Raw genomic sequence first — 288358 nt, 5'->3', positions numbered from 1 at the left:
GCATTTTGGCACTGTGTCATCAACATAGTGCAGGTTATCGATGTTTCTTCCTTGAGTTTTAAAACCATGCTTATCTTCTTCCAATCCAGCTTCCTTTAATATATATTCAGTATATAGGTTGAATAAATAAGGGGAGAGTATACAGCCTTGTCCAACTCCTTTGCCAACCTGGAGCCAGTCTGTTTTGCCATGTTCTGTCCATATTGTGGCTTCCTGACCTGTATATAAGTTTCTCATGAGAAGAATGAGATGTCCTGGGATTCCCATTTTTCTGAGCAGATTCTGTGATGTGATCAACATAGTTGAAGAACCTTCTATAGTCAATGTAGCACATAGTGACTTCTTTAGGGTATTCTTTGGCTTTCTCAATTATCCAACATGCATCAGAAATAATGTCTCATGTTCCTTGGTCTTTTCTAAAACCAGCTTGAATATCTGGCATTTCCTTCTATGTGGGGCTGTAATCTGTGTTGGATGATCCCAAGCATTATTTTGCTAGCATGTGAAATTAAGGATATTATATGATAGTTTACATATTCTTTTAAGTCTCTGTTTTTGGGGAATTAGAATGAAGATTGACCTCTTCCAATTGGTTGGCCATGTCATTCTCCAGATTTGCTGGCCTAGCTTGGTTAGAACCTTTACTGATTTTTCTTCTGTTGCTTGACCTATTTCAGTGGGTATTCCATCAGTTCCTGTAGCTTTCTGACTTGGTAGTGACCAAAGTGTTGATCTAATTCCATCTTCTAGTACTAGAGGTTCTTGTAAGTAGGGAATACTTCTAAGGTATTTTAACACATTACAGTTGTAATTATGAGGTACTTGAAATCTGATTGACATGTGACCTATGTCTGCATAACCACGCTCCCCACTCCCAGTTTAAATCCTACATCAGCCTATCACTCCATTACATCTGATGAAATGAATAAAATGTGTTAGTCTGAAAAGGTGCTACCAGACTCCTTCTGATTTTTGGCTAACTCAGCTCTCCTCCTACAATGGTGTCCTACAGAATCTTTCCCAGATGCCAAAAGTCAGCCCAACTGTCCTGTCATTCCCCAGTTCCCTTTTGAAGATTTGCTCTGCTCCAGTCATCTGGCATTTCACCAGTTCTCCAGTTTCTCAGATAATACATAAGGGTTCAACGAGAAAATTAGCTAGCTCCTTCAGCATACTGTGATTCAGTCCAACTGGTTCAGGAAATGTAAACTCCTCTAAAGTAAAGAGGCATTTCCAGACAATGCTTCTATCAGTCTCAAGCTTCAGTCTTGCCCCTTCATCCTGCTCTTCACAGCTTCTTACTGGAACACACACATTTTTGTTGGCAATGACTAAACTAATATAGAAGTTGAGTAGTTTTGCCTTATCTTTGCTATCAGTTAGCATTTTACCCTCTTAATTAAACAGTTGGTATACCAGTTCTTTTCCCGTTATTTGAACGTAACTAAACCTCAGCTCATTCTTTCCTTTTCCTGATACTAATTTTATTGTTTCAGGCTACTGTACTCTCCCATTGTGATGTGACCTTCTTTCCGTTTTTTGGTGTCCTTTTTTCTTAATGAAATCTTCACTAAGTATTTTGTTTATCCAAATTGACTACTACTGCTAATCCCATTTTTTTCCTCACTGGAATTGTTTGCAACTATGCTTTTAATCTCTCCTTCTTTAGGAATGCCCACTTCCCTCCTGTGCTCCCTTTCCCACTAGCCTCTAGTCATCATTGCTCTGAGATTATTAGCACCCTGCTCCCTTGAAGTCCAAGGTAAACCTTGGACTCATTTAAGTTAAGATGAAAAGTTCCAGCAATATTTGGTGCCTTTCTCCCAATGTTCTCACTACTTCCACTTTGCCACTAGTCCTCTTTTTCAGTTTGTATCAAGTGGAAGATTGGGTGTTCCTCTACTCTTTAGAAGAGGACATTTATTTATTAGCTAAATGATCAAAGAGCAAAGAGATATTAAAATCAGTGGAAGCTGTACATTAATTGAGAGGAAAAGAGCAAGCAAGCAGTTGAATTTCATAGCTGGCATACACACCGGAGACAAATTAATGGTGTGAGTCAAGTTCAACAGAAAGATTGGAATGGCTGGCAAATTCCTATATGGAGATTTCTTTTGAAACAGAGATAAAGTGGTCAAGAAACAGCAGTAAATAGAAAAGCAAAGTCCCAGACTTCCATCGTTACAGATAAAACCCACTGGCTTATGACAGCTAAAATTTTGTGACCTTCTTGGATGTTTCTATACCTTGGTCTTGCAGCAGCTGATCTATAGTCACTGAGGAGGATAGGTGGGAAAGCTTGATAATTAGGGTTTCGATAAATTCAAGATGCCAGGTAATTTACTAATCTGTGTCCCAGACTCAGCTTTGGTGTTGTGATGGTCCCTACCTTTGATATTGAATTAGAAACTCTTGCTTCTCAGCCTTTACACTGTCAGCCTTTGATGTTCCCAGATGGATGGCCTTGGAGCCTGGTTCCTCTCTCCCCCCATTCTAATGCCTGCATGCCATTCTTATCTCTAACAGCTCCACTACTGCCTGGCAAGCACTCTAGCTAATACTACACCCTCATGCTGACTAATTACTACAAATCCCATCTACCTAATACAGAATGACAGGATGGCATCCTGACAGGTATCTCAGCACATGCAGAGGTCATCCTGGTAGGGAATGTTGATGGCAGAATATTAATTCTTGCCAATGTCAATCCCCACTTGAGCTTTGCCATAGCTTTATTTGAGCCCAAAGAGCATATAGCTAGGAAGAGTAGTCCATGCTAAACCAAATCAGAATGTTGTTTTTTTTTTAAGGAAAATACATGACTCTTGGAGAATAGGTTCACCATAATTTTTGTTTTGTTTTAATTAGAATTTAAATTAGCAAATTCCCAACAACCTCAAGGGAAATACAGCCAAGTTGCAGTTGGAGAAGTGCATTTGTAGTTGATCAAGGAATGTGGAGAACAGCTTTCAAAAATTTGGATTGAATAGTTTCCAAGGTGGGTATGTTGAGCACCATATAGTAGTAGATTTAAGACCTTAGATTTAAATGGTTTAATTGCTGAGGGCACATAATTATTGCCTTTATGGCTGGCAAATCTGATAATTGCACTGGAAGCTTTTTGTGCAGTCGTGGAGAGCTCACTAATTTGGAAGCTCTAAGAAGTAGAAGGTTGGAAGTGAATACCCAGATATTTAAAGCTGTTAACTTGCTCAAAAAGATCTATCTTTAATTTGCCAATTATGAGAAAAGTCAAAACATTTTTTGGTGTGTGTGTGTGTGTGAAAATTAGGACCTTTGTTTTAGAATAATTAATTTCTAATGTTTCTCGTTAAAGCCAAAGGAGGATAGTGCTCCTAGGCATCTGCAAAGCACAGCTTGGGATATAGATTGCAAGGTGGCATCAACTGCACAGAGCACAGATAAGCTGGTGGGGGAGGGTGGGAGCCAGGACTATAAACATTGCATGTGGAGGGGGCAGACCTCATTCCCGCATAGCTCCTGTTACTTCCCCACTGCTTTTGCATCTGATTTGTCTAAACACCTTCCCAGGTAAAAGCATTACCAGCCCAAGAGTGATGGCCAACAGAAGCAGCAGTTAATCTTCTCCTCCATCTTGCCCAAGGAACTGAAATCAGGAGCTACACAATGAAAGCAGCATAGTCTGAGTTTGAAACTGGGGGCTAACCAGAAATGGAGAGGCCCAGGCATTCCCCACCTGCTGCTGGGTGGAAGAGGTCACAACAGTTTTTTAAAATTAATTCTTAATTGTTTTTTAAAGTAATAACAGAAAAAGAAAAAAAAAGAAACAATACCCAAAGATACATACATTATCAAAAAAAGAAATATATAACAAGGACCTAAAAAGTGAGGAAAATATAACAGAAAAAGTAAAATAAAAGTATGAACTATAATATATCATTACACAGTAAACAGTTACAATTCTATATATATTTATCTAATGCAAATATGATGCAAATATATATATTTATTTCTAATACAATTATATAACTTATTGTTTCCTCTAAACTACTGTATTTTGTATTAATGAGTCCCATATTTCATAGAATCATAAAATCATAGAATCATAGGGTTGGAGGGGACCTTGGAGGTCTTCTAGTCCAACCTCCTGCCCAAGCCCAAGGTAGGAATCCTCATACCATTTCAGACAAATGGTTGTCCAATCTTTTCTTGAAAACTTCCAGTGATGGAGCATGCACAACTCAGAGGCCAGCTTGTTCCACTGCTTAACAGTTCTCACTATCAGGAAATTCCTCCTTATTTCCAGGTTGGATCTCCCCCTGATGAGCTTCCACCCATTGCTTCTTGTCCTATCCTTAGGTGCCATGGAGAATAAATCGATGCCCTCTTCCCTGTGGCAGCCCTTCAAGTATGGGAAGACTGCCATGATGTCCCCCCCACCTCGTCTTCTCTTCATTAAGCTAAACATACCTAGTTCTTTCAGCCATTCTTCATAGGATTTAGCCTCCAGACCCTGTATCATCTTTGTTGCTCTTCTCTGCACTCGTTCTAGGGCCTCAGCATCTTCTTTGCATTGTGGCGACCAGAACTGGACACGGTATTCCAATTGTGGCCTCACCAGTGCAGTATAAAGCAGTACCACCACTTCCTGTGATCTTGATACTGTCCCTCTGTTGATGCAGCCTGGGACTCTGTTGGCTTTTTTGGCAGCTGCAGCACACTGCTGGCTCATCCTTAAGTGGTGGTCCACCTAGATCTCTCTCATAGGCACTACTGTTGAGCCAGGTACTGCCTATCTCGTACCTGTGCATCTGGTTTTTCCTGCCTAAGGGCAGGACCTTACATTTCTCACCATTGACCTTCATCTTGTTGGATAGGGCCCAGTGCTCAAGTCTGTCAAGATCCTTCTGAAACTTGACTCTATCTTCCAAAGTGTTAGCAACTCCCCCCAGCTTTGTGTCATCTACAAATTTAACCACCCAGAGTCCCTCTCTTGGGGGAGATGGGCAGTAATTAAATTTGAATAATAAATAAACAAATAAATAAATTTGATGAGCTCCCCTTCAATCCTCTCACCTAGGTCATTTATGAAGAGCACTGGGCACAAGACATAACCTTGATGTACCCCACTGCATACTTCCCTCCTCCACGTAGATGTAGTTCCATTAAGGACCACACACTGAGTGCAGTTGGTCAGCCAACAGTGAATCCATCTGGTAGTGGTACTGTTTACCCCACATTGTTCTCCCTTACCAAGAATTAGGCTGTGGTCTACTTTATCAAATGCCTCACTGAAATCTAAGTATACTATATCCACAGCATTTCCTTGGTCCACTAATTTAGTCACTTTATCAAAGAAGGCATGTTTGGCATGACCTATTCTTAACAAACCCATGCTGGCTTCTAGTAATTGCTTTGTTCATTTCTAGGTGCTCACAAATCTGCTGCTTGATTACCTTTTCCAGGATTTTCTCAGGTATTGAGGTCAAGCTGATTGTTTTAGTTTCCTGGATCCAATTTTTCCCCCTTGGGGAACCACATTAGCTTTTTTCCAGTCCTCTGGCAGTTCCCCCATGCTCCAGGAGCATTCAAAGATTCCATTCAGTGGTTCCGAGATCACATCTGCCAGCTTCTTCAGTACCTTGAGATGTAAACCATCCAGTCCAAGAGACTTGAACTCATTCAAAGCAGTGAGGTTTTCTCCTACCAATTTCATTATACTGTACTTATCCATACATAGTCTATATCTACAGGCACTCCACTCGTAAGTGGCAAGTGCAATCATGTCTTCAATCCATTGAGTAAGTGGGGTCATACATTTTTTTCTTTCCAGTGCTGCAGTATCAGTTTTTTGGCCATAGGAAGGGCACAGAGAATCCATTTATGTTGTCCAGTTGTCAAATTCCATGTACTAGGTATATAATTCAGAAGAATATTGTCCTCTAAATATTTTAACTTTTGTCACAGAGGTCACAATAGTGTGCAGCCCAGGTGATATCTGGTTGTTGGCACTAAAATTGGTCCTGACAGCTGCCTGGGAAAGAAGATGCCAGAAGCAGCTCTGGGGGTCATCATGAACTGTTCACTGGAGCCTCTCCCAGGGGGCTGCTGTCAGGAACACTACCTGGGTGTTTCTTTGCTTGGTAGAATTTGTTTCCCAGGAGATTGAAGGTTATTTATTATTTTCATGGAATTTTTCAAACAAATTTATAAACAGGTAGTTGCCCATCTACCCAAGGGCATGCCATTTTAACAAAACATCTTTGTAAAGTGGCTGACTGAGTTTCAAGTTAGCATCATAAACATAAAACATAATTGTGGAAAAGGAGCAGATTTCAGCAAAATATTGCTGGCATCTCAGCAATTACCTCTGCAACACATTCTTTCTTTCTACCTATTAGCATGTCAGATCCTGGTGATACTTTGACTTCTAAATATGCCCTGGAGGATAGCAAACTGTCTATGCCAAAAAGGCCAATCTGCAGGTATCAGAGTAAAATGCTCAAGGTATCCTTTGATCAAACTCTTTCCTAAATTAAAAGCAACATGGTAAGCGTGAAACATCATTAACAAGTAATTAAACCCCAACCAAAATCCATGAACATTCCTGTAATGAATAAAGGCATATGTTGGGAAGGCCGTTGTCTTCTAATGTTCCACCCACCCAAAGCAACCAAATGGCACTCAGAGGAAACATGTAATTCCTAATCAGAGAACAACTTCAGCAACTCATCGGAAGATCTTCCTCGCTTGATGGGGAGCCCAGCAGCTGGGGCAGGAGTAGCCCAAATTTTGGAGGGCTGTCAAAAGCCATGGACTCAGGCCCTGCTCATGCAAGGATCCTCGCCAGAATGCCTCTGCTCGAAGGCAACTGTTTCCCTGGGAGACCCCACTCTCCTGCTGGGGTTTCTGTCAGAAAGGTCTGGCTAAAGTCTGCTCACCGTCTCATTTCCTGTCACTTAAATGATTTCTTTATTTCTTCTTTTGCCCTCCGGTCAGTCACTCAGGCCCTAGTCATCTCCTGCATAGACTACTGCAATGTGCTCTACATGGGGCTACCCTTGAAGAGTATCCGGAAGCTACAGTAGTTCAGAATGCGGCCATGCGAGCAGTCTTGGGTGCCCCCAGGATGGCACACATAACACCTTTGCTGAGGGAGCTGCATTGGGTGCCAGTCTGTTTCCGGGTCTAATCCAAGCTGTTGGTTATCACCTTTAAAGCCCTACATGACATGGGTCCAGATTACCTGAGGGACCTTCTCAACTCTATTACATTGACCTGTCCCACCCAGTCAGGTGGAGAGGGCATGTTACGGACCCTATCCATGAGAGACTGTCAATTGGCAGGGCCCAGGAAGACAGCCTTCTCTGCCATGACCTCTGCCCTGTGGAACACTCTTCCCCCAGAGGTGAGGCAGGCCCTCACTCTCCTAGCCTTCCAGAAAGGGGTAAAGACCTGACTCTGCCATTTTGCATGGGGTGGGAGCGGGGTAGCCAATCCCAGGGGTGGTTAGCTCCCTAAAGAGGCCTCCATGAATTTCATGAATTTAAATTAAGAACTTTTAATACCTCCATCTTGGATTTTGTATTTAATATCTTACATCCCTATTTCTATTTAAGAAGTACTGTTTTATTGTATTTAAATCTGTATTTATTTTTTAGTTTTATTGTAAACTGCCCAGAGTCACTCTTTGACAAAATTTGAAATATAAATAAATAAATAAATAAATCCAGCCCTTTGAGACACAATGGCCTTTCTAGGTGTGACATCTGTTCAGGGATTTAAAAACCACTATAAATAATATTTTCTCTGATCATCCTTGGAACCTCTGTATGGATCCCTCTTAAAGTTGCTGTCCAGAAGTGGACATAGGACTCAAACTGGCCTCTTTCAGCACAAAGGACAGGGGAAGCCATAGAATCAAACCCCTTTCTTCCTGCTCCAGTTTGTGTTTGCCTTTTCACTGTCATTGACTAATAGAATCCAAGGGTTGGAAAGGATGTTAGAGATCATCTAGTCCAACCTCCTGCCTGGTACAGGACTCCTAGACTGCACATCCCAGCCAGATGACCATCCTGCCTTGGTTGAAATGCCTCCAGTGGAGAAGAGCCAACCAGCTCTAGAGAGTTTATTTTATTGTTGAAAAGCTTGTACCATTAGATTTTTTTTCTGATGTTCAGTTTAAATATTGTTTAAATCTTGCTTTAAAATTCCCTACAGATCCTCTCAAGTATTTGCCTTAGTCTGTTGCAAACTGGAAACATTATGTGTACATTGTTTTCCATTGACTGATGCATTAGTAACTTTTGCTATCAAAGAAAAAAAGTCATATGCTGATTACCACATCTATTCAAAATGGCAAGACTTACTCCTGCCCTCCCACCAGATCATCTGTGCAACTATATCTGGGGACAGTTGGCCCGTGAGAATGTGGGAAGGATATGCAATCCTAGAACTTTAGAGCTGGAAGGGGCCCTGGAGGTCATCTAGTCCAAGACCCTGCCCAGTGCAGGAATCCTCAGACTAATCCAGACAAAGAGCCGTCCAATCTTTTCTTGGAACCCTCCAGTGATGGAGCCCCCATGACTCTGGAAGGTTGGCTGATCCATCACTCCCCAAATATATATATTTCTGAGCACACATTTTAAGCTGTGACTATTTGGTGATGAATTCCAAGAGATTTTCAAGATATTACATTTCTCTTTGTGCCACAACAGATTCCACGCTGTTGGGATGCAGTTTCTCTGCAGATTTTTTCAGCAGCTCTAGCTGGCAATAGGCAGTACAGCCAAGCACAATGGCCTGCCCAATATTGCCCAGAGGCAGAAGGAAGGAAGGAAGGAAGGAAGGAAGGAAGGAAGGAAGGAAGGAAGGAAGGAAGGAAGGAAGGAAGGAAGGAAGGAAGGAAGGAAGGGCTGGGGCAGATGGCAGGAGCAAGGGGCTGCTCTGCGCATGGCTGGAGACAGAATTTCTGGGACAGGATGGGAGCAAAGAGGGTGCATAGGGGTGTGTCTCTGTGTGTGTCTGAGAGAGGGGGAAGCTCCCCACTCACTTGGAATGGGGAGCTAGCAGTTCCCCAGCACTCAAAGCAGCTTCAGGGTAGTGATTTTTACAACTGTGCAGAACTAGAAAGGAGAGCTTTGATCTGACAAGCTCTCAGCGAATCCCCCATTGGGAGAGACTGTGAATCACAGTGGGTTTAAAGTCCCTTAAAATGTGATTCTGTCAGCAGGCTTGGGGATCCAGTGGAAACAGGGAGCCCATGAAATGGCTGTACTGCATTTCAGACCTTGAAGGCATTTTCCCGTGGTTTCATTTATATTTATGTCTTTAATGGATTTTTAATGGATTTTAAGGCTCTGTTTTGTTTTACTGTATGTCACCCATAGTTACATCCATGAGATGGGCAGCTATAAAAATTTGATTGATAGATAGATGATAGATAGATAGATAATATCAATAAAAACTGGGTGGCTGGGAAGCACCTTGCAGATTTAGTGGCTTGTCTGCTGCAACAAACTTGTCTGCAAAGTGGGTGTTGCAGACAGTTTATAAGGTTGCCATTTCAGTTTCCCATGTGGAGACTGCTGAGGTGGGGACTGAGAGGAGTGAGGTGACCAGTAAGATTTGTCCTCCCCTTGTTAAGGACTCTGCTTATCAGGGCTTGTCTGGGGACCCTGAAGAGCTAATTGTCCTTTGGGCTCCATTTATGGCTTCCCTTCATAGCTGCCAGCTGGGGGCGGGGGGGGGGGGGCAGCTGCCCTGGCTGCTGGTTCTGCCAACACAGCTGGGAGCACAGCTTTCGGTGCTGTGGGTCTGAGCTCAAGGCGACCCTTCCTTCCTTTTAAGTTCTGCATGATGGGGGTGGGGTGGGCTTTAAAATTTCTCTTAGTGGCCTTGTGGCTCACTCTGCTGTCCTGCTTAACATTTCTAGCATAGCATGTGGTCAACTCTGTGACAGAACTGAGCCTTGCCAGTGATGAGAAGGTCCTTTCCAGCATGGGCCAAGCTGGCCAGCCAACCCACGATGCGTCCTTCTGGCACACCAGAGCACCCAGTGATCAGAGGCAGAAAAGCCCACTGACTTCTAAGGAAAAATCACTGGCCATGATCATGGCCACACCAGGCCTAGCAATTGGTCTGGTAAATATGCTCTTAACTTTTGAAAGTGTTTTTGAAAGTTTGGGGTTTGAGTTGTAGTAAGGCATTTATATACTTCTTCATCAAAACTTGTACTTTTTCCTGGACCATTTGGAGACTGGTGTGTTCTCCTTTCTGCTATTCTTACCTTCAAAACGAGGTAACTGCAAATGTTCTCTACCTGCTATTTTCATCTTATTTGGCCAAGAAACAAAACAGCTGCAAGTCTTCGGGTGTTTTCCCCACCATAGCCTGTGGATTAATCATCCTTTTCATCAGATGTCAAGTCTCGAAGTAGCTCAAAGCTCTGATTATGAGTTTGAATTACATGGTGCCCTTTTTGATTCTCAGGTCCTCAGTTCAAACTTGATTGGGGCCAGATCCCTCACTGCATAGTGATTTGCAGAAGGACTCTGGTGTTGGGAGGCAAGGATGCCTTCCCACCCTCTCTACTTCTACGAAAAGGTGAGCTGGGAGATTCAGCTACAAATATTTTGGTATCACTGATGTTCTGGCTGTTGTTGCGCTACATTTTTCAGGCCACAGTTTCTTGACTTCATGCTATTGAAAAGGCCAAGCAAAAATTATGGCCCACCCTGAAATATTACACTAGTATCCAACTTTGGATAGTTTTCCTGAGAAAAAAATGAGTAGACAGGGCTTCAGTTCAGAGGAAAAATACCAAAAGGACAGGAAAATTGAAATCTAAACACAATCCTCTTTGCAGTGAATTTTAAAAATTAGATAAGAAAATCTCAGGTAGACATTGTAAATGATTCATAATCAGCTAATAAGCTAATCTCTAGGAGAGGGATTCTCAACCTTGAAACTCACTCATCTTTATGTTTTATTTTATTTTCTATCCTGCCTTTATTATTTTTATAAATAACTCAAGGTGGTGAACATACCTAATACCCCTTCCTCTTACAGACCAGAATAAGGAAAACTTATTAAATCCAAATCTGACATTTGCCTATTCGTTTATTATTTATAGCATTTAAATACTGTAGGTTTCCCAAAAGATTCTTGACAATTTACAATATAACCACTGAGACCATAAAAGCAATACATAACAGAACATTCATAAATAACCCTGATGTTCATGAACCGGTGGCATCTCACTCTTCTGCATCCACTGCTCACCCCCAAACCTCACATAGCCAGAGAACTCTCCTCATCCCTATTATTTACTCATTTACTTATTTATTTTACAGATTTTTGTAGCATGAGCAACACATTAGACCCTGGATGGGTGGCAACATGTTAAAATGAGAAAAAGCAACAATAGAAATAAATCAAAATTATAAAAGTATAAATAAAATTACAAAAGCAACAGTCATAATCATTTCCCCTTCAGGAGTTAGCTAAGTAAAATCAAGTTGTCTTTAAAGATAGTCTAAAGACCACACAAAAGAAGGAGCTTTACAGACCTCTCTAGAGGTAGATAACCATGTAGAACTCATACCTGAATAAATTGTACAGGTCAGTTCTAACTGACAAAGTTGGTCCTGGCAATACCAGGGTGCTGATCCATTAAGAGTTGTATGGATTATTACCAACACTTTGATTTTTTTTTTCCAGTAGCCTATTGATAGACAGTGCAGGCTACCCACAAAATCTGGGTCATTTTCAAATGTAGACCCGTATGGCCATGCTGTAGTAGTCCATCCTAGGTGTGATGAGGGCAGGAGTTTGTCACCAGGGCCACCTCCTCAAGGAAGGACTGCAACTGGTAAATCTGGGCAAAGGCTCTCTTATAACTAGGGTGAGGATTTCTATGAGCTAAAAATGTTAGAAATATGCAAGCATTTATGACCTTAAAATCATTTAAATATGACCAATTAAACCAAAAATATGACTTTTAAAGCAAAAATATGCCTACAATTTTTCTGAAATTAGCACCCAATTTTTAAATATCTGTGCTTATACACACAGACACACACACACACAAATTAAAAGGTTTATTTTTCTTCACTTCCAGTGCAGAAGTGCTAGCATTGAAGGAATCCAATGAACATTTTGAGAGTAAAATGGTCATCCCTGGATTAGTTTTAATTAACAGCAGAATTGCATTGGATGAACATGTGTATCTTGAGGTTATCAAACTCAAAACTCCTTCTGTTGTCCACAAGTATGTTCTAGTATCTGGAGGAACTCTGTTCAACATCACAAGTGGTTATAGGAACAAATTTGAAAAAGCAAATTCATCTGGAGAAAATTCTGGCTCAAAGTCTTCAAATTTCGCTTCGAGTCAATTTAGAATGTTACTTAGTTTGCAAAGTGTTGAATAACCCAGATTAGATTGCAGCACTCTGCAGTTTATCACTAATTTTTTCAGCCACTTTCCCCTTTGCTTGCTTTAAATCACTCTCAGTTTGTTTTACAATGTTCAGTGCATCATTAAGTTCCATTCCTACAGTTTCATGGTGGGTGATTGCTCTTGATAATCCACTGAAGTTAGATCCTATATAAGCTAAGTTTCCAGCCAAGGTTTCAGAAAAAGAAACTTGCACAATCTTGATGGAGGAAGATTCACAATGAATTCTTTAACTATCCACTGCAAGGAAGCATAATTTGTGAAATAATACACAGCCTCATCCAGCCAAGTCCCCCAATGTGTCACAACAGGTTGTAGGACAGTACAAGTAGGAGCAATTTCTTTGAACTTTTGTACTCAAAGTGGAGCTTTAATGAACATTTCTTTCCCATTTGAAATTATCTTATCTACATCAGGATAGTTGCTTCAAATCTCTTCGGCCACTCTATGTAAACCATGTGCAAGGCATGTGATATGGATCATTTTTGGATAAAGAAGTTTAAGTCCCTTGGCTGCTTTAGTCATGTATGGAGTGGCATCTGTTACACCATCTGGCCAGAGTAGTTTCATAGAATCATCAAAGAGCATAGCAATAGTGGAATTGTTTACCTTTTGTAGAGTTTCACATGTTAGAAGAAATACTTCACCAGGCTTGTCACATTTCAGAGTGCCATTTGCTACATATCTTCCGTTTACATCACTTGCTTCATCTATTGAAACCCATATCTAATTGTTGTCAACAGCAGATCTTATCTTTTCTAACACATCTTCATAGCAGGCAGAAATGTAATTTTTCCTTACAGTTGATTCATTTGGAACTGGGTGACTGGTGTACTTCTCCAAAAAATGCCTAAAGCTACAACTACCTAATTTCCTTAAGGGAATATTTGAAGTAACCATCATTGTACAGAGATCCTTACAAAATTCTGACTGGGTATTTTATGGAACTGCAGTTGAAGAAGCTGTCTTGAAAGGGAGATGTTGCCTGTTCTCAGTTAAGGTAAATCTCGCTAAACAACTTGTGTTTCATGGTGTCACAATGTTGTTGAATATTAAAACGTTTTGGGCCAATACCTTAACTTCACACAATTTACAAAACAAAATATCATCATTGCTACTGAAAATCTGCTCCCCAAATTCTTGAATAAGATGCTGTAATTTCACACTTGCTGAACATCTACTTTTAGGCATGTTGAAATCAGACTGCAGCTCTCACGTGACTCCATCACCTCGAACACACACACACCTGAGTTGGGGAGCAAATGAAAAAAAGAAAAAAAGTAGGCAAATTCTCTCTTTTTTTTTCAGGCCTGATCAGGGGAGAAGCCTCTGCCTGCTGACGTCATTTTCAAAAAGATTGCTCTCCCTCTCTTACACACACACACACACACACACAGAGCCCTGATTTGGGGAGCAAATAAGAAAACAAAAACAAAACCAGGCAAATTCTCATTTTCTTTGCTGGTTCGAACTTGCTGGCTAATCAGGAGGGTTGCAAATGACTAGAATATGACCAAAATATGACCAAAACATGATGTTTGTTACAAAATTAAGCAGAAATATGACATAACACCTTTAAAAAGTCAAAATATGACTTTTCAGGCAAAATAAAAAGCATCTAGTTCTCACCAGATTACTCTGAAACATGTTTTAACTTACTTATAAGTTCAAATAAAGGTTCCAGAAAAACTATGACATATAGAAATCCTCACCCTACTTATAACCAACCTTGTCATGCTTATCTAACTGTAGCCTTAAGTCTAGGAGAACTCCCAAATTATGGACCTGCTCCATCAGGGGGAGTACTTCATATCCACAGGTATAGCTAGAACTAGTAGAGAGTCAGATCCTTTCTGGACAAACTGCAAATCCATCTTGCAGGGTTTTAACTTCCTTCCCATCCAGTCCCTCTCAGATTCCAGACTTCCCCTGCACTTCTGACCTGGCCAAGGATATATCTGGATCAACTGCATCTTGAAGATATACTGTATGATCCTAAACCAGTGGCTAATTTCTCCCAGACATTTTGTGTGGATTGTGAAGAGCAGGGGGAGAGAGTTGAACCTATGTGACCTGGGACAAGGTCTGCTTCCCCACAACCATGGACCGGACAGCTGATTCAGACAGGAAAGTCATCAGTTTCTCAATTTTTAGTCCTTAGGGGTCTTCCCAAAGGATACCACGAATGATGGTATCAAAGGCACTGAGAAATCTAAAAAGATATAAAAAGTCCAGGAGAGGTACACTCCCCCAACCCATCTCATCATCCAGAGCAAAGTTCCTTAACCAGGGTTACTAGGGGTTTTCAAATCAAATTTCATCACCACCCATCTCCCCCAAAAGAGGGACTCCCCAAAAAGAGGTTCCCTGGGAGATCATGATTTATTAAAAAAATATTTCAAACTCAGCCCTGGTTATCTCCCATATAGACTACTGTAATGCATTCTACATGGGGCTACCCTTGAAGAGTACCCGGAAGCTACAGCAGGTCCAGAATTCAGCTGTGCGGGTAATTTTAGGTGCCCCTAGGGTGGCACACATAACACCTTTACTGTGCGAGCTGCATTGGGTGCCAGTCTGCTTCCAGGTCCAATTCAAAGTGTTGGTTATGACCTTTAAAGCCCTACATGGCATGGGGCCAGGCTACCTGAGGGACCGTCTTGTCCCCATTACATTGACCCATCCCACCCGGGCATGCAGAGAGGTCGTGCTATGGATCCCATCTGTCAAAGAGTTTCATCTGGTGGGATCGCAGAACCCTGCCTTCTCTGCAATAGTACCTGCCTTTTGGAACGTTCTTCCCCTGGAGTTGAGGCAGGTCTCCTTACTCCTGGACTTCTGAAAAAAATTAAAAACCTGGCTTTGTCAACATGCCTGGAGTGGGAAAGAGAATAGTTCCTCTTGGGGATGGTTAGCTCCATAGAATTGCCCTGTTTTGCTTGTGGACAGAGAGAATATCTTAGCCATCTAGATTTTATTATATTTTAACATCTATATTTTTATGTTATTGATATTATTGTGTATTATTTATATTATATTATGGTTAAGTGTTTTTATTGTGAACTGCCCAGAGTCCCTCCTTGTGGGGGAGATGGGCAGTGATAAATTTGATTAATATAATAAATATAATATAATTTTTTAACTTCTGGCCTATATTTGAACCCAAGTGTACAGGGGTTCCTCGAGGCCTGAAAGCTATTTCAAGGGTTTCTCCAGGGTCAAAAAGTTGAGAAAGTCTGATTCAGAGCGACCAATACAATTTCCACTCTGTGTCCAGGCCTGAACCCTGATTGAAAGGGATCTAAATAAACAGTCCTCTCTAGGGCACTCTGCAGTTGCAGCCCCACAACTTTCTCAACAACTTTCACTAAAAAAAGAATGTTGCAGGCCAGTCAATTGCTATCTAAAATGGCTGGATCCACAGAGGACTGCTTCAGGAAAGCAGGCATGTTGTCTGTGTCAATGTCATGAGTAAGGATGGCGAGCAGGGGGCTCCCATCCAGACTGTCAGGCGCATGCGTAGCACTGAGGAATTGGTCAGCCATTCAAAGAGACACAGATCGGGACCGCCTTAACCTTTGGGGTTTATATGTCTGGGTTTTCCCACGCTTCTTCAGTTTGTTAGGATTCCTGTTAAGTACTAGCAATAAATATTAGAGACCAGTTCCTTGTTGCAGCGTGTTTCCTGGCTGTTAGGACATCAATCCTAACAAACTCCTACTCCCATCGAAAGAGGGAGGAACAAGAAATTAAGGAGATACATTTGGAATGTCTTCAGAAAACCAAGAAATGCGGCTCGCCATCCAACAATTGGCAGCAGCCCTGCAAACACCAACAACAAGTAGATCTCCAAATCAACACATTACAAGCTGCCATGCTACAGCAGTTACAACAACCAGTTCTGATTAACCCACAACCGGCACCAGCAGCAGCAGCAGCAGCAGCTCCGCCAATAGTCTTGAGATCCCAGGGCAGTCTACCAGAGAAATTTGGAGGAGAAGCAGGACAGCTGAGAACCTTTCTCACACAGTGCACTATGTTCTTCGACAGCAGACCGGCAGAGTTCCCCACAGACAGAACCAGAGTCACCTTCATCCTAGGTCTGCTAAAGGGACCAGCAGCCAAATGGGCTATTCCCATGGTGGAGAACAACGACCCGATTCTCAACGACTACCAGAATTTTTTGGCAGGGTTCTGAGCACACTTTGACGACTCGATCAGAGAGGCCACGGCCAGCCGAGAGATTCGGAAGCTCAAGCAAGGTAACAAGAGGGTGGGAATCTACATTGCTGATTTTAAGTTGTTAGCAGGAGATCTGGACTGGAATGAGAGTGCATTAAAAGACCAATTCAAACAAGGGCTGGATGAGGAAATTAAGAATGAATTAGTGTGCCAGGGAACACCAGCTACCCTAGAAGCCTTATATCAGTTATCGGTGGTCATAGATGCCAGGCTAGAAGAGCTCAGGCAGATGCAACCCGGGAGAAACAGGACCCTCAGAGTGTTTTCAGGATTTCCAGCTCTCTTCGTAGCATCCTCTCACTCAGCACAAGAGGAGCCAATGCAGATTGGGGCAAGCAGGAGACTGATTTCCGAGACTGAGAGGCAGAGAAGGAGGGAGAGAGCCCTGTGTTTCTACTGCAGAGCCCAGGGGCACATGGTGAGAGCTTGCCCAGCGAGAGGCCAAGCAACTCCAGTAAGAGCCCCAAGGCAAGCAGCTGAAACAGGAACCAGCTCCGCCTCTGTTTCCAACCAGGGAAACTCCAGCGGTCTCCCTCCACAGAGCTCAGCAGGGAGACCATCAATCAATTAAGGAGGGCTCATTCTGAAGATTCCAGGCAAGCCTTTTACTACTTACCCGTACTCATACACGTCAACCCAGAGCACCAGGTCAAGCTAGAGGCCATCGTGGATTCCGGAGCTTCAACCAATTTTATTGATGTGCAGACCGTACAGGACTTCAACATCCCAACCAGAGAATTGCCATCCCCTATAGAAGCGGAGACCATTGATGGCCAGCCACTCAAGGCAGGGCCAATTAGAAGGCTCACAGAACCGGTGCAACTGACAATGGGAGACCACACTGAGTGGATCCAGCTTTATGTTACTGCATCGCTAAATGTGCCAGTAATCCTAGGCATGCCTTGGCTGAGGATCCACAACCCGTTGCTGAACTGGACTACAGGAGCAATCTCCTTCCCACCTAAGGAATGCCAGCACCACAAGATTCAAGCCACTCCATGCTCTCCAGCAACCAACGCAGTCACAGTAGCAGGGGGAGTCCACTTGCCAGCCAAGTATGCAGATTTTGCAGATGTTTTCAGCGAACAAGAGGCCACAGCACTACCCCCCCATAGGGACTGTGACTGCACCATTGAGTTGATACCAGGGGCCAAGATTCCAGCAAGGAAACAATATCCCATGTCCCCCAAGGAACTAGCCACCTTAAAGGATTACTTGGACTCCAATCTCCAAAAGGGTTTCATCCGACCATCTACTTCCCCAGCGTCTGCTCCTACCTTCTTCGTACCAAAGAAGCCTGACCCGTTGGCACCTGCAACCCAGGAGACACCCATGAGAGTGGTCCATGACTTCAGTTTTTTAAATAAACAAACAAAAAGAGAATCCTATCCTCTGCCCTTAATCTTGGATCTGCTAGATCGCTTACAGAAGGCACGCATTTTTACCAGGTTGGATCTCAGGAGTGCGTACAATCTGATCCGGGTGAAAGAGGGGCACGAATACCTGACTGCTTTCGACACCAGGTTTGGAAAATTTGAGTACCTTGTTATGCCCTTTGGCTTGTCTAATGCAGGAGCCATATTTTCCAGATTTATGAATCAAGTTTTCTCTGATTTACTAGATAAGTATCTGGTCATTTATCTAGATGACATATTAATTTTCTCTGAGGATGCTACAACTCATGTAACCCATGTATGTAATGTCTTGCAAAGACTGAGAGAGAACAGGCTGTTCGCCAAGCTAGAGAAGTGTGCCTTTGATTTAACTGAATTACATTTCCTGGGCTATAAAGTCTCAACAGAAGGCATATCCATGGATCCTTCTAAGGTCCAGGCAATTCTCTCTTGGCCACCTCCCCGAAATGTTAAAGATGTACAAAGACTGTTAGGATTTTATAATTTCTATAGGCGTTTCATAAAAAACTATAGTGATCTCGCTAGACCCCTCACACAGCTTTTGAAGAAAGGAGCAAAATTCATTTGGGGGGAGAGACAGCAAGCAGCCTTCCAAGAATTTAAGCAGCTCTTTGCATCCCAGCCACTGTTAAGACACCCTGATCCCATGAAGCAATTCATCATGCATTCAGATGCTTCAGATATTGCCATTGGGGCAGTGTTATTGCAATATACAAACAAAGCTGAGAATACATTGCTTCCTTGCGCCTTTTTTTCATGCCTGCTCTCACCAGCAGAGAGAAACTATGATGTTTTTAACAAGGAGTTGCTGGCAATTAAAGCAGCATTCCAAGAGTGGAGGCACTGGCTAGAAGGGGCGACCTTTCCTGTGAAAGTTTGCACTGATCACAAGAAATTACAGCTTCTACAAAACACCAGATCCCTCACCCCACGCCAGATCAGATGGAGCCAGTTTTTCTCTCGTTTCAATTTTGTTATTTCTTATGTGCCCGGGGCGCAAAACTGCTTGGCAGACGTCCTGTCTCAATCCTTTCAGGCAAACCCCGCCACTCACCAGGAGGTCCAGGCTACTATATTACAACCTCACAACTTTGATCAGTCTATGAGGGGGAGCCAGACAGAGAATTTAGCAGCAGGCAGATAAGCAGACAACCTATTTACAAGAGTCAGAGCTCAGCAGCAACAGGACCCATATGCCAGGGCCAGGATGGATGACCTCCAGAGGGCCCCGCAAGACACTGCCTCCCCATTCAATGTGGAGGCAGGAATCCTCTGGCATAGTGGGCGATTGTATATTCCCCCTTCATTGAGGGAAGAAGTACTGAGACTGTGTCATGACCACCAAACGGCAGGCCACGGAGGCATTTTCAAAACTCTCCATAGAGCTCTGAGAGACTACTGGTGGCCTAAGATGGTTGCAGACATTAAGGGTTACGTTGCTTCTTGTCACACCTGCAGACGAGCCAAGCCTCTCCCAGGGAAGCCCACAGGACTCTTGCAACCCCTACCCACCCGCAGTAGGCCTTGGGATACTATCTCCATGGATTTCATCACTGATTTACCCCCGGTCCAGGGCCTGACTTCCATACTGGTGGTGGTGGACCTTTTCACAAAGATGGCATATTTTATTCCTTGCAAGGGCCTCCCATCTGCACCAGCCACAGCGCAGTTGTTCATGGACCACGTTTTTAGATATAGAGGCATGGTGAATCACTTGGTGAGTGACAGAGGCCCACAGTTCACTTCCAGGTTCTGGAGGGCCCTTTTCCAGTCATTAGGGGTCCAGATCCACCTGTCATCAGCACATCATCCTGCCAGTAATGGGCAAGCCGAGAAAATTAACCAGTGGTTACAGCAGTATCTCAGGTGTTACACCACTTATCGGCAAGACAATTGGCCAGCCCTGCTGCCCATGGCAGAATTTACTTATAACAACTCTGTGCAATCCTCTACCCAGATGTATCCATTCCAAGCACTCTACGGGGTTAACCCTCAGGTGTTGCCCACCTCCTCCCAGCAGGGAACTGTCCCAGCCACGGCTGATTTTCTTAAAGAGCAACAAGCCGCACAGGAGTTGTTAAAGGAGCAGCTGAACAGGGCAAAGAGTGCTTACAAGAGGGCGGCAGATGCTCACAGACAGGATGGGCCAGCTATTGTGGTAGGAGACAAGGTGTGGCTCTCTACCAAATTTTTGATCTCTACCAGACCCTCCAAGAAATTGGACTCTAAGTTTGTTGGCCCTTTCACTGTGGCGCAGCAGATAAATCCAGTGGCTTATCGTTTACAGCTCCCACCATCCATGAAAGTCCATCCAGTGTTTCACAGAGCCTTGCTAGCCAAAGACCCTCCCCCAAGTGCCTTGCGATCGCAACTGCCCCCCCCCCACCTCCAGTAATTGTGGAGGGAGAGGAGGAGTACGAAGTTGAGGAAATTCTGGACTCTAGGAGGAGGGGAAGGGGCATCCAATATTTCATACACTGGAAAGGGTACCCTGAGGAAGAGCGCATGTGGGAGAATGCCAGAGATGTGCATGCACCAGCACTGGTTCATCGTTTTCATCAGCTTTTCCCTCACAAACCCAAGCCTCGCACTCTACCAGAGATTCCTCTTCTGGCTGAGCAGGCTGAAGAAGCCCAAGCAGAAGAGTTCATGAGTGTGTATTTCCCCCCTCACCCGCCTGAAGCCTTCACTCCAGTTACAGAGGAGGCGGGGGAACCACAGCCCTCCACCTCGGGCTTGCACTTCCCAGGGGGGAGGGGGGCTGACACTTCTAACTCTCTAGATGTTTTCCAGCAGCAGCCACCTGGCCCAGAGGCGTTATCTGACTTGGAGAGCAGCACTGCTTCATCCTTGGAGGAGTTTTCCTTTGAAGACTTTCCATCGTTGCCCAGTTCCCATGGGACTTTAGAAGCAGACGGCACATCTTATCAAGACTCTGGAGGGGAGGGAGCTGAAATGGAATGTGAATCTGGAGGGGAGGGTGATGTCATGAGTAAGGATGGTGAGCAGGGGGCTCCCATCCAGACTGTCAAGCGCATGCGTAGCACTGAGGAATTGGTCAGCCATTCAAAGAGACACAGATTGGGACCGCCTTAACCTTTGGGGTTTATATGTCTGGGTTTTCCCATGCTTCTTCAGTTTGTTAGGATTCCTGTTAAGTACTAGCAATAAATATTAGAGACCAGTTCCTTGTCTCAGCGTGTTTCCTGGCTGTTAGGACAGTCAAGGTGTCATGCTCCCAGATCAAATGTTCTCAGAACAATTGATTGGACTCGCATGCAAGTTTCAGTCAACACATGTATTATTCTTGGGAGTCAAAGGCATGGGAGGGGGAACATGGTTGGAGTGTGAAATCATCTTGTTTGGATTATCTTATAATGCCAAGGTCGTTTGTGAGGAGCCGTTGAAGACAGCTGCAGATTCTTATACTAATTGGCACAAGAGGGAGGGGTGCATACCTGAGATGGGGAGGGTGGGGAATTTGAATTCACTGAAGATGTTTAATGGGGAAAAAAGTGCAGGGTTTTTCATTCGCAACTTTTTCCTTTGTACTGAATGCTACACACCATTAGAGAGAATTCTAAGTAAATGCTTATAAGTTGGATTTAATGGGAAGTTGAGTGTTCCAGTCATCACACAAGGTAGCCAGCACAACCCCTCTCCCTCATAAAGGCCTTAACAACCTCCCAGATTCCCCACCAGCTTCCCAAAGGAGCCAGGTGGAGCACTGACCCAGCCCCCAAAGGCAGAGATCACACTGCTGAGGACCCTACCTTCCAACAAGCTGAAATGAATCCTGGGAAATCTCAGCAGACATTACTCCAATCACCTCCTCAGACTTGGTTCACACAGAATTTAGACCTGGGCAGATATGAGTGATTTTATCAGTTCAATATTGCACAAATATCTCACAGTGGCCTACTGGAAGCTCTTCTTGTACATCCTTCCCCAGAAAGGAGAAGGCCACTAAATTAGGCTGCTGGGGCACATTCTGCTGATGCAATAAAGGCAGAAGTGTATGGACAAAGATGGCCCCAACCCTCATGGCCTTCAGGAGGTTCTGGAAGAACTGGCTCTTCCAGAAGCCACCAAGGACTATGATCATATTGTATCAATGCCAAACTTAGTTTTATTGCATTGCATTGTATTATTCTAATATACTATTTTTGTATGATAATTATTATATTATTATAATATATTTCTATCCAGTTAGTGAGGCAGCAGACAAATCACAACAAACAAACAAACAAGCAACATACATACATACATACGACATTTACCCCTGTTTGGTCAAATCCACTTTTCATCTTCTTTCACCACTGCTCTAGGTGTCTCTTCAGTCACATCACTTTCAAGGAGCACTCCAGGATTAGCAAACCAGGAGATGCTGCTCAGGGACAAACTTGTCAAGTGCTCTTGTTGCTTCCATATTGCAGAGTTCAACCAGATGCTCAGAAGATCTGCCTCCAAGATGGTTGGGAAAATCCCTGAGCATTACTGGGATCCATCCAGATCCATGAGGCATCTTCATGGCCTGTCTTGACTGGTCCTCCCACCCAGCAGGGGCTGGCAGTGGTGGCAGCCCTAATTTGGATCACAACTTCCTCTGTTTTCAGATCACATATTAATTGTTCAGAGATACATGAAACTTAATGTCAGGCTCTGCCTGCTACCCAGTAAGAATGCAGACGCTAGCGTAGGCTTAGGTTCTGGTTTTATTTGAGTAGCAGTATGCGTGCCCTTTAAGAAAGCTGAGAATGAGTGGAGCGCGCCGGAACAGGATTTAAATAGCCCGTGCCGGTCAGCGCTCCACCCCTTCTTACTCTGGGTGCGCTCCCGAGCCCCGTCGGTTCCGTTGCCGGCAGGTGAGGGGTCATGGAGCCCCTCCTGTGCTCCGGGCATTTCCTTGATTGCTTCCCTGGCCGGTGATGGTTCATTGCCGGGCAATCAGGTTCGTAATCTTTTGACAGCTCGGGCGCGCCTCGTGGTCTGGTCTTGTCAATTACCTTCTTTGCAACATTGTATCTTTCTCTTCTGCGCCTCCGGCTAGAGTCGATACTTTGTTGCCAGCACCTGTTGCTCTCTTTTGTTAGCTAGTTGCCTTTTCCCTTAATCCGCCCGGGACCCATTTCCCTGCATTGTCATGCGAGCTGTTGCAATGTCACAAGCATCGCAACGGTGATCATGACACTTAACACAATAAGCCACTTGTCAGGAGGCGTAAAGGCAAATATGGTGTTGTAGAGATTATAGAAACATAGTGGGATAAATCGTACCATTGGAATATTGGGCTTAATGAGTATATTTTATTTCAGAGGAAGAGGCAACACAAAGGTTTGTAGCACTGTACATAAGAAATGAATTTATCTGTATAGGAGTCTTTTATTGTATTTCTATTTTACCTTATGTTCTATATTATTTTACTGTATTTTATTCAATTTTTCTTGTCTTGAGTTTTTAAGTCTAAATGGTTGGGGTTTATACAACAATTACATTGTCTTTGCTGCAGTTAATCATTATTTATGAGGGGTTTTTTTTGTCACCTTGCTGGCCATTGACCATAGTTAAATAAAGTTGAATTTGTACAGACATTTACTGGAATGATGGTTTTGCTAGTATTGAAGGGATCTGGGTTAAGATAAAAGGGCAGAAGGAATATGTTGTTAGGAGTCTGCTGCAGACCACCAAAGCAGTCAGAAGAGGTAGGTGAAGATTGATTAAAGCTAATAACTGAAGCCTCCAAAAGCCCATGAAATGGTTGTGGTGGCAGATTTCAGCATCTGTTGGAAGACTAATCTGCCAAACACAAGATGTCAGATAAATTCTTAACTTTTGTGGATGATTTTTTTTCCTTTCAGAAGGCTGATATGTGTACTATGAGATCTGCTTCCTTGGGATTTGTCTGTACTAACAGGGAGGAGGTAACTGAGGATATAAAATGATGGGAATTTTGGGTACAAGTAACCATGCATTGTTAGCAAAAAGCTTAACAAAAACTAGTCAAACACAAGCCATGAACTTTAGAAAGCCTGATTTTAAAGACAAAGGTATTGTGGCTGGCTAGGACTTCTTGTAAAAGAAATTAAGGAGTAAGAAATCTTAATCAGTAAGGAAGTCACTAAAAACATCATCTAAAGTAGTTAATGTGACTATTCACACCCCGGACCTGGTTTTCTTGTCGGAGCAGTGGCAATGTGATCTGAGGGGAGAGTTAGATCTGTCCCCATTGTCACAGTCAGACCACGCCCTGGTGACCCTGAGATTCTATTGTGCCACCCTGCTCCACAGGGAGGCAGGACCCATTTGATTGGTCTGCCCCTGGTGACTGATGGACCCAGTAGGGTTTCAGAGGGAGCTGGGGGTTATTCCAGAGGGCCTGCTGCATGGTCCAGCAGAGGCCCTAGCCATGGCCTGGAATAGGGCCATGGCCGTGGCCTTGGACAGGATCGTGCCTGTGTGACCTCTCTTGTCTCATTTGACTCCTCACTCCCCGTGGTTTACGGAGGAGCTGAGGGTTTTGAGGAGGATAAAGAGACATCTGGAGCATTGCTGGAGGAAGACAAAGACCAAATCTGACCGAACACAAGCTACAGCTGCTATTAAGGCCTACCTTGTGGTGGTAAGAGTGGCAAAATGTGAGTATTTCTCTGTTCTTATTAATCTGCAGAATGCTGCCCGATGGCCATGTTTAAGATCGCTCAATCTCTTCTGGGTCAGGTAGATCTAGGGACGCACTTACAGGGCTGTTCAGAAGAGTTTTCACAGCAACTGCAGGATAAAATTGCTCAGATCCATTCTAAGTTGGACTCTAAGTGTGAAGTGGAGTCTGGGGAGATGCCAGGGAAATGTACTTACCCTGTTATCTGGGAACGGTTTGATCCTGTTGGGCCTGAGGAAATGGACAGGATCCTCTGGACTGTGAATGCAACCAGATGTCAGCTTGACCCACGGCCTTCCTGGCTGATAAAATCAGCTTGGGAAATGACTTGTGGTTGGGTCCAGGTGATGGTTAATGCAACTCTGAGGGAGGGGGTATTTCCGGCTACCTTTAAGGAGGCCCTGGTATACCCCCTCCTTAAGAAGCCATCCGTGGACCCTACTACACTGGGCAATTTTTGCCCTGTCTCCCACCTTCCCTTTCTGGGGAAGGTGGTTGAGAAAGTGGTTGCGTTGCAGCTCCTGAGAATTCTGGAGGAAACGGATTATCTGAACCCCTTTCAGTCAGGTTTCAGGCCAGGATATGGGATGGAGACTGCATTGGTCACACTTATGGATGATCTCTGGTGGGAGCAGGATGGAGGGAATGCATCCATCCTGGCTCTCCTAAACCTCTCAGTGGCTTTCGATACCATTGACCATGGTATCCTTTTGGGGTGGCTCAGGGGGTTGGGGGTGGGTGGTGTAGTTTTGTGCTGGTTCACCTCCTTCCTCCAGGGCTGTTCCCAATCGGTGGTGATAGGAGAGGAGAGATCTGGCCCTCAACCCCTCCACTGTGGGGTACCACAGGGTTCGGTACTCTCTCCTCTCCTATTTATCATCTACATGAAACTGCTGGGTGAGATCATCCATCACCATGGGATGAGGTATCATCAATATGCTGATGACACTCAGTTATATATCTCCATCCTGGGTGAAGTAAGCGATGCGGTCTCCACCCTTTCCAAGTGCCTGGGGGCTGTGGGGGTCTGGATGGGGAACAACAGGCTTCAACTGAACCCTGGTAAGACAGAGTGACTGTGGATTTATGGCCCCTCAGGTTCCAGGAAGTTGAAACCCCATTCGGAACCAGTACGGAACCTGGGGGTCCTCCCGGACTCGCGACTCCTACTCAAAGAGCAGGTGGCAGTCGTGGCCAGGAGGGCCTTCACACATCTTCAGGTGGTGTGCCAGCTATGCCCATTCCTGGACCAAGATCCCCTCCGAATAGTCTCTCATACCCTTGTCATCTCCCATTTAGACTATTGCAATGTGCTCTACATGGGGCTACCCTTGAAGAGTATTCGGAAGCTTCAGCTGGTCCAGATTGTGGCTGCACAGACAGCTACCAGTGCTGTAAAATCAGCCCATGTGACACCACTGTTATGCGAGCTGCATTGGGTACCAGTTTGCTTCCAGGTCCAACTCAAGGTATTGGTTATCACCTTTAAAGCCCTACATGGCATGGGGCCAGGGTACCTGAGGGACCGTCTCATCCCCATAACATCGACCCGTCCCACCCGGTCAGGCAGGGAGGGCATGCTACGGACCCCATCAGTAAAGGAATTTCATCTAGTGGGGTCCAGGAGGTGAACCTTCTCTGCAGTGGCACTCACCCTTTGGAATATCTTGCCCCTGGAGTTGAGACAGGTTTCCTCATTCTCAAACTTCTGGAAGAAACTGAAGACCTGGTTCTGCCACCTTGTTTGGGAGGGAGGAACGATAGCTTCACCTGGGGATGGCTAGCGCCATAGCACCTCTTAGTGATTGTGTTCCATCTCCACTTGGATTTTTCATTTATTTTATTTATATCTTAATGGTAATTTAGATGGCTATGTTTTTAGTGTTATTTTATTGTAAACTGCCCAGAGTTCCCCATTGGGGGAGATGGGTGGTGACATAAGTTTAGGTAAAGGTAAAGGTTTCCCTTGACGTAAAGTCCAGTCGTGTCCGATTCTAGGGGGCGGTGCTCATCTCCGTTTCAAAGCCTTGGAGCCGGCGTTGTCCATAGGACACTTCCGGGTCATGTGGCCAGCATGACTCACGGAACGCCGTTTAACCCGCAGCGCCACCGCGTCCCAACGACATAAGTTTAATAAATATATAAATAAATAATTTTGAACATGTGGCCACCAAAATTCTCGGGAGATCAGGTTGAGGGTTTTAAAGAAACCAAAGTGCCCTGCCATAGGGTTGTCATGGCAGAGTTTCAAAATTCATTATCTCAGGCCCCTGCTGGTATATAATACCAGCCATGAAAACAAAGTACCTCATGACTCCAACTCCACTGCATAATTTGGTCTATAGGCAGATGGCCCATCTTCTTCTTCTGGTTGGTTACAAAAGGATCTTTTTGTTGTTAACCACAGAAGCTCATCTTGTTGTCAAAGGGCTGCTAGTCATTCTAAGGGAATCACAGTTCTGGGCAAGGAATTGGTTGCCATCTTCTCATACTCTGGCTTTCGTGAAAGGGTGTCTGTTTGTTGATTTTGTCGCTGTGGGATACACGTGACATGAAAGTTAAAGTGAGAGAAGAATAATGCCCAACAGATTTGTCTCTGATTAAGATTTCATGCTGTCTTAAGGTGTTCTAAGTTACGATGGTCTGTCCTTACTTCAATGACATGTTGGGCTCCCTCTAAGTGTGCCACCATACTTCAAATGCTACTTTGATAGCCAGCAGTTCTTTATCCCAAAGAGTATATACCCTTTCAGATGTGGTTAGTTTCCTCGAGTGCTAGGCACAATGGTGCAGCAATAAAATTTTGGGATCTGTCTGGAGCAGTACTGCACCAATGGCTACCTCCAAAGCATCAGTTTCTACAATAAACAGCTGTGTTGGATCCAGATGTTTGAGGATGGGCTTGGATATGAAGGTGTTTTTCAACGTTTCAAAAGCATGATTTTCTGTATCTCTCCAGTGGAACATGGACCTTTTCCATAGCAAATTAGACAATGGGGTGGTAATCTCTGCGAACTGAGGTATGAAATTTCAGTAGCAATTCACAAACCCTAGTAGTTGTTGTACATCTTTAGCCCTGCAATGGGTGTTGCCTGGCCTGTAATGCCTTCACCTTGTCTGGTTCAATTTCAATACCAGTGGTGGAAATTCAATGACCCAGAAAGTTTATGGAAGATTGAGTAAATTGGCATTTTTCTAGTTTAGCATAAAGTTGATTGTCATGTAGCCATTGTAATACTATGCGTACATGTCATGTGTGTTCATCGGTAAAGGCTGAGAAGATTAGAATATCATCCAAGTAGATGATCAGGAATTGGTCTGGGAGGTCTCTGAATATATCATGCATAAAATGCATGAACATGGCAGGGGTGTTGGATAGGCTGAATGGCATTACTGTGAATTCAAAATTTCTGTAGCAGGTGCGAAACACTGTTTTCCACTCATCTCCTGGTCTCTTATTAAGTTGTAAGCTCCAGTTCAGTAAATACTCAAGTGTGGCAAACTCTCTCTAGTAGTTCCAAGATCAGTGGTAATGGGTACCAATTTTTAATGGTAATATCATTCAATTTTCCATTGACTGATGGACCCTATGGGTTTCAAGAAGGAGCTGGGGGTTATACCCAAGGATCTACTGCATGGTGCAGCGGAGGTCCTAGCCACAGCCTGGAATAGGGAAGTGGCTGGGGCCTTGGACAGGATTGTGCTGGTGTGACCTCTCTTGCCCCATCTGACCCAGCACTCCCTGTGGTTTACGGAGGAGTTGAGGGTTCTGAAGAGGATCAAGAGATGTCTAGAGTGCCACTGGAGGAAGACAAAGACCAAATCTGACTGAACATAAATTAGAGCTGCTATCAAGGCTTACCTTGTGGTGGTAAGAGCAGCAAAACATCAATATTTCTCTGCTTTTATTGCATCTGCAGAATGCTACCTGGCAGCCTTTTTTAAGATTACCCAATCCCTCTTGGGTAAGGGGGACTCATTGATCCATTTACAGGGCTGTGCAGAGTTTTCTGAGCATCTACAGGATAAAATTGCTCAGATCCTTTCTAAGTTGGATTCTAAGCATGAGGCACAGTCTGGGTAGATGCCGAAGGAATGTACTTACCCTGTTATCTGGGAACAGTTTGATCCTGTTGGACCTGAGGAAGTGGACAGGATCTTATGGACAGTAAATGCCACCACATGTCAGCTAGACCCATGCCCTTCCTGGCTAGTGAATGCAGCCTGGGAGGGGACATGTGGTTGGGTCCAGGTGATGGTTAATACATCCTTGAGAGGGGGGGTGTTTCAGGCTGCATTCAAGGAGGTGCTGGTTCACTCCCTCCTCAAGAAACCATCACTGGACCCTACTGTGTTGGACAATTTTCATCCCATCTCCCACCTCCCCTTTTTGGTGAAGGTGGTGGAGAAAGTAGTATTACAGCTTCAGAGGATTCTGGATGAAACAGATTATCTAGACCCCTTCCAGTCAGCTTTCAGGCCAGGATATGGGTCAGAGACTGCATTGGTTGCACTTATGGATGATCTCTGGTGGGAGCAGGATGGAGGGAATGCATCCATCCTGGCTCTTCTTGACCCCTCAGCAGCTTTTAATACCATCGACCATGGTATCCTTTTGGGTTGGCTCAGGGAATTGGGGGTGCATGGTCTTACACTGGTTTACCTCCTTCCTCCAGGGCTGGTCCCAATTGGTGGTGATAGGAGATGAGAGATCTGACCCTTGACCCCTCTTGTGCGGGGTTCAGTTCTCTTCCCTCTCCTATTTAACATTTACATGAAACCACTGGGTGAGATCATCCATCACCATGGGATGAGGTATCATCAATATGCTGGTGATAGTTATATATCTCCATCCTGGGTGAGGTAAGTGATGCAGTGGCTGCCCTTTCTCAGTGCCTGGGGGCTGTGGGGGTCTGGCTGGGGAACAACTCATACCAGCTGAATCCTGGTAAGACGGAGTGGCTATGGGTTGACGGCTCCTCTGCTTCTGGGAAGTTATCATCTTTAGTTCTGGATGGGGTTACACTGAACCCACCTTTTGGAACATTTTGCCCCTGGAGGTAAGGCAGGCCCTATCACTCCCAGCCTTCCAGAAGAACTTGAAAACCTGGTTCTGTCACCTTGCCTGGGGTGGGAGAGGCAACAGCTGTTCTTGGGGGTGGCTAGCACCATAGATCTCTCCCTACCGAATAAGAGTTTCACCCCTTGGGTTTGATATTTATTTTATTCTTATTTATTGATTTATATATTGTAATTTATATTTTATGATTTTAACTCTGATTTTATTGTAAACCACCCAGAGTCCCCCTCTCTTAGGGGAGATGGGTGGTAATAGAAATTTGAAAAATAAATACATAAAAATAAATAAATATCATGCATAAAATGCATGAACATGGCAGGGGCGTTGGACAGACCGAATGGCATTACCATGAATTCAAAATGTCTGTAGCAGGTGCAAAATGCCATTTTCCACTCATCTCCTGGTCTAATTCTTGTTCAGTTGTAAGCTCCAATTTAGTAAATACTCAAGCGTGGCAAACTCTCTCTAGTAGTTCTGAGATCAGTGGTAATGGGTACTGATTTTTAATGGTAATATCATTCAATTTTCTGTACTCACAACATAAATGGAGCTCCCCTGATTTCTTCTTGACAAAGAGTATGGGGGCAGCCATGGGAGAAGTAGAAGGCCTGATGAACCCTTTCTCAAGATTGGTATCCAGGAATGCTCGAAGCACCACTCACTCAGGTTCAGAGAGTAAATTCTACCCACCAGATGTTTGGCACCTGGGACCAATTCAATAGAGCAATCATATGCTTAATGGGGACGAAGTCAATTTGCTTCCTTCTCATTGAACATGTCAGCGTACTCTTTGTATAGAGAAGGAATCTGGGGATCCACCATGGCTATGTGGTCAGCAATCCAGTTCCTGGTTATATGTTGAGCACCCTGTGGACTTGAGAATTCTATTTCCCCTTTTGCCCAGGTGATACAAGGCTCATGGGCTTTCAACTATTCTAAGCCCAGGACTACAAGAAACTGAGGAATAGTGACTAAGTAGAACACAATCCACTTGAAATGATCTCAGATTCACATAGCCAAGTGTTTGGTGACCATAGACACTAGTCCGGATCATAGTAGTTTTCTGTCAATCGTTTCCACTACTATCAGTGGCTCAACCTTTTTTCTGGAAATTTTCCAGTTTGTTGCAAATTCTCTGTCCATGAAATTTGTGGATGCACCAGAGTCCACCATAGCTTGAGCCAGAATTATTATTGACTTGGCAGTTTGTAAAGTCACTACACTGCAAGGTGTCCTGGAGGAATGAGGCAGGGCATTGAACCTGGGTTCATCATCAATTTCACCCAACCTATCTGCCCCTTTAGGTTGGGTGAGAACTGTTTCCTGCCTGGGCCCCCAGTTGAGACTTAGCAGGGCAGTTGAAAGCCATATGCCCCGAGCTGGCACAATAAAAACATAAGCCCTCACACCTACAAAGTTCCTTCTCTGCTGGAGTGAGACATGGTCAAGCTGTTCCCAATCACATGGGCTCTCCCAATGAGTTCCAGTTACGTGGTGCAGGGCTGGGTCCAGAAGTGACAGGTCGGCAAGCTCGGTGTTGTTGTAATCAAGCATCAATCTTCAGACAGAGCTGTGTCAGAGCTTGTAAAGTCAAAGGGCAATCAGTTCTGGCTAACTCATCTAGCAATTTGGCTGACAGTCCATCTTGGAATTGATTGATTAGAGCCTCCTCACCCCAGTTCAGGTCTTGGGCATAAGTGCGAAAAGTACTAATGTACTCAGCCACTTATGGGTGGCCTTGTCTTAAGGCCCGAAGTCTTCTTCTGGCAGTTTGGCTCTTCACTGGGTCTTTGTACATCATTTTCAGCTGGTGACAGCATCCTTCCAGGTCATCTAGCACTGGACTTTGCTGGATGATGAGCAGGGAGGCCCATTGTGCTGCAGAGCTGGAAAAGAGACTGATGATAAACCCCACCTTATGTTGATCTGAAGGGAAATCCCCAGAGCGAAGGCTTACATATAATTGGCACAGTACCAAAAAGGCTGGAAACTGTGCCAAATTTCCATCAAATTTCTCAGGTGTAGAGACCAGGCACTTGGGGCATGGCACTGGGACTGCCATGACTGTAGCCTACTGCACTTGTAGCTGGGCCAGCTGGGCATTCAGTAATGCAACCTGTTGTGAAACTTGGGCATTTTCTAGGGCCAATTGTTCCACGGTGAAATTCTGCTCCTCTTTGGTTGCTTTTGCCCTAGGTGCCTTGGCCAAGGACAATCTGTCCTGTTTGGCAGAGCTTGGCACAACTGACACCAGTTGAACAATTAAAACCTTTAATTACAGTAATACTGAACACATAGCATACTGGATGCAGCGGGTCAAAATAAAGTGGACTTGCTAATGCTCTACAATTGATGGTGAATAAATCTGCATGTGGCTGTAACATAAGTTCAGAACAGCTCTAGGCTGAAGAGTTCAAGGTGGGACAATTCAGTGGCTATTAGAAGTCTAGGCAAGAAGAGTACAGCTGTCAGGTGAAGGCGAGATGGTGTGGTATGGAAGGAATGCAGGGCTTGATATAGCAGCAAGGCAAGGGCTCACCAGAATTAACGCAGAGGCAGGATTACAGGTAGGGTCAAGAGGCAATGGAGTGACAACTTTACAGGCTGAGGCAAGAGGCGGTGGAGCAACAGGAACACAGGCTGAGGCAAAAGGTGGCAGAGTGACAGGAACCGGGAATGGAAGAAGACTCAACAAGGTATGTTTCTGGACCTGGTGGAGGAGGTGAGGGTTCTCCAAGAGTGGTGTCAGGGCAAGAGTGGAAAGGTTCTTCAGAAGGATTAAGAAGACAGCTCGGGCTGAGGTAATCTGGGAGGCTGGAAGTCGAAGGCTGCGATTCGGAGCGGTTGTCCTTGGCAACTGGCTCTGTCTTTCAGTGCCTTTTATAACTTCCCTTTTCATGCCATTGGTGACTGGGAGCCAATTGGGCCTTCTGTTGCACAGCTCTCCTTTCAGACCTTCATTCTCTCATGCTGATTGGAGGTGGCGAATGCCAGTCACACCCCACTTCTTGCTCTCTGCTCTTCCTGTTTTCTACTCTTTCATCTTTTTCTACACTTTGAGTTAATGGTTCTAACAAACTGTCTCCTTCCTCCTCCTCTGATTCCTCATTCTTAACAGATTATTTGGGACCCAACAGTGGCCTCACACTGGCCTTTGTTTGAGGGGAGAATTACATCTGTCCCCTTTGTCATGGTCAGATCACACCCTGGTGACCTTGAGATTCTCTTATGCTGACCCCCTCTGCAGGGAGGCAGGACCCATTTGATTGGTCCACCCTCGGTGACTGATGGACCCAATGCAGTTTCAGAGGGACTTGGGGGTTATACCCAAGGATCTGCTGCATGGTCCAGTGGAGGTCCTGGCCGCTGCCTGGAATAGAGAGGCAGCAGGGGCCTTGGACCTGATTGTGGCTGTGTGACCTCTCTTGTCCCATTGAACCCGACACTCACTGTGGTTAACGGAGGAGTTGAGAGTTCTGAGGAGGATTAAGAGACATCTAGAGTGCTGCTGGAGGACGACAAGGACTGAACCTGACTAAACACAAGCTAGAGCCGCTATTAAGGCCTACCTTGTGGCAGTAAGAGCAGCAAAACATCAATATTTCTCTACTCTTATTTCATCTGCAGAATGCCATCTGATGGCCTTGTTTATGATCACCCGATCCCTTCTGGGGAAGGGAGACCTAGTAACTCATCTACAGGGCTGCATGGAGGAGTTTTCTGGGCATCTACAGGATAAAATCACTTGGATCTATTCCAAGTTGGATGCCAAGCATGTAGCATGGCCTGTGGAGATGCCTGGGGAGCATACTTATCCAGTTATCTGGGAACAGTTTGATCCTGTTGGGCCCAAGGAAGTGGACAGGGTTCTTCAGACTGTAAACACCACCACCTGTCAATTAGATCCTTGTCCCTCCTGGCTGGTGAAGGCAGCTCAGGAGGTGAGGTGTGGTTGGGTCCAGGTGAATTCATCCTTGAGGGAGGGAGTGTTCCCAGCTGCCTTTGAAAATGCGCTGGTACATCCCCTCCTCAAGAAAGCATCACTGGATCCCACCATGCTGGACAATTTCCATCCGGTCTCCGACCTTCCCTTTTTAAGGCAGGTGGTTGAGAAAGTGGTGGTATTGCAGCACCAGAGGATCCTGGATGAAACGGATTATCTGGACCCTTTCCATTGAAGTTTCAGGCCTGGATATGAGACAGAAACAGAATTGGTCGCACTTATGGATGACCTCTGGCAGGAGCGGGATGGGGCAGTGCATCCATCCTTGCTGTTCTTGACCTCTCAGTGGCTTTTGATACCATTGACCATGTATCCTTTTGGGTTGGCTCAGGGAGTTGGGGGTGGGTGGTGCAGTTTTGTGCTGGTTTACCTCCTTTCTCCAGGGCCAGACCAATCGGTGTTGATAGGGAGTGAGAGATCCAGGCTGTGGCACCTCCTTTGTGAGGGGCTGCAGGGTTTGGTACTCTCTCCAGTCCTTTTTAACATCTACATGAAACCACTGGGTGAGACCATACATCGCCACAGGATGAGGTATCATCAATATACTGATGATACTCAACTATACATCTCCACCCTGGGTGACTTAAATGATGCTGTGACCACCCTGTCTTGGTGCCTGGCGGCTGTAGGGGTCTGGATGGGGAACAACAGGCTTCAGCTGAACGTTAGTAAGATGGAGTGGCTGTGTGTTGGGGGCTCCCTGGAATCCAGGAACATACCATTTTTGGCTCTGGATGGGATTACACTGCCCCAGACAGATCTGGTGTGGAACCTGGGGGTTCCCCTGGACTCACAGCTCCTGCTCAAAGAGCAGGTGGCAGTTGTCACCAGGAGGTCCTTTGCTCAACTTCATGTTGTGCATCACCTACACCCCTTCCTGGATCAAGAGTCCCTCCAGTCAGTCACTCAAGCCTTAGTCATCTCCCTTATAGACTATTGCAATGCACTCTACATGGAGCTACCCTTGAAGAGTATCCAGAAGCTACAGCTGGTGCAGAATGTGGTCACACAAGCAGTTTTAGGAGCCCCAAAAAGGTCACATATAACACTTCTGCTGCAGGAGCTGCATTGGGTACCAGTATGCTTCTGGGTCCACTTCAAGGTGTTGGTTATTACTTTTAAAGCCCTACACAGCATGGGTCCAGATTACCTGAGGGACCGCCTCACCCCCATTACATAGACCCATCCCACCTGTTCAGGCAGAGAGGGCATGCTACGGACCCAGTCCATGAGAGACTGTTGATTGGTGGGGTCCAGGAGGAGGGGCTTCTCTGCCATGGCCCCTGCCCTTTGGAATAAGTTACCCCCAGAGGTGAGACAGGCCCCCACTCTCCCAGCCTTCCAAAAGAGGATTAAAGCTTGGTTGTGCCACCTTGCTTGGGGTGGGAGGGGGGGATAGTTAATCATGGGGGTGGTTGGCACCTTGATGGGGCCAATGATGATACTGTTTCACCATCTTGGACTGTATATTTTTATATTTGGCATGTTTATATTTATGTATTTATATTTATATTGTATTTATCTGTAAAAATCTGTGATTTTTAACTGTTTGTAAGCCACCGAGAATTGTTGTAATATAAGATGGGCAGGAAGAAATATAATAGATAAATAAATAAATAAAAACTTGGCAATAAGCTGAGCAAGAACCTGTAGGACTATTTTAGTTTTGGGCTATGTTACAAGAAGCATTGCATCAAAGATGTGTGAAGTTCTTATTCCCCTCTAATCTGCATTGGTGAGACCACAGTATACAGTATGCAGTATAAAGCACTGAGCACCACATATCCAGAAGGATATTGACAGATTAGGTCTAGAGCAGGATGACAAATATAATTCAGGGATTTGAATATACTTTTTGAGAATAGGCTGAAGGGACTTGGGATGTTCGGTCTGGAGAAAAGAAACCTTAGATGAGACATGATGTCAGTGTCCAGATGCATAAAAAAGTGCCCTAAGGAAGATGGTCTGGAACTTCTTTTCATTTCCACAGAAACCAGGACCAGAAATAAGGTACACATTGCAGCTATCTAGGTTTCATTTAAAATTAAAGAAAAACTTCCAGACAGCAAGATCTGTACAACTGTGGGTCAGGTTGCCTACTGTCTGCCTACTTGAGGTTTTTAAGAAAAGTCTAGACAACATCTCTCAATAATAATTGAATTTAGTTTCCTTCATGTTGAAGAAGGTTGAACTAGATAATTCCACAATTCCATGATTCAGAGGTGAAGATTGAATCTAAATTATAGTATATGTATGGGTCAAATCTGAGATTTGTTGGGACAAGCCCTGGTGTGACAAACATGGCCCTTTAGCCATTAAACCAGTAACTCTCCACACACACCCATAAGGCTATGAAAAGTTCTTTATTAATGCTAGTGACCCATTACACTTTAAAGGTTCGAGTGAAGAAAGCCCATGCAGCCAACAGTTTAAATTGCCAACCCCCCCGCCTGGTCTGACAGTTTTCAGGTCTTTCCCAGCCCACATTAATTGGCTTGACAATATCGCCCTTTGATCTGTCCTTGGTGCTGAATTTCTCACCACAGCACTTCGATCATTGCAGTCTTGCAGATCTGTGATTAAGCTACAACACACACACATTGCAGGGTAGGTGAGAATAAGCATTCTCACCTACCCTGCAATCCTGGCAGTCTCCCACCAATTGCTCCCAACACCCTGCTTTGGTAAATTGGCAGGATGTTCCTTCCTGGCACCATGGCAGGACATCAAATCCTGACACCTAGGTTGCCATGGAGGCCATGAAATCCTGAACCATTTCCAAACCCCACCCCAAGGCATGGAGATGAATGTTTTGCTGAGCACTGGGGTCTCCAGAGCCCAGCTCTGCAATAAGGTCCAGGAACTAGGAAGGGACTTTGTCATGCAGCAAGATGGATGGTACAGAGGGAAAATCTCCCATTTGTCCCTACAGCCCAACTTACATCAGACATTCTCAACCCATCATCTGTACAACAGGTCTCCTGGTCCACTTCATGATGTCCTTGAGCATCATAACCACTCAGTCATCCTTGCCTATGAGTCACAGCTGGTGGAAGACTTGAAACCCAGGTGAAAATACTACAGATCGAGCAACAATCCTGCCCTAACCCAATCAGTTTCAGTAATCCATAACCATTTCTCCTTCTTCAAAGCTAAGGAATAAAAGTGGTTTTTTTTTTACCAACATCAGGCTGAGTAGAAAGCCTCCAGTAAGCAGGAGTGTGGCAGATGGGCAGAAACTGGAAACCATTAACAAACTGCAGGTCTTCCTTCCCCTGTGATGGTTGCCCAATGCCACCTGCCATTGATTCACAATTGGAATCTACTTCCCCATCTCCCCCATATCAAGGCCCTCATATGCACCACTCAGCATCTGGCTGCAAGTCAACAAAGCTCCATCAACACCCTCAAGAAATCCAAACCCTATATATAACAACAGCAACCACATACACACACATACAGCCTGGTTGAGGTGGCAGTCTGGCTGAAGCCACTCTAGTTGACTCCCTGACTACCACACTTTAACTGCAACACCTGTTGCTATACCCTTGCCTACATCCATCATCCCCTTCACTCCCGCAGCTTCTTCTCATTTTCTAACATCACCTTAACTACTCTACTCAGCTATTCTACCACCACATAGTCCTTTCATAACCTCCCCCACACCACCCAGGGTCTCAGCCAAGCAGGACAATCTTCCCTTGATCCACAACTTTCACCCAAATGTGGGCACAGTCCTCTTCTCCATAGATGGTCCTTTTCTACTCCATCTCCAAAATGTCAGCAGCAAGGGCAAGGGCAAACCCTGCTGGCAGTGGCTCTTGCCTCCAATCGGCCTTAGTGGTATTCCTCTTTCCCTTCCCACCATGTCTTACCAGGCCTCCAGGGCCTCCACTTTTTGCCTCCAGTTCTGCCACCCAGCCATTGGTTGGAAGAAGCCTGCTGCTCCCCTGCCCAGGTAGTCCCAGAGATCAGACAAACTCTGATCTTGACCTGCTGCTTTTCAGGTGCAAAGCACACATCATACCTTTACCTGACTGCTCTGATGATGCTTGCCATCTGCTTTGGCCTCCAAAACTTATTCTTTATTCTTCCACAAAATCTTTTCATCTATTTCCAGCATCAACCATCCAATTTCATTCACTGCTTCTATTGCCCATCCAGCCCCAACAACACCTCACCCTCACAGCCAACTCAGGATCCATAACTGTTAAACTGCCTTAATATTTCCCAGATTTTCCTGAAATCTTATTTCTACAGCTCTGGGTAAAAAGCTTGCTTAGGCTTTTCCATTTTCAGTCAAATGGCTGGCCAAGGAACTGCCAGCTGACTCATAAATAAATTCTTCCTTCAAGGATGTAAATACTCGGTCTAGGTTGCAGTATATCTCTAGGCCCTGCTTTGCATAATGCTGTATACCAAAGCCTTCCAGTCCTTTATCTGTTGCATTGCTACTACAATCACATTAATTCCCTAAGAAATCCCCAATGTATCAGGAGAAAGAATGACCCTGAAGGTTTGGCTTCTTTGTGCAATATGTATGTAACGGTGACAGGCTTTATCTATACGTCTTGGCAGATCAGTCTAGAAACTGGGAAATGTTACAGTGTTTTAATGTAAGATCTGTGTTGTGAATTATACAAATTCCTTTCCTATTCAACCTCGGCTACACTATCTGTCTATCTCTATCTCTATCTCTCTATCATCTTTATATCTCTCTCTATCATCTATCTAATCATTGCAACCTTACTCACAGAGAAGACTTGCTTCTCCACCATTCTTTAGCCAGACAAGTCAGACAGAACCATTCATCACCTTCCCATCCAGGCTCAGAGTGAATAATAATAATAATAATAATAATAATAACAATAACAATAATAATAAATTAAATTTAGTATATGCCACCCAATTCCCAGCAACTGAGTGATAAGAGATCCTGCACTGATGCTCATACCAGGCCAGTGATGGGCAATGAGGAAGGAAAAGGGGGAACCCAACAGCATTGTCTGGACTGTTTGCTCTAAGACAGCTTGACAGTCTTCCATCCCAACCAACCTGAACGGTAAGAAAGAATATCCAGGGAAAATAAGGGAAGAGGGATTTGCTTTCCAAGTGCCTCCTCCAGGCTAAGGAACCTATATGACCAAGAGGGGTGTGTATGAAGGCACAAGGATGGAACTACAACCCTTCCCCCCCTCCCCGCTGGTTCCTTGCAAATGACTGGGTGACAGACAAGAATTACTCCCATTCTCCAGCAAGGCCATTAAGGCACCTCTGAGTGTGCAATTAATGTCTTAAAGGGTCCAGGCCCAGTTTCCATACACAATCGGAAGCACCCAGGAGCCCTTATAATTCTCATCAGTCCTTGAAAAACAGTTCATTAGTGTTGTTAGAACCGACAGGTAGATACAGCTAATGGGATAAATCTATCCGGTTTTCTGTGCCAGAGTTTCCTTAAAAGTGTAGCTCCTCTAGTAGAACTCAGAATAAGCAACAACCCACTTAGCTGAAGAGATCCTGGACAGAGCAGGCACATAAAATGAGGAATGAACATGGGAGGAGGATGAAACCAATGTTTTTTTATTTACGCAGGAGGGTGAATGCATAGTGAGTTCAGGTTGCCACAAACTCACAGTCATGGCAACAAAATAAAATATCCAGTTACAAAACAGTCAGTCCTTGATAGCAATGCTTAAAAATAATTGGGCTACAGAAAAACATTGTCCCACCCTGAAGACAGGATGGCACATTGCTAGAACAGAATGTCTCCAGGTACTTGCTCGGGCTCTGCAGAAGAAGACCCCAAGACCTGCCCTTAGCCAGAGTCACACCTGCTTTCATCCTGGGCTGATGCTGGGGAAACCATCAGGTGCAGCCACAGCGGGTCTACTAGGTGGGTGCTGCACTCCACTCAGTCTTAATGCACCTAAACCCAAAGCCTCTGATTGGCGGTTGGATTCCCAGCTGGCTGACATGGGCCACAACATGCAAAACTGCCCCCACAGCCTCCGGAGTGCTCTTTCTCTGTAGTGCTATGGACCATGCAACTTGGCAAGGTTGGTCTTCTAACACACCAAGCAAGAAACAGCCACTGCAAACGTGATCTGACTTTTGGATATTGCTTCTAATGGGCTGCTTTATAGGTCTCAAGCCAGCACCAGGTGGCTAAAAGGTCTCTGAAAATGGTGGACCACACTTCTCCCACAACTGTGTGCCAGCACTCCAGAAGTCCGAGAAAAACAGATGCACCATTTGCTCAGACTGAATGGCTCCTCTTAAGGGCTGCAGAGGATACAGAGAAGTTCTTGAAGAAAATATGCAGCAATTTTTGGCAAACATGAGCTCATCCTGGGAAAACAGGAAAATGTGAGGAAGAAGCCAAGATAGCCTCACTTTGACTTTCTTTGGTAGAGCAAGGGAGACACTGTCTGGCTTTTGTGATCCTGAAAGTGCCATCTATATCAATACTGCAGAGTTCTAGTATTGCGATGGTATATGAGAATGGCCTTGGAAGGCAGGGGGAGGCCCTATGAGAAACTATAGAGAGGTCCAACTGAAGTAAGAAAGTTACTTCAGGTAGCAAAATGTATGCCTAACACTGCTCTACATTTGGAGGGTGGGCTATGTGCACTCAGATGCTGACTAAAAGCTTTAGGGATATAATGGTACATGGGAATGGCCTTGGGAGTTGGGGGGAAGAGCTGCAGGCAGGGGAACATTTGGATAAGAGGCAGATAAGCCCACAGCAGGAATGTGGTGGTGGAAAACAGCCTCCCTAGTTTCTTGGGCTGTAAAGGTGACATGGGAGAGAAGTACTTTCAGACTTGCAAGGTTCTGTTAATGTAACCTTACAATAAAGTAGATTTAGTTCTTCTGGGCATGCTTCCTGTCTGAACTACCTCACAAGGCTGACAGAGATACAGCAAGGTCGCCACCAGCAGCATAGCCCAGCTATAACTGCCCAGAGTCCCCTGTTTGGGAGAGATGGGTGATGATAGAAATTTGAAGAATAAATAAATAAATAACACAGCTCAGCAACTGGATGCTGGCCATTTCTTAGGTCATCTCATCCAATCAAGACAAGAAGAAGAAAATACCTTGAAGAGGAGGCACCACATTCGAGTTCTTGTGGTGCAGCTCTTTCTTTTACTGATACCAAGTCATGTGATTAGCATCTTTTTCTGATCACTAAAAGAAAAGTGGCTATGGAAGCTGAGGTATCCAGGGATCCTCACAGCTAAAAGAGAACTGTGAGAAGAGGTCAGGAGAAAAGGTCAGGGAGTGGATAATCCCACAGGAAACCAGCCAAGCCAACTGAAACCACCACATTGACTGACACAAGAGACTGCTGTCAGACTGCCTCCCCATGCACACCAATGCATCCTATATTGCCTATAAGTAGGCTTTTCAGGTGAGATAATATGGAAACCACCACTTCCAGAGCAGAGTACAAGAAACCATATTTGGATTGCGCAAGCTGCAGACTGTGGAGATGCAGGTGGAGGGAGGGAGGGAGGGAAGAGGAGGAGGAGGAGGAATGCTATCAGACTGGTGGAGGGGGTATAACCCTTGTAGCTTGGCAACACCTTTTAGAAGGAGCTCCACATCCACTTGAGGTATGGACTGATCATAAAAATTTGAAAGCTTCATGCACCCCCAAGAAACTAAATGCCAAGCAGCTTCGATGGGCCCAATTTTTCAGTGGATTCAATTTCACTTTAACTTATTTTCCTGCCAAGAAAAATTTCTTGGCAGATGCACTTTCTCGCCTTCCCCAGCACAACAGTTTTCTTCTAAGCAGTTTGGGTTAGCCACTGTAACTCACAGCCAAACTGTGGCTGAGAAAATGAAAATGCCAGGAAAATTGCAACAAGAGTTGTGAGTGGCTCTCCAATCTGATACTTGGCTACAAACTAACAAATCTACTTTGACTGAACTGAATGGGTTGTGGTACTTTGCTGGCAAACTGTATATCCCTGAACCTTTATGGGCTAAAATTTTGTAACAGTCCCATGATGATAAAACAGATGGTCATTTTGGTTTCGTCAAAACCCTACTTTTAGTATAGCACCAATTCTGATGGCCCACTTTACGCACAGATGTCAAGGACAATGTGTCTAGCTGCCCCATTTGTGCTAGGTCCAAGAAAAAAGGAAGAAAACCTCAAGGGTTCCTCCAGCCAGTAGCTGAACCTTCCAGTTGACCCTGGAAACAGATAGACATGGACTTTATTGTTGACCTACCTGAGAGCAAGAACAAAACTGTCATTTGGGCTGTTGCTGATCTGTTTTCTAAACAAGCTCATTTCATACCATGTACTAAGATCCCTACAGCTCCCCAACTTGCCAAACTTTTCTTGCAACACGTGTACTGCCTACATGGATGTCCTGAACATGTGATCTCAGATTGTGGAATTCAATTCACATCAAAATTTTGGAAATCTTTTTTGAGATTAATTGGCACCAAACAAGCTTTAAACTCATTGAACCATCCTCAAACAGATGGATTAACTGAACAGGCTAATTCTACTCTCGAGCAATTCCTTAGCTGCTATATAAATTACCAACAAGATGACTGGGTTGACCTTCTCCCTTTTCCCAAGGTTGCTTATAACAATGCTGTGCACCAAAGCACTTTCTCCTAAGTTGTTAATAGATTTTGTACCTATCCCCAAACTGCCTCTTTCCCCACCAGACCATTGTTCTGCTGCAGACTGATGCAAAAGGTCACCTCGGCTTGGCCAATCATCCAACAAGCCCTGACTGTCATGAGTACTGATGGTGAGCAGGAGGGGGCCCCTATCCAGGGGGGGAAACTCATGCGTAGTACTGAGGAGTTAAGCAGCCATTCAAAGAGACACAGATCAGACCCGCCTTGACTTTTGGGGTTCATCTGTCTGGGTTTTTCCCACACTTCTTCAGTTTGTTAGGATTTTTTGTCTAACGTAGCAGTAATAAAACACTAGAGGCCTATTCCTTGTCTCAGTGTGGTTCCTGACTATTAGGACACTGACTGATGCTCAGAACACTTAGAAAAAAATTGCCAATTGCAAGCACTCTCCCGAATGGCCCCTAAAGATTGGAGATAGAGTTTATCTCTCCACCAAATTCCTCTGCTCACCTCAACCATAAAAAAAAATAGGTCAAAAATTTATAGGACGTTTTTCTATCACAAAAATAATTAACCCTGTCACAGTGCAATTGCAACTTCCACATAATTTGAAAAGAACTCACCCTGTTTTTCATTGCAGCCTTTTGAAGCCACTTCGTGAATCACCATGATGGCACCCAGCATCATGTGCACCAACTCCTATCATGATTGATGAATGCCAACAGCAAAATGTAAACAGCATTTTGAAGTTAAAGACATTTTGGATCCTCGCAGACATTGCAGCTCTTTACAGTACCTAGTTTACTGGAGACCTTTACCTGATAATGAATGGGTTGCCAGTCATCATGTTAATGCACCTCTTCTGCTTAAAAAATTCCACACTAAATACCCCAAGCCTGCTCCTTAATTCCCTCACTTACAAACTCTCTTAATCACTTTAGCACTTTTCCTGTTTTTTTTAAAAATTAATTATGTTTCAAGTTCTTTTTCAGGTGGGTGGTATGTCATGCTCCAAGATCAAACATTTCCAGAACATCTGATCAGACTTGCATGCATAAACGAAGTCCACATGTGTTGAGACTTGCAAGTCAGTAGAATTGGGAGTGGGGCAAGCCAGGTGTGTGAAAGCGTCTTGTTTGGGCTATCTGTCATCCAAGGTCAAGCTGCTGAGCTGTTGGAGACATCTACATGGGACTGAACGAACTGGCATGAGAAATGGGGGGCTGCATACTGAAGAAGAGGGAGGGGGTTGAGTTCATTGCGCTGTTTAACTTACAGAAAATGTGGGAACCTCTATTCACAACTTTTTCACTGTACTGCACACTACACTCCATTAAAGAGATTTTTGATTTAATCACATATGAATCGAATTTAATGGCAAGCTGAGTAGGCAGTCATCACAGAAACAAGGAACATCATTTTTCTACTGAAGATGGATGTAACTGGACCAAATAAATCAGTAAGACTCTTTTTACTTACTCTTTGAACCTACTTTGTCTAAGTGTGTGATTCTTTATGGTTGGGAGGGCTAAGTGTGTAAGATCAATAACCTATATTTCTCTAACATGCTCATTAAAGCTATTTTAGATAATATTCTTTTTCTGTCCATGGCTTCTCCTCTGTGTTAAGCTCTGCTCTGTTCAGTGGTCCTAGCTGTCCACTAATGGTTTCAAGGCCAAAGTTCCAACCCAAGGCATAACACTAAGGCCATGTTCAAGAATAAGGATTTGAGATATAAATGTGGGTGATGGGATGAGATGTGGTCAGATCCTGACTTCTGAATTTTAGAAGAGAGCCATCCTATCAGCCAGTCTTCTTTTGAGTGTGTGTTATTAAGAAGCTGCACTTGAAAATAACTTAAAACATGTTTTTTTTCCTAAATCAGATACCTTTTTTTGTCTTTAATCATTTAGAATTTAATTTTAATCAAATTGTGCTAGCCATTTCAGAGGAAGAAAAAACTTTCAAGGTGTCAGACAGATCCATAGTTAGGGTAATTCTGCACTACAGCTGAAGCTGCTTGTCTCCTGTGCTCCTTCTGAAATTCTGGTCTGGATTTCAGTGGCTGGCTCCTGGGTGGATCAGCCTAGCAAAGTCTGCCAAATCAAGTCAAGTCAAATCAAGTAATACTTTATTACAAGTCACTGACCAGACTTAATTTTTTTAAAACAACTACTATATGATACAAATTACAACGTAACGTGCATGATAAAAAGCCCTGTTTCCTGACATAACCAATGAACTTACAAGTTACAGATATAAATTTTGCAACAGCAAGATTTATTTGCCCAAAGAAGCTGCATATTGAATTCTTCCATCTGACCTGAAAATGAGCTAAGAAAAGGTGTTAATAGCAAATTGCAGGTGTCTTGATAAAAATTGCAGGACAGCAGGATAGGATCCTGATGATCCAATGCTCCCATCTTTGCAGGAACAAAACCTTCCTATGTAGAGAATTTTGCGGTATTTACCGGCCAACCTCCAACACTGATGATGGCAAGATATTGAACCACAATAGTGTAAAGGTCCTCCAAAGTGTTCTATTTGTAAGTTGGGCCAGATAATGCGGATTTAAAATGAAATTTGCTGGGCTAATTGACCTCTGAGTGACATCTTGGTATATTCTGTTTGTAATTCTGAGTCAAGAATTCTTTCTTCAAGAGCTCTCATTGCTTGATCTTGTCCCAGATGCATCAGCATCTCACTTCAGAACCCCAATTTATGGACTTTGTGATTTATTTGGAGTTTCCAAGAAGAAGAAGAATTAATTGACAGGGTAAGATAACAGCCAGCTAACAGCCAGCAATAGCGATACCTTCCTTGGCTACTGTATATTTTAATTTTTGTATTTTTAATGAGAATTTATTTTTAGTTTATTTTAAGACTATTTGCTGCCCAGAGTCACTTGCTGAGATGGACCACCATACAAACTGAAGAAATAAATAACATGCACCTGTCAGCCTTGCTAAGTAGTCCAGAAAAGAAGCATGCTCAGAAGAACTAATTCTACTTTATTGTAAGGTTACATTAACAGAACCTTGCAAGTCTGAAAGTCCTTCTCTCCCATGTCACCTTTACAGCCCAAGAAACTAGGGAAGGTGTTTGCCACTACCACATTCCTATTGCGGGCTCAGCTGCCTCTTATCCAACTGTTCCCCAAGGCCATTCTCATGTACCATTACATCCCTAGAGCTTTTAGCCAGCATCTGAGTGTACATTGGATGGGCTTGGACTATACATTCTTAAGAGAAAGAGAGGGAGGGAGAGAGGAAGATTCCTAAATGCTACAGCACATCTGAAATTCAGATGCCACAAAGCAGTAATTCCAGGCTGATGGGATATATGGTTGGAGATTAAGCTAAAGGCAGGCCGGAATTTACAAGTGGAAACCTGTCAGGTGGGTCAGTCAGAGGCAGCTGACTACTGTCTTTTCATCCATAGCAGCAGGGTTGTCAGTGGTGCAGGCCTGTGAGAAACTTGCATGGCTACACAACTGTTACTGCTATTGGCAGCTGATGAACCAAAAGCAGCTGAGATGTTGACGATAGCCAAGGATATCGTCTACTTTTGCAGATGGAGACAGTTAAGTCTTGGACAAAGGACAAAGCAGGCAATTTGATTAAATGAAGCTTCAGCTGGACCAGCCCATAAAAGCAGATTCTTGAACTGAAGTGGAAATGTGTGGAAGAAAGCAGATTGAATCAGAGGGTTCAAAGCAGTTTGTAACCTACATTTGTAGAAAATGCTGTGGGGTGAGGTCTGACATCGATATGAGTGATTAAATCCATTACAATACATGTTACTTAGATAAAAGTTTGGGTAAGTAGCCTATCCAAAGGAATGTATAATCTTTTTAATTTATGTGTTAATTAAAGGACCGGAAGACGTGGTTTTGTCAGCAAGCCCAGGGACCCCAGGCTGATATGGAGCTGATCACGTGGCTGGTTTGGAGTATGTTTGTTTCCACCAGTGGGTGTTTTATTGGTTTTTAATCTTGTACGCCACCCAGAGTCACTGTGTGTGAGTTGGGCAGCCATGTAAATTTGTTAAATAAATAAAATAAATAATCATTTAAAAAAGAAAAGCAAAGAATGAACAAACAAGGAAAAGAAAGGAAAAACAATTGGTACAGAAATACAATATCTGTAAGTGGACTAAGTGGACTAAGATTGTATGGTTAGTGCTCAGGAATGTAGGTCCTTTTGAACCTGCTGCTATTCTCTAGGTTGTTAGTTCTTGGTGAAGTCTTTCACATAGAGCTGATCCCTTCTGTCTGGATTAGAACTTGACCTCTGCACTGGCTGGAGGCAGGTTCTGGCTTTCTGAAGAATTTTTGGGGATCCGGCACATGTCATGTCTTGAGAGAGCTTTAATGGGCCCCACTGACTTCAGAAGTAAGAACTCCAGGTTTGTCCTCTGTACATGTTTTGTATTTGTGAAAATGTTTACAATGTATATGGAAAACGTGATGTTTTCTGAAATTCTTGTGTTGCCAGCTAATTGAGAATCTGCAGGACGGAAACCGAAAGAGGAAGACATTACAGGAGGTGCCAGGACAGAAATAAAGGAGGTCATATTTATTAAAACTCTCCCCATTAATTACTTGCAGCCCCAGGGTCCTTCCCCAATCTGCCCCAGTGAGCCAAGCAGTGGGATGGTCCCTGGGATTCGCCCCGCCAAGGGTTGCTTTCCCCAGGCACATTTTATAGCCCTGTCACCTCCCTCTCCCCCCCCCCCACACACACACCCAGCGGCGCTCAGGTGAGGCTGGTGGGTATTGGGCTCCTGCTACAACAAAAGGGGAAATAATTATCTAATTGGGGTTAGAGCAGAAGGTTTGTTATCTGACAGCTTGGAAGAGTAAATAGGGAGAGCCTGCTTCTCTCAGCAGCCCCTCTGCCAGGTGCTGACTGAAAAATGCAGAACACATGGTGTAATTTATTTTATAGTGCTATATTTTATCAAATGCTTGAATTTGTATTCATAGTAAAATAGTAAAACCAGCACTCCAGGTTGAAAAACAAAACAAAACATTGTGAGCTCTGGAATAGAAGATGGAATATAAATAAATCAAACAAATAAATGAACTTGACTGACTAGGATTTGCTTGCTTTGAAGCCTATCCCAAGGAGGGGGGAGACCCTACTGTTCTGCCAGTGTTGCTTCTTGTCTTTTTGTTCTTATGTGTGATCCCACCTTTGCCCAAATCAGTATGTTGTTACAGTCCTGTTTGTCTTTGATCCCTGTTAGTCTCTGCCTGTCTGTTTAGTGGCCATGCTTTCATTTTGTAAAATATGTTTAAAAAACCACTTTTCTCTGTGATCTGCTGCTTGTCTGTCTGTCTAGAATGAATGAGTTTTAAATGTATTTCAGATGGACTTCATATATATATGGACTTCATATATAAAATGGCCGATCTAATTATCCTATACACAAATGTGATAACATACTGTATATCTTAGAGTTTAATATATCTATATTAGTTTTATAAAGTAATGTATAATGAATTCATTTATTAATTTAAACGAATCAATATCAATGTTAATAAAATGAACAGGGACTGTGGATGTGCTGGGTATCTGGGCAGGGGGGAGAACAGCAGAAGCGGTGTTTGCTTACTTTCCATGCCCCACCACCACCCCATCACCCCTAGACAGGTGGTGGATCTGAAGCATGAGTAGCCCCAGGCCATGTGGAGGAGGGTGTGGCCAGGACACAGAGAGCACGGGCACCATCACCCGTTCTCTGACATCACTTTGACAGAGATGGGGGTGTTAACAGAAGGTGGCAACGTGCTTTTCTGCCCTCCTGGGAAGGGGTCCTGCCTGTTCTGGTGATGAGGCACTGGGCTGCATGGATAGCCCACCGCCCATCAGTGACACTGTTGATCAGACACCAGCTGCAGTTCAAGAACCGGCGGCATTACAGATCTGATGTAAATTGGGGGCTACTTTCTTTTTTTTATAAGAATTTTATTGTATTTCAAAGTATAGTTAAAATACAAAACAGAGAGTACAGTAAAGATAGTAGAACTAAAAGAAAAAAGACAAAAACTATAAAAGTGAGAATAAATAGAAAATAGAAACAGAAGGTGGCTTCCGACTACCTCCAATACAGATATAAGTACAATTTTAAAAAAAGTAATCTCTTGCCACTAATTAATCAATATTAACATTATTTCTATCAAAACAAACCATCTAATCATCAAAATCCATAATCAAAACTTCATTTTTTTTCCAACACAAGCAAGTGATCTAAAAGAGGTTGCCATAAAGTGTAAGGGTTGCCTATTCTAACAGACTCAGTCTCACAAGCAGGTGCTTAAGGAAAACTGGTTTATTGAAAGAATAGTGTGCAAATACAAAGAAAGCTGGGAATGAGCAAAAGTGCGCCAAATACAAACTAAAAACCCTCGCTTCAAACCCGATCCCGCCCTAGCCCCCACTTAGCAACCACCCCCGCCCAGGTGTTGGCAACCATCACACATTGGCCTGAGAAAGTAACCTTGAACACATGCAATAACCCAAACATACATTCCTCAGTTACAGTAAGGAGATTACAGCCTGGCATGGCTGAAAATCTCCTCCCAGCAAACATGAGACACGGATCAGGAAATTGACATGCGAAACGTTACAATGTATTCAGCACATTGGAACGATGAACATGACATACCGCCCCGCTTAAAGAAACCTAAATCAAGGAGCAGGCTTGGCAGGGTAGGCAGCATAAAAACGGGCCACTAAAAGAGGGAAGTGAACATTGCGGGCAGCAACCCACTCAGGACGAGGGAAATGTTTCCATCGGATAAGGTATTGCAGGGTAGAACGAAGGCGCCGAGAATCGAGAATCTCCTGGACCTCGAAGTGTTGCTGGCCATCAATCATAATGGGAGCAGGCGGTGCTGGCTGTGGGTGCCAGCAATCCGATTGGTGAAACGGTTTGAGCAAGCTGCAATGAAAAACGGGATGCAAACATTTAAGATTATGAGGCAAATCCAATTTAAAAGTAACAGGATTAATTTGGCCCACAATAGGGAAGGGCCCCACGAACTTGGGCACCAATTTCTTAGAGGGCTGCGGGGATTTAATAAACTTTGTGGAGAGATAAACTTTATCTCCCACTTTGAAAGGTGGCTGAGGTGTGCGTTTGGTGTCAGCATGGCGTTTGTAAGCGGCTTGTGCATCGGCAAGAACTTGTTGGATTTTAGGCCAGGAGTCGCCCAGATGTGCTGCCCAGTCTGCAGGGGACGAAGGAGGAGAGGTTGGTCGAGGCAGTTCAGGAATGGGCACAAAATCCTGACCAAAGACAGTACGAAATGGCACCTGTCCAGTGCTCTGATGCACGGCATTGTTGTAGGCGACTTCAGCAAAGGGCAGGAGATCGACCCAATTATCTTGCTGATAGTTAACAAAAGCACGCAAATATTGCTCCAGTGTGGAATTAAGCACCTCTGTAGATCCGTCAGTCTCCGGATGCGACGCAGTGGACAGCGCTTGTTTAGTGCCCACCAATTTCATAAAAGCCCACCAAAATTGGGAAGTAAATTGTGTGCCTCTGTCAGTCACCAAACGGGAGGGGCTCCCGTGAGTCTGTACATGTGTACAAAGAAGAGGCGGGCTAGCTGCTGTGATGAGGGAATGGAAGCGCATGGAATGAAATCGGCTTGTTTTGAGAAAAAGTCTTTTACAACCCAGATTACAGTCTTTCTTTGGCTTGGAGGTAAATCCACGATAAAACCCATAGAGATCTCCTCCCAGGGGTGAGAGGGACTGGCCACTGGCTGGAGCAACCCTTGGGGCTTACCAACCTTCCATTTGGAGCCAGCGCACACAGGGCAGGATGCAACATAGTCTTTAACATCACGCCTTAGTGTTGGCCACCAGAATTGGCGTCTCACCAAATGGAGCGTCTTCACAAACCCAAAATGCCCAGCCAGTTTGTCATCATGGGAACGGAGCAAAATGTCTTTGCGCAGAGCATCAGGCACATAGAGACGATCGTGCTTCCAAGTAAAATTGCAGTCAAAAGTAACAGTGTGTAAATTTGCTTGCAACCAAGTGTCAGATTTCAATTGGGAAAGAAACTGTTGTTGCAAGTCTGAGGAAATTGGCAAGCATCCCAGACGGGGTGAAAGTGAAGCGTCGATTTGCTGTGCGCGAGTCTGGCTGCGAGTCACAGCTGCCAGACTCAATTGCGGCTCCATCCACAGTGTGCCTACTACATCAGGCACAGTGCTGGAATCTTGGGGTCTGTGAGAAAGTGCATTAGCCAGAAAGTTTTTCTTTCCCGGAATAAATTTTAATTTGAAGTCAAACCGGGTGAAGAATTGAGCCCATCTGATTTGCTTTGGGTTGAGCTTACGAGGTGCACTGAGCACTTCGAGGTTCTTGTGATCAGTCCAAACCTCGAAAGGGTGGGTAGCCCCCTCCAACAAGTGGCGCCAGGTGTCTAAAGCAGCTTTAACAGCAAAAGCCCCTTTCTCCCAAACATGCCACCGCCTTTCTGTTTCAGAGAATTTGCGGGATAGGTAAGCACAAGGCTTCAAACATCCCGACTCATCTGCTTGTAGCAGGAGCACTCCAATGGAGAAATCAGAGGCATCCACTTGCACCACAAATGGTTTGTTAGGATAGGGATGCTGTAGAACAGGTTCAGCTGTGAATAGCTGTTTGAGCTTTTCAAAGGCCACCTGGCATGTGGGCATCCATTTGAGCAATGCCCCTGGATTTTTTGCCCTCCGTGTGTCCCCCTGCCCCTTTGTTTTGAGTAATTCAGTGAGGGGCAATGCTATCTCTGCGAACCCCTGGATGAACTGCCGATAGTAGTTTGCGAATCCGAGGAAACTTTGGAGCTGCCTACGCATGTGTGGCGGCTCCCATGCCAAGATGGCTTCAATCTTAGCTGGATCCATCTCAATACCCTTGTCTGAAATTCTATAGCCCAAATAGTCAATTTGAGATTTATGAAAAGCACATTTGGACAATTTTGCATACAGTTCAGCCTTTCTCAGCTTGCTGAGCACTTGTCTGAGCAGTTCTACATGTTCCTCCATGGTTTCAGTATAGATTAACACATCATCCAAATACACCAAGACCCCCTTGAATAAATGGTCATGCAAGACCTCATTAATTAATTGCATAAAGACCCCAGGTGCTCCTGCCAACCCAAAAGGTAATACTTTATACTGGAAAGATCCCAGAGGGCAATTGAATGTGGTTTTCCATTCATCCCCCTCCCGGATGTGAATGCGGAAATATGCCTCTCTCAGGTTTAACTTGGACAATATTTCCCCCCTCGCCAGATGTGCTAACATGTCTTTGATTAACAGTATCGGATATTTATTTAATATTGATACTGCGTTCAATCCACAGAAATCTGTACAGAGTCTCAAAGTTCCATCCTTCTTTGGTCTAAAGAGCACAGGAGCCCCTACTGGGGAGCTGGCTGGTTCAATGAAACCTCTAGCTAGATTTTTGTCAACAAACTCCCATAGCATTGCCAGCTCCTTTTGGGACGTAGGATAGATTTTTGGCTTCGGCAGTTTCACATCAGGAATAAACTCTATGGCACAGTCAGTTTTTCAGTGCGGCGGCAGCCGATCAGCCTCCCTTTCGCCAAACACATCTGCAAAATCCTGGTATTGTACCGGTAGCCCATCTAGCGGACCGTTGAGGAAATGTGGAGTTGCCACTGCCGCCCTCCCCACTATGCCATCATCCATATCATCCCCCTCAGGGGCTTTGTAGAACCCATCTGCAAATGTCACAGTTCTGTGCACCCAATTTATATGGGGGTTTTGTTGGACAAACCAAGGCATCCCCAAAATGACAAACGGACCCCCCACAGGTGCCACCACAAAAGGCAGTTTCTCCCAGTGACTGCCCAACTGCAACGCCACCAACCCTGTGGAAAGAGTCGCAGGCGACCCTCCTGCTGTAGATCCATCCAATTGTGTGAAGATCATAGGACATTTCAAAGGGAACGTGGGTAACTCTAACGCAGCCACCACGTCAGGGTGCATCAAACACCTAGAACACCCCGAATCAATCATCGGCCACAATTCCACCGTTCGAGTGCGGGACCCCAATTTCACCTTCACTGTCAGTGTAGGGAAGTTTCCACTCACTGAAGCGTGATTGCACCCTTCCTCTTCCACCTGCCCAGCGGCGCCCTTTAAAGCGGGTGGCTGGCGTTTCCCGCCGGTTGATTAAGAACAGCCTCCTCATCCCCAAAGAAAGGGACTTCCTCAGGTTTGGCCTCCGCCAGTGTCGCCTTCATCTTTCTCGGTAGAGAAGGAGATTTCCTGGACGACTTTCCTGGCCGGTCCTCGGTCTTTCCCTTCGGGCACGCCGCTGCTCGGTGCCCCTCCTTTCCGCACCGCAGACACTGGCCTTGCGCATAGCATTGCTCCTTCTCTTCCTCCCAGGTCCGTTGGCTGGATCTCCCTGGAGGAGCCGGGGTGCGGGACCCTTTACTGAATCTCCCATACCTCGCCGATCTTCGGTGGACAAACGTCTCTAGGGCATGCTCAGTGCTGCCCGCCAGCTGAATCCAGTCATACAGGGTTTTTGGGTCCTCTCGCCCCAGGGACCACTTTAGAACCTCAGTTTCCAGTCCATCCTTGAACATCTCCACCAACGTGGATTGGGACCAATCCTCCACTTTCCCAGCCAGTGCTTTAAATTCCAGTGCATAATCCGCCACGGATCGTGACCCTTGGTACAGTCCCTTTAATGCCCACTTCGCTCTTTCCTGAGCTAACGGGTCTTCAAAATGTTGCCTTAACGCCCACAGGAACTCCTCAAAGTCTTCCAACTCCGGAGCGTCCGATTGGCACAGCTGTACATACCAATCGGCCGCCCTCCCCTTGAGCTTGGTGGCAATGGTGTTTATTTTGCCCCGTTCTGACCAGAACCCCTGTTCCCAGTCCTCCATATAACTGTTAGCATTAGTTACGAAGAAGGACAATTTGGTAGGGTCCCCATCGAACTTTACCATGAAGGGTGGGGGTCTCGCCACTTCTGGTCGCTCAGCCCTTGGCACGGCCCCTAGCGAGTGCCTCTCCGCCAGAGGGGACCTTGAAATTGTCACCCTCGGGCCCCTCTCCTCTCCTCAATGCCGGGCCCTGCTTCTCCCTCTGGGGGATGGTAGGGGTGATGGTGGGGTGGAATGCCTGCAGTGGGACCCTTCCCTTCCTCTTTCAGGTGAACTCCAGACCATTGACAATTTTTTCAGCATGAATTCGACCGACTCTAACTTTGACTCCAACACCTTTATACGGTCAGGGGTGGGTGATCCCTCAGGCGCCTCTTTTCTGACCACCTTAGGTGACAGCGGGTACCACCGCTTCCAGGAGCCTTGAGTCGCCCCAGTGACCGAGTCCTCGTCCCAAGTGATGTAGTCACCGGCCGAAGTACTGGTCGTTTCTGGTGCTTTTTGACATCCCTCCTTCTCCTTCGGGTTGGGGTCGGGTTCTGCCCGACCCTCCGGAGCATCGCTGCAGGGTACCTTCCCTGCTCTCACCACCGTGGCATCCGGTTCCCCTTCGCTCGATGCCTTGCTCTCCATCTCTTGCAATCTCGGTTCACTCATCGCTAGCACTCCCCTTCACAGACGAATCTGGATAGGGGCTAGCGGAATAAGTTTTTTGAGATTCCCAGCTTTATGTAAGGGTTGCCTATTCTAACAGACTCAGTCTCACAAGCAGGTGCTTAAGGAAAACTGGTTTATTGAAAGAATAGTGTGCAAATACAAAGAAAGCTGGGAATGAGCAAAAGCGCGCCAAATACAAACTAAAAAACCTCGCTTCAAACCCGATCCTGCCCTAGCCCCCACTTAGCAACCACCCCCTCCCAGGTGTTGGCAACCATCACACATCGGCCTGAGAAAGTAACCTTGAACACATGCAATAACCCAAACATACATTCCTCAGTTACAGTAAGGAGATTACAGCCTGGCACGGCTGAAAATCTCCTCCCAGCAAACATGAGACACGGATCAGGAAATTGACATGCGAAATGTTACGATGTATTCAGCACATTGGAACGATGAACATGACATAAAGAAACAAATCTAGAAACAGTTTTATCTCTTATTAAAGCTGTTAACTTCGCCATTTGAGCCAAGTCCATTAATTTAATAATCCATTCTTCCACTGTAGGTATTTGTGGATCTTTCCATCATTGTGCATGTCAATTGGGGGCTACAAGTACCTGCCATCTAAAAATTTGTGTGTCCGAAGCCTGGAGGGGATTTCCCATGGGGTGGCTGGCATTAAGAGGGTTAGGACTCTCTTCCATCAATTCCCTGGTCTTTCCAGGGCATTGTGGATGTTGCCACATACAAGGAAATTTTAACAAAAGAGGGGTCTGCAACATACCACTTCTGAACCCTGTAAGCACTCACTTGCATGGGAACTTTTGGTGAATTGTCTTTTCATTAAGGCCCTGTAAGTACCAGAGAGACATAGAGACTGTATTGGATTCAGGAATTGCCAGGTCCCCTGAAATGGGGTTTGCAATCTGCCACCTTGATGGCTGAAAGTGAAGAGGAACTGAGGAGCCTTATGATGAAGGTGAAAGAAGAAAGTGCAAAAGCTGGTTTGCAGCTAAACCTCAAAAAAACCAAGATTATGGCAACCAGCTTGATTGATAACTGGCAAATAGAGGGAGAAAATGTAGAAGCAGTGAAAGACTTTGTATTCCTAGGTGCAAAGATTACTGCAGATGCTGACTGCAGTCAGGAAATCAGAAGACGCTTAATCCTTGGAAGAAGAGCAATGACAAATCTCGATAAAATAGTTAAGAGCAGAGACATCACACTGACAACAAAGGCCCGCATAGTTAAAGCAATGGTGTTCCCTGTAGTAACATATGGCTGCGAGAGCTGGACCATAAGGAAGGCTGAGCGAAGGAAGATCGATGCTTTTGAACTGTGGTGTTGGAGGAAAATTCTGAGAGTGCCTTGGACTGCAAGAAGATCCAACCAGTCCATCCTCCAGGAAATAAAGCCAGACTGCTCACTTGAGGGAATGATATTAAAGGCAAAACTGAAATACTTTGGCCACATAATGAGAAGACAGGACACCCTGGAGAAGATGCTGATGCTAGGGAGAGTGGAAGGCAAAAGGAAGAGGGGCCGACCAAGGGCAAGGTGGATGGATGATATTCTAGAGGTGACGGACTCGTCCCTGGGGGAGCTGGGTGTGTTGACGACCGACAGGAAGCTCTGGCGTGGGCTGGTCCATGAAGTCACGAAGAGTCGGAAGCGACTAAACGAATAAACAACAACAAAATCTGCCACCTAAGTACAGTCTTCTCTCTGTATGGCAAGACCACAGGAGTGAAAAATGAGATAGATTAGAATGTACAACCTCCACAAAGAGCAGGTGTTTTTGGTATGCCATGGGCAGATGACCAATCAATCTATTTTTTGTTCATTCATTTTATTCTCATTCCAAAGTGTCTCTCCTTGAATTAGTTGATTATCCAAAGTTCTATTTCTCTCTTTTGCTACCACTTCCCTTCCTGCCTTTTCAATATATATCTCTATCTATCTCTATCACTCTACATTATTCCATATCTATCTATCTATCTATCTATCTATCTAATCATCTATCTATCTATTTGTCCCTGCCCATCTCCTCCCATCAGGGAAGTCTGGGCAGTTTACAACAATCAATTAAAAACAGCCATAAAATACACAGTATAAAAATACAATAATAAATAATATATATAAGGGTAAAAATAAAGAATCCAGGTGGCAAAAAATCTAAAACAGTCCAAGTGTGGGAGGAGTGGTCTATAGCAACCATCCCCATGTAGATCTATTCCCCTCTCCACCCCAAGCGAGGCAGCAGAATCAGGTCTTCAGACTCCTCCAAAAGGCCAGGAACAATGGGGCCAATTTCACCTCTGGGGGCAGCATGATCCACAGGGCAGGAGCTACAGCAGAGAAGGCCCGCTTCCTGGACCCCACCAGATGAAATTCTCTTACAGACAGGGTCCTCAGCATGCCCTCTCTGCACAATCAGGTGGGATGGGTCGATGTAATGGGGAAGAGGTGGTCCCTCAGGTAACCTGGCCCCAGGCCATGTAGGGCTTTAAAGGTAATAACAACAACTTGAATTGGACCTGGAAGCAAACTGGTACCCAATGCAGCTTGCGCAGCAGTGGTTTTACATGTGCCCTTCTGGGGGCATCAAAAACAGCTTGCACAGCTGCATTCTGGACCAGCTGAAGCTTCCAGATACTTTTCAAGGGTAGCCCCATGTAGAGTGCATTGCAATCATCTATATGAGAGATAGCAAGGGTATGAGTGACTGTTTGAAGGGCCTCCCGATCCAGGAAGGGGCGTAACTGGTGCACAGCACATAGCTGCACAAAGGCTCTCCTGGCCATGGCAGCCGCCTGCTCTTTGACCAGGAGCCGTGAGTCCAGGAGGACCCCCAAGTTATGCACTGGGTCTGTCTGGGGCAGTGCAACCCCATCCAGAACCAGAGATGTTAATGTCCCGGATACAGAAGAACCATTAACCCACAGCCACTTGGTCTTACCAGGGTTCAGTTGAAACCTGTTGTTCCCCATCCAGGCCCCCACAGCCCCCAGACACTCAGAGAGGGTAGTCACGGCATCACTTACTTCACCCAGGATGGAGATATACAATTGAGTATCACAAGCATACTGATGATACCTCATCCCATGGTGACGGATGATCTTGCCCAGCGGTTTCATGTAGATGTTAAAAAGGAGAGGGGAGAGTACTGATCCCTGTGACACCCCACAAAGAAGGGGCCATGGGGCCGATCTCTCCTCCCCTATCAACACTGACTGGGATTGGCCCTGGAGGAAGGAGGTGAACCAGCGTAAAACTATGCCACCCACCCCCAACTCCCTGAGCCGCCCCAAAAGGATGCCATGGTCGATGGTATCGAAAGCCGCTGAGAGATCAAGGAGAGCAAGGATGGATGCACTGCCTCCATCCCGCTCCCACCAGAGGTCATCCATAAGTGTGACCAATGCCGTTTCCATCCCATAACTGGGTCTGAAACCTGACTGAAAGGGGTCTAGATAATCCATTTCCTCCAGGACCCTCTGGAGCTGCAAAGCCACCACTTTCTCAACCACCTTCCACAAAAAGGGGAGGTAGGAGACTGGAAGAAAATTTTCCAGAACAGTAGCGTCCAGCGATGGCTTCTTGAGGAGGGGGTGCACCAACGCCTCTTTAAAGGTCATCAGAAACACCCCCTCTGCCAAGGATGTATTAACCGTCACATGGACCCAACTACATGCCACCTCCCGGGCTCCTTTTACTAGCCAGGAGGGGCACGGGTCTAGATGGCATGTGGCATTTACTGTCCATAGGATCCTGTCCACTTCCTCAGGTCCAACAGGATCAAACTGATCCAAGATAACTGGGTAAGCCTGTTCCCCTGTATCTCTCCAGACCAAGCCTCACACCTGGAGTCCAACTTGGAGTGGATCCGAAAGATTTTGTCCTGCAGATGCTCAGCAAATTCCTCTGCATGGCCCTGTAGGTGGGTCACTGATCCCACCTTCCCCCAAAGGGATTGAGTAATCTTAAACAGGGCCGTCGGGCGGCATTCTGTGGATGCAATAAGAGCAGAGAAGTATTGATGTTTTGCCACTTTTATCACCACAAGATAGGCCTTAATAGCATCTCTTATCTGTGTTCGGTTGAATTCAGTCTTTGTCTTCCTCCAGCAGTGCTCTAGGCATCTCTTAACCCTCTTCAGAACTCTCAACTCCACCATAAACCATGGGGAGTACCAGGTTCAATGGGACAAGAGAGGCTGCATAGGCGCAATCCTGTCTAAGGCCCCAGCCACCTCCCTATTCCAGGCTGCAGCTAGGGCTTCTGCTGGACCGTGCAGCAGATCACTGGGTATAACCCCCAGCTCCGTCTGAAACCCTACCAGGTCCATCAGTGTCATGTTCACTGATTTAATGTAGTTTATACATTGTAACATTTCTCATGCCATGGCACTGATGCACATTTCTGTTTGGGAGAGAGCTGCTGTGAGACCTTGTACGAAGCTCTGTATGTGAAATCAGGACAATGGAATGTGTTTGGGTTATTGTCTCTGCTCAAGGACTTTTCCCGCAGACCATCAGAAACCATTAGGAGCACCTGGGATTGTGGACTTGAGAAGATTCTACAGTGGGAGGGATTTCATTTGCTCCGAGGGTTTTTAGCTTGCGAGAATCAACAATGTCCTTGACTTCAAAGTGTTGTTGGCCATCAATCATAACTGGAGCAGGAGGAGGAGGTTGAGAGTGCCAGTGGGCAGGTGGAAGAGGATGGGCGTGAAGATGCTATGGTGAGTGCTGACTGTCCCACTTTAGCAGTAAAAGTGAAATTGAGTTCCCACACAAGATCTACCGAGGTGTGGGCTTTAGTTGACTCTGGGTGTTCCAGGTTTTTAATTCACCCTGATCTGGTTGCTGCTTTGGAACTGCCAAGTTTCCCCCTCCAGTGCCCTTTGTTCTTTACATGGATGGTTCAGCAGCAGGGGGAGGGGCGGCAGCAACCCATTTCACTGGAACTGTGGCAATGCAAATGGGCAGCCTCCATAAGACCTTGAAATTTGTTGTAGCACCTGTGGGCAATCTCTTGGTAATCCTGGGGATCCCATGGCTGACCTATCGAAGCCCCTATATAAATTGGGAGCACAGAACTGTGACTTTTAAAGTTGGATTTTACCAAGCCCCTACAGCAGAGATAGTTGCCCGTGCGGGAATTGGAAGGGCAGCGATCACCACTCCATGCCCTGACTTGCCACATTTAGAAGGCTTGCCTGCTCAATACCAAGAATTTGCGGACATATTTGGGGAGATGGAAGCAGATCAGTTACCCCCCCCCCCCATTGGAAAACTGACTGTGCAATAGACTTGGTCCCCAATGTTCAATTACCCAAGCCAAAAATTTATCCAATCACTCAGAAGGAGCTCGAGGCGCTACGGGACTTCATTGACAAAAATCTGTCAAGGGGATGTATTGAACCTGCTAATTCCCCAGTTGGGGCTCCTGTGTTATTCCAGGAAAAGAAAGACGGCACGCTTCACCTCTGTATAGACTATCGAGGGTTAAATTCAGTCTCTATTGTCAACAAGTACCCTCTTCCCCTCATGAAGGACATGTTAGCTCATTTGTCTAAGGGCAAGATTTTCTCCAAGCTCGATCTTTGCGAAGCCTACTTCTGCTTTCTCATAAAAGCTGGGGATGAGTGGAAAGCTGCTTTTAATTGCCCACTAGGATCGTTTCAGTTCAAAGTCCTCCCTTTTGGGTTGGCAGGGGCACCCAGAGTCTTCATGCAATTGATTAATGAAGTATTACATGATCATTTGTTTAAAGGGGTCCTGGTTTATTTAGACGATGTTCTCATTTACACTGAAACTGAGGAGGAACATGAACGCCTCCTCAGACAGGTGTTACGCAAACTTAGAGATGCCAGACTCTATGCCAAACTTTCCAAATGTGAGTTTCACAAAACCCAACTTGACTATCTGGGCTATAGAGTGTCTGACCAGGGTATAGAAATAGACCCTGCAAAAATTCAGGCGATTCTGAGTTGGGAACATCCCCGCACCCGGAGGCAATTACAAAGTTTCCTCGGGTTCAGTAATTTCTATTGGCAATTTATCCAGGGGTTTGCTGAGATTGCTCTGCCCCTCACTGATTTACTCCATACCAAGGTCTTGGGGGAGACACACAAAGTACAAAACCCTGGGGCAGTGCTGAATTGGACACCTGAATGCCAGGCAGCATTTGAGAAATTGAAAACTCTTTTCACTGCTGAGCCTATTCTACAGCACCCTGATCCTGAACGCCCCTTTGTGGTCCAAGTTGATGCTTCTGACTCCTCGACTGGGGCTATTTTGTTACAAAGGGATTCAGAGAATCGCCTAAAACCCTGCGCTTATCTATCCAGGAAATTTTCTGAAACAGAATGCCATTGGCATGTTCGGGAAAAGGAGGCTTTCGCAATAAAGGCAGCTTTAGAAATTTGGTGCCATCTCCTTGAAAGCGCTAAATGCCCTTTCGAGATTTAGACAGATCACAGGAATTTGGAAGCCCTCCACACCCCACGATGTCTCAGCCCTAAACAGATTAGCTGGGCTCAGTTTTTCAGTCACTTTAACTTCCAGTTAAAATTCATTCCAGGAAAGAAAAACTTTCTGGCCGATGCTTTGTCATGTTTACCTCAGGACCTTGACCAGGTGGCTGATGTGGTTGGCACTGTTCTCACTAAACCACAACTGGGCTTGGCTGCTGTCACTCAGAGCCAAAGCCATGCACAAGCACCCCCACCCCCAGCACAGTCTGGGAAGTGGAAAGTGCAAGTTCCTTGTCAGTTACAAAAAGACTTTCTCCAGGAACTGAAATCTGACACTTGGTTGCTAGCTAATAGAGACAATGTTTCTTTTGAGAACGGTCTTGCTTGGGTGGAACACTGCCTTTATGTGCCTGAAACTTTAAGAGCTGATGTTTTGCGGCGTTTCCATGATGATATACTTGCTGGACACTTTGGTTCTGTTAAAACCTTGCATTTGGTTCCCCATCAATTTTGGTGGCCGACCTTAAGACATGATGTAAAAGACTATGTTGCTTCCTGTCCCAGCTGTGCCATGTCCAAACAAAAAGGGGGGAAACCACAGGGGCTTCTACAGCTAGTGGTCAGCCCATCCTGCCCCTGGGATGAGATTTCTATGGATTTCATTGTGGACCTACCTCCCAGTCAGAAGAAAACTGTCATTTGGGTTGTAAAGGACTTTTTCTCTAAGCAAGCTCATTTCATTCCATGTGCATCCATCCCTTCAGCCCCACAATTAGCATACCTATTTTTCCAGCACATCTACCAGCTCCATGGTAGCCCCTCCCACTTAATTTTGGACAGCGGCACACAGTTTACTTCCCAAGTTTGGAAATCAATTTCAAAATTGATTGGCACTAAACAGGCACTGTCCACATCATCCCATCCACAGACTGATGGTTCTACTGAGATTTTAAATGCCACTCTTGAACAGTTCCTTAGAGCATACATTAACTACCATCAGGATGTTTGGGTGGAGCTGTTACCTTTTGCTGAAGTTGCTTACAACAATGCTGTGCATCAAAGTACCGGACAAACCCCTTTTTGCATGGTTTCTGGTCATGACTTTGTTCCCATCCCTGAACTGCCACAGCCCCCTTCCCAAACATGTTCTGCATCTGACTGGGCTGTTAAACTGTCTGATTCCTGGCCAGTAATTCAACAAGCTTTGGCTGATGCCCAGGCTGCTTACAAGTCTCAGGCTGATAAGCATCGTTCTTTACAACACGACTTCAAAGTTGGAGATCAGGTGTATCTATCTACTAAATTTATCAAATCACCTCAACTCTCTAAAAAACTTGCTCCCAAATTCATTGGTCCTTTTCCTGTTGTTCATCTTGTCAATCCAGTTACTGTTAAATTGGAACTGCCTCACAATTTGAAGCATTTGCACCCTGTTTTCCATTGCAACTTTCTTAAGCCTGTGCACCACTCGCCACATTGGCACCCTCAACCTCCTCCTCCTGCTCCAGTTATGATTGATTGCCAACAACACTTTGAAGTCAAGGACATTGTTGATTCTCGCAAGCTTCGGGGCACCCTGCAGTATCTGGTCCGATGGAAATACTTTCCTCATCCTGAATGGGTGTCTGCCCACCACATTAACGTTCCTGATTTAGTTAACCATTTCCACCTTGCTTATCCTTTGAAACCTGCTGCTTAATGTATTCTTCATTTTGGGGGGGCAGTATGTCATGTTCACTGATTCAATGTAGTTTATACATCGTAATGTTTCACATGCCATGGCACTGATGCATGTTTCTGTTTGGGAGGGAGCTGCTGTGAGACCTTGTACCAAGCTCTCTATGTGAAATCAGTACAATGGTGTCATGAGTGAGGATGGCGAGCAGGGGGCTCCCATCCAGGCTGTAAAGCGCATGCGTAGTACTGAGGAATTTGGTGGCCATTCAAAGAGACACAGATCGGGCCCGCCTTAGTCTTTGGGGTTTATATGTCTGGGTTTTCCCATGCTTCTTCAGTTTGTTAGGATTCTCTGTTATGTAGCAGTAATAAAACACTAGAGACCTATTCCTTGTCTCAGCATGGTTCCTGGCTGTTAGGACAAATGGAATGTGTTTGGGTTATTTTCTCTGTTCAAGGACTTTTCCCACAGACCATCAGAAACCATTAGGAGCACCTGGGAGTGTGGATTTGAGAAGGTTCTATGGGGGGAGGGATTTCATTTGCACCGAGGGTTTTTAATTTGAATTTGGCACACTTTCATCATTCTCAGCTTTCTCTGTGATCCTGCATACTATTCTTTAATAAATCAGATATCTTTGAATTCCTACTCATGAGTCTGATGGTGTTTTAGAATAGGCAACCATTACAATCAGTCACTGGGGGCAGACCAATTGAATGGGTCCTGCCTCCCTGAGGAGGGGGGTGGCATAGGAGAATCTCAGGGCCACCAGGGTATGGTCTGACCATGACAAAGGGGACAGCTGTAACTCTCCCCTCAGATCACATTGCCACTGCTCTGACAAGAAAACCAAGTCCGGGGTGAGGCCACTGTCTCGTGTCAGGTCCTGAATTATCTAGGACAGGCCCATGGCTGCCATGGTAGCCATGAACTCCCGAGCTGCCTCTGAGGTGTGCCCCAGGGATGGCAGGTTGAAGTCCCCCAGAACCATGAGCCTGGGGAACTCTGCTGCCAGCCCCGAGATGGCCTTGAGCAACTCACGCAGGGAGGTTGCCATGCAGCAGGGAGGCTGGTATGGCAGCAACACTCCCAGCTCTTCCTTGGGAGTCCAACTTGAAGAACAGGGTCTCACAGCCGGCCACTTGTGGAGCAGGGCCCCTGAAGGCCAGAAGAGACTCTTGGATGACAACAGCCACCCCTCCTTCCCTGCCCTGGAATCTTGGCTGGTGCCATACCATAAACCCAGCTGGGCACTTTTCTGAAAGGGGCACCCCCCTTCAGTGCCCAGCCATGTCTCAGTAATACATGCCAGGTCTGCCCCCTCCTCGGTGATCAAGTCACATAGGAGGGGGGCTCTGTTATTAACTGACCTGGCATTAAAAAGCAGCAGCCAGAAACCAGGGCCCCTATGGATCTGCTGACCAGGGCCTGGGTCTGAGCTCAGAGGGCCGGAACATGCCACTGGTAGCAAACACCAGGGGCATCTATTTGGGATGAATTTATAAAGTGTGTGTGGGTATGTATCACACAGGGTCATCAGTGTAATTGAGGATGAGGGGGACATAGGCAGGACTCAGTCACATTGTGCTGGCTTCAGCTCCTCGGAGTGATATAATTTGGATGTGCACAGAGCACCTATTGGCAACACCTTGCACCAAAGGCATCTGTTCTGAGATTACAAGGAGCTTCTTTAAGAGACACACACAGGGGCAGCATGAGTGCTGCACAGACATTTTTGCCTTCAAATCTGAAATGCTATACTGAACTTTTGGGGGGTATAGACTGTCATTCAATGCGCTGTTGCTGGAGGGCAGTTGCTCCTGAAATCAATGGCACTTACTCCAGGGCAAAGAGCATAAATAGCACCAAACTGCACTGTTCCTCATGGGTAGTGTTGGAGGTCCTGGCAAATCTGGCATGCCTCATTAGTATACAAATTGAGTTTTGTCCCAGAATGCAATTCTTCGTGCTTCTGAGGAAGCTGTTTGTTGCCACTCCCACTTCCTCTTTCTCTCACTTCCTCCTTCTTCCACCTACTGAGGAGGCAGCAAGCATGCTGCTCTCTTCTATCTTCATCTTGGGCCTGGAGCCATGTGCCTAGCCCTTTCTTCTAGGCAGCTCTTGGCAGTTAAAGGGCTAAGAGATCACTAAGTATAGGTAAAGAACAGAAGAAACAAGGAACATCATTTTCCACCAAAGATGAATGTAACTGGACCAAACAATAACATCAGTAAAACTTTTTTATTTTAATTTGAACCTACTCTAAGCATGTGATTCTTTATGCTTGGAAGGGCTGAATGTGTAAGATCAATAACCTGTGTTTCTCTGACATGTTCACTGAAGCTATTTAAGGTTTTTTTTTTCTCTGTGCAGCTTGTCATCTGTGTCAAGCTCTGCTCCATTAGGTGGTTCTAGCAGGCCACTAATGGCTTCAGGTAGATGTAGCAAAGACTACAGGCTGTATAGAAAGAAACCTAGTGAATATACCCATGTTTTAATTAGAGAATATCTTATCAGCTGCTAGTTATTTTAGTTATGCATGTGGCGTTTCTCTTATTTATTCCAAGGTCAAATTCTTTGCTTTCCTAGCTGCAGCCCAAACATTCAGAGTTGGCCCAAACCACCTCAGAGTGTTCTGGCTAAGGGGTGGTCTTGGGAAGGGAAAAGGAAGGCCGGGGGTGTCGCTTCAGCTCCCTGGTTAACCAGAAAGCTCAAAAGTCAACAGGCCAGAACTCCTTGCCTCTTAGCACATTGCTTCTCATTTGCACTGCCTCTTTTTACCAATGCCTGTGATTTTTAAGTGTGCCAATGTGTCTCCTCTCCCCAAATACACACACACACACATACACACACGTGCACACGCACATGTCACTGACAGAGGATTAAAACGAAGCCCTCCAAGAATGCTGGTGGGAGCAAACTGGATTTTGTACCCTCACAGGATTCTGAATGAGAAACACAAATGACCAAAAGGACCATTTAGGCCACTGAGACCAACTCTTTGCCTGGTTCAGGAATTCAGGTTAAGGCAGCTCAGACAGATGCCTATTGAGCCTCCCCTTGAACACATCCAGTCTAGAGGAACTCACCATTTCTCTAGGTCACCACCCCCACCGGGAGACTGATCTTTTTGCTGGTATCTTTTCCCCCCAACATTCAACTGAAATCTGTCATACGTACTGTATCTTAACTGCATTATTTCATCTCCTGAGTCCTGGAAAGAGATAAAATGGATCTTGGCCTTCTTCAGCAAGACATCTTTTTAGGTATTTGAAGAGTACTATCAAACTTGTCCAAGTTCCTCCAGAAGATTTAATTTCTAGTCTCCAAAAGTCTTTACTGGTCTTCTTCAAATTTGTTCCAATTTCTCTGAATCCTTTCGGCAGGACACCAAACTTGAGATGGTGTCTGACCAAACCAGAATAAAATGGAATTATTCCTTCTCATGATTTGGAAATTATAGTTGTGTTGATATAGCTTATAATTGCATTTGTCTTTTTTTGCAATAACATCACAGTAGTGGCTGATTCTCAGTTTATAATAAGCTTCTGCTTCAAGTTCTTTCTTTACAAGTATTGTTACCAAGTGTAATGACTGTGTTACTCAATTTACCATTAAGTTCAATTCGTACATGATTTTAGTAGAAATCTCTTTAATGGAAAGTAGCACACAGAACAGTGAAAAAGTTGTGAATGGCAGTTCCCACATTTTCCCCAAGTTAAATGACCCAATGAATACAAGCCCCCTCCCTCTCTCAGGCATGCAGCCCCCCTCTTCATGACAGTCAGCTCACCTCCCCTCAGATGTCTCCAACGGCTTGGTAGCTTGACCTTGGATACCAAAGACAGTCCAAACAAGATGTTTTCACACTCCTGGCATGTTCTCCTTCACAACTCTACTGACTCACCAGTCCCAACACATGTCAAGTCCACTCATGCATGCGAGTCCAATCAGACATTTTGGGAACATTTGATCAGGGAGCATGACATACCACCCACCTGAAAAAAATGAATACTATACATATAATTAATAAGAGCAAGTGAAAAGTTAGGGATATAAGGGAGACAGAAAAAGATTAAGCAGTAGGTTTGTTAGGGTATTTAGCATGGAATTTTTTAAGTAAAGCAGGTACATTGATAAGATGACTAGAAACCCATTCATTATCAGGGAAATGTTTCCAGCGAATTAAGTATTGTAAAAAACTATGATGTTTTCAAGAGTCCAAAATTTCTTGAACTTCAAATTGTTTACTGTCAATCATGATAGGCAGTGGAACGGCTGAGGTAGGGTGCCATCATGGAGAGTCATGAAGGCTGCAATGAAAAACAGGGTGAATTTTCCTGAGATTATGTGGCAGTTGGAATTGTACAGTGACAGGGTTAATGATTTTAGTAATGGGAAAAGGACCAATGAATTTTGGTCCTAATTTTTTCAAAGGTTGAAGGGACTGGATGAATTTCTTAGAGAGGTAAACCTTGTCCCCAATTTTTATAGACCATTCAGGAGAGCGTTTGCAGTCAGCAAATTTCTTATAAGTTTGTTTAACATTGTTAAGAGTTTGCTGAATGATTGGCCAGGCAGAAGGGAGCTTTTTACTCCAGTCTGCTCCAGAGCAGTCTCCAGGTGGAGAGAGAGGTAATTCAGGAATAGGAATGAAATCCTGGCCGGTAACTACTTGGAAGGAGGTGAAACTGGTACTTTGATGTACTGCATTATTATAAGCGACTTCCTGCAAAAGGGAGAAGGTCAACCCATCCTGCTGGTACTTAATGTAGCAGCGAAGGAATTGCTTGAGAGCAGAGTTAACCTATTCAGTCCCCCTGTCCATTTCTGGATGGTTAGATGAGCTTAATGCCTGTTAGATTCCAAGTAATTTTAAAAAAGATCTCCAAAACCTAGAAGTAAATTGAATTCCATGATCTGAGATCACACATTCAGGACATCCATGTAATCTATAAATGTACTGTAGAAAAAGCTTAGCAAGTGGGGAGCTGTAGGGATTTTAGCACAGGGAATAAAATGAGCTTGTTTAGAGAACATGTCTATGACTACCCAAATGATGGTTTTGTTTTTACTTTCGGGTAAGTCAGCTATAAAATCCATAGCAATTTGCCTCCATGGTCTAGAAGGGTCAGCAATGGGTTGGAGAAGCCGTTGTGGCTTTCCCCCTTCTTCTTTGCTCTAGTGGACACAGGACAGCTAAAAACATAGTCTTTAACATCTTTATGTAAAGTGGGCCATCAGAATTGGGGCGTACAATATGTAGAGTCTTAATGAATCCAAAATGACCTGACATTTTATGGTCATGGGAGCATTGCAAAATTTTGATGCATAAAGACTCTGAAATATACAGTCTCTCTGCACAGTACCAGAAACCATTGTGGTCAGTTAGATTGTCTTTGTTACTTTGTAGCCAAGTATCATATTGAAGCATTGTTTGCAACTCTTGTTGCAGTTCGCTGTGCACTTTCACTTTCTCTGCTGCAATTTGCCAATGGGTGCCACCATTGGAGAATTGGTGGGTTCAATGAAGCCCTGGGCTAAGTTTTTGTCAATGAATTCTCTAAGTACCTCCACCTCCATTTGGGACATAGGATACATGTTAGGCTTGGGGAGTTTAGTGTTTGGATCAATCTCAATTGCACAGTCTGTTCTTCTATGTGGGGGGCAATTGATCTGACTCTTTCTCATCAAATACATCTGTGAACTTCTTATATTGCCTTGGGATTAATGGATTGTGCTCACTGGAAAGAGATGGGCTTTCTTTAATCATTATGCTTGCACATTCATTTTTTGGGGCTGGGCTGTCTTTGAGTAATCCTGGGTAAGATCCATCCTTGAATTGTAAACTCCCCATCTCCTAATCTCTGTGGGGTTTTCAGCTCCATAGCCATGGCAAGTCCAGAATTATGGAATAGTTTGCAATAGGTGCCACAATAAATTATAAGGTTTCTGTATGGCTGCCTACTTGCATTGCCACAGTCTCTGTGTAATACTCCACTGGACCCCCATGGGCTTCGGATCCATCCACTTGAGTGAATACTATGGGTTGCTTCAGCTTTCTCACTTTTAAATCCAGTCCCAACACTATAACAGGGTGTATTAAGCATCTTGTGCACCCCGAGTCCAGCATGGCCATCAAATCAGCCTTGTGGCTAGTTTTAAATTTTTTTATCTGTACCCCTACCAGCAATGTCAGGCAATCATCACTTACCATTGGGTCTTCGCACCCATCATCCACTGCCTGCCTGTTAGTGCAACGCAAAACAGGAATGATTCTTTTCCTGCCAGCTGGGGGGCTTCTTCCTCAGTTTCCTTCCTGGAGTCCTCTGAAATGAAATAATCCTCCTCTCTGCAGGCAGTTGCTGTAGCTGCGGCCACCTTGCACTTGACCAGTGGATATTTCGCTGCTTTGCTTCCAGCCTTTGTGGTTGCACTTGTCCCTGAACTGGAACTGTCTGTGGCTCGATGTCTGTCTTTTCCGCATTTGAAACACTGGCCTTTCTTGACATGTCGTTCTCTTTCCTCCTCCCATGGGTGATTCTGCTTTCTCATCGACTAGCAGGAGCTCCTGTGTTTTTTCCCATTGCTTGAGCCCACACTTGTTGCCCGATTTGGAATTGGGTGTTCTCTACTTCCCCCACTAAACAGATCCATTCTCTTAAGATGCAAGGATCCCCATGCCCTAGGGCCCAACTTAACAGTTCTGGCGGCAGACTGCCCTTTAAATACTCCACTTTGGTGGATTCTGACCAGTCAGTTACCTTCCCAGCCAAAGCTTTAAATTCCATGGCATATTCTGATATGGTTTTGGACCCTTGCCTAAGTTGCTGGAGAACCAGTTTGGCCCAAAGTTTTGCCAGCAGGTCTTCAAACTGGTCCCTTAGGGCTCCCATAAAATCATCCAAATTGTGAAGTTCAGGGGCACCTGCATCATGAGTTGTATGGGTTCAGGAGTTGATCTCTTGGATGAGGCACTGGATTCCAATTCCGGCTGGTTCAACACCAGCTCCAGTGACAGTGAGATGTTTTGAAGGATTGTCTCCATAGAAGCTACCTGAGCTTCTAGGAACTGCATTCAGTCAGGGGTAACCCCCTTTTCTGTTCCAGAGTCCTTAGAATGGGATCTTGTTCCCTTTGGTTGCATATCTGTCGAGTGACAGATAGCTGGAGTAACTTTGCCTTCAGCCCCATCGTCCCAACTCTGGATGCTTTGCCATTGGTCACTGGGTGGTGTCCATTCCACTCCCTTAAGATCTGGATGGTCACTTTGTTGGGACCAAGAAGCTGCCTCCTTGAACTCCTGAGTGTCATCTAGAGTAATGAGTTTCATGTCTACCTCCATAGTGCAGCTTTGTGGAGGGATGGAGATCCCCACAGCTTCTTCTGTTTCTGAATCTCCATCAGAATCAGCCATCAACTCAAATGCCACCTCTGGTTCTATCGGTTGAGTCATTGCTCCTTCTTCCCCAAACAGTTGGGGTGAATCTCCCGATGCTGCTTTTGACATCCTGTCAGATTTTGGACTCTCTTCTGAGTACGAATGTCTCCAGGTAGAGTCAAACTGGGAATTCACAACTTTATGTAATGACTGTGTTACTCAATTTACCATTAAGTTCAATTCGTACATGATTTTAGTAGAAATCTCTTTAATGGAAAGTAGCACACAGAACAGTGAAAAAATTGTGAATGGAGGTTCCCACATTTTCCCCAAGTTATTTCCCCATCTTGTGCATTTCACTTTTGTTTCTTAAGTGAATGACTTAGAATGACATTTGTCTTTGTTAAATGTCATAATGTCATTCTGTTACTTTCAGCCCATTTTTTTTCAACCCATCATATTCATTTTACTTTTATTTTTATTTCTGTCTTTTGGGACATTATCTATCCCCCCAGATTCTATCAAGTGCATATTTGACAAGTATTTCTTTGGGTTCTTCATCTAAATTGTTACTAAAATACTGAGGACCCAGGACAGAACATGTGGCACCCCATCGATATCTCTCTCCAGGTTGATTACAAATTATTGGTGAGTAATTTTTCAAGCCAGCATTGTACCTACTTAATTGTCATGCCATCCAGCCCTCACTTAACTAGCTTGCTATGAAGCATACCATGGAATACTTTGTCAAATGTGTTGCTGTGAAGTCCAGACTACAGGATTCCCCCAAATCTATTAAAGTTATATGATCAAAAAATAAAGGTTAGCTCAGCAAGATATGTTCTTGACAAACCCATGCTGACTTCTGGTAATTACTGGATTGTTTTCAAGATACTTACAAGTCAATCTCATTATGATCTAGAATTTCCTAAGAGATCAATATGAACCCTGAGCTACAGATATTCTTTTCGATTGAAATCAATATCAGGCTGACTGGTCTGTAGATAACTACATTTTTATTTTTCCGCCTTTCGAAAAAGGGACAATATTTGTTTTTCTTCAGTCATCTGACACTTCACCAGCTTTCCAAGATTTCTCAAAGATAATAGACAACAGTTCAGCCAGACTATCAGCTAGGTTCCTTACTACCCTACTTCCATTTATGTTTGTTTTAATTCCTGGATGTGGAGTACAAGATGACCTCTTCCTCCATTTTATCCACACCACATGATATAGGATAAATGGAGAGCTGTCTAGCACACAGTTATCTAAGGACATTTGAACCTGGGTCTCCCCAGTCTCTGCTGAATATTGTAATGATTACCCTTGTTCTTTACATGAAACTTGGTTGTTTGATGATGTTAGAATTTTTTGGACACAAGGATCACATTTTACCAGCATCATGATATTACAGCTTGGACAATATGATATCCCAGCAAGAGGATTCTACCTCTAGTGCAAATCTTTGGATGACCTGCAATGGACAAGTGATACTTCTATTCCTCCCTTCCTTCAAATGGTAATCTAAACAAGCCCTAATTAAACAAGGGTCACTAGTGACTGCCATTTTCATACCATGTAAGAGGAAGTTACTTTTAATGACTAAATTGCACACCTAGTAATAATAAGTTAAGCTAGTAGGAAATGATGAATTATTTATTGAATACAATGTTTTTTTCATAATGATGAATCATCCACAAAACATGAAAACCAGATAATCTCTTGGTATGTGTATGCAATTATGTGGCATTTGTGTGCTAATACTTGAAACAGAAGTCTACAAGACCATCTCCAAAGCATATTATACATCAATGGGAAGTGTCTTCCAGTTAAGTAAGCTTTCTTCTTATTCCTTTCTGATTGATGCCATATGCCCCACCCCAGAAGAAATTGTGAATGAGTACTAATGACCCACAACACACACACACACACACAAACACACATACACATCTACAGGAGGAGTGTGTGGTCTGTCTGCTGCCTTGAATTCCTCAAGGAAAGGCAGGATATAAAAGTAATAAATCCATAAATATGCTCTTTGGGGTCATACCACTTTTCAAAGTCTGCGTGGCTGCATTTTTTTATGGAACAATATGGGCTTGAGGGAGCTAGTGCTTTACCACCCCCTAAGGTCCCAGCCAAATTGCATTTTGGGCCCCAGCCTGGGGGAATGTGAAGCAAAGGCCTTCCTGCCTGCCTTCCTTGCCCCTCCAATTTGTATGAGAGGTTGAACTGGCTGGCCCTCCAGTAATTGCTGTTGACATATTTTGGACTTTTGCCTCATAGCTGGAGACAAGTCTCTCATTCATGAAGAACTATACCTCATTAGACAGGCTCTGAACTACCAACCTGCTTAATTAACTTGTGGAAAGCAGTTTCACTCTGCTGGGAAATTTGCACACAAAGGCCTGGTGTCTGGCTCTCTCTCCTCCAACTATTGTGTCTCAGAAACAGTTTTCCAACAAAACAAAGCACTCTCCCACCCTCGTGCAGACATACTCTTGCACTAGGTACATGCTGAAAGCCAAGGGTGGTCCTCATTAAAAGACCAGCTTGCCGTAAGATGCTTTCCCAGTGATTAATTCTCAGGCCTTTCTCTTCCTTACAAGCAAGGGTGTGTGAGTATTGCAAAGGGTCCTCTGAAGTTTGCTTACTGGCGAAAACACAAAAGGAAAGTGTATAAACAGAGGACAAAAAACCCTCTTGGAACTATTATATAAACATTTGAAGTTGACAGGATGGGTTGTTTTGTCCCATTATGTTGACAGATACTCTGCTGCTTCCTCTTGCTAAGGGCCAGTAGAAGTCCCAGGAGGTTAATGGGTGCCAGGAAGGGTCTGCCTTCTTCCAGATGGAGAGGGAAGTATATTTTGGCTACTGTGGCTGTGAGCTGGATCCTGCCTTTCTTGACTACTGTGAGCCTATATTTAAACCTGAACTGGCTTTGCTGGAGTTAAGAGTTCCTTGAGCTGTGCTGCATTGAGCTCTTGATCTACAACCACCACTGTCACGCTTTACCCTCAGGATCAAGCCAACATCTCCTGTGCTTGATTTGGAAAGGTCATGGTAGCAACACAAAAATGAAGCATATAAGCCAGACTGAGTCCATGTCCTCCAGAAGCAACATGCTGCGCACACAGCAGAAGCAGCCTCAGTTCACAGGTGGAAGTGGTGCCAAATGTATCCCACCACCACCAACATACCTGAACAAAAGGCAAGAGCTACGAGGCACAGGACAGTAAGAACACCTTTTCCTCTTCTCCAAAGGAAAACGGCCACTGGGCTTTGCTGGTGGCAAGCAGGGAGCCGTTGCCAGACTAGATGCAGACAAATGCCATCTCCCTCAGGGCTTATTCAGAGAAACACTCCAAGGGCATTCTCCTCCTAGGGGGCCTGTTGCATCATGGCCAAAGGGGACCCTCCAACAGTTACTAGTTTGCCAAACACTTTTCAGATTAAGTGACTCACATCAATTCCAGCTTGAACTCCAGGGAGACAGTAGAGTCTATGGAAGTACCTGGCACTCCTGCCCATACAAAAACTTCCCAGCTTATATTTAAAAAGCGTCAACAAGGGTGAGGAGTAGATATTTGGAAGTCTGATACTGACTGTTAAACTTCTGAAATCTTGTCCATTGTTGGCTCCTTAAAGTAGTCAAACGCAAGGAAGAATTGATAAATGCTTCCAGGAAGAAGGTAAGATCCTGTCCATTCTCAAAAAGCAGTAGTGGGGCCAGAATTAATGTGAGTGGGAAGTGCTATATTAGCCCATTTCAGTCAGATGCTGAGTCCGAGATATCCTTGGATGAGAGTGAGGATCTTGAAGCTTTCCAGTCTGAGTGGTTTGCAACTTGTATGAAGCTAAGGCCTTGCTTACCAAGTAGCTGTACAGATGAGCTGGATAGGCAGAACGGTGCTTGTTAAGAAATCTTCATATCTACTCAAGTGTTTTGATGAGTAAAAGCAGAGAGGCTAACTTCCCCATGTTCACAAGCTAAGTCATTTCCATACTCAGGCACAGCTGCAACGTAAAGGTCCCTTGGCAAAGAAAACAAGGTGGATCCCTCATACCAAGCACACTGCAAGAGCTGCAAAGTGCAACAACAACCACCTTGTTAACTATCGTGAAGGCCTAGTACAGAGGTAACCCAACCAAAGTTGCTTTTTCCATGTTTAAATGAACACTGAGATCAAGAACATACACAGGACGCTCTAATAATAAATAACACACCAAGTCAACAAGCATTTCTTTAAAATTTAAAACAACAGTTGCTTACCCTCCTTTTATTTTCCTCCTGGCACTATAATTGGACTGTAGTGGAGGAATGCAGTGCCGCAGTCTGAATTTCCAATTCCTCCTGTTACAAGAGTTTATCTTCCAAGCACTGGAGGACTGGTTATCCCTTGAAGACCTTGGACTTGGAGTCACCATGTTTGGCTGTTTCCCTACTTTTCCTCATGTCTGAACCCACTGGGAGCAGAAGCAGGTGGGATTCTGAAGGAAGGATTGTGCTGGCAGTTGCGATAGGCAGCTGCCTGTACAGGCCCAACCTGGAAATGTGAGTTTCCTAGCTGGACTTTGCCACAGAGATTTTTCCTACATCAAGCTCACTCTGGAGGACATTCTGGAGAAGTGTGGCTCTCTGTGTCTCGTTGTTTCTGAAAAGTGAAGAAGCTGGATTCCATCAACTGAACGCCACCCCCCCCCCCCCCAAGTTGCTCCTGGCACAAGAACTCAAAGATGTTTTTGGGTTTGGACCTTGAGTGGAGGCCAGATGGGTTATACCTTGGGTGGGCACCCAGTTTGATAAGAGCTAAGTACGTGTGCGTGAAATGTAGATCATTCAAGGATGAATTCAGGTGGCTAAGCTAGCCCAGAGTTACCTGCTTAAACTGTGGCTTGGTTTTGTGCTAGAAGGGTGGGAGGATCACGGGAGAATGGGATTATGGTCACAATGGGCAATGGGAAGTATGGTGAGAGGCTAAGTGTGGGCCATACGCAGGGAAGGTGGGGTCTATATCTTTGATCAGTTGATTCCCCCTTCCAGCTCTCTTCCCTCATCTCAAGAGCCAGAGTTCCTAATCCTTGGGGTCCAGGGCTTCAGCTGCTGATTTTTACATGCCAGGTCTGTCTGCAATAAAACCATCCTCATCCATAATCAGGTCAGCTTTCTCATCCAACTTACATTACTGAAACCAAGTGTGTGTGTGTGTGTGTGTGTGTTCCCTTTCAGAAATCTGCCCACCAGGGTTTTGGGTCTGGCACTAAGCCATAGTCCCAAGGTAGGGAGGGATAACTATCGTCATCCATGAGACTGCTGGCATCATACACAGATTGTGAGACCTTGTTTGTGCCTCTGGACAATTGCACTTATCTCACCTGCTAGAAAAGTAATGCTTAACATATTTCAGTGCAGACTTCCAAAATACATGGAATGAGATCTTCCAAAGGTAAAGCTGGATTCAGAAGAGGCAGAGGTACCTGAGATCATGTTGCTAATGGATAATGGAAAAGGTATGGTAGTTCCAAAAAGATGTCTATTTTTATTCATATACATTATATACATTTTATTCATATACATTATTCATATAAATCTATTTTATTCATATTCAGCTTGGGTAGGCCACAACCAATTCTGAATAGTCCTTAAAAACATGAGTCTACTGGGCCATCTTATCCCAGAATTCATATAATGACTGGGGAGGAACAGTTAGGATGGACAGAGTCATTGTATATGAGATGGGCGGCAGAGAAATTTGACAAATAATAAATTTGACAAATAAATATAGCAACTAATTAGTTCAAGACTGAGAAAAGAGTGTGTCAAAGCTGTACACTTTCACCTGACTTATGTAACTTATATGCAGAAGATTTCATGAGAAATGTTGGACTAGAAGGAATAGAAAGAGGAATTAAAATTCCTGGGAGAAACATCAACAACATCAGACCTGCTGCTAATGCTACCTTTTATGGTTGGAAGTGAGGAAGAGCTAAGGACACTATTATTGAAGGTGAAAGAAAAGAGTTCAAAACTAGCTACTGATCAATATTAAACAACAAAAAACCAAGGTTATGTCAACAGGCAATGCTACCCCTGTGCAAGTATATGAAGAAGTTGAGGTAGTAATGGACATTATCTCCCTAGGCTCAGAAATTTACAAAGATGGTGACTTTAGACATGAAATTGAAAGGCTATGAGAAATTTAGACAAAATATTAAAGTGCAGAGACAAACTGACAATAACAACAACAACAAAATGTAATGTCTAGGCCAGCCCTATGCAACATGTAGCCTGCCAAGCAGCCTTCTATGGCCTGCTGGCATTTCTTGAAAAAATAATGAATCCACTGCTGCGAAACATTGCTGCCCCAGGAAGGATCTGTCCCTGCCACCTAAGTTCTCACAGCCACTTCCACCCTGGCAGACATGCTGCCTTATGTCTCCAGTGCCTCACAGACCCTGCCAGCTCTATCCTATCATTGTTGCCAAACAGCTGGTTGATGCGCCAATTATTCTTTTGTGGCCCACAATTATTTTTAAGGTACTAATCTGGTCCTTTTACCCTTTTGGAGTTGTGCAGGCCTGGTTGAGGCCATGGTTTTCCCAGTTCTAACACATGCCTGTGAACCCTGGATCATCAGAAGGGCTGAATGAATGAAAAACAATGTCTGTCAGGGAAAAATTGCTGAGACGGTTGAAAGCATGAATTTGATGGCCCTGACTATTCAGAACCTCATGATCCACTGACCTCTGAGGATGAATAGAGCCTTTGAGTAAAGTCCGGGTTCGATAAGAGAGCAGGCTATTTACAGCCCTAACTTTTCTGGGGGCTATCTGGAGCTCATTAAAAGGATTGCTGTCCAGTGCCATCGTGCCCCTCCCCAACCTACTGTCAGTCCTTTGGGGTGGACCAGATCAGGACACAGAGTCCGCAAGAAGACTGGTGCTGTACTTCACTGAAATAGACCATAATAACAGTCTTCCAAGTCTGACTGTGCTTTACCTCCCCTCCCTCTTGTATCCCAGTGACTCAGGGAAGAGCCTGCCTGAGTCCCTTCCAAACACTACCTTGTTTCCCAGGACTTAAGGAACATTTCATCTTCCTGATTCTCTATACCTACTCACCACAAGGAAGTGGTATGGTGAGACGGAGAACTGAGGATCAACTTGGCATCCCCTCCTGTTTATCGTTCTGCCTGCTCCTTCTCTAAGCACTTACTAATCTGAGGTCACTTCCTTCTGGTTTTCTTCCCAGGCAGACATGCACAGAGCACATGCTCATGGACTTTCCTCCCGCTGGGAGGTAATTAGCTAGGTTCTAGGCTTTGCCTACCTGTATAATGGATAAAAGATGATAGATGATAGATAGATAGATAGATAGATAGATTGATTGATTGATTGATTGATTTTTATTTCATAAGACCTCCTTTACCAGTCATTGCTCAGGACAGATTCTCGCTGCCAGAACTCTCACATACAGAATATTTGAACTTCCAAGAGAAGATACTTTAGACTTCCAGAAGAAATTATTCAATACAGGATGAAGTAAAAACAGATTGCTCATTGGAAGCACTAAACACTAAACACTGGAAGCACCATGAATGAAACTGAAAAATATTTGACCCATAATGAGAAATCAAGAATCATTGGAGAAGACCCTGGTGCCTGGAAAAATCAAAGGACTTTTAGAGAGGAACAATGAAGCAATCATCAGTCATCACTCATTCAAGGAACAACAACAAAAGGCAGTAAAATGTTTGGGGGGATAGATTGCATCTGTGACCCCTCACCTGGGAAATCCTGAAAGCTCAAGTCTGTCTGTTTCACATCCTCCCTGTTCATCCTTTACCCTATCCTACAGGTAGTCCTCAGTTAATGATGGTGATTGGGACCAGAATTGCCATTGCTAAGCAACATGGTTGTAAAGCATGACATCACATGACTGTGCCGCTTAGCAACAGCAATTCCAGCACTTCTGGTTGCCATAGTTAAGCAAATCACCTTGGGTTGTTAAGCGAGGATGTCACGTGGTCACCATTTGTGACCTCCTGCCAGCTTCCCCACTGACTTTGCTTGTCAGAAGCTGGCAAAGAAGGTTGCAAATGGTGACCACGTGACTGTGGGATGCTGCAACATTGTAATTGCAAGCTGGGCAGTGAGCACCCAGATCACAATCATGTGACTGTGGGGACACTGTGACAGCTGGAACTCCAGGGACCGGTCATAAGTACCACTTGTTCAGTGCTGTCGCAAGTTCAAATGGTCACTGAACAAGTGGTTGTTAAGTGAGGACCACTTGTATTGCATGTTTGTGATCTTGGTATAAATTAAGCAGAAATCAAGAAAAAAAGGAACTCTTAAGCTATTTTTTTGAGGACATTTTTTCTTGACAAAAGATATTGAAGGGAGGATCTGTTCCCCAATGTCTACACTAAAGCTTTTGATTTGTAGGTAGCTAAATCATAATCTGTGTATAACCCTAAAGCATAAAATACAAGAAACTGAAGCTTGACTTCAGTGGGAACTTCACTCACATAAAGATGTCCCCTGGACATTCAAGCATGTAGTTCACAAAGAGAGAATCACTGTACCTATAAAATACCTCTTTCCTTGGGGGAGTAGTCTCCTTGAAGCTTCTTCCGGTTTGGTTTGGTTTGGTTTGGTTTGGTTTGGTTTGGTTTGGTTTGGTTTGGTTTGGTTTGGTTTGGTCTGGTCTGGTTTGGTCTGGTCTGGTCTGGTCTGGTCTGGTCTGGGAAGGATTAGCTGGTGGGACAAATTCGCTGTTGCCCAGGGTATGCCTGATTGTGAGATAGTACAATATTTTAGCTTAAAAGAAAATCTCACAATCTTCAGGGAGGCTCCTTCTGTGTACTGGGTTGGAGTGCCTAAGTGTAAGACTAATATGTTCAAATGGGGATTGCTGATGGATAATAACACGCTGTGTGAATGTGGAGAGATACAGAATTTGGCCCACCTGCTGACCTGCCAATTATTACCAATAGTGTGCACTGAAAATGACTTGTTTTTGGCCAATGACAAAGCCAAGATGGTGGCATCATATTGGCAGCTTAAGGTTTGATCTGGATATGAAAGAAGAAGCTTCTTCCTGCCCAGTGAGGTAATCTGGGCCCACCCACCTACTCTGACTTGGAAAATCTCACCCATCGGCCTTCTTCTCCTGTCCAATAGGTTCTCAGGAAATGGAATCCACCCACTGAGCAAAGTACCCTTGCTCACAGGTAGAAATGAAGTTGCTTCCTCCTCACCTCCCCAGACTTCTGCCCACCTTTGCCTTTTCACAGCTGAAATTCCAGCTGTACTGGAATGAGTCTTGCTTGGCAATGGGTTTGGACAGTGGATTATGTCGGGCAACCATGTATTTGGAGGACTCAGCAGCAGCACAAAATGGCTTTCTTTGATGACCATTTAAGAAAAAGATTTTGGCAAGGACATTGAACAACATGGTAATTTATTTAAAACAGATACAGCCCTGAAAGTGACCCACTTAAAAATATTAAAGACACATGGTGTTTTTTCCCTGTTCATAAAGCAAGCAGGGCTTATGAATATGCAAATGTTAGGTTACAATTAGCATGATTAGCTCCTGCTCTACTAGTAGTTTATATGTTTAGATGCTGAAACTAATGAGGTCATGTTAATAGGATCATCAGCTCTCAGGACAACTGATGACAATGTCTGAAATAAACCTTTTTGTCACAAGGAAGGGGAAAATGTGAAATGAGCAAAGTTCTCCTTTCATTCAGCTAGGTAACTGAGGATTGCCATCTTAGTGAGGGAATGTATAGTTAAAGAGCTGGAAAGACCTCAAGAAGTATAGAGAGTTTCAGGAAAGATGGAGGATCAATGTCAGAACACAGCTGTCCCTTTGCTCTTGCCCCTCTGCCAAATATGAGGAAGAAATCTCTTCCCTCTCCTGTTGTTAAACTTCACACAGAAGGCTAGACTGGAACCAATTAAATGGACACACAAGAATTGAGGAACTTCTGATAAAATAGTTTTATTATTGAAAAACGAAGAAGCTCATAATGGTTTCTTAGCTTTTCTATAATAAAACTATCTTATCAGTATTCCAGAGACTGCTGTGAGTCTTATTTATAGTGAAATTAATGTTTAAATCTTTGTGCCTCTTTCTCCCACCTACCCCATGCAAAAGGTTGGACAGACCTCACTTTTGAGCAGAGGAAAGGACTCCACCCATCTCTTGTTCTGGTAATGGACCGGCCTGATATCAAGTCTGTTTTCTGCTGACCAATCAAGCTCTCTCATACATGCCTTCTCTGACTAAGGATCAGCATTGCAATGGGTCAGCTGTGCCACTGAATCAGAAGAGCCATGGCCACCCGACACCCACTTTTAACCCTATGTGCATTCCTGGGAAAGCTTGAAGAAGTCCCAGTAATTCAGAATATGCCATTTATCAATGGCTCCCTCACTGACTCTCCTCAGTTCTAAACCTTTGGGGTAGAACTTACATTCTTTTGCATGGTTTTGATTCCAGTTGTTAAAGCATATTAACATGGTCTATGTTGATTTATTACTATTTTGTATTAAATACACATTCTTCAGCATAAGATATATTTTATGCTGAAATTATATAAATTATATAAATTTCAATTAGATAAATTAAATAAATAAATTTCGTGAGACTGCCTCTCTCTGTTATTGCATATCAGTGATGTGTTAGAGGTTTAATCTTGTGTTTTTATTATTTGTGCATTTGTTGGTTAGCCACCTAGGGTTGTTTTATATAATTTAGACAGCCACATAAACAAGCAAACTCTGATTTAGCACAATCAGAACAGATCCTGAACGCAGAGCAGAGTGCAGCCCTCTGGGGTGGGTGTTAAGCCCTGACAGCTTCTGCAACTTCCACTGCCTCTGATTCAAAATCTTCCATGGAGTCCCACCAGGAGCTCAGCATATTACAGCAGCACTCTACCCCCAAACGGGTGTCAAAAATCAAAACACCTTTTGGCACTTGTTCATATCACATCTGGATGGAGAGAGGGGGAGTGCTGAATTCAGGCCTTCAGTCAGAGAGAGTCTTGCTATCAGTTAACCTTCAAGCTCGTGCCAAAATCAAGAGGGTATGAAAAAGCAGGGGAGGGATTCCCTGTCACTGCCAACATGCCTTTTGGGGCCCAGGATCTCTCATCTGAGCAGGCTGCACCCCTCAGGGCTCCTTCCTCCTTCTCTTTTCCCCACAACAACCCTGTGAGGTGGGTTGGTCTGAGAGAGGGAGACTAGCCCAAAGGCCCTTTTGTGCCTAAGGGAGAACTACAGCTCCCAGTGTCCCAGTTTCTAGTCCAGCACCACAGTCCCCCAGTTTCTAGTCCAGCACCAGCACCATGCCAAACTCTCCATTTTTAACTCTCCTTCCATTAATTTCTTTATTCCTCTTGTTTCTGATCACCTCCCCTTCGTATTTTCACAATATAGTACATTGCAATATTTATTTTGTTTAAAGGCAATAGTTTTTTAGTTGTACATTGAATTATCACTCCACAAATCATTCACTAATTAGCTTATTTTCTTTTACTACATAAAATGGTAAATAATAGGTAAAGGTAATGTGAATCTTCTCTTAACTATTTTGTTGCCCAATATTATGATGCTTTCATAGTAGCTGAAATCTTGATCGGTTTTGCAACAAAACTGATGTTGGTTAATTTCCCTGGAAGGATATAGAAGTCATATAGATTTAAACACAATCTAAAATCCAAGTGTTACAGAGTTAATGCTGTTTGTAATCCTGTCCATGATCTAACTTTACAAATGTTTCTAGCATATGTCAATAGTCTAGGTGCAGCAGTGAATCCATTTTTTCAACTCCTGTTATGTTTTGGTCACAATGAGAAGGAAATTGGGGAGCATTATAATGGAGTTAAATTAATCCCATTTTAAATACCAATGAATAGCTTTTTTTCAAATCACATTATAGTGCAGTAAATGCCTATTGTTTATGTTCAAAGCAATATAATAAATAACTGAATATTCACAAGACACTGTCAAAGCGCATAATGAGAAGACAGGACACCCTGGAGAAGATGATGATGCCAGGGAAAGTGGAAGGGAAAAGGAAGAGGGGCCGACCAAGGGCAAGATGGATGGATGATATTCTAGAGGTGACGGACCTGGCCTTGGGGGAGCTGGGGGTGGTGACGACCAACAGGAAGCTCTAGCGTGGGCTGGTCCATGAAGTCACGAAGAGTTGGAAGTGACTAAATGAATAAACAACAACTGCCAAACAGAATTTAGTAATAAATGAGTATTTTCAGTTTTTGAGTTTCATTTTTTAATCTAAGAGATATCTTTCAATTGTATAATTGTTTTCATAGTGCTGGACTTATTTCTGCTTATATATAGTTTCAGTCATAGCCTGCTCTGCAGGGTTAGATACATAACATAGACAGATAGCATCGACAGGTAGGTAGGTAGGTAGATTAGATAGACAGATAAGAGAGAGAGAAAGAGAGATGTAAAATTTGTATGACTGCTCACTCATACATAACTCTGGACAGCTTAGAAATGTTAAAAACTATGGAACAATATAACAAATTTCTTACTGTTCATATGTATCAAACAGCAACATTAAATTAATTTGAAGGAGAAAACAACAGTTGTAATCAAGGAACAAGGGAAGTTGGTATGGAGGATGCAAAGGCAGAAAAATGCCTTTGAAGCCATCTTACAGGCTCCATTAACAATGTTAAAGAATTAAGTTGCACATTTCTATGAGAGCAGATCTGCAAAATTTACCATCATGGACATCAGTGCAACAACAATAAACGGAGCCAATTAGCACCTGTTTTCCTCTGATCAAAACTCCAAATCCACAGAAAATACATCTGAAGAACATGAACCTCTGAAAGTTGGATAGGAAAAAATATTGGCTGCATTCACAAGAGACTTTGTGCTTAAAGGAACTGTATCAAGGACATTAATATAACAAAGAATTACATCAGGGAAATTTGAATCTAAATATGTTTCTTGGGGATTTAAATTAGAAGAAGCTGAATACAAATGTTCTGCATGTCAGAAAAACCTATAAACATACATTTTTTTAAAAAAAAAAGGACCTTTAAAAAACAGTAAAAATTGTAATGTGCCCAACCACTATCATCCTAATACAGACAGTAAAACTGAATATGTCTCTGAGACAATATCCAGCAGGAAGGTGAGTCTCAGGATCCCTCACCTTCAAAGACTTTGGCCATCTAGTGTAGAAAGGCTTCATCCATAGGTGGTCTATATTAAACTCCCATAAGGAGTTTCATTTGTCTTACCTTATGTTCAATATGATTTCCATATCTTGAAATTCCAAACAAATATATACTTTCTTTATCTACAGTGCAACACCCCCACCATTTCTCTTTGGGACTATTCCTTTGTTTGGTGTTCATTTGTACAAAAAATATCGCCTTCATTGCCAAAGCGTGAAATCTCTCTTGGTTTTCTAGGCCTCCTTCTGTCCTTCTAGCTGGTCCCTCCCTGTCTTGTGCTGACTGGGCATAGCCATGCAGTAAATAATTCTCCCTCCCAGCACATTGATTAAACATCTCAAGAACATTTAATACACTTTGCATAAATCATGTAAATGGAATGACATGTCCTAGAGATTTTCTCATCAGTATAGGCAAGATAAAGGGAAATGGTCTAGAAAGAAGTCTCACTGGTGGCAAAGGAGGTACCTCAGCATCAAGGGCCAGCCTGCAGAAGAAACAGATGACCCTAGGATGGGGTACCTAAGCCAGAACCCCTTGACAGTTTCATATCTCCTTTGCCACACAGATGCTGCTGATGGTGGAACATTTGAATAGTATCTGCAAAGTTGCCAAAGATCAGACTGGGAATGTTCAAGTACAGACCATAAAAGGAAACTGGTTTTCAGCTTTTAAGGTGAAAACCTTCACTATGTGAAGTTCTTAATGTTGCTCAAACTAAGATTGAAAACTTTTTGGGGAGCCTGATGGAATGGAATGCTCAGCCAGGCTCCCTCCCACTCATGCTAGTCAACTCATGGGTCTTTGGGAACCCTCTAAAAGGGATCAGTAAGAGAATGAGGTCCTTTCTGTCCCCTCCAATGATTACTCAGTAATTATTTAAATAGCACCACATTTATTTAGCAACATAATTTGACCATCATATCGTGATGCACAGCAAATATTCTTCTAATGTCCATGGGATTTGTCCAAGACTAATATCATTTAAATTGTATTATTGTATTATTTTATTTTTTTAAATATAGAGCTCATCTTAATGCCTTCAGTGTTGTTACAGGGCAGATATCGCTATCCAGCTATGGCTCATTGTCCCTGCCAGGGGGGGATACAGGAGGTAGAATTGACTATACATATTCTTTTACTTTGTAGGTTTTATACAATATTGTACCAAAACTTACTATCTCCCACTTTGGTCAGATGTTTTCTACATTTATTTTTTTGCTTGCTGATAAGGCTTTTCATACAACATATAATGTGTAGTTTTGTTATTTAGCATCAAAATTCTGGCAGGAGATCCATAGTAGAAAAAATGTTTGGCTGCTATATATGCTTATTTGTTGTTAATTTGCTTACTCTTTTTCTTTTCCTTTGTTTTCTTTTGCTTTATTTGATGGCTAAAGGTTGTAAGAAAATTGAACTGAATTTTAAAATATTTAGGAATCACTATCCACTAAGAAATTCCATACCAGTTAATAGATTAAAATAATTTTTAAAATTCCACAAACTAATGTAATGATAATTTAAATCAACAGCAACAAGCCCACAAAAACCATCCGTAAGACACATAAAGAGGCTATCCATTTCCATAGGCTACCTCTGGAATGCAAAAGGGTCTATAGTAAGGCAGCAGGGAAGCCAGAAGCAGCCTCTGCCCTGCTATCCAGCAGAAAAACTTCCCAGCCAGATTTCTCACAAGGCAAATGGGATGAAATGGATTTACACATTCAGGGCAGTTTAAACTGTTGTTTGAGAGCTCATTCACTATTTCCATGTGTCCTACTGCTGGGGCTGCAGAACAATTTTCATGTTTTCTATTATATGGCACTGCAGCCATCTAAGCAAAACTGACATTGCAATATTGGCACAATAGCATCACACCATAACCCTTTATGAAATTGGGGTGGATTTTTCAGCATGAGGAGTGGGTTTGTCACAACATATAAAGGAAGGTTGGAATCCCTTTGTCCCTGTACTGTCTCCTTGATGATCAAAAAAGTTAGCCAAATGGGAGATGAAGAGGATGAAAAAAAAATGTCATAGAAGTTGCACTTAATCTACGCTTCTAAAAAAGGAGTTCACCCTTTCAACCAGATCTTTTAAAAGAATCACAGAATGTACAGTATAGTTGGAAGGAAAATTATAGGCCTAATCTAATTTCCTGCTCAGTAAAGAAATCTCTAAACCATCCCCGCCAGGTAGTGTCAGCCCTCCCAGGTAAACCAGACAGAAAAGACAACCAGTTGAGCTAATTCTACTTTATTGTAAGGCTACATTAACAGAATCTTGCAAGTCTGAAAGTACCAATCTCCCCCCATCTCTTTTACAGCCTGATAAGTTATGGAGGTTCCTTTCTGAGTTTTTTTCTCTGCCTGATATGCAGCTATGCCCTCCCTTATGTGATCATTTCCTAGGTGGCATCTCTTCCCCCTATATCCCAAGGTCATTCCCACATACCATTACAGTTGGCCATTCATCCCCCATTTGAGAGGGAGAATCCACCACTAGTCTAGACATATTCCTAGCTTGACATGTAATTCCTCCTAATGGAATCTTTCATGTTCTTCAAAAACTTCTAGATATCTATAGTCTGTTGTTGCTTCTCTGCTTAGTCTTCTCTTTTGCAAGCTAAACATGCCCAGCTCATTTTACTGTTCCTCACAAGACTTGGTTTCCACAATGGTTATCATCCTCTGAACTTGTCAGAGGTTTGGCCCAGAAGCCATAAAAACACCTTCTTGTCCTTCTCCTCTCTCATGGGCTGTAAAGGAGGGAGGAGGAGGATTGATTGCAATGTGAGAAACGGACACATCACTGACTGACCAGGCAAGCTTCTGGGAATCATGTTGTAAAGCCAATAGCAGTTGTAAATATTCAATTTCAAACAAAGGTGGGAAACCAAGGCATGTAAAAGGAATGAACTTTACCCACTGATCAACTGATCGATGAAGAAAGTTCCAACAGAGCGGCAGCTGCAGTGGAGAGCTCACCCTCCCTCCAGAAGCATGCACCCGCTCAGCCTTTGCGACCTGAAGTAACAATACTGGAGTCAGAAGACTATACAGGTTACGCCTCTGAAGACGGCGAAAAAGAGTGACAGAGCCTCATGTGGGATCCCCAGGAAGAGCCTGGGGACTTGCTCATCAACTTCACAGATATGGAGCCTGCTATTTGACAGAATCCTCAACCAGAGACTTCCTGCCTAAAGCCAGCATGGTTCCCTAGCGCCCTAGCAGTCCCCAGCGAACCAGCAGAAAGGGAATGGGAACCACCAGGCAATGCTGGCAGATGCTGACACCAATGGTCAGTGGGAGTTGGGGAAGGCACAGAACCAGGCCTCAGCCATTGGGTAAACCTTTAGCCAAGAGGAGTGAGAGGCCAATTGAGAGGCAGAATGGATCAACTGGGCCACACTGTTTCCATGCTAACCAAATGGGTGTCTGGCATAGAAATGGCACTGCAGCAGGTGTCAAAATCACTAGAGCTACTTCTACTGCAGCCGAACCTAAAACCAGCATCCAGGCAACCCTCCCCAGTGACCATGAGAAACCCAGGAGAGGAGAGAGGCTGGAGGCAAGGACACGAATGGCACTTGGTGTCATGGGAAGTATGAACCATGACCAACGGTTTTAGCCCAGGAGGTCTTGGAGGAGTGTGAAGCCACCTGGAGGTGGGAGCTTCCCCCAGAGTTCCATGTAAACTTTGATGGAGACCCCCAATGATTAGCATTCTTCCTAACCAACATTGAGACATTTATGGAGGAGTATGAGGACACTTTTACCACTGAGCAGGCAAACGTGTGATTTGTGGGGCAATGACTGAAAGGTATGGCAGCTGACTGGCATGTTCAATTGCAAGATGCAGAAGTACTGGAATTGGAAGCCCTGGACAAATTTATGTTCATGCTAAGAGAGTGATTCAAGGACCCCCTTGCGAAACTCCAGGTGAAAGCGGGCTTGCAGCACATCAAGCAGGGATCGAAATCAGTATCAGAATATGACATGGAGTTCAAAGCATTAGCTGGGAAGCTATTGGACTGGCCCAAATCGCTGAAGGTAGACTATTTCAAAGTAGGGCTGCAACCAGAGATCCTACATTGGGCCTTGGGGCATGGAGATCCACAAACTTTGAGAGAATGGATCTGCCTGGCCAGGGAAGTAGAAGACACTGAACTTCAACTCAAATGCCATGTGTGCACACAGCCGGGTGGGGCGGGACGTTGACAGCCCCCATGAGCTCTCCTGCCATGCTGAAGAAGCCTAGCCAGATCTGGGAAGCAGAAAAGCAGCAGAGAGCAAAGAAGAGACTGTGTTTCAAGTGTGGAAAAGAAGGGCATCACATAGGAGAGTGCCCATGCCTAACAGCAACCTCCAAGCCGAAGGCCAAGCCTGACCACCCAAAGCCACCAGCACATAAAAGCCGAGGCACAGCTGCATCTCTCATGGAGACCAGATTTGAAAATCACTTCACTGATTCTGAAAACTCCAGTGAGGAGAATCATGCACCAGCAGGAAATGGAGAGAGCCTGTCCTAGGTTGTACCCAGGGCCAGGCTTGGATCAATGGGCACAAAGACCCACTGGTAAGTGGACATTGCCCCCTCATTGCTGTAGAACTGAGAATTCAAGCCCTAATGGGGGAGGGGTTGCAGATTTAGTGGGCATGCTGGACCATGGTTGCACCTGCAGCTTAATGCACCCTGCTATCGTGATGGGACTGAGACTGAAGGTGGGGAAGCTCAAAGATACCATAATTTTTACCCACCTGGATGGGTCAGACATGCATGGGGGCCCTGTTGAGTTTTACACTGAACCTGTAGAGATGCAAAGAGGGCTGCACAAGGAGACTTGGCGATTTCTAGTAGCACCCATAGCAAGCCAATCAGTCATCCTGGGATTAGGTTGGCTGAGAGGTTGCAACTCCAGGGTGGATTGGAAGTTGGGAGAGATGGTGTTCACAGATGGAACCTACCCAGGACTGAAGGTGAGCAAACCCCCCCCCCCCCACCAAAGGAGGTGAGTTAACAGGACAGCTAGCAGAGATAGGGCAGGGCAACTGCTGAGACAGAAGCCAGCATTCCATTGCAGTACAGAGACTTAAGGGTGGTGTTTAGTGAAACCAAATGTGACCAACTGCCGCCCGCCATAGAAGCTCCCAATTGTGCCATAGAACTAATACCAGGAGCCAAACTGCCGAGAACCAGACTATACCCCATGACCCAGACTGAAATGGAGGGATTACGAGAGTTCATAGATAAGAACTTGGAGTGAGGTTTCATCAGGCCTGCATCATCATCAGTGGCAGCCCTGGTACTCTTCTGGAAGGATGGGTCGTTGAGGTTGTGTACAGATTATTGGGGTCTCAATGCTGTGTGTACATCCAATAAATACCCCATACCCCTGATGAAGGACTTACTGGCTCACCTCTCGAAAGGAAAAATATTTATGAAACTAGACTTGAGGGAAGCATACTTTTGAGTCAGAATTCGAGAAGGGGACAAGTGGAAAACTACTTTTAACTGCCAGTTGGGGTCTTTTGAATAGCTCATGATACTGTTTGGTCTGCAGGGGGCACCAGGCATGTTTATGCAATTAATTAATGAGGTGCTTCATGATTTTTTGTACCATGGAGTGTTGGTGTATTTGGATGATATCTTGATCTACACCGCCACAATGGCAGAGCATGTCACCTTGGTGAGAGAGGTTTTAAAGAGACTGTTAAGCAACCAGTTGTATGTGAAGCTATCTAAATGTGAGTTCCATAAGGAAAAGTTGGATTATTTGGGGTACAGAGTATCAAGTAAAGGAATCGAAATGGACACTGGGAAAATCAAGGATGTGGTGGGGTGGGAAGCCCCTAAGACATGGAGACAGCTACAAAGCTTCCTGGGGTTTACTAATTTCTACTGCCAGTTCATCTGCAACTTTATGCAAGTGGCATTGCCCCTAACTGATCTGCTTAAGATCAAAGGCAAGGCTGACCTGAAATCAGCAAAGTGACTGGGGGTGGGGCTGAAATGGACTGCTGAGTGCCAAGAGGCATTTGAGCACCTAAAAGGACTGTTTACTTCTGAACAGTACTAAAACACCCTGATCCTCAAAATCCTTTTGTGGTCCAAGGTGATGCCTCAGACGTGGCAATTGGCACTATTTTGTTGCAGAAAGATGATGAAGGTACGCTAAGACCCTGCACATATCTGTCATGAAAGTTCTCAGAGACCGAGACGTGGTGGCATGTGTGGGAAAAGGAGGCATTTGCAGTAAAATGGGTGCTAGCCACATGGTGCCACCTACTAGAAGGAGCGCCTCACCCATTTGAAGTGTGGACTGACCGCAAACACCTTGTAGCACTGTTTTTTGTAGTCTTTAAAGGAGCAACAATGGTTTTGGTGGAATGAGAGACTTCATGTATCTGAAGCCCTTAGAAAGAAAATAGAGTGCTGTCAAGATGCAACGGTTGCTGGGCACTTTGGGTTTGTGAAAACATTGCATTTGGTATGCAGACAATTTCGGTGGTCCACATTGAGAAAAGACATTGAGGCATATGTAGCTAGTTGCCCCATTTGTGCCACAGCAAAATTCATGGGGGGAAACTGAAAGGGCTACTCTAAGAGGTGGCAACCTCTAACCACCCTTAGAAACAGATAGCAATGGACTTTATCATAGAACTCCCTGAGAGCAAAGACAGTCATTTGGGTGGTAAACAATCTGTTTTCAAAGCAAACACATTTCAACACTTGCAGCTTGCTGCCCTCAGCCACCCAGATAGCCAGACTCTTTATTCAACATGTGTATCATTTACATGGATGTCTTGAACATGTGTTCTCAGACACACAATTCACAACTCATTGGGGCAGAGCAAGCATTAAGCTCCTCCCACCATCCTCAGACAGACAGGGAGATGGAACAATGTAACCAGATACTGGAACAGTACCTGAGATCAGGGCCGCAACTAGGGGGGCAGGGGCAACCGGGGCATGTGCCCTGGGTGCCATGCTGGGGGGGGGGGCGCCAAAATGAGCACTGGTGGGGGGAGCCAAAATGGGCGTGGAATCCATGTTTGTCCCAGGTGACAAAGACCCTAGTTGTGGCCCTGCCTGAGATGCTATGTAAATTACCAACAAGATGATTGGGTCAACTTGCTGCCTTTTGCAGAAGTAGCCTATAACAATGCAGTAAGTCAAAGCATAGGATTCACCCCCTTCCGAGTTGCAATGGGCCAAGAGTTCATAGCCATACCAGTACTCCTGTCAGAACCACCCACAGAACTGTCTGTAGAGAACTGGATCAAACAACTGACAACTGGAACACCATTCAAAAGCTTTACAGGAAGCTAGAGAGGATTACAACAAATATGTTGATCACATACAAGGCCCAGAATGGAAGATGAATGTAGGTGACAAAGTTTATGTATCCACCAAATATCTAAAGTCAACCCAGCCATCCAAAAAACTGGGACCCAAGTATATAGGACCTTTTCCAATCTTGAAAGTCATTAACCCTGTAACAATATGATTGGGTCTGCCAAAGAACTTAAAGCAAATCCATCCAGTGTTTCACTGCAGCCTCTTGAAACCCTTCAAGGACTCAGACCAATGGCAGCCTGAGCTGAAATCACCACCACCAATATTGATAGAGGGGGAGCAACACTTTGAAGTACATTCCATACTTGATTCCAGAATCCACAGGGGTCAGCTACAATACCTAATCAGATGGAAACATTTCCCTCCTGCTCAATCAGAGTAGGTAAATAGTAAAGATGTGAGAGCTAAAAAACTCATGAGGGACTTTCATAACATGTATCCTGATAAACCAAAGTAGTCAAATAGTTATTGTAACATTTCATGCTTTTATGCCTGCATCATATAACCTATCTTTCTTTTTTTTCTAGAAGCACTCTTCCATTTTCAAGAGGAGAGAGATTTATTATTTGTGGGGGGTGGTATGTCAGAGGTTTGGCCCAGAAGCCATAAAAACCCCTTCTGGTCCTTCTCCTCTTTCATGGGTTGTAAAGGAGGGAGGATTCATTGCTATGTGAGAAACAGAGACATCACTGACTGACCCAGCAAACTGATGCCAGAGTGTTGTGGCTAACATCTTATCAGCAAATGGACAGTGAAGAATGCTGCTGGGAATCATGTTGTAAAGCCAATACCAGTTGTAAATATTCAATTTTAAACAAAGGCAGGAAACCAAGGCATGTAAGAGGAGGGAACTGGGACATCTTATTCACTTCAGTCTTTAGATGGAGATGGAACTGTATCTTACAATAAAGAAATACTTTTCTGAGACCTGATTGGTTCCAGAGAGATTTCTTACTATTGGGATATCTGAACCCATGATCCTCACAGAACCTGCTCCAGCTTTTCCATTTTCTTTTATGGGTGGTGCCCAGAACTGCACATTGTAGTCTAATTAGTGTGAAATACAATGGAACTATTAGCTCCTGTTCAATGCTTCTTTAATGCAGCCAAGACTGCATTGGGCTTTTAAGCTCCTGCAACACATTATTTACTCATATTCAGATGGTGCCCAGCTAGTACTCTTCCTTCCTTCTCACAACTGTTGCACCAAATCAAGTATACCTGTGCATTTGATTTTACTTACCTAGATACAGGACCTTAATCTTGTCACCAGGGAACATCATCCTATTTAATTTGGCCCAAGAGGACCTCAAGCCTATTGAGGTTATTTTGAATCATGATTTTGTCCTCTAATGTATTAGCCATTGTCCTTAATTTGATGCAAATATTACAAACATTCCTTCCATTTCATATTCTAGGAAACCTAGGGCTAAGAATCATGCCCTAGAGAATTCTATTCAGTACCTCCTTCCAAGTCAAATCAGAAGGTCATTTGCTTCCTTATTTATTTATATATTTACATTTATCCATCTTCTCCACAAGGATATTACGATTGTCAAATGTTTTACTGAGATCAGGGTATACTAAATCAAAACTTTCCTTGGCCGTATCATATTAATCACTCTGTCATAAAAAGAGAGTAAGTCTGACATGACTTGTTCTTGACGAAGAACCACCATTGATGATGATGGTGATGCAAACAGTTTCCAGTGAATGAGAGAATTATGTGTGCAAATAAGGAGAACAACAGTTAGGCAGTGGAATGTAACCCTTAAAATCCTGGAAAAAACTTTAGGCTTAGGGTTAGGGGTTAGGTAACCCTAACCCTAACCGTGACAGATGGTGAATTCTAGTCCTCCCTTGGGCACAAAGCCAGCTGGGTGACCTTGGGCCAGTCACTCCCTCTAAGCCCAACTCAGCTCACAGGGTTGTTGTGAGGAAAAGAGGAGGAGGAAAGAGTATTAGGTATGTTCCTTGCCTTGAGTTATTTATAAAAAAATAAATAAATGCAGGATTTTAAAAAAAATCATAAATAAATGACTTCTTAGTGTGATGCCTTAAGAATTAGAAGGTATTTGTGACTTGCAATGCTTGTAGCATTTTATCCCTAGCAGGGGAAACAACAACAGAACAACAACAACCTACAGTATATTTCAGCAGGTAGAACAGCACCTGAATAAAAAAAATCAGAAGGTGGGGGTATAAAAGAGGATGAAGATTGATTAAACCAAAAGAGAGACTACAGATAGTACTTTCAGGAGCTTACAGGTAAAATGAGAGAACACAAGGAAGCGAATAAAAGAAAGGAACTAGTGGATGAGAGTGAAAAACAGAAAAAGAGAAGTAGAAGAAATTCCAAATTCTGGGGACTAAAAAGAAAAGATTTCTGGACCTTGCAGAAAGAAGCAAATTTTGAAAAAGGAGGATCAACAGATTTCTGAAGGACAGAGGAGACAACAAGAAGAATCACAGAAGTAAGTTGCTACTCTGAACAAGAGAAACAAACCTGTTCCGGCCAAGTCACCTGCATGCAATTTGTCTGCAAGGAGCACCCATCAGGAATGTGACAGAATGTCTTCCAAGATTTATCAAGACCACTAGTAAGTACCCTTTCCTGCTAAACCATTGTGGGAAAATCTTATTACTAAGAGCTGTATAACTATAAGATGATCTAAGAAGAAAATGCAAGAAGCTGGGGGCTCAGGTGGTGTTCTCATCTCTCCTTCTGCTCTATGACAAGAGACATTTAGTTCTGGGACCATGGTCTAAATTCTGGGACCATGATCTAAATTTTTGGGATGATTGATGTGTTTACTCTATTTATTTCCCACATTTTCATTCAGGAGCTCAAAGTGCCCCCCCTTGAGCCGCCCCTCCACTTTTTTCCACAACCACCACCTGTGAGGAAGGTTGTGCTGAGCAGGTGACTGGCCCAGAGTCATCTAGTAGCCTTCCATGGCTAAGGTGGACCTGATCCTGGGATTCTCTGCTCCTAGTCCCACACTTTAGCTGATACTCCATGCTGGCTGTCAAGGTTATGCCAGAGTTCTTCTTTTTAAGGGTGATTTATTCATACTTTTTATTTAAAGAAATGGGCTTTATCAAATTCAGAGTAATGTTAAATAGAATTCTGTGGAAAGAGAAGCTAACTGAAAAAGGAGCTGAAGATGAGACACAATTGGCACAGTTCAAACTGGAGTGTGGTAAGAATGACAAACAGTAGAAGAACCCATTCTGGCTCCCACAAAGCTTTGTGGAAGTCTAAAACATACCCCAGGAGACAGAAAGAAAATAGATGACTTAGGGAGACCTGGCATCCGAATGCAAGCTCAGAATGATCTTAGGTTGACAAAGAAGGCTAAAAACAACCAAAGGGCTTCTTCAGGTATATTCACAATAAGAGGAAAAGGATCACTCTACCAGCTGCTCAGTGAAGCTGGTGAAATGCTAACAGGAATAAAGGAGAGCTATTCAACTCCCCCCTCCCCTTGAGAAATGTATTTCACCAGGACACTATAAACACCAGAATAAATAGGAAGGCTTGAAGCTTGAGAAGTATGATCAGAGAAAGGTTTCCACGAGTTTAAACCTCCAGGACTTGCCAAATTGCATTCTGAGATGCTAAGGATTCTACAGCAGATTATTTTAAAAAATCAGTGTTTACCCCACTTGAAAAAGAAAGGAGAGATTACTAAAAGTCAGTGTGCATTTGTCAGGAACAAGTCCTGGAGATTAATCTCAGCTTTTGATCAAGCACTTCCTTAGTGAATTGTGATAATGCTGTAAACCTAAGTAATATATCTTGATTTCATCAACACATTTAACAGATTGCTCACAATGCTTCTTAGCCAGTTTGTTAAATGGAGGCTGGATGACATAATACTGTATATTGTGGAAATATACCTAGGTGTAAGGATTGCCTATTCTAATGGATATCAGACTCATAAGCAGGGTTTCAAAGATATCTGATTTATTAAAGAACACCATGCAGGATTGCAAAGAAAGCTGAGAATGATGAGAGCGTGGCAAATTCAAACTAAAAACCCTCGGTGCAAATGAAATCCCTCCCCCCATAGAATCTTCTCAAGTCCAAAATCCCAGGTGCTCCTAATGGTTTCTGATGGTCTGCGGGAAAAGTCCTTGAGCAGAGAAAATAACCCAAACACATTCCATTGTCCTGATTTCACATAGAGAGCTTGGTATAAGGTCTCACAGCAGCTCCCTCCCAAACAGAAACATGCATCAGTGCCATGGCATGTGAAACGTTATGATGTATAAACTACATTGAAACAGTGAACATGACATACTGCCCCCCCCCCAAAAATGCAGAATACATTAAACAGAAGGTTTCAAAGGATAAGCAAGGTGGAAATGGTTAACTAAATCAGGAGTGTTGACATGGTGAGCAGACACCCATTCAGGATGAGGAAAGTGTTTCCATCATACCGGACACTGCAGGGTGCCCTGAAGCTTGCGAGAGTCAATGATGTCCTTGATTTCAAAGCATTGTTGGCTGTCAATCATAATTGGAGTAGGAGGAGGAGGTTGAGGGTGCCAACACGGTGAGTGGTGCACAGGCTTAAGCAAGCTGCAATGGAAAACAGGGTGCAAATGCTTCAAATTGTGAGGCAGTCCCAACTTAACAGTAACTGGATTGATAACATCAATAATAGGAAAAGGACCAATGAATTTAAGAGCAAGTTTTTTAGAGGGTTGAGGAGATTTAATAAATTTAGTGAATAAATACACCTGATCCCCAACTTTAAAGTCATGTTGTAAAGAATGATGCTTGTCAGCTTGAGACTTGTAAGCAGCCTGGGCATCAGCCAAAGCTTGTTGAATTACTGGCCAGGAATCAGCCAGTTTAACAGCCCAGTCAGATGCAGAACACGTTGGGGAAGGGGGCTGTGGCAGTTCAGGGATGGGAACAAAGTTGTGACCAGAAACCACGCAAAAAGGGGTTTGTCCGGTACTTTGATATACAGCATTATTGTAAGCAACTTCAGCAAAAGGCAACAATTCCACCCAATCATCCTGATGGTAGTTAATATATGCTCTAAGGAACTGTTCAAGAGTGGCATTTAAAATCTCAGTAGAACTGTCAGTCTGCAGATGGGATGATGTGGACAGTGCCTGTTTAGTGCCAATCAATTTTGAAAATGATTTCCAAACTTGGGAAATAAATGTGCCGCGGTCTGAAATTAAGTGGGAGGGTCTACCATGGAGCTGGTAGATGTGGTGGAAAAATAGGTGCACTAATTGTGGGGCTGAAGGAGTGGATGCACATGGAATGAAATGAGCTTGCTTAGAGAAAAAGTCCTTTACAACCCAAATGACAGTTTTCTTCTGACTGGGAGGCAGGTCCACAATGAAATCCATGGAAATCTGGTCCCAGGGGAGGGATGGGCTGGCCACTGGCTGTAACAGCTCCTGTGGTTTCCCCCCTTTTTGTTTGGACATGGCACAGCCAGGACAGGAAGCAACATAGTCTTTTACATCACGTCTTAAGGTCGGCCACCAAAATTGATGGGGAACCAAATGCAAGGTTTTGACAAAACCAAAGCATCCAGCAAGTTTATCATCATGGGAATGCTGCAAAACATCAGCTCTTAAAGTTTCAGGCACATAAAGGTGGTGTTCCACCCACGCCAGACCGTTTTCAAAAGAAACAGTGTCTTTATTAGCTAGCAACTAAGTATCAGATTTCAGTGCCTGGAGAAAGTGTTTTTGTAATTGACAAGGAACGTGCACTTTCCGCTTCCCAGACTGTGCTGGGGGTGGGGGTGCTTGCGCATGGCTTTGGCTCTGAGTGACAGCAGCCAAGCCCAGTTGTGGTTTAGTGAGAATAGTTCCAACCACATCTGCCACCTGGTCAAGATCCTGAGGTAAATGTGACACAGCATTGGCCAGAAAGTTTTTCTTTCCTGGAATATATTTTAACTGGAAGTTAAGGTGACTGAAAAATTGAGCCCAGAGAATCTATTTAGGGCTGAGACGTTGCAGGGTGCAAAGGGCTTCCAAATTCCTGTGATCGGTCTAAACCTCGAAAGGGCATTTAGCGCTTTCAAGGAGATGGCACCAAGTTTCTAAAGCTGCCTTTACTGAAAAAGCCTCCTTTTCCCAAACATGCCAGCGGTGTTCTGTTTCAGAAAATTTCCTGGATAGATAAGCACAGGGTTTCAGGTGATTTTCTGAATCCCTTTGTAACAAAATAGCCCCAGTCAAGGAGTCAGAAGCATCTACTTGAACGACAAAGGGGTGTTCAGGATCAGGGTGCTGTAGAATAGGTTAAGCAGTGAAAAGAGTTTTCAACTTCTCAAAAGCTGCCTGGCATTCAGGTGTCCAATTCAGCACCACCCCAGGGTTTTTTACTTTGTGTGTCTCACCCAAGCCCTTGGTATGGAGTAAATCAGTGAGGGGCAGAGCAATCTCAGCGAACCCCTGGATAAATTGCCAATAGAAATTACTGAAACCTAGAAAACTTTGTAATTGACTCTGGGTGCGGGGATGTTCCCAACTCAGAATCGCCTGAATTTTTGCAGGGTTCATTTCTATACCCCGGTCAGACACTCTATAGCCCAGATAGTAAAGTTGTTTTTTGTGAAACTCACATTTGGAAAGTTTGGCATAGAGTTTGGCATCCTAAGTTTGCATAACACCTGTCTGAGGAGGAGTTCATGTTCCTCCTCAGTTTCAGTGTAAATAAGAACATCATCTAAATAAACCAGGACCCCTTTGAATAAATGATCATGTAATACTTCATTAATCAATTGCATGAAGACTCCAGGCACCCCTGCCAACCGAAAAGGGAGGACTTTGTATTGAAATGATCCTAGTGGGCAATTAAAAGCAGTTTTCCACTCATCCCCAGCTTTTATGAGAATGCGGAAGTAGGCTTCGTGAAGATCAAGCTTGGAGAAAATCTTGCCCTTAGACAAATGAGCTACCATGTCCTTCATGAGGGGAAGAGGGTACTTGTTGACAATAGAGACTGAATTTAACCCTCGATAGTCTGTACAGAGGTGAAGCGTGGCATCTTTCTTTTCCCGGAATAACACAGGAGCCCCAACTGGGGAATTAGCAGGTTCAATACATCCCCTTGACAGATTTTTGTCAATGAAGTCCCGTAGTGCCTCGAGCTCCTTCTGAGTGATTGGATAAATTTTTGGCTTGGGTAATTGAGCATTAGGGACCAACTCTATTGCACAGTCAGTTTTCCGATGGGGGGGGGGTAACTGATCTGCTTCCATCTCCCCAAATATGTCCGCAAATTCTTGGTATTGAGCAGGCAAGCCTTCTAAATGTGGCAAGTCAGGGCGCGGCGTGGCGATCGCTGCCCTTCCAACTCCCACACGGGCAACTATCTCTGCTGTAGGGGCTTGGTAAAATCCAACTTTAAAAGTCACAGTTCTGTGCTCCCAATTTATATAGGGGCTTCGATAGGTCAGCCATGGGATCCCCAGGATTACCAAGAGATTGCCCACAGGTGCTACAACAAATTTCAAGGTCTCATGGAGGCTGCCCATTTGCATTGCCACAGTTCCAGTGAAATGGGTTGCTGCCGCCCCTCCCCCTGCTGCTGAACCATCCATGTAAAGAACAAAGGGCGCTGGAGGGGGAAACTTGGCAGTTCCAAAGTGGCAACCAGATCAGGGTGAATTAAACACCTGGAACACCCAGAGTCAACTAAAGCCCACATCTCGGTAGATCTTGTGTGGGAACTCAATTTCACTTTTACTGCTAAAGTGGGACAGTCAGCACTCACCATAGCATCTTCACACCCATCCTCTTCCACCTGCCCACTGGCACCCTTCATGGCAGGTAGCTGGCATTTCCCCCCTGCTCCTTAATTTCATCTTCAGCCTCTCCCAAAAAGTAGATTAATTCTTCAGCATTGGCTATCCCTTTGGCCGCTGTCATTCGCTGTGAAGCAGGGGGTGATTTGGCTGGCAGTTTCCCTGCTCGATCTCCAGTTTTGGTTTTTGAGCAATCAGCTGCTCGATGGCCCTCCTTTCCACATCGGAGACACTGACCTCTCATGTAGCACCGATCTCTCTCCTCATCCCAGGCTCTGTGGCTTGGCTGGACAGCAGTTGCAGCACTTCGGGGTCCTCTCATGGTAGCATGTGGCTTTTCAGATTGTCTGGTTTGCAGGAAGGTATGCTGGGCATTCTCAGCCTTTCCTGCCAGACAGATCCAGTCATACAATGACTCAGGGTCGTCTCTACACAATGCCCAGTGCAGGACATCTCAGTTGAGTCCCTCTTTAAAAAGCTCTATTAGAGTTGACTCAGACCAGTCAGTGATTTTACCAGCCAGAGCTTTAAACTCTAGAGCATAATCGGCTACTGACATTTGGCCCTGGGTAAGATCCTTCAGCGCCTTCTTGGCTCTTGCCTTGGCCAGAGGATCTTCAAAATGCAGTTTTAATGCCCAGATGAAATCATCGAAATAATCAAGTGCAGGGGAGTCAGCATCACTTAATTGAACATACCAGTCAGCTGCTCGACCCTTCAACTTGGTGGCAATGGCATTTATTTTAGACTCTTTGGAAGGAAAGCATGCCCCAAACTCTCTCATATAACTTTTAGCATTAGTCAGAAAGAAAGATAACTTTGCTGGATCCCCATCAAATTTGACAGAAAAGTCTCTCACTCTGCCTCTGGCTGGAGTGGACCCAGTAGGCACTTGAGTGTTTTGCCCCCAGGTTATGGTAGCTTTACCTTTATGGGGTGGGGATACTGATAGCCAGGCTCTGCGGGGTGGAGATTCGTCCTGGAACCGTCTCCGGCCCTGTTCTGCCGGTGGTCTAGATGGGAGGATGGGGGATGGTTGTGGAAGGCTGGGATCCCCTCTGCATCTCCCCTGTCTCTCCATTGACAGAGACAAGTTTTTTAAACATGTACTCTATCTATTCCATTTTGGCTTCCATCACTCTTAGTCTCTCAGGGGTTTGAGAGTCCTTTCTCCTTCGAGTGCCTGGTTTCCTCTCAGTCGACACCATAGTAGATTCTTTGTCTGGGGTTAGTGGGAACCAATACTTCCAGGACGTCCCCGACATCCCTGGTTGGTGGTCCCCCACTTCATCCAAGATGATCAACTTGGTTTGCGATTCGCTTGGTGCCGGTTGCTTTGGCTCTTCCCCATTGTCGGATTCTTCTGAATCAGAATTGGAATTCAATTCATCCTTTGACAGGACTCGGGATTCTGAAGGTTCTGTGGTGATGTTTAGTTCTCCGCTTTTGACCGTCGACTAAGGCATCAAGCTAGCCGTTTCCTCAAGTCCCCTGGTCGTGGATTTCGACTCAGCCATCGTTAACTATTTGTCCTCACAAGAAACTAATCTTGGTAGGAGCTAACGGTATAATTTTGGGATTCTCAGCTTTATGTAAGGATTGCCTATTCTAATGGATATCAGACTCATAAGCAGGGTTTCAAAGATATCTGATTTATTGAAGAATAGTATGCAGGATCGTAAAGAAAGCTGAGAATGATGAAAGTGCGGCAAATTCAAACTAAAAACCCTCAGTGCAAATGAAATCCCTCCCCCCATAGAATCTTCTCAAGTCCACAATCCCAGGTGCTCCTAACAGTTTCTGATGGTCTGCGGGAAAAGTCCTTGAGCAGAGAAAATAACCCAAACACATTCCATTGTCCTGATTTCACATACAGAGCTTGGTACAAGGTCTCACAGCAGCTCCCTCCCAAACAGAAACGCGCATCAGTGCCATGGCATGTGAAATGTTACGATGTATAAACTACATTGAAACAGTGAACATGACACTGGGTTGAAAACAGTCCCAAAAGGGTGGTGCATTTATCTCAATGAGCATCCCCACCTCACATGAGGTGAGAGGAGAACGATCTCACAGGTCAGCCTTCTTGGTGGCAGCCTCCATTCCATGGAATACCCTATCCCTGGGATACAGAGAGCCCCGTCCTGCTTTTCACAATACAATTAAAGCCATTCTATTCCAATGGTTTTGAGCAAAGTTGGTGGACCCAGGCTGCCTTGGAAGTTTGATTTCTGTGGATCTGGGTTATGTTGATTATTTTCAGTGTTCTGGAACTTTTGAAATAGGGCAGTATAGAAATATTGGTATAACTAACTAGCCATCAGGAAGCCCTTCAGACAGTCACTTATGCCTTGGTCACCTCACACATGGATTATTGCAATGCACTCTACATGGGGCTGCCCTTGAAGACCACCTGGAAGCTACAGCTGGTTCAAAATGCAGTGGCATGAGCAATAATGGGCCCTATTCAGTGTACCCATGTGTTACCACTGCTACATGAGCGGCATTGGCTGCCAGTTGGTTCTGACTGCAATTCATGGTGCTGATTGTTACCTTTAAAGTCCTTCGTGGCCCAGGGCCTGGGTACCTGAGGGACTGCCTGCCTCCAATTGTTTCTGCCCACCCGGTACGTTCCAGCGGAGCAGGTACACCACAGGTCCCCTCCATTAAACGTGGCCATCTTAAGGACTGAGGAAGCGGGACTTCTCTGTTGTGGCCCCACCCCCTGGACCAGCATCCCCCAGAGATAAGGATGGTGCCCTCTCGCCTGGGGTTCTGGAAAGCTCTGAAAACCTAGCTGTTGTCCCAGGCCTGGGGTTGATGTTTATTATTTGAATAGCCCATTTTGTTTTGTTGATTTTGCTGTCTGTTAGATTATTTTAGTCCGGGCTGTCTGTTTGATTTAATGTTCTTTGCTGCTTTTCTGTTTTCTCTAGGTTTGTATGCTGTCCAGAGTCCACTGGAGTGGGGCAGCCAATAAATTCAAACAAACAAACAAATAATGTAAGGCAATAAATTACCTGGATTAGAAGTAATGCTCGTCAGATTTTTAGATGGCACAAACTTGGGTGGGATTGCAAATAGCCCAAAAGACAAAAATAAAAGTCAAAGCAATTATATGTTAGATAAATTTAAATTAGCAATAATCGTGCCTTGGATTAACCTCATTGGCTACAATATGCTAGATAAGTGATCTGAAAATAATATGATGAAATTTAACAGAGACATATAAAAAATTAACCACTGAAGGGGAAAAATTAAATACATAGATACAAACTTCGGAGTGCAGGATACCTGACTTGGCAGTACACCCACTAATTCCAGCTCAGCTTCTGATGACTGCATCCATGTACCTCACTTGGTGCTGTTACAGAAATGGGGTGCGACTCTTCTTCCAGGATAACTTTTGGTTCCCCAGTCTCACTGGCCACCCTGATGGTTCTGGAATTATTGTGTAAGGATCACTGTACTCAGATCCCAAATATTGTAGCCTCACACAATTCCATTGCAGAAAAGGAAAGCTCTTTATTTGAAGACTAAAGTAAGCATTCCAAAAGAAAGCTGCAACTGTTAAAATTGGTGCGCAAATCCGAATTAAAACATTCCCCTCTCGGTGAGCTCATATTCCCCCTCCCAAACTTGGCTCAAGCCATTGCGATGACCTTGGTTCCCAGTGCTTAGGCTCCTATTGGAATTCCCCCCTCCCTCCATCTAGCATAAACTATCTTGACATGCGTGGAGGCTTCTTGGTCCAACTGGCAGACAGGAACTAGCAATCAAATGCACTGAGTTTGTTTGATTGTACAATCCTGACAGATTGGTTCCCCATCCTATCACTAGCCACAATCAACCTTGTTTAGCTCCTGTCCTCCACCAAAGTTGGCTACGTGCTGCCATTTGCTGAGGTCTTATAAACAACAGTGGTTGTTTAGAAAGTGAACCTGAATCAGGAGTGTGATGTGGCTGCAAACAAGGCAAATGCATTTTTAGATTTCATCAACAGAAGTAGAGTTTCCAAATCATGGGAAGGAATCATTTCATGTTATTCACCTCTCAAGTTCAGTGTCCGAATTTTAAGAAGAATGCACAAATACCAAAAGAGGTCCAGAGAAGTCAATGGGGATAATCAGGCATAAGCACTAAGTCTTGTAAAGAGAAATTTAAGGAATTTGAAATGTTTACCCAACAGAAGAAAATACTGTGATTCCAGGCCCTTCTCTGTTCATCTCAAGGACTGAAGTACCCAGAAAAACCCCTCCCAAGCAGAACAAACAGAGTCAGCTTGGGGGAGAAGGCCTTTAGACAGCCTGGATTCATTCCTCATAGTGCTTCATAGATTAAAATAGCATCTTGAATTATACTTAGAGACCTACTGAAGTCAGTGCAGCACCCACAATATAGGTGTTATACTGCTGAACTGGCTAATTCTAATCAGGGCTGCTGTTTTCTGCACCAATTGAGTTCTGGGTAGTTTTCAAGGGCAGCCCCAGGTAGAATATGTTGCAATAATCCAATCCAATTATGCTATGGGTGAATGTTGCCAGAGCCTCCCATTATAAAAAAGGATTGCAACCAGTGCTGCAGCTACAGCTGGGCAATGGCACTTCTGGCCACAGCTTCTACCTGTTGATTCCAAATTGTGGAGCTCTCCTTCAGGGACAAGCTAACCTCTCTAGAACCACATTTAGAGCCATCTCACCACATGGTTGCTGGATAAACAGTCACTCCATCATGCTAGGATTCAACCTTAACTTGTTTTGTCCATGCAAATTCTTATAGTCCCTGAACATTGGATAAGGAAAATGAAAGTATCTTACATATTGCTGGGTATTTTCATCATACAGATGATACTTCACCCAGAAGCAGCCAATGACCTCCCACAGCAGCATCTAAGTTTATGGAAAAGCAGATTCTAGTTGAATAACAGAAAAAGGCTTCCTAATCACTATGTCAGTTTGAAAGTGAAACCAGTGACCCAGAGTGGTAGCAGGCTCTCCTTCACTAGATGTGTTCAAGCACAGAATAGAATGACTATTTGTCATGGATGCCTTAATCTGGATTCCTCCATAAGTAAGGAGTTGCACTTCCTGGCCTAAACTGTGGCGGTGGTGGTGGTGGTGGTGATGATGATAGAATGATAGAACGGAAGTTATGGAAATGCCCTTGGAGATCATCAAGTCCAAATGTCTGCCCAATGGAGGAATCCCATTACAGATAGCTAGCCAGTCTGTTTAAACATCTCTGGCAAAGGAGAGAAATTCTTCCTGATGTTCAACCAAAACTTACATCCTTGTAAATTGAAATCCATTGTTTCTAGTCCTGTCTTCTGGAATAACTGGATAATTCTGCTTCATCCTCTGCATAACACCTTTTGATATACTTGAAGACAGCTATCCATGTCCCTGCAGCCTCTGTATGGGGGCAAAGTCCAGCTCTCATACTGCCGCCCTCTGTACTGTAACTTCTGTCAAATGTGTTGCTGAGGTCCAGGGATACTATGTCCACCATATTCTCATGGCCAACTAATCTGGTCACTCTATCAAAAAAGGAAATGGTTTTGCATGACATATTTGTGATAAATCCTTTCTGGCTCCTGCCAAGCAACACTGTCCTTTCTAAATGCTTACAAACCAAGTGCTCAATTATCTATTCCACATTTTTGTTGGTATCAGTATCAAGCTGACTAGCCTGCTCATTTCAGGTTCATCAGCATGTCTAAACTAGTCAATCTGGCTGAATATTGCAACATCTCTCTTTTTCAGAGAGAAGCTTTGTCTTAGAGGAAATACTGTAGTTCAAAAGTGCCTCTTCTCTTGTTCCTATCATTTGGAGCCTGCAAATTCCATTCTGGGATTCTTTACCAAGGAACTTTGGAAGATGAAGTGCCTAAGGACATGCCTGGAGTAATACTGTCAAAAGACAAGGAGATGACTGAACAGAGGTAGGATCCCAAGTTCAGGCTTACATCATGGTGGTAAAAGCAGTGAAACATCCATATTTCCCCACACATGGTGTCTATGGAGTGCCAGCCACCAGTATTATTTAGGGTGACCTCTCCTCTGAGATCCAGAAGTTTTCTTGCTGCCCTTGTGAGCAGTTTGCTAAGTGCTTTGCAGATTGTGAACTCTGAACTGGGTGCTTAAAGAGATAGCAGAGGTAAGTTTATAAGATCACTTTGGATTTTTTTAAGCCCATAATGTCTAAGAAAGTCATAACAGGCCTTTGTCAATTAGATCTTTACCCTCTTGAGTGACACATGCAACCAGAGAGGCATGCTAGTATGGGTACATGTGAATAGGTCTTTGGAGAATGGGTGATTTCATCTGCCTTGAAAGAGCAGGATGCTCAAAAAGCTATCTCTTCATCCATCTGTCTTACAGTAGATAAATGTCAGTCTCCAAGTGACTCTTCCTTGATGAGGAGGCTTAGAAAGTGGTTGAGCTCCAGCTATAGAGAATCTTGGATAAGAAAGATCATGTGGATCCATTTCAGGCTAAGTTCAGACCTGGGAATAAAACTGAGACCTATGATAGGACTTGGAAGGAGTTGGTGTACCCCTTATCACCATGTTAGATTTCTCAATAGTGCTATCAGCCATGGTATCCTTTTAGACTGTCTGCAAGGGTTGGGGATTGGAGGCACTGTTCTGTAGTGGTTCTGTTCCTTCCTTAGTAGGCAGTTCCAATTGGTGTTATGGGGGAAGGTGAGGTCATGCTGTTAGTTAAACAGTATACGATCTGCATGAGGGAGGCCATCCGTTGATTAATGGTCCTACACTACCAATATTCTGATGACAATCTGCTTTACATCACTACCCAAGGCCAAGCAGGAGGTGCACTGGAACTCCTGATCGGGTATCTGGAAGCCTTGAGGACTAGATGGGGCAGAACAGAATGAGAATGAATGCCAGCAAGATGGAATTACTCCTTGGTACAGAAACCCTGAGGTTCCTATGGAGGTTGCATCTATTGCTGTAATAGGAATCACACTTTCCCTGAAACAGCTGGTGCACAATCTGGGGGTGTTCCTAGATTCATGGTGGAAACTGGCCAGGGAGCCTTCAGGCAGCTTCAACAGCTCTGCCAGTTGTGCCCATTCCTCAGGAGGTGCTGAATCTGTGTCCTTGTCATCTCTCACTTAGACTACTATAATTTGCTCTAAGTTGGACTACCCTTGATAATGGGTACAGAATGCAGCTTTCTGCTGTCTGACCAGCATTAGCTGGTTCCACAGAACAGTACCTATTTTGTGGGAACTATGCTGGTTTTCAGTAGGCTTCCAGGCCCAATTCAAGGTATTAGTCATCATGGCTTGGGCCCTTATTACATTTGGAACTGTCTCCTTCAGGTAGAATCTACCTACCTTACACATCCTAGGTAGGAGAAGATATGGTGGGTGCCCACCTCTACGAAGATCAGGGGGACTGGAACTCAGTGAATGGCAGTTTTAGGTCCCTGACTTTTGAATAGCTGGCCCCTTAGATTAGGTTAGCCCTCAGCCTTTTGCTTCTTGGGAAACTGGAAAGAGCAGCCCTCTTCTGTAGGGGAGGGAGATTTTAAATGAGGCAGCAAAGAGTGCTGTTTTTAAGTGTGGGCACTGAATTGTTTTTATGGGTTATATAAGAACCTACAAATAGGGTTGTATAAATAGGCAACATACAGATAAATAATATTCTCCATTTCCTTTGTTTTTGTTCCTTAATTTATCCTTCTATTTAACTCTGTTCTATTTGTTTCTTCACTTAAAAAGTAAAACAAATTAACAAGCTAGTAAATTTCAGTTTAATATCACCTTTTGGGCTAAATTAAATTGTCTTGATCAGCAAAGCTGACCAAACATGGAAAAAAGAGTGAACGCAGCATTAGTACTCTGCTCCTGCTTTCAGACAGAGACAAGGAGTAGCCCTTAAAAATGAGGTTTCTTCAGACACTCCATTTCACAGCAGCAGGTGGGGGTACAAGCATTGGGAGGAAGGGATTATAGGAAACTGTCAAGAGTTCAACATTCAGGCATAATAGGTGTCTGAATGGAATACCCTGACATGGGAAAATAGAAAGTTGGAATAGAGATGTGTAATTGGAGCTGACATGGGGGAGTATGGAGCTGCAAGCAGGAAAACAACTTGCATACCAAGAGGTGTTGGATTTGTTTGGACAAACTCCTTATCAAGGGAAAGGATCTTGGGGCCATCTGGAAATGGCTGTAAATCTTAGGAGGAGGGAGAGGGAATGCAGGAAGGACTGGAAAAATACCAAACTGTGACATGCAGCACAAGGAGGGGCTAAGTGGGAAGAAACTGTTTGAATTGGATGTTCCCACGCGGACTGATCATTCAAGGCTTCAATTGGCTCGTGATTACCTATTCTAATAAAAGACTTTTAGCATATCCTTAATGGCTTGTGGCAAAAGTTCTTAGGCATTAGGATTAAGGCATTATGAACCTCACAGAAACTGTTAAAAAAAAGAAAAAGGCAGGTGGCCAGCCTGCACAATGGAAGCTGGGATTCCTCCTGTTCTAGGCAGAAAAGTGTTGTGCTTTGCTGATCATCCGCCACTGTTTCATCAAGTCAGTCATTAAATTGGCTCCGCTGTGTGTTGTAAAGAGCGATACTATATCTAAGCCACAAAACACTGGGCAACCACCAGATGGCAGCAGAGATATAGAAAACCTTGCCCCATTGCCACCAACTAGCAGTTATCCAGAGGCTTGCAGCTTAGACCCCATAGCCCTGTGCAAACCCAGCCATTGGGTTTGGAAATGACCCCGGGTGTGCCTCCTTCCCAGCTTTACAGAAGCTGAAGACTGCAAAACTGAGTTTTAGCAGTTCAGTAAGGTCCTACCAGTCATGTTTCATCCATCTACATACAGTTATAAATTATTTTGATTCCCTGTTCTCCCTCTAGTTATCCCAGCCAAAAGAAAGCTTTGCCCAGCAGAGTTGTTTTGGAACAATCTCGCTTTTTTCTCTGCCTTCTGCATAAGGGCACTCTTGTGTTGGCCTTGTCTGACTCTGACTTGACTTTGTGCATCCTGACAGGATTTCACCAGCCTTGATGTGAGTTGCTGAAAAATACTTGCACAAAACTCTGAACCATGAACTAGCCAACTGCATTACTGGCTCTTGTACAAATGCAGCCACTGTGGCTGGTTTATGGTTCAGTGAATCACAACCCAAAATTTGGGTCAAGCCATGGTTAACCAGGAGTAAGCCCGTAAGAACTGTATGAACTCAAGCACCATGTGCTCCCATTCCATGGCAAGTCTCTTGCACTCACTGAATAAGGCCAGACCCACAAGACACAGCAGCCCTTAAATGAAATTGGGAGGCAGCGATGGCTGGTTGACGACTGCAAGGGGGAACTGGAGCCCTCTTCAAAGTTGCTGCCAAATTGTTCCGCGTGTCATGAGAAAGTTACAAAATACGTTAATACATTTAATTGTTTATCAAACTGAGATTCTATCTGGGCTGCCTGACTTTTTGGAGCGCAGTCTCTGGGTGGATTTGATACAAATGCCACATTGTAGGCTGTGCTTTCCCAGTCTGTTCCTGCTCTGGGCTACCTTGAAAGTCAATTGTGCCCATTTCTTTCAGGATGTGGAATTTATCACCCAGTCACTTGTTGATCTCCTACCCACCCACCTTCTGATGGTGCAGGGTTTTTAACCTGGCCTTCCAGGAAGGGCTCTCCTCCTCCACCTCTGTTGCTGTTTGTGTATTCTCACTCACGGGTTGTGCAGACTCTCTGTAGTGTCTTTGTTTTTTTTACCTTTAACATGAAGTTGAAGGGCCTCCAGGCACAGCTGAAGAATAAGTAAGCTGAGGCTGCATTATTCATCAGCAAGGCAGTCATCTGGGGGCCATCAGGCCCAGCCCCTCCCAGGCAGCACAAGGGAGAAACTCAGGTGCATTTGTGTATCCCAGTTAAGCTCAGAGCTGCCACAGCAGAGACGCCCCACCCGGGTGGATCTGGGATAATCAGCACCATCCCAGCAGTTGTTTTAACACATGCTATAAATATTCCAGCATCTGTCTACCTAGCATGAAAAGGCTTCAAAACAGGAATGTTTTTGTATGGCAAAATAAGTATCAGCACTGGTGTTTTTCCTACATAACCTTATTAAAGTTATTCCCTTTGTACAGACCGCCCTTTGCTATGTTTGTTCTCCCACTTTCTTGGGTTTTATTTTATATGTTTACTTTATATGTTTATTTTTGATCGTTATGGATTTTTTAACTTTTGTATTGTACACCACCCAGAGTCATGTGTTTGTGAGATGGGCAGCTATGTAAATAAGCTAAGTAAAATAAAGAAATAAAGAATATAGATACCCTGGGAAAAGAATTGGTCATCTGCCTTGGGTCAGATTTCCTTACAAGTCTTCCCAGTCTCAGAGGAGTCACCAAAACATGATTAACTATTCCAGGACAGTCAGGAATACACAATAATTCTTGATGAGCTAAGCTAGGATCCAATGTCTACTCAGGAGAAACAAACTATGAAAGCAGGTGGTTCTGAAAAGATGGTGTGCTGCTTCTTTTGTTCCCACATTATTTAAATCACAAGATATTTCATCACATTTTAAAGGAAATTTGCAAATTTGTCTTCACAACTTCCACTGACCCTGGCCAAGCCCCTGTTCTACTATTGTTTTGAAAAGAAAAAAAAAAGACCTCATAGAAGTACTCTAATATTAAGGGAAATTAAAGAGGAATTTATACTGCAAAATAAAGCTCTACCCTCCCAAATACCTTGCATTCCATTCAGTTCCGTGGGCATTCCAAATCTTTTTTTTTTCTTCAAGGGTTGAATAAAAAGTTGAATGAAAAGCCTCCAATGTTGTAAGTTGCCAACAGATGTGTTAGCCCTTCAAGGTAAGCCAGGTCAGGAAACAAACTCCTTGAGAATGACTGAAACTTTACTTTACTGATATCGACTATAGGGACAGAACCTTGATATCCTGTTTTCCCTCCCCTCCCTCTTATATCCCAGGTAGTTAAAGTGGAGCCAGCTTCAGTTTCTTTCTAATGTTTTGTTTTACATGTTTAACTGTCACTGTGTAGTTTCTCCAAAATCATCTCTGTGACTTGCCACAAGATGGCAGTACCGATGTGCTAAAAGCTCTGCCATGTTCTTTGGTATCTATTCTTTAACTTCATTTGATGGAAGTTGCTATGAGAAAAGTGTGTTCTGTTATTGTTCATGAAATGGAAACCTGCAGTGAATACTCATCAGTGCATTTTAAGCACTCATTCTGATTGAGATTTTGACTTCTGAAGGAGTTCCTCCAGTTGAAATTCACCACCAAATGCAGGTTATGGTGATACCTCTGTTGACATAAGCAGTGTGCATTGCTGGGCCAAAATGTAAAGATGGTGAACTGGGAAGAGCTGATTTGCATGATCAAGAATGAAATAGATGAACTGTGATAGCAACCAACAAATCTTACATGAAAATGTTTGATGAACTGATTAAGGACAATTGGTGGATCACTCTAATGGAAATTGCTATCAATTTTGGCATTTCATAATATGTAAATTACATTATTGATTTTCTTCAATATTGAAAGTTTGCACAAGATGGGTTCCTTACATACTGACAGCAGAGATAAAAACTTCAAGAGTTGAAATTTGGCAGCATTGGTGTCATGCTACAAGAAAGAAAGTGAGGAATTCCTTCACAGCATCATGACAGCTGGCAAAACATGGTCTCATTATGACCCAGAAATGAAGCATCAGTCCGTGGAATATCATCACAAACCTTTAGCTGCAAAAAAAAAAAAAAAAATCAAACCTAGGCTTGTCAAAATGCCAGTTGTGCCCAATAACCCTAGATAACTGCGGGCCCTCTGTATCTCATTGTTTCTCTTAACTAGATCACTTTTGTGTAATGCTTTCTATAACTACGCTATCCTAGCATTTGATCTCCAAGCTCTGTGCAGTTACACATTCAGGTTTTGATTCATTGTGTTTATCCGTGTAGCCTTTATGATTATCTAATCTCTCTTACAACAAGCTATTTATGCATTGCATTCATATCCTGCCTTTTCCATGGTACCTCAGAGCAACATACACAGGGTGTCTTCCATAATTTTATCCCAATAATTGTGAGATGGGTTGGGCTGAGAAAAAGAGATTACCCCAAGTCACCCAGTGAGTTCTGGGTGTTTGAATTTAAGTCTCCCCAGTTTGAATCCAACACCTTAGCCACTACACTACAGTGCTTCTACTGATTTCCTAGGCTTCTACTATCCCATTTGAATGACAACCATTTTCACGTTCACCCTCTATCAATTATTCTTCCCCAGATGGATATCCCTTAGTTCCTATCAATTTTCACCCCAGGAACATTTTAAAAGTTGTTCTGCCATAAACACCACCGTTTTTACTTTCTGCAGAGGTATGGAGTGCCCTAAATCTCTTCTCCTGACACCATGGTTTGTAAGCTGCCAAATTCTGCCCAGTATGTCACATGCATGTATGAAGTATCATTTTGAGCGATGATGTTTAGTGGCCCTGGCTTTCACATTTGCCCAACATCTAAATTTTGCTCAAGAAGACTGCCTATTTCCTCATGCTATGGCACCTATGGTTATTGGTACCTGCCCAACACTATCTATCATGTATTCTAGAAGATGAATGATATCGACAACTTCACACCAGATAGATAAGTCAACATGCAGTCAGCGTATCCATCAGAGATCTATTCATGGATCCCTTCTTCCATGCCTCTAAATTTTCAGTCACCAACCAGTAGAAACTCACTTCTGGAAATACATTTTCTTTTGCAAAGAAGACATCTGCTTGTCTTACCATTAATTAGTATGTTTTAACGGATCCTCTCTCTTCATAGCACCTTCCTTCCAAAAGTCCCCACTTTTTCATGACTGTACAGGAGCCATGATGTTTGAAGGGGGGTGCCATTATTTCAGTAGGCATTATCCACAGTCTTTCCCTCAGCTTCCTAGTCAGCAACCTCAGTTTCAAAGAGACAATTGTCTTCATTGAAACCTAAGAGTGGTTGGCACTGATCCCACACACTGTGGGATCCCACACTTTGTGAGCAGAAATATAATGTATGTATGAAAGGAAGATAGATAGATGATAGACAGAGAGACAACCTAACTGAATAGTTACTGCCAGCTGTCTTTCTCTTGGCTGATGCTTCTGTTAGTTTATCTATTGGTAAGTTATTGAGGTAGATTAAATGGACAGCTAAATTGCTTAACACAAGAGGAAAAATATGATCTGAAAAATGTGAGAAGACAGGTTGAAGGTACTGTGGGTTCCCCTTCCCTGGATGTAGTCAAGCAGATGCCAGACAGCACTCTGGTGAGGAGGCTTTGTCTTGGATTCCTGTAGTGTCAGCAGATGTGCTCAGGAGCCTTAAATGGCTATTCCATGTCTAGATAGTGCTGACTCCATTCCAGTTGCTTGTGTGCTGAAACTGTCAGTAGATCATGTTCAAAAATACAGTTCATCAGCCATTTTGCTGTGGCATCAGCCATCTGGCCTGCTAGCTTTTGAGGAAAGGGAAGGCTAGAAGCAGGGATGCCTTTGCATATTACACACAACCACCATGTAGCCCACTGAAAACAAACTGTTAATAGGCGAAGCCCCAACTTGGACATAAAACACAGACAACAAGCTCAGGCAGAAGTCCTTGAGGTGTTAATTTGACTCAAGGCAAGAGTTCAAAAGGTGAAACACACTTTTGGCAAATCTCATTCTATATTGTGGCAAATGCCCTGAAGACGTTTTTCACAGTCCTCTCCACATGCAGATATAATAGGGAATGCTTTTACAGCACCCCCTTTTAATCATATGTGTGTATGTATGTATGTATGAATGAATGACATGGATTCACACATACACCAAAGAGAAAGATGTCACCTGGCAGAATGTAACAGCTTCCTCAGCCTGTTCCCTCCCCAGCTGCACTCTGAGGTGGGTTAGGCTATGCATATATTGGGGTGGGGTTAAACTGAAATTTAAGGCTTATAATTCCTAAGTTGGTATGCTTGCTAATTGCTGTATTATGCATTATTTTCTTGTTTTGCTTTCCTGGAGCATTTACAATTTTTTTTATTAAGATTTCACTTTAAAAAATAAGTAAAACTCTTTTTGCTCTCTAATAAACTTATTTAGTCTCTTCCAGCAAAGTTTCCTCTGCATGGACATTAACTATCCTCCACACTGAAACAAGGAGCAGCCAAAGCCCATCAGGTCCCACAGGAACCTTCTCCCCCAAAGAATCTTGCCTGCTGGTGATCCTCAGAAATCACATCAAGTGGAGATGAGAAGAGGCGTATTGATAAGTGTTCACCTGACACCACTGGGAAGGTCCGCCCTCCTTCCTCCTCCATAGCAGGAACGGAAGGTCCAAGGTTCTCTCTGCACCAGAAAATTCCTCCTTGATTCTCCATGGGCATTCAGTCCTAAACTATAAGTGGCTTCTCAACAGGCCCAGAGAAGCAGCCGCCTTGAATGAGAAGGCTTGTGTCTGTTGATGCAAGATGGGAAAAGCAGCAGAGGAGCTCCACTGAGCTATGCATGAAGTACACATGTGGAAGCAACTGAAGGAAACCTCCCTTTGGGAAACCTTTATTTTAAAGACAGCAGTTAATACCTGGAAGAAATTCCTATTCCATTTATATAAATGGTGGTTGAATTATCTATTCCTTAATTGTAACTCAGAGTCACTGGCTTCAATATACTTGAGTGACCTCAAAACACTTCCTAGGAGAATGTGGGCAGCTGTTTTACCTGGTTCCCACACCAAGATTAAGTGGTAATAAGATGGTCGATTAATACATCTTCTGGCAAGGAACATCAGGAGGTAGGGACAGAGATAAATAAACGAGCCCTTTCAATGCCAATGGCCACCACTTCAGGTGTGCCCAGTTGTTGAGTGAGTGGGGGTCATCCTGCCCTGCCAGTGTCAAAGGGAGTGCCAGTAAATTTGGGGGGAGCTTTTGAGTTGCCCCCCGCGCCCCCCCCCCCAAGGCTGCAGCTGCAGGGTCATGGTCAAGAGCCCGGAGGTCCTGCTTTAGGAGACCAGTCCTTTAGAAGACCCTTGGAGGGAAGAAGATCAAGCACCCACAGCAGCAATTCCTTTGAGCTGAGCTTGACTCCGGAGGAGTTCCACGCGGTTGGCGCAGCAGCAGCAGCAAAGGGGCTCGCTCGCCTGTCTCTTATCACTTCCCAGACCGCCGCCCTCGGGGTTGCTTCTAGTTTCCCAAGGACCAACCGGGACTGTCGGCCCAGCCTCTCTTCCAAGCCAAGCGAGGCCAGCACGGAGCCGCAGCCCCTGCTGTTACCAAGGGGGGACCGGCAAGCAACACCCCAGTCGGGGCTGCGCGGCTGCCTCGCGCAGGAAGCGGGGCAGGAGCAGTGGGAGAAGAGCTCGGCCCGCTGGGCCAAGACGGCGGCTCGGCTTCCGGGCCGGGCGTCCAGGAACTCGGCGAGCGCCGCGGGCTACCTGGCAGGCGGAGGCGGGGAGACGCCCGGCCGTGAGCTCAGCAGTCTCCGCGGAGGCGGGCGGGCGGGCGCAGTTGCCTCCTCTCAGCACAATCTGGCGCTGGCTCCGGCGGGCGTGGCTCGCGGGAAGACGACGCGGACCTGCTGCTGGCTCGGCAAAAGCCCGGCGGGCGCGCTGCTCCCCGCGGAAGCCTGGGAAGGGGGCGGCGGCACCGAGGGCGGGGTGAGCCGGGACAGAAGGAAACGCCAGCGCTGCGGAATCTGGGCCCGCCTGCCAGCGCCTCTCCGCTTCGCAGCCTGGGAAGCTCGCCCGGACTCTCCGCTCCGGAATCGCGCCGGGAGCCCAGCCGGCCTTTCGCGGGGCAGCGCGCCAACGGCAGAGAGGCGTAGAACTGGCACTCACAGAATTCCCCCCAGCCCTCACGCACAGGCTCCACGTTAGGGCACGCTGAGGAGGGTGGAAGTTCGGCCGGGAAAGTCTCGCTCCTCTTCTTGCCCGGGGCGCGGGGCCAGGACCACTTTCGCCCCACTCCCGCTAGGATCTCGAGGGACGACCCAAGTGCCAGGTCCCCCGAGCCAGGAGCAGCCGCCCCCGCTTAATCGTGTCCCCTCGCTTCTCCGCGCGCCCCCCAGGCGTGGCGCGTGACCTGTGTGGGGGCAGGGGAGGCGGGCAGGCGGCCCAGGGTCGGGCGGGAGGGTTCCGCTGATTAACGGTCCGAGGTGGAGCGCGGCACCCCGGTCCCAGGTAAAGGAGCCACCCTTCCGGGCTCCAAGCTGGGCTGGAGAACTATTTCAGCCGAAATAGGAACCATCTCTCCAGGGAGTCCTGAGGTTTCTCAGCGGATCAAGCAGCAACGTCGGGATGTTGTCCTGAGTCCGGGCTGGCAGAGGCCTTCGGCGCAGCTGGTCCTCTGGGCCCGTCCCCGCGCTCCCTCAGCCAGCCAGGGGGACTCGGGGTGGGGGGCTGCCTGTCTCGGGTATGTGGCCCCGAGAAAAGGTTTCAAGGGAGGGCATGTCAGACTCCCCCAGCTTTGGCTGCTGGCAGAGCCAGGCTTCATGGGGAGGGCATGGAGAATCCCCAGACACCTGAATGGAGGCCCTGTTGGTACAGTGGCAATTGCATCCCACCCAAACCTGGCAGAAAGAAGCAAACTAATAACAAATATGCCCCTCCCAAGTTTTATCCAACTGTTAAAGTCAAACTGTTTCCATCCTTGGCAGTCAGAAAACGGAAGAAAGAGGATGCTGTGCAAAAAAAAAAAAAAAAACCATTTATAAATAAAATTCAAATAACTATTGGATACACGCAATCTTGTCCTTTGGGGGCAGTCTGCCTGAAGATAAAATCAAAACTTTTTGTCACAATTTGGAAACACATCCTGACGGAGAAACTGAGGCTGTGCAAACCTTCCACAAAGTTGTTTGCTTTGATGAAATCAGATGACCCCCCACCTCCTTGCAGAGTGGCTCTGCAGAGTAACGTGGCCCAGTGTTTATAAGAGGTGGCCTTGCTTCTCAGCCCTTCCTGGACATCCTCCAGCACCTCCACAAAGCCCTCTTCCAGCCTTGCCCGTACTGCTATTGGCCAGAGAATGGGGCAGGGGTGGCTCCTCACATTCTTCTTGGGTGAAGCAAAAACTGGGGGTGCTTCATAGTACAGAAGACATCCAACCTCTGTGGTGGAAAAGAGCATTTCACTTCACATCAGGCACTCCGTGGTGGCTGTGGCAAGTTGCCTTGCACAGGCCCACAAGATGCCAGGTTCCATCTAATCCATGTAGAACCATCTAAGGCTTGCGACCATATGAAACGCAAACCCACTGAACTCCGTGGGGAACAGTTGCTTCCTTGTAGATATACACAGAAGAAGTTTCTAAAAGTCTTGAAATAAGGTTAATGGAATACTAAAAAAATTCTTCCATATTATTCTCGATGCCTCTTGGCCTTCCAGAGTTCCCACGGCATGAAGTTTTCTTTTGCTTCTTTGGGAAATACTCTGATGCAACTGAAATTAATATTACTTTGTGACTGTAATCTTATGAAGAATCCTGGAAAGTGCTGTGCACACATGAAACTCTTTACAAACATTAATTAAAAGCTTCACAACATCTACATGGTTGGATATGACTAGCCTCTTCTCACAGAGGTAGAGCAGAATCTATCAGGAGATTTAGGGCTGCTAACACAGGAAATATTCAAGGCAGTCAGCTGAATTTCCTGCCTGATGGGCAGATGCCCTCAGCCTCCTTGACAATGCAATGCAATGCAATGCAGTTCAGGCGGGGAAAAGAGGATGACTACTGAGTATGTATCTCAAAGCCCAAGAGAGACAAAGGTGCCCAGCATTTCAAACAGGAGTTAGCTAATGACAAAGTGTCAGCAATGCCAAATCTTACCATTTATTTTGTGGATTGTTACTATTTAGGAGGATGTGGAGCTGGAAAGATGCAGAGAAGAGCAACAAAGATGGGGAGGCACTTGCAGGCTCAATCCTATAAAGAACGCATAAAGGATCTGGGTACCTCTGGGCTAAAGAAGAGAAGGCTAAGGGGAAGCTTGATAGCAGACTTCCAGTACCTAATGGGCTGATGTGGAATTATCTTCCCTAGTGCTCAAAGACAGGGCAAGTGGGTGGAAGACAGAGAGAGCCAAACTTAAAATACTGTAAGGAGGAATTCCCCGACCACAAGGGCTATTAAGCAGTGGAAAGGCTGCTTTGTGGAGCCGTAGATGCTCCACCGCAGGAGGTTTTCAAGCAAAGGTCAGACAGCCACATGTCTGGGTTTGTCTGAAGGGCTGGACTGGAAGACCTGCAAGATCCCTTCCAGCCCTGTGATTCTGTGGTATAGTCCTGCCTTACTAAAATGTACCCAGGTAGCTAGCTGCAAATATTCCCCATGAAATAATCAAGTAGCATAATGCAGCAATACAAAGTTAAAAGTAGCAGTAGATAAACATACTATTGGGGAGAGATCCGGTCTCAGAAGTATCTGCATTCCTCCCTGTCTATTATGAGGCAAAACTAAAGAATTTTCTTAGATCTCTGGGGAGAAAGCGATATCACAGCACAATTTGTGGTCTGATAATATTTTGCTTGTTTATTTGTTCCCATTTGATTTATATTTATCATTCTGCTTACATAAGCTCTCGAGCAGCTGACAGAATTGGTGACACTGGTAACAGTGATGACACCGATGGGGCAAGGTCAGCATTCAGGCGTTTCACTGGAAGCTGGCACTCAGCTGTTTACCCCGATTCTCCACTCAATGCAGCATCTTTGGGAGCAGCTGGCAGGTCAAATGAGGGAGCCACAGGCAGTTGCTTCAGCAGCAGGCTTTTCAGCAGGCGGCTTTGGAAAGCAGTTGTAGAGTATTTCCAGTAGTAGCTGTTCAGGGGACCTAACCCTAACTGAAACTGTTGCAATGTGTATAGGAAGAGGCTTAAGCCTCCCTCCACACCAGCCACTTGCTTTGCAAAATCCTTTCTCCCTGTGCAGGGGTTCAACATGGGGGTGGCAGAGGACATCTCCACTGGGACTGTTGGTGTTTGTTTGCTTGTTTGTTTGTTTCAAATACCTGATTGAATGGGGCTGGAACTTTGTGAAATAAGCTGCTGGCATAGGTTAACCTCACAGAGTATTAGATTCAGAACCTTCGCATTATAAACAAAGATCAGGAGTAGCACAGGAAAATCCTTTCTTGGAAGTAAGGGAGTCTTTTTTGCAGAGGGAGGGAGAAGCAAAACCCAGGTTCTGTGGTAATCCTTGCTTTTTCAGTGAAAATTGTTTGCAAAAACTCTAACCATACAAATATCATAGGAAATCAGGCTGCTGCATTAGCAATATTAAAAGGGGCTAGCTGCCTTCTTTGTTATGAAAGTTGAAGTTAGAAAACACTGAGCAAAGTTTTGAGTTCCTCAAAACTCTTCTCGGGCTGGATGTCAATAATAAAAGCAAACAAAGGGGCATCTTGGGTATGTGTGTGTTAGTACACAACACGTACCCCCTACTTGATGGGATGCCAGCAGCAGCCTGCCAGGTAGTCTCTGGTTGAGAGATTGTAATGTGCATAAAATAGTGTGAGCATGCTTTGGGTAAACTGGGCTATGGTTGCATTTGTGGCATCCTGGCCAAAATATGCCAAAATGTGCCCTGTCCCACCCATATGCCCCAATGTCCTGCCTCCATTGACCAAAGCCATGATGTGTGGATTTTTTCCAGTCTGATGGCCATTCTTGTGTTTTCCAAATTTGCTGGCATATAGCATGCATTACCTTGACAGCATCATCTCGCAAGATTTTGAACAGTTCAGCTGGGATGCCGTCGTCTCCTGCAGCCTTGTTATTCGCAATGCTTCTTAAGGCCCATTCAACCTCACTCTTCAGGATGTCTGGCTCTAGCTCACTAACCACACCGTCAAAGCTATCCCCGATACTGTTATCCGTATATTCTTGCCACCTTTTCTTGATCTCTTCTTCTTCTGTTAGGTCCTTGCCATCTTTGTTGTTGATATACCCATTTTTGCCTGGAATTTACCTCCGATGTTTCTAATTTTCTGGAAGAGGTCTCTTGTCATTCCTATTCTATTGTCTTCTTCCACTTCCACGCATTGCTTGTCTAAAAATAATTCCTTGGTCTCTTGTCATTCCTATTCTATTGTCTTCTTTCACTTCCACGCATTGCTTGTCTAAAAATAATTCCTTGGTCTCTTGTCATTCCTATTCTATTGTCTTCTTCCACTTCCACACATTGCTTGTCTAAAAATAATTCCTTATGTCTTCTCGCTAACCTCTGGAATTTTGCATTTAATTGGGCATATCTCCCCCTATCACTGTTGCCTTTTGCTTTCCTTCTTTCTTGGGCTACTTTCTTGGGCTACTTCTAGTGTCTCAGCAGACAGCCATTTTACCTTCTTGGTTTTCTCTTTCTTTGGGATGTATTTCGTTGCTGCCTCCTGAACAATGTTGCGAACTTCTGTCCATAGTTCTTCCGGGACCCTATCTACTAAGTCCAGTCCCTTAAATCTATTCTTCACCTCCACTGCATATTTCTTAGGAATATTTGTGAGTTCATATCTAGCTGATCTGTGGGTCTTCCCTAATCTCTTTAGTCTGATCCTAAATTGTGCAATAAGAAGTTCGTGATCTGAACTACAGTCAGCTCCAGGTCTTGTTTTTACCGGCTGTATAGATGTCCACCACCTTTGGCTGCAAAGGATGTACTCAATCTGATTTCGGTATTGTCCATCTGGTGAAGTCCATGTATAAAGCCATCTCTTAGGTTGTTGGAAGAGAGTGTTTGTTATGCAGAGTGAGTTGTCTTGGCAAAATCCTATCAGCCTATGTCCTGCTTCGTTTTGTTCTCCCAGGCCATGCTTACCTGTAATTCCAGGTGTCATTTCACTACCCACCTTAGCATTCCAGTCTCCTGTGATGAAAATAACATCTCTTTTAGGCGTGTTGTCCAGTAGGTGCTGCAGATCCTCATAGAACTCATCTACTTCAGCTTCTTTAGCATCTGTGGTTGGGGCATATATTTGGATCACTGTGATGTTAGATGGCTTGCCCTGAATACAAGGGGTTAATGTAGCCGGGGGGGGGGGGACTGTTGATTACCCTAATTTGAAACCATCAAGGCTACTTGGTACCTAGATGTGTATTACTACCATCCCATTCCAATCAGAACAACTGCTACCATAGAATCCATCAGCTTTAGTTTTATTTAAGAACATGTAAGCAATTGAGCAATGAGTTTGTCTTTGCAAACCTCTGTTGAATGATTTGATTGAACTCCATATAAACTTTCCCATCTGTATACCAGTACTAGGTGTCTCTTTCTCCCAGCTGAAAAGCAAAGGGGAGGAATTCCTATGTCCCTAAAGGGCTGCGAGAGATTGTATGCATGTACAAGCAGGAAGTTTTCTTCAGTGATGTTACATTGTCAATGTGATCATCAATGTTGATGTTGATGGAGTTTTTAAACGTTAATAAAAGAACTCCAAGCAGCAAACAGCAATCTTGCAGAGTAGAAACGTGAACCAAAAAAGGAACTTGCACGTTAAGCTAAATTACGCTCAGAAATAAATTCAGTCTTCACACTGTAGTTAGATGAAGAAAAATAGAGATAGCTTACTTTTATTCAGTAGTTCTGGATACAGGCAGGTTCATGGTAGAAAGCACTTAATCATCACTGGTTCTTTGTAGACACTTTCTATGTGGAATAGAAAGTGTGTGTGCAAGCGAGATGGTAGGGGTGCAAGACATCCTGCTTGCATGTCTGCCAGCAGGGTAATGGAAATTGTTAATCCCCAAGCCCAAGAAGAAGGAGGAAGTGGAACTCAGGTGACCCATGTGACATCCCACAAGCACAATAGAGATGCATTTGCTAGAGAGACCCCCTTATGCTTATGAGACAATGCTGAATTGACCCCTGATAATTCCAACAGATGTCAATAGCCAGGATACTTTGTGTGGATAAAGAATCCTATCTGCACCTCACCTCTCCAACCATGATGGGATGGACTCTTCCAGGTATTGCTAACAACTTATTCCTCAGTGAAAGAGACAGGAAAGGAGGCCTGGATATATCACATTCAAGTTAAACCAGCCATGATTGACCACAGCCCAGCAAAAATAGAACCCTTGACTTGGAAGCAAGTTGGGACAGATGAGTGGACAATTGCCTGCCTGTTTGAGTGATACTGGCAATTTACTCACTGATTATAGCTTCTTTACAGATTTATTGCTTTCTGCAACTGGCAATTTTGGTGGAGTTCAATACTGTGTTTGATTTACCTCCTCCTAGTTGTTCTCACTATCCATCATTTGTGCTGTAGTAAGGAGAAGAGAGGGACATGGTGGGGCAAATAATATGTGTGGTGGCAATAATCCTCTACTATGTCTTTGGACATTTACCGCAGCTGGTTGCTGACCACTCACCTTTAAAGGATAATTATTTTATCCAATCTTATTCAGTTTTCTGCTCTGTACAGTAATATTTCTGTTAGCTTTCTCTGCATATAGGCTTATCAGTCTTGCAAATTATGCCCTTTTTAGTCTATCCTCTTACAGCAAGAGATTTGCTGGACCCCTCATGAATGTGATCATGGCCAGTGGCACTTATGCCTACCCAGACCCTTGTGGATGGAACCAGTTAGGTTGGACCTCCTTTTGGACCCCCATGGGACATGGCTTACCAAAGATAATACTTGTGTAGATGATGATGGGGTTACAATGTGTAAGTCTGCTAATGACCATGTGTTTGTAAACTGGCCCTCTTATGGATGGTATACCAAGTACCCAAGCAGGTATACCTATAGCACCTATCTGGTATATACTAGCCAGGGAATAGAAGCTCTTGCGGGACATTATTGAATTTGTGGTACAAGATCTCTTCCTCCAAACTGGTATGGGTCCTGTTAGATAGCTATTCTCTTTGCACCTAGGCTGACTTAAATTTGAATGAGCTTTCATACCATCCTATAATTCTTTGGCTTGAAACAGATATTGAACAATCCCAGAGGACAAGAGAAAGGAGAATGCCTGTTACTTCTGTTAAAGCCAAAGGGTATGACTTTATTCCCCTTCAGGGATCTTCCAGACCAGGATCTGCTTTAGTTATGCTACAAGTGGTAGTGGAAGTATTTGCCAATGATCCAGGCATAGTTTTAAATACTGAATGGCTCAGACTAGGACTGTAGCCTTGTGGAATCACATTGTCTTAGATTTATTGAAGGCTTCCCAAGGGGGAACCTGTGCTAGGATCAATGGTACCAAGCAATGCTCTTCCATAGGTGATAATTACAAGGTTAATAGAGATAGGTTACATAATTTAGCTAAGATTACAATTATACTGAAGGACGTATCTTGGTGGGAATCTTTGTGGACTTGGTTACCTAGTTTTGGCTAGTTATGACAATTAGCAATTATAGCCGTTGGTATTAATATTGCTTTGCTGTTGTAGAAATGTATAAAAAGTGACACTGCCAGGACAGTGACACCCATCCAGCCAGCTGTAAATAAAGCCCCTTGCTAAGAAATTGATCCTGCTTGGAGTCTTTTCTTGGGGAGACCTCTGACCTGCAAATATTTCAAGGAAAGTAAACATTGTAGTAATCAAAGCAAATAGTGCATGAGTTAGCACCGCATGGTCTTCCTGTTCCAGACTGAGCCACACCTGGCATACCAGCCAGTTCTTAGCAAAGACCACCTGAGCCAGAGCCTCGACTTGTCCATCCACCATGTCTAGAAGGAGCCTACATCATGGACCCTCTCCTTCAGAGGAAGTGCAACCCCATCAAGAGACAAAGGACCTCAATGTACAAGCAGCAGCTTGATTTTGCATAGATTCAACTTTACCCTTTTCCATCCCATTCAGACCCCAGCAGCCTGGGATGAGACATTAATGCCATCTCCTGCCTGGCCAGGGTAACCATCGTCAGCATACCCCGATGGTACTATATCTCAACTGAAAGATTATCTCTCTCAGTGGATTCATGTAAATATTTAGGGATGAAAAAAATAAACCCTAACCCTGAAGAAAGCAACCCTCAAACCAATCTTTCCTCCCTACAACCACCAGCTGAAATCACAGAACACTGTAAAAGAGCAGGTGGCCATCATGGCCAGGAGGGCCTTTGTGCAACCATGTTGTGCACCAGCTACGCCCTTTCCTGGACCGAGAGGCCCTTCAAACAGTCACTCACGCCCTGGTCATCTCCCGTATAGACTACTGTAACATGGTCTACATGGGGCTACCCTTGAAGAATATCCGGAAGCTACAGCTGGTCCAGAATGCAGATGCGCGGGCAATCTTGGGTGTCCCAAGGTTTGCACACGTAACACCTTTGTTGCGTGAGCTGCAGTGGGTTCCAGTTTGCTTTCAGGTCCAATTCAAGGTGTTGGTCATCACTTTAAAGCCCTCCATGGCATGGGACCAGGGTACCTGAGGGACCGTCTCATCGATATTACATCAACCCAACCCACCCAATCATGCAGGGAGGGCATGTTAAAGAATTTCATCTAGCGGAGTCTCGGAAGCATGCCTTCTCTTCAGTAGCTCCCGCCCTTTGGAACATCCTTCCCCCAGAGGCCCCCTTCCCCATGACTTTTGAAAAAGATTAAAGACCTAGTTTTGTCAGCAGGCTTGGAATGGGAAGGGGAATAGCTACACCTGGGGATGGCTAGCACCCTAAAGTGATTTCTGATGGACCTATTACACTCACGGACTGATTAAGAACTCTTAGCCATTTAGATTCTATTATATTTCTATTGTACTGTATTTATTGCATTTGTAATTGTTCTGAATTGTAATTTTGTTTTTATTGTAAACCGCCCAGAGTCTCCCCATGTGGGAGAGGCGGGCAGTGATAACGCTTGACAAACAAACAAACAAACAAATAAATAAATAAATAAATAAATAAATAAAACAGTGACACCAACCCCATTCTCACAGGCAGTCCAGAAAGATCTCATGGTTGGTGATACTGAAACTTCCCTCAAAAGGTTACAGACTAGTCAAGGCTGCCCTCTGGGAATGAGGTGAAGCCTGTTCTTGATGGGATTCAATTCCCCCAGAAAGAACAGGTTTGTAATTCAGGAGTGCTACTTCACCTTCCCTCACAACTGTCACCAAATTTGTAGATGGCAGCTGTGGCAAAGAAGGCATTTTGACCATCCCATTTAGTGCACCAACTGTGACCCTTCCTGGGCCAGTCAGACTTAGAGAGGTTCATCCATGTCTTGGTTACAACCGGTCAATTATTTTAGGTGGATCTACCCTTGAAAAGTGTTTCAAGAATTTGCAATTGGTGTAAAATGTGGCAGCCGGGCTACTGACCAGCACAAGTACAAGAATCATATAATGTCTGCAGAGGAAGATCTATGGTATGCTGGCTATCAGGCACAGTTTAAAGTCCTGGCATTGGCATTTAAAGGTCTGAATGACTTATGACTTGATTAACGGAGGAACTGCCTCTCACGCTATGAATGTGCCTGAGCACTCAGATCAGCTGATCCGCGGGAGAAGCCCTTTCAAATGCACTCCACCAGGAGGTATGTGTTGCTCCTATTCCCTTCCTATTTAAGAAAATGGTAAAGTACATCTCTTTTGCCATCTTTTAATTGTCTATCATTTTAATTATTTTAATGTTGATTTATTCACATTAATATTGCTATTTTATACTTCATGGTTTTTATACTTGGAATAAGGCAGGATATAAAATGAATAGTAATAATAAAAAATTCTTCCCTTGAAATCTGATAGTTACAGGGTACTGAATATGAACCAGTACTGGAGAACTTAGAAAATGTCTGTCACAAATAATCTAGTTTGATGTCTATTATGAAACCTTCTAGAGTAAAATAATCTAAGATACCAGACAGTTTCATTTTCATTGGAAGGTTTTAAAAATTAAATTGGACAAGTTTTTTGAGGCAAAATGTTTTATAGTTATAGTTTATAGTTTTCCAGAGTATGTAGTTCCTTAAAATTTCCTTTAAACCATCTCTTGCCATTCCTTGGATCTGTCAGCTCATATTGAGTCATTCTTGCAGCTCTTCTTGCCTTAGATTGAAAGGATTAAAAATAAAATGAAGCATACCTCTGCTTTTGGATCAAGAACTTCAGCTTTGATGTCTTCCTTTCATGGCTTGAGGTGAATCACAAATTGACTGAGCATAAACATGACAGCTACCAAGCTTTGTCTTAAGCCTTCCACTCTCATGGAGGTTGAGCTGGAAATCTGGGATGGCTTTGTTCCATTCTCCCCTGGAGAACCACCTTACAGGATTAACTATCTCTGTATAGAAAAGTGAAGGACTTTAAAAGGGCATCAAAGCACTTTTTTTTAGTCTTTCTTACTGAAGTATACAATATAGGAAGAAGGAGAAAAACACACGCAAACGGTATGTTTGGGCAAAATAATATTTATTGGACCATGTGTTTGTGAAAAAAAGACAGGAAGAGAGCAAATGTCATAACTATTTTTAAATAAGGGAAGAATGAGGACCCAGGAAACTACAGACATGGCATCCTGATGTCTGTATTGGGCAAGGTCTTCAAGCAGATGATCAAGCAGTGTGTTTGTGAGCACCTGGGTAGTCATACTGCAAATAACAGGAAGCAGCAATGGTTTGTCACCAATAAATTGTGCCAGACAAACCTTCTCTCCTTCTTTTATGTACTAACTTAGTAGGAATATCATAGACATGATGCAGCTGGACTTCAGCAGAACCTTTGAAAGAGTGCCTCCTAGTAGAAAATGGGCTGGATGGTGGATACTGTTGAATGGACTCACAGTTAGCTAAATAATTGCACTCAGATAGTGATTATTAATTGCTCTGGCTTGGAGGGAAGGCACAGTGGTTGGTCCTAGGCCCTGTTCTGTGCAATGTTTTTATCAATGATCTGAGTGAGGGAGTAAATCACTAAATATGTCTGCAGTTGAAACAAAATTGGGGGAATAGCTCTATATGAAGAGAGAAATTCAAAAAGCTCTAAACAGGGATAAATTGTGGGCTGAAATGACTAAGATGAAATTCAACAGGGAAAAATGTGAAGTTCTGCATCTGTGTAGGAAAATGAAAGGCTCAATATGCAAAGGGGAAACCTTGCTTGGCAGCAGTACATGTGAAAAGCATCTGGGTGTCTTTGTCAGCCACTAGTTAACCGTGATACAGCAGTGTGATGTTTTCTGCATTCTGGCTCTTAAGAATATATCTGCATATTATAATATTAAATATGAATATTATAACGAGAATGGACTAAACCTAACCCATCAAAAACTAATGTCTGCGCATTCCACCTCAAAAATAGGCAGGCCAGATATAGGCTTGCTATTATCTGGGATAGAGTGAGTCTGGCACATTGCAAGATGCCATGTTACCTTGGTGTAACACTGGACCGAACATTAACCTTTAAAAGACATTGTTGCAATTTAAAGCAAAAGATTTCCACCCATAATAATCTTCTCAGGAAGCTGGCTGGTATTACTTGGGGTGCTCACCCTACTACTCTATGCACGGCTGCCCTTGCATTGTGCTACTTGGCAGGAGAGTATGCCTGCCCCATTTGGGGCCACTCTGTGCACTCTACGCAGTTGGATAGGGCACTTAGTGACACATGCCCTATTGTTACCAGATGTTTACACCCCACTCCACTTGATAAATTATATAACTTGGCGGGAATAGCCCTGCCAGGTATTAAAAGCACAAGGCATGGAATATGGAAAGGTGTTACATGATCTGGCACACCCATTATTTGGCCAAGTGAGTGGTGAAAGGTCCCCTGTGCAAGCACTGAGTCATATCTGACCCTTAGGGGGGAGGCCGCTTTCACAATATTTTCTTGGCAGACAATAGCGGGGTGATTTGCCATTGCCTTCCCCAGTCGTCACCTTCCCCAGAAAGCTGGGTACTCATTTTACTGACCTCAGAAGGATGGAAGGCTGAGTCGACCTGAGCTGGCTACCCAAGAATCCAGCTTCCACTGGGATCGAACTTGGGTCGTGGGGAGAGTTTCGGTTGCAATACAGCCGCCTACCATTCTGTGCCATATGAGGCTCAATTAGCCAAGTATCTCCTACAAAAAGAAAGTCAGGAAGGAGCTTCTTAGACTGTGCTGAAAATATTGCTACTACACCTTTGAACAATTAAAAAGATGGAAATCTCAAATAAAACATCTTCATAATTGGCTAGAACCACTTGAGTTGCCTGGGGGTTCGGAGGAGGAGTGGACGGTTTGGAGATGTTTAAACAGACTGTGCACTGGTTTGGCCAGAACGAAGGATTATATGGAAAAATGGGGATTTCTCCCTGAGGGCAAGGATATTTGCAGCAATAGTCAAACAATTACCCATTTTTTACAGTGCCGTTTGGGACCGACAGGCACACAGAGTGACTTATTGGTTGGAAACACCTCTGCCATCAACGTGGCCCAGCATTGGGCTAGAATTATATACATTTTATATTTTTATTAAATGTTTTTAACTTTTTAAAAATTTACTTAATACTTTCCCCCTCTCTATTTCCTGCATTTCTGACATGAAACAAGATGAGAGCAGTGTGATGCAATATCTAAAAAAGTAGATGCTACCTTGACGTGCATTAATAAGGGGATAGGACAGTAGCAAATTGAAGCAAGTTCAAAGAGAGCTACCAAAATGGCAGAAGGTCTGGAAACCAAACCAACCTACTAAGGAATGATTAACAAATCTGGACTTCTGGTGAGGACTTGGACTGAACAGCTGTGCCCGCAGGCTCAGTGAGTGGAGCTGACAACTCGGCATTTTTTTCGGGCTCAGGTGGGTTTTTCCTGAAGCCCAGGAGTGTTTTCCAGAACACTCATCTGTCCTCTGGATGACTGCTTGCAGCCAGAAGATCGCAAGCAACATTTGCATTTGACTGGAAGAGCTAGCTGGGAGGCGGGCACGTAATCCTTTTCCAAGCTGTGCTGTAGCCTTAAAGGGACACCAAGACTGGCCATCCCATTTCTAAAACACCCAATTTATATATTTTTTAAAGTATGCATACCCTAAGAGAGGCTTTCTACAGTAAGGAGAAGTGGGCTGTCTTGGTGCTTATAATTATTTTGGGGATTTCTTTTTAATTCTCTTTAAGTTTTGGACTTGGTTTTCCCTCCAAATATTGCAGAGGATTGACAGTAAATAATTGTCTCCCTGTTATTATTTTTGTACTAAATTTGAAGATATTTCGGGGGGAGATGGGCAGTGCTAGAAATTTGAGAAATAAATAAATAAATACATTTTCCTACATGTTGAATTGGCTGATTTGAACCTTCAGCTTTCTATTTCTACTTTTCCTTGGGAACTGTCTGCATATCTCACTTTCACTTGTGTAACATTTTGGAACTATTCCATATCTTTGATTTTCACTGATTAAGCTCCTAGGGGGTGCCATAATCTACTGTGTGAGACATGGAAGATTTTCAACAGATTTTCTCTGACTTCAACCAAGATTTTAAACAGGTTCTTTCTGACTCCTACCAAGTTTTTATGCAAGACATTCAGGGCATTGTGGAAAATATGAGGTCCAAAATGTGTCAACTGGTTGGGGATGTCATGGATGAAATTGAAGAATTCAACAGTGGCAGAAAAGTTTCTTCTAAGAGTGAGATTGGGATTTCTGTTAAAATGCTGGATGAAGATCAGATAGTGGAGTTGGAGAAATTTAAGGGAGACATTTGCAAGCCACAAGTGAAACTGATTTTCTGGAGGAATACCATGAAAAAGAAGGGGTTATTATGTATGGGAGGTTTCCTAAAGAGAAGTCAGAGTTTTTGAGGGGGGCAGTTGGGCTGTTTGATCTTTTTAAGAAAAAAGCTCTGTGCACATTGTGGGGATATGTAAGTGCTCTGGTTTATTGTTGTTGGAATTATCAGGGATCAACTCAGCATTGTCTCATAAGCATAAGGGGGTCTCTCTAGCAAACACATCTCTATTGTTCTTGTGAGATGTCACATGGGTCACCTGAGTTCCACTTCCTCCTCCTTCTAGGGCTTGGGGATTAACGATCTCCATTACCCTGCTGGCAGACATGCAAGCAGGAGGTGCTGCTGTATGCAGTTCCTCCCCCTACCATATCGTTTGCACACAGATTCTATTCCACATAGAATGTGTCTATAAAGAACCAGTGATGATTAACTGCTTTTTACTGTGAACCTGTCCTAACAGAACCTACCTGTATCCAATCTACTAAATAAAAGTAAGCTATCTCTATTTTTCTTCATCTAACTACAGTGTGAAGATTGAATTTATTTCTGAACGTAATTAAGCTTAACATGCAAGTTCCTTTTTTGGTTCATGCTTCTACTCTGCAAGATTGCTGTTTGCTGCTTGGAGTTCTTTTATTAACCTTTAAAAACTCCATCAAGGGTTATGGGACCAGTACAGACCAGTACAGAGCAGTGCAACCGAGCAGAGTCCAGTATGCTGACCAAGAACTGAATTTTGAAAAGGCTTTGGCCTCATAACCAAAAAGAAAGCTGCTTGCACATTTAAAAGGCAAAGTTCAGAAAAGTTTTTTTTTCTTCTCTCTGAACAATGGAGAAAGAGGAGGGAGTTTTCCCCATACCAAGATTGACTGAGGATAATTACTCAGCATGGCTATTCATATTGAGGATGCAGCTAGATTTTGAAGATTGTTTAGATGCTCTGGATTTACCTGAACCTAAACCAGAGGATGGGGGGAGGGAAGCCAAAAACCAGTGGAAGAAAAAGGACAAGAGAGCTAAAATTCTCAATGCTAGGTCTCTTCCAGATCACAGTTTAGCAGATATTAAAAATATTTCTATTGCTTGTTGGGAAAATCAGGTTTCAACTATGCGTCTCACAAACATAAAGGGGAGGGACTCTTCTTCTGAAATGTGACTTTTATTATGAAGTGTGTCTCTGCTGTGTTTGTGGGGAGTGCCGGTCACCTGACTTCCTGTTTTCTCCTTCTCTCTGGGCCCCTTGTAGCCAGTTCTCCATTTTGTTTCCTCCTGAGCAGACATGCATGCAGCAGAGCCACATGGCGATGTGGCTCTGGTCTGAAAGTACCTTGCATGCATGCACCAGAGTTCTTTTCTTTCTTCAATGTTAATCTGTCCCTACTTGTAACCAAGATCTACAAAATAAAATGTAAGCAATCTTTACTTTGTTTTTTTTTACACTAACCAATGTGTGAAGACTGTTTTATTTTTCTGAACACAAATCAAGCCTTTTCTGTGCAAGTCCTTTTTTTTTTCTGGGATGCTACTACTCTGCTACAATTGCTAAAAATGCTGCCTGGAGTTCTGTTACTCATATCCCAGACTCCAACATAGGGTCACGGGCCCAGTTTAATCCAGAATGGAACCAGTTTAATCCAAAAAGGAAAGCCACTTGCACTTTTTTTTTAAAGGCTAGTTCAGAAAGTTTTTTTTTCCCTTCTCTCTCTAACAATGGAGGAGAAGGGGGAAGGGGTTCCCCCCATTCCTAGGCTGACTGAAGATAATTATTCAGCATGGCTATTTAGACTAAAAATGCAATTGGACTTTGAAGAATGCTTACATGTTTTGAAGTCACCTCAGCCAAATCCACAGGATAATGAGGAAGCCAGTAGACAATGGGCCGAAAAGGACAAATGAGCCAAGATTCTCATTGCCAGGTCAGATCATAGATTCGCAGAGATTAAAAATATTTCTACTGCTAAAGAAATGATTGAGAATCTATGCACACTTTATTCAGAAAATGACAATCAAAAAGTAATTTCTCTACTAAGGGAACTGCATATGTGCCATTTGGAAAATAATGGAGATATTAATCAGCATCTATTAAAATTGCCTTCAGCAAAGGATCGTTACCTTGTCGTGGTGCTGGAGCTTGAGCACCTCAATGATGCCATGAGCTAAACCGTGAAGGGCCACCCCAGACGGGAAGGTCATGACAGAGAGGTCAGACTAAATGCGATCCCTGGGGAAGGTAATGGCAACCCACCCCAGTATTCTTGCCGTGAAAACTAAATGGATCAGTACAACCAGAGATATGTCGGTATACCATCGGAAGATGAGACCCCCAGGTCGGAAGATGGTCAAAATGCTACTGGGGAGGAACAGAGGATGAGCTCAACTAGCCCCAGACGTGATGACGCAGCTAGCTCAAAGCCGAAAGGACGGCTAGCGGCCGACGGTGCTGGTGGTGAATGGCGAATCCGATGTTCTAAGGATCAACACACCATTGGAACCTGGAATGTAAGATCTATGAGCCAGGGCAAATTGGATGTGGTTATTGGTGAGATGTCAAGATTAAAGATAGACATTCTGGGCGTCAGTGAACTGAAATGGACTGGAATGGGCCACTTCACATCAAATGACCACCAGATTTACTACTGTGGACAAGAGGACCACAGAAGAAATGGAGTAGCCTTCATAATTAATAGTAAAGTGGCTAAAGCAGTGCTTGGATACAACCAAAAAACGACAGAATGATCTCAATTCGAATTCAGGGCAAGCCATCTAACATCACAGTGATCCAAATATACGCCCCAACCACAAATGCTGAAGAAGCTGAAGTAGAGCAGTTCTATGAGGATCTGCAGCACCTACTGGACAACACGCCTAAAAGAGATGTTATTTTCATCACAGGAGACTGGAATGCTAAGGTGGGCAGTCAAATGACACCTCGAATTACAGGTAAGTATGGCCTGGGAGAACAAAATGAAGCAGGACATAGGCTGATAGAATTTTGCCAAGACAATTCACTCTGCATAACAAACACTCTCTTCCAACAACCTAAGAGACGGCTTTATACATGGACTTCACCAGATGGACAACACCGAAATCAGATTGATTACATCCTTTGCAGCCAAAGGTGGCGGACATCTGTACAGTCGGTAAAAACAAGACCTGGAGCTGACTGTAGTTCAGATCACGAACTTCTTCTTGCACAATTTAGGATCAGACTAAAGAGATTAGGGAAGACCCACAGATCAGCTAGATATGAGCTCACTAATATTCCTAAGGAATATGCAGTGGAGGTGAAGAATAGATTTAAGGGACTGGACTTAGTAGATAGGGTCCCGGAAGAACTCTGGACAGAAGTTGGCAGCATTGTTCAGGAGGCAGCAACAAAATACATCCCAAAGAAAGAGAAAACCAAGAAGGCAAAATGGCTGTCTGCTGAGACACTAGAAGTAGCCCAAGAAAGAAGGAAAGCAAAAGGCAACAGTGATAGGGGGAGATATGCCCAATTAAATGCAAAATTCCAGAGGTTAGCCAGAAGACATAAGGAATTATTTTTAAACAAGCAATGCGCGGAAGTGGAAGAAGACAATAGAATAGGAAGGACAAGAGACCTCTTCCAGAAAATTAGAAACATCGGAGGTAAATTCCAGGCCAAAATGGGTATGATCAAAAACAAAGATGGCAAGGACCTAACAGAAGAAGAAGAGATCAAGAAAAGGTGGCAAGAATATACAGAAGACCTGTATAGGAAGGATAACAATATCGGGGATAGCTTTGATGGTGTGGTCAGTGAGCTAGAGCCAGACATCCTGAAGAGTGAGGTTGAATGGGCCTTAAGAAGCATTGCTAATAACAAGGCAACAGGAGACGACGGCATCCCAGCTGAACTGTTCAAAATCTTGCAAGATGATGCTGTCAAGGTAATGCATGCTATATGCCAGCAAATTTGGAAAACACAAGAATGGCCATCAGACTGGAAAAAATCAACTTATATCCCCATACCAAAAAAGGGAAACACTAAAGAATGTTCAAACTATCGAACAGTGGCACTCATTTCACATGCCAGTAAGGTAATGCTCAAGATCCTGCAAGGTAGACTTCAGCAGTTCATGGAGCGAGAATTGCCAGATGTACAAGCTGGGTTTAGAAAAGGCAGACGAACTAGAGACCAAATTGCCAATATCCGCTGGATAATGGAAAAAGCCACGGAGTTTCAGAAAAACATCTGAACATCTATTTCTGTTTTATTGACTATTCTAAAGCCTTTGACTGTGTGGACCATAACAAATTGTGGCAAGTTCTTAGTGGTATGGGGATACCAAGTCATCTTGTATGCCTCCTGAAGAATCTGTATAACGACCAAGTAGCAACAGTAAGAACAGACCACGGAACAACAGACTGGTTTAAGATTGGGAAAGGAGTACGGCAGGGCTGTATCCTCTCACCCTACCTATTCAACTTGTACGCAGAACACATCATGCGACAAGCTGGCCTTGAGGAATCCAAGGCTGGAGTTAAAATCTCTGGAAGAAACATTAACAATCTCAGATATGCAGATGATACCACTTTGATGGCTGAAAGCGAAGAGGAACTGAGGAGCCTTATGATGAAGGTGAAAGAAGAAAGTGCAAAAGCTGGTTTGCAGCTAAACCTCAAAAAAACCAAGATTATGGCAACCAGCTTGATTGATAACTGGCAAATAGAGGGAGAAAATGTAGAAGCAGTGAAAGACTTTGTATTCCTAGGTGCGAAGATTACTGCAGATGCTGACTGCAGTCAGGAAATCAGAAGATGCTTAATCCTTGGAAGAAGAGCAATGAAAAATCTCGATAAAATAGTTAAGAGCAGAGACATCACACTGACAACAAAGGTCCGCATAGTTAAAGCAATGGTGTTCCCCGTAGTAACATATGGCTGTGAGAGCTGGACCATAAGGAAGGCTGAGTGAAGGAAGATCGATGCTTTTGAACTGTGGTGTTGGAGGAAAATTCTGAGAGTGCCTTGGACTGCAAGAAGATCCAACCAGTCCATCCTCCAGGAAATAAAGCCAGACTGCTCACTTGAGGGAATGATATTAAAGGCAAAACTGAAATACTTTGGCCACATAATGAGAAGACAGGACACCCTGGAGAAGATGCTGATGCTAGGGAGAGTGGAAGGCAAAAGGAAGAGGGGCCGACCAAGGGCAAGGTGGATGGATGATATTCTAGAGGTGACGGAATCGTCCCTGAGGGAGCTGGGGGTGTTGACGACCGACAAGAAGCTCTGGCGTGGGCTGGTCCATGAAGTCACGAAGAGTCGGAAGCGACTAAACGAATAAACAACAACAACAATTAAAATTGCAAGGTATTTTTGACCAACTCAGCACAGTCCCAAATTTTATGAGTGAAAAATTGAAAATGTCTTTTCTGCTGAGCACACTACCAGAAAGATTCCATTCTTTTGCTGCCACTGAAAATCTGGAAGGGAAAAAAAATTCACAATTGCTAGGAGCCATTAGGTCAGAGAATCACAGACAGCAGTATCTGCATTTCAATAAGGGACCTAGCAAGGACATAGGTTACATGGCAGTGAAGGGCAAACATGAGCAGAAACTATTAACTGCTCATCAACTAGACAAAAAGCTCATGCCTGTGTCATGCCTGCAACAAGCCAGGGCATTTTGCCAAATTTTGCAGGAATAGAGACAAGAAGGACTTTTCAAAAGAGAAAACCTCAAAAGGCAAAACAGCTGTACACACAGTTTTTAAAGCTGAAACTGTTTTTGGAGCTGATACCAATGAATTCTCCAAGCGATGTATGATCGATTCAGGAGCAAGCAAACATTTTGTGGAAACAATGATTTCTCTGAGCTTAATGAAAGGTCAGAGGGAAGCATAACTCTAGCCAATGGAAAAATGATCTCGATCCAAGGCAGAGGGAACATACCACTGAGATATTTCAATAAAGGTGGATGCAAAGATCTCATTGCAACAGAAGTTTATTATGTGCCACAATTGGCTGCAAACCTGCTAAGTGTCCCAACATTGAACAGCAAGGGTTTCAATGTGATCTTTAATGCCAATGGAATGTGTGAAGTCACCAGTGGGGGTGAGTCTTATGTTACAGCTTTCCAGAAAGATGGCATCTACCAGGTGAACTATACGCAGCCACCACCAGATGTCAACCTTGCCTGTCACCAGCAAAAGGAGGACAACAGTGCTACCACCTGGCACAGGCGTTTTGCAATTTTGAGAATGAAGAATAAAGACATGGTAAGAACTAAGTAACCTTGAACTAAGTAACCATGAGAAATGTCAATCAAAGTGTGTAACTTGCATCAAAGGTAAAGCAACAAGACCAGCCATACCCAAACAAAGGGAAAGGCGGTGTCAGATTCCTCCGATCAAAAGGTTCACAGAATCCCTTATCGGAGCATCTTCCATCACTTCCTTATCAATGAGGTAGACTCTGTCACTGGATGGGAGGGGATGTTGAGTTGGAGTGTGAATTGCATTATTATGGCTACAGATTTATGATGGTTCACATCAAGGCCAGTCAGTAGAGATACACTAGCAACACCACCTAGTGTAATGGTTGCCTATTCTAAAACACCATCAGACTCATGAGTAGGAATTCAAAGATATCTGATTTATTAAAGAATAGTATGCAGGATCACAGAGAAAGCTGAGAATGATGAAAGTGCGCCAAATTCAAACTAAAAACCCTCGGTGCAAATGAAATCCCTCCCCCCGTAGAATCTTCTCAAGTCCACACTCCCAGGTGCTCTTAACAGTTTCTGATGGTCTGTGGGAAAAGTCCTTGAGCAGAGAAAATAACCCAAACACATTCCATTGTCCTGATTTCACATACAGAGCTTGGTACAAGGTTTCACAGCAGCTCCCTCCCAACAGAAACGTGCATCAGCGCCATGGCATGTGAAATGTTACGATGTATAAACTACATTGAATCAGTGAACATGACACCTGGATGGGAAAGGGGGGTGACATACTTTTGTGGGAAAGGAAGGAAATCAAGGGAATGTAGTTTTAAATGTAAGTTTTAGCGGGAATTTTCCATTTGCAGCTTTACCTCTGTCCTAGTCATTTCGCTTCATTAAACAGTTAAAGAATTCTCGGCTCCTGACTGTCATTGTGTGAATGCTCGAATGGTCTAGTGCTGACATTAAGCTGCAAATCCATTGTGTTCGAGAACTCTTCCTGGGAAAGTAACTCAGTTGAGAGTTGACAAAATAATGCCGAAACATGGAAGAACTAAGGCGAAGCAGCCATTGCCCCCAAACTCCACTGAGAGGACGGTGCTGTACGCCAAGGAGGAAGAAGAGAAGGTAGTCTGAAGGGAGCTCCAGGAGCAGGGAAAGTGAGTGCAAAACGGAAACCTGGCTCAACACTACCAAGCTGGAGAGTGCACTCCTTACCCTCGACTTCATGAGAGAACCCGAGACTCCAGATGCAATACTGGAAGAACCACTGATGGGACCTTCACAGTTGGGCACCAAGGAGGTGGAGGGGAGAGCACCTCCACCCCTGGAGGCACACGTGAGGGTGTTGAGCCCGGGGTCTCATGGAACTGCGACAGACACTGGGGTCCTGCAAGTGATTTGTGGGTTGGAGGCGAGGATGTCTGCCATGGAGGAGGTGATGCAGCATGTGTCGAAAACCCTTAACACTATGGCATATCCCCTGGTGGAAATTTTGACCCAACTCTCCAGGGTGGCAACGCCAGACCAGTGAGGGAGATGCCACACCATAACCCCACTCGGTGAGGTGACGAAGGAGCGGAGGCCATGTGGAAAGCCAAGAAGAGTTGGGGTGACTAACCGCAGGCGAGGCAGCACCTCTGGGGACTTCAAAGGAGATACAAGTTGAATTCAATGGAGATCCCTGACAGTTGGCATTTTTCTTGACCAACATGTCCATTTATATGCGAGAATTTGGGTCCTGCTTCCCCACATAATACAAGAAGGTGAGCCAGGTCGGCGTGAGGCTTCGTGGAGCTGCAGCAGATTGGTGTGTGCAGCTGCATGATGCCATGGCCCCTGAGCTACACAGTTTGAGGGAGTTCATGAAAGCCCTGAGGGAGAGGTTCAAGGACCTGCTGGACAAGATGAGGGCGAAATTAGCCATCCAGCAGCTTAGGCAAGGGGCAGGGGGAAAGTGTGGTAGAGTACGCCATGGAGTTCAAAGCCCTGGCAGGGAAAGTTATGGAATGGTTGGAGACCACCAAGATCGATTACTTCAAGGGGGGCTTGCAGCCGGAGGTCCTAAGATGGGCGCTCTGCAGAGGAGATCCCTCCACTCTAAAAGAATGGATCTGCCTGGCTGGGGAGGCCGAGAATACCCAGTATCAATTTCATAGGCAACTCAGAGCACAAGTGGCAGGGAGGAATACTGGGGCTCTGGGCCAGTTCCCCTTTGCAAAAGCTGTTCCAAGAGAAAGAAGACCCCAAAGACTGCACCTGGAGAAAAGGCAGCTGTTTCACATGCAGTAAGGACACCCATCAAGCAGCAGTGTCCCTGCGGAGAACCAGAGGCAGCCAAGGGATGAATGAAACCGGCCAAGACCCCACCAACCAAATGCAAAGGAGCCACAGTGACCACGCTGGCACACAGAGACCTAGATGCGGGGCCATTGCTGGAGTCAAGCGAGGACTCCAAGCTGGAAGAGCAGAAGCTGGCGGGAAACGAATTTCACCTGTTTTGAATCGCGCCTGCGAGCAGGTGGAAAATCCCGGGTACAACACGCCTGCTTCTGAGGAGGAGGAAAGAGAGGACCCTCTGGTGAGTGATGACTGCCCCACGTTGCTAGTCAGGGTGGAATTAAAAAACTTAACACACCACAAAGCCGACCTGATGGCGATGTTAGAGTCGGGGTGCACCAAATGCTTAATACACCCTGCACTAATCAACACACTAAGCCTCAAAACTAAGAGACTTAAACAGCCCATTTTTACCCAGATGATGATTCCATTGCCCATGGCAGCCCCGTAGAGTTTCAAACTGAAACTGTAGCCATGAGGTTGAGGGGGGCACAAAGAAACCCTGCAATTTATTGTAGCCCCCATAGCGAACTATTCAATCATATTGGAGCTCCCGTGGCTAAAAAGTAGAAAGCCACAAATAAACTGAGGGACGGGAACGTTAACATTTAAAGATGGTGTCAGCAACCCACCAGTCCCACCACCTAAAAAGAGGGATGTGGTGGGAATACTCCTGAATCAGATACCTGTGGGAAAGCCAGAGGCAATGATAGCCATACTAGCTGAATACTCAGATTTTCTTGATGTGTTTGATGAAAAAAAATCTAAGCAGTTACCGCCTCACAGAAAAATGGACTGTGCCGTAGAAATTGACTCAGGAGCTAAGCTACCTAAGCCAAAATTATACGCTATGTCAGAGACTGAGAAAAAAAGTCCTCAGGGAATTCATAGACAAAAACCTGGCTAGGGACTTTATTGAACCAGCCAACTCCCTGCTGGCTGCCCCAGTGCTTTTCCAGGCAAAGAAGGATGGCTCCCTGAGACTATGTACAGATTACTGTGGAATAAATGCCATCTCAATAACCATTCTGCAGACATTCTCATGACAGGTGCTGTCATGACAGCTATGTACTTACAAAATAGACTGCCAACCAAAACCAACAAGTTAATACATTTTGAGCTTTGGCATGATCACAAACCAAGCATAAAGCATCTGAAGGTATTTGGATCCAAGGCTTATGCCCACGTTCCAAAAGAAAGAAGATCCAAACTAGACCCCAGAGCTGAAGAAGGCATCATGATTGGATATGCTCCAGGAAGCAAGGGGTACAGAATCCTGAACCCAAAGACAAGATGATGACTGCACAGAAACCAGTAGTAGCAGTTACCAGCCCGAGATGTTCAGCCCAATACCCAAAGACGTAACCACCACACCGACGCAGAGGGAGATAGAAGTCCAGGGAGAAACTCCGCCAGAGTCTGAGGATGAGGTCGCAGATGCAGAAGGGGGTGAACTACCAAATGCTGCTCCTGAACCTACTCTAAGACATTCATCACAACCCAACAGAGGAGTTCCAGCTGAGAGACTCACCTACCTCACAAGGTCGTCGCTATAAAATGAACCTGCATCATGGAACGAAGTGCTGCAGATGCTACCAGAGAAAGCCAGCAAGTGGACGAAAGCAGCACAGGAGGAGCTAGAAGTGCTACATAAGAACCAAACTTGGACTTTGACTAAACTACTGAAAGGCCAGAAAGCCATAGGTTGTAAGTGGGTTTTCAAAACAAAGCAAGATGAGAATGGTGAACTACAAAGGTACAAAGCCAGACTAGTTGCAAAAGGCTACTCACAAAAGTATGGCCTAGACTACAATGAATGTTTTGCTCCTGTTGTGAAACACACCATTATTAGAATTCTCCTTAGCCTAGCAGCTTCCAGGAACATGAATGTTGAACACTTAGATGTCAAGACTGCATTTTTGCAAGGAGAAATAGAGGAGGAACTGTACATGCAACAACCTCCAGGCTTCACCAACCCCAATACAAAGCATCTTTCTTGAAAACTTCAGAAGGGGATTTATGGCCTGAAGCAAGCAGCCAGAGCATGGAACAAGAAGCTAAACCAAATACTTCTTGACCAGGGCTTTGTTCAAGGAAAAGGCTGACCCCTGTCTATACACAAGACATAGAAATGGCAGGGAGGTATACATACTTTGTTATGTGGATGATTTAATGATCTGCCATAATAACAAAGGGGACTTTGATGAAATTGTACCCCAACTAAACAGAGAAATAGAAATCAAGGGATATAGATCGAGAAGGGAGAAGATGGAAGCTTTCTTCTAAGCCAGAAGCAAAAGATCCTAGAACTGTTGGAGAGCTTAGGACTGCAAAATGCCAATCCTATGCCAACACCAATGGAAACAGGTTTCCACAAGCAACAGGAAGCTAGTGAACTTTTGCCTGAGAACAATGGCTATAAAAGTGCCATAGGTAAGCTACTGTATCTAGCCACTACCACTAGGCCAGACATAGCAGCTGCAGTAAACGTTCTATGCAGAAAAACTAGCACACCCACACAGAGAGACTGGACTGGTATTAAGCGGGTAGGAAGATACCTAAAGGGCACTATACACCTGAAACTAAAGCTACCAGCCACTGACAATCCTAGGCTAGTGGGGTTTACAGATGCAGATTGGGCAGAAGACATTACTGACGGTAAATCCACTAGTGGGTATGTATTTTTCTATGGGGGTGGAACAGTAAGCTGGGGAAGCCGTAAGCAAGCTACAGTTGCACATTCATCCGCAGAGGCAGAGTATGTGTCAGCAGCAGAAGCATGCGAAGAGGTTTCATGGCTTAAGCTACTGCTAGAAGACATGTGAATAGAGGAATCTACCCCTATTCAGGTCTATGAAGACAACCAAAGTTGCATTAGACTCTCATAGTGAGAAAAGATTAATGGGAGAACTAAACATATTGATGTTAAGTATCATGTAGTAAAGGACATGCAAGAGCAAGGAATAGTCAGACTAGACTATTGTCCCACAAGGAACATGACTGCAGACATTCTCATGAAGCCATTGCCAAGAAGCAGTTACCAAGAACTGTGGAAGAAGTTGAACCTTGTGGACTCTGAGACATGCTAACTTGAGGAGGGGTGTTGGAATTATCAGGGATCAACTCAGCATTGTCTCATAAGCATAAGGGGGTCTCTCTAGCAAACACATCTCTATTGTGCTTGTGAGATGTCACATGGGTCACCTGAGTTCCACTTCCTCCTTCTTCTAGGGCTTGGGGATTAACAATCTCCATTACCCTGCTGGCAGACATGCAAGCAGGAGGTGCTGCTGTATGCAGCTCCTCCCCCTACCATCTCGCTTGCACACAGGATTTCTATTCCACATAGAAAGTGTCTACAAAGAACCAGTGATGATTAACTGCTTTCTACTATGAACCTGCCTGTATCCAGAACTACTGAATAAAAGTAAGCTATCTCTATTTTTCTTCATCTAACTACAGTGTGAAGATTGAATTTATTTCTGAACGTAATTAAGCTTAATGTGGAAGTTCCCTTTTGGTCCATGCTTCTACTCTGCAATGTTGCTCTTAGCTGCTTGGAGTTCTTTTATTAACCTTTAAAAACTCCATCAATTTTGAAGGGGGATAAGGGTTAAAGAATATTTATGAAGTGCCCAAAAAAGACATCATTTGGGTGATTTCAATGTAAAAGTTGTCAGTCAAGCAGAAACAGGCATCACTGGCAGCTTTGGATTTGGGGAGAGGAATGATGCAGGCAATCATTTGGTTCAACTTTGCCATGAAAATCATTTTTGAATCATGAATACCAAGCACAAGTGTTGCTTATACACTTGGACCTCACTAAATAAACTGCACCACAATCAGATCAACTGTCCTATGCAGCCATCAATGGTCCGGTTCAGTTATCGCTGTCAAAACATATCCAGCTACCAATTGCAGTTCAGATCATGAATTGTTGGTGGCTAAGATCAGAGTTAAATTATGCAACATCAAAAAGGGAGCACCACCAAAGAAGTTGCTGAATCATCTGATCATGTTTGTCTGCATCAATGAGACAACGCATGTCAAGCAGGAAAAAGGGAGGAGGGAATTGCAAGGAGTGTGAACTGAAGGTGTTTGGGCTGGAAGGAGAGAGTCAAGGTCATCCTGCCATAGACATCTGAGACTGGCAGTGCTGACCGCTGGAAATAGCATGAGAAAAGACAGAAGGGGGGGAGTGCAGGGGTTTGGAATGTTTTGATGAGTGAGTTTAGGCAGGAATCTTCAATTGCAGCTTTTTCCTTGTTCTGTGCACTTGTATTCATTAAACCTGAATTCTGCATATTTCAACTGTGCATGAGTTGGGTCATTATTGGAACTAAGGGTGCCAGGTCTTACAAAAAACTAGAAAGGAAGAAAATCAACTTTTTCCAGCTGTGGTTTTAGAGAAGGCTCCTATGCATTCCTTAGTTGGCAAAACTAACAAATAAGCAAGTCTTGGAGGACATAAAACCAGACATATCACTGGTGGACAAAATCACAAAACTCCCCCTTACTTATTTTGGCCATGTCATGTGATCAGACTCACTGGAAAAGGCAGTTATGCTCAGAATGGTCAGTGGTAAAAGGAAATGAGGCTGCCAAACAACAGAGTGACTAGACACCATCAAAGTTGACACCAGCCAGAGCATGAATGGGCTTAAAGAGTCTTGGAAGCCATTCTGTCACATTCCAAATGTATTTCCCAGGAAGGGAGAACAGTTCTTTTGAGAAACTACCATGCAAACAGATTGCTGCCTTGGTCTCCCTCGACAGGGAGTCTCCAGTCATGCGCGTACACACTCACACACACTCACACATACACACACACCCTTCTTCCCCTTCAGGGCTGAGGCAGGAATCCTTCCCTCTTAGTCTGAGAATAGGGAGGAACAACAGACTCAAGCCCAACAAGCCCTAGCAAGACAAAGTGCCTGTGGGTGCTTGTTCCTTCTGGTTCTGGGGACTCTCTGAGGGTCTTTCTGGAATATAAGTTCCTGCTCGAAGAGATGTGACCAGGAAGGCCTTTATTCAAGTCTAATTTTTGTGCCAGTTGCACCTGTCCCTGGACCATGGGGTCCTCCTCACAGACACTCATGCCTTGATTCCTTTGTGGGTAGACTATTGTAGCATGCTGTACTTGGGGCTGCCCTTGAAGTCAGCTCAGAAGTTACAGCTGGTCCAGAACACAGTGGTACAAACAGTGATGGTTACATAGTTATGCCCATGTAACACCTCTGTTTCGTGAGTGCCATAGTTACCAGGAAGCTTCCAGGTACAATTCAAGGTGCTGGTTATTACTTATAAAACCTTACATGGCATAGAGCTTAGCTATCTGAGGACTAGCTGTCTCCTATAGTGTCTGCCTGTCCTGTGCAATCAGACAGAGTTGTTTGCTTCAGGCCTGGTTGATCAAGCAATGTCATCTAGCAGGACCCAGGAAATGGGTCTTCTCTGTCCTGGCACCTGAATTTTGGAAGAAGCATTCCTTAGAGATTTGTATAGCTCCCACCCTGTCTGCCATCAAGTGAGCCTTAAAAACTTGGCTCTTTCCCCAGGCCTTTGGTTAGGACGTTTAGTGGGTCCTTTAGATTGGCACTGATATGAGAAGGTTTTTTGTTTTTTTTTAAATGTTACCTTTGGGTGACTGTGTTCTTTTTACATAATATTGTTTTTGTGCTTCTTAAACATGAGAGACTGCCCAGAGTCATTTTGGAGTTGGACAACCTAAAAAATGGATCAACAAACAAACCAATAACTGAAAACATCTTCCCTCTTGGCCAGTTTGATGAGAGGTACTGTAGTCAAGTATTCTTCCATCTCACCCTTTGAAGATATGACAACTGATCTTGGAAGGTATAGAATATCAGGTTCCAGACCTGGCACAACTCCAGAACCAAAATCTCACCCTCTCTTCTTGTGTAGAGGCTATAGAAACCCACAGTCAAGCATCTCCCACTTGAGATGCTAAATGCTGAAGGAGCTCTGATGCGCAAGCTGTGTATGAAGAACTTTTGCATGAGACCCTCATGTACCTGTCAGGTGGAATTTGTTTTGACTGTCCCAGAGGCAGGCTGGTGCTGTCTGAAGGATGTTGGTATCCTCTCTCTCCTCCAGGGGGAAAACATTTCCAGTTCAGCTGTGCTGAAGAGGGGCAAAGCAGAGACAAAGACACTATTCTTGTGTCTGCCTGAAGTCAGCTTCCTCTGACTGCTTTGCAGTTGGGGGTCAAACTCTTGGTGGGATATTCAAGAAGAGAAATGTCTAATTCATCTTCAAAAACCCATCCAAGTGTCAGTTTCTGGTTCCTCTGGCAGTTTTCCTTGTGTTATCAAAAGCCAAGAGAAGAGAAACAAAACATGAGCAAGTTGCACAGTTAACTTTGAAAAATAGAATTGGGACATATTTTTAGAAAATCTACAGCCTCTGCATTTGATTCCTTAGGTTCTCATTTCACAAAACAAAAATTATGGTTTAAGAAAGGTCTAATCCTGGGGAATGCAACACTTTTTACAGTGTGCAAAAGGTTGGTAATATTTCCCATGATCCTAGTTCTGCCATTGGAAAAGAACTGCTGTTAAGAAAGAAAGAAGTGATTGATGCAAGCAGGAGCTTGTATATTGCAGGCCTCTATATTATACCAGGATAAGATGTTGGTCAGTAGGAAACCAGGTTCTCGGACTGTGGTTCAGGCTGTTCTGGATGTGTTGCATTTAACTGAAAAAGCAGTTCTGCGACCTTAAAATGCTCTACTGTCTCCCCCTGCTACATCTAGATTTCCAGATGGCAGTTGTGGCAAGAATTGTCTTTGCAAAATTTTATTTAATAGAATTGTGAATGTTTTGAAGTTCATCAAATCTGGCAACAAAAGCTGAGAATGAGCCCAGTTCAACAAAGCACAGCAAAAGAAACAGGGCTTCCTCAAAACTGTTTAAAATCAAAGACAGAGAGAATAATCAAGACAGAGAATAATCAAGATTCCAAGATGGCGGCCATGGCGAAGAAGACAATGACTGCAGCTCCCTAGGGGGTGAATTAGCCTCTGCGAGCCCCATAAACCCTGCCTTGGCTTTGGGTCCTAGGTCAGCTGAGGGGGCTGAGTTGGGGGGATTGGTAGGTCCCCCGATTTAAATCGGGCTGGGACTGGAGACGAGTGGAATCCCCCCCCCCGAAGCGGCAGGCTACAGCAGCAGAGGTCTTCAGTGGCAGCGGCATACCTGGGTGGGCTCGGGCAACCTCCCGTGGACCCTGGAGGACCCTGGTGGATCCCAGTAGCCCCCTGTGCTCCCATGGTGGCCCTGGACACCCCTGGATGTGCCGGGTGGTGCCCCATGATGGCAGCCCCTGTAATAGACTGGCGGCTGGTGGCTTCAGCAGGTGGTGGAGGACAACAGGCCTCACAGCCTTGCGGACAGAGGCCCCAGGTTGGAGCCTGTGCCAGCGATGTTGTGCGTTACCTCACAGCCACGGAGATTCTGGGCAACCTCAGGGTCATCAAGGAGTCAGTGGAGAGATGGCGTGCACCAGGCTTGGGGTGATGGGCTCTGGAAGGCTACTTCCAGAGCCCATCTGGAACATTCTGGAACATTGAATGCCCTCTGGAACATTCTTCCCACAGAGGTGAGACAAGCCCCCTCGCTCCTGGACTTCCACAAAAAGCTAAAAACTTGGTTTTTCCATCACACCTGGAGCAGGATGGAGAACAGCCATTTGTGGGGATGGCTGTAGAGCCCTAGGACAATCTTGTATACTCAAGGACTGAAACACAACTTTTAGCCATCTGGATTTTATCATATTTTATTATATTTTTTATATTTTTATTGTCTATTTATTATTGTATTTATATTGATATTGAATTTTAAATCCTGTTTCTGTAAACCTCCCAGAGTCCCTCCTTTGGGGGGGAGATGGGCAGTAATAAAATTCAACAAATAAATAAATAATCAGTCTAGAAAAGGCAGAGCTGCTCAGCTCCTGTTTATAGACACCCTCTGAAAAAACAGGTTCCAGAGTCAAACTGCTGAGAATGTTTAACCATTATTCCATGTCCTGTGTTTTGGAACAATAGAAAGCTAGTCTCAATATTCTTCTATGTGATATACTTTCGGTTATTTGAAGACTACTATCCTATTTTCCCCCTCAGTTGCTTAAAGAGGGCCAGCTTTCACCCATTCACAAGCAAAAGACGGATACTAGATCAGACCATTACCAAAGCAAGAGACGGATGGAAAGCATCCCACTCACCAAAAGAAATGTTTTTTTTTTTAATGACTAGGAGAAAGAGGTGCAAATATTTCAGTCCTGAACTCTATAAATAAGGCTTACATTTGATACCCAGCAGTCACTGAAACTTACACTTTTCTCCAACTTATTGAGTCAGATATTCAAGCCAGCTATCTAGCTACTTAATTGCCATCTATCCAACTGACCCCTAACTAGCAAACTATGCAGTACAGGTAGTCCTCACTTAACAACCATTCATTTAGTAACAGTTCGGACTTACAACAGTGTTGAAAAAAATGACTTACAGCCGGTTCTCACACTTATGACCATCGCAGCATCCCCACAGTCACATGATCACAATTTGGATGCTTGGCAACTGGTTCACATTTATGACAGTCATAATGTCCTGTGATTGCCATTTTTGACCTTCCCAGCCGACTTCTGGTAAACAAAATTGATGGGGAACTGCATTATTCACTTAACAACCACATGGCTCACTTAGTGCCCACAGTGATTTGCTTAACGACCACTGCAAAAAGGTCATAAAATTGGGTTGGATTTACTTAATGACCACTTTGCTTAGCAACCAAAATTCTGGTCCCAATTGTGGTCCATACTCAAATGCATTGCTGAAGTCAGTGTCTACACCATTCCTATAATCTATTAAGGAAGTTTCCCAGTGAAAAGAATGAGTAATAAAGATGACCTTGATGGAGAAAGGTGAGATCTGCTACCAAAGCAAGAAGGGGAAAAACATCAAGTCAAAAACAAGCAGAAAATTTGCAGAAGTAGTAATTCCTGAATGTGTTTTCTCTCGCTCTCTACCAAATGTTATCAATATAGGAGGCTGGGGACTGCTTTTACTCTCACTGATACTTAAAGATATTTAATGCCAGATGGTCCTGAAGGAAAATTAACTTCCTGGGGCTCTAGAGCAGCATCTATTTTAGATTGCATGTTAATATCCAGTGACTTTGCATCTTTTTGCAAAGATTTTCATGTGCATTTTGGTTGAGAGTGACCACATACCAATTGTGGGTGTCTTAGCTGTTGATTAATAAAGTAATACCAACCCCCACAAGTTATTGTTCCCCCTTCTACTGACAGGTATCTCAGGCCTTTGTGGCCCTCTAAGTTCGCCTATAGTCTCATTTCAATTTTTTGATGATTTGACTGCTAATTCTTTCAGACAGTCTATAACCTCAGCCAGAAATGCTCATGAAACACTCTTGTGATGGTTGCCTTATTCAGAAAAAAACACAGACTCACCAGCCAGGGCTAAGGATATCTGGTTTATTAAGAATAGAATGCAGACATGGAGAAAGACGGGAATGAGCACATGGCATGCGAGGTAGCCAGTAAATACCCGTGGTGCGGACCTGATCCTTCCCCACCCCCCATTGTCCCAAAGTCCTGACCGATGGTGAAACCGGAGTCTCGGGCGATCAGGGGGATTAGTGCTGATTACCTCTGTCCTCTTCCTGTGTCCGGAGCACGTGTGTCCCCTGTGGTAATGCAGAGATGTCAGGGAGATAGGATGATAGCTTCCCGGGTCAGGGCCAAGGTATGGCTCCTTTGTCCTTTATCTGTATTGTCTTTCAGTGCTTATGGGATTAGCACTGATTCTTTCCTCCCCCCTCCCCTTCACCGGAAAGGCATGTTCCCCGTTGTGATGTATGTATACATCGCAACGGGGGACATGACATACTGCCTCCCCAAAAACTTTAAGGCACCGGTTTGGAAGGATACGCTGCATGGAAGTGTGTGACTAGCCATTGCGCTGAGACATCCCGGGCATGCACCCACTCAGGGTGGGGGAAATGTCTCCAGCGGACCAGGTACTGAAGGGTGCCCTGTAGCCTTCGGGAATCTAGAACCTCCTTTATTTCAAAGTGCTGCTGCCCATCGATCATGATGGGAGGAGGCGGGGTTTTTTTGTTATGCCACTTTGATGCGGTAGCCGGTTTCAGTAAGGCACAATGGAACATCGGGTGTATGCGTTTCAAGTTGTGTGGCAATTCTAACTTAAAAGTTACTGGGTTGATTATTTCCACTATTGGAAAAGGGCCAATGAACTTGGGGGCTAACTTCTTTGAGGGCTGCGGAGACTTAATGAATTTAGTGGAGAGGTAGACCTTATCTCCCACTTTGAAGTCTGGCTGCACAGCCCTGTGGTTGTCTGCATAATGCTTGTAGGCTGCTTGGGCTTTGGAGAGAGCCAGCTGAATGATTGGCCAAACGTTGGCTAGCTGAGCAGCCCAGTCATCTGGGGAACAAGGCAGGGTAGCTGGCTGTGGCAACTCCGGGATCGGGACGAAGTCTCATCCATAGACTACCCGGAAGGGGGTGTGGCCCGTGCTCTGGTGCACTGCATTGTTATATGCCACCTCAGCAAAGGGGAGTAAGTCTACCCAATTATCTTGCTGGTAGCTTATGAAGGAGCGCAAAAATTGCTCCAGGGTGGAGTTAAGGATTTCCGTAGAGCCGTCCATGTGGGGGTGCCAAGCAGTGGACAATGCCTGCTTGGTGCCAATCAACTTCAAAAATGCTTTCCAGAATTGTGAAGTAAATTGTGTACCCCTATCTGTGACCAAGCGGGAGGGGGTACCGTGTAATTTGTAAATGTGATTTAAAAAGAGGCGTGCCAGCTGTTGAGCGGAGGGAATGGAGGCGCATGGAATAAAATGGGCCTGTTTCGAAAAGTAGTCCTTAACCACCCAGATGACCATTTTCCGCTGGCTGCGTGGCAAGTCTACGATGAAATCCATCGAGATTTCCTCCCAAGGGTGGGAGGGGCTTGCCACTGGCTGCAATAGTCCCTGGGGCTTACCCACTTTTCACTTGGCAAGCAGCAACATAATCTTTTATATCCCTCCTAAGTGTAGGCCACCAGAATTGTTGCCTTACCAGATGTAACGTTTTTACAAAGCCAAAGTGCCCTGCCGTTTTGTCATCGTGAGAACGTCTCAGAACCTCTGCTTACAATTGCTCCGGCACATACAGGCTATTTTGTTTCCAGGCCAAATCATTTTCAAAATAAACATTGTTTTTATTGGTTTGCAACCATGTATCTGTTTTTAAGGCTTGTGCGAACTGCTGTTGCAATTGCAATGAAATTGACATGCATCTCCCTCCCCTTGCGGGCAGTTGTGCCGGAGTACGCTGCGTTCCAGTTTGGCTGCGTGTGACAGCTTGGCAACCCAGTTGTGTGTCGGTCCACACAGTACCTATAATGTCTGATGCCTGACTGGCATCCTGGGGCCGCCTAGAGAGAGCGTCAGCTAAGAAGTTCTTTCTTCCCGGTATGAACTTCAGCTGAAAATTAAAGTGGCTGAAAAATTGAGCCCAGTGAACCTGCTTGGGGCTGAGGCGTTTCGGGGTACTGAGCGCTTCCAGGTTTTTGTGGTCCGTCCAGACCTCAAAGGGGCAAGTGGCCCCTTCCAGGAGGTGTCGCCATGCCTCTAAGGCAGCTTTGACGGCAAAAGCCTCTTTCTCCCATACATGCCATCTCCGTTCTGTTTTGGAGAACTTGCGGGAGAGGTACGCGCAGGGCTTCAGCTGATCATTTGGATCCCGCTGAAGCAAGAGCGCCCCAATTGAGAAATCGGAGGCATCTACTTGGACTACAAAGGGCTTGGTGGGGTCAGGGTGTTGTAGAACCGGTTCGGCTGTGAACAGGCTTTTGAGATGATCAAAAGCCCTTTGGCATTCAGGTGTCCAGTTAAGTAGCGCTCCCGGGTTTCGTGCCTTGTGCGTGTCTCCCAAACCCTTGGTGTGGAGTAAATTAGTTAGGGGCAAAACGATTTCCGCTAGTCCCTTGATGAACCCCCTGTAAAAATTAGAAAATCCCAGAAAACTTTGTAGTTGCCTCCTAGCGTGCAGGCGCTCCCATGCCAGGATGGCCTGGACTTTCCCAGGGTCCATTTCGATGCCCCTCTCAGAGATTCTGTAACCCAGATAATCTAGCTGAGATTTATGAAACTCACACTTAGAAAGCTTGGCAAATAGCTTGGCTTTGCGGAGTTTCCTGAGCACCTGCTTAACCAAGCGTTCGTGCTCCTCTTCAGTCTCAGAATATATCAATACATCGTCTAAATACACAAGGACCCCCTTGAACAAGTGTTTGTGCAAGACCTCGTTGATCAATTGCATAAATACCCCTGGTGCCCCTGCCAAACCAAACGGTAATACTTTATATTGGAATGATCCCAATGGGCAATTGAAAGCCGTCTTCCACTCATCCCCCTCCCGTATGCGTATGCAGAAATAGGCTTCTCGCAAGTCCAGTTTAGAGAATATTTTCCCCTTTGCCAGATGTGTTAATATGTCTTTGATTAGGGGCAAGGGATATTTGTTTGATATGGAAACCAAATTCAATCCGCGGTAGTCCATACAGAGTCTTAATGTCCCATCCTTTTTTTCTCTGAACAACACTGGGGCTCCAACTGGCGAGGTTGCGGGCTCGATGAAGCCTCATGCTAAGTTCTTGCCCACAAACTCCTGCAATGCTGCCAATTCTTTCTGGGTCATTGTGTAAATTTTTGGCTTTGGCAAGGGTGTGTTGGGGACCAGTTCTATTGCACAGCCAGTCTTTCTGTGGGGTGGGAGTTTGTCTGCTTCGTTCTCCCCGAACACATCTGCAAACTCAGTGTACTTGTCCAGCAAGCCTTCCAGGGCCGCTGCAGCCAGATGTATGGTTGTAGACGCCACCCTCCCCACTGCAGCATGGGGAATTCGGTCCCCTGTAGGTGCTTGGTAGAAGCCATCTGCAAACGTGATCATCCTGGTTTCCCAATTTATGTATGGGTTCCTTCGTACCAGCCACGGAATGCCTAAGATGATTAAAGGGTGGCCCACCGGTGCCATGACAAATTTCAGTCTCTCCCGGTGGCTGCCTAACTGCAGCGCCACTTCTCCGGTGAATTGGGTGACCGGGCCCCCTCCCGCTGCCGAACTGTCCAATTGCGTGAACACTATGTGGTGCTGAAGTGGAAAGCAGGGGAGATTTAAATCGGCAACCATGTCCGGGTGCATTAGGCACCTAGAACAGCCCGAGTCTATTAGGACCCAGACTTCAACCGACTTCTCAGTGGAACCTAACTTAACTTTTACGTACAGGGTGGGACAGTTGGCACTCACCCCGACATCGCTGCGCCCATTCTCCTCCTCCACCTGCCCTCGGCGCTTCTCAGGGTAGGTGGCTGACGTTTCCCGCCGGTTCTTCCTGGTCATTCTCCTCCTCTTCACTGGAGTAAGGTAGTTCTTTTGCTCCAATCTCTCCCCTGGCCACTGGCATCTTTTTGGGCCCTACGGGTGGTTTGCCTGGCGTTTTTCCTGGCCTGTCAACTACCTTTGTTTTAGGGCACGCCACTGCTTTGTGGTCCTCTTTCCCGCATCGAAGGCACTGCCCCTTGGTGAACTGTCACTCCCTCTCCTCTCTCCAGGGTTGGGATGTTGGCCTCACTGGTCCTGCAGCGGTTCGGGGTCCCTTTACTGTCGCTGCTTGTTGCGCCGCCCTCTTGGCTTGTAGGAAGGTTTCCTGGGCATTTTCCGCCTTACCGGCCAGCAGTATCCACTCGTGTAGAGTGTTTGGGTCATCTCTGCATAATGCCCACCTCAGAACGTCCAAGTTCAGGCCCTCTTTGAAATGTTCAATTAGGGTAGACTGAGGCCAGTCCACCACCTTTCCAGCCAGTGCTTTAAACTCCATGGCATAATCTGCTACAGATCATTGCCCTTGGCTGATTCCCCTTAGGGATCTCTTTGCTCTCTCCTTTTCTAAGGGGTCTCTGAAGTGCAGATTTAGTGCCCAGAGGAACTCGTCGAATTCATTGAGCTCTGGGGCTTCTGCCTGGCATAGCTGCACATACCAGTCAGCCACCCTTCCTTTAAGTTTGTTGTTGTTGTTTATTCGTTTAGTCGCTTCCGACTCTTCGTGACTTCATGGACCAGCCCACGCCAGAGCTTCCTGTCGGTCGTCAACACCCCCAGCTCCCCCAGGGACGAGTCCGCCACCTCTAGAATATCATCCATCCATCTTGCCCTTGGTCGGCCCCTCTTCCTTTTGCCTTCCACTCTCCCTAGCATCAGCATCTTCTCCAGGCTGTCCTGTCTTCTCATTATGTGGCCAAAGTATTTCAGTTTTGCCTTTAATATCATTCCCTCAAGTGAGCAGTCTGGCTTTATTTCCTGGAGGATGGACTGGTTGGATCTTCTTGCAGTCCAAGGCACTCTCAGAATTTTCCTCCAACACCACAGTTCAAAAGCATCTATCTTCCTTCTCTCAGCCTTCCTTATGGTCCAGCTCTCGCAGCCATATGTTACTACAGGGAACACCATTGCTTTAACTATGCGGGCCTTTGTTGTCAGTGTGATGTCTCTGCTCTTAACTATTTTATCGAGATTTGTCATTGCTCTTCTTCCAAGGATTAAGCGTCTTCTGATTTCCTGACTGCAGTCAGCATCTGCAGTAATCTTTGCACCTAGGAATACAAAGTCTTTCACTGCTTCTACATTTTCTCCCTCTATTTGCCAGTTATCAATCAAGCTGGTTGCCATAATCTTGGTTTTTTTGAGGTTTAGCTGCAAACCAGCTTTTGCACTTTCTTCTTTCACCTTCATCATAAGGCTCCTCAGTTCCTCTTCACTTTCAGCCATCAAAGTGGTATCATCTGCATATCTGAGATTGTTAATGTTTCTTCCAGAGATTTTAACTCCAGCCTTGGATTCCTCAAGCCCAGCTTGTCGCATGATGTGTTCTGCATACAAGTTGAATAGGTAGGGTGAGAGTATACAGCCCTGCCGTACTCCTTTCCCAATCTTAAACCAGTCCGTTGTTCCGTGGTCTGTTCTTACTGTTGCTACTTGGTCGTTATACAGATTCTTCAGGAGGCATACAAGATGACTTGGTATCCCCATACCACTAAGAACTTGCCACAATTTGTTATGGTCCACACAGTCAAAGGCTTTAGAATAAAACAGAAATAGATGTTTTTCTGAAACTCCGTGGCTTTTTCCATTATCCAGCGGATATTGGCAATTTGGTCTCTAGTTCCTCTGCCTTTCCTAAACCCAGCTTGTACGTCTGGCAATTCTCGCTCCATGAACTGCTGAAGTTTGTTAGCAATGGCATTAATTTTGCCCTTTTCTGAGCGGAAATATGGCCCAAATTCTTCCATGTAGTTCTTGGCATTTGTTAGGAAGAAGGATAATGTTGCTGAGTCCCTGTTGAATTTGACCCCGAAGTCTTTCACCCCCGCTCCTGGTGGGCTCCAAACCACATCTGGTCATCTGGACGTACCTTGGGCTGCTGGGGTTCTCCAGTCTCGGTGTGGGGATTCCCCAAGCCGGACTCTGGGCAGTGTTGCCTCAGTTTCGTGCCGGCTCCAGCCTCTTCCCAGCAGTCGCGTCTCCAGGGGGGAGGGGGGGGAGATGACCTCCTGGCGGATTCCGCAAGGTGAACTCTGCCTGGCGCTGCCTCAGCCTCCTGCCATCTCCTTCCTCTCCCCGACTGTTGCGTCTCAGGGGTGGGAGGGGGGGGGTGATGAACTTCTGGTGCCTGGTTCCACCTTACCCCTTCCTCGGGATTCCCACGCCACTGACCATCTCAGGAACAGCTGTTCAATTGACTCCAGCCTCACCTCCATTATCCTCAGCCTCTCAGCTGTCTGGGAGCCTTCCTCGGTTCGTCCGATCTGGCACCTTCCCTTGGCTCCTGCGATCGTCGAGGACAGCCAGTCCCGTAGCTTCCTAGACGCCCCGAGCGTCCCTGGCAGGGATCCCGGCGTCTCGTCCAGGGTGACCCACTCACCCTGCGACTCTCTGGTGGTTTCAGGTGTCCTGCTCCTTCTGGCCTCCTCCTCCTCCAGGCTTGATCTTGAACCCTCCTGGATTTCATACCGTCTGGGAATAGTGTTCTCACCGATCGCCCATGCCATGGAGTCGGGTGCCCTGTTGCCGGTCCTCTGGTAGCCACCTCTTCGTGGGTTGAGTCTTTCCATCGCCAGCTTTGATCCCTCACAGACAAAATCTGGAATGGTGCTAGCGGAATTTTTTTTTTTTTATTCCCGTCTTTATGTGATGGTTGCCTTATTCAGAAAAAACACAGACTCACCAGCCAGGGCTAAGGATATCTGGTTTATTAAGAATAGAATGCAGACACAGAGAAAGACGGAAATGAGCACATGGCGTGCGAGGTAGCCGGTAAATACCCGCAGTGCAGACCTGATCCTTCCCCACCCCCCATTGTCCCAAAGTCCTGACCAACGGTGAACCCGGAGTCTCGATGGGCGATCAGGGGGATTAGTGCTGATTACCTCTGCCCTCTTCCTGTATCTGGAGCAGGTGTGTCCCCCGTGGTAATGCAGAGATGTCAGGGAGATAGGATGATGGCTTCCCGGGTCAGGGCCAAGGTATGGCTCCTTTGTCCTTTATCTGTATTGTCTTTCAGTGCTTATGGGATTAGCATTGATTCTTTCCTCCCCCCTCCCCTTCACCCGAGAGGCATGTTCCCCGTTGTGATGTATGTATACATCGCAACGGGGAACATGACAACTCTCCATTTTTCAGCAAATCATCAGCCTTGCCCAAGGCTATTTAAAGTCCAGTTGATGTGCTTCTTTATATCCATCTAACAAGCAATCCAGACCTTAGTCTGATAAGGAGTGCGTTTCAATTAGAGTGCAGGTAACCTTCGCTTACAAGGATGCTCACACAAATAACAACTCTTCTTCACATGAAATCTTTTTCGTCTTTAAGAATGGCTATGAAGGAAAAGGAACAAAGCTATGCTGTAGAGTACTGGACCAGGTTACATCAGGCTGTGATATGTTAAAAAAAAAAAATTGCCTTCTGGCACCCCCACCTCACTTTCAAAGGGCAGCCTTTGATTCAATACCACATAGTAGACTTTGTGGGGAAATGGCTGTCACATCAATTGATTGATGCCTCCTTAGACTGATAATAGCATTGCGTTGCAGTACCACCACTCAAATAACAGGCAATTGCAATAGGGATTTAACTGAATCTATCACAACTCAAAAGGGCTCAAAACAAGGATCTATTCTTGTTCCCACTATTGTTTAATATATATACTAATGTTGTAGCTGACATCTTCACTAAGTCAGAACTTCATCCTCCATCTTTTGCTCACCACCTCATCCCTATTCTCCTATATGCTGATGATGTGGCCATTCTATCTATAACAGGTGTGGGTTTGTGCTGATGCCTTAAAGCTTTGTTTATTGCTCCAGGGAACACCTTGAAATCATTGTTTTAAAATGAAAGTTTTAGTATTTTCAAGAAAGAGCTTTAATTAGCTGGAAAATCAGTGGGAGACTTATTGAATAGGTTAAAACCTTCAAGTATCTAGGTTTTCATTTTCAATCACCCAATTGCTGGAACAATCAAGTGAGTGAACTTAATATAATACTAGATCCAACAATACTGGACAATTTCCATCCAGTGTCCAACCTCCCTTTTTTAGGGAAGGTTGTGGAGAAGGTGGTTGCACAGGAGCTTCAGTAGACCCTGGATGAAGTAGATTATCTGGAACCCCTTTCATTCAGGATTTTGGCCTGGACATGGGATGGAAATAGTATTGGTCGTACTTTTGGAAGGTCTCTGGTGGGAGTGGGATGGGGTAGTGCATTCATCCTTGCTCTGCTTGACCTCTCAGCAGCCTTCAATACCATCAGCCATGGTATCCTTCTGGATCAGCTGTGGGGATTGGAGTGGGCAGCACTGTATTGTGCTAGTTCTCTTCCTTCCTACGGAGCCAACATAGTCCGTGTTGACTGGGAGTGGGAGGTCCTGCCCTTGGCCCCTACTGTTTGGGGTGCTGCAGAGTTTGGCTCTCTCTCCACTCCTGTTTAACAACTACATGAAACTACTGGTGGAGATAATCATTTGATGTGGGGTGAGGTATCACCAATGTGAGGCATCACACTGATGATACTTCACTACACTGATGATAACCAGTTATACATCTCTGCCCCTGGAGAATTTAGCAATGCTGTTGATATTGTGTCCTGGCACCTGGAGTCTATGGGGGTCTGGATGGGAAACAACAGGCTTCAGCTGAACCCTGGCAAGACTGAGTGGCTTTGGATTTTAAGGCCTTCTGAATCTGAGACTTTACCATCTTTGGTACTGAATGGGGTGGCATTACCCCAAACAGACCTGGTGCACAATCTGGGGGTCCATCTGGACTCACAACTTCTGCTTGAAGAGTAGGCTAGGAGGGCATTTACACAGTCATGGCTAGGAGGGCATTTGCACAGCTTTGTGTTGTGTGCCAGTTGCACCTGTTCCTGGATCATGAGGCTCTGCTCACAGTTACTCATAACCCTGGTCACCTCCTGAATGGACTTCTGTAATGTGCTGTACATAGGCTGCCCTTGAAGGGTGTCTAGAAGCTTCAGCTGGTGCAAAATGTGGCATGGGTGGTTATGTGTGCCCCTAGAAGGATACACATTACATCTCTGCTCAGTGAGCTGCATTGGTTACCAGTTTGCTTCTGGGTCCAATTCAAGGTGCTGGTCTTGACTTTTAAAGTGCTACCTGGCATGGGACCAGGTTATCTGAGGGACTGCCTCTCCCCAGTGAAATCTATATGTCCCATCAGGTCCAGCAGGGGACACATATTGCAGGTCCCATCCACTAAACAGTTCCACCTGATGGGACCCAGGAGATGAGCCTTTTCTGCCATGGCCCCCACACTCTGGAACATTATCCCCCCTGAGGTGAGGTTTGCCCCAACCCTTGTGACCTCTGGAAATCCCTCAAAACATATTTTTTTTCAACAGGCCTGGGGATCACAACAGGGAGCCTGTGTGCTGGCTGCATCACATATAATATTCTGATGGACTCCCTCTTGTGATCTTGCTTTTATTTACATTTAATTGTTTTAAGTGGTTTTAGTAAAATGTTTTAATTGTTGATTTTATTGTATACTGCCCAGAGTCACATCCAAATAAATTTGAAAAATAAATTAATAAATGCCCCCAAAGCATCCCAAAGCATCCCCCATCAAATATGCAAATCAACATGGCAACTATGTCTTAGTAGCAATTAAGGTATTTAAAGCCAAAGTTTTGGGTCTGATGCTACAGTATATGGTGCCCAGCCATGCATCTATAAGGACACCTCTAAACTCAAAAGCATTGAATCAAAACTTCTAAAATCTATATGTATGTCCCTCATTTGACTCTTAATGCTCTCATGTGGTTAGAATTAGGCTGCATCTACTTTAGGGCTCACCTGAGACTTTGTCACTTAAATTCTGGCTAAAACAAATCCTTTGGGGAACCTCTGTCCTAACAGTCAGGAATCACGCTGAGACGAGGAATAGGTCTCTAGTGTTTATTACTGCTACATAAGACAGAAAATCCTAACAAACTGAAGAAGCGTGGGAAAAACCCAGACAGATAAACCCCAAAAGTTAAGGCAGGTCTGATCTGTGTCTCTTTGAATGGCTGCTTAATTCCTCAGTACTACGCATGAGTTTTCCCCCCTGGATAGGGGCCCCCTCCTGCTCACCATCAGTACTCATGACAAACTCCTTGGTCTACCTTACCCTGTTAGATAGGTTTGTTTCTTCTTTAAGAAGACAAATTATGATTTGGCATACTGTCATTTTGTTCATGGCAATATCCACTCTTAGCCATGATAACAACTTTGACTAAAATAGAGGATTTGGGACCAAATCCTTCAATATGACAGAGCTAATGTTTCTCACCTTTGTTATTTTTAAAAATATTTTACAAGCCCCATGAGGTGGGGTGGCTGTTGTCATCTGAGAATCCCTAGTGGCCGTCAGGGGTCCTGCTCCACAAGTGGCCAGGGGTGAGTCCCCATTTTTCAAGCTGGGTTCTCGAGAACAGTTGGGAGTGTCTCTACTGTACCAGCCTCCCTGCTGTGTAGCAACCTCCCTGCCCGAGCTGCTGGAGGCCGTCTCAGGGTTGGCAGTGGAGTTCCCCAGGCTTATGGTGTTGGGGGACTTCAATCTGCCTTCCCTGGGGTGGGTCTCAGAAGCAGCCTGGGAGTTCATGGCTACCATGGCAGCCATGGGCCTGTCCCAGATTATTTAGGACCCAACTCGAGACAGTGGCCTCACCCTGGACCTAGTTTTCTTGTCAGAGCAGTGGCAAGATGATCTGAGTGGAGAATTACAGCTTTCCCTTTGTCATGGCCGGATCATGCCCTGGTGGCCTTGAGATTCTCTCGTGCCACCCCCCTCCACAGGGAGGCAGGACCCATTTGATTGGTCCGCCCCTGGCGACTGATGGACCCGGCTGGGTTTCAGAGGGAGCTGGGGGTTATACCCAAGTCTCTCCTGCACGGTCCAGTGGAGGCCCTGGCTGCTACCTGGAATAGGGAGGCGGGTAGAGCCTTGGACAGGATCGCGCCTGTGCGGCCTGTCTTGCCCACCCAAACCCGGCACTCCCCGTGGTTTATGGAGGAGCCGAGGGTTTTGAAGAGGGTGAAGAGACGCCTAGAGCGCCGCTGGAGGAAGACAAAAGCCGAACCCGACCGAACACAAGCTAGAGCCATGATTAAGGCCTACCTTGTTGTGGTAAGAGTGGCGAAGTGCCAGTACTTCTCCACTCTTATTGCGTCCGCAGAATGCCACCCAACAGCCCTGTTTAAGATTACCCAATCCCTTTTAGGGAAAGGAGAGTCAGAAATCCATCTACAGGGCCGTGCGGAGGAATTTTCGGGGCACCTTCAGGATAAAATTGCTCGGATCCGGACTGAGTTGGACTCCAAGTGTGAGACAGAGTCGGAGGAGATACCCAGGGAATGTACTTACCAGGTTATTGGAATCAGTTCGATCCTGTTGAACCTGAGGAAGTGGACAGGATCCTCTGGACTGTAAATGCTACCACGTGCCAATTAGACCCATGCCCCTCCTGGCTGGTGAAAGCAGCGCGGGAGGTGACATGTGGCTGGGTCCAGGTGATGGTAACCACATCCTTGAGAGAGGGGGTGTTCCCAGCAGCCTTTAAGGAAGCGCTAGTGCACCCCCTCCTCAAGAAACCATTGCTGGACCCTACTATACTGGACAATTTTCGCCCAGTCTCCCACCTCCCCTTTTTGGGGAAGGTGGTTGAGAAAGTGGTGGCTTTGCAGCTCCAGAGGATTCTGGATGAAACGGATTATCTAGACCCCTTTCAGTCAGGTTTCAGGCCTGGTTATGGGATGGAAACAGCATTGGTCACACTTATGGATGACCTCTGGCGGGAGCGGGATGGAGGCAGTGCTTCCATCCTTGCTCTTCTTGACCTCTCAGCAGCTTTCAATACCATCGACCATGGTATCCTTTTGGACCGACTTAGGGAGTTGGGGGTGGGCGGCGTGGTTCTGCGCTGGTTCACCTCCTTCCTCCAGGGTCGGTCCCAGTCAGTGTTGATAGGGAGCAAGAGATCTGGCCCGCAGCCCCTACTTTGTGGGGTGCTGCAGGTTCGACACTCTCTCTGCTCCTTTTTAACATCTACATGAAACCACTGGGTGAGATCATCCGTCACTACAGGGTGAGGCATCATCAATATGCAGATGATACCCAATTATACATCTCCATCCCGGGTGAAGTAAGTGATGCTGGGGCCACCCTCCCCGAGTACCTGGGGGCTGTGGGGGCCTGGATGGGGGACAACAGGTTGCGGCTGAACCCAGGGAAGACGGAGTGGCTGTGGATTAATGGCTCCTCGATTTCTGGGAAATCGTCATCTTTAGTTCTGGATGGGGTTGCACTGCCCCAGACAGACCCAGTGCATAACTTGGGGGTCCTCCTGGACTCACAGCTCTTGCTTGAAGAGCAGGTGGCTGCCATGGCTAGGAGGGCCTTTGTGCAACTTTGTGTTGTGTGCCAGTTATGCCCCTTCCTGGAGCGAGAGGCCCTTAGAACAGTCACTCATGCCCTGGTTATCTCCCATATAGACTACTGCAATGAGTTCTACATGGGGCTACCCTTGAAGAGTATCTGGAAGCTACAGCTGGTGCTAAATGCAGCCGTGTGGGTGATCTTGGGTTTCCCAAGATCAGCACATGTCACCCTGTTGCTCCGCGAGCTCCATTGGTTGCCAGTCTGCCTCCGGGTCCAATTCAAGATGTTGGTTATCACCTTTAAAGCCCTACATGGCATGGGTCCAGGTTACCTAAGGGACCATCTCCTCCCCATCACATCAATCCATCCCACCTGGTCATGCAGAGAAGGCATGCTACAGACCCTGTCTGCAAGAGAATTCCATCTGGCGGGGTCCAGGAGGTGGGCCTTCTCTGCAACAGCCCCTGCCCTTTGGAATATCCTTCCCCTGGAAGTGAGATTGGCTCCCTCCCTCCTGGACTTTAGGAAACATCTAAAGACCTGGTTCTGTAATTATGTCTGGGGCAGGAGAGAGAGTAGCCATTCCTGGGGATGGTTAGTTTCTTAGAAGGACCCTGCTCTGCTTGCAAATCACAGAGAGCTTCCAGCCATCGGGGTTTTTATCATATTTATTTTATTGTGTATTATGGCATTTTTCAGTTTTATATTTTTATTCATATTTTATTGTAAACCTCCCAGAGTCCCTTTTGGGAGATGAGCGGTGATAAATTTGATTAATAAAAATAAGATTTCTTCTCCCTGGTGCAGACTGATGTGTTACCCATGTGGGTGGCAACTGGCAAATACTGTATACTGGCCTCCCTTATGAACATCATTCTTGTGTATGCTCAGTTATGGAGGCTGAATGCCCACTTTATACACAATGGTGAACATACCTTATACTACCTATTGTTAGAAAACTTGGTTCCTTTTATTCTGCTTCTTTGCGACCCACTTTCAGATACCTCCAAGAAGGTTGCAAGTTATTATCAACAGCTCTGGCTTATAGAAACTGGCTGATGCCCTCTTTATATTACATATTGTTTCAGGTCTGCCTTAGACTTCTGTCTGCTTTCAGCATATTCCTCTGATTCGTCTTCACTCAGTGAGGGACGCAGAGCAGGAAAATAAGCAGAAGGAAGCTGGGCATTACTCCCAGCAGTTGAGGAGGAGCTGATCTGGCAACACCCAAGACCTGATATTCTGAATGCTTCCATTTCAGCCATAACAGGCCCTGAATCACATTATACTGCCTTGTCACCCAGCATGCTTATAGCTCCATCCAATGGAGCACAGTCTCTGATTATGCCAATTAAGAAAGCCTCTAGGGCATTGGACTCCCTTAAGGCTGCAAAGAAGTCTGCATCTCTGCACCCTAGATAAATCCAGCTAGACCCTGGGAGTGTTCTGAGCTCCATAGTCATTGAGCCTAAGTTGGACAACTCATATGGCAAAGTACCAGAGTCTCAGGAGAAGACTCCTTTGGATTCTACAAAGAATGACATATTAGATAGGAAACAATTAACTGGCATCCTCCATAGTTCTCCAAACACATCACTTCCCATTACCGGGAGAACTCACTGGACACAATCAATCCCATGGTGAATGGAAAACGTATTACAACTGACTACACCTCAGTGCCTGATCAATGGGTTGCAGCCCTCAGAAAGGAATCATCAACAGTTGTAAAGGTGACAGATCCTTTGAATGCAGAAGATTGATGTTTATCCCCCACTCAGTATTTCACTTTGCTATCCTGGAACACTGCAGGATGGAAATCCAACTCAAGGTTCCCAGACTTTATTAATTCCATAATCAGGAGTTATCCCTAAACAGCTAACATACAATTTTGCTAGATGCAGTAGCTTCTGCACTGAGAGAGAAGCTAAGCAGTAGCCTGACTGTGTTACTCTCCACCAAACTGACGATGTGTTGCACTGAGCTTAATTCGTTTAAGAATATGTTAATGTCAATCTTGGTAAGGTTTAAGCACTGCTTGCTTCCACTGGGAAATGTATACCTGCCCCCTTTAAAAGTACAGGCTCAATGTAAAGAAACATGGCAAGCCTTAGAAAATTACATATCTGAACTGATGACAAATTATCCACAAGCACACATTGTAGGAGACTAACACACATCAAATCATTGTAGGAGACTAACACACATCATTGTAGGAGACTAACACACATTGTCATGCGCTGCCTACCTCTGAATAATTCTCAGACACTGGTTCTGTGGAACAGGCTCTGATTTATTCACAGCGTAGATACAGATTGGAAAAAAAGCTGAGAGTGACAGGAGCGCGCCGGTGCGGGGTTTAAATACCCCGCGCCGGTCAGCGCCCCCTCACTCGCGGTTACGTCACCCCCCTTTGTCCAACACGTTGTCCTGCCGGTAGGTGAGGGGTTGCGAGGCCCCGCTGGCGTTCCGGGATCGCCCATCATCGGTTTCTCTATTCCTCTGGTGATTGCTGTCAGCTGGGCGATCTCCGTTGCGTTAGCGCTAACAGCTTGGGTGTGCCTCGCGATCCGTTTAGCCATTGTTTCTTGACCTTCAGTCTTTGTGAGTTGATGGCTACTTATCTTGAGCCCCTTCCCCTGTTTCCTTTCTATTGTCATGTGTGCCATTGCGCTGATGTCTTCAGCTCAACGGCACTCATGACATACTGCCCCCTGTCCGAATCGTGCCCCCCCCCCCGGTTTTCTGGTTTTTTTTTTTTCTTTCAGGAGAGAGCTGTCAAGGAACTTTTGAAATTCCCGCCGGAGTATTTTTCGCCCCTCCCTTTGTTCCGCCCTCTACCACGTGCCTTCCTAGGGTGTGTCCTTAGTGCCAGGTCACCCCCTGGCGTGCACATGCTCCGGCCACACCCTGCTAGTTTGGCTCAGTTCGGCGAGGCGAGAGGCGTGGCTGGTCGGGTGCTTATCGGCTCCAGGTAGGGCCCTTCTTTTTTATTCAAAGTGCGTTATGTGTGCTCCTGGGCGTTGACTTGCTTGCCACTCCCCCGTGGGCCCGGGGCGGGGGGAGGGTGCTGGCGACCGCTTGTTACTGCCTCGTGGGCCCGGGACGGGGGGAGGTCCACCCAAGTCGCGGGCTTGGGGGGGCCCTTTCCCTTGGGGCACGGGAGGCGGGGGGGCCCGCGGGGGAGGGGTTTTGCAGGTGACAGCTTGCTGGCCTTGGTTTTGGCTTGTCGGGGTATGCCCGGTGAAAAGCCCGGGTCAGGTCAGGCGCGTTAACGTGCGCCGCCACCCATTCTGGGTGGGGGAAGTGTTTCCACCTGACCAAATAGTGTAAAGTTCCCCGTTGCCTGCGAGAGTCGAGTATGTCCCTTACGTCAAAGTGATGTTGCCCGTCGATCATCACCGGTGAGGGCTGTGGCGTGCTTGGGTGCCATCGTGAGGTGGTTGCCGGTTTCAGGAGGCTGGTGTGGAACACCGGGTGGAGTCTCCATAGGTTGTGTGGCAGGTCCAAGCGTATTGCCACCGGGTTCACTATTTGCGTGACTCGGAACGGCCCGATGTACTTAGGCCCCAGTTTTTTCGAGGGTTGGGGTAACTTGAGAAATTTGGTGGATAGGTAGACCATATCCCCCGCCTGGAACGTCGGTTGTTGGCGCCGGTGCTTGTCGGCCTGCTCTTTGTAGGCCGCCTGTGCATCCTTTAGCGCTGCCGTGATTATTGGCCACGATTCCGCAATCTTCCGTCCCCAGTCGCTAGCGTCCACCTGGGGTTCCGGGGGTTGTGGTAGCTCCGGTATGGGGATGAAGTCGCGCCCCGAGACTACCTCGAACGGAGTTTTCCCCATGCTCGTGTGGACGGCGTTGTTGTATGTGACTTCGGCAAACGGGAGCAGTTCGGCCCAGTCGTCTTGATGATAGTTGGTGTATGAGCGTATGAATTGCTCTAGGGTGGCATTAAGGACCTCTGTGGCTCCGTCCGTCTGGGGGTGCCAAGCAGTGGATAGGGCCTGTTGGGTCCCCGTCAGCTTTAGGAAGGCCCGCCAGAATTTAGAGGTGAACTGTGTACCCCTGTCGGTCACCACACGTGCGGGACATCCGTGTAACCTGTACACATGGATGAGGAAGAGTTTGGCTAGTTGTTGTGCGGACGGGACCGACGTGCAGGGGATGAAGTGGGCCTGTTTCGAGAAGTAATCCTTCACCACCCAAATGGCCGTTTTCTTCTGGCTGGGTGGGAGGTCCACTATAAAATCCATAGAGATTTCCTCCCATGGGCGGGAGGGTTCTGCCACCTGTTGTAATAGCCCCGCGGGTTTGCCTGGTGCCCGTTTGGCCCTAGCACACGTTGGGCAGGACGCTACGTATGCTTTCACGTCTCGTCTGAGCGCGGGCCACCAGAATTGACGCCTTGTTAGGTGTAGGGTCTTGAGGAACCCAAAGTGTCCCGCTTGCTTGGCGTCGTGTGCCCTATGCAAGATCGCTTGGCGTTGCGAGTCCGGGACATAGATTCTGCCTTCCCCCCATGCCAGGTCCTGTGCCATCGTTACCTTGTCGGGGTTTGCCAGGAACCAGGGGTCGGTTTTGAGGGCGGCGGCGAGGTCCGTGCGTATTCCCCCTGGTAGTTGCGGTTGGCTTCGTCTGGTCGCAGGTTGTCCCGCCGTCGGCTGCGCCGTAGAGTCGAGCTGCCTCCGAGCGCCGCTTCGGGTGGTCACGGCCATCCCCAGTTGCGAGGCGGATAGGACCGTCCCAATGGTGTCTGGGGCGGGTTCTTCGTCCTGGGGCAGTCGGGAGAGGGCGTCGGCCAGGAGGTTCTTTTTTCCCGGCATGAACTTCAGCTGGAAATTAAAGCGGCTGAAGAATTGGGCCCATCGGACCTGTTTTGGGCTAAGGCGTCTGGGCGTTCGGAGGGCCTCGAGGTTCCGGTGGTCGGTCCAGACCTCGAATGGTTGGGTGGCTCCCTCGAGTAGGTGTTGCCATGTTTCCAGCGCCGATTTTACCACGAAGGCTTCTTTCTCCCAGACGTGCCATCGCCTTTCTGTCTCGGAAAACTTCCTCGACAGGTAGGCGCATGGTTTCAGGAGTCCCGTGGGGTCCTTTTGGAGTAGGATGGCCCCCAGGGAGAAGTCTGAGGCATCGGCTTGGACCACGAACGGCCGTTCTGGGTCCGGGTGCGCGAGGATAGGCTCCGTGGTGAACAGCGCTTTCAGCTTGTTGAATGCGGTCTGGCACGTGGGAGTCCAATTCAATACTGTGCCCGGGTTCTTGGCGCATCGGGTGTCCCCCACCCCTTTGGTTTTGAGGAGGTCCGTTAGGGGGAGGGCTATCTCTGCGAACCCCCGGGCGAATGACCTGTAAAAATTCGCGAAGCCGAGGAAGCTCTGGAGTTGGCGTCTGTTGCAGTTCAGCACCGCCTCGACTTTTGCGGGGTCCATTTCTATGCCGTCTCCGGAGATTCGGTACCCCAGGTAGTCTAGGCGCGCTTTATGAAATTCGCACTTTGTAGGTTTGGCGTAGAGCTGTGCCCTTCTGAGCTTGTCGAGGACTTGCCTGACTAGGGTCACATGTTCTTTGTGCGTTTTCGTGTAGATGAGGACGTTGTCTATGTAGACAAGGACCCCTTTGAACAGGTGTTCATGCAGTACCTCATTGATGAGCTGCATAAACACCCCGGGGGCCCCCGCGAGTCCGAACGGCAGCACTTTATACTGGAAGGCGCCTAGGGGGCAGTTGAACGCAGTCTTCCATTCGTCCCCCTCCCTGATTCGGATGCGATAGTACACCTCGCGAAGGTCCAATTTGGAAAAGACTTTGCCCGTGGACAGGTGGGCGAGCATGTCTTTCACCAGGGGTAAGGGGTATTTGTTGGACAGGGAAGCCGTGTTTAGGCCCCGGTAGTCGGTGCAGAGCCGTAGGGTGCCGTCTTTCTTCTCCCGGAATAAGACGGGGGCTCCGACCGGTGAGCATGCTGGCTCTATGAATCCCCTGTCTAGGTTTTTATCGATGAACTCCCGGAGGGTTGCCATCTCCTTCGGGGTCATCGAGTAGATCTTTGGTCTAGGTAAGGGGACGTCGGGCAGCAGGTCGATCCGGCAATCCGTCTTGCGGTGGGGGGGTAGTTGGTCAGCTTCCGCCTCTCCGAAGACCTCGGAGAAGTCGGCGTATTGTTCCGGTAGGTCTGCTATGGTAGCAGCGTTGTCCTGTGTAGTCGCCTCCGCTCGTCCCACAGTGGGGTTGGTTCTGCCCGCTGGAACTGGTGCCCGATACTCGCCGTCGCCGAATGTGAAGGTGCGGGTCGCCCAGTTGATGCACGGGTTGTTTGTCGCGAGCCATGGCATCCCCAGGACTGCAATGCGCCGTTCGATGTGAGTGACGACGAACGATGTGCGTTCGGTGTGAGTGCCCATTTGCAGGGTGACCGGCTCGGTTTGCAGCGTAGCTGGTTTCCCTCCCGCTGTAGAGCCGTCCAGCTGGTGGAATGCCAACGGCGTGGGGAGGGGGAAGCAGCGGAGGTCGAGTTTGGCGACTAAGTCTGGGTGGATGAGGTTTTTTGAGCACCCCGAGTCCACTAGTGCCGCGGCCGTGGTGGCTCCGTTGCCGGCAGAGAGTTTTATTGCCGCCATTATTACGGGGCTTTCGCCGTTCCGTCGAGGTGGTTTGCGCTGCTGTCCCACCGCCTGCCTCGCAACGCATTTCAGGGCAGGCGGGGGGCTTTTCCCGCCGGCTGGTCTGGGTCTACGTTGTCCTCTTCCCCCCAGTAGGCGTCCCAGCCTTCCTCTGGTGTCGCTGTGGCCACGGTCATTCGGCGGTGAGGGGGCGGCCCCGGGTTAAGTGGTTTGGGGCTAATTTTCGGGGTGGGTTTAGGCGCACTGGTCGGCGGTCGGTTGGCGAAGCAATCCGCCGTCTTGTGCCCTAGTTTGCCACACTTCCCGCAGGGCTCCCGATTGAATTTCTTCTTTGGGTATGTGGGGCCGGCCGTCCCCACGTGTGGTGCGGGTACCTTTTTGCAGGTATAGTTTGTGTCTTCCGTGGTTGTCATGAGGAAGGTGCGGTGCGCGTGTTCGGCTTTCCCCGCGAGGTGGATCCACCCGTGTAGAGTTTCTGGGTCATCGCGGTAGAGGGCCCATTGCAGTACGTCGCGGTTAAGCCCCCTTTTGAACATTTCCAGCAGGGTGGTCTCGGACCAGTCGCTGACCTTCCCCGCGAGGGCTTTGAACTCGAGGGCGTAGTCTGGAACAGTGCGTGTGCCCTGTTTAAGTCTTTGGAGTGTGCTTTTCACCCTCACTTTGGCTAGGGGGTCTTCGAAGTAGTTTTTCATCTCATTGATGAAGGCGGGGAAGTTGGCGAGGGCGGGGGAGCTGGACTCGTACAGTTGGACGTACCAGTCCGCCACCCTGTCTTGTAATTTGATCGCCACAGCGGCGATCTTGTCCGCTTCGGAGTCGTAGGAGTGTCCGTGCCTCCCCATGAACTCCCTGGCGTTCGTTATAAAGAACGACAGTTTCGTGGGGTTCCCATCAAAGAAGATGGGGAAGTCCTTTGGGGCCCGGGCGTTTTGCGCGGCCCTTCCTCTCGCTTCCCGGCCTGTGGTGTCGTCCGCCTGGGCCATCTGCTGACCTTCATCTGGCCCGTGGGGGTTCGGTGCTTCGCTCGGGGCATGGGCCTGTGCGGGGACGTCGTTGGGCGGTGCGGGGGGCATGAGCGACTGCAGCATGGTCCGGAGTTCCTTCAGTTGGGTCCGCATGGCTGCGAGTTCAGCTCGTGCTTCCTCGTCCACGGTCCGCGCCGCCGCTGGGGCCAGTTCCGTCGGTGTGTCGGCGGGGCTGGGTTGCCAGTGGGGTTCATCCTCCCTCTGCTGTTGGTCCGCTTCCTCCGCCGTCTGCTGGGTGTCTCCATCGTCCTCCTCCATGCTGACCGCCGTTGGGCTGTCGCTCCACGCCCGTTGCTGGGGTGCGATGTGGGGCGCGGGGTCCTCCGCTGGTTTCGGAAGGTATGTTGCTCCCTCCCGCGGTCGGGTCGCCTCCATCGCCATCTCCCCTTGGGGTTGGAGCTGAGGCTCGGGTCGGGTGGGCGTCCATGGCTCCGGGAGTCCGCGGTGCCTCTGGCCTCGGTCGGTCCTCCTCTGCTTCTTGCCGTGCGGCTCGCCCTCCTTGTCCGCGTCGCTCCGGCTTCATCTTTCTGGTCTTCTCGCCGTCTATTCCTCCCGCGGCTCGTTGTCGTCCGGTGGGGCTCGGCGAGGCTGAGTTTATGACTCTCAGCTTTATGTCATGTGCTGCCTACCTCTGAATAATTCTCAGACACTGGTTCTGTGGAACAGGCTCTGATTTATTCACAGCGTAGATACAGATTGGAAAAAAAGCTGAGAGTGACAGGAGCGCGCCGGTGCGGGGTTTAAATACCCCGCGCCGGTCAGCGCCCCCTCACTCGCGGTTACGTCACCCCCCTTTGTCCAACACATTGTCCTGCCGGTAGGTGAGGGGTTGCGAGGCCCCGCTGGCGTTCCGGGATCGCCCATCATCGGTTTCTCTATTCCTCCGGTGATTGCTGTCAGCTGGGCAATCTCCGTTGCGTTAGCGCTAACAGCTTGGGTGTGCCTCGCGATCCGTTTAGCCATTGTTTCTTGACCTTCAGTCTTTGTGAGTTGATGGCTACTTATCTTGAGCCCCTTCCCCTGTTTCCTTTCTATTGTCATGTGTGCCATTGCGCTGATGTCTTCAGCTCAACGGCACTCATGACACACATCAAATCAAATCTTTATTATAGTCATAGACCAGCTTAAGATGGGTGGAGTACAGTCATTAAAAAGAAGCATGAAGGATGTAAAATATACATCAAGAGTGTAAATGAAAATTTTAAAAGAATTATTAATGCTAGAAGATATAAAAAGATATGTAAGTTAAATACAAAAAAGTACAGTATATGTAAAAAGCAAGAATCTGAAAGAAGGGGTAGGAGCATTAGATGGGTATAGAGGAGCATAAAAAGTTAGTATGTGGAAGACTATATCTATCAAGTTACGAGGCACCCTAATATGGCCAGCATCGTGCTCATTAGATCTGCTGTAGTTTACAAAGTTGAGCCCCAAGCACAGGCCATCATCCAACGCATTTTGAGCACTGCTGCACAGAACCTGGAAACATTATACATTGCAGTAGGGTTGGTATCTGAAGGCAACAGGGTAGTGTAAAATTGTCCTGTGTGCCCTGGACATTTCTGTAGCAATGGTAAGATGAGGCTAGTGCGAATGCCTCTGTAGTACAGGCACTGGAGAAACACATGCTCTGTAGTTCCTGTGAGTCCAGAGTCCCAGGAACGTTGTCTCTCTGAGTAAGGAATCTTCTGTATCGTCCTTCAAGGACAGCTGAGGGGAGGGCATGACATCATGCCAAGGGAAAGGCCCTTCTGTGTTTAGATACGTCAAGTTTCATTAGGTATGCCACAGGAGGCAGAGTTCCTATTGGGTTCACTAGCAATAAAGTTTGGGGTCTGGGCTAGATCCAACTCGTGCTCTGTGTCTGCTGCATGCCATTTTGTAAGTGCTTTGGCCTGACCATACCCCATGCTGAGTAGAAGACCTGGACAGAAGCCCAAGGATGAGATTTAGTTTCCACAAAGACTGGAAGTCATCGCTCATAGTTAGCAGGCGAGACCAAGGGGAGAGAAAGACAGTCAATAGTTGAGGCCAATAGTTGAGTATGGCCACCCACACACTAGCCTCCCCTTGCAGGAAGCCTGTCTCCAGTCGCAAGGTGGCATTACAGACACCATTAGGGACTTGAAGGGCTGCTCTTAGAAAATTGGATAGCAGATGATAGTAGCTGGCTATACCAACTGCTTCCAGGTGCCCTGTTGACATCATAGGAGAGGCTGCCAGAATGCCAACATAGCCAGCTTCTGCTGCAGTTTTAACCCTCTGATTGCCATGGAGGATTTGAACATCAAGGGCTTGTTGCGCTCTCCGCCTAGACTGCAATGTCATTCACTGGAGCTGTTGCAGGATGAACATCAGAGGTTCTGTTGGCAGCAGACACTGCAGGAGCCTCATTCCTGGCGGTTGTCTCTGCCACCTCCCTGTCTGGAGAGCGGCTTGTGGTCCGGGAGGAGGCCTGCCTGGTTACTGGCTTCTCTGTCGTGATTCTCTTGGGGGTGACGGGGACCCTGAAGCCGTAAAGCCCTCACTCATGGCTCATGTCGTCCCTGAAGTGGGAAACGGGCATTTCATCTGTGCTTCTGCTTGGTGGGGATTTTGGGCCTGAGTGTCATTACTGAGACTGGCCTGGGTTCTTTTCTTGCCTCTGGATGGCACGTTTAGGTCGTGGGGGTGAGGCAGTTCTCAGTGGGCAGCTCATTTCAGGAACTGCTAGTTTGTCACCATCTTGGCTCCTCTCCAACTCTAACTTAAGACTAGGCCCCAACAATTTGGCATTTTATTTAAAACAGCATAAATACTCTCCAGAAATCTATTTGCCTCTGCCATTGGAGTGCCACCAATCCAAACACCAAAAATGTAAGTTTGCAGGTAAGTTTTAACAACCTAGAAAATTGGATGTATCTTCAGAGCAGGTGGAAGTTGCAGGGAGCAAAATCCCCAAGCCTGCATTTGAGCAGTTATTCTGCTAGTTAAATTATTAGCAGCAGGATGGATTTTCCAAGAAAGGTTTACATAAAATTCAAAAACCTTAAAGAAGTGACTTTTTCCAGAGAATGTCCCTTTAGCAAACATTATTTTAGTTTGGAAATATTTTACAGGCAATTTTTGTTCTCTGCATAAGCTTGGCTAACTAGGTGAAGGGGGACCAGCAATTTGGTGCATGTCCCCATTTCTAACCCTTCCCTGCCTGGTGAACTGGGCATCATATTACTGGAACCTCGGCTCACGCTACCACTGGTTGAAATATTATAGTTATGACATGCATAACTACCATGTGTCTGGGGATGATAGGGATGTTGCCTTCTCAGACCTCTGCTGGGCTTCAGGTCCTGCAGCAGCCTGGATACAAAATGTAGCATTGATAGCTTGTGACAATTCTACAATGATCAAGTGTGCCTTGTGTATTGGTAAGTGGGAATAAGGTGTAATTGTCCTCTTATAACTTCTGTCTATGGAAGCTCGATAGATCTAGACTGACAGAGAGAGAGAATGAGAGATAGATAGTCTTTAAGGTGCCAGAGAGAGCCAGTTTGGTGTAATGGTTAAGGCATCGGGCTAGACACCGGGAGACTGTGAGTTCCAGTTCCGCCTCAGGCACAAAGCTGGGTGAGCTTGGGCCAGTCACTCTCTCTCAGCCCTAGGAAGGAAGCAATGACAAACCGCTTATGAAACTCTTCCCAAGAAAACTGCAGGGACTTGTCCAGACAGTCTCCAAGAATTGAACACAATTGAACAGATGTTTTTTTTTAAAAGGTGCCAGAAAACTCTATTGTATGAATGCAGAGCAAGAGAGAAAAATGGGGGGAAACTTGGGAAGGTATAATTAGTTCATTGCCATGATATCCCATTCAAGGAAGTAGTTAACAAGATCATTCAAAATGTGTTTACATATGAGGAAATACTGGTATGGACAACGTTACATCTGTGCTCATTGTATTGGGCCAATCTACAGGTGATATCAGTAAAAAGGATCTCTTTCACACATAATATAAAACTGGCAAGCAATGTTATTAGTGTTGCTGTACCTAAAAAGCACATGGATAGCACATACCCTTTTACAGATGAAGCTGGAGTCACAGAGGTCACACAACCTGTTGACAAACCAGACTGAGTGACAGATGCTGCCACTCTTAAGGGACCTTTACATTGATTGGTGTTTGAATCACTACAGTTTCCATCATCAAGTGACCTTGCAATGAGAAGCAGAATCCTCAAAACATAGTACCGTTCATGGAATGTGTCTGAGCCCAACTTGAAGGTGTCAGTAATGTACCTCTCTACTTTAGGAGGAAGCAACCTATGAAATATGGAAGAACCATGTGATGTAAGAGCAGAAAAACCTGACCACATGGATACAGGTGGTGGTTAAGGTAAGCAGCCAAGGACTTTGACCTGATACCCTAAGCTATCAAAAGTATCCAAACCCAGATGATCATATCTCACTAGCTTCTGGGAATGCCCAATTCATCTTTTGGCCAGGAGCTATCAAGTGTTGAATCTACTAAGCTGGGCTGCAAAATGTAGATTACATGCCCACTAAAACTTAAGCATGTTCTTTCCCCCATCAGCTGTCCTGGCTTCAGTTCCATATATTATTCATTACAATCAAATATGACACAGTGGTAAGTCCATAAGCTTTCTTTTCATATCAGAATTGCTTTTATTGAGTAACACACACTAGAGCCCCTGCAGTCTGGGCTGAAATGAGCAGTTCCCTCATTGTAATAATGTGTTTCTGTCATCTCCTTATTATCAGCATGATAAAAGATGAAATATTCACAGATGCTGCCCTTCTAACCTGATCACAGTTTGATATTTGAGCTTTGAAAATGAGTTTTATAAGCCTTAATATACTCCTTGGCGGGATGACCCCTGAAATTAAACATTATTACAGAGCAGATATTTAAAAAACAGGGGCTGCAAATTACATCAGAATGAAAATATTAAGGCATATTATGACTTTACCAAGTGAAAGCTGACTGGTGTGGAGGCTACAGATGCCATAAAACTCAGCAGGCTGGTGCCAAAAACATCAGGGGGAAAAATAATAGCAGCCATATTTTGATTTCAGTTATGATCTAGTTGGAGCAAACTAAATTATGGGAATTTTTTTCCTCTACAGTCTGGTTTTCCTGGGGGAGGAACCACATTATTGTGAGCTTTATCTTCTCAGTGCTCTTTCATAGTTGGCTTCAAGTACATCTTTATTTTTCTCAGTGTGAATGCCAATAAAATAAACACCAATTTTTAATGAAACTAGAAAGCCCCAGAAGAAAAAGCTAGGCAAACAGCCGTATGAAGTTCATTCTATGCTGCTCTTTCTGCTGCTTGGAAGGCTTTCTCTCTCCTGGCCAGGAAGGGTCAGCTGTCACAGGAGGTTCCATGGGGTGTGCCTACAAAGTGGGCGTTCAGCAGACTGACTCAGACTAGCTAGCTTTATGAATATAGAGTACCTCTGAGACATGAATAGGCTTCTAAATTCTAAAATTAAAATTAAAAATCTAAACTTCTGACCCTGAAAACATTTAGTGTATCATAGAATATGTGATTGCAGATGGAAATGTAACACAAGTACTTGGAATATTGTTAGAAGTCCTGTTTCATATTGTCATCAGATAACTGCTCTTTTCTCCCACCCCCCACCCCCACTCCCAGTACCCTTGTGCTGGCATTCCTGATTTTAAGAGGAAACTGTCATTGTACCTTCAATTTCAGAAAAGCAGATTTTAACAAAGTTAGGACAAAGTTAAGTTGAATTCTATACTAAGAAAAGGTAACCACAATTACAAATATTTCTAGTGAGGAAAAGAATTGAAGGCAGCAGGAGAAGCCAATGCATCTGTGCTTCATGAGATCTGAACGCGAGATTTTAAAAGGTGCCTAGAAGCGATAGAAGAGGGAGAGGCCTCCGAGAAGAGAAGCACGTGGTGGTGGCAACGGTCTCAGGAAGGCTCAAGGTCAGGTTGAGCTGCGGTTGGCAAAGGGGGCCAAACACAGCCACAAGGGCTTTTTCAGATATCATCAGAATGAAAGGCAGAGCGCAGAAGCAGTGTACCACCTACTCTGAGAAGACAGGAAAATGGGGCAGAATACTTTACTTCTACTTTACCAGTAAGAAGGCAGTTGTGTTCCACTAGGCAATAATAAAGAGCAGAATAAAAGTGTGAGACTCAAGAACATGTTCAGGGGATGTGCAACATTTTATTGATTTATTCAGTCACTCATTCATTCCATCTGTATCCTGTTGCAACCCAAAGCAGCTGTCCTCAGCTGGAGGAGCACAACTGGAGCCCATCATGTTCTGATTAGCAAAGAACTTATTTGTGCGCCGGATGGTATAGCAAGGATATAGATACATCAGCTTCAGTGCACTCATCAGTTGGTGCCCCTTAAATTGGAGGCGGATTGTCAGGGGATGCTATGAGATGCTAAGATGCCAGAGCTACCAGAACCAAAGGCCCCCAAAGGAACACATTCATCTATTAATCTGCATACTATTTTTGCTTGGCTCTAACAACCGCAGCCTATTGAAATGACTGCCCACTCAGTTTCTCACTAAATCCAATTCATACATATTAAGTAGAAATCTCTTTAATGGATTGTAGTGTGCAATACAGAGAAAAAGTTGCGAATAGAAGTTCCCACACTTCCCCCAAGTTAAACAGTCCAACGAATTCAACCCCTCCCCCTTCTTCTGTATGCAGCCCCCCTTTATGTGCCAGTCCATTCAGTTCTGTGCAGATGTCTGCAACGGCTCTGCCAGTTGACCGTGGATGCCAGAGATCGTCCAAACAAGAGGCTTTCACACTCCTGGCTTGCCCCCTCCCCACATCTACTGACTCACAAGTCTCAACCTGAGTTGATTCCATTCATGCATGTGAGTCAGATCAGATGTTCTGGGAACATTTGATCTGGGAGCAAGACACTTATACTTCTGGAGGGATTTTGGCCAGGCTGCAGATGTGGATGGATGGGGTTCCCCCAGGCATTGTGCCTGCAGATTCCCCCAGGCATTGTGCCTTCAGCCCCTCTTCAGCCCTCACTAAAGCCTCTCTGGCCAAGCCTGATGCCAAAATGCAGGGAAGACCTCCCCCTCCTCTCCTGGAGGACCCTGTGCTCCATCAAAGTCAGCACCTCACAAGTAAGTGGCAAGCCCTGACCCTTCAAGTGAGCCATGTGCCTCACTGCTGAGCATGAAATGAAGTGTGCATGCTCAGCAGGAGGGAACTTGAACCACGCAGGGATGGCTTTCTGTGTCTGGAAGTGGCTTCATGCTCCACGTTTCCTGCTTTCTTGCTCCTGACTCCTGCTATGTCCTTGACCTGGCGGGGTCCTTTTCCCTCAGCACTTCCAGACACGGTATGCTTTTCAGACTGCAGACTGTTCGACCCGGCTTTATGTCTCCTGTCAGCCTCCAGCCGTGCACATGCGTGGTCCTTGCTTCCTTGCTCCTAGCTCCCTCCTGCTTTCACACCACTGCCTACTCTCGCTGTGCCTCTTCTGCTCCCTCCTGCCAACACTCTCCTGGGGCGCGCCCAGCTCACTCGCAGGCGCACTGTCCAACCGCCTGCCCAGGTGCTGTTCTTGCCCGCTCCCTTGCCTCCCTGCTGCTGCTTCTCTCCCTCCCCAGCATGTGCTTGGCATGGCACCTGGGCAAGCCTCACCCACAGTTGCATGCACCACACCTGAGTCTTGCCTGCCTGCTGGGTGGCTGTCTGAGGCCAGGGTGGGAAGAAACAAGAGGCAGATAGATTTCCTGGCTGGCGTACAGCAGAATGGGATGCGGAGCAATGCATTCGGGATTACAGAGAGAGGGAAGGCATCCACTTGCAATGTCCATGTATTGAAGCAAGCCCAGCCCGCAGGCAAATTGCTAAGGTCTTTTTAAACTTACCGAGGGGCAGGTTTGGGCAGAGCACCCACCCTGCAACCCCATCTGTAGTGACTAACCTGGAAGAACTATTCAAAAATCTTTTTGTGCCCTCCCATGAAGCTTCTTCATGTGAGTTCATTGACCCTGAGGTGGCCATTGTGACAGGGCGCCATAGGCTATTTTAGTGAAACGTGGAAGAAATTAAATTGCTTTGTGATGAGTTTTTTCTCAAAGTTACTCAATATCTGAAGCATAGATATTTCTTAGAAGATTTTGAGACTGAAGTGGATCAACAGTTGGAAAAAATTGACAGTGTTGTTAAACTCCCAAAGGATAAAGTGGATTTTTCAAAGAAGAAGATGGGGATTACAGATTTGGAGTTAAAGAGAAACTTGGAAAAGATTGTTGTGTTGGAATTGGAGGAAAAGAACTGGACGTAGAAGGAGAAATGGACAAACTGTATTGCTGGAGCCTGAAGAAAAAGAATTCAGTCTAAAATGGTGGAAGGACCCAGAAGAGAATTTGGGATTTTTTTAGAACGAAAGAAGAAAAGATGGAGGAACAAATGGGGAAAGTTTTCTGTATAAAGTTAAGATATGTAAATGTCTTGGTTTATTATGAGGTGAGATAAATATTGAACATGTTTGTCAGGATGGCCTTTTAATGGATAAGATGAATGCTTTCTCTAAGATGTTACCATCACCTTAGGTGATAAGGATATTACATAATGGTTATCTAAAAAAAAAGAAATTCCCTTCTCACCCCTATGGGTAGTGTGCATCTACCTCAACCTCGAGTCCTCTACCAGAGGCCTGGGAGTTTGAGAGTTCTGCACAGTATCTTAGCTGTTCCTTCCATTGCTCTCTTCAGGACAGAGTGCTCTGATGTTGCTCCTGGGATCTGTTGGAGCGACTCTCCCAGCTTGGGAGTCTCAGACCCGAGTGCTACCACCACCACTGGGACCACTTTGGCCTTCACTTTCCATGTTCTCTCTAGTTCCTCCTTTAGGCCCTGTACTTCTCCAGCTTCTCATATTCCTTCTTCCTGGTGTGGCTGTCACCAGGCACCGCTACATCTATCACCACCACTGTCTTCTGGTCCTTCTCTACTGCCACAGTGTCTGGTTGATTGTCCAGTACCTGCCTGTCTGTCTGGATCTGGAAGTCCCTCATGTTCTTAGCCCTGTCATTCTTCACGACCTTCTGTGGAATCTCCCATCTGAACTTGAGAAGGTCTAGCCCATACACTGTGCAGATGCTCCTGTACACAGTGCCAGCTACTTGGTTGTGCCGTTCAGTGTATGTGGTTCCTGCTTGCATCTTATACCCTGCCACTGTATGTTGGACTGTCTCTGAGGCCTTCCTGCACAGAATGCACCTCGGGTCCTGTCCGGTGTGGTAGGCCCTTGCTTCTATGGATCTGTTACTTAGTGCCTGTTCTTGTGCTATGATCAGTGCCTCAGTGCTGTCTTTTAGTCCAGCCCTTTCCAGCCACTGGTAGGATTTCCCAAGGTCAGCCACCTCAGCTATCTGTCGATGGTACATCCCATGCAGGGTCTTGCCTTGCCATGGCACTTCCTCTGCTTGATCTTCCTCCCATGTCTGCTGCTGCCTCAGGCATTCTCTCAGCAGCTCATCTTTAGGTGCTATCTTACTGATGTACTCCTGGATGCTCTGGGTCTCATCCAGGACAGTAGCTTTGACACTCACTGTAATGATTGCCTATTCTAACGGACTCAGTCTCACAAGCAAGGGCTTAAGGATAACTGACTTATTGAAAGAATAGTATGCAAATACAAAGAAAGCTGAGAATGAGCAAAAGCGTGCCAAATACAAACTAAAAACCCTCGCTTCAAATCCAGTCCCGCCCTCGCTCCCTCTTAGCAACCACCCCCTCCCCAGGTGTTAGCAACCATTACCCACATCGGCCTGGGAAAGTAACCTTGGACAGAGGCAATAACCCAAACATACATTCCACAGTGCAGTAAACAGATTACAGCCTGGCATGGCTGGAAATTTCCCTCCAGCAAACCCGGGTCAGGAAAATGACATGCGAAACGTTATGATGTATGCAGAACATTGAAACGTGGGATCACCAGATCCCACCCACCGTTTTTCTGGATGGTGTTAAGTTTCTGGGTGTTGGACTTGGGGTGGAAGCCTCCGTACATTGTGAGGAGCTTCCAGGTCTTCATGTTGGCAGTCTCCATGTCCTCCTTTGGCCAGCTCACTATCCTGGCAGGGTATCTGATGATTGGCATGTTGATGAATCTTGTTCTTCCCATTGAGCTGGCTCTTCAGGACCTGTCTTATCCTTTGGTGGTACTTGAATGTTGTTGTCTTCCTTGCCTCTTCATCGGGGTTCCATGTGACTGTGGGATACCAAGGTACTTGTAGCTGTTCTGTATGCCTGCTATGTGGCCCACTGGTAGTTCCACCCCATCAGTCTTAATTACCTTCCCTCTCTTTACTACCATCTGCCCACACTTCTCCAGTCCAAATGACATCCCAATGTCCTCACTATATATCCTTGTCAGGTGGATCAGCGAGTCAATGTCTCATTCACTCTTAGCATACAGCTTGATGTCATCCACGTAGAGGAGGTGGCTGATGGTAGTTCTACTCTTGAACTTGTATCCGTATCCAGTCGTTGTGATGGTTTGGCTGAGGAGGTTCAAGCCTACACAGAACAGCAGTGGGGGCAGTGCATCACCTTGGTATATGCTGCACTTGATGGCCACTTGTGTGAGTTGTCTTGAGTTGACTTCCAGTGTTGTCTTCCACAGTCCCACTGAGTTCTTGAGGAAGGTCCTGAGTGTCCTGTTGACTTTGTATAGTGCCAGGCATTCACAGATCCATGTGTGTGGCATTGAGTCATAGGCTTTCCTGAAGTCAATCCAGGCTGTGCTCAGATTGGTCTGTCTAGAGCTTGAGTCTCAGGCGACTGCTCTGTCTATGAGCGACTGGTGTTTGGAGCCTCTGGTGTTGTTCCCAATGCCCTTCTGAGCTATGCTCATGTACTGGCCCATATGGTCTTGCAGCTTGGTGGCTATGATGCCTGATAGGACTTTCCATGTTGTGGGGAGGCAGGTCATTGGCCAGTAGTTGGACGGTGTTGTTCCCTTGTGGGGGTCTTTCATGATCAGCACTGTCCTACCTTGTGTTAGCCAGCCTGGGTGGGAGCCTGCTGCTAGCAGCTGGTTCATCTGTGCTGCTAGGCATTCATGCACTGCTGTTAGTTTCTTTAGCCAGTAGATGTGGATCATGTCTGGGCCAGGTGCTGTCCAGCTCTTCATGTTCTTGACCTGCTGTTGGATGTCTGCTACTGTGATGGTGACTGGTTCCTGCTCTGGGAGATTCCTGTGGTCTGCTCTCAGGTCCTGCAGCCACTTTGCACTGGTGCTATGTGTGTTCTCTTTCTCCCATATGTTCTTCCAGTACTGTTCAGTTTCTGCTATTGGTGGCTCTGCTGTTACTATGTTGGGAGTACACCTTGGATGGTTCTTTGGAGAACAGGGCATTTATCTTCTTGGCCTCTGCTTCTCTGGTGTATCTCCTTAGCCTGGTAGCTAGTGCTGTGAGCCTTTGTCTAGCAGTCTCTAGGGCTTCAGATGGAGTCAGGGCCTTGTGTTTTTTCAGTCGCCCAGTCTTGTCCTTAATCTCCACCCCCTTCTGTAGTTCCACCAGCTGACTAACTTCTCTCTGAGTTGCCTTGATCTTAGCCTCCAACCTCATTTTCCAGGGGGCATATGTACTGCTGTTCTTCTTGATCACGTAGCCAAGCATCTCCAGGATTATAGGATTACAGCAGCTGCAGCTTATACCAGTTTATTGGTTTGAATTATGGTGGTAATATGAATTGTCATGGGTTCTTTTGGTACCCAAGGTTGTTTATCCAGAGTCAAATGAAAGTCTCCCACTAAAGCACTGTACACATAAAGATTTTAGATCTCCCCTTATAGGTTGGAGTGGGTATTTTACTTTAAGCAACTATTTACAATATAAAAGTGTGTTCTAGATATCTGTGTGATTAACTAATACAATCCTAGCTTATAACTAACTAATCCATATTCCTAACACTTATACTATACAACTATTTCTATCCTTATCTAATACATGTATAAACTAACTATGCTTATATTACTACTACTACAACTAACTCTACTGATACTATCTCTAGTACACAGAGCTTCTTTAATTGGGCAGCTTTCGCACACTTGCCCCTCTCCAGACATTTGCTTCAGGACTTTTCTTCTCCGTGTTGTTTCCTTTGGACCTTCCAAGTCTCTGTGGGAAAACAAACACCTTTTTTCTTCTTTGGTTGCTTTATTTCCTTCCTGGCTGCCTGCTGCAAAATCTCCAATCACACACCAACTCTGCACTCTCGTCCTGCTTTCTCTCGCCGCCGCCTCCCCCAGCTGTTACAAATGAAGGCTTTTATCAGCCACTCCGCCGTCCCAATGCTAAGAGAAGGTTTGAAGTAGGCAGAAGGGAGGCAATCACAGGTGCCTGTAATTTTCTTCCAGCCTGGTCTCCCACAGTCATGAGGGCTCTGTTAGCATCTTCTAGCATACTACCTGATGGTACTTCTCCACTGAGCCTTGGTAATCAGTCTCAAGAGTTGACTGTAGCTAGTTTATCCATGATCTTTTGCCTCATATTAGATGCTGTGCTCTGTAATGGAGGGGGTGGCAGTGACATTCCAGTTTCAGGTGTTGGCTGCACCTCCAGTTGTTCTGGTCCATTTGACCAAAATTTGTCTGTGTTTCCTGTGCTCTCTTTTCCTGAGCACTTTCTCAATTCTGTACACCTATTGCTAATCAGCAAGGACCTTATGTTTGAAAGAAGTTCTGAAAGACAGCAGCTACCTCTCTTCCTGACTTAAAATAAAGGAAAAGGCCCAGGCATATTTAGATAGCACATCTATCACTGATAAGATAAACTACTCATTGAGTTCTTATAAGAATCCATTGGAGTTGGGCAGCTATAACAAATTTCGAACAACAACAACAACAAATTTTTCCTGTGGCTTTCTTGAGAAAATATTGAAACATCTATGAGATCAGCCTGCCATTGCTGATCTAGGCTGGACACTGTTTTAGTTCTGAGAAAATTGGTCTCAACATAAGCCTTTTATCTTGCAAGCCAAATCTTGACCTGCTTCCTGCACAGGTTTCTATCATGTTTTTTTGTCCTATTGAAATGGGGATTTCATATTTCCATAACTCCCTACAAGTGTGTAATAAATGCTGCTTAGCAATTGTTCATGCTTTGTCATACTGAAGACCTCTGACAAAATGATCAGATATTTATTTATTTCCTGGGTTTATGAAGCTGTCCAACTCAAATCATGAGGCTTTGGGTGGCATACAACTTTTTGAGCAGGAATTATGAGTCCAGGAGAACTCCCAGATTGCACACCAAGTCTGAATGAAGTACAGGTAGTCCTTGCTTAGTGACCACAATTGGGACTGGCAACTCCATTGCTAAGCAACATGTTGCTAAGCGAAACATCATATGACTGTGAGTTGCAATTTTACTGCCACCTTCTTCGGCTTTTAACAATAAAAAGTAAACAATAAACCAACAAAGAACCACATAACATTAAAGCACAACAATATATCAATATGAATACAGGTAGTCCTCACTTATTGACCACTTTACTAAAAAGGGAAAGTTGGAGACTGGACAAAAATTGCTCAGATCAGTTAGATCCAAGGATGGCCTCTTGAGGAGGGGGCACACCACTGCCTTTTTCAGACAGACATTTGCCATTGCAAGGATCCATCCACATGCTCCTTCCCTGGTGGCCTTCTCATTGTTTTCAGGACAGTTTTTTATAACACTTTGGAAAGCACATGATCCTAGTTTTCTCATAATTAATTAACGTTAACTGGGCCTTTCAAAAATAGGATGATGCTTTGTGGCCCTCCTTAATCTTACTGGAATCTGCAGCAGTATGATCACATCATCTGCACGAAGTAGTATAGCTAGGGGCCTGTTTGCCAATTCAGGGGATGATCCTTTTTATTCCAATAACACATCATTGCACTGAAGTAATAGTTAAATAATAATGGGCCCAGGATATACCCTTGCACTACTGGCATTACTTCCACCTCATTCTTTTCTTGTCTAATCAAGGACTTGTCAGACTGCATGGATATATGGGGGGGAAAGATCCAACCCTCGACCCCTCCATTGTAGGGTGCTGCAGGGTTCAGTTCTCTCTCCTCTCCTATGCAACATCTACATGAAACCACTGGGTGAGATCATCCGTCACCATGGGATGAGGTATCATCAGTATGCTGGTGATACTCAATTGTACATCTCCATCTCAGGTGAAGTAAGTGATGCTGTGACTGCCCTCTCCGGGTGCCTGGAGGCTGTGGGGGCCTGGATGGGGAACAACAGGCTTCAACTGAACCCTGGTAAGACGGAGTGGCTGGGGGTTAAGGGCTCTTCTGTATCCGGGACTTTGCCATCTTTGGTTCTGGATGGGGTTGCACTGCCCCAGACAGACCTGGTGCATAACTTGGGGGTCCTCTTGGACTCACGGCTCCTGCTCAAAGAGCAGGTGGCAGCCATGGCCAGGAGGGCCTTTGCGCAGCTTTGTGTTGTGTGCCAGTTGCACCCCTTCCTGGGTTGGGAGGCCTTTCAAATGGTCACTCATGCCCTCATTATCTCCCATATTGACTACTGCAATGCGTTCTACATGGGGCTACCCTTGAAGAGTATCCGGAAGCTTCAGCTGGTCCAAAATGCAGCCACATGGGCTATTTGTGGCACCCCTAGAAGGGCGCATATAACACCTTTGCTATGCAAGCTGTAATGCTAGTAAATACTGTGCCTACTCCATCAGTGTGGCGTGTGTCAGCCCTTCAAGGTGGACCAGACTAGGAATCCAATGCCATGTAGGTCAGGACGTTTTTATTGTAAAGCTGTAGTAACAGAATCCTGTAAGTCTGAATGCGCCTCCTCCTTCCCTCCCTTTATGTCAGGGTCAGCCTCGCTCCGAATAAGACACGGAAGTCTCTCGAACACCGTTTGACAGTCAGCTGTCCAGTTTAGCAGCACCCCTGGGTTTCTCGATTTGCGAGTGTCCCCCAAACCCTTGGTCTTTAGGAGGTTGGTCAGGGGTAGTACAATCTCTGCCAGCCCCGGGATGAACCCCCTGTAAAAATTCGTGAATCCGAGGAAACTTTGAAGTTGCCTCCTCGTGCGTGGGCACTCCCACGCCAGTATTGCTTGGACCTTGCTCGGGTCCATTTCAATCCCTTTTTCCAAAATCCTGTACCCTAAATAGTCAATTTGTTGTTTGTGAAACTCGCACTTGGAGAGCTTGGCAAAGAGCTCTGCCTTGCGAAGTTTCTTGAGCACTTCCCTTAACAGCTGTTCGTGCTCACGCTCTGTTTCAGTGTATGTTAGCACATCATCGAGGTAAACCAGCACCCCCTTAAAAAGGTGGTCACGCAGGACCTCGTTGATTAATTGCATAAATACACCCGGTGCCCCTGCCAGTCCAAAAGGTAGCACCTTGTATTGAAACAATCCCAATGGGCAGTTGAAGGCCGTTTTCCACTCATCCCCCTCCCGTATCCTTATGCGGTAATAGGCTTCCCTTAGGTCTAGTTTAGAGAATACCTTGCCCTTTGCCAGGTGGGACAATATGTCCTTTATTAGGGGCAGTGGGCTTTTATTGAATACAGATGCTGCGTTCAGGCCCCGGTAATATGTGCAGAGCCGCAGTGACCCGTCCTTTTTTTCGCGAAAGAGGACTGGTGCTCCTACTGGGGAGTTTGCAGGCTCGATAAAACCCCTCGCCAAGTTCTTATCTATGAAGTCCCTTAACGCTGCCAGCTCCCTCGGGGTCATAGCATATATTTTGGGTTTGGGTAGAGGTACCCCCAGGACCAGTTCGATGGAGCAGTCTGTTTTTTTGTGGGGGGGGAGTCTGTCCGCTTCCTTCTCGCAGAAGACGTCTGCAAAGTCCGTGTAGTTTGGTGGCAGGCCATCCAGCAACGCCGTCGCTCTGTGCTCCGAGTTCGTCGTTGCCCTTCCCATTGCTGCCCGGGACCCTGTCCCCTGTGGGTGCTTGGTAGCGCCCATCAGCAAACTTGATCTCTCTGGTTTTCCAGTTGATGACTGGGTTTTGCTGCATGAGCCATGGGATCCCTAGTATCAGTAGGGGTTGCCCCACTGGTGCCACGATGAAAGCCAATTTTTCCTCATGGCTGCCGAGCCGTAGCGCGGTTTCGCCGGTGTATTGGGTGACCGGGCCCCCTCCCGCTGCTGTTCCATCAAGCTGAGTAAACACCAAATGGTGCTGAAGTGGATAGCAGCGGAGGTTAAGCGCGGCTACCAGGTCTGGGTGCATTAAGTTTTTAGAACAGCCAGAGTCAATCAGTGCCCAGACCTTTTCAGTCTTTTCCCCATGGGTGAGGGTGACACGGACGTAGAGGGTGGGGCATTCTTCACTCACCCCTCTGTCGGTGCACCTGTTGCTCTTTTCCACCTGTCCTTTGGCGCCCATTAGGCCAGGTGGCTGGCGTTTCCCGTCAGCTCATCGGGATTGCTTCCCTCCTCCTCTGAGCTGTAGGGGAAATGTCTGGCTCGATACTCCCCCCTCGCTGCTGGTCACTTTCTTGGTGCTGGGGTTGGTGCGGCTGGTGCCCTCTGCGTGCTCTGTCTGGGTGTCTGTTTGGGGCAAGCTGCTGCCTTATGATCGTCCCTGCCGCACGTGAAGCACTGCCCTTTAGCGAAGCGCCGGTCCCGTTCCTCCTTCCACGGTTGTGATCTCGCCTTCCCCGGCCTTGCAGCTGTCCGTGATGGTCTCGCTGTCTCTGCCTGCTGTGCTTCCCTCTGGGCTTGGCGGAATGTGTCATGGGTGTCCTCTGCTTCCCCTGCCAGCCGGATCCACTCGGTCAGGGAGTTGGGGTTGTTGCGACAGAGTGCCCACCAGAGCACGTTCAAGTTAAGTCCTTCTTTGAATTTCTCAATCAGGGTCAATTGAGACCAGGCTTCCACCTTTCCAGCTAGGGCTTGGAACTCCATGGCATACTCTGCCACGGAGCGCTGTCCTTGCTGTAGCATTTTCAGAGTCCTTTTTGCTCTTTCTTGCTCCAGGGGGTCCCTGAAGTGCAGTTCCAGCACTCGAAGGAATTCTGTGCTGTCCTGCAGCGCCCGGGCACCTGATTGGCACAATTGGACGTACCAATCAGCGGCCCGTCCTTTTAATTTTATGGCGAGGGCATTGACTTTGCCCCGTTCAGTCCTGAAACAGGGACCCCATTCTTCGAGGTAGTACCTTGCATTTGTTAAGAAAAAGGAGAGTTTTGAGGGGTCCCCGTCAAACTTTATGCCAAAGTCCTTGGCTGCCATTCTGGCCTGGCTCCAGGTCACATCTGGGCCGTGCAGCGTGCTGCGTGGGGGCTGGTGCGGGTTGGTTCGTCTCCAGGCGTCTGGCAGTGTCGATGTCGTCTCTCGCTGGGTCTCCTCGCCAGTAGGTCATCTCATCGGCAGGGTGGGAGGGTGGGATGTTGTCCATCTGGTGGCCTCTTGGAACCGGGCTCCACTGTAGCCGCCGCCGTCTGCTGGGTTGCCGCTCTGCCTCCCATCCAGGTGCGCCTCCAGTCGTCGGGTGGGCTCCTTGGACCAGGCTCCATCGTGGCCGCCGCCGCCCACTGGGTCGCCACTCCGCCTCTCGTCCGGGTGCACCTCCAGTTGTCGGGGGGGCTCCTTGGACCAGGCTCTGCTGTAGCCGCCGCCGCCCGCGAGGTCGTCCCGCTGCCTCTCGTCCGGGTATGCCTCCACGATGCTGCCGCCGCGGGGTTCCTGTGCCGCTGTCAGCTGCTGGAGTATCAGCCGTATCGCTTGCACCCCCTCCTCCAGTGCGTCTAGCCTCGCCGCCGTCCGCAGACTCCCGCCGGTGCGCTCGCCTCTCTTCTCGCTCTCGCCTCCGGCTGTCGTGGATGACGGTCTGTCCTTCGGTCCCGCCGGGGTCTCGGGCGAACCTAGAGGGGATCCCATCTCGCGTGCTGCGGCCCGCTGGCCACGGGACGCTTGGGTGTCCCCCCCCCCCACTCCTCTTCCTCCGAGCTGGATCCCATACTTACCTGGGCGTTGCACCGCCGGGACCTCAGGCACATCCCTCCCGAGGGGAGGGGAGCTTCTCCGCCGGGTGCCAAGTGGTTGCGCTGCCGTGCTCCGTGGCTCTTCATACCTAGCTAGGTCCCTCACAAGCTGGTTGGATTGATGCTAGGTAAAAAATTTTTGTGGGTTCCCGTTTTTATGTCAGGGTCAGCCTCGCTCCGAATAAGACACAGACTCATTTAATAGGGATTAAGGATTTCCAGTTTATTGAAACGGTTCTGACAGAAAGAAAAACGGGAACGGGGGTGCGGTGGTGAGGCGCCCTGTTTATACCCTCTTGCGGGGTCCCGTGCTCCTCCACCCTTCATTGTCCCCAATCCCCCTTATGGGTTTCTTGATGGCTGTGTGGGCATTTTCCCGGTGGCTTTCCTTGTCCTCTTGGTTCAGGTGTGTCCTCCAGGGCACCAGGTGCAGCTTATCGCAGCTTATCACTGCTTATCTGAAGTCCTTCTTTTCAACTGTATATGATTCCATGGGTGTGGGTGCTTTGGGTGCTTGGTTTAAGCGCTGATTTAATTATCTCCTTCCTCTTTCCCTTAATGATCATGATCCACGTTGTGAGGCTCTTTGTGCCTTGCAATGGGGTCATGACACTTTATCTTTGTGAGAACTAGGGAGGGGCTTGTCTGAGGTGTTCAGTCAGGTGACATTCCTGCCCTGGACTCAGTCCCCTTTTATCTGAGCATTGTCTTGGTAGCGGCTCTTCCTCCTGTCCCTCAAGGCCATTCCCTCTGCCCTCTACAGCATGAGACCTGCTTGCCCAGGAGAGCTGCCTCTTCAAATAGCTTGTTGAAGCCCACCTAACCTTGTTGAACACCACTCTGGTGATGCTGTGATGTTAGCAGCAATGCCTTCTGGAAGGTAAAACCATTCCTAATGGGCAGTCCCAGGTCAACAGGGGAAAAGTAGTAGAGGTCCCAAGTCTGTAGTCCAGAAATAAGGATTGTGCAGCTGCTTTGAACTGCCTGGAAAATAGACTGGGGGCTGCTTGATTTCCCAGGAGTCTGCAAAGTAGATGCTTGTCATTTCATGGAAACTTCGAAGGTGTCCCAGTTTGCTTTGGGGGAGAAAACATTCAATTGGGAGATGCCACAAGCAAAGTGGTCAAGTCCAGCTATATTAGCATGTTACTTCAGTCAATTAATCATGCCAAAATAGGATCAATTCCCTTTATAAGCTGAACATTTCAAATGTTAAAATAAGTGAATAAGCTTCACCATAACATAGAATCACGGAATCATAGAGGACATCTAGTCTAACCCCCTGCCTAGAATATGATATGCTCAAGCATATCAGCAGGTGTCTATACAGCTTCTGTCTGAAGATCTCCACTGATGGGGAACATACCATTTCTGTCAGGCTATCCTATTGCCTGACAGCTGTTATCATTAGGAAATTTAGATTATCAAAAGGAAAAAAGGAAACAGTGGTCAGAAGGCACACCAGGAGGGGCAGAAGTGTAATGGTGTGTGGGAATAACTTTGAGGGATGAGGGGAAGAGGTGCTGCCTAAGGAAGGATCAGGCAAAAGAAGGAGGCGCCCGCAGCTGCTTAACGCTCAGAGGAAGAAACTTAGGAAGGATCCGCCCTAATTGATCAGGCAGTAAAAACAGATGGCGGGAGATTTGTACTTTCAGACCTACAAGATTCTGTTAATGTAGTAATGGAGCCTTACCATACAATAGAATTAGCTCATCTGGTTGTGTTTCCTGTCTGGTTTACCTGTGAGGGCTGACAAGAAGTGAAGGGCAGGTCAAAATAGGCAAGGAAGAGGTGAGAACACCTGGCTGCTTTGAAGGACTTCCAGATGGAATTTTTACATCCTGAAGAGAAAGAATATACATCATTTTTCAGTTCATAAAACTCATTCAAGAGTAGCTACGTGCTGGGAGGTTTCTGGTGAAGGAGTAGGGCGGCAGGACGAGCACTGTGAGAGCTCGAGATTTTCAATACCTACAGCAATGAAAAGAGGTGGTTTTGCGGAGTCAGAGAGATGAGCAATCCACAGAGACAGCGCTAGAAGAAGAGCACTGCCAGCGAAGATCTTCAGTGGCTTCGGAGCTGCAGGCGAAAGCTTCAATTTCTTCCTCTTTCACTTTCACCATAACAAAAGCAGCCTGGAAGCAAGATCTGTAGAGTCTGTGTGAGTAGCCTAGCTTTCTAGGCAATTCTGCTGCCTCCTTCACTTCTACTAAAGAACAATAACTGCTGATTTAAAATAAAAGAAGAAGAAACTCTCTAAGTGGGGAAGAAAAGGAAAAGAAAAAAAAAACTTTGTATCTATGGGAGAAAAACCTCTATTGTAAGTCTTCATTGGAAAAAAAAAAAAGAACTGGATTAATTAATTAATTTTCTATGCCATATTGTCACACACTGGAATTATATATAAGTTTATTTTGAATTGTATATTTAGAAATTGTATACTTAGAAATAGATACTGTATGTTGTAATAGATAAATATTATATTAGGAGTAGTAAATAAAATAAGTTTGAGAAAGATTTATATTAAACCACAATGAATAGAAGGAGACAGAATAGGAGAGGTTCAGAAGTGGGGGAAGGAGAATGGCTGAAAGCCACATTTGAGGACTTTACACAAAAAAACATTCAAAATATCACTCAAAATTTAACTCAACCACTGGAAGAGAAAATAGATGGATTTGAGAAAAGACTAGATCCCAAACTAGAGACAATGGATAAAAGAATAAAAGCAGATATTCAAGAGGTAAAAGAAAGAGTGGAGAAATTAGAAGTAGAGAATGATATTGAATTAGACCGTTTAACTGTGCTAGAGTTAAAAGAGAAAGAACATTGTGTTAGGTTGAGAGGAGTACCTGAAAAAAAGGAGGTGGAAATTAAAGAAATAGTGATTCAAATGCTTGCTAGTCTAATTGAATGGGAAGAAGAAAGATTAGAAGATGATATAGAAAAAATATTCAGTTAATTCGAAATATGCAAAAGCACATCAGAAACCAAGAGATATAATAACTGAATTTGCTAGGAAAAAAGACAAAAGAACTGATAATACAGGCCTTTTATGGGAAAAAGATTAATACTGAAGGAGAGGAAATTATGATATTGAAGGATATCCCACTAAGAATACTTAAAAAAAGAAGAGAATATTTATTTCTTATGGAAGTTTTAAAAAGAAATAAAATCCCCTTTAGATGGGAAGTACTGGAAGGAGTTAGTGCCACGTTTCAACAACAAAGATATAAACTGAATTCCATTTTTAAAGCTCAGGAATTTCTTAAAAAATATAAGAAAGACCTAGAAGGGGATGCAGATAGAAGAGACAGGCCAGAAAGTAAAGAAAGTAAAGGGAAACATTTCAACATAGAAGAACAGAACACAGAGGAACTAGCCTCAAGTTCTAAAGAATTTGCGATACTCCTCTCCAATGAGTGAACTAAAATGCCTTTCCTGAAATATAAATGGAGCTAACTCTCCAGCTAAAAGGAATTTTTTTTCCACTATCTATATAAAGTGAAACAGGACATTATATGTCTTCAAGAAACTCATATTGTGAAAAAAGATAGTAAATATCTGGTAAATAAGAAATTAGGAAATGAATATATAGCAGCAAATGAAAAGAAAACAAATGGAATTGCAATATATGTAAAGCCCCACCTAAATTCTAAATTAATAAGTGCCGATAAAAATGGGAGATATATAATAATAGAATTAGAATTACAAAACTTAAAAGTAACATGTCATGAGTGCCGTTGAGCTGAAGACATCAGCGCAATGGCACACATGACAATAGCAAGGAAACAGGGGAAGGGGCTCAAGATAAGTAGCCATCAACTCACAAAGACTGAAGGACAAGAAACAATGGCTAAACGGATCGCGAGGCACACCCAAGCTGTTAGCGCTAACGCAACGGAGATCGCCCAGCTGACAGCAATCACCGGAGGAATAGAGAAACCGATGATGGGCGATCCCGGAACGCCAGCGGGGGCTCGCAACCCCTCACCTACCGGCAGGACAACGTGTTGGACAAAGGGGGGTGACGTAACCGCGAGTGAGGGGGCGCTGACCGGCGCGGGGTATTTAAACCCCGCACCGGCGCGCTCCTGTCACTCTCAGCTTTTTTCCTATACTGTACCTACACTGTGAATAAATCAGAGCCTGTTCCACAGAACCAGTGTCTGAGAATTATTCAGAGGTAGGCAGCGCATGACATAACATTGGTTGGAGTATATGCCCCTAATGAAAACCAGAAATTTTTTTATCAAAATTTACTAAATGAACTTTCCGAATTATCTTATAATAACTGGATTGTGTTGGGAGATTGGAATGGGGTCACTTCACCTACTATTGTTAGAAAATCTGAACAGCAAATTAAAAATAATCAAGGAAAATTACCTCAATCTTTTTTTGATATAATGGAAAATTTGGCTATTGTGGAGACACAAAAATGGTATGGCAAGAGATTACACATTTTATTCAGACAGATTTAAATCATTCTCCAGGATTGATATGATATGGTTATCAAAAAGTTTGGCAAATAAAATTTCAGATGCAACAATTCTCCCCAGATCCTTCTCAGATCACAAACCAGTTCAATGAGTATAAAACTCCATCAAAAAAATTACAGGTGGAGATTAAATGAATGTCTGTTGAGAAATAAAGAATTTGTGGAAGATTGTAAAAAGAAATTAAAAGAATTTTTTGAATGGAATTTAAATAATGAAGTTAGTATTGAGAGAGTATGGGACACCAGTAAGGCATATATGAGAGGGTATTTTATATATTTAAATAGTTGTCTAAAGAGAAAAACACAACAAAAAATTCAAATAGTTCTTGACCAAATCAAGATAAAGGAAAAAGACCTCCAAATAAAACCATCAGATGAAGGTATAAACGATCAAATAAAAATTCTACAGCAACAATTTAAAATACAACAGAGGAAATTGAAAGAAAATTGAGATATATCAAACAAAGAAACTTTGAACATGCTAACAAAGCTGGTAAATGGTTAGCATACAAATTAAGAAAAGATAGGGGGGGAAATATTACTAAAATTCGAGAACATGGGGAAGAATTACTTGACAATGAAAAAATTAAAAAGGCGTTTCACAATTTTTTTACAAACAAATTTCAATTGACAAAATTGAAAATTATTTACTAAAACAGAATTTAAAGAAATTAACTAATGACCAAAGAGTATTAATTAATAATCCTATTACAATCCAGGAAATTATAGATGCAATCAGAAAATTGAAACCAGGTAAGGTTCCAGGGCCGGATGTATTCTCCACAGGTTATTATAAATATTTCCAAGATCAAATCCTAATTCCACTTAAAGATTTAATGAATGCAATTTTGTTAGGAAATCCAATACCAAAATCTTGGTCCGAGGCAAATATTATATTAATTCTAAAAAGAAAAACAAGATCTGACATCATGTAAAAATAATAGACTGATTTCGCTATTGAATAATGATTACAAAATATTTACCTTAATTTTATCAGACAGATTAAAAACAATTCTTCAAGAAATAATTAATTATGACCAAAATGGCTTCCTACCTCAAAGGTATATAGAAGATAATATAAGGACTGTCCTTAATATAATAGAGTATGCCCAAATCCATCATGAAAAACAGATTATGTTGTTATTTTTAGGTGCGGAAAAAGCTTTTGATAACTTAAATTGGAATTTTATGTTTAAGACCCTAGAATTGATGGATTTTGGTGACATATTCATAAAAGCAATAAAATCAATTTATACATTTCAAAAAGCCAGAATTGTGGTAAATGAAGAGATAACACAAGAATGTCTAGTAGAAAAAGGAACAAGGCAAGGCTATCCGCTATCTCCCTTATTATTTATATTGGTATTGGAAGTTCTAACAAGCTATTAGAAAGGATGCCCAGATTGAGGGAGTAAAGGTAAAGCAAGAAACGTATAAATTAAGAGCTTTTGCGGATGATTTAGTAATTACTTTACAAAACCCATTAATATCAATTGATAACTTATTAAAGACATTACAAGAATATGGTGACTTAGGCTTTAAAATAACTAATCAAAAAATGAAAATGGTAAACTTAAATATGTCACAAAGCAATCAGTATATTAGAAAATAAATCAGGATTTAATAATGTTAAAAAAAGTTAGATATCTAGGGATTGAGATAACAGCAAAAACTAGTGATTTATTTCAAAATAATTATGTAAAAATATGGAAGGAAATTAAACAAGATTTATTGAGGTGGGGAAAATTAAATTTATCACTTATGGGACGAATCTCCGCAATTAAGATGAATATATTGCCGAGGATGTTATTCCTATTTCAAACTATCCCAGTATTTATAAGTGATAAAACTTTTAAATTATGGCAAAAAGATCTCTCAAAATTTATTTGGCAAGGGAAAAGACCAAGAATTAAATTTAAATTATTACAGGATGCTAAAGAACATAGTGGCTTGGGTCTTCCTGATCTTAGGTTATACTATGAGGCATGTGGTTTATTATGGTTAAAAGAATGGATCACCCTACAATATTATAAATTACTAAATTTAGAAGGACATGCTTTGAAATTTGGCTGGCATGGATGTTTATGGTACAACAAACTGAAAGTGAATAAAGCATTTAATAATCATTGTATTAGATGATGTATTCTAAGAGTATGGGAAAAATATAAACCTATTCTAACATCGTCATTACCATTATGGATCTCTCCACAAGAAGCTTTTACAAGATGAGAAAAAATAGAAAACCATAATTGGTTAAAATATTCGGATTTACTAAAATTTGAGGGGATTAAATATAAAATGAAGGCGAGAAGAATTGGAAAATGAAGGATATTTATGTCAATGGTTTACATATTTCCAATTAAAAGAACAATTTAAGATAGATGCCAAAAATTTTAAAGTTACAAAAGAATTATCTTGGTGGGATGATCAAGTCTATGCTAATAATGGCCACATGGTTTCTAAAATCTATAAAAGGTTGTTACAAATGGGATTGGTAAATGTGCGAATTAAGCAATGTATGACTAAATAGGAGAAAAAATTTGGATATAATATTGAATATGAAGTTTGGGAAAGAATGTGGACTAAGGGTTTAAAATTTACACTTAATTATAATCTGAAAGAAAACTTTTATAAAATGATGTATATGGGTATATTACTCCAGATAAACTGTCAAAAATGTTTCAAAATACTACAAACATTTGTTGGAAGTGTAAAAAAGAAATAGGAACGTTATACCATATGTGGTGGACTTGCAAAAAAGCGAACAAATTTTGGACATTTATACATTATACAATTTGTAAAATGCTGGCAATAGACATTGATAAAACACCAGAATTTTATCTATTGTGCTTTATGGATAAAGATTTGGAGAGAACCCATGGAAAACTTTTACTACATCTGATCACCGCGGCTCAAACTATTTATGCGTCAAAGTGGAAAGCAGAATCAACCCCTTCTGCTGAAGAATGGATACTGAAGTCTCTTAATTTGGCACAAATGGCAAAACTCATGGAACAGTTAAATGACAAAAATATGGAAGACTTTCAAAATGACTGGAAACCCTTCTTCAAATATGTGGAACTGACTCAAAATGTTAACATGAATATATAAACTGTAAATAGTAATTATTCTCACTATATAATTTAAACAGAACCATAGAAGTTAAATTTAGAGTATTAATGAAAAAAAAATAAGATGTTAAGATATTTAGATATACCATTTAGAGAGTTGGAAACCCGAACTTTTTTTTTATTTCCCTCTTCTAAATTCTCTTTTTTCTTCTTCCTTCCTTCCTTCCTTCCTTCCTTCCTTCCTTCCTTCCCTTCTTTTCTTTCTTTTTTTATGGTTTATATGTAGGTGTCTTTTATGCTTATTTTTTTTATATAAGTAATTTAATAAAGAGTATTTTAAAAAAAGAGTAGCTATGTGCTGGATTTTGAACTCATTGTTAACTAATCTCATAAACGTGGAGGTTACAACTCCCACATATGTAGATTATAATCCAATAATTGTAAGATCAAACAGGAACTTTCAGATGAAACAGAGACCTAACAAACTTTTACTGCTACAACAGAACATCAAATTGAAGTGCCACCAGAAATTCAATTCAATTCTGATGTTTCTTTATCTACATTATGGGACTCTAGCATTTTTAAGGATTGTTTCCCACTCAGGCATCTAACAGAAGCACAAGAGAAAGACATTCTGGTGAATGAACTGATGCAATTAGAATTAAAACACAAGCATAACAGTTTTGGACTTTAAACAAAAGTGATTTGTAATCAATTGGATTTAATGAAAGTAAATAAGATGTATAAGAAGTTGAATTTTGTCAAACAAATATTTTGAAAAAGGCAAGTCAGATAAATTGGTGGCTTATCAATTGGGAAGGAAACAAAACAAAAGGGAGCTGACCTGTGGTTAGGTCTGTGTGGCAATCTCTGCTTCATCCCTTTGGTTCTGAAGGAGTAGGTGGTTCATCCCTTCCTCAAGACACCAGTCTTGGAACCAACAATTTTAGACAACGACTGCTTAACGATGGTTGGGCTTCAGCTCTAGAGGATCCTGGAAGAGATGGATTGTCTGAACCTGTTTTAGTTGGGTAGCAACTGGGGTATAGTATGGAGATAACCTTGGTTGCACTTGATGACTTATGGCAGAGGCATGATCAGGTCAGTGCATCCATCCTTGTGCTCCTTGATCCCTCAGGAGCTTTCATTACTGTTAATCAAGGTGTCCTTCTGAACTGGCTACAAATTTGGGAGTGGAGAGGCACTGTGCAGTGGTTCTCCTCCTTTCTTTGCAGCTGGTTTCAGTCAGTGTTAACCCAGGGGAGAGATCAAAACTATAGCCTCTCATCTGTACAGTGCTGCAAGGCTCAACTCTCTTGCCCTTTTGTTTAACATCTACATGAAACTGCTGCGTGAGGCCTTTAACTGCTGGTTAATGGTTTTTTAACTGCTTTAACTGCTAGTTAAATTTAACTTTAACTGCTGGTTAATGATTTTTGCATTTTGGGTCGTATTTGTGGTGTTGGGCATTGTGGTTGTTGTTAAATTATTGCTGTTGTTTATAACTCTTAACCAAGGGACACTTTTGAGAGATGGGCAGCCATATAAACTGAATGAATAAATAAATAAATAAATAAATAAGTCAATTTGAGGATCAGAAATCAGCAGTACACTGATAGTACCCAACTGTACTTCTCAATCCTGAGCCAAAAAAATGATGCTGTCAAGATCCTGACCCAGTGTCTGGAGGGTTTTTGGGTCTCGATAGGGAGAAACAGACTCAGGCTCAATCCTGACAAGGCTGAGTGGCTGCAGATATTTGGGTCCCTTGATCTGGGGAATCTTCCATGTTTGGTCTTGCATGAGGTTGTAGTTTTCAGGACTGATGCATGTCTTGGACCCACAGCTCCTGCTCCAAGAGTGGGTGGCAGCTATGGCTAAGAGGGCCTTTGTACAGGTACATCTAGTTCATCAGTTGCACCCTTTCCTAAACCAGGAGGCCCTTCAGACAGCCTCTCAGGCCTTAGTCAACTCACAAGTGGATTACTGTGATATGCATTACTTGGGGCTGCCCTTGGAAACCACTCAGAACCTATACTGTCCAGAATGCAGTTGTCTGGACAGTAATAGGCCTGCCTTGTTATGCCAAGGTGATCCCACTGTTTTGCAAGCTGCACTGGATATTGATTGGCTTCCAGGTGCAATTCAGGATGCAGATTATTACCTCTAAAGCCTTTCATGGCATAGGGCCAGGTTGTTAGAGGGGCTGCATTCTCTTCTACCTGTCCAATGAGATCAGGCACAGTAGGAGCACTTCAGCTCCCAGTGATTAAGCAGTGTCCTTTAGTGGGACCCAGGACTATCCCCCCACCAATCCAGATGGCTCCCACCCTGATGATGTTCAGGAAGACCTGGCTATTCTCACAGGCTTTGTGGCAGGGTGATGGTTGAGGCCCTGTTGGATGGTTTTTTAGTTTGCTTGCTTATTTTTGTCTTTGGGCCATTCAGAATGTCATGATTCCCTCTTTTTTTTCTTGCTTTTTTATTTGTAACACAACCAGAGTCTTTAAGAGTCAGACAGTCTCTAAATGTTATTAAATAAATAAATAGATATTCACTTCCATTTGGAGTGAAACTAGATATGTTTCTACAATGTAGGAAATGATGTAACAATTTGTTAAATATTTTCAAGTTGATGTAGTAAACATATCTGATCTGGAACAAGCTAAAGGTATTTGAATGTAATACTACTTAGGGAATGTACAGTTAAATACAAGGAAATTCTTAATAAATTCATAACAGAAAATGACATTAAAGGAACAATAAAAACTGAAACTGAACAAAGCTCCAGGACCTGATGGCATCTCAGGTCTGGTGTTATATTACAAACATTTCAAGAAATTCTGGTTAAAAAACCAACCTGGGTAATGAATGAGATTCAGAAATGTCAAGAGCTTCCTTTGTCATGAAAAGAAACTTTCATCATTCTGATCTATCCTCCTTTTCTGATTATGATTCAGTTACATCTCTCTGACCAAATAATGTATATAGATCACCTTTCTTAATTTAAACTATTTTAAATAAGAAAAGAGAGGATCATTCTATGATTCTAACAGGAGCGTAAAGTCCAGATAACAGGAAAAAATTGTCTCACTCTACTCTGCTTTGGCTAGACCTACCTCCCCCCACTTGGAATGTGTCCAGTTTTGGGTATCAGGGTCTAAAAAGGATATCAGCAAACTGGAGTGTTCAGAGGAGAGCTACCATGATGCTCCAGTTCCCACTGGAAACCAAGTTCTGTTGAGGAACAACTAAAGGAGCTAGAAGAGATGACTGAGAGGACATACTGTATGATAGCAGTCTTTAAATATCTCATAGAAAAATAAGGTTGGAAGGGAGCTTGGTGGTCTTCTAGTCTAATACCCTACCCAGGACAGGAATGCTTATATCATCCCAAACAAATGGCTGTCCCAACCTTGGCTTGAAAACCTCCAGTGACAGAACATCCACCACTCCAGGAGGTAGGATATTCTATTGTTTTAATAGTTCTCACAGCCAGGAAATTCCTCCTTATTTCAAGTCTGGACCTCCCTCTGTAAAGCTTTCATCCACTGGTTCTTATGCTACCCTCCAGGAGCTTGGAAAATAAATCTACAGCCTCTTCCCTGGGACAGACCTTCAGATATTTGAAGTCCCCTATAATATCTCCTATAGGGACATGGTGGCGCTGCGGGTTAAACCGCTGAGCTGCTGAGCTTGCTGATCGGAAGGTCAGTGGTTTGAATCCGCGTGATGGGGTGACCTCCCGTTGCTAGTCCCAGCTTCTCCCAACCTGGCAGTTTGAAAGCATGCAAATGTGAGTACCGCTTTGGCGGGCAGGTAACGGCATTCCATGTAGTCATGCCGGCCACATGACCATGGAAGTGTCTATGGACAAACGCCGGCTCTTCGGCTTTGAAACGGAGATGAGCACCGCCCTCATCTAAAGAAGAGAAGACTAAGAGGAGATATTATAGTAAAGGTAAAGGTTTCCCTTGACATTAAGTCCAGTCGTGTCCAACTCTAGGGGGCGGTGCTCATCTCCGTTTCAAAGCCGAAGAGCCGGCGTTGTCCGTAGACCCGTCCGTGGTCATGTGGCCGGCATGACGACACGGAACGCCGTCACCTGCCCGCTGAAGCGGTACCTATTAATCTACTCACATTGGCATGTTTTCGAACTGCTAGGTTTGCAGGAGCGCCATCCAAGTATACCACTGCATATTTATCCAAATATTTCATTTGTGAATCTGGAGAAGACTGCCCCACAATTAACTTAAGGCAGCCTTTCTCAACCTTTTGCCCCTGGAAGAACCCTTGAAATATTTTTCAGGCCTCAGGGAACCCCTGCACATTCAGGCTCAACTATAGGCCAGAAATTACAAAATTATTATATTTGTTTCATGGGTGGGCCTGGATATATGCACAAACCATATTCTTAAAGTAAAAATAAAGAATGAAACTTACCTCTTTAATGTGAAGTTGCCCAAATTTGAAATAATTTTTTAAATAAATTGTGATCTCCCGGGTGTGGGAAAAGTCCCTTCCGGAATAAATTTGACAAAGTCTTGAGAAGCAGCAAAAAGGTTTTATTAATGTTCTTGCAAGGATGGGTGCCCAGCCAAAATAAGCACACCCCTTCACACAAAGCATGCAGTTTTATTCCCTACCCCCGGCCGGTGAAATCCCTCCTCCTGTTCCCCATTGGATAGGTACTTAGGAGTTCACAGCCTATCTGAGACACCTTAGATTTTGCAGGAAGTCCCGCCTTTGTTTATATCTCCCATTCCTCACATTTTACCTCCCCCAGTTCCCTATTTATTCTTTTCCTTATAAGGCAGCCAGCCCCCTTGGAGTAAGTAGGTCAGGGTCTTGTCTGACCACAAAATTCGCTAGAACTGGTTTTGAGCATATTTTCAGCATTGGTTAGGCAGCTTATTTCCTTTATACCTGCCCTTATGGAGATACAGTCTCCTGTTTCCCCTAACCACATATCCCACATCCTCAATATACTGACAAGCAAGCCTAGCTACTAGAAAGCAAGCTTCAGTTGGCAAGTTACTGAAAAAGCAAGTTCTGTTCTATTGTAGGCCTTGCAAAAACAACATCGCTATCCCCCCTTTCTCACACGGGGAACCCCTAGTGACCTCTTGCAGAACCCTAGGGTGCCTCAGAACCCTGGTTGAGAGACCCTGACCTAAGGTCTTACTGTGTATTTAAATTTGCCATATCAAATAAAATGATTTGTGTCCCTCTTTATTCAGCTCTGTGAAAATGAGAACAGTTTCTATGAAATATATTGGTAATACTACCTGAATAAGGTGTTTTGTTTTTTTAATGGAAGTTACTCCTTGATTCATCAGCTTTAATTTTTATTCATTTTATTCTTACAATATTAGTTGAAATGAAGGGAAATGAATCACATTTATATTTTATATATAAATTAAATCTGGAGCTATCTTGGGGAGCATAATCTCTCTTCTGACAGATTTGTCAACCTGAATAAAGTGGGATCAAGATCTTCAAGGCTGATGGTCTCTGAGGTTTTAGGAGACAGATAATGAGAGCCTCCCACCATTTCCTAATCTCACTCACCTTCAGTCTTCGAAGATTATGAGCCATAATTAGAATGTTGTACAATGATCCAGGTCAAAACTGATGTAAATCATAAATGCTCTCAGAGAACTATGGGGCAGTCACTCTCTCAGCTTAATATATGCTATAGGACTGAGTGCAGAATGAGGTACCAGTCTCAAGGTGCTGGTGAATATGCTGATTATTGTTGTATGATATTACTCTATGGGTAAAAAGCATTTAAGTACTGCAGAAGAGGAGATTTGTGACTGAGGTAACTCACCCAAGACCTCTCCATCTTCTCGGGACTCAACTAGAGAGCTAAACTGCTCTTTTTTCTTTACCAAGGAAACAAAATCAGCATTCTCCATTCCCTTCCATTATAGGAGGCCCTTTACAGAAGAATCACAATTCCGATGGCTTGAAAAGTTGTTACAGACATTAAATGTGCAGCAAGGTAACCAAACAGAATTAGGCATCTAATCCAGTCCCATATCGATATCTGCCACAGTTAAAGAACCAAGGATCTATCAGACATATAAGTACTTGTACAGCATTCTGTTTTCCTGATACCTGCAGTTCTCCACCTTTTATTGCATAAAACCGCACCATGGTTTTAATGATCAAGACACGTCTTTGGAGGAAAATCACCCTTAAAGCCTTAGGTCAGCAAGAGAAGAAGAAAATCACCATTAAAAAAAATAGGCTGCAGAGCATTCTGCTACAATATGACAACAATGGTAGAGGTTTCCTTACATGTGTGATTTGTGTAAAAACTAATTCACAGAAATAATTGATTGGCCTCCCCAGCCTGAAATGCAGCCCTAGGCAAAAAGACTGCGTGGCTGGAGTGACTGAGAAGGAGCCGTGTCACCTCCCTTCTTCAGTCTGCATAAAGGAACTGGCTTTCTCAAGCAGGCCCGCAACTAGGATCTGTGTCACCTGGGGCAAACATGGATTCCACACCCATTTTGGTGCCCCCCCAGTGCTCATTTTGGTGCCCCCCCAGTGCAGCGCCTGGGGCACATGCCCCGCTTCCCCCCCCCCAGTTGTGGCCCTGTTCGCAAGTGTGTCATGGGGACCCGGTCCCATAGAGTCACTCTGAGCCCCACAATTCATGAGTTTCAGTATGCCAGAATTTCCACTTCCCAATAGAAAAACACTTAAATTTTAGGTGCACTGACACCTTGCTTGCACTACTTGGTCAGGGATTTCTAAGGAAGCCAATCCAGCATTAAGATACCGATTTGTCTAATTTAACATGCAAGAAAGCCTGCAGTTACAATACAGGCTTCCCAGTAATATATTTAACCCCATTCTGGACGTGATAAATGAAATGGAATACATGTATACAGCCAGTGAGATTTCCATGAACCACAGGGAGACTTCCGTGCTCTTGCTGTCAGCAGCCCATCTCTCTCCAAGGCAGCTGTCAATCATGGGCCACCTTCTTCTCCCTCAGGAGTTCACTGTACCCACAGACAGGAGTGGGAGAAATGCTCCCAGGCATCAGAGCAGCAGATGGAGTGTAACTGTCAATCATTGTCACTAATTATTAACTTCTGTCACTCAGAGCAAGGTAACATCTCTCTCCCCAATCCTTTGTGATTTGCTTTGCTTTCCAGAGAGGCTGTTCAGCCTTTCGTTATTTCCTATGTGCATCGTACTTGGTGGGGTCAGCCCATGACCATTCAGCAGACCAACTTGCCTTCCCCACTAGACATTTCCAAGGAAGATAGCTTACCAGACCATGGATGCTCCACCTTCTCTCATCAAAGGTGGTCAGTTCTGGGAAGCATTTGGCAATCAGGGGACTGGAGTGCATCTCTACCATACTGAGTGGGGTGGTGGAGAGTACTATGGAAAATGACTCCTGGGAATGTACAGTATGTATGTGCCTACGTGTCACAAAAAGACTGGCCATCTTGCTAAAATTGATCATAGCCACCCCCTCTCCCTTTAGGGAGAAAAAGTACAGACACCCTGGATACTATCAATCAATCAATCAATCAATCAAACAAACTTTAATACGGTCACAGACCAGAATTGCCTGGATACTATATAACAGGACAAAAGGTGGCACAATTGAGTTTAAATAGCCCATAAAATGGGAACAAAGAAAAACTACACGTGGTGTTGAGGCCATGGAGTTTTAATTGGAATTGTGCACTCCCATATTGAAGCAAAGGGAAAATTCCCCTTCCTTTTTAAATTTAAAGCAAATGCCATCTTCCTAACCTAGACTCCTCTCTAGGTATACTCTTAAGCTGCATGAAAGCGGAATTTACAAAGGATTCTCTAGAGCAGAGCAAATTATTTGTGGCAATAGAACAGAGACTGATTTCAGCTTGCCTCGTTGTTCATTCCGGTTCCTCTGTGTTCTCTACTCAGGTTCAGCAAACCTTTGCTTCCCACCCATCTCCAGATTCTATCAGCAATTTCTCTGCCCCTTTCTGGCCTCTGTGTCTCTTTCTTGGCCACTGCTTTTGCCTCACAAGACATTGAGCTTCCAGCTAATTCAATTTAGGGTGACAGCTTTTCTGCTCCCAGGCCCCAACAAAATGGCAAATATGATCCCTCCAAATAACTGAAATTTCATGAGTCCCCAAAATGTCCATGAGATTTTGGTTAAAACCAATTACTTCTTTTTTCACTGGGAATGGCAAAAGACCTCTAGTTGATCAACTCCATCTGATCTCTAAATGTCACATCACTAATTTCCAAGTCCACAAAGAAAATAATGCTCAGCTTGTCTACTTTTATGAATAACTCTTTCAGATGATTCACATTCACAGGTGAAGCAGCTTTTCAGGTTACATATATAAATTTAAAAAAACCAATGTCATATTCCATTGAATTCCAAGTAATTCAAATGCACAAAAGGTCATCCAAGGACCTTTTTCCTATGAGCCCAGTTTCTCTCTGTGGAATATTTATGGCTCATATAAAATGGTTGGCATATGAAAGAAACTGGTGTATGTTTTAAAATATTCCCATCAGAGCTAGAAATGAACATGTGAAACAGAAGACAAGCCTCATACATTCTTAGCTTTCAGAGCTCTACAAAAAATAAAAATAAAGGATCAGAAAAGTAGAAACTGCTCATACAGTAGTAATAGCCCTTAAATGCAGAAACTGAACTGATGAGACCTTTCATATGGTGGAACTTATATTCCCAGTCTTGCCCTTTGCCCTTCTTACTACTCCCACCCCCACCTAATCTATGAAGTGATACCTTTTTCATTGTTTCAGAATGGTGACAATTTTTCACTGTTTAACTTATCACCCGCCTGCTTCTTATAAATGGGCAATTAAAGAGATGCTACATTCTTTAGAATTTACTGCTTTGAACAAAAATTGAGACCAGTTAAAATAAATTCAAATAAGGAAGTTACCATTTTTGTCTGAATAACCCAGGTACAAGTCTCCTTCTACCTGTGCAGCTGTTGTGGCAACAGGATGGAAGTAGCTGGCTGCTGTTTTTGCCCCGACGCTGTTTCAACTTCCCAGTCAAGTCTGCAGCCCCAGGACTTTCTAGTGATTTCCCATCCAAGTACTAACCAAATCTAACCTATTCTAACCTATCTAACTTTTCAATTTTATACACCAAAAAGGGTTTTTTTTACTTCAAAATTGGGAATTGTACATCTCCAACACTTACAGAACTAGATGAGCAGAGAGAGTTACATCACAGATGCTAAGATTAAACTATGTATGACTTTTTAGTACCTACAGAATGTCATAGATTTTGAATGCTTAAGTCCTTTTGGTACATCAGAAACAAATATGTGCTCATGTTCCTTCCATATAGGTGCTTCTACATAGTTCCTAAAACCAGCTTTACTTTTTCTATACAGCATCTCCAGAAAAATGAAATTCCTGAACTAGGCAAGCAGAAATGTCTTGCAAATTGGATATATATACTGTATATCCCAGCCGATATAATTAAATTATTTATAAGATCTGCACATCCATTTTTTTAGTACTTTATTCTGAAAATAAAGGAAATGAAGACAAGCACACTACCATAATAAAGTGATAATGATTCCATGATGGGAACACCAGCAAAACTGAATTCCTTCAGGGAGCAAAAATGTGCCAAAGATTAACAGAAGGTTCCAAGCAAAAAGCTGAAGAAATTCCCACTGAAGAAAGCAAACAAAATAGACAGCTGTCCGATCCTAAAACTTTGCTTGATCTACCTCCAGTGGGGTGGGGGTGTCCACTCCTTGCAAATAAACCCTCAGCCACAAAACCCAATGTTCAACAGGGCATCTAAGCACTTGGCATGTACTGTCTTTGCATTTTTAATGTATTCTTTAAATTCAGTGTATATCTTATGCTGTTGAAATTGCTTTAAATGGTACTCGAAATGCCTTTATAGATAAAGCTATGTATATTACTTTGGGTCCTTCTGTACCACAGCCTTAAGCTACTTGTCTTCTGTATAAAAAATAGCTAAGAACAAAGCTGGCATAAGAAACTGCTGGATTCAATCTGTTCAGATTTGGCAAAGATGCAGGCCAGATGTTGTGATCCCTGATTGGTGGATTCCAGGAAAGTAAGTCCAGAATAATTGGGAACTGGGTGTTCTTTAAATCTATGTAAATAAATAAATAAGCAAGCAAGCAATCCCCCAGTTGAGTTCCTTCTGTGGGTGACTCTTTGAGGTCATGTGCTTTCCATCATAGACCTTTTGTAGGAGCAGCCCTCCTTATACAAATTTATCTTTTTTTCAGTTGTTTGAGCTACAAGGAAAAACAGGTAGAAATCTGGTTAATTTCTACCAGTTTATATTTAGCTTTTGTGTGCCTTGTGTCTGGATCTTGTGTAAAAATATACAAGATCTTTTTAAAGAAAGATCCAGCATTTCACTCGTCCACCTGTAGGAAGAAGCCCAGCAGTTCGGCCACACTCCCCGCCAAGAGCTGGCACCCAAGTTGCACTTTCCCATAGAAAGCAGCGCACTGGCACTTCAGAGCATCGCCTCACTCTGAGATCTGCCTTGCACAGGACAGCAGCAGGCAGGGTTTGCAGGAACGTCTTGCTCTCCTCAGATTCCCCAAGGCATCCCCCAAAGGCCATGGAGGAGCAACCAGGGGAGGGGGCATCCCCACAGGCCCCTGCAATGACCAGCAAAAGCACAAATGTTGTTTAGCTTGAATTAAATACAAGAGAGAAACCATGTGACTTGGCTTTTGCTGGCACAAGTTGGAAAACACTTTTTTAAAAAAGAATTTTATTGAATTTAAAGCAAAGATAAAAACTACAAAAAAGAAAAAAACTACAAAAAGAAAAAAAACTACAAAAGTAAGAAACACAAGAAAAAAGAATTTTTGAAAATTACATAGAAAGGTGACTTCCAACTTTCAACAGGAAGAATCTACAGCATTTTTCATAATCAATCCCTTACTCTGTATCAAACCAAGATCACATTATTTCTATAAATCCTTCCATTAACACATCTATATTATCACTAATGCAATTGCTCCTTCCCCTTATATTACATACACACGCACACATACACACACACATATATATATCTTTATATAAATTTCTAAATCAACTTCCCTCCCCCATAGGTAAAGGTAAAGGTTTCCCTTGACATAAAGTCCAGTCATGTCCGACTCTAGGGGACGGTGCTCATCTCCGTTTCTAAGCCTTGGAGCCGGTGTTGTCATAGACACTTCCGGGTCATGTGGCCAGCATGACGACTCGGAATGCCATTACCTTCCCGCCGAAGCGGTACCTATTGATCTACTCACATTTGCATGTTTTCGAACTGCTAGGTGAGCAGGAGCTGGGACGAGCAACGGGAGCTCACCCTGCTGTGCAGTTTCGAACCGCTGACCTTCCGATCGGCAGCTCAGCGGTTTAACCCGCAGCGCCACTGCGTCCCTTTTCCCTCCCCCATAAAACAACATTAATTCAATTATTTTCTTCCCACCACTATTCTATATATTTCTGTCCACTACAATGAAAATCAAATTATAAAAACATATAAATTGTCTATTTTTATAATTAATACTACATCAATCTTAATCCTATTAAACCTAAAACCAAGCAGTTATTATTATACCTTATGAATACCTTATAAGTCTTACAAATCAAATAAACCTTAAGAAAAATTGAATAAATCTTAATCCAAATCATGAAAGAGAAATGAAATCATAGTAGCCTCATTATCAATCCAATTACACATTCTTAATTTTACCCCACCTCAAATTATAACAGAGGATTTACATATCTCCCTATTACAACAGAGGCATTTTTCTTGCAAAAATCAAACAGCCCAACTGCCTCCCTTAAAAACTCAGACTTCTCAACAAAAAAAAATTCCCACAAAACAGATTCTCTTCTCTGCCATAACAATCCCCCAGAAAGTCATAACAATCCCACATGTAATCTGTAGCTCTTTGTGTAATCTGCAGCCCAGACTGTTGCTTCAGTACCAAAATGAATCATTTGGCATTACTTCAGTCTTACTGTCGGTAAAAAGTCTCCCTCCTTGTCAAAATCTTCATCTTCCTCCATAACATCTTCAGCCAGATGACACAATTTAGAAATAATTTCTTCCCCAAAGTCCTGAATAGTCTGCAGAATAGGTTGACAGCACTCTAAAAAAGTCTCTTTGAAGGTCTGCTCAGGCTCATAAAAAAGCCTCCTTGAAATCCTCCATTTTCAAGCAGTAAATTATGGCACCCCTAGATATCCCCTAGACTCATGCAGATAGGAGTAATGAGTTAATACAAAGCTCCAAATGAAACTGAAACAGGAAAAAAGTGCAGAATGAAACTGGCACAAAGGAAAGTACATTAACAAGCAGTCCCAAGGAAAATGAATAGAAGACTGAAGATTCAAAACAACAAATCCAATAACAAATTCAAATCCAATCCAAATATTCAATCCTTCAAATTCAACACAAAAATAACAGTAGGAAAGCAATTCTTTATTCTCAGTCCTCCTTAATCTTTAGATGGGAAAACAATCCAAAACTTAAAAATTTAAAAAATAAGTCCAGAAATAATGATAAACACCAAGAGAGTCCGCTTTTTCTTTCTGTAGAAAGCCTCTCTTAGGGTACAAAAACTTTTTAAAAAGCAATAAATTGGGTGTTTAAGAAATTGGGTGGCTGGACTTACTGTCCCTTTAAGGGCTGCAATGTGGCTTGGAAAGGATGAAATCCTAGCCTCCTGGCAAAGTCTTACCAGTCAATTACACTTGTTGTCCTCAATCTCCTGACTGCAACTCACCATCTGGAGGACAAATGGGTCAATTCCAAGAGTTTTCCTTGATCTGGAAAAAAGCTCTGGCTCCAGCAAAGGATCGTTACCTTGTCATGGTGTTGGACCTTGACCACCTCAATGATGCCATGAGCTAAACCATGAAAGGCCACACAAGATGGAAAGGTCATGATAGAAAGATCAGACTAAATATGATCTCTGGGAAAGGTAACAGCAACCCACCTCAGTATTCTTGCTGTGAAAACTAAATGGATCCGTACAACCAGAGATATGCTGGAATACCATCGGAAGATGAGACTCCCAGGCTGGAAGATGGTCAAAATGCTACTGGGGAGGAACAGAGGATAAGTTCAACTAGCCCCAGATGTGATGACGCAGCTAGCTCAAAGCTGAAAGGACAGCTAGTGGCCGACGGTGCTGGTGCTGAATGGCGAATCCGATGTTCTAAGGATCAACACACCATCGGAACCTGGAATGTAAGATCTATGAGCCAGGGCAAATTGGATGTGGTTATTGGTGAGATGTCAAGATTAAAGATAGACATTTTGGACATCAGTGAACTAAAATGGACTGGAATGGGCCACTTCACATCAAATGACCACCAGATCTACCACTGTGGACAAGAGGACCACAGAAGAAATGGAGTAGCCTTCATAATCAATAGTAAAGTGGCTAAAGCAGTTCTTGGATACAATCCAAAAAATGATAAAATGACCTCAGTTTGAATTCATTTAATATCACAGTGATCCAAATATATGCCCCAACCACAGATGCTGAAGAAGCTGAAGTAGACCAGTTCTATGAGGATCTGCAGCACCTACTGGACAATACACCAAAAAGAGATGTAATTTTCATTACAGGAGACTGGAATGCTAAGGTGGGTAGTGAAATGACACCTGGAATTACAGGTAAGCATGGCCTGGGAGAACAAAATGAAGTGGGACATAGGCTGATAGAATTTTGCCAAGACAACTCACTCTGCATAACAAACACTCTCTTCCAACAACCTAAGAGATGGCTTTATGCATGGACTTCACCAGATGGACAACACCAAAATCAGATTGACTACATCCTTTGCAGCCAAAGATGGTGGTCATCTATACAGTCGGTAAAAACAAGACCTGGAGCTGACTGCAGTTCCGATCACAAACTTCTTCTTGCACAATTTCGGATCAGACTAAAGAGATTAGGGAAGACCCACAGATCAGCTAGATATGAGCTCACTAATATTCCTAAGGAATATGCAGTGGAGGTGAAGAATAGATTTAAGGGACTGGATTTAGTAGATAGGATCCTGGAAGAACTATGGACAGAAGTTTGCAATATTGTTCAGGAGGTGGCATCAAAATACATCCCAAAGAAAAAGTAAACCAAGAAGGCAAAATGACTGTCTACTGGGACACTAGAAGTAGCCCAAGAAAGAAGGAAAGCAAAAGGCAACAGCGATAGGGGGAGATATGCCCAATTAAATGCAAAATTCCAGAGGTTAGCCAGAAGAGATAAGGAATTATTTTGAAACAAGCAATGCGTGGAAGTGGAAGAAGACAATAGAATAGGGAGGACAAGAGACCTCTTCCAGAAAATTAGAAACATCGGAGGTAAATTCCAGGCCAAAATGGGTATGATCAAAAACAAAGATGGCAAGGACCTAACAGAAGAAGAAGAGATCAAGAAAAGGTGGCAAGAATATACAGAGGACCTGTATAGGAAGGATAACAATATTGGGGATAGCTTTGACGGTGTGGTCAGTGAGTTAGAGCCGGACATCCTGAAGAGGGAGGTTTGATTGGGCCTTAAGAAGCATTGCTAATAACAAGTCAGCAGGAAACAACAGTGTCCCAGCTGAACTGTTTAAAATCTTGCGAGATGATGCTGTCAAGGTGATGCATGCCGTATGCTGGCAAATTTGGAAAACACAAGAATGGCCATCAGATTGGAAAAAAATCAACTTATATCCCCATATCAAAAAAGGGAAACACTAAAGAATGTTCAAACTATTGAACAGTGGCACTCATTTCACATGCCAGTAAGGTAATGCTCAAGATCCTGCAAGGTAGACTCCAGCAATTCATGGAGCAAGAATTGCCAGACATACAAGTTGGGTTTAGAAAAGGCAGAGGAATTAGGGACCAAATTGCCAATATCTGCTGGATATTGGAAAAAGCCAGGGAGTTTCAGAAAAACATCTATTTCTGTTTTATTGACTATTCTAAAACTTTTGACTGTGTGGACCATAACAAATTGTGGCAAGTTCTTAGTGGTATGGGGATACCAAGTCATCTTGTCTGCCTCCTGAGGAATCTGTATAATGACCAAGTGGCAATGGTAAGAACAGACCACAGAGCAAGAGACTGGTTTAAGATTGGGAAAGGAGTACTGCAGGGCTGTATACTCTCACCCTACCTATTCAACTCTACACAGAACACATCATACAACGTGCTGGGCTTGAGGAATCCAAGGCTGGGGTTAAAATTGCTGGAAGAAACATCAACAATCTCAGATATTTATTTATTTATATTTCAAATTTCCATCACCGCCCATCTCCCCCAAAAAGGGGACTCTGGGCGGTTTACAATCAAAGTTAAAACACATAAATTACAATATAAATACTCTATAAAATAAAATAAATATACAGTAGAAAATATAAAATCCAGCAGCAAAGATCTTGTTTGTTGGGGAGAGTTCTATAATAGCCACCCCCAAGATAAACTGGTGCCCCTCCCACCCCAAGCAAGGCGGCAGAACCAGATATGCAGATGATACCACTTTGTTGGCTGAAAGCAAGGAGGAACGAGGAGCCTTATGATGAAAGTGAAAGACAAAAGTGCAAAAGCTGGGTTGCAATTAAATCTCAAAACAACCAAAATTATGGCAACCAGCTTGATTGATAACTGGCAAATAGAGGGAGAAAATGTAGAGGCAGTGACAGACTTTTTATTTCTAGGTGCAAAGATTACTGCAGACACTGACTGCAGCCAGGAAATCAGAAGACATTTAATTCTTGGGAGGAGAGCAATGAGAAATCTCGATAAAATAGTTAAGAGCAGAGACATCACACTGACAACTGAGGTCCACATAGTTAAAGCAATGGTATTTCCCATAGTAACATGGCTGCAAGAGCTGAACTATAAGGAAGGCTGAGAGAAGGAAGATCGATGCTTTTGAACTGTGATGTTGGAGGAAAATTCTGAGAGTGCCTTGGACTGCAAGAAGATCAAACCATCCATACTCCAGGAAATAAAGCCAGACTGCTCACTTGAGGGAATGATATTAAAGGCAAAACTGAAATACTTTGGCCACATAATGAGAAGACAGGACACCCTGGAGAAGATGCTGATGCTGGGGAAAGTGGAAGGCAAAAGGAAGAGGGGCCGACCAAGGGCAAGATGGACAGATGATATTCTAGAGGTGACAGACTTGGCCTTGGGGGAGCTGGGAGTGGTGACAACTGACAGGAAGTTCTGGAGTGGGCTGGTCCATGAAGTCACAAAGAGTTGGAGGTGACTAGATGAATAAACAAGAACACAGGAGAAACCAGCCTCTGCCCAGAAAAACTGCCACAATGCCAGTTCTGCCCACGGAGCTCTCAGGCAAAGCTGCTCAGTCTGCCATATTCCTACAGGAACCCATGGAAAACACCACTTCTGAAGCAGAGCAGGAACCCACCACTGCAAGCTGCCTCTGCACCAGAATAGGGCAAGCCAAGAGCAATGTCTGCTGAAGCCTTCTTACTGCGCCTGCCGAAGCAGTGCCTGCCCACTGTTAGCAAGTCATGCAGAAGAGTTGGTCACAGTTAAACAGGCATGTTCTGGAGAGCATAATGAAGGAAACAGGAGTGTTGGGGGGGCTGCCTTTTCCCATGTAAGGACTGCGTCCTGCAGTCCCCCAACCCTGTGGCCTTGCAAGGCATCAGATGGAAGAGGCTGTACTGGTAAATACCCCTTGAATAGATACACCATGCTGGAACTGGAAGGTAAGCTTGATGCCATTCTTCTTCCTAGCAAAACTGCTGGAAGACACAGCTGTCTGTCTCCCTGGAGATCGGCAGTTCCCACCATGACCAAAAAATTCCTCCCTGCCCAGGCTGAGTGGGAGGGTTGTGCCAGGCTGGCCAGCTGACGTGGGCTGCTTCTCCCCCCCCCCCCCGACTAGCACTGGTATTTTTTTCTCTCCCGGCAGACACAATGGGGGTGGGTGGTGTTGCTGCATCCTGCTTGGCTGCAACTCCTGTTGGCCTCTAAGGCAGACCTGCTGCTCCTCATGTGTCTGTGCCCTGGCCTGCCAGGGAGGAGGCTCTCTGCACATCTCCCCTGCTGTGACCCCACATCTCCCCTCAGTTTGAAGGCACCCAAACACCCACTGGCGACCTGGCCCCTCACCCACTCCCAGGGCCAGAAGGCAGGGACTCCTTAAGCCACATAGCTGGTGGCACCCCTGAGGAGGCTGAAGGCTCCTTCCCAGTCCACAAGTGCCACCATCACCCGCAAGTGCACCAGCATGGCTGGCATAGGGCTCCAGCTTTCTTGCTGTCCCCATCCCCACTACCAGGCAACAGACAGGGAGAGCGCAGTTGTTTCTGAGCATGTGCAGAGCAATTCCTTCCTCCCTGGAATAGGAAAATATTAATTCTAAAAGATTCTTTGGCATATTAGGTTGATACAAGTGTAAATGAGAGGGCAGTTTATTTAAAATAAATACTTTCACATGCAATAACATTTGCAGAACCCAGGGCTCTCGTGCCCTCAGTGAGTAAGAATCCAGTAGAGAAAATTACATGCTGTACATGGCAGCCTTCATGTCAAGCTGACAGCTCTTGGTCCTCCTTTTCATCTAGCCCTCCTCCTCATCTTTTCTTCTCTGGCCATTCAGAAGAGGGTCCCCTTTGTTGGAGGTCCTGGCAAATCCAGCATGCCTCATTAGCATGTGCATTAGCATGTAAATTGAGTTCATCCCACGATGCAACTCTGAGGAAGCTGCTTGTTGCCACTCCCACTTCCTCTCTCTCTCTCTTCCTCCTTCACCATCAGAGAAGCAGCATGTTTTGGCTGCTCCTCCCTCCATCTTGGGCCATGCAGTCGGGCCTAAGAAAAGAAAATTTCCCCCTTTCTTCCATGCAGCACTTAGCAGCTGTAGGGCTAAGGATGAATTATGTTTAGGGACAAAAGAAGAACAAAGATTTCATCTTTTCTACTGAACATGTATGTAACTGAACCAAGAATAAAATCAGTAAGATATTCTTTTTACTTCTTAACCTACTCTGTCTAAGCATGTGATTATTTATGCTTGGGAGAGCTGAATGTGTAAGATCAATAACTTGTGATTCTCTAACATGCTTATTGAAGCTAAGATAATATTCTTTTTCTGACTACAGCTTCTCAGCTGTTTTAAGCTCTGTTCTATTTCAATGGTTCTAGCAGGCCACTAAATGGCTTCACCCTTCAGGACAGAAAGAACCTCTCACTTGTGCTTCCTGGAAACCCATTTCCTGAGGATCTCCCAACAGAGCCACCCACCAAACACAATGAAAGGGAACTGCACCCCTATATGTTGGCCTGGTCAAAAGTAGAGCCTAAGAAGTAAATGGGTCAGGACAACAGGCTTGAACAAGTGGCAAGGGGCAGAGAGACACAGCATAAACTTTATTTGCATGTGCAAAAAGAGCCTTAAGGACCTAACAAGGGATTTCCCAAATTATGGGAAGCTGAAAGTTGCTTCAGTCCCAGTGGTGTCATTACACTTTTTTTTTCAATCAACAGATGTTAAAACTACAACTGCTATACCTTTGAACATAAAAATTAGATCCTCATGCTCCAAAAATTGGACACATTGATCACCAGTACAAGACCAGATTCATCCTAATTAGGAAAGATCAGACAGCCAGATCTTATTCTATGAGGTTCAGGCCCTCTACCAGGAAATTCCTGGTAGAGGGCCTGAACCTATGTATCTATGTCTGATGATTCCTAATAAGAATGAAACTGCCTTCTGGTGGTCAATGTAACTGAAGATGCCAGGACAAAACAATAGGACACACACTGTAGAAAAATATATTATCACCCCTCCATGGGGTATGGGGGATAGACACGTAAAATCTCATAAAGGGATATGACTTAATGTAATCTCTCTCTCTCTCTCTCTCTCTCTCTCTCTGAATTTAAAGGAAGGTGGACTGTATATATCATTCTGATGGATCCAAAAATGTGAGAATGACTCTTCTAGATTAACACTGTAGAGGTGCTGCAATCCCTATGGAGGGAGGTGCTATACAATGGGAACAACAGCCTTGTGAAGAATCTTCCCCTGAGCCAAACAAACTGAATCCTGGTTGCTAAGCTAGATCCTGGTCACTCTGGCAGCCAAAGAAAAAGTGGTCACAGTGCCATAGAGCTCCATGGCCAGATGGGAGGGAGTGGTCAAACTCAACCCTCCATTAGCTCCACACGACCTAGAATGTTCCAAGGGAGGATTCATTCCACTTTCTGCCAGAATACCATAATCCAGGCTCAGCAGTAAAAAGCAGTTTGAGTTTATCGAATGCAGCCTGACAACTGTCAGTCCAGTGCAACACAGCCCCGGGATTTTTTACTTTTCAGTTTTCGCCTTGCCCTTTTGTTATTAATAAGTCAGTTAGAGGCAGCGCTATCTCCACGAACCCCAGAATGAACTGTCTGTAGAAATTGCTGAACCCCAGAAAACTTTGTAATTGCCTTCTAGTACAAGGTTGTTCCCAAGCCAAAATTGCTTGTATTTTGGCTGGATCCATCTCAATGCCCCATACAGAGACTCTATAGCCAAGGTAATCGAGCTGTGTTGTATGGAATTCACATTTAGACCATTTTGCATAGAGCTTTGCCTCCTTAAGCTTGCTCAGGACCTGCCTCAGAAGGTGTTCATGCTCTTCCTCTGTTTCAGTGTAAATCAAGACATCATCCAAGTAGACCAACACCCCTTTAAACAGATGGTCATGTAGTACTTCATTGATTAATTGCATGAATGCTCCAGGTGCCCCTGCTAGCCCAAAAGGGAGGACTTTGTATTGGAATGACCCCAATGGGCAATTAAAAGCAGTTTTCCACTCATTCCCTTCCTTTATACGAATACGAAAGTACACCTCTTGCAGATCTAATTTGGAAAAGATTTTTCCTTTGGGTAGGTGAGCCAACATGTCCTTCATGAGAGGGAGGGGGTATTTGTTCACAATGGAAACCCTCAGTAGTCCGTGCAAAGTCTCAACATGCCATCTTTTTTTTCCCCTGAATAATACCGGTGCCCCCACAGGGGAGTTGGCAGGCTCAATGAAGCCTCACACCAAATTCTTATCGATAAAGTCCCTCAGAGCATCCAACTCCTTTTGGGTCATGGGGTAAATTTTTGGCTTGGGCAATTGTGTGTCTGGGACCAATTCAATGGCACAGTCAGTCTTCTGGTGAGGGGGTAACTGATCTGCCTCCATCTCCCCAAATACATCTGCAAACTCACGATATTGATGAGGCATCTCCTCCAGCCCTGCAGTATGGGAAGTGCCTGGCTGACCCCCACCTTGCAAACTCTGGCCCGTGTGGCCACTACTTCTGTGGGGCCATTGTAAAATCCATCTTTGAAAGCCACAGTCCTCTGCTCCCAACTGATATAAGGATTTCGATGTTTCAGGCAGGGCATGCCCAATATTACCTGAGGGCTTCCTGCTGGGGCTACCACAAACTTTAAAGTCTCTAGGTGCTGCCCACTCGCATTGTCACAGCCCCAGTGAAATGAGTGGCCAGACCCCCCCCCCCCCCAGCTTCTGAGCCATCCAGCTGGGTGAATATTAATGGGTGTTTTAGAGGGAAGCTTGGAAGGTCCAATGCCATGACTAGATCAGGATGAATCAAACACCTGGAACATCCAGAGTCAACCAAAGCCCAAACTTCAGTAGATTTCATTTGGGATGCTAGTTTCACTTTCAACATTAAAGTGGGGCAATCATCATTCACCATGGAGTCCTCGTGCCCATCATCCTCCACCTGCTCTCTGGCACCCTTCATAGCAGGCAGCTGGAGTTTCCCGCTGGTTCCTTTATTTCGCCCTCTGACTCCCCTGAGAAATATACCAAATCCTCAGCCTCTATTGCTCCCTTCACTGCTGTCATTTTACGCATGGTTGGTGGTGACTTAGCTGGCAGTTTCCCCTGCTTGGACTCAGCTCTTCCCCTTGGGCATTCAACTGCATGGTGCCCCTCCTTCCCACAACAAAGACACTGGACCCTGGTGTAATGGCGCTCCCTCTCTTTGTCCCAAGGCTTGGGGCTCCTTTAACGCCTTCTTGGCCCACTCCTTAGCCAGAGAGTCCTCAAAGTGCAGCTTCAGGACCCACAGGAAATCATCGAAGCTATCTAGAGCAGGGGAGTCAGCATCATGTAGTTGACATACCAGTCTGCTGCTCTACCCTTGAGCTTGGTGGCAATTGCATTAATTTTGGATTCCTCTGTGGGGGAGCATGCACCAAATTCTCTCATATAACTCTTGGCATTGGTCAGAAAGATTGACAGCTTCGTCAGGTCTCCATTAAATTTTACTAAAAAGTCTCTCACTCCTCCCCTGGCTGGACCTGGTCCTGCAGCCGCCTGGGGGCTGTCACTCCAAGTAGTGGAAGGTCTGGCCCTGCACGGTGGGGATACAGAAGGCCAGGCTCTGCGTGGGCGGGACCCACCCCTGGTAGGCTTCCGTCCCCGATCAGCTGCCATCCTCGGGAAAGGCACAGGAGAAGGCTGCTGATGGGTATCCTCCCCTCGTCTCCCCTGGCTCTCCATTGACATGGACAGGTTCTTTAACAAACACTCCAGGGATTCCATTTTTGCTTCTAGCACTCACAGCCTCTGGGGGGTTGGGAAGTCCCCTCTCACCTGCCTTCCTGGTGTCCCATCCATTGACAGCATGGTGGATTCCTTCTCCAGTGTCAGCAGAATTTGGTGCTTCCAGGATGTCCCCGATGTCCCCGGCTGCGGGTCATCCACCTCATCCAAGACAATTAGCTTGCTAATTGACTCCATGGGTGCTGGTCCTCCTCTCAACACCCCACTGCTCTCTGACTCCCCCAAGTCTGATTCTGTATCTGACGACTCTTTTGGAGGGTTCAGGGCAGCAGACAGCTCTGAGGAAGTGTCTTGCCTTCTGCTCCCGATTGCAGGTTCAGGAGCTGAGCTGGTGGGCTCCTCGGGTCCTTCGGCGCTCATTTTCAATTCAGCCATCGTTAGCTATAATCCCTCACAAGAAGTGGTTCTTGGTAGGAGTTTTATATGATTTCTCAGCTTTATGTAATGATTGCCTGTTCAAAATCACCATCAGACTCACACAGGGCTTTCATGGATATCTGATTTAATAATGAATAGTATGCAAGATCACAAGCAAAGCTGAGAATAGTGAAAGTGCGGGATGTCTCCCAATAAAACCCCAAGCAACTCCCAGTCCCTCCCCCCAAAGTCAGTACAATTCCATGCCCACAGGTGCCCCTAACAGTTCCTGCCGGTCTGCGGGAAACGTCCTTGACAGGGCGAGATAACCCAAACATGCAATCCTCATTCTTCACTCCTTGCATCACAGCCTGGTACAGGAGCAGCCCCCTCCCATACAGCAACTCATGTCAGCCCCATGGCATGGGAACACGTTACGTTTCCAGGAACATTAGAACAGTAACCATGACACAGCCTGCCCCAAAAATGGCTGGCCACATGACAGAGGCTTCGGTAAAAGGAAAGTTCCTCAACAAATGGCAGGTGGGCTGTCTTAGAGCTGGGGCAAGAAGGCTGTGGGGGCAAGTCTAAGCTACATTAAATAATATGCTGATTTCATGTTGATAAATACATCCCTCTTAGCTTGTTATCTAATCTTACATTTTAATAACACTTAGGAATTCAGTTCACTCTTCCCATTGTTAAAATAAACTAAAATTTGCACATTGGAATATGTTGCAACTCACGGTTTCAGTGTACAGAACATACTCCCTTCTCTAGAAACAGAAGAGGGAACCAGTCTTTTCAGAGGTATTGAACAAACAATGACAAAATCATGTTAATGTAGGGCTGGAAAACAGAATTTTGCTTGGCTGTTTGGGCAGCTATGGAGGGGGAATCGAAGGATGGAGTCGCCCATCAGTTTAGGGGTCCAGACAGGAATTGCATCCTAGCTCCAGCCTCCCATCTTCTCCTCTTTGGTGCTCAGCAGCTCTCCCAGAACTAATTACTTGCTGGTGCTCGGCTGTGGTCTTGCATTCCCTTGCTTATGATCCAGAGTTTTTATATTGCCAGTTTGGTCCAGTTCATGCAAACCGGTTGTTAAATTTTCATGCACACTAGAGTGCAGCTAACCTTACATTTTTTCCCACTCTGCCTGGCCAAGCCACCAGCCTGTTTGCACAGAAAGAAGGAAAGACCAGATTGTGGGCTGACAGGAATCGTACTTTGCACAAGCAAAACCCTGACAAGATGTTGCCCTGGGCCTTCCTCTATGTTGCTTGGACAAGCCAACAGTCAGCTTGGCAAGACAGAGTGGGAAAAATATAGTTTTGGCCTAGCTCTATCTGTACTCACAATAGTGAGACAAACACCTGAGGAATTATTTATTTCTTGGTGTGCATAATTGTGGTTTATGGATGTAAGTTTCTTTCCATTTTTTATGTGTACTTATACCTATTTAAATTCAGGAGGACTCTGAGCACAACACTATTGCATTAACCAAGTTCTAAGCAGAAGTGTGCAGTTGTAATTACATATGGACCATAATCAGCAATATGAAAAAGGTGAAGGGAATAAGGGAAAATTGTCTTTAAGTACTTACTATATATCTATATCTATATCTCCTAATCAACATCCCCCCTAAAATAACAATTACTTAATTATTCCCTTCCTACTACTATTCTATACATTCCTGTCTACTATAATAAAGATCAAAATTAAAAAGCATATAATTTTTCTACCATTATAATTAATAATACAAAAGACATGAATACAAAAAATATGAATAAAAAGAACCCTTAATAATCATAATCCCAATCATTAACAAAAAGTAAAATCATCCAAAGCCAAAAGGCCATCCAGATAAATATTTTTAGTCCCTTAACCCATTTCAAAATAGATCAAGACATTTACATATCCCTATAATAGGCACAGTGCTATTTTCTTGAAATCAAACAGCCCAGCTGCTCCCCTCACAAACACAGACTTCTCTTCAAAAAAAACCTCCCATACATAATAACCCCTTCTTTTTCATAGCATTCCATCAGAAAGTCAAATTCACTCATGTCTTGCAGCTCAATGACTGGTGTAAATTCTTCCATTCAGCATTGTGAGTTTCATTGCCAATTTCATCTAGGATTTCAACAGAAACCTGAATCCCACTGTTGGGAGAGACATTTCCATTGCTGTTAGATTCTTCAGATTCATCCACATCATTCCCCCACCAGATGACACATTTTAGACCACATTATGTCCCACAATGCTCTGAATGTCTTGCAGAATAACTTGGCAGGAATCAGAAAGAATCTGCTTAATATCTGCTTTGAAATCTCTGCAGCAGTCAGAGAAAGCCTGGCTAAGATCCTCAATTTCTGAAGCAGTAAATTATGGCACTCCCTAGATATTTAACCAGCCAAAGTGAGAGTCAATGGAAAAATTCTGAATTGAGTTAAGATAAGATACCAGACAGTTCCCAGAAAAAGTAGCAGCAGGAAAGTTCAAAACAGCAGATTCAACGTGTAGGAAAAATGCAAAAATCTTTAAAATTAGCACAAGAATAATAACAGGGAGATGATAATATACTCTCAACCCTCCTTAATATTGGATGGAAAGCAAAATCCAAAGCTTTAATTTTTTAAAAAAAATTAATCACAAAAATAATGACAAGCACCAAGAGAGATAGTTTCTCCTTAATGTAGATAGCCTCTCTTAGGGTTCAAATGCTCAAAAAAAAAAAAAAAATGAGTGTGGGCTTCTTTTCACTTCTAACATGAAGGGTTGGGGGTGAATTTTAAGAGGCAAAAATGAACAATGAGATAGGAAAATCATAAGCAGCAAATAATATGGAGAAAGTTTGAAGATCCATTCATGCAAATATGGATTTTCGTTTCTTTCTAATCTTAATAATTTCTAAATGTTTAAAAATGCTATTTTGCCAGTGCAGATGCAAATTAAATAAATCTTTAATGATAATGTTGGAATATTTTCCTTATATGTTTACAAGAAGTTTAAATTAAGGATTGATGAAAAATTGTATAGGCAGTAGTAATGCCATTTTATAAAAGGAAAAGGCTGGCTTCTGCGAATATAAATAAATGAGCACATCATGTAGCAAAATCTATATAAAGGAAGACATATGTCTTATGTATAGGAAGACATATGTATAGGAAAGATGAACCACCCCTTTATACAGACATTGTGGTTAACTATAGAAAAGGAAATATCTGTTTTAACAGACTATGAAAGGAAGGAAGGATTGCACAGGAGGAAGATGTTCTTGCTGATAGAGCAGGAACTATTATAATAAGCTAATGCATTCCATTCTATTGATAATGATTGGCTAAATCTTTAAACTAAAAACCTGTAAGAAGGGAGACAGAGGAGCTGTCATGAACACTGATGGTGAGCAGGAGGGGGCCCCTATCCAGGGGGGAAAATGCATGCGTAGTAGCGAGGAATTGAGCAGTCATTCAAAGAGACACAGAACAGACCTGCCTTGACTTTTGGGGTTTATCTGTATGGGATTTCTCATGCTTCTTCAGTTTGTTAGGATTTTCTGTCTAGTGTAGCAGTAATAAAACACTAGAGACTTATTCCTCATCTCAGTGTGGTTCCTGCTTGTCAGGACAGGAGCAGTCCATTGCAGCCGCCACCCGTTACTTGACAACTTGGGTTGAATAAATATATTTTCTTTGACCTCCACTGATCATCTGGCATGTTTTATTGGATTCCCAGCTTGGGCATGAACCATGGGAAAAGAAGGTGTCTAATCCTTCTGAATTTTTGGAGAGCCAGCCAGGAGAACCAAGCTAACCAAGTGAGGGCTTTGGGAATTTGAGGATGCACAGCTGGCTCGGGGCCATTTTTGCTCTGGTGCCTCCAATTTCTCTCTGCTGTTTCTCACTGGGGTAGTAAAGGGACCCTCAGCATTTCCAACCAATCAGGTGGACTGTGAAAGCTTCCTGTCGGTAAGTGCTCTTTGTAATGGTATTTGAGAAAGACCTTTGGAGACAGGGCGAAGAGGTGCTACCTAGGGAATGGTCAGATAAGAGACAGCATAGCCTGTAGCTGGATAGTGGGTGGGGCAAGAGGTTCAAAAGGGACCCTTTCTCAGGCTGTAAAGGAGACGGGGAGAGAATTGAACTTTCAGACTTGCAAGATTCTGTTAATGTAGCTTTAAATAAAGTAGTTAGCTTATTTGGTCATGTTTCCTGTCTGGTCTACCTTGTAAGGCTGACATCCTTTTAAATTCTTTTACTGTAATTTCAGCTATGAATGTTTGGTCATTCTGCACCACAAAAATAGTTTTTGAAAGGTGTTCAATGTGTTATGTTTTAAAGGAGTGGTACCCCATTAGGGGTCTCGGGATCTCCTGGTAGGAACCCAAAACCCACTGGACACATGTGTCAGCTTTAAATTAGGGACATGGGATTGGGGGGTAGCAAAATCCCTAAGGATTCACCCTGGGCTAAACTCCTTGCTCATTGGAGTGAAGGAAAGCTTCCTGTCCAACCTGGTATGTCAAAAATGTGTGCTGGGACTTTGTGTTGCAAGTGGACCAAATATTTAAATAATTGTGGCAGGCAGATTTGGCAAAAGAATTGGTACTTTTCAATAGGATCAATTAAAACTGTTGGGATGCTGTCTTGAGGACTTGGTGCCTCAGCAGATTGATTATTGATATCTATGGGCTAATGTCAGATGGGAATAACCCACACAGTTCCTAACCCTTCTGATTTGATAACTTGGCAACAGCACACCCCTTTGTTCTAAAAGGATCCAATAGCTGTCATGAAAAGGTTTCATACTATTTTAAAGTCTCATTAACCCACTTGTGCTGATGTGCAGGCATTAATGGATGCTCTGTTGACCCCAGATAAGAGATTAAAATTGGCTGAAAAAATGCATAGAAATAATTAATCAACTGGTTGTCCCAGTTACAGGATGAGCAGCCCCTGAACCAAAGGTGGGCTGGCCCCCACTGGATCCCCAATGGGAGTATAATGACAATGATCATTGGGTAATATATAATTGGGCACTTACTAATTTATTGCAAGCCCTAGAGGAAATAGCTAAAAGACCTCTGAACTGGCCAGGATTTCAGAGAACTCAGCAAAGGGCTGATGAAATCCCTGATGTTTATCATGTCAGGCTCATAGAAGCTGCTCAGGCATACGTTCACCTTGACCCAGCAAATGAAAGGGGTCATAGGCTTATAAATGCTGCTTTTGTAAATCAGGCAGCAGCTGATATCAGGCAATGTTTTAATGGTTGTATCTAACTGGCCAAGCTTGGATACCATGGAATGGTGCAGAATAGCTAATTTTGGTTTTGATCAAAGAAAAAAGAGAGAGAGAGCAGGAGAGGGAAAAGAAGGAATTGAGACAGGAGAAGAGAGAGGACCTCAAACTTCTTGTTAGTTTGCAGAAACTGCCTAGCAGTAATGTCAGAGGATGAGCTGTTGAACAGGGACGAGGGCAGAGAGGAGGTCTGAGAGATTGACAGGAAGTATGTACAAGGCCAGTGTGTTTTTACTGTCAGAAGCCAGATCACTGCAGGAAAGATTGCATGAAATGGATTTGAGACAGGGCTAACAGTGCTGCCCCCCACCCTGGCACCTTACGCTGCAGCCATCCCTTCAGTACCATCAGACCAATGGACACTTTATCCATCACTGGAGCAATTTACTGACCCGCCATTTTCAGCTGCGACCCAGGGTTGGGAGTATGGCTCTGCCTCACAATGGCATGCAGCAGGGAACAACCAGATAGGCCCTTCCTTTTGCTTTCAAGTTTTGGAACTCCCAGTTGAGCACAATAAGGAAGGACCTTATGTCTCCTTAGAAACTGCTGGCATTAAGTACTCTTTTCTTGTGGACCCTGGGCAACCACCGCTCACCATTGGATCTTGGTGCATGGCTTTGATTGCCTGCCTCTCTGTGCCTCCTAGGACAGGCTCCTTTAGTTTCCTGGTGGTAGGTAGTCTTCATCTGTGGAGCTTTGGGTGTCTTCCAAGACCCTTCCCTGGGTTGCTTCAGTTATCACAGCTGCTGACCCTTTGAGTTTCAAAGGTTGAGTCTTGGTTCCTTGGCTGCTCAATTTCCCTCCTCCATCAGCTGTGGTTTGGGAACAATTGGCAATCCGGTGCCCTTCTTTCCCACATTTCAAGCAAAGCCCCTTCTTCATGCATCTCTCTTTCTCCTCTTCCCACAATTATCTGGTTATTTCCCTTTTGTTAGGATTCACCACCTGGCTAGATTCTTAATGGGAAGTTGAGTACACTGGTGACTCTTGAGACGTAACCACATGTCTTCCATTTCTCCAGTGAGGCATATCCAGCCCCACAGAGTTTTAGGGTCTCCTCTGAGCATGCACCACTCCAGGATGTCATGTTGCAGGCTGGCTTGAAAATGTTGGATTTTTAATGACTCTGGCCAATCTGACATTTTCCCCACCAACTGTTGGAATTCAACAACATACTTAGCTATTGACCTAGGCCCTTGCTTGATATGCTGTAAACTGGTGCAGGCTCGGGTTTTCAAGAGTGGGTCTTCGAATCTCTCCCTCAGGGCACCCATAAAGTTGTTGAGGTCTGCCAGGATCTTCAATTTGGCATTGTACAGTTGCACCAGCCATTCACTTGCATCTCCTTCCAGGTGGGTAGACATGTAGCATACCTTTACTCCCGCTGATCTGAAGTAATCTCCAAATTCCTCCATGAAAGCTGTCACATGAGTCAGGAAGCAGGCTAAGTACTTGGGATCACCATTAAATTTGACTTTCAGGTCTTTCATCCCTTTGGGTCTCAATGACCTCTCAGCACAGTGTGCATGGTCTTTGCTATGGCTTTGTTCTGTCAACTCTGTTGCCAACGATTTGCTTTCCTCACTGGCCAAGCCACTGTCATTGTCAGAGATTGCCTACTTGTCAGGGTCAGTCTCACTTCGCAATAAGGCACGGACTCACTTAATAGGTATTAAGGATTTCTGGTTTATTGGAATGGTGGCTGACAGAACGAAAAACGGGAACGGGGGTGCGGTGGTGAGGCGCCCTGTTTATACCCTCTTGCGGGGTCCCGTGCTCCTCCACCCTTCATTGTCCCCAATCCCTCTTGATGGGCTCCTTGATGGCTGTGTGGGCATTTTCCCGGTGTCTTTCCTTGTCCTCTTGGTTCCGGTGTGTCCTCCAGGGCACCAGGTGAGGCTAATCGCTGAAGCCCTTCTTTTCAGCTGTATATGAGTCCATGGGTGTGGGTGCTTTGGGTGCTTGGATTAAGCACTGTTTTAATTATCTCCTTCCTCTTGTCCTTAATGATCATGATCCACGTTGTGAGGCTCTTTGTGCCTTGCAACGGGGTCATGACATGCTGCCCCCCAAAGATGTCTTTTAGGGTGCTGGTTTCTCTGGGTATGCCTCGTGGAAACGTCTGGTTAGTTGTCTTGCCCTGACATGTTGTGCCTGGACCCACTCTGGGTGTGGGAAATGTTTCCACTTGACGAGGTATTGCAGCTTGTCTCTTTGCTTTCTTGAGTCCAGTATCTCTTCTACTTCAAAATGTTGTTGGTTGTCTATCATGGTGGGTGGGGGCGGGGGTTCCTCCGTATGCCATTTGGATGTGTTTGTCGGTTTCAGTAGAGCGCAGTGGAATACCGGGTGGACCCGTCGCAAGTTGTGAGGCAGTTCCAGTTTGAATGTAACTGGATTTATTACCTCTGTGATTTTAAAGGGTCCGATGAATTTAGGTGCCAGCTTCTTCGAGGGTTGCGAGGTTTTTATGAACTTAGTGGAGAGGTAGACCCTATCTCCCACTTTGTAGTTCGGTGCCTCTGCCCTGTGGTTGTCCACATATTTTTTGTACGTAGTTTGTGCATCTGCTAGGGCCGCTTGGATGATTGGCCAGGTTGTCGCCAGCTGTGCTGCCTAGTCGTCTGGTGAGCAGGGTGGGGCATCTGGTTGAGGTAGTTCTGGTATTGGTACAAAGTCCCTTCCATAGACCACCTTAAATGGGGTGTGGCCAGTGCTTTGGTGTACTGCATTATTATAGGCTACCTCTGCAAAAGGTAGTAGGTCCACCCAGTTGTCCTGTTGGTAATTTATGAATGCCCTCAGGAACTGTTCAAGTGTTGAGTTTAGGATCTCTGTAGATCTGTCCGTGTGTGGATGCCATGCAGTGGACAGTGCTTGTTTAGTCCCGATTAGTTTTAAAAATTCCCTCCAAAACTTTGACGTAAACTATGTGCCCCTATCGGTCACCAACCTGCAGGGGGCGCCGTGGATCCTGTATATGTGTGTCAGGGACAGGCGTGCTAGTTATTGGGCAGAGGGGATGGTTGCGCACAGAATGAAGAGTGCCTGCTTTGAAAAATAGTCTTTTACCACCCAGATTACTGTTTTCCTTTGACTGGGTGGGAGGTTCACAATAAAATCCATGGAGATTTCTTCCCATGGGCAGGAGGGGCTGTCTACTGGCTGCAGCAGCCCTTGGGGTTTCCCCCCTTTCTGTTTGGAGGTGGCACATGTGGGACAGGTGGCAACGTAGTCTTTTACGTCTTTTCTCAGGTTTGGCCACCAAAATTGCCTCCTCATTAGATGAAGGGTTTTTACAAACCCAAAATGTCCCGCAGTTTTGTCATTGTGTGATCTGTTTAAAATTTCCCCCCGCAGTGATTCTGGCACGTGCAAGACTTTCTCTTTCCAGGCGAGGCTGTCCTTGATAGATACATGGTGTCGGTTGTTTTGCAACCATGTATCTGTTTGTAGTGCTTGTGCGAGTCTTTGTTGCCAGTTAGGGGAAATTGAACGGCGGCTCCGTTCGTTCCCTGTTCGTGCTGGCGTGCGATGATTCCTTGTCTGGCTGCGCGTGACAGCTGGGCAACCCAGCTGTTTGTCGGTCCATACCGTCCCCACGATGTCTGAGGTTTGTGTGTCGTCCTGTGGCCGTTGGGAGAGGGCATCCGCCAGGAAGTTCTTCCTGCCCGGTATAAATTTCAGCATGAAATTGAACCGGCTGAAGAACTGTGCCCAGTGCACCTGCTTCGGGCTGAGGCGTTTAGGCGTGCTGAGAGCCTCCAGGTTCTTGTGGTCTGTCCAGACCTTGAAGGGGCAGGTGGCCCCTTCCAGCAGGTGCCTCCATGTTTCCAGAGCTGCTTTTACTGCGAATGCCTCCTTTTCCCATACATGCCATCTCCGCTCTGTTTCGGAGAATTTGCGGGAAAGGTAGGCGCAGGGCTTTAGCTGGTTATCAGAGTCCCTTTGGAGCAGGAGAGCTCCGATAGAAAAGTTGGAGGCGTCTACTTGCACTACGAAAGGCTTGGTGGGGTCGGGGTGTTGTAGCACTGGCTCAGCTGTAAAGAGGTTTTTTAGTCTCTCGAATGCCATTTGACAATCAGCTGTCCAGTTTAGTAGCACCCCCGGGTTTCTTGATTTGCGCGTCTCCCCCAAGCCCTTAGTCTTAAGCAGGTCCGTTGGGGGTAATACAATCTCCACAAGTCCCGGGATGAACCCCCTGTAAAAATTCGTGAATCCAAGGAAACTTTGAAGTTGTCTCCTCGTGCGTGGGCACTCCCATGCCAGTAAAGCTTGGACCTTGCTTGGGTCCATTTCTATTCCTTTAGCAGAAATCCTATACCCTAGGTAGTCAATTTGTTTCCTGTGAAATTCGCACTTGGAGAGTTTGGCAAACAGCTCTGCCTTGCGAAGTTTCCTGAGCACTTCTTTTAACAAGCGTTCGTGCTCACGTTCTGTTTCTGTGTAGATTAATACATCATCGAGGTAAACCAAAACCCCCTTAAAAAGGTGGTCACACAGGACCTCATTGATTAATTGCATGAATACCCCCGGTGCACCTGCCAGTCCGGATGGTAGCACCTTGTACTGAAACGACCCCAATGGGCAGTTGAAGGCAGTTTTCCACTCATCCCCCTCCCGTATCCGTATACGGTAATAGGCTTCCCTTAGGTCCAGTTTAGAGAATACCTTACCCTTTGCCAGGTGGGACAAGATGTCCTTTATTAAGGGTAGAGGGTATTTATTGGATACGCATGTGGCGTTTACTCCGCGGTAATCTGTACAGAGCCTCAGTGACCCATCCTTTTTCTCACGAAAGAGGACTGGCGCTCCTACTGGAGAGTTTGCAGGCTCGATAAAACCTCTTGCCATGTTTTTGTCCACAAAGTCCCTCAATGCTGCCAGCTCCCTCTGGGTCATGGCATATATTTTGGGTTTGGGTAGGGGTACCCCCGGGACCAGTTCAATGGTACAGTCCATTTTCCTGTGGGGGGGGGAGTTTGTCCGCCTCTTTCTCACCGAAGACATCTGCAAAGTCCGCGTATTTGATTGGCAGTCCCTCTGGCAGCGCCGCCTCTCTGTGCTCTGAAGTCGTCATTGCCCTCCCCATGGCCGCTGGGGGGACCTGTTCCCTGTGGGTGCTTGATAACGCCCGTCAGCAAACTTAATCTCTCTGGTTTTCCAGTTGATAACTGGGTTTTGCTGCACGTGCCATGGGATCCCTAGTATGAGTAGGGGTCGCCCCACAGGTGCCACGATGAAAGCCATTTTTTCCTCGTGGCTGCTGAGCCTTAGCGCGGTTTCTCCAGTGTATTGGGTGACCGGGCCTCCTCCTGCTGCTGATCCGTCAAGCTGAGTGAACACCAAATGGTGCTGAAGTGGATAGCAGCGGAGGTTAAGTGCGGCTACCAGGTCTGGGTGCATTAGTGTCATGAGTGCCGTTGAGCTGAAGTCATCAGCGCAATGGCACACATGACAATAGCAAGGAAACAGGAGAAGGGGCTCAAGATAAGTAGCCATCAACTCACAATGACTAACGGCCAACAGACAATAACTAAACGGATCACGGAGCACACCCAAGCCATCAGCGCCAATACAACGGAGATCGCCCAGCTGACAGCAATCACCGGATGAATAGAAAACCCGATGATGGGCGATCCCGGAACGCCAGCGGGGCCTCACAACCCCTCACCCACCGGCAGGGCAACGTATTGGACAAAGGGGGGTGACGTGACCGCGAGTGAGGGGGCGCTGACCGGCACGGCGTATTTAAACCCCGCACCGGCGCGCTCCTGTCACTCTCAGCTTTTTTCTTCCGACGCTGTAACTGCGCTGTGAATAAATCAGAGCCTGATCCATCGAACCAGTGTCTGAGCCTTATTCAGAGGCAGGCAGCGCATGACAATTAGGCTTTTAGAGCAGCCAGAGTCAATCAGTGCCCAGACCTTTTCAGTCTTTTCCCCATGGGTGAGGGTGACACGGACATAGAGGGTGGGGCATTCCTCACTCACCCCTTTGTCGTTGCACCTGTTGCTCTTCTCCACCTGTCCTTCGGCGCCCCTTAGGCCAGGTGGCTGTCATTTCCCGTCGGCTCGTCAGGATTGCTTCCCTCCTCCTCTGAGCTGTAGGGGAAATGTCTGGCCTGATACTCCCCCCTCGCTGCTGGTCACTTTCTTGGCGCTGGGGTTGGTGCAGCTGGTGCCCTCCTCGTGCTCTCTCTGGGTGTCGGTTTGGGGCATGCTGCCGCCTTATGGTCGTCCTCGCCGCACATGAAGCACTACCCTTTTGCAAAGCGCCGGTCCCGTTCCTCCTTCCACGGTTGGGATCTCGCCTTCCCCGGCCTTGCAGCTGTCCGTGATGGTCTCGCTGTCTCCGCCTGCTGTGCTTCCCTCTGGGCTTGGTGAAACGTGTCGTGGGCATCCTCTGCTTCCCCTGCCAGCCGGATCCACTCGGTCAGGGAGTTGGGGTTGTTGCGACAGAGTGCCCACCAGAGCATGTTTAAGTTAAGACCTTCTTTGAATTTCTCAATCAGGGTCGATTGAGACCAGGCTTCCACCTTGCCGGCTAGGGCTTGGAACTCCATGGCATACTCTGCCATGGAGCGCTGCCCTTGCCTGAGTGTTTTCAGTGTCCTTTTAGCTCTTTCTTGCTCCAGGGGGTCCCTGAAGTGCAGTTCCAGCACTTGAAGGAATTCTGTGCTGTCCTGCAGCGCCCAGGTGCCTGATTGGCACAATTGGACGTACCAATCAGCGGCCCGTCCTTTTAATTTTATGGTGAGGGCATTGACTTTGCCCCATTCCGTCCTGAAACAGGGACCCCATTCTTCGAGGTAGTACCTCGCATTTGTTAGGAAAAAGAGTTTCGAGGGGTCCCTGTCAAACTTTATGCCAAAGTCCTTGGCTGCCATTCTGGCCTGGCTCCAGGTCACATCTGGGCCTTGCAGCGTGCTGCGTGGGGGCTGGTGCGGGTCAGATCGTCTCCAGGCGTCTGGCGGTGTCGGTGTCGTCTCTCGCTGGGTCCCCTCACCAGTAGGTCGTCTCATTGGCAGGGTGGGAGGGTGGGATGTTGTCCCTCTGGTGGCCTCTCAGAACCGGGCTCCTCAGTAGCCTCCGCCGTCCGCTGGGTCGCCACTCCATCTCTCGTCCGGGTACACCTCCAGTCGTCAGGTGGGCTCCTTGGACCGGGCTCTGTCATAGCCGCCGCTGCCCGCTGGGTTGCCTCTCCGCCTCTCGTCTGGGTGCGCCTCCAGTCGTCAGGTGGGCTCCTTGGACCGGGCTCCGCCATAGCCGCCGCCTCCCGCAAGGTCGTCCTGCCGTCTCTCGTCTGGGTGCGCCTCCACGATGCTGCCGCCGCGGGGTTCCTGCACCACCGTCAGCTGTTGGAGCAGCAGCCGTATCGCCTGCATCCCCTCCTCCAGCGCGTCCAGCCTTGCCGCTGTCTGCAGACTCCCGCTGGTGCACTCACCACTCCGCTCGCCCTCGCCTCTGGTTGTCATGGAGGAAGGACCTTCCCTTGGTCCCTCCGTGGTGCCGGGCGATCCCTCGACTCTGTCCGCCCTGGGTGTCGGTTTGGCTCGCGTCTCCTCCGGGGTGCTGGGCGAACCTGGAGAGGATCCCCTCGTCTCGCCCCTGGTGGCCCGTGGGCCCCGGGGTGCCAGGGTGGTTCCCTCCCACTCTTCCCCCGAGCTGGATCCCATACTTACCTGGGCGTTGTGCCGCCCGGACCTCAGCCACATCCCGCCCAAGTGGAGGGGAGCTTCGCCGCCGGGTGCCGAGTGGTTGTTCATACCTAGCAGGGCCCCTCACAAGCTAGTTGGATAGGTGCTAGGTAAAAAAATTTTGTGGGTTCCCATTTTTATGTCAGGGTCAGTCTCGCTTCGCAATAAGGCACGGACTCACTTAATAGGTATTAAGGATTTCTGGTTTATTGGAATGGTGGCTGACAGAACGAAAAATGGGAATGGGGGTGCGGTGGTGAGGCACCCTGTTTATACCCTCTTGCGGGGTCCCGTGCTCCTCCACCCTTCATTGTCTCCAATCCCTCTTGATGGGCTCCTTGATGGCTGTGTGGGCGTTTTCCCGGTGTCTTTCCTTGTCCTCTTGGTTCCGGTGTGTCCTCCAGGGCACCAGGTGTGGCTTATCGCTGCTTATCTGAAGCCCTTCTTTTCAGCTGTATATGAGTCCATGGGTGTGGGTGCTTTGGGTGCTTGGATTAAGCACTGTTTTAATTATCTCCTTCCTCTTTTCCTTAATGATCATGATCCACGTTGTGAGGCTCTTTGTGCCTTGCAATGGGGTCATGACACTACTTCCTTCTCTGCCCGCCCCTCAGATTAGTGTAGCAATTTTTCCATGGCCTCCTGCAAAGTAGACACACCATCGCCAATTGCTTAAATTTCATGCCCCAGTGAGTGCAACTCACATTCGACTTTGTCAAGCCTTGCTTCAACTGCCAACACTCATCGTTTGGTGCCTCTGTCGCGTTTGTTGACTTGCTGGTCCCATTCCGATGATGGTTCACCACCTTCCCCTACACATCCGACCATCTCAGGTTGTACTTTAATAGGGGTTGAGGTTCCTCGATGGTGATAATTGACTTAGTGGTCACAGATCCCGTAGCCTCTGGGATGCTGGCCAAGCAAGTCTCACCTTTTTCAGGGAGACACCTCTGGCTGCTGCCTCTGCTGTGTGCCCAGTGGGTCTGCTACCTCATTTCCAGTCTCTGCTAGCTCCTCAGCTAGTTCCTGAATAGGTGGCTCTTCTTCTGAGTGTTCTATTGTCAGACTTTCTTCAGTAATTTGGGATCTTGAGGTAAAGTCACCATTGAGGAAACGTGACTTTCTGTGATGACCCCAGTTCTGTATTCCCCTAAATGCAACTTAATCACAAGCCATGCAGGATATGAATTAAGTTTATTCAATGAGAATCAGCATCCAGTTTCAAAGTGATTAATGATTAACTTTTCATGCACAATTCAGCAGCTTAAGGCTTCTCCCCCCTACAGCACATAAACAGCATATTCTATAACTTTCCACATCCCATTTGCCCCCCGTCGCACTTCTATTCGGCCGTCTCCAGATGGCACAGGAGTCTGACCTTGACAGTTCTTCTCTTCCCCATATCTCTTACCAGCTTGCAAAGGAATGCCTGCCATTTTGTGCTCACGGGTTTCCATTTAGCACCACCACCCCTCCTTTCCTCCACAGCAGCAGCAAATCATGGCAGGATGGCAACTTTGAATTAATGCCTTGCAAAGATTCCATCCTGACACCTAACTTTAAAAGGAATTTCATGGCTAGAGATCCATGGGATTATAAGAGACAAAAGGCAAATGGCTGACCCATCTGAATGGCTGACATACAGATAACAGTACAAATTTATTTACTTATTTACTTATTTATTAAATTTGCCCCCTCCGATCTCCTCCCATCGGGGGACTCTGGGCGGTTTACAATAAAATAGTCAATTAAAACAGCGAACAGCCAATATAAATACAATATATAAATACATTATTACTCTTAATAAATAAATATAAAAATAAGAGTACAAGTAAGAATATAAATAAAATTTATTTATTTTTAAATTTATTTTGTATTACTACTGCACTATGAATTAGCCAGTTCAAATACAGCAAAGATCACAGAATTGTGGAGCTGGAAAGATCCTCTAATCCAACTTTATGAAATGTGCAGGAAAACCAATTAAACCACCCTTGAGAAATGGCTGTCCAGATTCTTCTTAAACACCTCCAGAGATGGAGAATCTATAACCTCAGTTAGGAAGTTTTGCCTTTTATTTAAGTGAAATCTAGGTAGATGCAACTTGTAGCTATTTCTGGTTCTAATTTCTGCAGCAGTAGAAAAGAGTTATTGATCTTCTATCCTATGGCTCCCTTTTTACATTTTTGAGCACTGATAAAATGTCTCTCCTCAGTATTCTCCAGACTGAACATCCCATGTCCCTGATTCATGTTTGTCATCCCCGTCAGAACTTGTTCTAACCATCAAAAATGTGGTTGCCACAATTGTACATGGAACTCCAGGTCTTACCAGTGCACAGTAGAGGGGAAAAAGGAACTTCATGCTTCTTTTAATGCAGTCCAGAACTGTGTTAGCCCTTGAAGCAGCTATCTTACATTGTTGGCTCATGTTGTTTTCAACTTTGTAGTTTGTTTCCAATTTCCACACCCATTCTTCTCTGATGTAATGTTTCCACGCCATGAGTCCCCCTTCTTGTAAACATAATGTACTGTAAATATAAAAGTAATACCTTGCATTTCTCCTTGTTAAAGGACGTTCTTCTCAACCAAATCTTCCAAATTGTGCAAATTAATTGCAATCTCATTCTGGTCTAGATCTCCCAAATTTGTGTCCTTCACAAATGTAATAATCAGAATATAAAATATTCTGAATAAGATAAAATGAATTAGTTGTCTTTTCCTTTTATTTATTGATCCTTCAAAACCCAAGGTAGGATAACCTGTTCCTGACACGGAGGGTATGCTTGGGTGGTTTATTATTTTTACTAAAAAATCCTGGGGTATCAATCTCAAACACATTTATGGAAAACTTAAGATTCCAAGGAACAGACACACTCTGTATCAAGTAATAAAAGAAAAAGGAGCCCCCACTGCATTAAGAAGATGGCAAGATGGTAATAGTGATGGGGACTGCACAGATCTCCTCTACTCCTACTTTGGTTTGGTAACTAAGTTCAAAACAGAACTGACTCTAAAGAAGGAATGACAACCCAAGGTACATAAATAGATAGGTAACACCTGCCAACCATAAACAAGTTTAAGTCTCCAGACCAGATACAGCTAAGAGTCCTGAAGTAGTTTGTGACTACCATCTTTGAACCCCTTTCTGAGAAATCATGGTTGGGTATGATGCTAGATGTTTGCAAAAAGGTAAATTTGTTCCCTATCTTCAAAAAAGAGTGGGGGACGGGAAATAGGTAACAACAAATTGGTAGTTAGACACTAATACCAGGCAAAACTCTAGGTTATTAAGCAGTATGTTTATTAAATGTACAGATTACACAAATATATAGAGATAACAAATACACAACAGTATCAAGATTCAGGAGGATGCTGACAAAGTGAAATGATAGGCAGAAACCAGCCAGATGAATTTCATCAGTCTCAAATGCTAAGTCTTTCAGATAGGAAAAATCAAAGGCATGAAATAAAAGATGGGTGAAAACCATACCGCGTAGAAGGAAATGCAAAAGGGATCTGAGGGTTTTTGGTGGATCATAGGCTAACCCTAACCCTAACCCTGATGCAGTTTTTAACTTCGTAAAATACTTAGTAACTTAACTTAAAATTGATTAACTTAAAAAATTAACTTCTGTATTACAAGTATGTCAGATCGAGTGAAGTCATCAGTCCTCTCTGTTCTGTGTTATTCAGACAACCTGTAGAATATTGGGTCTGGTTCAGGGCATATTTTAGAAAAGACATTGACAAACTGAAGTGTGTCCCTAAGAGAATTGCCAAGATGATAAAGAACTGGGAAGGAAAAACTTACAATGAACAACTGTAGGCATGGAGAAGAATGCAGGGAGACATGATAGCTGTAAGTGCCTGAAAGGTTGACATAGAAGACAGGGCAGAATTGTTCAGCATTGTTCCAGAAGACAAGAAACAATGTGTTTAATTACAAGATAACAGATTCTAGTTGGACTTCAGGACAAATTCCTAGCACTAAGAGCTCTTCAACAGTAGGACAGGCTGTCTTGGGGAGCAGTAGATTCTCCTTCACTGGGGGAATTTAGACAGAAACTGAGTGGACATCTGCCAGGAGTGCTGTGGTAGTGGATTTCTTCTCTGGGCAGGGGTTTGGACTAGACACTCTCTAATATCCCTTTCAACTCTTACATTCTATAAAAAGTAAGTCAGATTAATGGGAACTGGAAACAACCACAGTACATGATACATCATATGAATGAATGCTGTCATTCAAAGGTGTCTTGCAAAACAAAATAAAGTGTGCATAAGCTGAATAATAGGTATTTACTTTGGTATGAACATCTGATATAGATCCTTTGCAATTTATCAAAATACTCCACAGAAATCAGTTTTGTGATGTCAACAGCTTCAGTCCCCTTTCCTCTGAGCCTTAGAATAAACAGGTTAGCCAAAGAGGTTCAAAACTAAAGTTTCTATGGAGCAGTACTGCCATCGTGTGAATGCATGGAACTATTTATTGTAACTTGGTGCTGAATAAGTAGATTGAAAATTATACTCACTATTAAATAATTTCCAAAATGTACTGCTTGTATATTTTTTCCTAATAAAACCTTTGTGCTGTTATGACAATGAAGGTTTGGGTGAATAAAGCACAGGTTTCTTGAAACTGGTAAACCACCAGGACACCGTACATAGAAAAGCCATTCAATTCACAGGAATAGGGAACCCAGGAACTCTCAGATCTTGCTAACTACAAATTCCAGCATGAAACACCAGTGACAAATCTAAGAGACTGACACGAGATCTATTAGACAGAGTTCAGCTAAGGTTTCCTATCCCTGCCATTTCACATGCTTTGCCAAGGTAGTGCTGCCACTTGTTTCTTCAAAGCAACGTGGCTACAGTTCTTACAGCTCACTGTACGCACTACAGGTAGTCTTCATTTAATGATGGCAATTGAGCCTGGAATTTCTGTTGCTAAGCCATGCGGTCGTAAAGTGAGATAGCATTGCTTAGTGACAGCAATCCTAGCAATTCCCCTTGCCGTCGTTACATGAATTTTACCGGTCATTAGTCCGGGCACCCACCCAATCCAAGCCATTCTGGGTTTGGTTCCTACCAGCCCCAAACACTGCCTTCAACTCCCCCACCTATCTGCCCCCATCTCTGCCCTTTTGGAAACCCTGCCCTTGCCTTGTGGGATAGCAAGCCCAGCTGTGCACCACGAGGCCGCCCATCCCATCCCGTCCCACCCCACACAGGTGAGGCCACCATAGCAAGCTCCAGCCTCCCCAGCCCGCATTCACTCACCCAGCTGCCTCCTCTCTCAGTTCCCCACACCAACCTTTCACCTTTTTTGCCCAGGGGCTGCAGGAGAAGCAGAAGTGCCTGGCTGCCTTTGGCGAGTCCTTTTTGGACCCAGCTTCTCCGGCAAATGTTTCCTCCACATGGCTCCCTTCAGAACGCTGTCTTTGGAAGCTTGTGCTGTCTTCTCAGAGCCTTTGGAGAGCTCTTTGGAAAGCTCAGACTCTCCAAAGGAATGACGGAATGTGGGCTGGGAAGGCTGGAGCTTGCTATGGTGGCCTTGCCCACACGGGTGGGCTTGCCGCCCCACAAGGCAGGGTGCGGGCTTCCGTAAGGGCAGGGATGGGGGGAGATAGGTGGGTGGGGGGAGTTGAAGCAGTCATAAATGTGGGTGGGCTGCCAAATGCCTGAATTTTGATCATGTGACTGTGGGGGTGCTGCAAGTCGTAATTTGGGGCACAGGTCACAAGGCCACTTTTTCAGCGCTGTCATAATTTCAAACAGTTGCTGAATGAATAGTCGTTAAGTGAAGACTACCTGTACTTCATCCCCTCTGCAGAATGTCCTAAAGCATCATTAAAATGAATGATGCATGATGCACTTTCTTATTCTCTTATGAAATGCTTATTATATCTTTATTTCCTGGATACATACAGTATCTTTATTCTTTACATTCTTGTTGTTGTTTATTCGTTTAGTCGCTTCCGACTCTTCGTGACTTCATGGACCAGCCCACGCCAGAGCTTCCTGTCGGTCGTCAACACCCCCAGCTCCCCCAGGGACGAGTCCGTCACCTCTAGAATATCATCCATCCATCTTGCCCTTGGTCGGCCCCTCTTCCTTTTGCCTTCCACTCTCCCTAGCATCAGCATCTTCTCCAGGGTGTCCTGTCTTCTCATTATGTGGCCAAAGTATTTCAGTTTTGCCTTTAATATCATTCCCTCAAGTGAGCAGTCTGGCTTTATTTCCTGGAGGATGGACTGGTTGGATCTTCTTGCAGTCCAAGGCACTCTCAGAATTTTCCTCCAACACCACAGTTCAAAAGCATCGATCTTCCTTCGCTCAGCCTTCCTTATGGTCCAGCTCTCACAGCCATATGTTACTACAGGGAACACCATTGCTTTAACTATGCGGACCTTTGTTGTCAGTGTGATGTCTCTGCTCTTAACTATTTTATCGAGATTTTTCATTGCTCTTCTTCCAAGGATTAAGCATCTTCTGATTTCCTGACTGCAGTCAGCATCTGCAGTAATCTTCGCACCTAGGAATACAAAGTCTTTCACTGCTTCTACATTTTCTCCCTCTATTTGCCAGTTATCAATCAAGCTGGTTGCCATAATCTTGGTTTTTTTGAGGTTTAGCTGCAAACCAGCTTTTGCACTTTCTTCTTTCACCTTCATCATAAGGCTCCTCAGTTCCTCTTCGCTTTCAGCCATCAAAGTGGTATCATCTGCATATCTGAGATTGTTAATGTTTCTTCCAGAGATTTTAACTCCAGCCTTGGATTCCTCAAGCCCAGCTTGTCGCATGATGTGTTCTGCATACAAGTTGAATAGGTAGGGTGAGAGTATACAGCCCTGCCGTACTCCTTTCCCAATCTTAAACCAGTCCGTTGTTCCGTGGTCTGTTCTTACTGTTGCTACTTGGTCGTTATACAGATTCTTCAGGAGGCAGACAAGATGACTTGGTATCCCCATACCGCTAAGAACTTGCCACAATTTGTTATGGTCCACACAGTCAAAGGCTTTAGAATAGTCAATAAAACAGAAATAGATGTTTTTCTGAAACTCCCTGGCTTTTTCCATTATCCAGCGGATATTGGCAATTTGGTCTCTAGTTCCTCTGCCTTTTCTAAACCCAGCTTGTACATCTGGCAATTCTCGCTCCATGAATTGCTGAAGTCTACCTTGCAGGATCTTGAGCATTACCTTACTGGCATGTGAAATGAGTGCCACTGTTCGATAGTTTGAACATTCTTTAGTGTTTCCCTTTTTTGGTATGGGGATATAAGTTGATTTTTTCCAATCTGATGGCCATTCTTGTGTTTTCCAAATTTGCTGGCATATAGCATGCATTACCTTGACAGCATCATCTTGCAAGATTTTGAACAGTTCAGCTGGGATGCCGTCGTCTCCTGCTGCCTTGTTATTAGCAATGCTTCTTAAGGCCCACTCAACCTCACTCTTCAGGATGTCTGGCTCTAGCTCACTGACCACACCGTCAAAGCTATCCCCGATATTGTTATCCTTCCTATACAGGTCTTCTGTATATTCTTGCCACCTTTTCTTGATCTCTTCTTCTTCTGTTAGGTCCTTGCCATCTTTGTTTTTGATCATACCCATTTTGGCCTGGAATTTACCTCCAATGTTTCTAATTTTTTGGAAGAGGTCTCTTGTCCTTCCTATTCTATTGTCATCTTCCACTTCCGCGCATTGCTTGTTTAAAAATAATTCCTTATCTCTTCTGGCTAACCTCTGGAATTTTGCATTTAATTGGGCATATCTCCCCCTATCGCTGTTGCCTTTTGCTTTCCTTCTTTCTTGGGCTACTTCTAGTGTCTCAGCAGACAGCCATTTTGCCTTCTTGGTTTTCTCTTTCTTTGGGATGTATTTTGTTGCCGCCTCCTGAACAATGCTGCCAACTTCTGTCCATAATTCTTCCGGGACGCTATCTACTAAGTCCAGTCCCTTAAATCGATTCCTCACCTCCACTGCATATTCCTTAGGAATATTAGTGAGCTCATATCTAGCTGATCTGTGGGTCTTCCGTAATCTCTTGAGTCTGATCCTAAATTGTGCAAGAAGAAGTTCGTGATCTGAACTACAGTCAGCTCCAGGCCTTGTTTTTACCGACTGTACAGATGTCCGCCACCTTTGGCTGCAAAGGATGTAATCAATCTGATTTCGGTGTTGTCCATCTGGTGAAGTCCATGTATAAAGCCGTCTCTTAGGTTGTTGGAAGAGAGTGTTTGTTATGCAGAGCGAATTGTCTTGGCAAAATTCTATCAGCCTATGTCCTGCTTCATTTTGTTCTCCCAGGCCATACTTACCTGTAATTCGAGGTGTCATTTGACTGCCCACCTTAGCATTCCAGTCTCCCGTGATGAAAATAACATCTCTTTTAGGCGTGTTGTCCAGTAGGTGCTGCAGATCCTCATAGAACTGCTCTACTTCAGCTTCTTCAGCATTTGTGGTTGGGGCGTATATTTGGATCACTGTGATGTTAGATGGCTTGCCCTGAATTCGAATTGAGATCATTCTGTCATTTTTTGGGTTGTATCCAAGCACTGCTTTAGCCACTTTACTATTAATTATGAAGGCTACTCCATTTCTTCTGTGATCCTCTTGTCCACAGTAGTAGATCTGGTGGTCATTTGATGTGAAGTGGCCCATTTCAGTTCACTGACGCCCAGGATGTCTATCTTTAATCTTGACATCTCACCAATAACCACATCCAATTTGCCCTGGCTCATAGATCTTACATTCCAGGTTCCAATGGTGTGTTGATCCTTAGAACATCGGATTCGCCGTTCACCACCAGCACCGTCGGCCGCTAGCCGTCCTTTCGGCTTTGAGCTAGCTGCGTCATCACGTCTGGGGCTAGTTGAGCTCATCCTCTGTTCCTCCCCAGTAGCATTTTGACCATCTTCCGACCTGGGGGTCTCATCTTCCGATGGTATACCGACATATCTCTGGTTGTACTGATCCATTTAGTTTTCACGGCAAGAATACTGGGGTGGGTTGCCATTACCTTCCCCAGGGATCACATTTAGTCTGACCTCTCTGTCATGACCTTCCCGTCTTGGGTGGCCCTTCACGGTTTAGCTCATGGCATCATTGAGGTGCTCAAGCTCCAGCACCACGACAAGGTAACGATCCTTTGCTGAAGCTTTATATTCTATTCTCTATAAATCCTTCTCTAATGGGCCTTTTGATTATACTAGGTGACCAGAAACAGGGCAAAGGGAAGGACAAGAGACCTGAATACAGACTAAACCATCAACTGGCACCACATAGAGCTGATAAATGAAAAAACCTATAGGAACCACGGTAACATGGCTGGTGCTAACAAACAAGCATATTCAAGTAACTGAAAACTGAACTGAAGGAAATGTGTAAGGCCAGAAAAAATGTGAAAAATAGCTTTTTGTGAGAACCAGCTATGATATCGAGATCCGTAGACTATAAAAGATGGGAGCCTGGTGTTGGAAAACTGAGTTGGGAACCTCCCAACGTTATTTCATATATTTGGCCAGCAGAAAAAGGCCTCTCTCTCTCTTCCTTTTGGTAGGTACATCGCAGGCATGACTGAGTGTATATGTAAGTGTATAGAGTATGTTCTATAGGGTCACTCCTGCTTATCTAAGCATAATCATTGATACTAGGGAATTTGTAGCTGGTATTGTTTTGATGTTTATTTGATCCTGTACTTCATATAGCCCTACATGGACATCCTATGTGGGCAGTTCCTGCCTATTGTTTCTTATCAGACATTCAACATGGATTCTTTGAGACCTTTTCTATTACTGCAATTCCACAATCACTGTACTATTTCTATTAGTTCTCTGTATAAGCATTGGAGGTGCAAATCGCAAATCAAGGATCCAAGGTTCTTGAATGACAAAAGGCACCTTAGCTATCTTTAGCGAGCCACTGAGGAGCACAGCTAAAAGTGTTTGCTTCATACCACTGAGCCCCCCTTTTCGGGGGAGATGGGGGGTAATAGAAATGTGAATAATAAATAAATATTTAATATCTATAAGTATTATTAATAACTGGTGCTTCAGCCTGAACATTTTGGATGTTACAAGACAAATAGAATGACAGCTGTAAACTACAATTTATTTATTTATTTAGGGTCAACTGAATGTTGCAACAGGAATTGATCGGCCCGCTTGTCACCCAAGTCTGATGTCAGGGGCAGAGTGTGACTGGCCCAAATACACCCAGCCAGCTTTCATGCCTAAGGCAGGACTAAAACTCAGAGTCTCCTGGTTTCTAGCTCATTGACTTAACCACGAGACCAAACTGGCTCTCTTGAACTGTTTGCCTTAAGGGTATCAACAAAGGGAGCTGTAGGAGGGTCTGATCCATAAGCCTTTACATAGAATTATGGGACCACATACTGAAAGGGAATTATAGGTCATATAGTCCAATCCACCATTCAGTGTAGAATCCACTTAAGCATCTTCATTATGTAGCTTTCCAGTCTCCTTTTGAAAATCTTGGGAGAATCCACTGTTCTAAAAGACTGCTCCACACTGTGACAACTTTTAACATTTCATGCACCATTTGGGATGTACTGGTTGATGTATATATTGAAGATCTGTCACACATATATACAAATATGTTCCTGCTGATCAAATGATCATAATGACCGTAATTTACTAACAGAAGCAAAAGGAACAGGAATTGCACTGTAAATTAAAAGTCCATACAGTATCTGTTCAAACTAATATCCACAATTTGGTGCAAATCATTTGAGTCAACATGGCATCATCTACATAATATTACATACCACTAATGCCATAAGCATTCCTTATTTACCTTTCTGCAAATGTGATTGCATTACTTACTCTGCAATTGTTTATATATTCAAAATAAGAAAAAAATATGGCATGTGCATAGTAAGCATAGCAAGACAATGATTTGAAACATACCTCCACATCAACCATGAAGTACTTACAGAAAAAGAAAGAAAAGTTTTGAAGTATCCTTCAGTCTCGACTTGAGTATTACTAAAAATCTGTGGGGAGATCTCTAACATGCATTGCATACAAGACCTAGCCCTAACTGAACTAAAAGAGCTCTGCAAGCGAGAGCGGGAAAAATATCCAAAGGCAAGGATAGTCTCTTAGCTGGCTACACCACGGGTTTGGAGGCTGCAATTTCCACCAAGGGTGGTGTTACGAGGTAACGTCTGAAATAGCATCCCAACAGAAATACACATTATTGTTTGGCATAAACAAGTTGGTTTTGCTTACAAAGGGTTGGAAGGAAACACTCTGAAACAGAAGGCAGAATTTCTGCAAGGTATTAATCAGGATCTGCAACCACAGTGACTGAGTGATTCCACCACACGCGAGAGTCTGCAACTTCCGACTGGACACGAAACCCCATGTCTACGTGTATTTAATTCAGAGGAAGAACACTTGTTGAGATAAAGTTATTTTATTAATGCAGCCTAGGGAACTTGTCCCTCTGGACGTGACCCTCTGGCAGAATACAATCACCTGTGAATAGCATTAAAATACCTGTTAAATCTTCAATGGACTCACACTGGCATTTCGAGTAAAGAACAGTTTGAGGTTTTGGAAGTGCTGTCATCATGAAGAAAATGGCCAGTGGCATTTACCTGCCAGCGCAGATAATCTTCAGGGAGATTCACAGAAAACATTCCATCAGATGGAAAGTATGCCAATTTAAGGAAGTTTCACATGTTAAAAATAAGCAAAACATTTTTGCAAATTCTAGCAACCAAAACCCATCCTGCTCTGTTCTTGCCAAAGCTGCATGTATTTTTTTTTTAAAAAATGATCCTTATGCAATCATGTGGCTTCAAGAAATAAATACCAAATTCTAGAGATATTAACCATGACAGGGTGAAATTGAATTATTACAAAAAAGAGTTTTAGAATAAGTGCAGGAACTGATATTAGCTGAGTTGCCAAAAGCTTGAGAATCTACGACAAGACGTTTCAAACAATTCTGAGGAAAGTTAAAGCTAGAAAAGGAAATAAGCTCTTTCATTCAATAGGTTTGCTAGGGAGAAGTCACAGGATATACTTTTTCAGGTATTACCACAAAACTATGTCATAAGTCATGTGGAATGTGTTGAGTGTATATTCCAATAAGTTAAGAAATACGTTTGAAGTTTGGAACCTCTGGAACAAAACCACCTGCTGCTCTGTTTAATTCTGAAACAAACAAGGAAGTTGTCCAAGCGGAGGAGAGGCCACCTGCCTGCCAAATTATAACTAAAGCAACCACTCTTAGTCCCCATGGTTCCTGGCAGCCATTCTGGGCATCCATGCCAGCTACGATGACAAACTCACTCTTCCTTCAAAATAAACGGATGAAGTTACGCAGCAAATTCTCTGGGATGCTCATGCCCTGATACACAGACACAGGGCAAGCAAGCAAGCACGAGGTCATTCTGATTCAGTCCTCCTTAGATGACATTTCTAGGGGTGCCATTATGAGTCACTGCTTTTAAATTGGGAATGTTTGCTTGATGGCTGCAGGACCGATGAGAAGAAATGCCCACTTCAAAGACCTCATGGATAGCCTTACGGAAGCAGTGAAAATTGTAGTCTATTAAGCCTGCAAGAAAAATGGATTGTGATGAAAATGAAGAGAAGCAAACACACACCATTTGGGAAAATCTCAGAAAATGAGTGGCATGGTATGGAAATGCTGTGAATTCAAAATGCCCTGCTTTGAGTTCAAGAGGTATCTTATGGGATGGTAAAAACACTGAAGCAATTCTGGTAAGATGGAAGCATCCCACTTCAAACGCAGAACAGTTGTTTCAAGCATGACATCTTTCCAATTCTAAACATTTTGCATGCCTTCTTCATTGTTCTGCAGGAAATCATTTTTCCTACAGAAAACCATACAATTTCCAACTAACCATCCCCCGTTGCTGGAAAGCAGTCTTCCTCTTCTTTGCAGCTCATTCCATTTGTTAAAAAAAAGCTACATGCTTTAAAGCAAAATGTGATCTCAGCAACCTAAAAGGATAAGCAATACAACTGGCAATGCTACAATCAAGCATGCCCTCTGTTCCAAATTCAGAATAGAAAAGTAGAAGATCTCAATATAAAATTTAATGGGATTTAGGACTAAAACTAGGCTTCTTTAGTAAACTGAAACTTTGTTTTCAAAATTGTTTTATATGTGATGAAATCAACCAGAATAATTCTAGAATGCTGAATTGAGTTCTCCCAAGAAAACTTTTGGAAGTTGGTTGAGCAAAGGAGAAGATGCTCATCAGCAGTTGTCTGTGGCTTTCACAAAGACAAGATGACAACAAAAGACAGCAAAAACTTTATCAAGAACCTCTTCAGAGATTTCTTATAGAAAAAAACATGGAAAAGGTAAATAATTACTTCTGAGAGAGTGGCGTTTTAAAGAAACTAGTAGAAGAGAGTATCTGTAGCTCAGGGTTGAACTGTAGCTCTGGACAGAACACCCCACCAACACAAGCAGGGCAAGCCACCGTATATAAACAGAGAGCAAACCCACTCCCTACTCGCAATGAAGATGTTGCCTAGTTGGGCAATGAAACATCTGCAAGAAAACAACCAGGCTCAGAGAGCATCAGGGACTCCACAAATTATAGCAGACAAACTTTTCTAAAGGCTTCCCTACTTCTCTTTTCCCTGGCTTACCAGAAAGGTTCTATAAACTGTGAAATGCTTGCTCAACAGATAAACCTCAACAAAGGTCATCAAATAACTTTCTAAAAAAGCATTTTGGAAAATACATAGAATTTTGTGCAAATATTTAATAATTTATACCAGTCTTCTAACAGAGATAGTGATGCAGAGAGACGACAGATTCAGATTATATCAACCTAACCAGTCTGGATGGTATTCATAGTTTCCAACCTTCCCTTTTTAGGGAAGGTTGTGGAAAAGGTCATCACACTGCAATTTCAGAGGACTCTGGATGAAATGGGTTATCTGAACCCCTTTCAATCAGGATTCAGGCCAGGGCATGGGATGGAGACGGCAATGATTGCACTCTTGGATGACCTCTGGCAGGAGCAGGATGGGGGTAGTGTGTCCATCCTTGCTCTTCTTGACCCCCCAGCAGCTTTCGATACCATTGATCGTGGTATCCTTCTGGACCGGCTCCAGAGTTGGGGATGAGTGGCACTGTGCCGTGTTGGTTCTCCTCCTTCCGCTGGGGCTGGTTCCAGTCAGTGTTGATCGGGGGAGAGGTCCAGCCTGTGGCCACTACTTTGTGCGGTGCCACAGGGCTGGGTCCTTCCTTCCTTCCTGTTTGACATTTACATGAGGCCAATGGGTGAGGTCATCCAACAATTTGGGGTGAGGTACCACCAGTATGCTGAGGATACTCAGCTTTACATCTCCAATCCAGGATGCCTGAGTGATGTCATGGATGTCCTGTCCCAGTGTGTAGAGGCTGTGGAGGCCTGGATGGGGTACAACAGGTTTCGGCTCAACCCAGGCAAGACTGAATGGTGCCAGGGACCTTCCATCATTGCTCTTGGATGAGGTGACACTGCCTCAGACAGATCTGGTACACAATCTCTGGGTCCTCTTGGACTCACAACTCCTGCTCAGAGAGCAGGTGGCAGCTGTGGCCAAGAGAACCTTTGCACACCTTTAGGTTGTGCACCAGTTGCACCCATTGCTGGACCAGAAGGTCCTGCTCAATCACTCAGGCGCTTGTGACCTCCGATCTGGACTACTTGAAGAGCATTTGGAAGCATTCAATTTTAATCTCGTTCACTGCCCGGGGTCACTTGTTGAAATGGGCAGCTATACAAATCAAATCAATACAACAAACAAATAAATTACTAGACTATTGGACTTATTTGACCTTGTGGAAGCTGAGGCACACTCGGTACGAATGTGAAAAACATTCTGACCTTTCAGCATTCTGAGATCAAAACAAAATGCTGTTTCATGAGATTTTTCTGAGCTTGAGGTTTCCTCCTCCCCCGGGAATAAAGCAAGGCTATTTTGAGCATCCTGGCTGTTCTGTGAGTGACACGCTATTTTCAATGTTGCGTTGGTTTCTTCTTCCCCAGCACTTCTCCAGCCTGGCCAATTCAGCAGCAGAGGCCAGTTCTATTCTTCAGGAGAGCAGAGGGGTGGTGATAGTTGGGACCTAAATCCCTAACCTGCCTGGATCAGACAGAGTACTACATTGGATTTCAGATTTGATTCTGGATGGCTTAGCCCAAATATAAGTACTAATGAGTATTTTCTATGTTACCTGTCTACCTCCCTGGTAAGTTTGTTTGCTTGCTTGTTTATATTCTTTACTAACAGAAAGTTGGAGTTGTGTCATTGCATGTGTATATTGTGTTCTGTGCTGGGCAAGAAGCCATTCTGTAGAAGTAAAACACATAATAGAAGTACTGCTATTGTCATTTTCTAGTTCAAAACTATAAATCTGTAATATAAACTATTGATCTATAAAACTGTATCTCCTCACTGTTGCGGCCACTTGGATTTTATGTTTGTATTTATTTTATATTTATATTTGGGAATTTGTATTTTATTTTTGTATATTTATTGTTTTAATGTTGGTTTTATTGTAAACTGCCCAGAGTCCCTCTTCTCGGGGGAGATGGGTGGTGGGAAAATTTGAAGAATGAATGAATGAATGAATGAATGAATGAATGAATGAATGAATGAATGAATGAATGAATGCATGCAGCAGCTATACTGTTGATTTGTGAGCTTGAGTGTGGGAATGTGCAGAGTATCTTTTCCCCACTGAGCTTTTAGAATACATGTAGACAATGCATATTATGTGGTCTGCTGAGTATTACAAGTAGTCCTCCATCTACAACCATTCCTTGGAGTTCTGGCCATTCCAACACCCTCACGGTCATGTGATTGTGATCTGGGTGCTTGGCAACTGGTTTGCACTTATGACCCACTGCAGCACTGCACCATCTCCATTTGCAACCGTCCCTGTCGGCTTCCCCAGAAAGTCAGTGGGGAAGCTGGCAGGGGAAGTTGCAGGTCACTGGGGTAAGTCTCCGCACCCGTGCACCATCCCCCAACCCCTCTGTGCTCGTGCCAGCCGCTCACGCACCTCCTTGCACCCTCCCCAACCCTCCCCCAGGCCCCCTCGCTCCCCCACCTGGCAGCAACCACTTACCTGCCTGCTGGCCCTGGACCTGCAACTTCCTGCTGGCTTCTCCACTGACTTTGGTTCAGCAGGAAGCTGCCTCGCTTAACAACCGTGGGATTCAGTTAATGATGGCAACCAGGACTGCAGGGATTGCCTTCACTAAGCTATGTGGTTGTGCTTTACAACCACATTACTTAGCGACAGAAATTCCGGTCCCAATTCCTGTCATAAGTCAAGGACTACCTATACTGTCTGGCATTTAATGTAACTTTAATAACCCCATCTTGGATTTTATATTTTATATTTATATTTTTATAATGAATCTGTTTTTATGATATTTTAATCTTTTATTGTCTTAATTTGATTGTAAATCACCCAGAGTCACTTGCTGAGATGGGTGGTGAAGACATGTGATAAATAAATAAACTTGAGTATAATGCTCTCCTTTTTTATGATTAATGTCATTTATGCAATGGTTCAAACACCTTATGTGGCCACTTAGCTAAGCTGTTCAGGTTCAGAAAATTATCCTCTCTCCAATGCTAGAACTATTGATTTCATTGTCTGTGAGGGCAACGTTTAATGGAATTTTAAAGCAATATCTCCAAATGGAGTGATAGGTAACAGCATAGACTATCAGTCTACCTGTTTTTGTGGAACTTGAAAATGAAGAAAAATGGACATTGAGCTCACTGCTTCCAATGGCCTGAACATTTAAAGTGTTTCTAACGTTATTACCTACAGCACTTGGAACACTTGAGGTATTCCCACTCTCATCTCACTGGGACACAGCCAGCTCAGACTAAATATTCCTTATGGGACTGTTTTGCCCTGAGTTTGAAGCAGAGCACATTTCCTAATTTGGAAAAAATGACAAAATCATGAGGTACACAAGCCCCTTTGCTCACCTTTGCGTTCAAAGCTTTCTTCTCTAAGGATACACACCAAGGCCAGAAACTTTGTCACTTCTTTTAAATACAGAACAGTTGTGTTATTGAGTTTAATAATTGCCATAGATTCCTTGTCATATGCACTACCACTCCCATCTTCTTTTAACCTAGAGTAGGTTGAAGGAGAAAAGACTGTTCAGCATACCTGAGATTTAGATGTAGCATTTAATTCAAACATGATACAATTCAGATGTCTAATTTATATTTAGGCACTTGAATTGAACTATTAATCTACAACAAATAAAAGAAATATCTTTGTAGGTCAATCAAGCTAAAAAGCAAATGTTGGAGAACAGTTAACAGCCAGCTTGCCACAATACTGAGGGCCTTACAGTTATAGTCAGGACCAGAAATATTAGAAGGATCACTGTTTTGGCATTTGGCCTCTGCACACCACATTGAAGTTGAAAGGAAACACACCCAGATGGGAGCGAAGTCAGAACTTTCAGCTGTCATTCAAGGGGTTTGACAAAAGTGGGGCACTAACCATTCAGGAAGTACAGCCAGTGGCATACACGCACACCCATTGTTGGTGGCTCGTAAGTATGGAACGAATGGCTGACAAGCGGCTGCATTTCATCTTTCAACTGATGAAACCAAGATTAACTTACACCAGAATGATGGGAAGAGAAAAGTATGGCGAAGGAAAGGAACAGCTCATGATCCAAAGCATACCACATCATCTGTCAAACATGGTGGAGGCAGTGTTATGGCATGGGCATGTATGGTTGCCAATGGAACTGGGTCACTGGTGTTCCTTGATGACCTGACTGCTGATAAAAGCAGCAGGATGAATTCTGAAGTGTCTGTAGGGCCATACTTTCTGCTCAGATTCAGCCAAATGCTGCCAAACTAGGACACCGCTTCATATTGCAGATGGATAATGACCCAAAACATAGCAGAAGCTACCCAAGAGTTTCTCAAGGCAAAGAAGGGGGATGTTCTTCAATGGCCAAGTCAGTCACCTGATCTCAACCCAATAGAGCATGCTTTTCACTTACTGAAGACAAGACTGAAGGCAGAAAGATCCACAAATGAGCAGCAGCTGAAGGCAGCTGCAGTAAAGGCCTGGCAAAGCATCTCAAGGGAGGAAACTCAGCATTTGGTCATGTCCATGGGTTCCAGACTTCAGGCAGTCATTGACTGCAAAGGATTTTCATCCAGATATTAAAGGCCATCCTTATGTTTGTACTGATGTTGGTTTGTTCCATTACTTATGAGCCACCAACGATGGGTGTGTATGCCACTGGCTGTACTTCCTGAATGGTTAGTGCCTCATTTTTGTCAAACCCCTTGAATTACAGCTGAAAGTCCTGACTTTGCTCCCATCTGGGTGTGTTTCCTTTCAACTTCAATGTGGTGGTGTACGGAGGCCAAATGCCAAAACAGTTATCTTTGTTCCAATATTTCTGGTCCTGACTGTATGTGTGTCTCTTGCTGGGGGAGGAGAAGGAATTCTCTGCATGGCCCTTTTCCTTTCTGCCCAGCTGTTGGGCACTGGGAACCTTTCAGTGCTGGGCGGGGTGTGTGTGTGTGTTAAAGGGTTGTCATGTGAATCCATAACAAGCTGATGAAAGTTGTGGATGATACTGAAGATTCAGGTAGTGAACTGAAAAGCAATTGCAAAGAGCTGTAGTAAAATTTCTTCCAGTTGGGTGGCTGGCATACTCCTTAACCCAGCAAGAAACTCCGAACCACCTCCAAGCCTTTTATCTGCTTGACTGGTCATGGGTACCCAGGAAACAGGCCGCACCTGGCAATGCAGCTGCTTGTCATTCCATTACTTATGAGCCACCAACGATGGGGGTGCGTGTATGCCTCTGACTGTACTTCCTGAATGGTTAGTGCCCCACTTTTGTCAACCCCCTTGAATGACAGCTGAAAGTCCTGACTTTGCTCCCATCTGGGTGTGTTTCCTTTCAACTTCAATGTGGTGGTGTACGGAGGCCAAATGCCAAAACAGTTATCCTTGTTCCAGTATTTCTGGTCCTGACTGTATATTTTGATAGAAACATCAGTACTGTGACCATAAAGTGAGACTTCACCAAAATATAATACAGGAAGATGCCCCTGAAATATCTTCCAACAAAAGTAGTTCCAATAGTAAACAAGATCATACTACAAAGGAAGCAAAATGATTAAAATGAAGTTTCCTCTCAACTCATTTATTAACAACTGAACTGGAACTGACTCCAAGTTTTCTCACTGGCAGAAAGCATTCCTAACCAAAAGAATGTGGATATTTCATCTTCTATGTAAGACCCCTTAGAGACATTTTGAGCTAGAGCTGAACAGACATAAGCATGTGCCACCAAATTTGAGTAAAAAATGCCGCTGATACAGGATGACATTTGACTCAGCTCACTTCATATTATTATGGCTGCTACTCACCAACTTCTCCTCTATGAAAATAAGTTTGGTGGTTCTTATTTTCCAGTCTTTTCTCCAAATGCTTGAGGGGCAGCAAAGTTCATTCAAAAACAGACACACCAGGTTTTACAAGGAAGCAGGGTAGGAACCTGGATTTCACTAGTTTCTGGACAAAATTATGCCAACATCAGCATCCCCAACTTTTAACCTAAAAGTTTCACAATCTCAAGCATATCTTTCATTTCCCAAAAATATTCCTGAACAGTAAAGGATCTTCTTAAGTACTTAGAAATCACTACTTTAACTTCTTTCAAGATTGTTGTTCCATACTTCTATAGCACTTACCCATATATGCAAGAAACATCAATGACAACATCAATCATGTCGCAGCATAGCTCATATGACTGCATGTCAACAGGGGAACTATCTGTTGCAATATAGATCTTGCTGACAACATCAAAAAGAAAAGCTTTTTCAATCCCTGAGTTCTTCAGAAAATGAAAAGACAGATTTAAATTAATGTTACATCTCACAAATACCCACATTTGTTCCAAGATTCCTGTTCCGGGGTAACATTTGCTTTTATTTTGCAATACTTTATTGTATATAATTAGGACATAAAATCTCCACTTAATATAAAGGAACTATTGAGCACACTATATGTTTCAATAGTTTTACTAGTGTGCAGTCCAAATCTTTGATGGTCAAAGATGTTAATTTGTTTAAAATGTCTAATATGAACCTGTAATCACTCAAAATAATCTGTTTAAGATCAGCAAGGTTAAGTAGTCACCAACTCTGCTTTGTAGGCAAAAGTTCTTCCCAAGATTTCTTGGTGTTAATTTCACTGTTTCCTAAATGAAAATCACAATGAGTTTCACAACATCACTTGTCCTTCAAATGGAGTAATTAACTGCTACTTACTGATATAAAGATATTCAGCAGGTTTTCCAAAGTGGGCAGCTGTGGAATGAGCTTCTGCACCACTTTACTGAAGGCTTCAAATATTGAATGATCATAGATGCTGGTCAAATAAAAACTAAAAGAAGAACTCTAATTAATTACCTGAGTGGTTCCAAATGCTACCTGCTGTTTTGGCCCAAACTGATACCACCATTACTAATTGTTAGCAAACCTATGAGGTCTAAAATTAATCTATTTAAGGCAAATTCTGATCCCCTCACCTTTCTGAGTCATAAAGATCACATCTTCTGAACAATCTGTTGCATTTGATTTGAGAGCCATATTTTCTAGAATTTCAAGTTCTCAATTGAAATGCTTTTGTTCACATGATCCATGGTTAACTTAACTATGATTTATTGAAATAACCTGGATCTGCATGGCACATTAAACCATAATCAAACTACACTGGCTAGCTTTCCCCTCCTAAAAAGTAGGAACTGGGGAAAAAAATATGAAATATTTGCCAACATTTTCATTTTAATTAATAAACTGATTAATATGTAAAGAAATGATCTGCTTGGAAATATATTTATACTTTATTTATATATATATAACCGCCCAGACTCCCTTGTGAAATCGGCAGTGAAGAAATATGAGAAATAAATAAATACTAAATCAAGAAATAGAGTAACATGTGAGAGGGGAAAGAACTTTGTTCCAGGATGAACGAAATTTCAGTTTTCAGAACTTCAAAAAAAAGATAAAATCAGGAAAATAAAGAATCAGAAAAAGTAGAACTGCTAACTGTGACAGCATTTCAGACTCTGAAAAAGTATATTCTGAGCCCTGGCTGTTTCTTTTTTCCCCCCCCTGAAAATTAATGCTTTATCTGTTTCATTCACTGGAAGGTAAAATCCAAAACACCTGCTTTTCTTAGTTTTACAATGCTTATTGCTTCCTCTCCATAACCGAGCAAGAGTTAGAATGATTCCTTACAGTTCAACAGATTATCGTTCCATTTGTAACAAACTTTTATAAACTAACTAAATTTCCCATAATATATTTTATGAAGTTACATGGCTTTATATCTGTAAATGGTGTTAAAAATTAAGCATTTTGTTTTCTCTCTTGCTTCCAAACTCCTGGAAATTTTACACTGCTATACCGTAGACTAAAATAAAGTGGGCAGTTCTGTGCTTTAGTGCAGACCACATCTATGGTCTCATCTTTGAAACTGAAACTCGAACAACACAAATTGAGAAGTTGGGAATTTAATGGGGGAATGGGATGGCATCCTCTATCAATATCTTAAGCAACTTGAAGAGTTTCCCTATTTTACCTTTTCTGACCAGAGTGTTCAACAGTTAAGAAATCATCAAATATCACTGCTGGTGGAAGGGGAAGATAGTTTTCACAATATTAAAATAAAACGTGGACTGACTTAGTCTTCACATACTGGAAAATGTACATTTCTAAGAGAAAAAAAAAGTTCATTTCTAATCTAGAAACTATCTATTGCCAGTTTAAAATTACTAACCATTTTCAAATGTAAATACATATGAAACCTACAAGTGGTGTCACCTAGAAGAGATATACGTCTTTTCTGCGTACTATGCTTCTAACACATTTCTAAAGCTATTTTTCTCCCTGAATACATGATATACAATCAAACAGCATTTCTTTACTGAAATGCTGTCTCTGCTATTCACACATCTCAGAAAACTCAGGTACTCCTCTCTTTGACCTCAGCTACTAATCTAATAACAGCTGTTTGAAAACATATATGAGCTAAAGAAATTTCACTTGCCTAAGATGTAGTTTTTCTAACCCAGCATCACCAAGATCATCATTAGCTCTTTGATGAATATCTCTTTGAGTTTCTATTTTATGATCATCCGATAAGCCATCAACTTTATGAATAAAAACTTCAAAGTTCATTTCTGGATTGATTTTGTAAGCTTTTGAAACTGTAATATGGAGCCTGGTTAATGCTTCCATGTAGTCATCCTGTAAAACAAATGTAATATCAATTCTTGCATGATCAGCTTACTTTACTAGACATAGGTAAAGGTAAAGGTTTCCCTTGACGTAAAGTCCAGTCGAATCCGACTCTAGGGGGCGGTGCTCATCTCCGTTTCTAAGCCATGGAGCCGGCGTTGTCATAGACACTTCCGGGTCATGTGGCCAGCATGACGACTCAGAACGCCGTTACCTTCCCGCCGAAGCGGTACCTATTGATCTACTCACATTTGCATGTTTTCGAACTGCTAGGTGAGCAGGAGCTGGGACGAGCAACGGGAGCTCACCCCGCCACGCGGTTTCGAACCGCCGACCTTCCGATCGGCAGCTCAGCGGTTTAACCCGCAGCGCCACCGCGTCCCTTACTAGACATAAAACCCATAAAAACATGAAAGATAGCTCTAATTGTTTTTGCAGAAACTGACCTTATGAGAAAAATGCTAATATGATGAAAAGTTGAGACAAAAGCTGGAGAAATATTAACAGTAACATTAACCTCAGTAAACTGTATCATTATCACAAACTGTAATTATGATAGTTTATTAAGGTTAGCATTATTATTAACATATTATTAATATTTACAGTACCTTTGCTGCTTTACTTAGACCCTCATCGCTCATCACCAAAGTCCCCGGTCCCTCTGCCCACCATTAACAAAACAGTCAGATCTCCTTTCCAACCTGTGCATCAATAACATAAATGAGAGCTCCAGTTCCTCTGAAGATCATCTCATAATCAAATGTTGGATCAAAGAAATCCATCTGTCCAGGGAAATCCCATATTTGAAAGTTCACAAAGGAGCTGTTAGAAATATCGTCCTTATAGATTTTGTTGGTGCTTTCCAGAAAGAGAGTTTCGTTGGGAGACATTTTGTGAAAGACCACCTGCCAGAACAGAAAACACACATCGATTAGACGAATGTGTACCTTTCTGGGGCCCCACAGCCGCCCTGCTGGGGACGACTGCCGGGAGGCATGCCTCGGGGAAGCGGCTCCCCGCGTCGTCTGGCAGGGGCCGGGCCGCTCAAGGACGCGCTTGAACGTGAATAGCGGCGCCGCCAGCGGGGCCGCCTCAGAAGCCCGCCCAAGCGCGGGAGAGTCGCCCCCCGCACGAGGCCTTCCCGGTTCGCCGGAGGGGAGGCGTCGTACCTTCTGGATCGAGGACTTCCCGCTGCGCCGCAGCCCCATCAACAGGATGCGGGGCTGCTTAGAGGAGTCGCCGCCGCCGCCCGCCCCCAGCCCGCCGCCGCCGCCGCCGCCGCCGCCAGGACCCGCGATGCCGATCCCGCCGCCGCCCCCCGCCAGCTCGGCCCCGTCGTCCTCGCCCGCCTCGTCCTCGTCGGCGCCGTAGCCGAAGTCTTTCGGGAACGCGTCGGCCGTGCCCAGGCTGCCCGCGGGCAAGGCCGCGCCGCCCAGCTGCGCCGACTCCTCGGCGGCGCCCGCGGCCCCGAACGGCAAGGCAGCCATGACAAGCCCGACCGAAGAAGGAGGCCCCTGCCGATTGGCCGCCGCGGCAGAGCGGGCACGTGATCCGCGAGGCCCGCCCTCCCGCCGGGCTGCTTCCGGGTGCCGGGCCGCCGCGCGCGCCCCCTCTGGACGGGGGGTGTCGAGCAGGAAAAGCGGGGAAGCAACCGGCCCGAGCCGGGCCGTTCTCCCCCGAGCCTCCCCCTTCTGTTCCGCCCCAGGCCGTTCGCAGTAAGCACGGAGAGGCGGCGCGTGGCAGGAGCAGGGGAAGGCACCGACAGCCGCCGGACGACCCGGAGAGGGGAGAGACGCGGCTTACGGTGCGAGCCCCGATAGCAGGGGAGAATGTAGAGGCGGGGCGGCCCAAGTACGTCCGCCCCGTAGGCTTGTCAGCGATTGCGCTCCCAGGTCCAGGCCACAGTCCGATCCGGGCGCGCTCCCGGATCCTTCCCTTAATCGACCGGGCGGGCGGCGGGAAACAAGACCCTTGGGGTCATCACACTTGCCCTCTTTTTAAATTGACTTTATTGTAATTTCCTTGTTTGATATCTTGGATACCTCGACCACAGTATCCTTCTGGATCAGCTGCAGGGGTTAGGAGTGGGAGGCACCTGCTCCAGTGGTTCATCTCCTTCCTCAGCCATTGCTTCCAGTCGGTGTTGTTTGGGGGGGGGGAGATAACATGTCCATAGACCCTGTGTGGGGTCCTCAGGGCTCTATGCTCTCCCCTCTCCTGTTCAACATTTTCATGAACCTGCTGGGTGGGTCGTCCACCAGAATGTCCTGCGGGTGAACCTCAAGACAAGCTGTAACAGTTTCGACTCCAACCCAAGTAAAATGACTTGCTCCAACTACGCTGAAAGGAACAAGATGAAATTTAGCCTAGTGTGGCATACACGTGAAGAGAGTCTGGAGGTTCTGATCCATCACAAGCAGAACACGACCGAAGAGCTAGTGCAGCTGCCAGAAAAACAAATGCTTAACTGGAATATAGAGTCCAGGTAACTTTCCTGCTCTATTCTGCCTTGATCAGACCGCACACAAACTATGGTGTCCAGTTATGGGCACTGCAACCTAAAAAGGACATTGGTCAAATGGAGCCAGTTCAGAGGATAGCCAGCAAGATGAGGAGGGGCCTGGAAACCAAGTCCTGGGAGGAACAATTAAGGGAAGTGGGAGTGTTCAGCCTGCAGAAGAGAGGGCTCAGGGGAGATAGGATGGCAGACTTCAGATAGGTAAAGGGTCATGGACTGAGTGGACTTGTTGTGTCACCGCTGTGGACAGGATGAGAGCTACTGTAGGAAGTTAGATAGAATATAGTACTATCTTCCTGATAGGCTGCCTTGTGATTATGTACCCCTTTGCTGGAGGTCTGTATTTCCCAAATACAGAATTTTACCTGAAATAAGTAGAATTTTAAAAATATACTCTTAAGGCCTTCTGTTTTTTCTAAGTGGCAAGTTAGATTAAGTTTGACTGGAATAGGATTTAAAATTACTTGATTCTAATAATCCTAGTACATTTATCCAGCAGACTATAAATGTAATAATTCTAAGAACTTGTTTCAACTTCTGCTACATTTATTTTTAACAATAAAAAGTAAATACCTTGACATTAGATTTGTTACTTCTGTAAATTCTTAGATGTGATTTACAGGTAGTCTTCACTTAACGACCATTCATTCAGCAACCATTCAAAATTATGACAGCACTTAAAAAATGGATTTGCGATCCGTGCCCAAAATTATGACTGTTGCAGCGCCCCTGCAGTCACGTGATCAAAATTCAGGCATTTGGCAGCCCACTTGCACTTAGGACTGCAGTAGTGCTTGAACTCCCCCCACCTATCTCCCCCTATCTCTGCCCTTTTGGAAGCCCTGCACCCTACCTTGCAGGGCAGCAAGCAGACCTGGAACTACGCGGTTCTGGGGCTGCAGCCAGCTCCAGCCTCCCCAGCCCAGCCATGCAAAAATCCAGCCAAGCCCAGCCACCATGGCAAGCTGCCTCCTCTCCCAGTTCCCCACACCAACCTTTTGACCTTTTCACTCAGCCACCACGGGTGAAGCAGAAGCACCTGGCTGCCTTTTCGGACCCAGCTTCTCCGAAAAACATTTCTTCCACGTGGCTCCCTTCCAAACGCTGTCTTCCAAAGCTGACGCTCTCTTCTCAGAGACTTTGGAGGAAACGTATGCTGGAGAAGCTGGATCCGAAAAGGACTCCACGAAGGCAGCCAGGCACTTCTGCTTCTCCCGCAGCAGCTGAGTGAAAGCTCGGTGCTGGGAACTGGGAGAGGAGGCCAGCCAACCCCTTTGCTTGCCGCCCCGCAAGGCAGGGGGCAGGGCTTCCAAAAGGGCAGAGATGGGGGGATACGTGGGTGAGGGGAGTTGGAGGCAGTGTTCAGGGCTGGGAGGGACCAAGCCCGGAATGTCCTGGACTGGGTGCTCAGGCTAACAACCAGTAAAATTCACTTAACGACAGCAAGGTGAGTCGCCAGGATTGCCTTCACTAAGCAATGCCATCTTGCTTTACAACCTCATTGCTTAGCAACGGAAATTCTGGGCTCGATTACCATCGTTAAATAAAGACTACCTGTACCTTGTTACAAAAGTCCACATTTCATTACATCCCTACTTCTCAGCTTTTTACTGTCTCACTAATTTTCCTGTCTTTATTACCCTAACCCTTTATTAGATCTAACCTTCCTGAAGTGATGCTGCTGACTTTTACATCCTTATTTTTATTCTCTTCCTCCCAATCTTAGGCACATTCCATCTTTTCACCCAGTAAATGGCAGCTTAACTGTACATATTAGTACAACATTGTCACTGATCTATAACCGCCCAGAGTCCCCTTTTCCGGAGAGATGGGCGGTGATAGAAATGTGAAAACTAACTAAACTTCCCTTGTTTAGAATGAAAAACGTGGTTAAAATGTCATTTCTATGGAGAAACGTGTAAACCTTAAATATCAATACAGGTAGTCCTCGACTTATAACAGAAATTAGTACCAGAATTTCTGTTAATAAGTGATGCAGTCATAAAGTGGTACCCTTCAGTCCGGGTCGCCATCGTTAACCAAAGCCCATTAGTTGTTAGGCGAGGCAACTTCCTCCCGGCTTCCCACATTCAAAACCAGTGGGGAAGTCGGCAGGAAGTTGCAAGTCCAATGATGGCAGGCAGAAGTGGCTGCTGCCTGGTGGGGGAGGGAGCGAGAGGGTGTGGGGGAGGCAAAGTGAGGGTCAGGGAGGGTGCATGAGGATTGTGCAACAGGTGTGGAAAGGATGCACGAGAGTCACAGCATGGGTTGGGGAGGGTGCACAAGAGTGTGGGGGTGTGCATGTGAGGGAGGCTGTTGGGATGCATGAGTGCAGACAGGCTGGGGAAGGGTGTGTGGGTGGAGACCTCCCCAGTGACTTGCAACCTTCCCTGCCAGATTCCCCATTGACCTTCTAGGGGAGCCAGCAAGGGAGGTCACAAATGGCAATCACCTGATCGTGAGGCACTGCAACGGGTTATAAGTGCAGACCAGTTGCCAAGTGCCCAGACTCCAATCACGTGACCATGGGAGTGCTGGGACAGCTGGAACTCTGAGGACCAGTCGTAACCCCCATTCATTCAGCACCTCATGACTTCGAGTGGTTGCTGAACAACTGGTTGTAGGTCAAGGACTACCTGCACAGCCAAAGCCACGGGTAACAGGGAAGTCACTCAGCTTTGCACTAAAGAGGCCCACCCTGAACAACTGTCCAGTTACAATTGACCGCCCCACAAGAAAAAGTTAAAATTTCGCGACTGCAGGGCCAATACCACCAGAGAGTGTCCCTCCAGATCTTTTATTGAAGTAACACAAGGAGGCTTATTCTCCGCGCTTCTCTTCCTGCGGCGGTTCATATTGGGCGAGCTGAAAAGGAGGACTACGTGGTTAGTCTCCAGCCGGCACCCGGAGCCGCCTTCGCTGCTGCTTCGCTCTGTGGTGGGCCTGTCCGTCCAGAGCGCCACCAACGGCCCGGCCCTTACCTTCGCTTTCAGCTTCCGGTTTTCTTCCAGGAGGGCCTCGTACTTCTCTTTCATCTCGGCTACCTCCAGGCGGAGAGCTTCCACTTCGGGGTTCTCCGGCGCCACGGCTCCCAAGTGGTGCTTCAGGAAGCTTTGCGAGGGGAGTTAAGGCCCGGCGCGCCTCCGAGGCCCCGCAGCCCGCCCCAACCCGCCCGGCCCGCGCTCCCGCCCCGCAAAGGATACTCCAGGGCGCAGTTGGGCTTCTCGGGCTCCTCGTACAGCGCCACCAGGACTGCAAGGCGAGAAAGCGGAAAGGCTGGCGACTCGGCGGGCGGAGCCAAGTGGCGCCTCGCCCGGCCCCCGAGCGCCAAGCCGGCTTACCTTTGGTGAGGGTGTCCATCACGCCGGACTTCTCCAGGTAGCGGCGGAACTGCTCCCGCTTGGAGTCGGCGGCCTATACCGCAGGGGGGGAGAGGGGAGGGGTCAGCGCGGTTCGCAAGGTCCCCCCGGCCCGGGCCGGGCGGGCGCCCCTCACCTTGTAGCTGGCCATCCGCGCCTTCGGCTCCTGCCGCCGCCGCCGCTGCTGATGCCGCTGCCGGGCCACCCGCGCCGGAAACTAGAGGGCGCCTGCGTCGCTGACCGCCTCTTAAGAGCGCCGCCGCGGCGTCCGGGCGTCGCCATGGTCACCGGGCGGCGCCGCCCCCGCCGGCTCCTCCTCCTCTTCCTCCTCCTCCTGACCCGGGGGGCGGGGCGGTGCCGGGAGCCGTTCGCGCTTCTTTGGGCCTGAGGAGCCGGAGTGGAGGAAAAGGGCGGGGTCTCCCTCCGTCTGCGCTGGGAGGGGGAGGGGAGGGGAGGGGAGGGGGGAGGGGAGGGGGAGGGGAGGGGAGGGGGAGGGGGAGGGGGAGGGGGAGGGGGGGGAGGACGCCCCGGAAACGCTGTCGAGGCCCCTCCCCTTATTCCCGGCTTCGAGCTCCCGGTTTCCCCCCGCCCGCACCCCGGCCGAGGCGGAAGAGGACGCCCCGGAAACTCTTTTTTGTGGAAGTTGCTGGTGGTTGGTGCCGCCGCCGCGGCGTTTTTTCCCCGCTTGGAAGGCTCCTTGCTGTCTGCGCGGCCCGCCACGGACGGGCCTGCTGGACCCGCGTCTTGCTCTCCAGCTTTCGCCGTCCCGCGCGGCTCCGGGGAGGGGAGAGGCAGGCTGGCTGGCTTTCGAGCCCAAAGTTCGGGGGAAGGGCCCCGTCGAGACCCCCAGGCCATTAAATTCCTCCGGGAAACGCGACAGGGAGTACATTGAGACACGGGAAACCGCTGCAGCGTTTTTTGTGTCGGCGAGGGGCGGCCGCTTCAGCGTTTTAGGGTCCCCGGTTCCTTGAGGCGCTTAGGAAAGTGTGCATCTTTCAAGGCAAGGTCATCAGATGTGTTTCTGCCAAGAATGTTTCTTCTCGTTTGCATTTTATTATGGCATATTCAAAAATCCACAGATCAATTTCTTTATATGTTCCCAATATCAACGTTCCACCAACTGGTTTAAAAAAAAAGGGGGGGGGGAAAGGGGACTTTTGCAGGCCTCCAATTGTATAGAGTTTCGTCCTTCCTAGGATTTTTCAAAGCCTCTTTCTTAATTATGAATATAAAACACGATAAGAAAGTACTTTGCATCATAGAATTCGATTGCTTTGGACTAGTTGCGGTTTGACAGAGTTGCATGGTTTGGGAGTTGACATGAAGTAATTTGGGGAGCCTGAAGCCTGTTGTGCAACTCTGAAACTCTCCTTCGGGACCCATACAATGTTATGGGGGGGGGGGGGTCACTATTCCCTTTCCCATTGGGAGGCTGATGTTTGTGGCTGTAGTTGGAGGAAGTTGATTTACTTGGGTTGGATTTGAGGCTGTTATGGCTTATCCTGAGGTTCACCCACAGGACATTCTGGATCTCTTGTAATCAGTTTTGATGTTTGGGTCCGGGTTAGAATTCTAAAGCCAGAATTGCTTCCTAGTAGCAATATAGCCTGCCATCCATCCGAGAACTGTATGCTATTGATTTTACTCACATTAGGGGTTGAGACAACACAGCAGCCCAGAAACATGTTTTTCCATGCTCCTGCCCTTTTTAATTTTGTATTATTTTTAAATGGTATATTTTAGCTATTTTTTTCTTTAGTTTTAGTTAAGTAAGTACATAAGCTTACCATAGATTTTAAATTAGGTTTTAATGGACTTACTAAACTATTTTAAATATATTCACAAATTTTTACGGCGAGACAGTTGTGGAGGCAAACAGTGCAAGCAAAAGTGTCTGGATTTGAATGACATGGGAAAAAGAAAGAAACATGGAATCAGTCCAGGCTCTCTCTCCTCTTCAAAGTCTGCTAAACAACCAAAGATAGAAGAACTTTTTACACACAAGGAAATTGTAAGTAAAACAAATATTTCTCCTACTTCCAACAAACTTGCAGCCCTTGAATCACTTGAATGGGACTTTCAAACAGAACTGGAAAAACAATCTCTCACTATCTGTCAGGGAAGAGCTAAATGGAAATTGGGATTCCTTCTAGCTCTCTCATTGTATGTCTCCAGTACAACTTGCTAGCTCACCTAATAACTTCAAGGGAAATAAAAATAATTTTAAAAATAAGATACAAAATCAGAATTTGGAGAGGCTCCCATGGGAAAATACAGTGGAGTTTATGGCAAAGCATATCTCCTTATAGCACAAACTTACCTCACTATTTGAGCAGCTGTCATATATAAAATATAACCTAGATTTGCTGCAAAAAGACTTTTGTTCAAAAATACGCAGCTTGGGGTTTCCAGTATGGGAGCGATGGCGTCAGGTTGAACTCTACCGAAGCTCCGCAGATAGAGCTCATTGTGGCTTGATATGATGAGCTGGAAGGTTTTTTCCAGATCGAAATCAACTCCTGGCGAAAGGAGCTGTGAGTGTGAAAGTGAAAGTGTTCTCCAGACAGCCGACAAGAAAAACGCCAGGCGTCGCTTCTTTGTGAAGCAGAGATTCAGCTGGGAAGCACCTTTTTTTCAGTAAGCAGAAGCTACAATTGAATGTCTTGCTAAAAGACAATACCCTCGACCACCCCACCTCCTTGACTATTTTACAACTTAATAGAAGAAACAAGAAGAGACTAAATGTAGCTGTAGAAGGAAAGCCTGGTGAGTCGCTTTATTTCAAAACAGGTGGATGAGTTGTGGAGAGATTAAAAGGAGAAAATAAGGACTACAAGAACAGAGTGCAAGTTAATTATTAATATATAGTAGCCATTTTCTTGCAACTATACTATCTGTCACTATATAGTGGACTTGGTGGATAAAAGTTGTATAGCAAGTTTCTTCTTGATACAACCTTTAAAATACTGTGCATATTATGTGAACACTATAACAATGAATACCAGGAGGCAAAACAGAAGAGAATCGGGAATAGGAGAAAACGATGGATTTCGAGCAATGTTTGAAGAGTTTTCTGGAAAGACTTTACAATCTTGCAAAATGTAAATATAATGTTGGAAAAACGTTTTGAAGATTTTGAGAAACGATTGAAACAAAATTTAGATAAAACAAATGAGAAAATAGATGGGGAAATAAAAATGGTGATTAAAAGAGTAGAAGAATTGGAAGTAGAGAAAGAAAATGAATTAGACAGAATAGCTCTTTTAGAACTAAGAGATAAGGAATTCAGTCTGAGGTTTAGGGGTATACCAGAAGGAAAGGAAGATGAGATAGAGGAAATAATAGTCCGAACACTAGCAAATTTACTAAATTGGGAAGATGATGATGGAAGAAGAGATTGAGATGTTTCATATAAATTCAAAATATGCACAGACACATAATAAACCTAGAGACATATTGATTGAATTTTCAAGGAGAAAAACTAAAGAGATGATATTACATGCACACTTTGACAATAGAATTAGAATTAAAGGAAAGGATATGATAGTGCTCAAAGAAATACCGATAAGAATTTTGAGAAAAAGAAAGGAATATTAACAGAGATGTTGAAAAGAAACAACATACCATTTTTCTGGGAGAAATTAGAAGGGGCAAGCTTTACCTTTCAGGAAAGGAGGTTTAAGTTGAACTCAGTGCATAAGGTTAAAGAATTTCTAGAAAGATACAAAAAAGGATTTAGATCATATTAAGACAAATATCAGAGAAACAAGCAGAGAAGAGCCAGCCACAACTTCTAAAGAATACGAAGAATTACTGGCGGGATGAGTATTAGTTATATAACTTGGAATATTAATGGGGCAAATAGTCCCCCAAAAAGGAAAAAAATCACCATCTTAAAAATTTAAACAATGATGTTATTTGCCTCCAAGAAACACACATTAAAAAAAAGGATGTACCGTATCTAGTTAATAGAAAATTGGGAAATGAATTTGTACCAGAAAATGATAAGAAAATAAATGGTACAGTATTATATGTTAAATCTTACTTAAAACCATGTTTACTATTTTCTGACGATCAAGGGAGATTTTTAGGAATCGAAATTGAATTTCTAGATATGAAAATAATTGTAGGGGAGTATATGCACCCCATAAAGATACGAAGGTTTTTTATGAGAATATAATGGAAGAATTATTAAAATATTCTTATACCAGTTGGATATTAATGGGTGACTGGAATGGGGTTACGATACCGGCATTAGAGAGAAAATCAGATAAACAAAGATAAGCAGGGAAAATTACCCATTTTTTTTTTTTGAATTAATGGAAAATTTATTTTTGATAGACACATGGAGACACAAAAACCATTTAATGAAACACTATACTTTTTTTTTCTGATAGATTCAAATCCTCTTCAAAAATCGATATGGTTTGGGTATCTAAAAATTTAGCAAATAAAATAATAAAAGCTGAAGTTTTACCAAAAACATTTTCAGACCATAACACAGTTGAAAGTTATACTCAAGAGGATCTCTAAATGTACAAAATGGAGATTGAATGAGAGTATCTTAAAAAAAAAAAAAGGGAGTAATAGAGGAGTGTAAAAAGAAATTAAAAGAATTTTTTGATATAAATTTGAACAATGAAGTAGAACAGTTTGGGATGCTAGTAAGGCAGTAATGAGGGGACATTTTATATCTTTGAACTATAAAATAATATCAACAAAATGTTCAATTAATAAAATAAAAGAATTACAAGAAAATTCAGATGAAAATTTAATATATCAAATTAAATTGTTACAACAACTTGAGCTTATGACAATAAAAGATATGGAAACAAAATTATGTTCTGTAAAACAAAAATTTTGAATTTGCTAATAGATCAAGTAGATGGTTGGCTTACAAATTAAGGAAAGAGGGGAAAAAAAAAGATTACTAGAATAAGAGACAGTGGGGAAGATGTGGTAGATAACAAAGGAATTAAAAAAAAGCATGTTTCACCTTTTTCTCAAAGTTATATCAAAAGCAGGAAATTTCAGAAGAAAAAATCGGTAAATATCTTAACAACCAAAATCTTCCCAAATTAACACGAAGTCAACAATTTAGTATTAACGGTCCAATTACTAACCAGAAAATTATAGATGCTGTAAAAAAACTTAAAATAGGAAAAACACTGGGCCCTGATGGTATATCTACGGGCTATTATAAATTATTTTTGGAACAAATTTTAATGCCACTTAAAGACTTAATGAACTCGATTCTGATGGGGTCTAAGATACCTGAGTCATGGTCTGAAGCCAATATTACTCTTATCCCAAAAGGAGAACAAGATCCCACTTTAACTAAAAATTATGGGCCAATTTCATTGCTTAATAAGGATTATAAAATTTTTACGGCAATATTAGCTGAAAGATTAGAAATAGTCCTCCAAGAAATTATAGATAAAGATCAAAATGGCTTTCTACCAAAAAGACAAATAAAAGACAACACAAGAACAGTGATATTTTGGAGTATGCACATCATCATAATGAAAGCCAAATAGCCTTAAAATTTTTGGACGGTGAAAAGGCCTTTGATAATTTAAATTGGAGATTTTATGATTAAGGTATTGGAGAAAATGGAGTTTGGAAAAGATTTTATGATGGGGATCAAAGCAATCTATTCATCACAAAAAGCCAGAATAATAGTTAACGAAGAAATAACATAATTGTAAAATACAAAAAGGAATGAGACAGGATGTCCATTGTCACCTTTATTATTCATTCTTGTTTTGGAAGTTCTTATTAGATAAGATTTGATAAATGAATAGAAGGGATAAAAATTAAAAAAAAACCAAGTATTTAAATTGAAAGCATTTGCAGATGACTTGGTGTTTACAAAACCCATTAGATTCGATAGACTATTGAAAAAAATAACAATTTGGAGAAGTAACAGGATTTAAAATCAATAACCAAAAAACTAAAATATTGAGTAAAAATATGACTCAAAAACAACAAGAAATTTTAAAAGAAAAAACTGTCTTTACAATAGAAAAGAAAATTAGATACTTGGGTATAATACTTTCAGCTAATAACAATGCATTATTCCACAACTATGAGAAAATGTGGTCTGAGATTAAATTAGATTTAGAGAGGTGGAGTATGTTACAATTATCTCTCCTAGGAAGAATATCTGCAATTAAAATGAATGTATTACCAAAGTTGTTATTTCTGTTTCAAACAATTCCAATTTTGATAAATGAAAAAAACCTTTAAGTTATAGCAAAAAGACATCTCAAAAATTATATGGCAGGGGAAAAAACCAAGAATTAAATTTAAAATATTGCAAGATGCCAAAGAGAAAGGAGGCCTGGGATTACCTGTTCTTAAGTTATATCTTGAAGCTTGTTGTTTTTTATGGATTAAAGACTGGTTAACATTGGAAGATCAAAAACTTTTACAGTTAGAAGAACACAAAATTAAATTTGGCTGGCATGCTTATATCTGGTACGAAAAAGTAAAATTGAATAAAGAATTGAACAATCACATTATTAGAAAAATGTTACTTAAGACCTGGGACAAATACAAAAGAAGATTACTTCCAAATATTTTGTTGTTTATTCGTTTAGTCGCTTCTGACTCTTCGTGACTTCATGGACCAGCCCATGCCAGAGCTTCCTGTCGACTTCCAAATATACCAGATTGGATATCACCGTTAGAAGCCTTATCAAGAAGAGAAAGCTCAGGGGACCAGATTAAATGGTTAAGATATAAAGATCTATTAAAATTTGATCAAGGTGGTCTGCCTATTCTAAAATCTCAGGAAGAATTACAAAATGAAGGCCACCCGTGTAATTGGTTTACCTACCTTCAACTAAACGAACGATTTAAGTTAGATAAAAAGAACTATAAATTTAAAAAAGAAGAATCAGAATTTGAAAAACAATTATATTTAAATAATGATCATATTATCACAAAAATGTATAAAATCTTGTTACAAACAAATCAAGAAAATGAACAAGTTAAAACATGTATGATTAAATGGGCAAGAAATATTGGATATGACATTCCATTAGAAAAATGGGTAAAAATGTGGACTAAAGATTTTAAGTTTTCATTATGTTATAATTTAAAGGAAAATTTTTATAAGATGATGCTTAGATGGTACTTGACACCACAAAAATTAGCAAAAATGTACAATAACACCTCAAATATATGTTGGAAATGTCAGCAAATGGAAGGAACGTTCTATCATAGGTGGTGGACCTGCAGCAAAGCTAAAAAAATTTGGGCACAGATGCATGAAATGTTTCAGAAAATTTTTAAGAAAAAGATTGGAAAAAAAACAGATTTTTTTTAATTAGGTCTCTTTGATGGCGATCAACAAGAAAAATATAGTAATTTGATGCTTTACAGGATCACAGCGGCTAGATTAGTATATGCACAGTATTGGAAAAGGGAAACTATTCCAACAATGGATGAATGGATAATAAAACTCATTGAATTAGCACAAATGGCAAAATTAACATGTCTAATGAGAGATAATATTTTGAAATTGAAGGAAACGTGGCAACCAATTCTAGATTACCTGTATTCAATTGTTGAAAATGAAGTAATGATATTGGGTTTCTTATTGTAAAGCAGCGAATATTTAGAAATAAATAGTAAAATAAGAGTTCAAAATTATTGGGAATTACATTAAGAGTTTTAATATATATCTTTAGATAGTTTAGTCGGAAACCTTTTACTTAGATGATTTTGTATATGTTGATACACCTTTTTTTCTTTTTGCGAAAGGTTAAAATCATAAGATGTATCACTAACAGTACATTATAGCAAGATGTGTAGAAATGTATGTTGATTTTTTCGTTGTCTTGTTTTGTTGAAAAAACTTTGTATATATGTCTTGTAGAATTTTTTTGTAGAAATTTTTAATGAATAAAATTTTGTTTGAAAAAAACAAAACGCAACCGGACCTACCACCTCCATTAAAGCTAATGCAGAAGCTCCAGCAAAGCAATATGTTCCTGGCATGCGTTCTGATAAGGAGCAAGTCATTAAACAAACTCACAAATGTGTGCAACAGCCAAATGACTATATTAATAGTCCTTACTCTCCAATAAGTGGTCTTACACAAACACCTCTCTGGATACCAAAGAGGAAATTCCCTGCAAGCAAAACTGTTCACTTCAGACACAGCAGATTGCTCTCTCTATCTCTCTGAATAGTCTCAATATTGGACACTGGGATTCTAGGAGAGCAATTAAAACCTCTTTAGGACAACTTCACTGTCAATACCAACAGATAGATCTATGTGCTATTGAATGGCTTCCTACTGTTCACAACCAAAAATGGATTTTGCTATTGTTTAATCAGTCTACCTATCCCACTAATGCTATTTAAGATGAGATCATACTTAGCATCATTTCAAAATTTCCCCATCAGAGTCTTTTGCAATGTAAAAGTTAATTCTTTATCTGGCTTTGCTTCATCTAGAGTTCATACCTGATCCGAAACTTTAACAGATGTCAGCAAGCCCTTCTTTCCCCCAAATACGACCTTGAAAAACCAAGGCAGTGGGAGTCGACCATTCATACTAAATGAAGACGTGTCAGATCCAGCTGAAGCCGGCCTACTGCCATTGGTTCTCTGCTCAGGAATGAACAAGGTAATGTAATACATAAGCTGGAAAATCTTAAGAAAACCTTATTGGTCATTATTGCTACAGCAGAACCACTTATTGAAATGGACATCCAAATAATAATTGTTCCAGTCCTTATGGGATGAATGGGGAGCCTGCTGGAGAGTGCCAGACCTTGTTAACTATTAAGGAGGAAGTATTTTCCATACCACAGACAGATGTTGAACATGTTCTTTGGATTTTGGACCTTTTCCACATGATGGCCTTTTATTACACCCCTTGGAACCTACTAGTCCTCTTCCCCAAAATTTAGATCTGGATCCCACTACTGGAAGTTCTAAAATCATCCAGGTGGAAGCTACCACCCAAACTCAAGTGGTGTTACAACAGGCAACACTGGATGAATCTCTGACTCTGGCCCCATTCCAGATGAAAGACCCTGTATGTATAGCTGATTCATTGACAATACTCCTAGACTCTGAATGACTCTATCTAACAGAAGAGGGCATCTCTATCCTCTCCTGGAATGTTGCAGGCTAGAAAGCAAAGATGTCAGATATTATGTTTATGGAATATATTTCTTCCTTTGATATTCATTTGTTTCAAGAAACATGGGCTACAGAGGATCTATCAATACCTGGATATATTCCCTTTACTTTAAATGCAGTACCCAGTACAAAAAAGGGTAGACCATCAGGTGGTCTACATTCTATGGTTTCTGTTAAGCTCAGCATTCCAGTATTTATGCTGGAGTCTTGCTCAAATGTGGCTCTAGCCCTCCTACTCAGATTTAAACTTTATCTTGTTAATTGATATTTTCTCCCAGTTCATGGGCATAGGGAAATAAATAATTTGTGGAATCAGTTTGATACCTACATAAATTTACTATCATATCAATACCCAGACTCTATCATAATAGCTGGTGACTTTAATGCATGTATTGGCCAATCTGATGCATTTCTGCAAACTTATTTTAAATGGCCAATGCCCCCTAAAACTGATAATGGACTACTTATCAGCCAGCCAATCTAAAGACCAGCACTGTAATATTGCAGGATTTTGTTTGCCTCAATTTGTGGACAATCTAGTTAATGGCACTGTCAGGGGCAACATAAAAGGGGAGTTTACATTCTGGTGCCCTAACGGGGCCAGTGTGGTTGATTATATTATGATTTCCTGGAGCTTTATACATCATATAACTTCTATATTGGAACTTGACCCGATAGTGACTACTTCCCATTAATTTGTCTTTTTGATTCTAAAACAAATCTTGAATCATTTGAAGTAGCCCACTGCCCCATTGTAACAATTGCCTATCCTAAAACACCATCAGACTCATGAACAGGTTCATAAAGATATCTGATTTATTAAAGAATAGTATGCAGGATCACAAAGAAAGACTTTACAATGGAGGGGCAAGTACAGAATAAATGGTCTCAAGATCTGTCTAAAATTATGTCTGGGCTTTTGATCTCAGTGCACCTGCTTCAAATGCACACCCAAATTTGCTCAGATGTTTCATATAAGCAAGTAATGCCACTATCAATTATTGTTAATCTTCAAGCCCCCCTGACAAGATTTACAACAGCTAATCCTGTTTATGCACATAAAAAAAATCTAAATCTTGGTATGATAATGACTGTATTAAGGCTAAAAAGGTTCTCTTAAATGGTCAGGAAATGTCAGGATCATCCCTTCATTTGTGCCTATCTCAGTTCCCTATCCTCAGGGAGAATGAGTTGGTTTAGCTGTTTGGCCCATAGAATGGAGAACCTGGTAAAGAGGGGAAGCTGCACCTCCATGAACTGTCTTCTTTTGTCTGGGTGCTTAGGGTATCTTCCTGATCTTTATTCACTGTGCTGCCACTAGGTCATCTACTGGGGGGGGGACCTATTGAGCTCCAAATGTGACTGTGTTAAGGCATTGTGCTTGGTGGTGAAGGAAATGCTTCTCTTTGTCAGCCCTAGAGAGCTTCACTCAGGCTCAAACACTTCGTTAAAAAACTTGGGAACAGAAAACATGTGGCAATAGACATTGGGAATACCTTTGCTACCATGGGTTTATAAAGGGTGGGTGGTTCTGGGTAAAGGGTGTATAAAGGGCAGGATGGTTCTGGATTCTTCAGGCTGGGGGTCTTGCAGACTTTTCAAAGTAGTTGTGTGAAATCTGCCTTTTAAAAAAGGCTGCAGAATTTGGAAGCTGTGGATCATCTTCCTCCTATAACTCCCTTTCCTTTTTAGACAACTGATCTGCAGATTTCACACAACTACTTAGGAAAGTCTGCAAGACCCCAAGCCTGAAGAATCCAGAACTATCCTGCCCTTTATACATCCTGTTGGGTAGTTGGAGAGCCAGCTGAAGTAAGCCTTTGTGCTTGGACAGAACCTAGCAAAACCATTAGAACAAATCTAGAGCAGGGAGGACTGGACATCCAGCATCACCAGCTTTCTTCCCCTGTGGTGCCTGGACCATCCAGCTCCACATAGATGATGTTCCAGGGAGGTCAATGAGTTAGTTTGCCATGGGGCTTTTAAAGTTTACAACAAAACAAACAAGATAAAAAATAAAAAGCTTTAGTAGTCCTAGTCACACGAATGTTTAGTAGAGCTGGCAAAAATGCATGCTGTTCAGAGCAAGGTCAGGCCAGAACTGAGGAAAGTATACTCTTGACATTGCAGGAGCGAAACACCCACCTGTAGACTCCCTGGCTCTGCTGTAGGAAATGTGCCACAGAATCCACAGGTAGTGTCATAGGCAAGCTTTTCATACACTTGCTATGTCTTACTAGCCCTTATCAAAAACTGAGTTTCCAAAGACTATCTTACTATTAGGTAGTTCTGTTTAGAAGCCTTTCAGCCAGAGGCCTTTAGCAAAGATCTACTGATGAGCTGCCAATAAAAATTGCTCATTATTCAGCCCTGCAGTGGGATAAATAGCAACCTAATTTTTGTCCCAGTGTTCACCCAGCATGAAACTCAAGCAACTTTTCTGGGGTTCGCAGGCATTCTCCCATCCAAGCATTGTCCAATCTATAACATCCTTTGCTTCACATGCCTTGTAACTGCCTAGTCTTCCCTAAGCATCTTCTGTGTTACCATGATTAAATGACACCATTCCAGCCACAGGCCTGTGTCCTTCTTGCCTAATAACAGTCCCAATAATTTAGCTGGTGGAAGAATGTGGAGGGAGTTAGAACATACCTTCACTTTCCCTTATGATGCAGGTTCGGGTGCCTTGAAAGCTCTTTAGGGAGAATACCAAACACTTCCAAATAGCTCTTGGCATTAGTTTAAGAGGGGAGACTGATTAAAGTTGCTGCTCCAAAACATGCTGGTTGGAAATTCTGAAAGTGATAATCTAGCACACCTGGGAGATTCTGAAAGTGATAATCTAGCACACCTGGGAGGTGCCAATGGAAGAAGCACTTTCCTTCATTCATTGTTACAGTTTAGAGTTTTGGCAAGCTTATTTCTTCATACCAAAGGAGCAAGAAGAATTACAAGTGCCAGAGTTTTCTACTCAGTCCCCAACCACCACCACATCCAATTGTTTATTTAAATATTGATTTTAATTTTATTTATTTAAATTGATTTATAAGGCCACCCATCTTGATTCTAGGCAGCTAACAAGTATTTTAAAATGCAACATAAATTATTTTTATGTATGTATGTACCTCGCAGCCAACTAACAGAAGATGGTTCCAGAAAACTCCATTCACTAGCTCTGGCCCCCATGCCTAAGAGAACAGCTAGGTCTTCAGAGCTTTCTGAAAGTTGAGCAGAGCCAGGGCCAGCCAAAGGTTGAGTGTGCTATGGTGTTCCAAGAGGCAGGTGCAGCTATGGAAACAGCATGCTTCCTGTCCCGCAAGATAACAATTACTGATTGACAGAAGGCAGAGTGAGCCCCTTCTGCCTGACCTAATGGGATGCGTAAAAACAATGGGAGTAAGACCATCCTTCAAATACCCTGGCCCCATGCCATGCAAGGCTTTGTAGGTAATAACTAGCACTTTGAATTGCATCTGGAAGCAAATTGCAAGCCAGTGCAGCTTGCAGAGCAAAGGTATAATATGGGCATAATGAAACATACCCATAATTGCCTGTGCTGTTGCATTCTGGACCAATTGAACCTTTAGGAGGTTCTTCAAGGGCAGCCCCATGTAGAGCACATTGTGGTAATCCATTTTGGAGGTGACCAAAGCATGAGTGACCATGTACCTCATCCAGGAAGGAAAACAATTGGTGTACAACATGAAGTTGTGCACTCCCCATCCTATCCTCCCATCAACACTGCCTGGAACTGACCCCACAGAAAGGAGAAGAACCAGTATAACACTGTGCACCCAACTCCTAAGAGCCTAGAAGGATATCATGGTCGATGGTATCAAAGGCCACTGAGAGTAAGTGTCATGCGCTGCCTACCGCTGAGTAAAACACAGACGCTGATTCAGAGAAGAGCAGGTTCAGGTTTATTCAAACGTAGAGCTAGACGCGAAAAAAGCTGAGAGTGAAGGGAGCGCGCCAGTGCGGGGTTTAAATACCCCGCGCCGGTCAGCGCCCCCTCACCTTGGGTTGCGTCATCCCCCCTTTGTCCTGCATGCTTTCGTGCCGGTAGGTGAAGGGTTGCGGGGCCCCAGCTGGTGCCCCGGGATTGCCCATAATCGGTTTCCTCCTTCAGCCGGTGATTGCTGTCAGCTGGGCGATCTCCGTTGCGCTTTTGCTAACAGCTTGGGTGTGCCTCGTGATCCGCCTTGTCTTTGTCTTTCCTTCTTCCTCTTTTGTGTCCTGATGGCTGAATCATCCGGCCGGGGTCTGTGTCTGTTGTTGTGCATGCTATGCTTATCTTAAGTCCCTTCCTCTGCTTCCTCGTTATTGTCATGTGTGCCGTTGTGCTGATGTCTTCAGCTCAACGGCAGTCATGACATACTGCCCCCCGTCCGAATAGTGCCCCCCCCCGGCCTTCTGGTTTTCTCCAGGAGAGCTGTCAAAAATGGTTTGTTTGTTTGTTTTTTTAAATTTCCCGCCAGAGTGTTTTCGCCCCTCCCTCTGTTCCGCCTTCTACCTCGTGTCCATCTTTAGGGTGTGTTCCGAGTGCGCATGCCCCGACCACACCCTGGGCGTGCGCATGCCCCGGCCACACCCTGCTTGTTTGGCTCAGTTCGTCGAGGGAAGAGGTGTGGCTGGTCGGGTGCTTTTCAGCTCCAGGTAGGAACCTTATCTTTATGCGTTGTGCGATTGCCATTGTATGTGTGCATCCTGGGCGTTGCCCCCAGGCATGCACTGGTGACCAATCGTTGCTCTCTCATGGGCTCGGGGCGGGGGGAGGGTGAGTCCCGGGGGGGAGGAGGTCTACTCAAGTCGCGGGCTTGGGGGGCCCTTTCCCCTGGGGGCGCGGCAGGTGGGGGGGCGGCCCGCGGGGGAAAGGGTGTTCAGGGGCCGGTTCGGCTTGGCGACCCTTTGGCTTGTCGGGGTACGTCCTGTGGAATGCCCGGGTCAGGTCTGGCGCCTTAACGTGTTGCGCCGCCACCCATTCTGGGTGGGGGAAGTGTTTCCACCTTACTAGGTAGTGTAGTGTTCCCCGTTGACGGCGAGAGTCGAGTATGTCTCTTACTTCAAAATGTTGTTGGCCGTCGATGGGGAGGGCGGTGCCGTGCTTGGGTGCCATCGAGAGGTGGTTGCAGGTTTCAGGAGGCTGGTGTGAAAGACCGGGTGGAGTCTCCGTAGATTGTGCGGCAGGTCCAGGCGTATTGCCACCGGGTTCACTACCTGTGTCACTCGAAGCGGCCCGATATACTTAGGCCCCAGTTTTTTCAAGGGTTGCGGTGACTTCAGGAATTTGGTGGATAGGTAGACCATATCCCCTGCCTGGAACGTCGGTTGCTGGCGCCGGTGCTTGTCGGCTTGCTCTTTGTAGGCCGCCTGTGCTTCCTTCAGTGCTGCCGTGATTATTGGCCACGATTCCGCTATCTTCCGTCCCCAGTCACTAGCGTCCACTTGGGGTCCCGGGGGTTGCGGTAGCTCCGGTATGGGTACGAAGTCGCGCCCAGAGACTACTTTGAACGGGGTTTTCCCCTTGCTCGTGTGGACGGCGTTATTGTATGCGACTTCTGCGAACGGGAGCAGTTCGACCCAGTCGTCTTGGTGGTAGTTGGTGTATGAGCGTATGAATTGTTCCAGGGTGGCATTGAGGACCTCTGTGGCTCCGTCCGTCTGGGGGTGCCAGGCCGTGGATAGGGCTTGTTGGGTCCCCGTCAGCTTTAGGAAGGCCCGCCAGAATTTCGAGGTGAATTGTGTGCCCCTGTCGGTCGCCACGCGTGCGGGACATCCGTGTAGCCTGTACACGTGTATAAGGAAGAGTTTGGCTAGTTGTTGGGCGGACGGGACCGATGAGCAGGGGATGAAGTGGGCCTGTTTCGAAAAGTAGTCTTTCACTACCCAAATGGCCGTTTTCTTCTGGCTGGGTGGGAGATCTACTATGAAATCCATGGAGATTTCCTCCCATGGGCGGGAGGGCTCCGCCACTGTTTGTAAAAGTCCCGGGGGCTTACCTGGTGCCCGTTTGGCCCTGGCGCGTGTCGGGCAGGATGCTACATAGGCTTTCACGTCCCGTCTCAGCGCGGGCCACCAGAATTGACGTCGTGTTAGGTGCAGGGTCTTTAGGAACCCGAAGTGTCCCGCTTGCTTGGTGTCGTGGGATCTGCGCAAGATCGCCTGGCATTGCGAGTCCGGGACATATATTCTGCCTTCCCCCCATGCCAGGTCCTGTGCCATCGTCACCTTGTCGGGGTTTGCTAGTAGCCAAGGGTCGGTTTTGAGGGCGGCGGTGAGGTCCGCGCGTATCCCCCCTGGCAGTTGCAGTTGGCGCCGTCTGGTCACTGGTTGCCCCACCGTCGGTTGCGCCGTGGGGTTGGGCTGCCTCCGAGCGCCGCTCCGGGTGTTCACAGCCATCCCCAGCTGGGAAGCGGATAGGACCGTCCTCATCATATCTGGGGCGGGCTCTTCGTCTTGGGGCAGTCGGGAGAGGGCGTCAGCCAGGAAGTTCTTTTTACCCGGCATGAACTTCAGCTGAAAGTTAAAGCGGCTGAAGAATTGGGCCCATCTGACCTGTTTTGGGCTGAGGCGTCTGGGCGTCCGGAGGGCCTCGAGGTTCCAGTGGTCTGTCCAGACCTCGAATGGTTGGGTGGCTCCTTCCAGTAGGTGCCTCCATGTTTCCAGCGCCGATTTTACTGCGAAGGCTTCCTTCTCCCAGACGTGCCAACGCCTTTCTGTCTCAGAGAATTTCCTCGACAGGTAGGCGCATGGTTTCAGGACTCCTGTGGGGTCCTTTTGGAGTAGGATGGCCCCCAGGGAGAAGTCTGAGGCGTCGGCTTGGACCACGAACGGCCGTTCTGGGTCCGGGTGCGCAAGGATTGGCTCCGTGGTGAACAGCGCTTTCAGCCTGTTGAATGCGGTTTGGCACACGGGAGTCCAATTTAGTACTGTCCCCGGGTTCTTGGCGCGTTGTGTGTCCCCCACCCCTTTAGTTTTGAGGAGGTCTGTTAGGGGGAGGGCTATCTCCGCGAACCCCCGTGTGAATGACCTGTAGAAATTTGCGAAGCCGAGGAAGCTCTGGAGTTGGCGCCTGTTACGGGGGCGTTCCCAATTCACCACCGCCTCGACTTTTGCGGGGTCCATCTCAATGCCTTCCCCAGAGATTCGGTACCCCAGGTAGTCTAGGCGTGCTTTATGGAATTCGCACTTTGAGGGTTTGGCATAGAGTTTTGCCCTTTTTAGCTTCTCGAGGACTTGTCTGACTAGGGTCACGTGTTCCTCGTGCGTTTTGGAGTAGATAAGGACGTCGTCTATGTAGACCAGGACCCCTTTGAACAGGTGTTCATGCAGAACCTCATTGATGAGCTGCATGAACACCCCCGGGGCCCCTGCTAGTCCGAATGGCAGCACTTTGTACTGAAAGGCACCTAGGGGGCAGTTGAACGCAGTTTTCCATTCGTCCCCCTCCCTGATTCGGATTCGGTAGTACGCCTCGCGAAGGTCCAGCTTGGAGAATACTCTGCCCATGGACAGGTGGGTGAGCATATCTTTCACGAGGGGTAAGGGGTATTTATTGGATAGGGAAGCTGCGTTGAGGCCCCGGTAGTCGGTGCAGAGCCGTAGGGTGCCGTCTTTTTTCTCCCGGAATAAGACGGGCGCTCCGACCGGTGAGCATGCCGGCTCTATGAAGCCCCTCTCTAGGTTTTTGTCGATGAACTCCCGGAGGGTTGTCATCTCCTTCGGGGTCATCGAGTAAATCTTCGGCCTAGGTAAGGGGACATTGGGCAGCAGGTCAATCCTACAGTCCGTCTTGCGGTGGGGGGGTAGTTGATCAGCTTCTGCCTCTCCGAAGACCGCTGAGAAGTCAGCGTATTGCTCAGGTAGGTCTTCTGGGGTAGCTATGTTGTCCTGGGTTGCCGCCTCTGCCCGTCCCACAGTGGGGTTGGTCCTGCCCGCCGGAACTGGCGCCCGGTACGTGCCGTCGTCGAATTGGAAGGTGCGGGTCTTCCAGTTGATGCGCGGGTTGTTTGTCGCGAGCCATGGTATTCCCAAGACTACGATGGGCCGCCCTACGTGGGTTACCACGAACGATGTTCGTTCGGTGTGGGTGCCCATTTGTAGGGTGACCGGCTCGGTCTGCATCGTGGCCGGTTTTCCTCCTGCTGTTGAGCCGTCCAGCTGGTGAAATGCCAGCGGCGTGGGGAGAGGGAGGCAGCGTAGGTCGAGTTTGGCGACTATGTTGGGGTGGATCAGGTTTTTGGAGCACCCCGAGTCCACTAGTGCCGCGGCCGTGGTGGCTCCGTTGCCCACGGAGAGCTTGATTGCCGCCATTATTACGGAGCTTTCGCCGCTTTGTCGAAGTGATCCGCGCCTCTGTCCCACCACCTGCCTCGCGGCGCGTTTTAGGGCAGGCGGGGAGCGTTTCCCGCCGGCTGGTCGGGGTCTTCGGTGTCCTCTCCCCCCAAGTAAGCGTCCCAGCCTTCGTCCGGTGTCGCTGTGGCTCCGGTCATTCGGCGGTGGGGGGGCGGCGGCGGGTTCGTCGGTTTGAGGCTAGGTTTCAGTGCGGGTTTGGGAGCGCTAGCTAGGGTTCGGTTGGAGAAGCAATCTGCCGTTTTGTGCCCCATTTTTCCGCACCTCCCGCAGGGCCCGCAAGTAAATTTCTTCCTTTGATATGTGGGACCGGCCGGCCCCAAGTGTGGCGCGGGTACTTTTGGGCTGGTGTTGGTTTTGTCTTCCGTCGTCGCCATTAGGAAGGTGCGGTGCACGTGTTCCGCTCTCCCCGCGAGGTGGATCCAGCCTTGCAGAGTCTCCGGGTCGTCCCGGTAGAGAGCCCATTGGAGTACCTCGCGGTTGAGGCCCCTTTTGAACATTTCTAGCAGGGTGGTCTCGGACCAGTCGTTGATCTTCCCTGCGAGGGCTTTAAATTCGAGGGCTTAGTCCGGGACAGTTCGTGCGCCCTGTTTGAGGCTTTGGAGTGCGCTTTTAGCCCTCTCTTTGGCTAGCGGGTCCTCAAAGTAGCGCTTCATCTCGGTGATGAAGGCATGGAAGTCAGAGAGGGCGGGGGAGTTGGACTCGTACATTTGGACGTACCAGTCCGCCGCCCGGTCTTGTAGTTTGATCGCCATGGCTGCGATCTTGTCCGCTTCTGAGTTAAAGGAGTGTCCGTGCCGTCCCATGAACTCCCTGGCGTTCGTGATGAAGAACGACAGTTTCGCGGGGTTCCCGTCGAAGAAAATGGGGAAGTCCTTTGGGGCCCAGGCGTTCGGTGAGTCCCCTCTTCTCGCTTCCCGACCCATGGCTTCGTCCGCCTGGGCCGCTTGTTGGTTAGCATTTGGCCCATGGGAGTGCGTCGACCCGCTCGGGGTGTGGATCGGGGTGTGTACCTGCACGGGAACGTCGTTGTGCGGCGTGGGGGACATCAGCGATTGCAGCATGGTCCTGAGGTCCTTTAGCTGGGCCTCCATGGCCGCGAGTCTGGCTTGTGTTTCCCCGTCCGAGATCCGCGCCGCAGCTGGGGTCGGGTCTGTCGGTGTTTCCGCAGGGTTGAGCCGCCGGTGGGGTTCAGGCGTTCCCGTCCGCTGGTCAGCTTCCTCCATTTGGGAGTGCATCGGCTGGGTTGCTTCTCCGTCCTCCACCGTGCTTCCCGCAGTTGGGCTGACACTCCACGCCTGTGGCTGGGGTGCAATGTGGGGCGGGGGGGTCTCCGCGGGTCTCGGGAGGTATGTTGCTCCCTCCCGTGGCCGGGTCGCCTCCGCCTCCGTCTCCCTCTGGGGTTGGAGCTGAGGCTCGGGGTGGGCCGGGAGGGTGTCCGTGGCTCCTGGGGTCCGCGGTGCCTCTGGCCTCGATCGGTCCTCCTCCGCTTCTTGCCGTGCGGTTCGCCCGCCTTGGCCGTGACGTGTCGGCCCCATCGCTCTTGTTCTTCTCGCCGTCTATTCCTCCCGCGGCTTGTTGTTGTTCGGTGGGGCTCTGCGAGGCTGAGTTTGTGTCTCTCAGCTTTATGTCCTGCGCTGCCTACCGCTGAGTAAAACACAGACGCTGATTCAGAGAAGAGCAGGTTCAGGTTTATTCAAACGTAGAGCTAGACGCGAAAAAAGCTGAGAGTGAAGGGAGCGCGCCGGTGCGGGGTTTAAATACCCCGCACCGGTCAGCGCCCCCTCACCTTGGGTTGCGTCATCCCCCCTTTGTCCTGCATGCTTTTGTTCCGGTAGGTGAAGGGTTGCGGGGCCCCAGCTGGTGCCCCGGGATTGCCCATAATCGGTTTCCTCCTTCAGCCAGTGATTGCTGTCAGCTGGGCGATCTCTGTTGCGCTTTTGCTAACAGCTTGGGTGTGCCTCGTGATCCGCCTTGTCTTTGTCTTTCCTTCTTCCTCTTTTGTGTCCTGATGGCTGAATCATCCGGCCGGGGTCTGTGTCTGTTGTTGTGCGTGCTATGCTTATCTTAAGTCCCTTCCTCTGCTTCCTCGTTATTGTCATGTGTGCCGTTGTGCTGATGTCTTCAGCTCAACGGCACTCATGACAGTAAGGAAGGATGGGCATGCTACCCCCATTCTCACCCCCTTCATCCACAAATGTAATCAGTGCTGTTTCAGACCCATACCCCAGCCTGAAACCTGAGTTGGTGAAATATTTATTGCCCCCTTTCAAAATGAATATATTTATCCACTTGAATCAGTCTACTCCAATTTATGAGACATGAAATGATGCTGGATGAAGTGTAACCTGATGATCTTAAGGAGTTCTCTTCCAAGCAACTGAACACCGGCAAGCTTTCGCCAGACCAGAAACAGGTGAGGTCCATCTCAAGATAGGTCATCTGCACACATGATCGGCTTGTCAGATACTAGAAAGTTTCTGTATGGATGGAACTATGATACAGCACTGCAAATAATTTGCAATATATAATTCAGAGTCAAGAGTCACTGAAGAAGACCCCCTTGGAAAAATCAAAGGCAGTCAAAAAAGAAGCTGACAGAAGGCATGGTAGCTAGATACGCTAATGATACAAGCAGGAGGTTCCAAAAACTCAATCAGTAACTGACAGACAATTCTAGCAAAAGGATTTCCATCAAATCACAAAGAGTCAGAAGCAACTGAAAGTCTGAACAATTTAGCAATTAAAAAGCACTGCTGCTTCGTATTAAAAGAAAGTCATGTTGTCATAGTACTGCAATGCAAGGAATAAGATGGACTAATAAAAATACTAAAAACATCACATAAACCAGTTTTTTCAAAGGTTTTTAAAATTATCCTTCAGAATTATACACTATTCTCAGATGCTGTGTTCTACTGGTTTGCTGGTGAGAAAAACATATTGAATAATATAGCAAGTCCCACAAAGATTAAATATGCAGTTATACAAATCCAGAATCTAGGATCTTTAATGAATTTTTTATCAAAATTGCTGAATATGACATAACCTACTGACATTCCAGCAAGACCGCCTGCAATGTGGGCCACGAAGGAAACCTTAAGGGAAAAAACACACATATTTAATGGGTATATTTCTGCTTGGAGAGTCAACCTTTGGTGCAAACAGTCAAAGGACAACACAAAGAATATTGCAGCATTAGTGAAAACCAGAACAGAAATATTGGCAAGTGTGCAGGATTTTGGTGCTGCCCAGCATCACAAAGCAGTGGGTGTAAGCATGGGCAATGACAGCTGCAAAGGGATTTGCAAGAACAGTTCCCAGGTAAGGGACTTTGCCCTAATGAAACAGGAATAAAGAGTGGAGACTCCACAAGAAGGAAATTGGAAGACAAGGAGAAGGTTTCCAAAAGGAATCCTAGCGGGCAACTGAATCCAAAGTAGTCCACCTCTCCGTCTCCTCAGAAACAGAAATGTACCTAGTTCTAAGGAGAATCTTGATTCGTGCTGCTGGAAGTCAGGGCCTCTGTGAAATAATTGCTTTCCTTATTGAAAGAAGTCAATGGTCCTCTCAAAAACATATCTCCAAGCTGCAGCTCTCAGCTCTGCATATGATTAACTTGCTGTGTTCTACTGATTCTGTTTGTACATATGGAACCTTTATAGAGAAAGGGTGTTCATTTTACCTTGCCACAATCAGAGGCCCTAGACAAATGCAGGTCCAAAAGAGCATGCCCAGATCTCAACAGTGCATGTTAAGATTCTGCAAGGAAAAGATTTATCCACTTTCAACTGCAGCCTAAAATGTGTAAACAGTTTTCTTTCTGACATGTGAACCTCAGAAGTTTCTCAGTTAGAATTTCCAGTATTGACTTGCTAGTATAGACTTGATTAGTTCTAATCCTGCAATGTGTGCTAGAAAGGGAAAAGAGGAGAACAAGTCAGCTTAATACAAGATGTAGAGGGAGAAAATACAGCATTCAGAAAATGTAGTAAGGAGAAGTACCTGGTGCAAGTCTGCATAGAAAAGAAAAGAATGCTAAATTATTGATCAGAACTGGCAGCAAGAAGAACAAGCAAGCTAAGAGAGGGAAGGTAATTTTTAAGAGGAAATATGCACTTACCTGAAGCCCACTTAAAGGAGAGAGAAATCTTCTGTACAAAGCAAATCCTACATCTGTTCCAACTAGGAATTTAATACAAATAGTCAGAAGCCAAATTTGCAGAATGTCCCACCCCACTGAGACGTTCCCAAAGGAATGTGTAGATAGGAGTTATTTAAAAAGGGCTAGCTTTGGCACTGGAGTGAAGTCTAAGTCTCTCAATAGAAGGCCGTGTAAAGCTGGAGCCATCTTCTCTGAAGAAATTAAAATTGTCCAGTGTACTTCATTCTCTCTCTTCCCCCAAACACATAATGCATTGTGTAACCTGTTCGTAGAGTATACCAACATATTACATTCCAGGAATGAGAAACTGAATCTAGTTCAGGACTGGATTGATTTTTCTATCTGCACTGATAGATTACATAGCATCAGGGAATGGGGCCTTGAAGAGAGTAGTTATTAGTTGGTACAATCCATAAATAATGGATTTATGCCATCTGTTCATATAAGGCACACCAAGAAGCCATCATTCCTGCCTCACTTAGTTGGAGAATACGCTACATTAAGAAGCAGCAGGGACCACTGATCTGAAGTGCTTTTCTTTCCATTTTTTTCTAGAACCGGACCAAAGTGAAAAGCTCTGGGAAGACGGTTTAGGAATTCCACAGCTGGACAGACAAGGGGACGACGGGATGTTCAGGGGCACCATTTCATAATTATCTCTTATTGGAGAACCCTGGAAGAAGAGGTCGGCCAAGTTTTTTATTTTTCCCCTCCCAGTTTATATCAGCATGCAACTCCCAAATACTTTGATTTATGAATTTTTATAACAACAGATTAAATGGCTCCTCACTCTATCATTTTTCTGTTTATTTTGCAGAAAAAGATGAAAGAGTGAAGAGCCATTTAATGTGTTGTCATAGTCACTACCCCAAATTTCCTTTCCCCATATGGATTCAAACTCTCCATGAATGAAGCAGAGTAATCCCTTTCAGTTCAAAATTCTTCCCCAAAGTTATTAAAAATAACATTGCAGATCTTCTCCCTAAGTGTATTTTGTCTTCGATGAGACCAAAAAATAAAAGCCAATAGCTTGTTTTTCTGTTATTACACAGAACATGGCTTCTTTTAAATCTCCCCACATACCAGCCTCATCCAAGCTGAAAGAAGATGTCAAAATGCAAAGTTTTTTTCCCCCATGGCTAATTTGGTATGTGAAAGAAGAAAAGAACTGTAGATATGCTTAACTGAGGATGGGAGAGAAAAAGTGGGTGGCAATTTCTCCAGTTTTAGTTTAGGAATTGATTCAAGCTCAGAACAGAGCACATAGAAAAGTTACCTATTAGGCTGATGAACAGCAGTCTTGCAACTCCAAACAGAGGAATCATTTCTCGGAAGTTCTGAAAGAAAAAGAGATAGGAACAAACTCTAAATCAATTCCATATCAAACTATAAGCTACTTACCAAAAAGTTAAATTATATCACCAATGGATCAAATTAAGATCACAGAATCATAGAATATAAGGATTTGAAAGGATCTTAAGAGATCACCCACTCTGATCCTATGCCTAATGCAGGAACCCACTCTGACAGCATCCCTGATAGGTGGCCTTCCATCCTCTGTTTAAATACCTTGAAGGAAAGTCCACTGCTTCCCAGGGCAATTCCATTATTGAACGGCTGATATGGTATTAACAGTTATTTTCACATTATAAGTGTTAACTAACTTTTGATACCAAGGTTATTAAATCAACAGTACTTGTGAATGGTCATATTTATTTTACATTATGATTAGACCTTAACAGGATAGAAGAGAATACTGTATATGTATATAAGCTGCCCAGAGTCACTTGCTGAGATGCGCGGCTATAGAAATTGAATGAATAAATAAGTAAAATGTAGCTCAGGGTTGAACAGTGGAGCCCTTGGTGCTCTCTGAGCTTGGTTGTTTGTTTGCAGACGTTTTGTTACCCAGTTAGGTAACATTGTCAGTGCGAGGGAGTGTGAGGTTTGCTCCTTGCTTATATGCAGTAGCTTGCCCTGCCAGTGTTGGTGGGGGTGTGGTTTTCTCCTTGGTAGTTCTATGATTAGGTATATCCTGTTGGTATTATTATTAGGTATACCCTAATTGAGGAACTACCAAGGAGAAAACCACACACCCCCAACACTGGCAGGGCAAGCTACTGTATATAAGCAGAGAGCAAACCCCACACTCCCTCGCACTGACTGTGTTACCTAGCCAGGTAGCGAAATGTCTCCAAGCAAACAACCAAGCTCAGAGAGCACCAAGGACTCCACTTAACGGAATAATTATTACTGTCTGTATTTCTTACAAATTAATTCTCATCTGAGACTTTTTCTTCTCTGAAGACCCATAAACAGATGTATGTTTCAGCCAGCTCAGGGATGATATTCTGTGCCTTTGTAAAAGCAGGTTTGGATTATGAAAACTCTGGCCAGTGACACAAGGCAGGGAGGGGGATAGTTTTCTTTCAGAGCTGTGGGTCTACCAGTAGTCCTCGCTTAACAACCTTAATTGGGATGGGGATTTCCATTGCTAAGAGAAGCAGTTGTTAGGTAAAACATCACATGACCACACTGCTTAGCGACGGCACTTCTGGTAGTCCCAATTGTGGTTGTTAGGCAGAGATGGGGTAGATAAGCAGGTGGGGGGAGTTGAAGCACATGCTATGGTCATAAGCGTGGGCAAGATGCCAAGTGCCTGAATTCTGATCATGTGACTGCAGGAGCACTGCAACGGCCGTAAATTCGAGGACCAGTCATAATTACCATTAATTCAGCACCGTGACTTCGAATGGTCGCTGAATGAATGGTTGTTAAGCAAGGACTACCTGTAGCAGATATTACCTCTTATCTTAGCCATGAGAGGAACAGGAGGAAAAATGTTGTAAAATTCATGAACTTTTAGGGTTGTCATGCATAACTCTTGACACCTAGGTTCTACATCTGGTTGCATCACTTGAAAGAGAATCTTAACCCCCCCCCCCCATGCGCAAGCAACCCCCTTACCACTAGAATATTCATGAAGTATCCTCCAATCAGAGCATAGACACCTCCTGATGCTCCCACTAGACCCTGCAGCGGATCACAGATGGAGCTTGCCAAAGAACCTAAAGAGAGTTAGATCAATTAACCAAGATAATACTGGCTGTTTGGCATGACTAAGTAGTTATAGGTCTGGATATAGACATGCAAGTTAAAGTGCAAGATGCTTTTTGATTTGCAAATGTAAACATTCAGGCCCAGCATTTCAACGGGCTATCACTCAAATACTGCTTTGTGCTGAAAAATGGCTTAATTGCTATCAAGCCTTTCCCTGACACTACTTGCCTCCAATCACTCCTGCAAGATACACAACTCCAACTCTGTGTCCTTTATGAACCAATTCCAGGGGAATCCCCAAGCAGAGCTGCAGAAGAAGGTTCCCTATGATATGTTCAAGGCTGCAGAAGGAAAGATGAATCTGAAATTAATACTTAGCTTCCTCAGAAAAAAAAATCACAGCACATTTTGAGATTATTTTTAATGATAAAATGGGATACAAATTTAACAAACATATAAATATTCAATGTTCAACATAACTATACAAATACCAGGAGTAACTTAACTGGAAATGAAATAATTAAATACAATTAGACCCTCAGTAGTTCTGCAGGCTCTCTCTGTGCTCTTAGCCCAAGGCAATAAAGCAGCTTAAATCCCAATGGAAATCAAAGTAAAACAACAAAGCAAAACAAAACCCAAAGCCTCCACCAGCACATGTTAAACTGAGCATAACAGATTGCTTACCCAGCATGCAAAAACATGTAAGACAAAAATCTCCAGGCTTCCTTCCGCTTGTCAGGTCTGTATATAAATGGACTTTCCCAGATACCCATATCTAGAGTGATCCATTGTGTCTGCGGCTTCCAAACAGCATAATAAATGAACGTTGCCAGCTAGAAATAAACAGGGAAAGACCTTCAGTCTGATACTTGATTCGGATAACAGTGCAGGTTAAGAAGAAAGCAACTGGTGCCTGTCCCTCTAACCACTTAGGTTGGCCAGAAATACATCTTTCAGAAAGTTAACAAAAGGAATGGACTTCCAGATGATACCAAACTACTCTTCCCACAATCTATCACCAAAAGCCACAATGTCTGAAACAAACAGGAGACGTAGATCAATAACCCCAGGGGGTGGGGCACAGGCTTCCCCATCACCATTTAGGAAAATGGAGGCAATGCTTGCACATATGATATGGGCTTGCCCTATTGAGGTCCCATATTGATTTAATATTCTTGACAATATGGTTTTGGGAAAAATAATAAGGTCTGGAGATGTGAATGAGATTTTGAATTATATACCAAACATTTGGAATTTATCAGTATATGAAGGACTACAAATTTAGATGCTGCAAAAAAAAAAAAGATTAAAAAAAGTGGAAAGACTGTGCCACTACTGATTTACTGTTCTGAATTAATGAAATATATTCAACTCTTTCTTCAGCAACTGATCATTACCTTGTCATGGCGCTGGAGCTTGAGCACCTCAGTGATGCCATGAGCTAAACCGTGAAGGGCCACCCCAGACGGGAAGGTCATGACAGAGAGGTCAGACTAAATGCGATCCCTGGGGAAGGTAATGGCAACCCACCCCAGTATTCTTGCCGTCAAAACTAAATGGATCAGTACAACCAGAGATATGTCAATATACCATCGGAAGATGAGACCCCCAGGTCAGAAGATGGTCCAAATGCTACTGGGGAGGAACAGAGGATGAGTTCAACTAGCCCCAGATGTGATGACGCAGCTAGCTCAAAGCCGAAAGGATGGCTAGCGGCCGACGGTGCTGGTGGTGAATGGTGAATCTGATGTTCTAAGGATCAACACACCATTGGAACCTGGAATGTAAGATCTATGAGCCAGGGCAAATTGGATGTGGTTATTGGTGAGATGTCAAGATTAAAGATAGACATTTTGGGTGTCAGTGAACTGAAATGGACTGGAATGGGCCACTTCACATCAAATGACCACCAGATCTACTACTGTGGACAAGAGGACCACAGAAGAAATGGAGTAGCCTTCATAATTAATAGTAAAGCGGCTAAAGCAGTTCTTGGATACAATCCAAAAAAGGATAGAATGATTTCAATTCGAATGCAGGGCAAGCCATCTAACATCACAGTGATCCAGATATATGCCCCAACCACAGATGCTGAAGAAGCTGAAGTACATCAGATCTATGAGGATCTGCAGCACCTACTGGACAATATGCCTAAAAGAGACGTTGTTCTCATCACAGGAGACTGGAATGCTAAGGTGGGCAGTCAAATGACATCTGGAATTACAGGTAGGCATGGCCTGGGAGAACAAAACGAAGCAGGACATAGGCTGATAGAATTTTGCCAAGACAACTCACTCTGCATAACAAACACTCTCTTCCAACAACCTAAGAGGTGGCTTTATACATGGACTTCACCAGATGGACAACACCGAAATCAGATTGACTACATCCTTTGCAGCCAAAGGTGGTGGGCATCTATACAGTCGGTAAAAACAAGATCTGGAGCTGACTGTAGTTCAGATCATTAACTTCTTATTGCACAATTTAGGATCAGACTAAAGAGATTACGGAAGACCCACAGATCAGCTAGATATGAGCTCACTAGTATTCCTAAGGAATATGCAGTGGAGGTGAAGAATAGATTTAAGGGACTGGGCTTAGTAGATAGGGTCCTGGAAGAACTATGGACAGAAGTTCGCAACATTGTTCAGGAGGGGGCAACAAAATACATCCCAAAGAAAGAGAAAACCAAGAAGGCAAAATGGCTGTCTGCTGAGACACTAGAAGTAGCCCAAGAAAGAAGGAAAGCAAAAGGCAACAGCGATAGGGGGAGATATGCCAAATTAAGTGCAAAATTCCAGAGGTTAGCCAGAAGAGATAAGGAATTATTTTTAAATAAGCAATGCGCGGAAGTGGAAGAAGGCAATAGAATAGGAAGGACAAGAGACCTCTTCCAGAAAATTAGAAACATCGGAGGTAAATTCCAGGCAAAAATGGGTATGATTAAACACAAAGATGGCAAGGACCTAACCGAAGAAGAAGAGATCAAGAAAAGGTGGCAAGAATATACGGAAGACCTGTATAGGAAGGATAAAAATATCGGGGATAGCTTTGACGGGGAGGTCAGTGAGCTAGACCCAGACATCCTGAAGAGTGAGGTTGAATGGGCCTTAAGAAGCATCGCAAGGCAGCAGGAGACGACAGTATCCCAGCTGAATTGTTCAAAATCTTGCGAGATGATGCTGTCAAGGTAATGCATGCTATATGCCAGCAAATTTGGAAAACACAAGAATGGCCATCAGATTGGAAAAAGTCCACTTATATCCCCATACCAAAAAAGGGAAACGCTAAAGAATGTTCAAACTATCGAACAGTGGCACTTATTTCACATGCCAGTAAGGTAATGCTCAAGATCCTGCAAGGTAGACTTCAGCAATTCATGGAGTGAGAATTGTCTGCCTCCTGAGGAATCTGTATAATGACCAAGTGGCAACGGTAAGAACAGACCATGGAACAACAGACTGGTTTAAGATTGGGAAAGGAGTATGGCAGGGTTGTATACTCTCACCCTACCTATTCAACTTGTACGCAGAACACATCATGCGATGTGCTGGGCTTGAATCCAAGGCTGGAGTTAAAATCGCTGGAAGAAACATTAACAATCTCAGATATGCAGATGATACCAGTTTGATGGCTGAAAGCGAAGAGGAACTGAGGAACCTTATGATGAAGGTGAAAGAAGAAAGTGCAAAAGCTGGCTTGCAGCTAAACCTGAAAAAAACCAAAATTATGGCAACCAGCTTGATTGATAACTGGCAAATAGAGGGAGAAAACCTAGAGGCAGTGAAAGACTTTGTATTTCTAGGTGCAAAGGTTACTGCAGATGCTGACTGCAGTCAGGAAATCAGAAGACGTTTCATCCTTGGGAGAAGAGCAATGACAAATCTCAATAAAATAGTTAAGAGCAGAGACATCACACTGACAACAAAGGTCCGCATAGTTAAAGCAATGGTATTCCCAGTAGTAACATATGGCTGTGAGAGCTGGACCATAAGGAAGGCTGAGAGAAGGAAAATAGATGCTTTGGAACTGTGGTGTTGGAGGAAAATTCTGAGAGTGCCTTGGACTGCAAGAAGTTCAAACCAGTCCATACTCCAGAAAATAAAGCCAGACTGCTCACTTGAGGGAACGATATTAAAGGCAAAACTGAAATACTTTGGCCACGTAATGAGAAGACAGGACACCCTGGAGAAGATGATGATGCTAGGGAAAGTGGAAGGCAAAAGGAAGAGGGGCAAACCAAGGGCAAGATGGACGGATGATATTCTAGAGGTGACAGACTTGGCCTTGGGGGAGCTGGGAGTGGTGACAACCAACAGGAAGTTCTGGAGTGGGCTGGTCCATGAAGTCACGAAGAGTCGGAAGCGAGTGAATGCATAAACAACAAAATTCAACTCTCTGCTCTGAACTGGTTGTGGATGAAATGGAAAGATTGATCAATATTATTCCATGTGATCAAGCTGTCTGTTTTAAGTATGATAATGTGTTTCTGTACTTTTTTTCTTTTTCCTTTTTTTAAACAGGCTTCTAATTTCTTTTTCATTTCTCATAGAATCATAAAGGTCTTCAGAGGTTACCTAGCCCAATCTGAAGAGCAAATTCTAAAGCATTTTGAACAGGTGGCTATCCATCCTGTGAAGACCTCCCACAAAGGGGAAGATACCATTTCATGGGGCAGCCTATTCCATAGCATTTTCTGGTCAAGAAAGTCCTCCTAATATCTAATCTGAGTCTAATCCTTATAGTTTTGACTCCCTGGTTCTGGTCCTGCCCTCTGGAGTCTTCAATTTTGCACCTGGTATATGGAGTTAATCTCTTTAGTATCCTTTCTGTGTATTAAAACAATCAAAATGAAATATTACATGGGATACTGATACTGTAAGGAAGCGAGACTTGTTTTCTTCTTAGGCACATTTCTAAGCATGGGGTTCTCAGTAATCTTGCAAAGCAGCCCTTGACACTGAAGTTTTCTAGGAATTCTGCAATGCCCATACAGTCACTCCCTTGTCCCCACTAGGGTCCTTATGTCTGTGACCTCTGTGGTCCCAAGGAGCTTGCAATCGGTCAATTGGCATGAGGTAGAAAACTGCCCTTTGCAGCACTTCGATGGAAAAGGAAACTTCGCAGCTTTTTCTCTCTCAGGGAATCTCTTAATAGAGCTCAGTTTATTTACTTATTTACTTTAGCAGGCTTATATGCCACTCCAATAGTCAATCAGCCCTGAACAGCTTTCAAACCTACCATCTATATAATTAAAACAGCCCAACAGTAAATATTATATTAAAAGTATTCTTATGCTGAGAAACCTACATGACTATATTCCTCCACAGGCATTTTCTCTGGCATTTAACCTGTTTCTTTTGGATGATAGCTTTGTATTTGGGGAGAAAATGCATAAGACGACGCATTCTGCAAAGCACCTCGACCAGAACCAGATAGAAAGCCTGGCTGAAGATGCCTGTAGAAGGGAAGACTACAAGCTGAAGACCAGCCTATCAGGGAAGAAGGGTGGATCGGATCCTTTCCCTTGACTTGCTACCCTTATGATGTAGTGAAACATTCAGGCGATTCCTCACTTAAATTCAGAAGTAAAGGCTCTATCATGATTTTCAAAAAATAATTATCACTGCAGTAAAAAAGGAATTAGAAAACTAATTCTATAGATTAAACAAGAGATTCTGGAACATGCCATCTAAGTAAAAAACATGAAACATAGATTTAGAAATAAACGAATAGAAGAAAGAGTATTTGTGGATTTCACAAGAGCTTCTTACCTCAGCTAAGCTGACAGCCAGGATGAAAACAGGTGGCGGGATGCAGCTGGCTCTTTCGAGGTAGGTTGTTCTGGCCTCTTCAGGAAGCATCCATTTAGAAACAGTGTCATGGATACTGCATTCGATCCATGGGCACCTGTTCTTGCCCTCACTTTGCTCCTCTTCCCGCTCAGCCTCTGCAGCATCTTCCAAGCTGAATCGCTCAAGCTCCATCATGCACGTGGCCTTTAAAGGGACTTTGGCGAGGCCCCTCTTCCTTTGGCGTGGACCAGCTCTAAGCTGCCTCCGAGGCAGGAATCAGGGCACCTTCAGGAGTCTCTGTGGCATGATCCGGATTTAGCATAAAGCTTCCCCAATCTTCCCTAGCATCAGTAGGCTAATTAAGAACTTCAGTTTGTATAATTCTGGTTACAGAAAGAATATGGATCTACTCTAGGGCTTCTGTAAATTACCCATAGCTCTACCAGCACCAGGAACTGCCCCAGTGGCTATTCTACAGAAGGCAGCTGGGAAGGGAAGCATTCTCTTAACAGAGAGATCCTCTGCCTCAGTTCTTCGGTGGGTTCGGGCCTTTATTTGACTGGACAACTAACCAACGGTGGGCTCATTGTCCTGCAGAGGCAGCCGCTTTGCGCGTCCAGCTCGAGGGTCCCCTTTGGGGCGGCGCCCTCGCACTTTTCAGCGCCAGACACGATTCGGGCAGGGACGCCATTGTGGCAGCAGCCGCCACCTATCGCCTCCCACCCCGTCTCTGACCACTGCCCAGCCGGGGATAGGCGACCTGGTTAGCGCGCCAGATTTCTTGAACTACGATTCCCCCACTTCTGGCTTTGCCGCGATGTTGGGTTGACAGAAACAATTCGGAGGACTCTGGGTTCCCGAACCGCGCCCTTCAACTTTCCGCGATGCCCGCGTGGAAACGGAGGGGAGGGGAGCAAAAGGCCGCGCACCTGCGGAGCGACCGCGCCAACCCTCGCGCGGCTTCCGCACAAACCGGGACGGTCCCGGGTGCAGCGCCCAGGAAGGACGACCGGGAGCGCGCGCGCGGGCGCCTCCAGCCCCGACGCGCCGCGAAGGTTGTCTGCTGTCTGCCGGCGTGCCGGACCGAGGCTCTCCCGTCCCACTCGTCACCGGCGTCGAGGGCCAGGGCGGGAGCTGGTGTCCAAGACGCCCACCGGGAAGCCGGCCGCGCTGATGCACGCAGCTCGGAGGCGGAAGCCGGCCAACCAGTCTCGAGAGAGGGGCCGCCGCCCTGACCCCGGGCTCGCCGGAGCCCGCCGGAGTTCAGTCCCAATAGCTGGGGACGCGGGGCAGCAAGCGAAGCCCCGGCAGCCCAGGCCGGGGAAGGGGTCTGGGTCCCCACCCCGGGCGCCGCCGCCGCGGCCAGAAGCGCTTACCTGGACGCGCCAGCCAACAGCTCTCCCGGCGCAGCAGCGGGAAAGCGCCAAGCGATTCAGGCCCGCCCGCTCCTTCCCTTTCCCCCCCCGCCCCCCCGAAGAAACGCCCCGTTTCCAGCGCAGCTCGGAGCCTGGAGGCGGAATTTCCCGGTGGATCGCGCGGCGGAACTCGCCCTGCGCCATTTTGGGGAGTCCTGCGGGAGGGGAGGGGAGGGGAGGGAGCGGGGTCCGGGGAGGCCCAGTGTCGTAGGTTATTCGGGGATGCGACGGAAGGAAAGATTTGCGGCGGAGAAAGACAGGATCGACTTTGCCTTCTCTTGCAGTACCCCAACGGCAACAGCAATTTCCCTCGGTCGCCCCAGTCTGCGGCCCAGATCTGGTAGCCGCCTCTTTTTCGACCGGCGAGGTTGGACCCAGCTCAAGGCAGGGCCCGTTCCTGACACAGCCTGCTTGCCTGCGGTAGCACCGCGAACCGTTTGCTGGGTATGGCCTCACCAGGGAGCCTCATCACCTGGCCACCTCTGCTGAAGCGAACTGAAGTCAGGCTGGCATAAAAGCAGTGTTTCTGGCATAAAAGTGATGTTTCCCATCTTATGCCTGCCCTGTATGCATGGCACATGAAGGAGGAGCCTTCCAGGTGGGCAATGTGATGGGGTCCAGTTGGCCTGGCAGCTCAGCTGAGGGATCCTCCCTGTGGCATCTAAATTATGCCATTAAGAAGAGTGGTTGTATATATCGACTTAGTTCCTATGTGAGTTTGACTGTCTTCCTGTGAAGAAAAGGATTTGTTCACCTTCTAAAGTTACTTGACTGTAGAGCTCCGACTTAAGATAGAGCCACAGGGTGGTGTGGGGCTGATCCAGCAAATGCTACAATTTCCTCCCAGCTGGTGTGCCTTTATGGGGGGCTTCAGTGCCACCACTTTTAAAAATCCAGGCTATTTTTGCAAGAAAAATATTAACCTCCTAATCTTCTGGAATGCTGAGGGATCAATATTCCCATGCCAGTAAATAAGGAAAGGAATATTGAGCTGCCAAAAACCCTTCCCCCTCCTAGAAAATATTCCAGCTGACTGTGGATGAAGAGACCAGGACTGCTCAGAGTCCCCTCAACCCTACCAACGGATGACACTGGGGGAGAAGGCAGGGTCTTTCCAGCAGTCACAGCCCTGAGACTATCCCACATTCCAGCAGCAACACTGACCAGCCCCATTGCTGAGACATAGTGCTGTGGGACCATGCTTCTCCTACCAACATACTTTCCTCCTGACTCAAAGATGGGAAGAAAGTATATGAAGAAGAACCCTAAGTCTGGCCTAAGTTTTCATCAGCCATTCCGGGCCTTTCCCCAGGGCTGAGATGAAGTGCTGGCTTTTCTGCCCACTGGTGTGTTTTCTGCACCAATTGATTATGTGTCTCTCTTTCAGCTGTCTCAAGCTTTTCTCCCCCCAAATGGGTTAGGGCTATTGATTGATAGTTGATATTACATCAGCTAATGTATGTACCAAGCTAATCACAACAAGGATATCTGGAGAACCAATCAAGTATGTCTGCAGTGGGCAAAAACTTTTTGAACGTGCTGTTTCCTGCTCTCTAGTGGCCACTAGAGGCTTTGCGGGCCAGGGACGGCAGTTTTGTTCTTTGATTCCTCAGAACACACCTCTGGGATTTGTGTAGGAGGAAATTGGACTTAGACTCAAAGTCTGTGCTACTGCATAGAAGCGCTCCCCCCAACCGCAGGCCTCACC

The 288358-nt window shown here is 44.9% G+C and overlaps 3 protein-coding genes and 1 long non-coding RNA gene across 5 annotated transcripts; 1 reads left to right on the top strand and 3 right to left on the bottom strand.

The window, feature by feature from the left end:
* Positions 1-138564: 138564 nt before the first annotated feature.
* MYCBP (MYC binding protein) lies at positions 138565-254932 on the bottom strand. 2 transcript variants are annotated; one of them, XM_063312208.1, is made up of 6 exons: positions 254838-254932; positions 254684-254756; positions 254546-254594; positions 254324-254453; positions 254131-254207; positions 138565-138574 (listed from the first exon to the last, which is right to left on the bottom strand). In XM_063312208.1, exons 1-5 carry the CDS (start codon positions 254850-254852, stop codon positions 254163-254165), a joined length of 312 nt encoding a protein of 103 aa, XP_063168278.1. In that variant the 5' UTR covers positions 254853-254932; the 3' UTR covers positions 138565-138574; positions 254131-254162. The 2 variants fall into 2 exon arrangements, with proteins under 2 accessions (XP_063168278.1, XP_063168277.1); XM_063312207.1 differs by lacking the exon at positions 138565-138574 and having other exon boundaries at positions 254126-254207.
* RRAGC (Ras related GTP binding C) lies at positions 238357-250381 on the bottom strand. The gene is made up of 7 exons (XM_063311629.1): positions 249994-250381; positions 249526-249729; positions 248634-248833; positions 246848-246962; positions 246269-246411; positions 243512-243660; positions 238357-239084 (listed from the first exon to the last, which is right to left on the bottom strand). The coding sequence occupies exons 1-7, from the start codon at positions 250309-250311 to the stop codon at positions 238933-238935; spliced, it is 1281 nt and encodes a 426-aa protein (XP_063167699.1). The 5' UTR covers positions 250312-250381; the 3' UTR covers positions 238357-238932.
* A 395-nt stretch (positions 254933-255327) lies between the features above and the next one.
* On the top strand, positions 255328-277518 carry LOC134503283 (uncharacterized). The gene is made up of 3 exons (XR_010068527.1): positions 255328-256712; positions 263171-263342; positions 276933-277518. It is a non-coding gene; the product is annotated as an uncharacterized LOC134503283 (long non-coding RNA).
* On the bottom strand, positions 274718-285479 carry RHBDL2 (rhomboid like 2). Its single transcript, XM_063312033.1, has 7 exons — positions 285215-285479; positions 280125-280273; positions 279666-279778; positions 279345-279445; positions 277654-277714; positions 276336-276397; positions 274718-275310 (listed from the first exon to the last, which is right to left on the bottom strand). The coding sequence occupies exons 1-7, from the start codon at positions 285428-285430 to the stop codon at positions 275128-275130; spliced, it is 885 nt and encodes a 294-aa protein (XP_063168103.1). The 5' UTR covers positions 285431-285479; the 3' UTR covers positions 274718-275127.
* Between the last annotated feature and the right edge of the window lie 2879 nt (positions 285480-288358).

This window comes from Candoia aspera, chromosome 10 (assembly GCF_035149785.1).
Source record: "Candoia aspera isolate rCanAsp1 chromosome 10, rCanAsp1.hap2, whole genome shotgun sequence".
Classification (NCBI taxonomy): Eukaryota; Metazoa; Chordata; class Lepidosauria; order Squamata; family Boidae; genus Candoia; species Candoia aspera.
The sequence above is the reverse complement of the archived record's forward strand: the minus strand, read 5'-3'. Positions and strand labels throughout refer to the sequence as shown.

Coding starts and splice junctions, on each gene's coding strand:
- RHBDL2 (XM_063312033.1), bottom strand. CDS start 285,430: ATGATGGAGCTTGAGCGATTCAGCTTGGAAGATGCTGCAGAGGCTGAG. Junction 277,715..279,344: donor ACTTCATGAATATTCTAGTG/GTAAGGGGGTTG, acceptor TTTTTCTTTCAG/AACTTCCGAGAAATGATTCC. Junction 275,311..276,335: donor CTCCTTTAAGTGGGCTTCAG/GTAAGTGCATAT, acceptor TTTTCCCTTAAG/GTTTCCTTCGTGGCCCACAT.
- MYCBP (XM_063312208.1), bottom strand. Junction 254,595..254,683: donor GATGGACACCCTCACCAAAG/GTAAGCCGGCTT, acceptor CTCGCCTTGCAG/TCCTGGTGGCGCTGTACGAG. Junction 254,208..254,323: donor ACCGGAAGCTGAAAGCGAAG/GTAAGGGCCGGG, acceptor CCTCCTTTTCAG/CTCGCCCAATATGAACCGCC.
- RRAGC (XM_063311629.1), bottom strand. CDS start 250,311: ATGGCTGCCTTGCCGTTCGGGGCCGCGGGCGCCGCCGAGGAGTCGGCG. Junction 246,412..246,847: donor TGCTGAATATCTTTATATCA/GTAAGTAGCAGT, acceptor CATTTTCTGAAG/AACTCAGGGATTGAAAAAGC. Junction 243,661..246,268: donor GATGTTTCTTGCATATATGG/GTAAGTGCTATA, acceptor AACCTACTCTAG/GTTAAAAGAAGATGGGAGTG.